Genomic DNA, 288,358 nt, shown 5'->3' on the forward strand with positions numbered 1-288,358 from the left:
AAAAAATAAATCTATTTTCACACTGGCCACTAGAACAAACCGAATAGGCTGATGTTTTTTGTAGCTCCCTTTTCAGCTTTACTTTATAGATTGGAGCAGAATGAAAAAAGTCATCTCATTATCATAACAGGGCGGGTGAGTTAATGACAGCTCTATTGTACGTCTCTATTGGACGTCTACATAAGGCTAGATAGTGTATACACTATATACACAAATAAGGCTTTGTATGCCTCTCCTCTGTCACTCTCTGAGGGAGCGGTCTATACACCATCACTTCCTGGAGACTCTAATAATCTATGACATTTTACTGTCCAGTGACTCCCTTTCATTGCAGCTGCCATAAAGCACACACCCTGCTGCACTGTCTATACAGACAATACAAGAAGGAAAGGTATGTCTCCAATATGGCCGTTCGAAGGGAAAATAAAAAATAAATAATTACAATTTAAAAAAATAGTAAACACATTTCTCTTCTACAGACTAAGGCCCCATGCACACGACCGTAAAAAAAATCTCCGTAATTGCGGACCGCAATGTGGTCCGCAATTATGGACCCGTCAGGATCTATTGGCCGCGGACACCTTTCCATATCGCTACGGAAGGGTGTCCGTGGCGTAGAACTGTGCCGTGAATTATGGAGCATGTCCTACTTTTCGTTTTTTACGGGCCGTGCTCCCATACTTTGTATTTATATATAATTGGTTTATGTGAGAATAAACTCCAGGTCTGTATTATATTACCTATTATTATTTTTATGCCTTGGTTATATTTGTATAGTGCTTTTCGAAAAAAATTGGACTACATTATATTCACACAAATGTGGTTTAGCCCTGAGATATAAATGTTTCATAGGGTGCCAGTGTAACATATTAAATATTGCAGCAAATAAGAGGGAAATTTTATTATATTATATGTTTTATTAATTCAGAAATCCCAAAAGTTTTGATGGTAGGATCAATGGAAACGCTGTGAACACTAAATGTCGTCTTTGGGTCCAGCAAGCTGAGGCCATTATTTAATAGATGGTTATAAAAAATGGTGTAATAACTTATTCCTCTAGCTGGTACATTATTTCCATACATCACTGGTGTACATGGAAAAGAAAAATGTTATGCCACTGCATTGGTAGCCAAGAAAGTGTAGGGCACCTTATGAGGACTGTGTTACATAGCCGACCCCCCCCCCCCTAATGCTACCAACCACATGAGGGTCCTGTCTTTCTTGTGGGTAGGGCAGAAGACAGCCGGCCAAGGACTTCTACATTGGTTAAAGGCCAGCACTAGGATTTGGCCGATGAAGGGCACCTTATGAGGACTGTGGTACATAGCCGGTCCCACTAATGCTGCCAACCACAAGAGGGTCCTATCTCCCTTGTGGATGGGGGCAGAAGACAGCTGGCCAAGGACTTCTACATTGGCTTGAAGACCAGCACTACGATTTACGCGCGTGCTTTTCACGCGTGTCGTACGCACCTATATTACTCTATGGGGCAGTTTAGACGATGCGTGAATTTTGCGCAGCGTGAGTGCGTTGCGTAAAACTCACGACATGTTCTAAAATCGTGCGTTTTTCGCGCATCACGCACCCATTGAAGTCAATGGGTGCGTGAAAACAACGCATGCCACACGGACGCTACTGCGTTGCATGCGCGAAAATCACGCAAGAGCTGTCAAAAGGATGAATGTAAACAGAAAAGCACCACGTGCTTTTCTGTTTACAAACATCCAAACGGAGTGTCAAATTAGAGATGAGCGCACTGAACTTCACCGGGTTCGGCCGAACTCGTTTTGACCGAACCCGGCAAAAAATGTTCGGGTACGCGACGTCAGGAGACAGTCACTGTCCACGGTGCTGAAAGAGTTAAACTGGTTCAGCACCATGGACAGTGACTTCCGATCACAATATACATATACGTGTAAAAAAACAAGAGGTTCTGACTTACCGATAACTCCCGGCTTCTTTCTCCAGTCCGACCTCCCGGGATGACAATTCAGTCCAAGTGACAGCTGCAGCCAATCACAGGCCAAGCACAGGCTGCAGCCAATCACAGGCTGCAGCGGTCTCATGGACTGCCGCATCATCCTGGGAGGTGGGGCCGGATGACAAGAGAGGGACGCGTCACCAAGGCAACGGCCGGGAGACCGGACTGGAGGAAGCAGGAAGTTCATGGTAAGTATGAACGTCTTTTTTTGATTCACAGGTTGGTGTATACTGTGATCGGAACTCACTGTCGAGGGTGCTGAAAGAGTTACTGCCGATCAGTTAGCTCTTTCAGCACCTTGGACAGTGACGGGCGTCGACTAGCCTCATCTCTATGATGCCGGCTGCGCGAAAATCCCGCAGCCGCGCATCATACACGGATGACACACGGAGCTGTCAAGTGCCTTTTGCGCACGCAAAACGCTTTGTTTATTTGCATGCGCAAAACGCACACGCTCGTGTAAATCAGGCCTTAGGCCGATGAAGGGCACACACCAAGAATAGGGGGTTTCCTCCATTTTGATTTTGCTACAGGGGTTCTCCCCTGTAATTTCTCTATATGTTAGTGTATCTATAGAACGAACCAGATATTGTTTATAGATATTTGATATACATTTGGATGGAAATTGTTATATGAAACATTTCCACAGTAAATAAATATATAGAAAGAGGAGAAGGAGCTACATACATTGATCTCTAAGCGATGGAGCTCATCCTTAGGGTCACCAACACTGGTGCTTTGTGGATTTAGCCCCTTTCTTGAAACTTAGAAGCCCCCTTTAAGGTGCCAGGCTCCTAAATATACTTCCTCTGTTTCTTATTAACCACATAATACTGAGGTCTGATCCAAGGATTTTATTATTTATGTAATTTTTTCTTGTCTTCTGGATCCACACCGGAGTCGAGCAACAAAACTTTTGGCGCTACCATTCTGAGGAGCATAGAGAAAAAACTGTTGCGACATATTTTTTGTTCTTTATAGATAAACCCCACTGAAATTTCCATTTTTAGGGTCTATTCCATCAGGTTTCAGGTGTTTTCTAACAGCTAGAATAGCATAGTATTTTCTATATAAAAGGAAACCTAACAGATTCACTTTAAGTCAATGGGATCCACCAGGATCCGCAACACAATGGATCCATCTTATCCATCTTGGCTCTTATAATAACAGAAGTGACACCAATGTGTACAGAGCCTGAGTTATTCTTTAAAGGTTTACATATCTTAAGTGTCTCCAACACAGAACTTCTTTGGAAGCGCCATTGATTTCATAGGTTACACACATCAATCGATGGTGCTTTGAGGACTGTGTCGAGTCTCTGATCAGTATTGAAGGGCTCCAGGTACATTACCATGTACTGCAGCCCCTAAATGCTTACTATTGGTAGAAGTCCCTTCTGACAGGTTCCCACTAATGTTATCTTCTAACATATCTGATTGACCCATTGGATGATATTTAAATAGGAAACCCCATTATAGTGCTCATCTCAAGGGGATAACCTCTTTCCATATTTCCTATAAGGGCTTATAGGCATCATAAAGGGAGGGTCCCATGCTCCTCCCTATTAACCAGATTGGAGAGCTGCTTACAATTTATTTGACTAGCCGTCATGTAATACTATATTTCCCCAGTAGTGGCCACTGTATAGCTAGCTGGAGCTTCTCCTCTTGATATCAGCTGATCGCCGGGTTTTTTTTTTAAGCCAGGGCTCTCTTCAATTTAAAAAGAAGGTATTTTCATGAGACAACACCTATAAGTACCACTGACTAGGATGAATAGATGAAGTAGGGATAGCCATAAAACTTGTATGAGAATATCGGTATCCAACTGGGATATGATGAAATAGTTACTTTGGAAAGACTGACGGTCCTTGAGAAATAACTATAAAATGCTCGAATAAACGTATTTAAATTTTGAAGGGGCATTTAATCGGAGAGAATGCTTTTCTATGTGTTTTCTTCTTCTTGCTGTGTATTTCCAAGTCATTAAACCCTTGACATGAAGGAACAGTAGTTGTTGAAAACTCTACGTAAATATTTTTTTTCAACCATTTCCAAGTACCATGAGCATCTCCAAAGTCTTTTCTTAAATCTCAGATGACGATCAGCACTGCCTGCTGGGAAACACACAGGCGAAGCGGAGATTTATAATGACAGTCTAAGCTTTTTCAATGGCCGTCACTGTAGAGTTGTTTTAATTGTATAATCCTTCTAACTGAAGTAACCAGGTCACCAGTCCATGCGGGAAAAAATGTTTAAACCATCGGCTCCTGTAATCGCAAAATAAAAAAACACCAGTGAACATCTAAAGCCATTGTTTTCTCTCTATGGGGAACCCCAAAGAAGACCCTATAGCGTCAAACCTTACAATTTGGCACCGGCAGAGCTTCGATGTTTAATTACTGAAATCGAGATAGCAGAATAATACCATTTTGTATAATTTATGACTCGAGCCGAAACATGAGGGGCACTTTACAATGGAGATTAATTGTGCTCACTCTCTTTTATATTGGATCCTAATTCCACAAAGTAGATTTAGCCGTTATACAGTTAGGAAATTGAGTATAATGGATATTATTGTAAAACAACTCGGATAAAAATATGAACAGATATTAATAGATGAAAGAAAGTACAAAAATTTGATTTATTATTTATTTTTCTGAGTGGTTATTAGAGAGGAGTATGCCACTTCAAATGGGATGTGAGTAGGGTTGTAATGGCCAGGGTTGGTGCGGAAATGGCAGAAGAGGCAGAAGGAAAATCCGTATAGGGTAGTGAGAGGCTATGGGTACGTAGCAAAAGATCCAAGGAACGAAGAGAAGCCGGAATGTGACACAAAAGAGAACTCACTATTAAAGGTTCATCTGCTCTGCGTCTCCCACCTAAACTTGGAAATGATGGCAGAATACATGGCCGGCATGTTGAGTGTTACAAACCAAAGGCTATCATAAACAGCTCATATTCTAATTAAAGAGGAAATGTCATCTCTCCTGACATGTCTGTTTTAGAAAACACTTGTATTCTCCATGTGATAATTCTGGAGCATCTTTTCTTAGAACTCTACATTGTGCCATTCCTCTGTTATTCCTCCTAGAAATTTATGAACAAAATGACAACTTACCAGTTGTCAATTTATTCATACATTTCCAGGAGGAAAAACAGACGATTGGCTCAACACAGAATTGTAAGAAAAGATGCTCCAAAACTGTTATTTCATGGGTAATACAAGTATTTACTAAAATGGTCATGTCAGGAGAGATGACAGATCCTCTGTAATAGGAATTTTTGCAGGGGAAGCCTTGGGCCCAGTATCCCACCATAATCTCCAGGTGTCACTTCAAACTTCAGTAGGTGATGCAGAGCAGATTAAATTATATTGACCCGTCAAATCAGTACATCATGAGGTCCCTAATGGTTAGAGATACACATAATTAAGTGAGGCCCACATTCCCATTTTTGCCATGTAGACTCTATCTGTATGTGATGGTCAAGTTCAACCATGAAATTACAAATTTCAGATTTATTTGGTGATTAACACCCAAAAAAACTATATTCCCCACTAAAAATCTCTGGCAAGGTAGTTGACTCCCCCCCAGACTATGTCACAAGCAAAATCTTAAATTCCATTATTAATAATTATTTTCTAAGAATATATGGCAACACTTTGAATCACAAACTTTGTTATTTAATAGTAAATATCCAATTAGCCCCTTCCGTATTATTTTTCCACACAGTGGCCAAATAACAGTGGTGACTAAATAACCGTGCCATACAAAGTCCAATCAACAGTGCCACCCAGCGTCGAAATATCACTGCCATACGTCAAGGCAACAGGGTCATCCCAAATAACATTGCCAAACAGTGCCCAACAAAACCTTAGAACGGGGTCCTGATGATTTCCTGATGAACTTTGTTAGAAGAGAACCTGAAAGGAACATTTTGGGGACAGTGTGGTGACAGACCCTAGATAGAGGCCACATTTGTCTACCATATAAGCTGGCATATGATGCTTAGGGGTCTCGGATAGGTGGCTATTACTTTTAGTAACAAGCAGAGGTCCTTTGGTGTAATAGGATTTGTCATGATGAAGGTTACTCTTATCATAAGGTTGTCTACAAACCAGAGCTATGTCCATATGGGGGTCTATCAAGGCATTAATATTTTGGCAGAACCTTGACCACTTTTCTGAAAACCTCTGGGATGTAGAGGATGAGTGCAAAGAGGTCTCAGTGAAGGCCATTTACATAGACCTAGAACAGAATAGAGACTATAATTACTTGCCGAGGAGGTTCAAGGCTTCAACACTCCTTTAAACAAAGGGTTATTAGTAGATATCAAGATCATTCCCACCCTATACATATTAATACGACCTTCGTCAATGGATTCAAGAAGATCTTCATTCCTTTTCATTGACATGTGGAGAAGAAGTAGTGACCACCTGTCATGTTTTCAGCCATGGAGACCTACTAGGAAATATACTGAATATTAGGCAATGAAAATGTAGATTCAGTGTAAAAATTACACTTTAATGGTAGAGGACCAGCTTAAATATTGGATTTGCCGTCCTATTCTGCAATGATGAAGTGTAGGCTCTGCTGGAAGCTGTTATCCATTACAAATCTCTCTCTCTGTTTTGTTGGCAGCTGGGGCTCACAGCTTCAGACAATATAGAAAAAATTACACCAGTTGACTACTAAGAAGAAATAACATCACCTTCTGGGCCTCTTCCAGAAATAATAAGTGCAGGAAAATGTACTCAGAAGACATTTTATGGAGGTAATAGTTTTCCATGAAAATATTTTCGTCCTTCAGGAATCTTGTTTCCATGTAGGTGGTTGTTCAAACCTCAAATTCAGAAACAAGAGACATATGTATAGTCAGCCCGGTCAGGTTGGTCGATGCTCTTTGACTCCTTGCTTCCTCCCTGTAAAGTACTGGATCTTTATTGTGCCTACTAGAATGGTCTGGACTAGTCAAACCTAAGACCACCCAGAATTTACAGAACTTTACTGAACGTCAACCCATTACTGGAAGAGCCATCAGCATATCTCTGGAGAAGCATGTGGAGAAGATAACCCAACTACGGAACTTCTTCTGGATGCCAATAGAGGTCTTTTAGAGGCTTCAGTCGATGGATCGATTAACCCTTTCCTTTCCAAATTGCGCACTTTAAAAGGAGTTTTTGCTAATGATTTAGCTACTCCTAAGCAAATTGTAGGACACCCATATCATAGGCATCTACTGAGGTTTCCCCCAATGGGATTCCGCCTTATAATTTGTTTGCAGTCTCACAGAATCCACAATTTTTATTCTAATTCTATCCTACTGCAGGAATGTTAGAGCATGACGACAAAGGTTTATGCTTAAGACAAAAAAAAAAAAAAAAGAGTTTAATCATAATATAATGACACATTATACTACTTTCTAATTTACTTGTGTATCAATCTCTTACCATTTTAAGATCCCTGTTCACATCCAGAGGCTGAAAAACCCGTCCTTATCTTGTTCTGCTCACACAGCTGCAAGGCTTGTTAGGAGAAAGCGCTCTGATACTGCATCTATGTGAGCAGCATATGATCAGGATGGGTTTTCAGCCTCTAGAAAGTAGTGTTTCCATTCACTGACAGCAAGCAGAGATCTTAATAATGGTGAGGAATTGAAACACCAAGTTGAAGAACTTTTTATAATACCGTACTTAAACTTTAGTTATGTAAAACCCCTTTAAAGTCAATAGATGCCACCTTGCTATTCTCCTGCATCGAGTGTTGAATGAGAGAGTCCCGAGCAGTTTCAGGACTGTGTGAGTCATATATTAAGAGCCAAGGACGAGAGCTGTAATTCGGGAGCATTCATTCATTGAAGATTCTTGACCAGACATGGTTACCCATAGGGCTCTGAATCCTTTTAATAGATTAGACCTTAAACAACAGGTTAAGCCTCAGGTGCATATGGGCCCTTGGGAAAAAGAAAATCACATTTGGCCCCATGTCTACCCCCACCTTCACAAGTATACAGCATGTTGACCCATTGCCGTTGGCTTCTTACTTACACCGGCTTTACTGAACAATCATATGAAAGTGAAAGGGTTAAATACTATTTTATCTCAGCTCATCACCGGTATCATAGAGTTAATCTTTATGCAAAGTTTTTGTCTGCTGTTTTATTTAAACTGCAATAGTTACTAAAATGTTCTTGGACGGGATACAAGAAAATCGAAGTATTTCTTCCACTGCAGATATAAGCACATTAGCATCTAATATTGTCCAGGTCTGTATGGTTTTCATTATTTCCAAACATTTACTTCCTCTATAAATCTATTGGGGCATCTGATTATAATTTGCTAGTTTGGAGTTATATTGAACTTTCTGGAAGCGGTCATGTGATGAGCGTCCCCACTATGACACATTTTTGAGGGTGCGCACATTACTTCTGGGATGTTTGAAATTCCTTCAGTAGTTTATTCCAGCCTCACACACTATCAATCTCCACAGTTTGGTTTTGATCTGTTCCCCATTGAAAAGACAATGAATTCTTGGAGCAACTTCTTGGTTTCAGTTCAAAGATTTTGTAAATCTTTTTCATCTTAAAACTTCGGGATCAGAACAATATAGATACCAAAGTATAATAACAAATAAAGGCAAACAGATGTAGAGAGTCAACCTGCTCATGGTATTACTATATGATTAAGGCCTCGTTCAAAAAAGCGGCGTCTAAATGTCCATATTCTGAATATAACACCCAGACCCACTGCAGCTCTAGTGAACCAAACACAACAAGAAGTGGGGAGAGGAGGAGGATGCAGCTGCAGTATGCAATTCTTCAGTGAGAGCACTAGGAGCTCTGACATCACACCAGGAAAAGCCTGGCCATTCAACAGGCATGGAGAGAGAAAATGTATACTCCTAGAATCCAAAAGAACCAAAATATGCAGGGTTGACACATTTCTGGCTACAACTGCCTAACACCTCTTGCACACGACCGAGTTTGGGCCTTGAAAGACAGTCCAACTGTCGGCAGGATTTCCTGGCCCAACCACGGTACAGGTGAATAGGACTCCTGGCACCATAGACATTTTTGGATGCTAGGAGTCCCTGCCTCCCCGCGGAACTACTGTTCTGTACTGTATGATTTTGTTCAGTACAGAACAGCAGTTCCGTGGGGAGGCAGGGACTCCTAGCATCATAAAATGACTATGATGCCAGGAGTCCCGTTCACCTGTACCGCGGTCGGGCCGGGTAATGTGGCCGACACACGGCCTGTTTTCCACGGCCTGAACTCGGTCGTCTGCAAGAGGTGTAAGGAGTGACTGGGATTTTTTTGTAACAATATGTATGATGTAAATGGACTGTATGAAATTAAAAAAAGGTCTGCTTTTATTTCCCCCATAAATAGTACCACTCTTGTCCATGGGCTGGGGCTGGTATTTCAGCGCATTCAACTGATTGAGTCTGATTTGTAACATCAGCTGGTGGACAAAAGTGGCGCTATTTCTGGAAAGGAAAAAAAAGCAGATCCTTTCTTTACTAATTTCATACAAACCCTTTAAAGTCTCATGTTCCTATATATAATAAGTGCAATTCTTCTCATATGTCAGAACACATGCTTTGTCAACAGTCTGGTTTTACTGTAGGTTTCAGATCACCCGTAAAGTAATAATAGCCATTCTCATTAAGTCTAAAATGAACCCAGTGACCCCATAATTATTTTTGCCCTATTGCTATTTCAACGTACAGAACGACTCTTTGGCAGTAAACTAAAATATATAAGGCATGTAGTAGTCTTTGGACTTGGGTATTAAGTGCTCAAGGCGGAAGGATAAAGACCTGACCTTGAAATGACAATTGGTTGTTTCATATTTCATCAGATTTGATGTAGTCAACAGAATTCAAAAATATCTTGGTTACAAAAAAAACCAAAAGTGTCAAGTTGTATGGATTGTGCTCATGACTTCTATTCTGGAGGGAAGCTTTGAGAATAATTATAGAATAAATTTCTAAGCTTCTCTGAAGCAAGGCCAAGTTACCCATGTATCGTAGGACTTTTTTTTATATTATAAAAGCCTGAACAAAATAAGTGTCTGATAGCAACTAGTCAGAACCTAGAATATGTGAGTCTAAGGGTCCATGCACGCAGTGTGGCCGCTTGCACGGACCATGTACGGTAGCATAGAGTCCCTATAAGTTCGTATTACTCGCCCATAGGCATTCTGCAGTCCACCGTAGAGTACCTCCAAAATTAGAGGCACATAGATGTCCAGTATAAGTCCATAGCAGGGTGTGGGCGTCATATTCTGGATGCACATCCCGGCCGTGTGCAAAAGGTCTAGTAGTTCTCAGTAGTTATCTCCACATTTCCTTTGCACCATTTCTCGTCAAATAAGCCCCACCGAGTAATCATTGAGCCACTGAACTTTCTTTGAGGTCAATGTAAATTGAACTTCCTTTAACCCTACATTAGTGTTATATAATTGATTCTACGTTATCAAATGTTGACATTATTGGATGTCAAGGAACTCTACATAACACATACATATAAGAAAAACCTCCAAGAAGACATCCAAAACCTCAAATACCTCTATAAAATATGCTACTGTCACTTTATTTTTTATCAGAGGACTCTCAAAATTGGTTATCGCTGCTCCGTCCTATGCTTCTGATCTTGTAAAACTCCAGATTAGATGGCAGTGCTGTGCCAGAGACAATAACCCGACTATTAGATTGCAGATTAAAGGAAAATCATTGTAACCTCTGGTCCATTAATGCCTAAACATAAGTTAAAAAAAATAAAAAATACTGTCCAAATTTTTGGGAAAAAACAAAAAAATGACACCACACACCAAGTTTGATTTTTGTCAAGGACAATGAATATGTTTTAATATTTAAATCTGAACAGCAAATGATGTTGAACACCCTGCAGATAGCACATGATATGCAGTTCAAAGCATAAAAAGCAAAACGCGTGTGTCCAGTACAACTACGCACAAACTACTTCTGATACTTGTTCTGTATTTCGGCCCTGTCCTCTGAACGGGGAGGCAGGGGAAGATCCCATGTATGTAAGCAGCAATGATTTATTTCCCTTCACTCTCACAGTAAAAATGAAAGCAGATTAAATATCTCAAGTCACAGAGCATAGAACAATTCACAATTTGATGCGGATAAAACAGAACGGCACCATTTGCAATTTTAGTTTTTAACATCTACTTGAAATTCAACAATGTAAAACTACTGTACATCATGTCATGAAATCCTAGGTCGGGTTTTGGTTCCAGCAAGGTCATTGTAATTATAGGTACGACTCATGTTAACGAGTAACCCCTGAATACGCCAAGTATCTAGTGAGTATGAAGCTGGAGCTTAGGAGAAATTCAAGCCTTAGGAATGAGTTTACGAAGGATGGGGCACTTGGCCAGCAGTTGTTTCTTGAGTATTAGTTTTGGGCCACCATGAAAGTTTGATATTCCACTGCTAAGGTCAACAAAAGTCCTGTTCACAGTTGCTGCAGAAGCTCAAAGTAGATGTTGCTTTTCATATCTACACAGACCCGGAAGAAACTATATGGCTTTGTATATACATTCAAGAGGTCCCAATCTGGTGTGCGTAGAATTGTAGCGGTTGGGTGAGATTTTAGCATTGTCAGCAGGTGACAATAGTGCAGGCATGGGGTAACTTGGGTTCTTAAAAGAAAAATATGAGTGAATACGTGTAGATCTTTGTGGGTAGGGACTAATATGTTCTAATAAAAATGTATATTCATTTGTGGTCTGGGATGAATATGGATATGTCTTTTAGAAAAAATGTTCATGCTACGACAAGGAAGTTACACTAAATCAGGGCTGGACGAATTACTGTAGACTTTAAGAGTCAATTACAATTTTTTAGTAGTAAGGCAAAAAAAACTTTCATAGAAAACAAAAAGTTAGGCACCAGCAACAACTTTCTCGGCGCTTTGGCTGCCTGTCTTCTGGGATTTATCAAACTAAGCCCTATCTAGTAGAATATATTTACCTAAACTTTTCAGACAGTAAAGAAAATTCTTATTCGTAGAGAGAGTAATATCATGAGATTCTGCAGCAATCGTGACAATTCTAGTTATACAAATGAGATATAAAAGTTTAACTAACTCATGTTTTTGGAAATTTCAATTTTTGTTGCACTAAAAGAGGACTACAATGTAAAACTTGTTTTAAAATGGTTTTACTATTTACACCCAAAAATTATTATGTATGTTACATTTATCTAGGCCATGGGATATCTATGAGTGGTAAGTCCAAATCAGGTGGACTTGTTATAAATTCTTAAAGAGGAATTAACCACTTATCCTTTTTGCCTCCTCAGTTCAACTGTTTTCTCTGCTGAGTCTCCTGAGCTGAACCTTAGTGACCACTTGGTTGAGAGTTGAAACATCTACAAGATTTTTTTAAAAGTCAAGTTGATTTTGACTTAAAAATAACTTTTTCAAAATGTGGCAAGACCTCTAGGATCTTGTTCCTTATCCTGTAGTCCTGTCCCAGATCCATGGATTTTAAAAACAAATTGTTAAATTCCTGTCGAAGTCCTAGATGACCCGAAAACCTGTCTACTATTGGTAAACCCTGATGACTTTCTATTACGGACTGATTACACTTTTGTAAGCGCAGCACTCTTTCATGCTAGAAAGACCGCTGAGAAACACTGGTTGGCCCCTAAGACAACAACTCTTAATAATTAAATCTGTTCGGTTAATCTCTCCCATCCCCCCGATCAAATGGCCACAAAGATAATAAAATACAGAGAAAAAAAAATACTTTTTCGTTGTATTTGGACGAGTATAATAAAAAAAATACCCAATACTGTTTACTTCCTTTGCCCCAAATCCTTTGAATTGATGGCTATCTTCACAGGGGACCTTCGAACAATATTTTGAGCAGAGTTATCCTTTAAGTACACATGTACGGTTAAAGGACAGGTTTTAATAAAACGGGAATTGGTGTGAACACCTCCCTACCTGTAAAAGGTGGTTGCCAACATTAAGTAGATTAAATCTTTACTCTAACATAAGGCTTGCGACTCTTTCAAATACCTGGTCAGTCTGGAACCTTATTGCCCAGAGATTAGATTGTCAAGTGCCTGGCTACCAAAAATCCTTACAAATTAATTGATGTCCTGAAATCAGGTGCTGGAATTCTGCTGTAATAATGATGAATGTTTGATGGGGAAAATGACAAATATAAATATTGGAAATATTGCAAAAATATTAGACCCAGGTAAAAGTAATATTACAATTTTTGCATAAATTTTTGAACGCTGCCAAACACTAAATTTAAGTTGCCAAAATGCTGGTAAGTAATATTTCAGAACTACTGTATAACATACAGAATTTGTTGGTCACTGATAGTCTGATAAATGCTACTAACCAGTGAACGACTTAATAAAATATTTTGGACTTGATTGCCACATCAGAGTAAGAATGTGCTCAAACTTTGGTAAATTATTTAGTATCTACTACATTATGTCGCCTGAAGTCAACTTGTTGCATAAATGTATGCATATATAGATATAGATACATATATAGTTTTCTGTAAGGAAAAGTTAAAAAAAATCTGTAAGGTGCTAAACTTATACCTGCCAAACACAACTTTTTGTTCTGGATGGAGGTTTTCATTTGTACTATTGCTTGACCACTGAAATCTGAAAATTACAACCACACATCCCAAAAGTATAAATTACAATTTGGAAATTTAAACCAACCAGACTTTTCTATGAGCTCGGCATGCAAGTCCATTATATCCGTATTTCTTAAAACATATAGACTCATTTGATACAAAATACAAAAATAGTTTATCAGAACTTTCATTTACATTCCATTTACAATGAGTGCTTAAATAACTTAAAGGTTAGGCTTATCTTATAATTAAAATACTTGAAAATAATACTAGTGCCCAAAAAAGAAAAAAAAAAAAGCACGTAGTTTGTAGTACGAAGATGGGGTCAAGCAGCATACTGTACGTCTAGGTACGGCATACATTCAAAAGTAGAGTATATTCTCTAGGTGGAACAAAAGCAAGGCAGTATTTTTTGGCGGACTGAACTATTGAGGAAATAAAGTGAAATGTGCAATAAAACCCAATATTCACTATATCAACAATCATGACTATTTACCAAACCTATCTTGTAAATCAGTCTTAAGTCGAATATTTTCAGGACAAGGAGGGCAGATTGGGTGTACAAGGTCTTCATTTACTTTTGCTATAAAACAAGAGTGTTCAGAATTTGGACCGGTCCACTGGGGTATTTAATTTACATCGTAAAACTGTGGCTTTGTGAGTCAACACTAGGAAATGATACAATTTTTGCTCTTTCGCCTTTTCCTGCTATGTAATTGTCCTCGTCCACCCAAAGTGGAAGACTTGGGTATGCCACCAGAGCATTGACCATACTGGTGGATAAGGTCTTCACTGGTCACATATCTCAGACGTGTAGGCTGTGGAATTGGTTCTCCAAGGAAATATCCTTCATTATCTGACTCTGAGGAAGATGAACACGTGGAGCACCAATCATATTCATTCATTTGTGGCCCCCACCTTTCACAGAGATGGTTTTGTAAAGCAAGATCAGAAGCAGTCCTTTGATACCGGTTGTACATTTCTCTTCTGACAACTTCATCCATTTGATCGCGTCCTCCTCTTTGTTGCATTAGTCGTTCATAGTCCTCCCTGGCTCTCAGGAGTGGTTTGTCTTTCATTTTACTGCATTGGTCTGTAGCCAGGTGGAGAGCATTGTCAGAACGAGATCGCCTTGACCTCCTTTGCCGATGATGACGAGAATGTTGATCGTTATCTCGTGATTGGGTTCTCCTCCTTGTCCTTTCACTCATAGGTGTCATCTTCACATTACCCTGGCCAGCCATCTCGTTCATACCATCATCAAACTGAAATGACTGGTGCATTCTGCCATGGGATGGCAGTTCCCTGTATTTGCCAGGTTTGGCTAGATCACCAAGATTGTGGGCCATATCTTGATACTGTTGTGCAGAGAGCAGACTCCGCACAGATTCTACACTTCGGAACTGAGAAGAAGAGTTAAGTGTTCCCATGTTGCTCAGTTTCTCTGAAACGTTCATCCCGGAGTCTTTGCTCAAATCTGGCATTGAAAACCGAGAGAGATGCTCCTGACGTTTAGGGCCCCCATCCATGGATGCACCTTCAAAACAAAAAATACAGGGCCATCGTTAGTACATCAATACTCTTTAACAAAAAGTATATGTATTTGGTGTAAATTTAAGAATACATTTGGCAAGTGGCAACTGCTCTGAATGAGATTTTGTGGTGCTCATAAAGCTTTATGTGTCTTCCCTAATTTTGTACAAAAGATGGCAGAACCATTGTACAAATGAAGCACTCTTACATCTTGTGTCACCCCCATTACCTCTGAGATTGTAAGCTCCCGTGACCAGGGCTCTAATTACTATTGTTTGTCAATCTATAATGCAGATTTTGTTTGTACATTTACCCTCTGAATTGTAAAGTGCTGTGAAATATGTTGGCTCTATATAAAGTTTACTATTATTATTTCTTCCTGCCTACTCAACTTTTTAAAAAAAACAACAAACCTTTAAAGGGGTTGTCCAGATTAGAAAACCCTTTTTTTCATACACCCTATTAGGGATTTCTGAGTTAATAGGGGGGGGGGGGGTTTCCCCTGTTCAGGATCCTCATCTCTTGGTCAGAGTGGACATTGGTTACAAAGAGCCTCGCTTGCTCTGGAGGACCTGTCCCATCATACATTACGCAGACAGCTCATTGATTTGAATGAGAACTGTGTAATGCTTAATTTCTCCTGTGGTGGCGCTGCAGGGAAATTGAACACTTACTGTTCGGATTTTCTGTAGATTGGGGGTCGCAGCTTTGTGATCAGCTAGGGATTGTCTAAAGCGTTGAACCCCTTTAAGCTCCTACTAGTTTAACCCTTTTAAGGACATCTTTCAGTGCCTAGACAGGGTGAGTCCAACCTTTCTAAAGGAAGTACCTGGTGATTCGAAACAAAATCTCTCACACACTTGTGTAGTAACACACAAAAGGTTATAAGTGTTTAGGAGACAAAACGACCCAGACTAAAAAAAAATGAGACAAAACCTACAATCTGGAGAGCACAGATGTAGCAGGAAGAGAAGAGGAAGGGTATAACTTAGACACTATACAGATGTTTTGTAACTGAGCACAATAAAAACCCCTACATTACAAAGCAATGAACCGCAGTGTAATTTAAAGTATTTTGTAATGGCAAATAAACAGCAAACCATATAGGACCCTGTGATTGCTTCCCGACAGTCATTAACTAAGGAATGTGCAATATAACCATGTGAGCAGGCTACATCCTCTCGGCAGTGAGCAGTCTCCTCTCCCCGGGGTGTATCATTTCAACATACAGCATATGTGTCAATCACAGCAGCCCACACTTCCCAGCCGAACGTCAACTCGAGGTGTCAGCATTATTTTTGGTCTCATAGGACCTTGTGAAGCTATAAAACTGTACCAAACCAATCCTAGACTTCTTGCTCTGCAGTGTGATTCCACTAAGAGAGTCAATTAGAATCATATTACTAGCCCACATATCTCTCCAGAGAGACGCTCATTGTTAGCGGCTCTCCGCTCTAGTAAGGGGACCCCGTTCTCTATGAGGCCCGTAGGCCCTAATAGGGTATATAGACAGGGCTTGTCTTATTGTGACAACTCTTTTAATCTGCCACCTAAAATGGCTACTTGTTTCCGGTACCTCTGGAACCACACAAGACCAGAAGCGAAAGGTGAGCAGATGACCGATTCTGAGACGTCTCTTATTAATTTGTAGCATGTAGGTCAGCATTTTGTTTTGGGCTTTTCCCCTATAGTTAATGTAGTATTAGAAGTACGTTTTTTGAGGTTGCCTGATAATCTAGAAATTTGATAAACAAGCTCATACTAGGTCCCATTAAAGTGGTTGTCCCATTTGGACAATTCCTATCCATATACCCTATTAGGTCCTCCTTCTATTTCCCCCAAACAGAGAGCCGCTCTGGTGGACCCAACATGTTCTTGCATTAAATGGCTGGCCATTCATTTTAATGGCAGACATATAATGCTACGTCCAACCGCTGCAGGGGTAACGTGTGACTAGCCACATTTTACCCCAACGGTAACAGCGGATTACCGGGGGTGAGGGAAGCCGTCTCATATCGAAAAGGGGTTGTCATCATGAGACAACCACTTCAATTAAGATTAAAGGAATTTTACTGTATATTCCAGTCCATCCAAATGTATGTATAGGACTCCTACATAGGTTCCTGATCATAGGCACATAGACAACTGGGTCAATGCGACTACTTACAAAATGTATACTTATCATCTGTGTGTCTATGGTAAGTTTCAGCAGGTCCCAACGAATGGGAATTTTTTTTTACCAAAAATTTCTGATGGGGAAATACAAAAATTCAGCTTTTTGTTATGATACAATTTTACAAAGTTTGTGTGCCCATGAAATCTCTTCCCATTCCATAGTTAAATTGAATTTTCATGGCACCGCTAAGAAAGCCTTTGGTAAAGCTGTTTCTGGAAGGGAGATGTGAAAGACACGACGTCTCATTGTATTTGCCAGCGCTGAAAGCGAAATTCATGAGGAACCTGTCAATTATGTAAATCACGCAGAACCCCGCCAGCCAAAATTGTCATTAACTGAACAATTACTGTACCTTAATTACTGACATAACTATTTTAGGTAATTTAGTGTTGGTGTCTGCTTCCAAATCAGGATGTGGCATGTTTGTTATTATCTGGGGACTCTGTTTAACCGAGTCACGAGTAAAGTATTACAGTAATCAGCTAGAGATAATGGGCGAATTTCTAATTAAATCAAAACAATTCAGAATTTAAATAATATTCATGATGTCATTTGGCTGTAATTTTAGGCATCAGTTTGAGTTAGCGCAGACGACACAGGGAGAATCTCATTGGTCAAAATATTATGTAGTCGTACGAATGCGGTTTCCAAGCACTCGGCTTCTGGGACCTACTAAAAACAATTTCACTGACTCTTTTACAAATGTTACAAAACGCAGACACAGCTGAAGCCTGTACAGAGGGCAAGCGAAGGATAGGATCAAAAGGGTTCAGCATAGTCACACACAGAATATACAAAATGTAATCACAGTATAAAACCAGGACCCTAAAAAACAAATGGAAATATATTAGAATTTGCTGTTGTACAAAAGCCGCGTGTCCTACATTGTGGTTTAATGGGAAACATATTTTCTGTTATATAACGAACATTGGAAAGTTTCCTTTTGGTGATTTATTTTTCCCCTCTCTTTAGTTTGTTCATGTGCTGCTTGAGCAAAAATGGTGGTGGCATACATGAAAACTTGTCTAACAAACGGTGCCAGTGTGGCCCATAGCAACCAATAAGAACAGTGACCCAGTTATGTTTGTTATTTTTAATCTAAAAAAGTTCAACATTCTCTGTCGATTTCTTACTGTATCTTTATAGTGGTCAGAGCTTAGTTTTTTTAAGATACAGAGCTCCAAATCCCCTGCATAGACATAGAGTTAAAATATAACATTCTGTCTGTCAGTAGCCACCACTAGAGGGAGCTTACTGTTATACATTAAACATAATAAACACACAGTATGCAGTAAACTCTTAAGCTCCCCCTAGTGGTGGCTGCAGGAAGCTAGAATGTTGTTTGTCTATGCAGGAAATTTGGAGCTCTGTATCAGAAAAACAGAGCACTGAACGCTATAAAAATATAGTAAGAAATTTAGCAGCATAGAATTTTGGACCTCAAAAAGGACATGGTGTTAAAAGATGGATATTCACTTTAAGAATAGGGTTAATTTATTTCAAGAGCTACAATGAGGAAACTCTGTAATGAACTCTCAGTGTCAGGGAGCGTGCATACAGCATGCCTATGAATAAACTGTGTAAATTAAAGTCTATGTACCTTTAGAAGCAATGTAAGAAATCGGAGCCCAAATCTGCAAGATTCTCCCAATAGCTCAACCCCTCCAACTCTGCGCTGGCCATCGGGCATAAATGCCCTCATTAGACACTAGTGTACCCAACAAATCTCAGGGCTTAGGGTCCAAATCCATGTTAAAGGTTTAATACAACGTTCCAGCACTCTACGTGTTGAAGTGAATTAGCCCTATTCCAAAATCTTGGAGAACCCTTTTAATTTTCCCTGTGTCCCCCTATGAGAAGGCTTCCTTTGTATCCATCTATTCAGTCAGCTGTCTACCCTGCATACCTGGCCATTACTAAAAAAATGTTCTTGACTGGTTAGAATTTTTTTTTCTGTCTTCAACCACTGATGTGCTTTATCATGAACAATGAGAGCGATCTATTTCTCCTCCCGGTAACAGAACGGAGCGCTGGGCACTCGCTGAAGTCATTATTTATTAGGTGAAAAGTTGGCATTAAACAGCGGCATTCCAAACTGGAAAATACAGCTCAACAAGACAAATGCTGGAAGAAAACCCTGCAATCTGCCTGTCAGTCCAGATTCCTTGCTTAGATTCATTTAAAAGAAAAAAAAAAAGCTAACATGCCAAAAAAAAAAAAAAGAAAGTAAAGAAATCAAGAAGTAGAAACCAATATATATATATATATATATATATATATATATATATATATATATATATATATATATATATATATATATTAATATGGCATGGGTTAAGATTTTGGATAAGGTAAATCTGCAAAGATGACTTGGGCAGTGCAGTGGTACCCTGCAGTAGATGTCTTCTCCCCTTGGCCCATCCAAAATAAAGTGGAGAAGTCCCCGGACAAAAAAAGTAGATGGGTCCATAATCCCATGTTTTGCCCAGGGGTCCCTACCAATATTGGTCTGCCCCTTATTCTTCATACAAATTACCTATGTCACACGATGTATGCGTCTTAATTAAATAGTGAAGCTGTTAAAAGTTGCTGTCAATGGTATCCTCTCAATGCCTAATGACAGCCTTTGTTTGACCAGCTCAACATTTTCATTGTCTTCTATGGGTAGAACAAGAAAATGATCACCACCATCTCAAAAAAGTAACAAATCTTGAAGATTTTGCCATTAAGGACAGCGGAAAAGCTAGATGAGGTAGCTCCAGTTGCAGCCATATTGATTGCCACACAGCTTAAAGAGGCTCTGTCACCAGATTTTGCAACCCCTATCTGCTATTGCAGCAGATCGGCGCTGCAATGTAGATTACAGTAACGTTTTTATTTTTAAAAAATGAGCATTTTTGGCCAAGTTATGACCATTTTTGTATTTATGTAAATGAGGCTTGCAAAAGTTCAACTGGGCGTGTTTAAAGTAAAAGTACAACTGGGCGTGTATTATGTGCGTACATCGGGGCGTGTTTACTACTTTTACTAGCTGGGCGTTCTGACGAGAAGTATCATCCACTTCTCTTCAGAACGCCCAGCTTCTGGCAGTGCAGACACAGCCGTGTTCTCGAGAGATCACGCTGTGACGTCACTCACAGGTCCTGCATCGTGTCGGACGAGCGAGGACACATCGGCACCAGAGGCTACAGTTGATTCTGCAGCAGCATTGGCGTTTGCAGGTAAGTCGATGTAGCTACTTACCTGCAAACGCTGATGCTGCTGCAGAATCAACTGTAGCCTCTGGTGCCGATGTGGCCGACACGATGCAAGACCTGGGGCAGGAAGTGAGTGACATCACAGCGTGATCTCTCGAGAACACACTGTGTCTGCACTGCCAGAAGCTGGGTGGTAACAAACAGAAGTGGATGATGCTGATTCGTCAGCATCATACACTCCCATTCCTAACGCCCAGCTAGTAAAAGAAGTAAAAACGCCCAGATGTACACACACAATACACGCCCACTTGTACTTTTACAAATAGGGGTTGCAAATAGGGGTTGCAAAATCTGGTGACAGAGCCTCTTTAAGAAGCAGATATGACTAAGAAACTACTGAATACATTTTTTAACAAATTTACAGAAGACAACAACTCATGGACTGGCGATATTTCTTCATTTTAGGGGGGAAATGCTCCATAATACTAGACGTTCTACAATGTGGCCTCTCTGGTTGAAGAACAGACGGATATAAATTATTCTATTTTTGCAACCCCACTCGAAAATAGAATTAACTGGTACAGATCGTCTATAAATCTCATATCTCTTAAGCCATGGCGTTCGCTATGCCTAGACCGTAACTTCATGGACGTCACAGCCAATTTGAAACAAAATAAATCAACAAAAAGATTTTTGCGAGCCTGAAAATCGCGATGCCACGATGTCATGAATATTGCTTGCACTATAAAATCCCTCATTACGGCTAATAATGAGTACAGCAGCTGCTATCCAAAATATAGCTTAGAAATAATAGGATCTAGCTGGCTTCAGACATGATGAATAACCAACGCCTCTCCAGTACAGACCTGCGCTAACAAAATCACAGCGGTAATGAAAAATACATACAACTACTTTGAAGCTACAATACATGTAGGAAAAGAGAGTAACTTATTCAGGATCTCAACCTTATGTTGCAATAGCCTTCAAAGTACTTAAAAATACTCATGGACAGTGGTGCTTCTAGTCTACATCGGAAATTAAAATTGTTCCTCCTTCTCCTCAAATTGGAAATGGGAAAGTATAGTGATGGACTGTATATCTGCCAATAAGGTGCCTCCAGAGTTGAAGTTCTCAACATTGCTCATGTAGTTTTTTTTTGCCCTTCACCAATGTAACAAAACCCCTAACTCTAGGGTCTAGAGACCTTCCTCAGATCATCGGTCAGTGGTCACGTTCAGAAGCTAACAGGTCTGTTAGGAGAAATCAAATATTGGAAATCTAGATTCATCTTGGTCCCAAAGACAATGCTTCTAGTCTTCATTTCCCGCCAGTGATTGTGGTCTTTAAAAGTTATAATCCATATCAATGTCCACATCGGCCAATGTACAAGGGCCAATGATCGGGGGTACAAGCATTCTTATGAATGCTCCTTTCCGATCATTGATCTGTGGACACACGGCAACCATCAGCCGACGCTCATTTATTGGCTGATTTCATCTTTTATGCTGCCCTGAAAATAATTGTTGTCAGCAGCACATCATCTTGTGTAAACAGGGGATGTGCTACCAACATTATGTAAACTATATGCGAACCGAACCATCATATTAAATATAGTTAATCTCCATACAGTTTACATTGCCCGTGTAAAGGGCCTTTAAATGAGCCACGATCGACCTGTTGTTATCGCAAATTGGCGCTTATAGGCACATATATGCCGGTGTAAACCAGTCTTAACTGTAGAGGTAGGATATGAACAGTAATGTTAATTGCCATCTTTATCTCCACATTGTTGCCTACAATAATACCAACTGGGGCAATGTCAATGGGACCAGTACAATGAAACTAGATACTCAATATGATTGCTCCTGACCAATGTTAACAATCCAGTTTGGAAAACAGGTCAAATATGGTTTTATAAGCTGCTTTCATCAGAGACAACCCCTTTCCATATACGGCTGCCGGGACAATCAGCTGATCGCCAAGAGTCCTGCTCCCGGCAAACATCTGACTTTGTCGGGGGAAACCGCGGCCAGTCAGACACTTAACATGCAGTATTACATGGTGGCCTTTCAGATGAATAACAATTCATGTAATACAAGGCCAGGTCAATTCCGCCAGAACAGGAGCCGCTCGTACAAATCGGCTCCCCGTTCTAGTGTATAAAGGGGGTCCCGGGTGGGTGAGCGCCTCTATGATGTACATATGTCCCATTAAGATTACAATATTGGCAATAAAAATCTGATTGGTTACGCAGGTAGCACTAATGGGTTTTCACGTGACCTTCAAATTGACCTTGATGTCTAAAGTATATTAGCATTTTACACACTCTATACACAGTCCAAACATTTGACTTGCACAAGAACTTGAGCGTCATATAGTTAACTCAGACTTTAAAATGTCTGACTCGATCATTTATGTATGATTCTGAATAATGATTCTGCCGAACATATACAGTCCAATTGCGAACGATCCCGTCTTAGAAATACGTATAACTTTCCTCTTCAATGACTCACTAGGAGCACACGTATAGGTTCACATTACTATTTGATTTATGAAGCCATCTCAGATTTCACTGTTTTATATATTTTAAGATTCATTATTTTTTCTTTGTGATTATAACTTCTTTGCTGATGACGATACTAAAAATGAAAGGAAGTAAAGTAAATACTTGGAGGATCTGAGATATACTTGGCACGGCTCTTAGAAAAGTGACCTTACACCTCTTGTCTGTAACAGATGTACAGTGCTTTACTCAGACATTTCTTCCCCCGACTCTGTTATCCCCTATGAAGTTATATGCGGCCAAGTCACACTAGGACAATAGTTCAAACAAGTTGAAGCACAAATACGCCCAATGGAGACATTTTCCTTTAGGAACAATCAAACTAAAATGTCTCGGTCAGGTTACTTCATTTGTTCTACTGAGGTTTTGGGTTCTTGGATTTATGTCTTTAGATTATCTGTATGATGTATGAAACACCGTTATGGGCGGGCAACTTCAACCAGCTCAACAATATTGGTGGAACTGTAAGATGCCCATAATGTAAAGGAGCCCATGGAACTCAAGCGGGCAGGAGGGCAGTAACAGAGATGGCTCTTCTTGTTCTGTGGTCATTACCAGTCTCAAAGTAAGCAATAATGTCCTATAATCTGAAAGGGTGGCACTTCACCATCTCAGACGGCCCAATAGGAGGTATTTAAAAACAAATAATGGAGAGTCCCTTTAAAAAAAGGATAACGAAGGCTGTTAAGATATTGGCAGCCCCATCAGTGAAATATGCGTCATGCAAATTATTGTCGGTAACAAAAGGCAGTAAAAAAAATCAATGAGACTCCTCGTCTCTTAAATACTATAATTTCAGCTACCAATGTATTCGTTACCTGTAATTTTATAGTGACAAGTGCAAATTCTGATCCAAGTGGAGAAAACTTTTCTGAGTAAAAATATGTCACAGTTTAGTCAACGTAGTCTGAACACGGTTACTATTGTATTTTAGCTTGTTTTTTTTACCATTGCTTTATAACATAAAAAAGTTCTTACCTGTTGCATTGGACAGAGCAAGAGACTCCATGGAACCTCTAGGAGTTTGTTCTGTCGGGGTTAACCCTTCAGTGAATTTAAGTGCATTGATTGGATGTCTGGTTCGACACTGCTGTGCATTCATGTTTTTGCCATCTGGAACTCTTAGACTTGACCTTGTGTCATTAAAACTGTGGCTAGATGCATCACTAAAGCTCTCCTGCTGCCTTAGTCTACCTTGGTAGTATTCTTCTCTACCTTCCTGAGAGAAGCTCTCACTGTGACTCATCATTGACAAGCTTCTTTTTTGGTTACTGAAATGCTTCGCCCACATGTCTGGTTGGGCTCCTGCCCCCTGTCCAGGACTATAAGAAGTCCTTATGTTACATTGACTGAGGAGTTGCAGAGGACTCTGAGATTGACTTCTCTCCATCTTGTTATTATAGTGGTAGAGTTCATCTCTGCTTCGCCATAGTTGGTCCCGGTTTAGACTTGGGTTTTGACTTGATACACTTAGCAAATCCATCTGCAAAGAGAGAGGATCGACGTCGGTGGAAAGTCTATTGGAGGCCACATGTAATGGATTCATGTTGCTGTCTTCAAGCTTGGCTTTATTCTTGCCAATCTTTGCACTACGCCGGGATTCCTTTGCTCTGGCATTCTGGAAGGCAGAATCTGAGGAATCAGAGCCATTAGGATCTTCACCCACACTGCATGCTCTGGAGCAGAATATCTGCCCTTGCTTTGGCAGGAAAGGACGTCCCAACAGTGACTTTTTACAGTGGGCGCAACAAAAACAGTTCTCTGTTGCATGCCAATGTTGGCCATCGTAGGTCATCTGCCCCTGGTCAATACCTGCAACAGGAAAAACGAGGATTAATAAAGTTGTTCACAAATTGTACAATAGCAGGAGACCATAAACATTTACAAGAAAACCACTATATATGAATTGCGACACCAGGACAGTTCTGGAAAACAAGTAAGGAAAACTAAAGTGAACAAACTTTGACTCGTAATGCCCAAGTCACTTTCAAGAACCTGGTTGTGTGATTCCCTTCCGTCAAACATGGCATTTCACGACAATGACAATAGCAAGAAGAGGTGGTCAACCATCTAGTCTAAGCACACGAGAAGTAAGGAAGGCCTAAGAGCAACCCTACTCTTCATGTCCTAGGTCCGATATATCTGCCAAAGACCACCCCCAATATAGCCCCATTGTTTCTAACATGGAAATATCTCAAATGTTCTGCTAGAAAAAAACTAACCTGCTTAGACTGCAAATTATTATCTTTTAGCCTAACCCTCTATTCGTATCAGAATTCTGCTCAATGGAATCTTGTGGGAAAAATTAACGATCCCTATGATAACGTTCATACAGCAACCTATTTATTTACGATTTATTTTCTTTTGCTCATATATCATATATATTGTCATCATTCACCATCTACAATGGGGTTTACAATCTAATTTCCCTATCTCGGACGCACACACTAGAGCCAATTTCATAGGATGCCAATTCAAATCTGTATGTTTTTGGAGTGTGGGAGGAATCCCAAGCAAACACGGGGAGAACAACAGTGCTAATCACTGAGACACCATGCTGCCCACTATAGCCTGAGTTTAATCGTTTGGATTTCGTATATACCCCCCCCCCCCCCCACACACAACCCGTTGTTCTATTGAACGGAATTTACAGTCCTATAGTAATCTATGGTGCGGTCAGTTTGGTTCAGTAGACTACAAATGAGGCTTTACGCAAGACAGACCGGAGGTGAAGTTTGTAGTAATTTCTCTCAACATTTACGGCTCTGGGTTTCATTTCCAGAGGTCCTGGATAAAAACGTTCATTTTGGATATGTGGAACATAAAAACTGCTCCAAATTTATGCATTTCTTGGCTAGTTTTGACACCAGCAGCACCTTTCCAAAAGAGGCAACGGCTAAGAAAAGGTAAACATTTTTATTTTAAAAAAAATTAAAATCATATTTTTGGAAAAAGTCACTCTATTTTTTTATAATATCTAATGTAAAGCTGTCAGAAGTGGTCTCATATGTGAAAGTTTCCCCATCTGTAGTGACATTTCTGTAAACACAGCACATGACAAAGACCTTTCTGCACCATTTAATTACATAAAAAATTGACGCAGAAACAACAATTTTTGTAAATGATCCCAATGAATACGAATGAAAAGGAGGCAATGCAGACAGGAAACTAGGAATAAGAACACGTCTGAGCACCGGAATAAAATGACCTTTGCTTTCTAAAAGTAAGATTATGATCAAGTCTTCTGTTTTACTTATTTATACATCAGAACAAAAGAACAATTGAAGAATTCTGGGCAGAATCTAAGTTCCAGGTGCATTGGGTTATAATAGGCCGCTCCATGGAATCAATGGACTCTAATTGGAAATTGACCGTAGTTTCCTGGAGAAAGTCATATAATGTTTTTAAATATTACAGAACTTTACAAAACTTTTTCTTTCCCCCACCTTTTCACAACTGGCGGCCATATGCCCTAGAGATAAAATGTCTGACACTGTTTTCTCACTAATAAAGAAAAGCAAGGGCAGGATGTAAAAGATACTTCCAAAAAACACAGATGGGAAAGTGTTTTTCAAAGGAAAAGTCAACAATAGACCATGCTGTGAAAATGACTGGAGGTGACACTAAGAAATGTGAGCAATTACTGTTTAGCAGGAGAGACCCAAGATCAAAGAAGTTTTATAGAACTTGCAAGGAGTAGAGAAAAAGCAAGCTGGGTGGGCCGAATGATCCCTATTTATCCTGTGTATTTATCTAAAAAAACCTGATCTGCCTCCTAGGACCAAAACCAGTATACAAAACCTGACGTTGGTCGCCATGTATTTACGCAATCACTCCTATGTGTTATATAGATAGCGTGTGTTTCAAGTGCTTGGCTATCCATATTGAGCTGTTTATGGCCAACGATAAATGGTCCAAAATGTTTTTGATCAAGGGGTTAGGTCTTGTTCATTGGCTTTAAGAAAACGTAAAACAAATGCACCAATCCACACTGTGTGAATCGGGCCTTATACTAGATGCAAAAATTGTCACCGATAAATATATAACGCATGAAATTTTTTTGCCCTGATGCGTGATTTTAGCTCACCATATATACAATATATTACCAGAACAGCTCTTATAATAATATTAAATAAAAATTTCCCTCTCATTTTCCATAAGGTGGCCATACACATAAGATGAGGGTCAGCCACAATTCGGCCGATCAATCGAATGTTGGATCGTTCATGCGATGATCTCACCATAAGCATGCCAGACTAAACTGACAATGAAACAAAAATGTGGCAAAAAAACAACACCAAAAAGTGTGTGATACAATGTAGATGGTAAAGAGAAAGAGCGACTTCTCCTGGATATCTAAATCACTGCCCTTTCATGATCTACACTCTAGATTCTCAACCTGTACCCCAGGGGGTACATGACATGGCTTTAAGGGGTACTTGCACTATCCTTGTGCAATGTACCTTGATGTCATTTATTTGAGTAAACGGTTCTTGGATTAGAAATGTTGCGAAACATTGATTTACACCACCGCTAGGTAGCTAGGTACGAGCCATGTCAAAGTAACCCACAGGGCAATAACTGTAGTGAAGGTCAACCAATAATTCCTTCAATTCTCCTCACAGAAGTTTATGAGATCATTGCCAAGAAATCTATCGACTAAAGCTGGCCATACGCTTAAGATTTTTGAAGGCCGAAAGGGCCGATTTAGACCATTTTATGCTGATTGAAGACAGATATGTGTGGAAAAGTTGATCTGCCGTGTTGGATTTTCTTCGCCGTTGACAGGTGCAGTCCTTAGAAAGTCATTCATGTCAAACAAGAGATATGTATCCCTTTACCAGAAGCCCTGACCAGGCCACAGATCACGGCAAAGATCGATCAGTGATAGTCCTTTTAACTTATGGCGTTGTGGTCCAAAACGACAACCTTCACAGACGAACCGTCAGCGAGAAGTCAATCCGAAAACAGCTAAGATCCCTAATGTATGGCCACCTTAAAACTAGGAGACGTCACAGTTTGGTACTCTAATTCAATCACGGCCCTGGACCAGAATCAGGAAACAAAATCATTGAGGGGTATTTTAAAAATGTTTATGGCCGGAAAAAGCTGCTCTTATAAAGAGACAACAATTACATCAATATATAACAACTCTGCTAAAAATACCAGAAAAGGAAAAATATGCCCTCCGATTTCTTCTCTGTAAAAAACTTGGATGAGTATCACAGTGGGCTGCTGTTAATACTATACTGATAGCAGACACAAAAATACACGGCACATTCGGGTTTTAATCCCTACATTGATATGCCAGGCAGCTTATCAGATCCCGGGGACAGGAGCTGCATGTGATCTGCTCATGAGCTTAGGAATGGAGGAGTAAGAAGAAAGATAAGAACATTCGATGCCCCAGGAAACCGAACATTGGTAAATCTGTACTTGACAAACTGAACTATTCCAAGTCTCCCTGAGATTGCAGGGTTTATACAGCACGAGTGGTATTTCTTACCATCAATGTGGTTCCAATTCCGAGAATTTAAACTCCAGCATCGTAACAAAGGAACATTTATTATTGTTTATAAACAGGATACATTGCCACTTTAGGTTAGTCCTAATGAATTCAGCCTGTGGAAGGTGCAATGCACATTTGTAGATATCTGCATCATAAACAATATCAAAGCAGAGAGGAGGCCCCATAGATCAAACTGGGCCCCCATTACGGTTACGGGTTTTGCCACCCAAGACAGAAAGGCCTGGTGTTTTTGTCCCCCCCCCCCCTTCAATCCCTATACAAGACTTTTGGGCCAATTCTACACCCCCTTATTTGCAAATAATGTAGGTCCATTGTAAAGAACAGTCCACTGTACACAGGTTCTCACCTCCCAATAGCAAAGGATGAAGAGACCAACCAGCGCTGGCCCCGCCTGTTCAAGGGCTCCATTGAAGCAGCATGGGCTGCCCCCACAATGCGTACACCCTTGTATAAAGGTCACCCCATCTATGAGAGACACTATTTTAAAAATGTACTCACAAATTTGAAAAAATATAGCATGGTGACCCCTTATAGGTTTATGTCACATGGTAGTAAGTGGTGTAAGACCATCATAATAAAATGGCGCTTCTCATTCCTTTTAGGGTTACGGTTTGATCCCCAGTTATGGTTTTGGTGAACATCAATGACAGGTTAGACCATTTCTAGCCAATGCTTGTGGATTATGGAATCCAATCCCATCATAGCACACAGACTATGTCCCACCAACCTTCTTGGACTACAGGACCTGGGCCGGCTCACTCAGACTTGGTAGAGTCATTGGATGATGCAGCCGTGTAACAGTCACATGGCTGATTGGTCTGATGTCAGTATAGACGACGTCTCCCATATTACTTATAGGTTGAAATCTATTGTTTCAAATATATAAAAATTTATATAAAATAAAATAAAAAATCCTCTCGGTCTTGGAACACCCATTTTACATGGTTGGTTGCCATCGACACCAGATTTCCTTGAACAAACTAATTTTTTTTTAATGTTGAGATTATACAAACTATTCAAGGATTAGTAAATCCCAGATGGAATCATCTCCGTATATTATTAAAATATGCTGTTCAGCTTGAACCTAATCAGCTCGATCAGAATGAACATTTCAAGGTCTGGTAAAGAATAGCGATGACATCATCTTCTATATACTTGCAGCGGGGCCATCACTGACAACTAACGTACCTTCACCGCATCATTATAGAAAGGTTACAGGTCAGCCCCTATTATTATCTATATTGCCCCTATACTAGCACAGCACCTCATTGATTTCGTCAGGATTGACTGGAAACTTTCTCAGGAATTGGGCCAAACCTTGGAGATGCCAAACGATTCTGCAATACCCTTGAGCTTCCTCAGATGCATATCAATCACTGAGAGCATGTGTTATTTCTCTTCAGAAATCTTGAACCTAAATCAAACTATTAGTCAATATCTTGACCCCTGATAATATTAACCCTTCTTCCATCATTATACTGGCATGATACCTCTACGTTCGATTGTCCCTACTGATGCTTCCACCACTACTCTTTGGTTTCCAGGTCTGGATGGATGAGGTGGGGGCTTGCTATACAGGATGATCGCTATGCTCATAAACTGCTCATTGACCTTTCTGCAGTAGGATTATGGCTCAGACTTGTCACACTGGATGAATAACATCTAAATTATCTCATTCTTCTATTCATTGGTGTTTGGGGCTTCACTGAACCTACAACCACATTCATGGATCCAGGTAAATTTAAAGGACACTTGACTTTAAACATACTTATGCATGGATACATAAAGCGACCCTCTGATACAGTGACAATAAATGTAAATATGACGTGGTATATGGAGTTATATTACCTGGTGCCCTCTAGTTGCGCCCCTCTGCGGTGGATCTGCCGTATTATGGTCCCCTCTGTGCTGTCCCAAAATGACTGCAGTGCTTCTTAGACTACGAGTCTGAGACACTCCCACTGTTCTCGGATTGGCCAGAGCTGCTCACGTGGGCAGTTCTGTCCAATTCATGAACAGAGGGAGAGTCTTAGGCTCAGTCTGAGAAGCGCTGTGTCCATTTTCAGACAACACAGAGGGGACCCCAAAATGGTGGATCCACGGCAGAGGGCACAACTGGAGGGCAGCAGGTATTATTACTCCATATACACCATCATATTTATAATTTTGTCCTGAGACTGGAGGGACGCTTTAAAGGGGTTTTCCGAGATCCCCCACCCAAAAAAGAATATGATCAATCCATTTTTTCCGACTGTAGACAACCTGCTGACACTATTCCCCCCAACAACAAAAAACTACTTACTTTTCCTTGTGTTTACATCGATTTCGGGAGTGTTTGTTTTTTCAGCTTCCTACTGAGACTACATTTCCCTGCATGCCTTGCACGCTCTAAGGAGCGCACATTAGGCTCCTCCATTTTGTTCAATGCGTGTTATGTACAGAGAATTAGCAGAGAACCGCGCATGCGCACTCCCCGCATTGAAGGAAGATGCACACATAGAGTAACGTCACTATACCGTGCCGTATACTGGTCTATCAGCTCCTAGACCTTGTGATTGGTATATGGCACGGCACTGGCGGGTGCACAAGTCACGTGATCAGCGAGGAGAGCCGAGAACGGGGCACTTTTGGAATGATAAGTACATTAGAACTTAGGTGTGGGGGAGAGTGCACGATCAGTGGTACATATAAAAATAGAAAATCGGCAAAAATATAAAATTAATTGGAAACAAAACAAAAAAATCTTAGGCCTTATTTACACGAGCGTATTTTACATCCGTGTGCTGTCCGTTTTTTTCACGGACACCACACGGACCTATGAAATTTAATGGGGCTATTCAGACTTGCGTTGTTTTTCATGCAGCGTGTCTGTTGCGTGAAACTCACTGCGGGTCCTATTTTGGTGTGTATTTGCGCACCCCGCAGCCCATTGAAGTCAATGGGTGTGTGAAAAAAACGGTCAGCAACACGGACGCCATCCGTGTGCTGTCCGTGATTCACGCACACCAGTTGTTAAAGAAATGATGAGGTCAGGAAAGAAAACCTCCTTCAGTTTTTTTTGCTGACGTAAAAAATCGCATGACAAACGGATGACAGACGCGCGTAAAAAAGAACTCAGACACGCTACACGTATGCCACACGGAACTGCAACACAAGAAAAACGGACACGCTCGTGTGAATAGGGCCTTAAAGAGACAGTCACTTTGCATATGATCTCAGGGTTATACAGATACATTCAGCCCTGAGATCTTTTCCATAATAGGATAGCGTTTTTTTTTGCCATGACTAGACTACCACTTCTCTGCAGTGGCAATATGGGGGATGTTGTGGTCCGAGACGCTCCATACACTGTGCTGACGCCCGCACTTAGATGTGAGCACAGTGTAAGTGAATGGAGTGGGTGGGCACAGCTGGTGTCGACATCTACCCCCCTTCTAAAGAGGAAGAGGAGCCAAAGGGGAACGGAAGAGAGTTGAGTAGTTGAGCTTCTACCTAATGTATGTAAAGATCCCCCAGGGTACATGGCATATGTGTCTGCGGAGCAATACATCTAGACCTGGCTATGGGATCGGAGAGCCCCTAAATGTACGCGGCGCCGCCACATATCAGAGGCTCCAGTGTTACACTAAACACGTCCTGATGACGCAATTTTAAAATTGAGCCGGCGGCTGTGAAGGGGAAAATATAATTATTATTTAATACAGAACAAATGAGGCTAAAGATTAGGAACCTGTGCGACGCAGCTCCGATATATGCGAGATTTCCTATATCGCTTTAAGATGCATTGTTACCGTAGCAACCACCGCATCACGCTGTATTTATAGAAGCTGGAATCTGCAGAGAGCTAATGTATTCCGTACAACAAAATAATTCCCCCTTGGCAACAAGGTAACCGCGAAACCCTGTCAGTATTAATGATGAGATATAGTAACTGCTGACAAGAGTGGCCATATAGCGCCATTATCGTCACCCCTCCCCCACCATGTGTCACTGGTTCTCATAAGGGGTTTCGGGCTGTTATATGATAACCGGAGAGGTGATATACGCCATTTATTAGGGCAGGTTTCCAGTTATATGGGAAATTTTCTACATTTATATTATTCCGAATGGTTTTTAAGACTCTTCGGTCAAATTTATGGCGCTGATTGTATCTTCCCTTTACCGGGACGTGTATATAATGTTACGTATCCTATCGTATAATCACTGCGAGAAGGCAAATGTCTTCACAATAACAAAGAGCTAATAAAAGATTGATTATAAATTTCTCTTGATTTTTTTCCATTTTAAGTTAATGGAAATATTTCCCATTTATATTATATTCAGAGACCTCCCGCATTCAAGGGCGCTGGGGTGAGTCATATTGGAAAGCTAAATACGTGCACTTTTCTATTAGGACATTTAAAGAGTTTTTCCAGGAGGCTGTGATAGATGGAAGTTACATATGCAGCACTGCTTACTTATAATCTCATGTTTTATTTAATATACATCCTATTGTTTAGATTAAATTATTCTCTTTAGTGTCCCCTGCACTGCAGCATAGCCCCATCTGAAAATTATCTATCGTAGCGTTAATCCTGAGCTTCCTGATTCATTAATAAAATGCAAGAACTGCAGTAAAGACTGACACATACAGCGCAGTAGGAAGGAGGAATTTAAATGCAATGTGAACCAACAAGCCTGATGTTCTCTATAGAACCAAACCGAGCGGTAACTGCATTTCCATGCCTTCATGGTGTTTTTAAACAAATGTCCTAAAATTGAAGACCTCTCACTCCTGCTTCTTCTCGATCTATCGTCCAACACAGTTGGGGTCTTTGGCCCCTTGTTCAGACATTTATGGCATATCGTATGTAATTCATTGCAATATCCCTTTAAGATATATAAGTAGCAGCTTTTATTCTGCGCAGTATACAGGCTTAACCCTTTATTTCCTATTATGAAGAAGGAAATGCGAGGAGACCCAGTCACTTATATATGAATATACAATTATGTTGAGAAGCTGCAGTGAACATAGATTTAGTGTCGTTCTTATATACCATCATCCCTCGGCACCCCCCCCCCCCATAATATACGTGTAGCACTAAATACAGGACAATGTATTCCTCTCATGTATTATGCACGCGCTGCCCGCTCGCTGGTAATGGGAGACACTTGTGGAGGATCATTATACCAGTATGACCAGTCAGGGTGTCGGAGACGACAGTCCTCATTCCAGGGTTACAGAATTATAATATAAAGTGGGTGTTTTTTTCTATAATTTCCAGTAGTTTTGGTGACGAGTCTAATGTCCATCTCCTAGCAAATTGTTAGACCGCTCTTCTAAAATTCTCAGCTCTCATGTCTTAACCCCGATCAGATCCACATTTGTTGGTAAATGACTAGAGAATTGTTTAGTGATTCCCTAATATAATGTCAATGGGAAATTTTCCTTTTAGCTGAGGGATGATCTGATTGTCCTGAAATGACTATTGGGGGGCACGCACGCACGCACGCACGCACGCACGCACGCACGCACACACACACACACACACACACACACACACATATATATACACACTGCACACGTGACAATTCCCGCAGATTGACCAGAATTCTGCTGAACAAGGAGAGACCTCCGGCTGCTAGCAGAGAAACAGGGTCTTCTGGTAGAGATCAGCAGAAGAGGTGACATGTGAGCGGCTGTTTATTGGAAAAAAAGGAGAACATTTTGGTGTTTTGTTCATTTACACTTGCTGGCTGGCATTATTAATGGCAGAACTCTGACTGGTGATATTAATGGGGTCATCTCTGGTTGACACCACTATTAGATACCACTATTAATGGGGGTCAGGGCACTCTATCTGCCACTATTTGTGGGGAAATCTTATATGGCACCATTAGTGGGGGTACTCTGGCTGGCAACATAGTGGGTAAACTCCAGCTGGCACCATTAGTGTGAGCACTCCGGCTGGCACCAGAAGTGGGAGCACACTGGCCGCCACCATTAGTGGGGGCACTCCGGCCGGCTCCATTCGTGGGGGCACTCCGGCCGACTCCATTAGTGGGGGCACTCCGGCCGGCTCCATTAGTGGGGGCACTCCGGCCGGCTCCATTAGTGGGGGCACTCCGGCCGGCTCCATTAGTGGGGGCACTCCGGCCGGCACCATTAGTGGGGGCACTCCGGCCGGCACCATTAGTGGGGGCACTCCGGCCGGCACCATTAGTGGGGGCACTCCGGCCGGCACCATTAGTGGGGGCACTCCGGCCGGCACCATTAGTGGGGGCACTCCGGCCGGCACCATTAGTGGGGGCACTCCGGCCGGCACCATTAGTGGGGGCACTCTGGCTGGCACCATTAGTGGGGGCACTCTGGCTGGCATCATTAGTAGGGGCACTCTGGCTGGCATCATTAGTAGGGGCACTCTGGCTGGCATTATTAGTTACTGCGAACTAATAAAGTATGATAATAATAACAATAATAGACACATATTATTTCAAATGGAACCTCCTATTGTAAAATCTTCCCATTGTAAACATTCATTAGTAAGTCATATAAACTCCCTAATTAAAAAAATGGTTTGGTCCAGCCTATGATTGTGTTGAGGAGGTTACTTAGCAAGGTGGACGCCTACGCAAGGAAAACCTGTACCTGAAATGCCAGTAATGCCCAATCACACACGACGGGAGAAGTTTTGCTTTATACTTGATTATTCTTTTGTTATAGCTGTATACTTTGGAGGGGGCAGGACTTGTTCCCCTTCTCTCTAGTTTTACTTTTAGCCTTTCTGTATTTAGCGAAGACAAAGGAAACCAGATTTTTATTTCCAACATATAAAGAGAACATGACGACTCTTACCTATGTGCTGTGCGCAGGTGTCACAATACTCGGCATATAAGGACTCAAAGCAGTTACAGCAGTACGGACGTCCTTCTTTCATGATGTATCTCTGACCGCCAAGCACGGTTTCACATTCAAAGCAACAAAAGTGTTTCATATGCCAGTGTCTTCCCTCCGCTTCTGTACATTCATCTGCAAAAATAATCTAACAAAGGGCCAAAAATCAGACAAACTACTTATAAACCAAAAAGCGACAGTACTCACTCAGAAACCCCAGTCACTGTACATTAATTCTTAAACCTTTAATAAGTGGGTGTGGCTTGACAACAGCGGTGGAATGATTAAACGCGCACCGGGGTTAGGTATAATTTTGCGCCATATATTTGTCATTACGGATGGCAATTCTGATCGGCTGCCACAAAAAGCATAGAAGTAATTTAAAATTCGCCATGCATGCGACTACATTTTCTTTTGTGTTTATTAATTCCTTATATCTTATAATACGATCAACATGTCATTTACAGCTCTCGTAAAAATCGCTTTATGGGTCATTCCATAGACGCACTTCACTTTAGGGAGAAACCACAAACCACAATACACAAAAAGTCAATGTGTAAACGTCCCCAGGGCTCTGCTTAATCCTGCGTTATCCTATCACTGGAGGGATTGCGGGGTGAGTTTTGCTGAGCTGTGACATACGGAGGTGAGATAAGACGGCAGCTATTTCTCACCATCTCACCAGGACATATATCAACGGAAGAATTTCGCAGAACATCTGTATAAACTGTGACCCTTGGGCGTTTGGACACAATGGAAGCCCTTCAACAACACACCGCCGATCAATACTGATGTAGTGTGTTACTTGCTGCAGGGAATAGCAGAGTCTTTCAATAATGGGGAGATCTGTGAAATAGGAGTCAAGTATTTTCTTTTCCTGATGACATGAGTTATTATATGGCTGAGTGAAATGTGCGGAGAACGTACTTGACCAGCACTCAGATTATAATTTACACACGATCATATATAGAGGATGAAGCATTAGGCTGGGTTCACACGACCATGTTACGTCCGTAATGTACGGAACGTATTTCGGCCGGAAGTCCCGGACCGAACACAGTGCAGGGAGCCGGGCTCCTAGCATCATAGTGATGTACGACGCTAGGAGTCCCTGCCTCTGCGTGGAACTACTGTCCCGTACTGTAATCATGATTACAGTACGGGACAGTTGTCCTGCAGCGAGGCAGGGACTCCTAGCATCGTACATCACTATGATGCTAGGAGCCCGGCCCCCTGCAGTGTGTTCGGTCCGGGTCTTCCGGCCGAAATACGTTCCGTACATTACGGACGTAACATGGTCGTGTGAACCCAGCCTAAAGCGGGTTTTACACTGCCAGATTATCGGGCAGACGAGAGTTCATAGAACGCTCGTTGCCGATAATTGCCCTGAGCAAACGCTCAATCATCTGCTGGTCGTATCGTTTTAAAAAACTTAAATAATATCGTTGTTGGCAGGACATCTCCCTGTGTAAACAGGAAACGCGCTGCCGACATGATAATAATGTATGGGGACGAGCGATCGGAGTAAGGAGCGCTCATCCCCATACATAGCTCCTTGTGACCGGATCAAACGAGCGCCGATCAACGATGTCTAAAATTGGCCAGTGTTATAGGACCTCAAGATATTGGACAAAAACTTGCGGACTATGCTATTAACCATTGCACTTTGAAATTTTTGTATACTTTTGTACTAGGACTAGGTTTCAGGGAGTGGGGTTGGAGTTTGTTTTGTATTGTTTTGAATCATAAAACAAAATTACAATAAAAGATTATAATTGACACAAAATGTAGAACATTTTCACTTCATAAAGACCCTTGAGTCGTTTTCTTCTATGAAATTGTTAAAAATGAAATTTTTTTGTTATATCTGTTTTTGGGGAAAGCTGGGAGACAATCCATCAAACCGCCATTAAAGGGTCTGCACCAAACTGCATATATTTAGGCGTCTGGTCTGTGCTCTGATATTAATATATGAGTCTGGTCTGGAATTTATATTAAAGGGTTTTCCACTTTCTGACAACTGATGAACTATCTACCGAATAGGTCATCAGTATATGATCGGTGCTTCCGGCAATATCTTCCGATGGCCGGAGGCAGACGGTGGGGCAGGATCAGTGCCGGGTGTCGGAGTTGTCAGAACGTGGAAAACCTCTTTAATATAGGGTATCTGAATATACTGTAATTATGGGTCTCATATCAATATAGGGAGTCTAAATATATTTAGGGGTCGGGTCTGGGGTCTGAAAATATTTAGGGGTCGGGTCGGGAACCGATATTAATTTATGGGTCTGATATTAATATAGGGAGTCTGAATATATTTAGAGGTCTGGGGTCTGATATTATATAACCACGCCCTTTTAGATAAGCCACATCCCAAAATGCCACTCCCATTTTTGGCACAACCCGCTGCTCGAGTATCACCCTTGAAGGGCTCCCTCATGTTCAGAACTCTTCAGAAAGTTTGGTAAAACCTCCTATGGGACCTGGAAATGCAACCATTAATGAATGTCCAAGAAGGAAGAAACAGATATAAATAATAGGATTTTTAAAGGAACACTCCAGGTAAAAATGATTCACGGTGTTAAGCCTCGAAGGGGCGGAGCATGACTAAGGGATTCAAAGAACACTTTATAAAGAGATGCTCCGCCCCCTCAGGACCTGCACTAGTAATATTCCTTGAACAAATCGACTGGGGGGAGGGGATAACACAAGGAATTGTACATACTGGTGATCCCCCCCCCCTTTTTTTAAGGTTAATTCTCTTATAAGATGTTGCCCACTTTAGTCATCTACTTTCCATATGGAGATGGTAATAGAGGGGACCCCCTAATCAGCACAACCACCTCTATTAGCCACCGCAGGAGGCTGCTGCAAAGAGGGGCTCTCGCTCTGGAGGACCTTATATGTTTATCACATAGACATGTATAGATTTTAGTGGTAATTAGGACGACTATGGCTGATTCCGGGGTCCCAAGCAGTAGGAATCTCTGACCAGTTAGTCACTAAATAACTTGATGGAAAATGATTGTCTAATCTAGACGGCTCTTTTAAGTTCTTCAAGAGCCCTTTGAAACTGTAAATTACCCACTATATAGGGGGTCACCTCCATTCTATAAGGACTATTGTGTCTGTGTCTAGTATACTATTATTATCTGAATTGCTCTCAGTAGATATGTGGGTGGGGTACTTAAAAAGTGACTTTCCGAACTAATAGGAAGGGGGGGGGGGTTCAAATTGTCCACCATTGCCGTGCAAACACAGGTTGATGTGTACAGAGCGAAGCAGTGTAAAGCTATGAATAGACTGCGGAGTGATTCTGCTGATCTCCACTCACCTCATCACAGGCTGCACATCGAGGCTTTAAGCACTCAGCATGATGTCTGCCGCAGTAGATCTTCCCATCTTGATAGAAGTATATAAGGTCGACCAGCAGTTCATTACATATCGTACACACGAAACACTGCGGATGCCAACAAATTCCATGCCCAGCTCTGGATGCAAAGACGGCTATGTCCCCTCCATTAATCTGACCTCCACACTGCAAAGCAACAGCACATTATAACATAGGGTGACTTACATCCAGAAATCATGTCAAGATCATAGGGGGCGGGGCTGTGACAACCTCTCATTTAGTGAAAAATAATTTTTGAAGCAGCACAAATCCCGAATCTGGTGCGGTGCACGCTGTCAAGCCAGGCAAACCCACTCCGGCATGATGTAAATTCCAAACCTCTCATTTAGTATCACTATAAGCGCTAACCTATATTTACAGTGTGTGGATCAACATTTAATAAAGGACCTGTCACCTCTCCTGACATGTATCTTTTAATAAATAATTGTATTTCCCATGAAATAACAATTCTGAAGCACCTTTTCATAGAACCTTATGATGTGCCATTCCTCTGTTATTCCTCCTAGAAATTTATAAATAAATTGACAACTGGGTGTTACCAGTTGGGGTGTGTCCCTACACAGACTGACAACGTCCAATCAGTGCTGACAGAGTGAGACTGTGTAAGGACACGCCCCTCTGACAAGGGGAATGGTAGCACCCAGTTGTCAATTTATTCATACATTTCTAAGAGGAATAGCAGAGGCTCAACGCAAAATATGTTCCAGAATAGTTTTTTTTTACTGGGAATACAAGTATTTGCTAAAATGGACATGTCAGGAGAGGTGACCGGTCCTCTTGTAAATGGCTGACCCGGCAAAGAAGATAATAGGGGTGTCTGCGTTTTTAGTGGAGTTAACTTGCAAAAATCAACATTTTATGCATCTCAAAGGAATCGTTTACGTCTTATTCTACGAGCCGCTACAATGAAGAATATCTTGCCAGGAGGAGCAACGACCATGTTATAGATTCCTCGCGCACACTAGGATCCACATCTTCTTGACACGATTGTATTTCTCATTATTTAGCTGTTCAGGTCATTAATTTGCTCCCAGGGAGGATATTCGTTTTTTTTTTTTGTATCCAGAGCGTCTGCATTTAATAACACAAATTGCTTAGCCCTAAGAACCCGGACTGAATGCGATGCCTCAGGACTTATATCCTCCTCAGGGGGCCCGTCCAGCCAAATGCGATAAAGAAGGTCTGAACTGCAACATCTCACATGCCAAGATTATAGAAAGGAATAATGTTCTTATAAAAAAGACTCTTAAAAGGGATTGAGAAATAAAATGGAAGCTGTGACTAAACTCTTCATCGCCCGTCTTACAGACGCGGCCCTCGCAACAGCGCAACAGTAATTAAAACCATCATAAAAGCCAATGTAAAACTGCAATTATGTCAGCGCCGAGCAGTAAAAGGTAAAGTGCTGATGGAGAATCTGCGGACGGGGCAGAAATGAGATCACTGTGGTATAACAGCTAGAAATGTAATCCCTACAAGGCTAATACAACGGTGATACATTGTTACACAAATTATGCAAATTGACTTTAATTGCATTGCGGAAGGAGGCGGCCATATCTTTTTTTTAAATAAGAAAAGTAATATAAGAAGATTATGTGCTTTGGAGGATGTCATGTCATTTAGTAATATCCTCATGTCACCTCCAGCTCTAATTTAGGCCAGGATCACACACGCAGTTTTGATGCAGTTTTTGTCACCGTTTTTTTTAGCCAAAAAAGTGGACACAAAAGAAAGGAGATGCATCAGTCTTTTCTTTATACCTTTCTAAAAACTGAGCGAAAAACGGCATCAAAACTGTGTGTGTGATCTGTGCCTTATGAATTTTTCTTTCCATTTTATGTGCAAATACCCTGGTCGAAAAATACAAAAAATTCAAGATGACTATTGAGTGTACATCCCCATGTGAGTCAATGTCCCCCTAGTTGGGCTTTTAGATCTTGATGTAGTTGGCGTCTATGTTCAGTATTTTGGAGTCATTTGAAATGATCACCTAAGGGCATGTTCACACAGCTTAAAAATCAGAAGCAGAACGCCTCCAAACATCTGCCCATTGATTGTTCCGTCGGGGTGTTTTTTTACGTGGCCGTTTTGAAAAAAGTGCATGTCACTTCTTGAGCCGTTTTTCATTGACTCCATAGAAAAACAGCTCCAAAAACGACTTGTAAAAAACACTGCGAATAACGCGAGTTGCTAAAAAAAAAACGGCTGAAAATCAGGAGCTATTTTCCCTTGAAAACAGCTCTGTATTTTCAGACGTTTTTTATTAAGCGTGTGAACATACCCTCAATGTTCATGGATATTTTTTGATCGATCATTTTCTCCTGATATATCTGTTTTAGTAAATACTTGCATGCCCCATGAAAAAACTATTCTGGAACATCTTTTCATAGAACGCTGCATTGTCATGTTCCTCTGTTGTTCTTCCTGCAAATGTATGAATAAAATGGGTGTTACCATTCCCTTTGTCAATAGGCTGTGTCCCTACAGTCCGGCACTGTCAGCACTGATTGGACAGTATCATTGTGTAGGGACACACCCCATTGACAAGGGGAATGGTAACAGCCATTTTATTCATACATTTGCAGGAAGAATAACAGAGGAACGAGGCAATGCAGAGTTCTATGAAAAGATACTCCAGATTTGTTATGGGAAATGCAAGTATTTACCAAAACAGAGATGTAAGCAGAGCTGGACTCAAGAGGTTTATTAAAAGTACTACAACGCGTTAAGGCCGATTATACCGCAGACTTGGCTACAATGTGATTCTGTCTATCGGAAAAAACTGGCGTAGTCTTCAGCAGCCAGTCGCAATAATGACATCTTGAAACAAATGTGGTTTATCCTTCGGATGCACCAATGTTACTGGAGATATTCCGCTGCTGGGGCATCATCTGTCACAGTCTGAACCTCATACTTTTTATCGAGTAGGTTGACAGACACATAGGAAGACTTTCTCACAAAGGTGCCAGGGTTGAGAGTGTCAAACACTTGCTAAAGGCAATGCACTTAAAGTCCATTTGTGCTTAGAAAATGCTGAACCTTCATTAAAATGAAGAACTGAATATCCCTGTAAATCTGCCCTCTCCATTCATTCACCTTATGTAGTGTAATGTATACTCTGTTACCATTCAGTCCTCGGGCACGGGTCTCAGGGACCACAGCTGTGGGCGGCACGGCCTGTTAGTACTCACAAGTCTGTACAGGTTTCTATATGGACTTAATATACGTTCACATATGGACGTTTATCATGTCTACACAGTCAATTAAACACAACCACCACCATCGCCACCCTGGAGGTCTATGAAAGCAATACTTGCAGACCTAATTTTAATTAAATGGTTAAATGGGTATAGGAATAAAAAAAAACACGGCTACTTTCTTAAATAGCGCCACTCCTGTAAATTGATTGTGTCTAAAATTGCAGCTCAGCTCTATTGAAGTGAACAGAGTTGAGCTGCAATACCACACACAACCTGTGGACAGATGTGGCACTGTTGTTTTTTTTAAAGGAGTTGTCCAATTAATGGCCTATCCTCAGGATAGGACATCAATATTTGATCGGTTGGGGTCAGACTGCCAGGACCCCTGCCGATCAGCTGCTTTTAAGGGGCTGCAGCACTCGTACCCCTTCATTCCGGTCGCTGCTTACACTGTGAATGGCTGACACAGCAGTAGCGAAGGTTCACAGTGTTACAACCGTCTCCCATTGAAGTGAATGGTAGAAGGCTGTAATACTGTGAACCGCTGCTACAAGTGTGTGTGGGCGATTCACAGTGTGAGCAGTAAAGTAACTGAAGGGGAAGCAGCGCTCATATGAGCGCTGCGGCCCCTTCAAAACAGCTGATTAGCGGGGGTCCCAGAAGTCTGACCCTGACCGATCAAATATTGATGTCCTATCCTGACGATAAGCGATCAATTTTTAGGGACTGGACAACCCCTTTTATCCTCTTCAACCTCTTTAAATAATAAAGCAGTGGCGGACAAACGACTGTAGTTTTTAGGAACCAGTTAGACCATCCAAAAACCAGTGTGATTTTTTTATTAGCCAGGTAATAAGGACTTCCATGGACATCAATAAGCCCAAAAGGTAGGCACTCAGCAGCAAATTTCTAGGCACATTGGTTATCCGGTTCCTGGGATTTATCCAGCCTTGAATTAAAGTATACATAATATCAGGTCGGCTAGCTTTGCCTGAAACTGCAGTATAATTATCATTGGTGGGGACTGGGGTTTTGGGGTTGGGCATATGATTGTTGTGTGATTGTAATGTTCTATTACCTGTGTGGTGGTGGGTTAAGCCGATTAGGCTTTGTTCAAATCTGCATTGGGACTCCGTTCATGGGTTCCGTCTGAGCTTTTTCGTCAGGGGAACCCATGAACGGAATCCTAGTCGTTTTGACGGAATCAATACCGTAGTCGAAAATGATGGAACTCTTAAAGAACGGTGACAAACGGAAACCATTTGCATCAAATACGTCAGCATTGAAATCAATGGTGATGCAAACAAAAACTTATGGTTTCTGTTTGTTTCAGTTTGGATTCCGTTCATGGGTTCCCTTGACGGGAAGGTCCGACGAAACCCATGAACGGAGTCCCGACGCAGATGTGAACGAAGCCTAACTCTTTATATGTGTTGCACATGGTACAATGTCCCGATGATATGTTATCCATGATCTACCCTTTGTAACGGTGAATAAACTTCTGACATGCTGTACCAATGGTCTCTTTATGTTTTGTTACCAAAAGGTATAGATAAAAACGTTTTTAACAAAAAGCAAACATTATAATGTCAACACACATCTAGTGCTATTTCAATTCACACCTATTAGTTAACATTGTACAATTCCTTTGAATAAATACACAAAAAGTTACAAAAAGGTGCGACAAGCAATGTAGACCTTGTATTGGCCGTCAAAAAGCCATAATATTCTGCCTAAATCCAAATGAATCGATCCAAGGAATATAGGGCCAGTAATAAAACACGGAGATATCGGTATAAAACACCACATTGCTTTACCTGTTCACAGACGGCTCCGGTCATCGTCACCGGAAAAGGCCTGACATTCCCTCTCCCCAAATTCTCGCGTTTTCTTTGGTTACTGAACAACTTGAGCTCTCTCTTCTCTTCCTCATCCAGAGAATTGCAGTAGCGAACCTGCAAGAAGAAAGATTTCAGCTCTCGAACCTTCTGCAATTTTATGAGTCACTGAAAGTCAAATAGAAATGACTACATTTTTAGGAGAAATCTGAAACTTTTGATCTATGAAGATTATAAAGAAATCAAACTGCAAAATCTAAAATATGACGATCGATTATAAGCCAATACAATAATGTCAAACAGATCTGAGTGCAGTCTCACATCGACATGGCTGGTATCTCATGGGTATATGGTGGCCTCTCCACTTCCATGTTAAACTTGACTGCAGATGGTCATGAAGGAATTTTTTGACCTGAAATAGTCTCGGATTGACAGTGGCTTCTTCAAGTATCAGCCACAACTTCGTGCTTGTTTCAGAGTCTACAGTTTTTCACGATGATGATGTTCGTCCCTTGGATCATAGATTATTAGTTATTTTCTTAAATGGAGTAAGAGCCTGCAGTGGGCTACCATCATTCACGCAGCTACATAATGACATTTTGTCCCACTACTATGCAACACTCTAGTTAAAGATGGTCAGATCCTAAAAAAAATGTCAGAGGGAGACAATGCGAACAAGTATGACCCCTACAACAAGAAGAAGGGCGTATAGCATGTCCCTAAAAAATTAAGACCACTACCCAAAGCCTTGAAATAGGATAGGATGCCCCATTAAACACCACAGAACGCGGACCTGTTCTAGTCGTTGACACTGCTGTTGTAGTTTTCATACAATAATTAATCATTTCAATATAATGTTCCTCGGAGTGGGCATAAAATCTTTACATACATGGCTAGCTGGATTTATGAGAAACCTTTCTACTGAGATCAGCTCATATACGTTTTAAGGCTCCACTCAGGGGCAGAGCCGGACCACCACCACATAACAACAACATGGAAACCAATAAAAGTGCAATAAAACAATAGGAATTAAAAAAAATGCTGCGTGTCCTAGAAATAATGTGCCTCTGCCCAGCATAAAGTAATCCGATTTTTTTTTTATTATCCCTTCACGCTACACCCGGTCACCCTCGTACACATGGGGCTGGATCGCATCACACTGCAAGGTATAAATGAACTGTAAAAAAAAGTCATGACTTGAGTCATGAACACAATGTTATTTTATTGATCTTGTGCTTTTGTCACTATAGGAAAATTTGGATTTTGGAAACAAGCATAAGAAGTGTGGTTCACTTTTTAGGGTTCTACTTCTTCAATGCTTTATCTTAAAGAGGCTCTGTCACCACATTATAAGTGGCCTATCTCGTTTTAAATGACAGTTTACGGCGTAATCTCACGAGATTACGCTTGCCTTGCTGTAAATCTCACACAAACGTTAGCGAAGTGTCAGGATTCTGAATAGACATCACGTCCTGGCTGGTAGTAATGTATTTTCACTGTCAGGACACTTCAGTAACGTTAATGTGTGAGTAAGTGACTGCACATAGTGATCTAGTAAGAACACTATGTGCAGTGTAAATGAATGGAGAGAAGTGTATGACGCGGATTGGTCACTGATTGGTCAGCATCATACACTTCTCTCCACAACGCCCACTTGGTCAAATAGTAAGACACGCCCAGTTGTCCATTAAGAAAGTCATTAGCATAAAGCTAATATAGGTCATAACTCCGTTAGCAAGAGACCATGATTTCTTTTTACAATAAACTTAAAAAAAAAAAAACTGTCACTAGATCATATTAATTTAACTGGTTAACTGACCTGAATAGCGCTGTCTCCCTGATTCAAGCGCTATTTTGTTTTTTTCCTGGACCTTCCGTTTTAGAGATATGGCCCACTATTGTGCTGGACCCTTATATGCTAATTTGCTGTAGTTATCCAACGGGGTGGAGCTGGCGTCCCTGCCTCTGATGCTGACCAATCAGCGCGAGGCAGCTTGAGGTTAGTTCACGCCCTGTTGGCTAACTACAGCAAATTAGCATATAGGAAGCCAACATACATGGCAGACTTGTTGCAGAAATTTCTGCAACTTAAAATACTTTGCATACATCTAAATGGGGTTATTTCTGCAGCATATGCACGGATCTCTGCAATCCCCATTCAAATGAAAGGGACAGTCCCAGGCATTTTTGCAACAAATCTGCCACTTGTGAACATAGCCTTAAAGGGAATGTGTCATCAGAAAATGACCTATTGTTTAAATGAAGTTTTTATGTTAAACATATTCACATATTGCAAGAATTTTTAGTGATTTTTTTTTTCTATGACATAAAAAAAAATCTTAAAATCCTGCAGTTTTCACTCCGGCCATTGAGCCTTGCAAAGAACTGACACTTCCTGTTCTGTAGAGATCCCTTCTCAGCAGTCATCTCATTATCATCACAGGCAGGATTAGAATTACAGGCAACACCTCTATATAGATAATACAGGGTCCACCATTCGTAATAGACTGATCCTTCCTGTTCTGTAGAGATCACTTCTCAGCAGTCATATCATTATCATGACAGGTAGAATTACACTGACAGGTAACACCTCTATATAGATAACACAGGATCCACCATTCACAATAGACTGATCCTTCCTGTTCTGTAGAGATCACTTCTCAGCAGTCATTTCATTATCATCACAGGCAGGATTACAATAAAAGGTAACAACTCTATATAGAAAACACAGGATCCACCATCTACAATAGACTGACCCTTCCTGTTCTGTAGAGATCACTGCTCAACAGTCATTTTATCATCACAGGCAGAATTACAATAAAAGGTAACACCTCTATATAGATAACACAGGATCCACCATTGCCAATAGATGATGGTCACAGCTCCCCTCCTCCCCCTCCCTGCACAATGATCTCTGAACAGGTCATGATCATCACTAGAAAACTCTCCAATAGAAGACAATGAGTCCCCTCCTGTTCACAGGTTTCTATGGTCCATGTGGCTGCTGTAAAGCATATCCCTAAACGCTGTTAACAGAAGTTCAGGCACGATGGCTGCCCCCATAATCGTGTACATAAAATAGAATTAACAAAAATATACAATAATAATTAAAAAAATAATAATAATAAAAAAAAAAGATGGTTTCACTATCTGGTTTTAATAAGGAAAATAATATAGGTGATACATTCCCTTTAAGCAATAGACAAAAACGCAGCTAACCAGCATGAAATGGAGCGGTCTTAGGCAAATGATGGTCCTCCAGTTGTCATGGTTCTACATGCCCCAGCATTCCCCGTTATCTGTACTGTCAGGAACGTAAAACACCTCACAACATATCAGGTTTAAAAGGACAATGCCTATGTTAACAAGGAATATTAAATCAGGATGTTGTACACAACAGCGTTTTCATTTAGGCAGCTTATCACAGGGCAATGTGCCTGAACCAACAAGGGATGAATTTAAATCAAATCTGTGTCAAGACACTAAGAATTGAAAATTAAGCTGCAATAAGACATTACGCCGGGTTTTACCGCTGAGAAAATGTCTTCAATGATTCTTACTAACATTTTCCAGATAGAGACTGTGGCTGGAATAGAGTATCCAGCTGCTTATGGCCAATATAATATCTAAACCATCATTTGTGTTGGGTGTTTCCGCACCATGAAGAATAAATCACAATTTTAGATAGTCTTTATTATGTCTTGGTTTTCAGTGTGGTGTAAGAATTACATCAAATAACAAAAAGAAAATATGTGAACCATGTCTTGTACTAATAACCACCAATCAGATGTCATCGTTCATTTCGAAGGACGGCCATAGACAAAATTTGATGTTCCCAATAATAAGCATTTGTAACAAAAACTGTGGCATCTATGGTAAAAATGATTAAATATGATTAAAAATGTTTCTATAAAGTTAAATAATAAAATTTGGGCTGTTTTAAGCCACCAGTAGGGGGAGCTTTGGAGCTGACAGAAGACAAGTTTATCATTACGTTCAATGGGAGCTATGTAAATCTACCTTCAGCTCGCCCTAGTGGTGGCAGCAGGCAGAATTTTTTTATTTAAAGGGGTAGCCAAGGATTAAAAGAAATATGGCTGCTTTCTTCTAAAAAATAGTACCATACCCGTCCATGGGTTTTGTATAATATTGCAGCCTAGTTCTATTAAAGTAAATGGAGCTGAGCTGCAATTCCATACACAACCTGTGGACAGGTGTGGTGCTGTTTTTTTGGAAGTCAGCAGTCATGTTTTTCTACTCCTGGACAATCCCTCAAAGTCTATAAGATATATACTTGGCAATCTGAGCTCATGTCTATGGTCAACTTTAATTGCACTTCAAAAATGACTGACTACGGGGATTTAGTTCCATAATAAAATATTTTACTATTCGGAGTACAAAACATAGTAAATCAAGTATCAATATGCGAGGAAAAGGGTCATTGTTGGCCATGACAACCAACCAGAGTTCAGATTTTATTTTCCAAACTGGACTGAAAGATAAACTTGCATAGCGTGCTATAAGGTCTCAAAGACAGCTTAAGACCGACAGATTAGACCCACCTGGCACTGTCTTATTGCATTTGACAGAATGGTGGCACTGGCTTAGCTAAGCCATGATTACATATGCTAAGAATGAGATCGAAGTGGAAGTTTGCTGCTTCACGGGTAATGAGACAACATATAAAAAATTGGTAAACCGATCCATCTCGATATGTACTATTATTTATCTAACCTGTACTCAGACTCCTTTCCCAAAAAGTAGCATATCTTCTAGACGGTTCATAATTGCCTATGGCATTACTAACAGGTGGGACCATAAGTATTACTGTTTGATTGACACGTTCCTGTGTGGAGAACATGAAGGAATCTTGCCTGTGGAGCGACATCAAAGGGTTGAGGTTTAAAAACCATCGTCCGTGAAAGTGAGATACATAGGTTCATGCAGTACAAGGTTGGTCAAAATCTTCTCAAGTTAGTCATGGAAGAAGCCTTGGGATCTTTATTTAAGCTAGAATAGACGGCTTGGTTATCAAACTAATATGTATTTAGGTTGGATGTATTTTCCTAAAATCGGAAAATACAGTATATCTCTACTTAAGGTTTAGTTGGTTCAGACCTTGGACTACAAAAACAGGGGAGGCCTCCAAAATCTGGACCGTAATAAAGTGTGACTTTAGTATGGGTGACTTAAAGACTGGAGAAACTGTTCCTAATATTAAATGTGCCATATTGGGTGGTGTTACTCTAAAAGAAAAGATATGACAACCACTACCCTGGCACTGTCAGAAGACTCAAGTGCTGGATCTTGAAGGGCATGAAACTAGGGTTAGGTTCAGTCTTGGTCAAGGTCTGTTTTGGGAAAAATATTGACTTATATAAATTTTATAGGTGGATAGTTGACTAAAGAAGACATGCTGTGCACATATGCAAAATATAAAAAATATCACTGCTATATAACGTGTGCCAAAAAGTGAAAACTTTAGAGAAAGATATTAAATTCCTTACATACTATATCCACCCAAGATGTTGTGGGAAGTCGAGTGAGTAGAACATTAAAGTGTACCTTTTTTTAAACCAGAGTTATTAAACCACCCCAAATATTGCCCTGGGAACCCATAATGTTGAGATGTCAGAAAGGGCCTATCCAGAAAAGTAAGTATGTATAAGGGTATGTTCACACACAGTGGTTTCAGACGTAATTCGGGCCGTTTACGCCTCGAACTACGCCTGAAAAAATGCCCCTAATACGCCTACAAACATCTGCCCATTGCTTGCAATGGGATTTACGGTGTTCTGTTCACGAGGCTTAAATTTACGCGTCGCTATAAAAATACGGCGCGTAAAAGGACGCCCGCGAAGAAGAAGTGCATGTCACTTCTTGGGACGTTTTTGGAGGCATTTTTCATTGACTCATTTTCATTTTTTAGCTCCGTATTTTCAGTCGTATTTAGCTATGCGTGTGAACATACCCTAAAGATGACCAAGATAACATTGGGTTCCATGCCCTGGTTTAAGCAAGCTATAAGAATCTCTATGATCTTCACATCATGGGACTCCCGAAACGTAATATTTATGGGTGGTAGATATGACCATAAATACTAATAACATTTGAGGATGAGAGAAAGTTGTTCATATATATATATTCCCACAAAAGTGTTGTGTATAGACACGCAGTTATGTCTAGATTGCTCCAGGAGCGCATAATATGGAGATCTCAGAAAGGTCATATCCAGAAAAGGAAGTATGTATAGAGATGACCAGGAGGATCAAGACAACATTGGGTACCATGCCCTGGATCAAGCAAGCTAGAAGAACCCCAATGATATTCACATCATGAGACACCCGAGAGGTAATATTTATGGGTGGTAGATCTGACCATAAATACAAGTAACATTTGAGGATGACAAAAAGTTGTTCATATATGTATTCCCACAAAAGTGTTGTATAGACACATATTTATGCCTAGATTGCTCGAGGAACCCATAATTTGGACATCTTAGTAAGGTCATTCCCAGAAAAGGAAATATGTATAGAGATGAACAGGAGGATCAAGACAACACTGGGTTTCATGACCTGGAAGAACCTTGATGATCCTCACGTTATGGGACTTCTGAGAGGTAATATTTATGAGTGGTAGATCTGACCATAAATACGAATAACATTTGAGGATGACAAAAAGTTGTTCATCTATGTATTCCCACAAAATTGTTGTATAGACACTTATTTATGTCTAGATTGCTCGAGGAACCCATAATTTGGAGATCTTAGTAAAGTCATACCCAGAAAAGGAAGTATGTATAGAGATGAACAGGAGGATCAAGACAACACTGGGTTTCATTACCTGGAAGAACCTCGATGATCCTCACGTTATGGGACTTCTGAGAGGTAATATTTATGAGTGGTAGATCTGACCATAAATACAAATAACATTTGAGGATGACAAAAAGTTGTTCATCTATGTATTCCCACAAAATTGTTGTATAGACACATATTTATGTCTAGATTGCTCGAGGAACCCATAATTTGGAGATCTTAGTAAAGTCATACCCAGAAAAGGAAGTGTTTGTAGGGATGGCCAGGAAGATGAAGGCAATATTGTCTTGGATCAGGGGTGGGAACGTCCGGTCTGCGGGCCGTAAAAGGCCCACGAGATCACTTGGTCCAGCCCCACCTCACTTAGGCCGTGCTGCCTCCGGGTCATTCGCTACTTGGCTCCGTCCACCCTACTCACTGATATTTAGGAGCAGGAGAAGGGCGGACAGAGCCAAGTATGGCGGAGGCGGTCTGAGTGAGGTCGGTGCGTGCCGGCCCAAGAGTGGAACAGTCTGATCCCATGACCTGAGTCAGTGACGTGTGGTCAGGTGACCGAACTGGTCTCCTCCCGACCCGGCACAGTCCAGTCACCTAACCTCACATTCGTTACGTGAGATCAGATGACTGGACTGGTCCACTCCGTCACAGCATGCCCCAACCTTACTCTGACCGTCGCTGTCGCAGTGTCATTCCCTCCTTGGAGCCAAGTATGGCGGCGGTCTGAGTGAAGTCGGTGCGTGCCGGCCCAAGAGTGGACCAGTCCGGTCACCTGACCTGAGTCACTGACGTGAGGTCAGATGACTGGAGTGGTCCACTCCTGAGCCGGCACACACTGACCTCCTCACTCAGACCGACGTGAATGACAGTACTTGGCTCCATCTGCCCTCCTCCTGACCTAAAATTTAGAAACTTAGCTGAGGTCTAAATGTAGAAATGTAGCTGTAGTGTAGACATAGGATAGGACCTGTCCTAAAAGCATGAAATGAAGTCAGGTGACTTAAAGGTTTTTTTTCATCAAGGAAATTTATGAAATATCCATAGGATTTGTCATAAATGTCAGATAGATGCGGGTTCCACCTCTGGGACCCACACCTATCTCTAGAACGGGGCCCCCTAAACCCCATTCTACCTTTTTGTGCTCCGGCTGACTCGTGTGATTTCCGACCATGAAGAAGAAAACAGCATAGCTCACTGAGCTACGCTGTTTCCGTAAGTCCCATAGAGCTGAATGGTAGTTACGGAAGCAGCATAGCTCGCATGCTACGCTGCTTGATTAACTGCCATTCACTACTATGGGAGTTACGGAAACTGCCTAGCTCAGCGAGTTACGCTGTATTCCTCTTCATGGTCGGAAATCAGCCGGAACACAGAGAGGTAGAACAGGGTTTAGGGGGCCTCGTTCTAGAGATAGGTGCGGGTCCAAGAGGTGGGACCCTCATCTATCTGACATTTATGACATATCCAGTGGACATGTCATAAATGTCTATAATGGAAAAACCTCTTTGAGTAAATAAGTCGGAACAACTTACTGCTGCGAGTTCTTTTCAAAACTTACCATTGCAAAGAGTCGACCGCTCCAGACTGACCGACGCAGTAGCAACATCATCAACACCGGCTGACATCAAACAGTTCCAGCCATCACATTAGGGTTGAGTTAGTTAAATGTTTGACCAAATATAGCAGGCTCATTTTTAAGTTGATAATTTTGTATGGCCCGCGAGCAATGTTATAAATATCCAAATGGCCCTTGGCAGAAAAAATGTTCCCCACCCCTGATCTAGATGAAGCAAGATAGAAAAAAGTACCTTTAATATCTCCACACCATGGGGACTCCCAAGAGGTAATGAATATATGTGAGACATCTGAACATAAATACTAGTGACATTTGAGGATGACAAAGATGTTCTTATGTGTATTCCCACAATAGCGTTGTATATACACACATTTATGTATGAAGGTCTTCACTTCCATAAAAAACTACACGGCATATGGAATGCATTAAAAATGTAATAGAGAATAATAACATTAATGTTCATGAAAAAAAAAAAAGAGAAATCACAAAAATGCCAACATATGGGTTGAATTTAATTATCTTAATTTCGTTCCAAGATCTCGAAAAATGAATTAACCCTTAGGAACAAACTTCATATGGAAACTCAGTTGGAGATAATTTTCTGAGTCATATTTCCAATCTTTCATTTTATCTTTTTTTGCTTTTATCCGAGCCCAACTTTTTGTAGGATCTCCATCTATTATTTATTTACATTCTGGAACGTGACCAGGTTTGTTCAGATGTGTGCGTCCAAAATTACACTGATCCAACCGCAGTCTTAACCCAACTATACCTTTGCCAAGGTCCACACTGGTGGGAGTTACAAGAGGTTATGGAATGGAAGGGGAAAACTTGATATGGGATCCGATGGGTTACAACCACAATGCATATACCACCAGCACGTTGCCCCCTCTTCCTACCATTTTACATGTCAAGAGGTGATCACATTTCCAGTCTAAATAATTTCAAAACGTCACTTATTTCTGTAGACACAAACATGAGTGACAACTGTTTTTAATTCGACCAGATGTAACCAAATATTATTTTCTAAAATTACAGAAAAAATACCGCAATGTAATTGAGCGTCTATTCAGTCTATGTGGATTCACCCAAAAATGGTTCTGTTAAATTTATATTTATGTACATACGCACAAATCAACTGAGCTGACTAAAGGTCAAGAAGTCACCTTTAACCTCCCTGAATACGCACATGTAATAAAAACCAGATATTAATAGAAATGCCTAAGTGGAATGTATAGCCTAAACTGTAAACATATGGAATTCATAGACAGGACAGGCGATCCTATTAATCATCGGTAGCAAACACAAACTTGTGAAGGGCGAATAATGTTACAGCCATGAAAATCCAGCATTTTAGAGGCATTGCAAAAAAAATAATCATAAATATAACTTGACCGTGTGAAAAAATAAAAAAAACATACATATACAAATGACTCATATAGGACCTCATGCATCAAAACTGTCTTAAAGAAAAGCGACCTGATACTTGAGGCCCTTAATGTATTCCAAACATTAGACAATTCTCCTTAGTGTTTGAGACGCAGTATGAAACAACACAGCGTGGTCTGCTGGGGGATGTCTGGTTTAGAAAAAAGGGATGTCTGGTTCAGAAGAAACATTTTCAAACACGCTATTAGGAAATTCTGAGTTAATACAGGAGGGTCTCCCTCATCTATTAGCCAGAGCAGAGAAGGGCTACAGAGAGAGCCTCTTGCACTGGAGGGCACAATGCGTCAGTGCATTACAAGGACAGCCCATTGTTTTCAATAAGCACTGTGTAATGCCTTATTTGTCCTGTGGTGGTGCTGCAGGGAAACGTAATACTCCCTGTCTGGATCTTACGCTGGTTACAAATGATTGATCAGGCTCCCCACATCAGGATGCCCTGTAATCAGCTTATTGTCAAGATGCCCTTTCAGGAAAAAAAACGATTGTCCAAAGCGGACACCCCACATAAGGTGGCTACAGAAGGTTGGTGAAGCAACTGAACATCCTTGGCTTCCTGTGCTGTTAACATCATTATTCTTTGTTTCTTACTTATCTATTTCTGGGAAAGTTAGATGACAACCAATATTACTGTAGTTTATGATCCCAAAGGGGTTGTCCGACAGGTTTACAAGACGGAATCGCAAATTTGCCTTGTCAACATCCCTGGCTCTCATATGTCTACTTCACTAGGCATCAAAGTTATCAATTCTAAAAACGTTAGGTGCCAACCCCTATAGGGGCTGTAATGATGGACATTTACAGGAGAGCACAATAGTCAACAGAAAATCTAATAGTCCAGCATCATGCTCTGCAGAAGATACCTGGCTATGAGAATATTGCTGGAGTCATGGAGAAAGATGGATAATTTTTGGATCCATTATTACTTACTTCATTGTCATGGGGAGGCAGCTGGTGTAGAAGTTGTTTAATCCTCGACTTCTCGCCAGGGCTGTTTACATAGGGGACCTTATCATCGGGTAAGCAGCTATAATATTGGTGAACCTAAGGACAGAAGGAAAAGCAAATAGCAATTATTTTATGACTAAAGGTGCAACGTTTCTAAAGTTTTTGAGATTAAAATGAACCACAAATAAAAGAAAAAATCTCAAATAATATTTTTGTCTTTCCAGTGTATAAATCTGCTTGGCCACAGTTATTAGAACAGACAAAGCGTCTTGCACATAAACAGGCTGCGTTCCATCAGGACACATGAAAAATAGATCAGCAAGCTTTACAGATGGAGCCAAAGTGTTCTTCAGTAAGCCGATCGTTTTATAATGGTAGTAAAACATCGAAAATATCCGGATATTCGTGACTAATACGTGTGAGCTCAGAGTAGGGCGCTTTAGGAGCTGGATATTAGAAAAAAATAAGAAAAATGTAAGTAGCAAGTGTTGAGAATGTAATCCTACTACTATTACCTTTTACATAATGTAGCCAATTTATTTGCACTTACAGGGGTTCTGTTTGTATGTAGGGGAGACCTTATAGAGGAAAATGTAAGAAAGCACTTTATTGTACATCAAAATGTAAAACCATTTTTTTAATATCTTATTTCTATCCTGAGATATAAATCGCTTTAAGTAACAGGCCCGGAGCCTGAGGCTGCACTACTGAGAGATTCTGATAACATTTCCTGTACGGATTTCTGTCAAGTGCAGTGTTGTCATGTAGATCTTGTGTGTCGCCATATTGCCAAATACAATTATATTTACAATTTGTCTGGATTATATATAATTGAGCGAGTTATTTGTGTATATGTGTGTACACAATATTTTGTCATAGGGGGAGTAAAGCATCATACTCACGGACGCCCACTCATCAGTGCACAACTCACACAGATATACACGTGGGCAAATACATGTGAGATAAAGTTAGTGCCCTCATACCAAATTTTATACTTACCAACTCTCCCGGAAAGATGAGAGATCTCCCGGACTCCCAGAAGAGAAGGCAAATATTACAGACGCCGAATAAACTCACTTCTCCCCGTTCCTGCACTTCTTTTTACTCCCGGCAGCTCCCAAGAGTGAAGAGGAGTGTAGAAATGGGGAGAGGTCACAGAGGTGAATATTTCTACACTTGGTCTAAGAGTCTGTATTAAGGGGAAAGTTTGGTCTGGGGTCTTTAGTCTGGTCTGGGGTCTGTATTAAGGGAATACTCTGGATTAGGGTCAGTATAAAGGGTAGTCTGGTCTGGGGTCTGTATTAAGAAGATAGTGTGATCTGGGGTTTGTATTAGGGGACAGTCTGGTCTGGGGTCTGTATTAAGAGGATAGTCTGGACTGGGGTCTGTATAAAGAGGATAGTCTGATCTAGGGTCTGTATCAAGGGTATAGTGAGGTCTGAGGTTTGTATTAAGGGGAAGGTCTGTTCTGGGGTCTGTATTAAAGGGGTAGTCTGGACTTAGCTCTGTATAAAGGGTAGTGTGGCCTGGGGTCTGTATTAAGAGGATAGTCTGGTCCGGGGTTTGTATTAAGGGGGAGTCTTGTCTGCAGTAATTTTTTAGGAGAGTCAGGTGTGTGGTCTTTATTTAGGAGAAGTCTGGTCCGACGTATGTATTAGTTCAGCGGCTCTGGAGGGTCTCAATTTGGGGATTCTGGTCTGGGGTCTGTATTTATTAATGGGATCTGTATTTATTTAGGAAGTCTGGTCCGGTGTCTAATAGTTTAGGGGGTCTGTATACATTTTGAGGTGTGATGAGGGTCATATGCATTATTTGAGATTCAAATGCTGTGGGTTGGGGACGTGTCCTACGTGAATAGGTGGGGCATGAGCCAAAACATTTTACGTGCGGCGCTTCGTGCTCTGCTTAGAGAATCTCCCTGATGACTATTCTTAAAAGTTGGCAAGTATGACATAGCTGTTATGTAAATTTTATGTAAATCTGTGTGTAAACACAACCTATTAAGACAGCGTCCGGACTGTAGGGCTCGCACCCTTGTAGGTCAAGATGGACTAATAGGGACTGTCTTAAGCAATTGCCACTTTTTCAATGTTCTGCAAATACAAATTAATAAAAGTAAATCAAATGTATAGAAGATGTCGGCACCTGCCTGTACACCAGCTGTTACTGCTTCGTCTTGGCAATAAATATGTTGTCTGCGCCTCCGCCCACACTGCAGCCCTGAGAGTTTTCTTCAACAATTTGCTAAAATGATTAGCAGATTAAAAGCGTTCAGAGGATTGTTTTTCTGTTCATACGTTTAAAGTGCACGCATCAGTTGCGCAACGAGGAGGTAGACATTTTGGTGACCGGAAAAATCAATCCGGCTTATTAATCACACAGGACCTCATTAATGACAGGCTATCCAAATGCCCATATTGTGCCCATTATACAACAGGAAAAACGTCCGCGCTTCCTACCCGAGGGAAAACTTCCCAAAATGAAAAATCTAAATTGACCTGAAAATATACAGTCCTACAATGTTCTATTCAGACATTTTTTTGGTCAACGCCAGTTATTCAATGCCCATAGAGGTGTTTAGAGTGAATTGCATCCTTTTGCAGTTATGTAGGTTTGTTAAAAATATATTCATCCAAAAGACTGTCCCTAAAAATGTGTTCTCTACCCCACCATACTATGGTTCAATAGAGAGTGCTTGCCACTGAACTTCTGTTTTTGCAGTGACTGTAAACCAGTGCAGAGGTGCAACTATCTCATATTTCAGGAATGCCCTAACTTTGCCCAAATTTTCCCCACAGCCAGTGCCAGTTTCAAGACTTGGGCCCACTAGTCTTTTAACCATTGATGGAAATATAGATAAACTTATGTAATTTAAAGAAGTTTTCCTAATTTAGACATTTATGACTAATCTGCAGGATATGCCATAAATGTCTAATAGGTTCCACCTCAAGAAGAATGGGGGTGCCCTGATCCCCATTCTGCAAGCAAAAGCATTCGCTTACAGGAGTAGACCGCGTAGAGAGGAAGCAACACTCATGTTTGTCTCTCTCTATTGAAGTGTATGGAAAACAATGGAGAAAGCTTCTGACACTTCCCCATGCAGACTTTGAGGGTGTCATGCTAAGAGCTCTGCATTGCACCACCACAGGTAAGATTATGGAGAGTGTAGAGGTCTTTCCTAATCCGGGCACAAGCTGAATTTTAGTTCTATTCCTGTTTCCTGACAGGACTTGAAGGCAGGGATTAAGAGGGGGCCCTTCTGCAAAAAAGGGGTGGTTAACTATGGGTGTCAGATAGGAGAGTGCTAGTGCCATAGGTAGAGGAGTTTAGTGGGTGGTTATATAGGAAGAGGAGTAGAGGAAACATTTCATGACTAAACAAAAAAAGGTTCAGAGCCCCATCCATTCTCCCTCAATGTTGTTTGTACCAGAAAGGCCATATTTCCTACATAGACAACGATGGGATATGAGCAATACAATTTCCGGAATAACCCTGTGTATTCTGCTGTTGCCACTAAATCTAGTCCAGGCTGCTTCGTGTAGATGATGTAAGGCTATTGCCAACCAAATATCTCTTCCCCTCCCTGCAGTGGGCTGGAGATTGCACACTGCCTGTAACATGCATGCTGCTGCACAGGGCACAGTCTACAGCCTCTCCTGTGCCTTTTTCTGTTCTTTATACTGTGGCACTCGTGATGTTGAATGATCTATATATCTATAGCTTCTGTTATATGTGATCTGCCCACACCTATCCCTGTAATGCCTGAGCAAGACATCATGGGTCATTAGCTATCTAGTTACCAGAGCTACTGCCTGCCCATAACAATTTCTAGGATTGAAAAGGCTGTATAATGAAAAACAACCTCTTCCTTAATGGCGTGGCAATCTGCTGATTTTAACGGGTCTAGCTTCTGTAACCCCTGGCGATGAGCTGTTATCAGCGGTGACGTCACTTCTGGCCATATATTTCCCTGCAGGCTGTCTGTGTAATGCATGGATAGTCAGATCCGCCAGAGAAGAAGCTGCTTTTACAGAGTGTCCCTCCATTCTTGCTCACTCAGGACCCCCCTTTTTGCCCTGTGATAAGCTGTTCACAAGATGCCCTGAATACGAAGAAAGAATTTACTGAAAAGAGTTCATATAAATGCTCAGCGAGCAGAATTAAGAGCAAATATTCAGGAAAATCGTCTCTATCAATAAAACATACAGATGTAGTCAAATACTCTGCGTACGTCTTCAAGCCTCAGGTTATTTTCCTTTATATTTCAAGCACTTTGAAAAAAAGAATAATGATTTGTAGAAACAGATTCTTTAAGTGCTGCAGAGTAGGACAAACCCCTGAAGACAGCCGATAAATCTAAAGGGTCTGTCGTGTTATGTCCTTCCATAATAGACAACCACATACATGTAAATCAGTGACACACATGTCCTTACACATAAAACTGATCATATGTCAGCATCTCCAGTTATTATGATTGAGCCGTTCTGAATTCTTGAGTGCCACCCGGGGCAGAAAGCCAAGTATTATATCTAGAATTTAATATTTATTATGTTCTTAAAGAATCTATTAGGGTATAAACACTTGTGCAACCATTTGTATTGCCCCATTGCATCTAAAATAGTAGTCTTGATTAAAGAGTAACTAAACTTTTAAAAAACATTTGACATGTCAAGTTTTGATTGGTGGGGGTCCGAGCACTGAGACCCCTACCGATCGCTAAAACAAAGTCGCCGAAGCATTCGGGTGAGCACTGTGCCGATTCGTTTCTGGTTTGTTTTTCTCGGAAAGCCCGTACACTGAGCCCATACACTGCTCACTTCTGAGGAAAGCCGATCAGAATCGAACCCTCACCCGAGCACTTCTGCCGTTTTGTTTTAGCGATCGGTGGGGGTCTCAGTGCTCGGACCCCCACCGATCAAAACTTCTGACATGCCACTATGACATGTCAAAAGTTTTTAAAGAGGTTAGTCACGCTTTAAAAATATCCTACCGTTTTGTGCCTACAACTTCTATGCAGACTTATGCTTCTCTATGGATACAGACTAGAACCGAAAATTGTGTGTGGTCTGATCCTACAGTCATGTATTACTCCCTTTTATCTCCCACCGCTCCTACTGTCTGTATGTTAGCAAAACGTAGCTGCAGAAGGAGTGGAGTACCATGTGTTGTCAGGATCAGACTTCACAAAAGGTTTTGTTTGTAGTCTGTAACCATAAAGACATATAGGGCTGCTTAGGAGCTGTATACACAAAACGGTAGGATAGTTTTAATCAAGCTCCCAAATTTTCTATTATAGATGTATTGGAGCAATAAAAAATTGTTGCAAAAGTGGCCACATGCTTTAAAGGTTAAAAGGGTTTTCCAATTACAAAAAGAGATGACCTATCGATAAGTGCCATGTAACCCTTTGCATACCCGACCCTTGCAAAGCCCAATCTGACCAGTCTGTGGTGTGCAGGAAAAACAGGAGAAATGCTGCACACGGCATATTTTTTGTATCATTTTATATAATGCATAACACAAGTTATTAATATTGAGATATAACATCTATTTAAAAAGGGGGGAAAAATGAACAGTTTGCTCGCCAGCTGTCACTGACTAAAATAGAGAGACGTGACGTGCCTCCGACATAGATGAGTGTACAGCATAGTAATTACTCTGCGGAATTTGGAAATTAAAATGTGTTGAAAAACTTGCTTTGTAAAGTCGTTATTACTTTCTAATGTATTTGTTAAATAAGCAAAGACGAAAATCATAAAAGACAATACGACAAAGGGCTTTAATGATGGAGTTAACAGCAAAGTCCAAAGACGCTCAAATAACCTAAGAGGCAATAATTGTGCCAATTCATGACGAACCTTGCAGTCTCTTCTGTATCTCTGGTGCAGAAATGTTGGGGAATATACAATATCAATGCCTCTCCTGCTGTATGACTGGCACCATATTTACACCACCCCACTGTGGCACATGACAACATGCAGCCGCTTCTAGGCTCATACCTCCTCGCTCTAATCTTATGATATAAAGGGGTTGTCCAGGATAAGAAAAAAAATGACTGCCTTATTCCAAAAACAGTGCCTCACCTGTCCACAGGTTGTGTGTGGTATTGCAGCTCTATTCAATTCAATGGAACTGAGCTGCAATACCACTCACAACCTATGGAAAGGTGTGGCTCTGTTTTTGGAAGAAAGCAGCCATGTTTTTCTAATTCCGGATGACCACTTTAAATCATAAAATGTTTATTACAAATGTTCTTAGGTAGATATATAATAGATAGGTAGATAGATATATAATAGAGCAGCCCTGATTTACAGACCCTAAAAGTATCATATACAAAGGAAAAATTGAGCTGATTTCTAAATGACAGGTGAAGTCCTGATGATCCTTGGGCCGTGAATGTGTGATCGGTGGGGGGCTGACCACTGGGACCACCACCAATCAGCAGAAGAAAGTGAATGGGGTCGAGCTGTGGTCCCAGGCACTACTGAAGGCTTGCGGTGCTCCAGAGAGCGCAGGAGCCTATTGGTTCTGCTGATCATGGAGGTCTCATCAGTGGTTGGACTCTCACCAATCACATATTCATGACCTATCCTAAGGAGAGGCCATCAAAGTGTTTTCCTGGAAAACTTCCTTAAAGGGGAAATCCAGTCAAAATGATCTTTTGATAAGTCAAAGATACATATGAGAAGATCCCATTGGTGAAGTCGGGGTCTACAGAGATCAAACCGCTTTGGCACATGCTAAAAATCTGACACAACCTTCAAAGCAAAGGTCCATTCAACCAAGATTTCCAATAGCAAAAAAGGACAGCCCATGGTCTGATCTCTCCATAGAGTCCTTTCATGGTGGAAATCTGTGGTGGTCCCAGGTGACAGACTTCACCAATGTATCTGTGACATGTTGGATGATCATTTTGACTGGATTTCCCCCTTGTAGAGTCACCAGACGGACCTCTTTACATTTCGGCATGTACTGTATGAGATGCCCTGAATTCCAGCTAATGTACGTGTTGAAGACTGGCTGCTAGATGAAATCTGAGCGACAGGAATTTGTTCTACTCGAGTGAAGGATCTGCGAATTAAATTATATTAAACGTAATGGAAAATTGCTATTTTCTATCTGTCACAGTCTTACGATAAAATCTACAGAAACAAGCCATTTACTTGGAATGGTAAAGGTCTCCTCTCCAGAGGACGACATAAGTAATGCGCATTTACATAATAACCTTAACAATAAATGATGACGATTCAGACCTAACGCTCCTCAGGAAACAAGACGGCGTTCATTCCGTTTATTGCAGGATTGGTATTGAGGTAAAAATAATCTTGGGTTTTCACGCTACACACAGAACCTGAGAGAGTGGCAGAAATATCTACGGAGAATTAATGACCTGAAAAACATTTCACTTTCAAAAAAGGTGGAGAAAAATAATGGACTGTTTTTCCTTGTAATACTATTTAAAGGGGATTGGACGCCTTACTAAAAATAGGCGCATATATAAATTATTTCCTGCATTAGTTCTGCTCCCATAATAAGATTTGTGCATTACAATATAGTACAATAGTAGACGATAGCGGAGGAGGCAAATGCAGGTGAAAGTTTATCCATGTCCAAGTCAGTGACTACCTGCTGTCCCATCATCTATGACATCAGGCCGCACTGATCACTATAAGACACCTCATAATGGGGCACATTTATTAATAATGGCTTAAAGGTATATAGCCTAAAGCTAGAGGTGCTAGGCTGAAGATGCGGCAAATATTTTAATGACGTGCACGTCATAGATTTGGCGCAGCTTGGCGCATGTTACACTACTTTACCTTCTTTAGACTACCTATTGGGTGGTATACTTTAGACCAGTATTCTGTCTTAAAAAACTTGGGCACACAAGTGTTAAATTCGGGACATTTCACGACTCGACAAATCCACGACCATATTCTAGGTATGCGATCCGATGTGGCGACGATGTCGCAAATCAAGGTTCTTTCTGGTGCACGAATTAATAAATCTGGCCAACAATGTATGCGCCAAGAAAATAGGCGCATGAGACACCAGAACCGAGGCACAAAGATATTAATAAATCTGTCCCGAAGTGTCCAGATGCTCTGTGGTCAAGAACAATGTGGTCAGATAATTTAACCTTTGCTATTATAATATTGGAGCCAGGGTATACCGGATCTCTGAATTGGTGTGGAATTTAAGCAGCAAAAATATTAATGCGTCTTCATTTTTATCTATTTATCTATTTCTATATATTTATCTATTTCTATATATTTATCTATTTCTATCTATTTCTATCTATCTATTTCTATCTATTTATCTATTTCTATCTATCTATCTATCTATCTATCTATCTATCTCATATCTATCTATCTATCTATCTCATATCTATCTATCTATCTATCTCATATCTATCTATCTATCTATCTATCTCATATCTATCTATCTCAGATCTATCTATCTCAGATCTATCTATCTCATATCTATCTATCTATCTCATATCTATCTATCTATCTATCTCATATCTATCTATCTATCTATCTATCTCAGATCTATCTATCTATCTCAGATCTATCTATCTATCTCAGATCTATCTATCTATCTCAGATCTATCTATCTATCTCAGATCTATCTATCTCAGATCTATCTATCTATCTCAGATCTATCTATCTATCTCAGATCTATCTATCTATCTCAGATCTATCTATCTATCTCAGATCTATCTATCTATCTATCTCATATCTATCTATCTCATATCTATCTATCTCATATCTATCTATCTCATATCTATCTATCTCATATCTATCTATCTCATATCTATCTATCTCATATCTATCTATCTATCTATCTATCTATCTATCTATCTATCTATCTATCTATCTATCTATCTATCTCATATCTATCTATCTATCTATCTATCTCATATCTATCTATCTATCTCATATCTATCTATCTATCTATAAATATACATCTAATTAGGCATTGTAAAATAATGGTCCAGCATTGGTTCTAGTGCAGAAAATGTTGGGAAAGTCTAGTCGCCTCCATTTCGCTAAATGGCTCATTGTAAGCAATGAGGGTCTAGCAGGGGGAAAATGTTGGACTTAAATAACTTTAAGCATTTAAATGTATAAATTGCAGCGCACTTTGTGTTTAGTCCGCAGTTTCTATGCTTAAGGTCTAACCTCTGCTTATAGGCCCTTGCTATCTGTAATACATCATAGAAAGAATCGCCTCATGATGCAGAAATCCCAGAGACAATGGAGATAATAAACACAGGTGTAAGAGTAACCCTCACCTGGGATAGTTGTGCGGTATCCAGGCACAACACTGATTAAGCGCAAAGAATTGATGCACTTGCTGCTGTTTCCTATCCGGTGGGACAACAAGGCTCCACAGTGTCGTTTTGCATTCAAATTGGGAAAATAATCGGTAGTCAAATAGCTGCTAAGAATGTCTCTCACTTTGGAGGACCCGGCACATTCATGGCTTACCGGACAGCCCATTGATTTCAATGGATACTGTGCAATGCTTAATATACCCTGTGGTGGCACTGCAGGGAAATGTAACACTTCTGTCAGGTTCTCCAATAAATCCCAGCAGTGGGACGCCCTGTAATCAGCTTATCGCTAGAAGACCCTTGTAATAAAAAGTGGCTGTCCAAACCAAACAAGCCCTTTTACTGCTTACCACTGGAGAAACCCCTGGTAAAAATGCTCAAACCAAAAGGATTATTGGTTTGCATTATTTATAAGCTCTTTACTGCGTACTATATAATAGGAGTTAGCAGTAACCAGACTCAGTTTCTAGCATGAATCCATTGCCATGTCAACCAGTGTGCAGACGGCGTATGCTGGTTGCCAGGGTCGGTTCGACATGACATTGTGTTCATACTGAAGCGTAAAGCCGTATAAATAATAAACAAATTTCACTGAACTGCACACATACAATGCAAACATCTCAAGTTCTGTAAAGTCCTGAAAATTGTGTATCTGTGTCTGTAAGCATGGGTGTAAGCACCATACCGACAGCCTGTACTGTTGGGCCTTGCTAATGTTGGCCCCATTTTCATGTGTGGTTCCAATGGGTTTTGTCAGGGGGTACAAATAAACACTGGTCGGCCTTCTTTGGAACGAAGTGGGGAAGGATGTTGACATGAACCAGTACCATAGGGGGTTGAGTACTCATTTTCGTTATGGAGACCTCTCTTCCTATGTCGTCCCTACACTTTCGTTGTGAAGGGTTTTAACACATTAACACGGCTTTTCCCGACTCGGGTTCCATGGCAATCAGGACCAGTTTTCCCAGACCCGGTAGACCTGCGTTCGTAGATAAATTGAAATAGGGCAGTGTCTTCTCTAATGCATCTATGATAAAAGATCTGCCGATGTCAATGGCAGAGCTACCGCTACCTGACACACAAAGTCCTGGCACTGGCCAACGTCCGGACGTTGTGTGCGGCAGCGCCCATAAATAAAGAGGACCTAGGAGTGGTAAGTCATTTTTTTCCGTCTGTACTGAGCTCTGAATGAATTGAGGGGGTCTGTTATGGGGTCTAAATAAATTTAGGGGTCTGGTCCGATGTGGAGTCTTAATTGATTTTAGGGTCTGAAGTTTGAATTTATTTTAAGGGTCTGGTTTGGAGTCTGCATTAATTTTGGGGTCTGGTTTAGGGTCTAAATGAAGTTAGGGGTCCGATGTGATATGGGGTCTTTGTTAATTTTGGGGTCTGAATTAATTTAGGATTCTGGTCTTGGGTCTGAATTAACGTAGGGTTCTGGTTTGGGGTCTGAATTCATTTAGGGTTCTGGTTGCTAAAACCGTTGGGCATTACTACATTAGGCAAAAGCATTCACATTACTTTCTGCAGATAGTTGGACTCATGGACAAGCACTGTGACAGGTACAGAACCTTGATCAAACGAAAATAACAGTATGAAGGGTTGATGAACAACAAGTAGAGCTTAAATGCTGTGAATATCTTTGCAACCAATACTTTTTATTGCTCCAACGAATCTAAGAAAAGAAAAAAAAAGGAAGCAACTTTGCAAATAGTCTCTTTCGTTTTGTGCCTACAACTCCTATGCAGACCTATGTGTCTCCATGGTTACAGACTGCAAACAAACCCTGTGTAGTCTCATCCTGCAGCCATACTCTCTTCCATCTTTCCTGAACTTCTTATAACCTACTAAACATATGTTAACAAGAAGTAAGGGTGACTGTAGAATCAGACTACTCAGGGTTTGTTTGCAGTCTGTAACCATGGAGACACCTAGGTCTGCATAGAACATGTATACACAAAACAGTAGATTATAAATTAAGACTATTTTCAAAGTTCCTTAATTTTTTTTTACATGCATTTGAGTACTAAAAAGTGGTTGAAAGGGTGAACACTGCGTCGAAGGTCATCATATTGAGCATCAACCTTTTATACCGTCGCATGTTGTAGGATTTATGTAATAAGTTTATGCAGTCATTCTCCGTCACTGAAAATATGGAGGAATATCTGCAAAGATATGGAGATCCGGGTCCTTTGCTCATGAAGTCTTAAAGAACATTTCCATATGTAAGTATAAGGCTATGTTCACACCTGCGTCGGAGGCACCGTTAGGGGCTTCTGTCGCAGATCCGGCAGGGTTTGCCGGAGTTTACCGGAGACAATAGCGCAGCAAATCATGGACACCCTGACAGAAAGCGAATGGCAACTGACGGTTCCGTTATTCCCTTGTTCTGCTCCTCTGACGAAGCAGAACAACGGAACACACCAACGCAGGTGTGAACGCAGCCTAAGTCATCCACTGTTTGTTAAAAATCCAATTCAGATGTTTTTTTATCCATAAGTGGGAAAGATGGGTGACAGCCAATAGGGCTACTATTGCATCTATGAAAGGGGTTGTCACCCATCTTACCTAGAGTCTTGGCAGCACTATGACAGTGGGGGTTGGATCACTGAATCACCAGGCCGATATGCCATTCATGAGGCTGGGTCATTAGACATGCCAGGTGGTGTGGTGTTACACGGTTTCCACTATCCTCCAGGGTGAAATGGAGAACATGGGGATTACCATTGTTTACTGACAACTTCACTTAGGGCAGATTACTGACACCTTCAGACAGAAGGTTTCGCGTTGTGCAGATGGCTAGAATTAAGCAGAAAAAAAAAAACGTACCTGTTCTGGTTTCAATCCAGGAGGGATCCAGGCGTATTCCTCCAGAGCACAGCCTGAGTCGTCGTCAGACGTCGAGTTCCTCTGAAAGTCAAACATCAACTTGTTCATGGTTTTCTCCATCTCTAAAGGCATGGCGGTGGCACTGTGCTCCTCCCGTGAGCACTTACAATGCAGACAGATCTTCCTGCAGAAAACAAATTCCTCTGTAAGTGTGCCACTCTCCAGCTATTCATGGAAGCTAAGATACCAAAGTATAAACACATTCTCTGGCGCAATGCCCACGGCCCAATGCGACCAGGGATCTTCTGTTTGCAAATGTCAATATTACATATGAAACAATAGCAGGTACATAAAGGAAACCGGTAACAGTAAAAAAATTAACTGTGTGTCAAGCATTTTGATATAATTTGCAAGAATCAGGCAAGGAATGTGTGTTTTTGTACGTTATATACCATAATATCTAAAATATTGTCAGTATAGAAAATTGAATAAGCTAATGAGTAAATAAAGTGGCACCTACAGGCAAGGGTGAGGGAGAGCGGTAATTTAAACTCCATAGTTGTAAAAATAAAATATGATAGATAGATAGATAGATAGATAGATAGATAGATAGATAGATAGATAGATAGATAGATAGATAGATATGACATAGATAGATAGATAGATAGATAGATAGATAGATAGATAGATAGATAGATAGATAGATAGATAGATAGATAGGACTGGATGAACACAATTTCCTTTCTATTTTGTTGCTCATACATTAGATAACATAATACAATTTTCATATAGAAATCGAGGCCATATACTACATGACACTGAATCCTAAATTGGGCAATGACCTCCAACGACATACAACGAGGAGATGTCTAGAACAAGACCTATATATATATATATATATATATATATATATATACATATACACTCTGGGCCTGTTCTTCAATCTACTTAGCTATATACAATGTCCAACTGGATATTTATCCTGTAGCTCAATGTCTGGATTGTGTGGTAGGGTTTGTACATGTGACGCAGACATTAAGCAGGAGCTCGCCTTTCTCCCGACATGTCTGTTTTAGTAAATACTTGTATTCCCCATAAAATAACAATTCTGTAGCATTTTTCTTAGAACTTTGTGTTGTGCCTTTGCGGTTACTCCTCCTGAAAATATAAGAAAATGGGCCAATGCGTGTGTCCTTACACATTCTGATACTGTCCAATCAGTGCGGATGGTGTCAGACTGTGTGGGGTAACACCCTATTGACAAGGGGAACAAGAATGTGTTTATACATTTCCAGGAGGAATAAAAGAAGAATGGCACAACGTAGAGTTCTGAAAATCAATGTTTCCCAATTGATATTTTTGGGGAATGCATCTTTGGAGAGCCGTCAGATCCTCTTTAATCACTACAAGCAGAAATAGTAAAAAATTCTCACATCACTCCAAGAACTCCCAAAGATAGCCGTAACGATAAAACATATGGAAAAATACAGATTGGTGACAAAGTGGCATCTGGGACTTGTTTCCCCACCATATTTACATGATATTTTGTTTGTACCATCTGGTGTCACCACAAGGCCAACCAACATGAATCCATATTGTGTATGATAGAAGGTGTACTATGTATGAGGTTACATAGCACATGTAAAACTTTCCAGCAGTTAAAAGGTCCTAGAAATAGGTTACACCGCTGGATTCCAATTAAACCAGATTCAGGTCACCGCCCGGAAACACATGCTGGTTTAAACTCCCCCTGCCAAAACAAGACTTATACTAATAAGAGAGGACAAGGGATTACTTTTCTGGATAGAAACAATGTCTTCCTGCTATCCAAACAAGCAGTAGAGGGGGCGCCTTGGTGGTCCGAGCATTTATCTGCGCTGGGTTCTCTTCATTTTAGCAATCTATGACGTGAGTCAAGTGAGAACACTAATGCTCTGCTGGACACAATTGTGCTTCCCTGTAAGGGATCGAGTTGTACAATTTGTTTTAGTCCAGAGATTCAGCTCAATATAATCAAGAGAGCTTGTCAGATACCTCTTGTCTAAATAAAGTCATCTATGAAATAAAAACCACGAACATCCAAGACATTTTATCCCCTCAACAGGCAATGATGTGCTATTGTGTAAGGGTAAGAGGACATAGTGTGGGTAAGGACTTATTGTCTGTGGGTAAGAGGATTTAGCGTGGGTAAAGACTTATTGTCTGTGGGTAAGTGGATAATGTGGGTAAAGACTTATAGTGTATGGGTAAGAGGACATAGTGTGGGTAAGGACTTATTGTGTATAGGTAAAAGGACAATGTGGGTAAGGACTTACAGTGTATTGGTAAAAGGGCTTAGCGTGGGTAAGGACTTATCTTGTATAGGTAAGAGGACTTAGTGTTGGTAAAGACTTATTGTCTATGGGTAAGAGGACTTAGCGTGAGTAAGAACTTATCGTCTATGGTTAGGAGGACTTAGTGTGGGTATCGCGTATAGTTAAGAGGACTTTGTGTGGGTTATGGATTACTGTTGGTAGGTAAGTGAACATTGTACGGGTAAGAACTTATCGTGTATGAGTAGGAGGACAATGTAGGTAAGGACTTATCGTGTATGGGTAAGAGGGCTGAATGTGGGTAAGGATTATCGTGTATGGGTAGGAGCACTTATTGTAAGTAAGGACTTATCGTGTATGGGTAGGAGCACTTATTGTAAGTAAGGACTACTTATTGTAAGGTAGGACTACTTACTGTAGGTAAGGACTAATGTATGGGTAGGAGTACTTTGTGTAGGTAAGGACTTATCGTGTATGGGTAAGAGGACCGTGTAGGTAAGGACTTATCGTGTATGGGTAGGAGTACTTAGTGTAGGTAAGGACTTATGTATGGGTAGGAGTACTTTGTGTAGGTAAGGACTTATCGTGTATGGGTAAGAGGACTTACATATGAGCATGAAGGTTACAAGGTTCATCTGATGCACACAACCGTCGAGATCTTGTGTCCATTTTGAAGCAACACAACTTGTGGGGATGTCTTGGGGTATACTAAATGCCTATCTCCGCTTAAATGTGAAGATTCAGGTATGACTTGAGTAAAAGCGGTAGTCTGGTTTAGGAAACCCATTTTCTCATCTCGTCATCTATTAGCCAGGGTGGAGAGCTCCTGCAAATAGTGTGACTTGTTTTGGAGGACCCAGCATGTCCGTGTATTACACAGACAGCCCATTGACTTCAATGAGAACTGTGCAATGCTTAATTTCCCCTTTGGTGGCGCTGGAGGAAAATAGAACACTTGCTGATGGGTCCCTCCGCAGATTAAAGCTGATTGATTATGTCCCTTGTGGTTAGCTTATTGGGATTGGCCAAAAAGGATAAACCCCTTAAGTTTCCTCCATCCATAAAAAGGCAGCACACTGAATATCAGCCACACACAAATCAATTATTTTGCTTTGCCCTGGCTCATTCTGGATGGCTATTCTAAAAATACCTGAAGGTATCGCACTCAGAAAAACAGACTGTATGACATGGAAGCCCGGTTGTATAGCTGAGAACCATCAGGCTAAATGTGCTATTTGCCTGAGACATTTAAAGGGACTTTATGGTTTAAATCAAGTTTTTATGTTAAACAAATGCTTTAAGAATTTTACTTTTTTCACTTTCTTAATTTTAATGTAATTTACTATATTAAAATATAATCCGAAAATCTTGCAGTTTTTACACTGGCCACTAAGCCTCACAATAGACTGATCCTTCCTGTTCTGTAGAGATCACTTTTCAGCAGTCATCTCATGATCATCACAGGCAGGATTACAATAAATTAACACCTCTATTGATAGATAACACAGGATCCACCATTGACAATAGGTGATGTACACAGCTCCCCTCCTCTTTCCCGTACAATGACCTCTGCAAAGGTCACAGAGCACTCCCATAGAAGTCAAAGTGTTAGTTCCAGTCTATTATTTCCTATGTATAATGACTGTAAACAGCAGCTCAGGCAAGATGGCTGCCCCACAATCAGGTACAGAAAATATAATTTAAAAAAATCTACAATCAAAAAATAAAAACAGATTAGAAAAAAAAAAATGTTTCACTATCTGGTTTTAATTAGTAAAAATGGTCAAATTTAAATAAACTATAATACGTATTTGATGTTTATATATTTATTCCATTAATTAGAACATGATACTTATTACTTATCAAAATTCAAGACCTCTCTATTATGTTGCTCTTTGCTCTAGACGTAGAATGCAGCTAAAACGCTGCGTAGCTGCTAGGATTGAGAATCGTTCTTTACTCTGGATATAGTCTTTTAAGCCAAGTCAAATTTTGATTCATATGTTATGTAGTTTATAGAAGAGCCAAAAAGACTCGAATCATCACTTTTAATGGGTCATAAATATTTTAATTGTTACCAGCCATGAAATGTAAGAATGATGATACACATAAAATGACACCATAAGCTAAATAAAAACGGGGTTGGACCACCTCAAAAGATAAAAATAAAATAATCATTATAACCATTATAAAATAATGCATTTTAAGAGCTTCTTTAAGAAGTCTGCTGTCTTGTAAAGCCTACTTGCCCCTTCGCTGTCCCTAATTTAGCTTTAAGCTGTCCTGGTGCTGAAGACCTGATTAATCTAAGACTAGTTTCAAGGGGCTCACTGCCTAGCAACCGTACATAAAATGTTGCAGCTTTAGCCCTAGCAACAAGTCTGTATCAATTAAAGAGGCTCTGTCACCAGATTTTGCAACCCCTATCTGCTATTGCAGCAGATAGGCGCTGCAATGTAGATTACAGTAACGTTTTTATTTTTAAAAAACGAGCATTTTTGGCCAAGTTATGACCATTTTTGTAATTATGCAAATGAGGCTTGCAAAAGTCCAAGTGGGTGTGTTTAAAAGTAAAAGTCCAACTGGGCGTGTATTATGTGCGTACATCGGGGCGTTTTTACTACTTTTACTAGCTGGGCGCTCTGAAGAGAAGTAACATCCTCTTCTCTTCAGAACGCCCACTTCTGACAGTGCAGACCTGTGACGTCACTCACAGGTCTTGCATCGTGTCGGCCACATCGGCACCGAGGCTACAGTTGATTCTGCAGCAGCATCAGCGTTTGCAGGTAAGATCGACTTACCTGCAAACGCTGATGCTGCTGCAGAATCAACTGTAGCCTCTGGTGCCGATGTGGCCGTCACGATGCAGGACCTGTGAGTGACGTCACAGATCTGCACTGTCACAAGCTGGGCGTTCTGAAGAGAAGAGGATGTTACTTCTCATCAGAGCGCCCAGCTAGTGAAAGTATTAAAAACGCCCCGATGTACGCACATAATACACACCCACTTGGACTTTTACTTTTAAACACACCCACTTGGACTTTTGCAAGCCTCATTTGCATAACTACAAAAATGGTCATAACTTGGCCAAAAATGCTCGTTTTTTTAAAATAAAAACGTTACTGTAATCTACATTGCAGCGCCTATCTGCTGCAATAGCAGATAGGGGTTGCAAAATCTGGTGACAGAGCCTCTTTAACTAAAGTTATCCAATTACATGCAATCTCCCTATAAAACGACCATTCTCCTTGGTCAAGCAAACATTGTATTCAATAGGGAGATAAGCAGCTTCCAGATACCACTGGCACCAAACTATAGGGAGACACTTTGGGATTATTGGCCATAGACGTTGGGTTGTTGGCAGATCCTAAAAAATCTGATGTCGAATGGCCAGGTAAGATGACCAGCTCAAAATTGGGTTGGCACTGAAACAACAGAGGGTTAATAAGGCAAACACTCCTCAACTGTGGCATAAGGAACTTTCGATCCATACTTCCCATTAGTAGGATCTGTAGGATATAAATCCATGTTCCACAAATCTTCAGTATGTGTCCAAAAGAAATAAGCTGGTTTTGCGACAGCCAGGCATGGATTAACAAAGCTTGGTCTCCTGTAGCTGACCCAGCAATAGCTTTATGCTGCACAACACACACGGCTCTGGCAAAATGCCACATCATCGACTTATTTATCTTTCCAAGTGCAATCTGCCCTTTTGTTTGTAAGGGACGAAAATTCCTAGTTAAGGACATTACAGCGCAGAGATCCGTGTGGACACAGGGAGGGAGGACTGAAGATTAACAGGATGTAGGAGGCAATGAGTGGCAAGAAACTGAATGCTGTAATACGCAGATAGATAGACAGACAGACAGACAGACAGACAGACAGACAGACAGACAGACAGATAGATAGATAGATAGATAGATAGATAGATAGATAGATAGATAGATAGATAGATAGCTATAACAGCAGTTTCTTTTGGCAGTTTTGCAAAAATTGCTGCGACAAAGGAATACAAAAATTACAATATTTCTGTAAGTTTAACAAATATAATAACCAAACTTTATCTCTTGCTCTAGCTTTTGACTTAATAATATATGTCCATTACATAGGATCTGTCACTAGTTTAGTAATGCCCAATCTCCTAGCTAATCTAATAGGCGCTGTCACACTGATAATACTAGTGAAAATTGTGCCCCAAAACGTTTATTTTAAAAGTTAAGAACTTTTTTTAAATATGCAAATTAGTGTATACTAGACAAGTGGGTGTCAACAGTAGCGATTCTCCTGAGGTGGAGCCTCCTCACAGCCTCTGACACTGTCCAATCAGCATGAAGCTGCTTCACACAGTGTGAGAGACTGAGGCTGGAGGGAAGGGGGATCACTTCAAATAGCCAGATCTCCGGCTGTGGACCACCTAGAACTGTGATTCTAATCTTTCATATGGCACCAGGATCGCAGTTCTAGCTGTGAAACAACCGGAACCGGTAACACCAGTTGAATTCACACTCGGGAATGGAAGCTGTATACTATATGATCACTCTGTGTTGCTGGGCAGGGAAGGGGGAGAAGCTGTATACTGATTGGACAGAGTCATATAGAAAACATTACACTGCCCAGAGTGAAAAGAAAGAGACACTTCCCATTTGGCAAGTATAGCCAAAATAGCATATTTAGAAAAATGCCCAGAACTTTGCAAATAATAAATGTTTTTGAAAAAAAATGTGTAGTTATCAGCATCACAGCACCTATTAGATTAGTTAGGAGATAGGGAATTAATAAACTAGTGACAGATCCTTTTTAAGACCGCCCACATTCTAAGCCATATTAGTATTCGTGATGCTACTGGGAATGGGTGGAGCTGTGACAACTTCTCAGTCTTTCATAAAAAAAAGTTAGTTTTTTTCCCACTTAGTAGGTGAAACAACATAATTGGCAAATAATCATGGAGGATTTCAAGACCAAGATAGGAATGGTTGCACCTAAACTACATATAACACAGTAATAGCAAAGCTGATAAATGTACTGTATAGTGAGGATATCTAAAATCTTGCATATTGGTATTTGCATAGGGGTGGTCTGGTACGTGATTCCACTACAGTTTCCCCTGCCACAGGGGGCATGTGGGTTGTATTTATGTAAGGTAAGTCACTAATGTCATGTACCCGACACTGGAGTGATTGCTGGCTCTTGGCTGATGTGTGACCCATTGCTTACTGGTTATCACGTAGTCTGTCCAGAGGGACAGCTGGACTTGCAGCCCCAATCCACTGTCTATACAATTCAAAACCTCGTTGGAGGGGAACATGCTCAGAACTTTTTGGGCAAGTCTATCCCCAGAAACCAAGGTGAGGTTATTACTACAGGAAGCAATGAAGACAATGAGGCTTCAGGTCCTTGTGCCAGGGGCAGACAATGGAGAACTTGGCAACCGTGAGGGGGAGATGGCACTCTGTGAGGTACCTTTCTGGGGGTGTAGGGCTCTACTGCAAAGGAGCCAATGAAGGCAATGGCCAAAATAGTGTTCCAAGGTGACCTTTTAGAGCAATGCCGCTATATCTGAGACTTGACCACCTGGATATTTTGCAGGTTCAGAAGCAGCACAAGCCCTCAAATTACACCGATATGAAGGAAAAGCTAACCAAGCATTTGACTACTCTGTCATAGATGTAGGTTACGTTAGTGTTTTGGTGGCACGGGTGGTGGGAAATACAGATGACGCCTAGACAAAGAAGAAACAGAGACAATTTAGAGCTTTCTTAATTCTATGTCTGTTCTAGAACCCAGGATCAGAAGTGCGATTCGTGTGATGGGTTTTTGCACAGACCATCATGTATAAGATCTTTGTGGGGACACTATACTCAGATAATAATAGTCTACAAAGAATATGGAACAAACCCTTAGACCTTCACAAGACCATACAATATCTATGTTGTAAAATGTCTGCAAACTCCACCCAAGAATAGCCCTTGGAAACTGAAAAGCTACAAAAAAAAATAAAAAATACCCAAAAATATGTTTCCCTTTAATAACATCATAAAAGGCATTGACCGTAGACTTATCTCAGAAAGCTGATTAGTTGCCATGGATTCCAGCCTATTCCATACGAACATTTCCAGCTTTCTACCTCTTTAATACAGTAACTTGGAAAAATATTTTGCCAAAACTCAAGATCCCTGATGCATTTTCGGCTATGAGAAAATAGAAATCAAAACCTATAGTAGTTCCAGTGCATCTGACCTAGATATCGGTGTAGAAAATACTGGGAAATCTATATAAGCAGCAGTATAATGACTGTAAGCTCTTCTGTTCTACATTAGTCGGGTCCACCATAAAAAAACATTTATAGACAAGCCACGATGTGTCAAACAGTATCTGAGGAGGATCAGAGGAATAGGAGAAAGATTTACACGATGACACAGAAGAATACAGTGCAGTAATCCAGAATTATGTGGTCCACTACATTGTGTGTCATTTCTTTTATACATTTTATGTGAACATTTTATTACACAGACATCACTGATGGTTGATTTATAGACCTGACTATGTATGAACAAGTGTAACATACAGAAGGAATAGCTCTATAGACATAAGATATACAAACCATTTTTTGGTCAGTGATTGAAGAACAAACCAAGTGAACTGAATTAATTCAACATGTATTATCCATATGTATCAGAAAGTGACCTATTTTGCTTTATTTATAAATATATATATTTTTTTTAAAACATTTTGGTTTTTTTAGTGACTTTTTAATACAATTCCTTAAATATTGTTGGATTGGAGCACACACAATAAGATGATTTCCTATTTTCTGTAGCTCACAATTCAGCTTTGATGTGTAAACTGGGACAGGGTCAGCAGAGTCATCTCATTATGCTTAGAGGATGGAGAAAAGGATGACAGCCCTGTTGTACTGCTAGAGGTCTAGATAAGACAGCATAGAAACACTATAGGCACAGAAAGTTCTGTAGGCAACTCTGCCACTCCCTGGTCTCTGGGGGAGGGAGCTTGCTCTCTTCATGGAGACTGTATTAGTCTATGGGCACTTTTCTGACCATTAACTCCTATTTATTGCAGCTGCCATGAAGCACATACACCCTTCTGTGATGTCTATACAGACAATACAGGAAGGATTTGTGTATCTTGAATATGTCTGTCCCCAGGGAAGTTTTGAATATACAAAAATAGCTAAAAATAATAAACAATTCTTCTACATTCATCTAATTTATCCAATCAACCTAAAATACATAATACATTAATTTTTAGGATTTCTACAGTATCACATATTGGGGAAGTGTCTCACTAAGGCTTCGTTCACATCTGCGTCACTTTGACGGAATGAAAAACGCAGTCGACTACGGTATTGATTCTGTCAAAACGACTGAACCCTTGCACAACTGAGACAAACGGAAACCATTGGCATCGGATCCGACCCCAATAAAATCAATGGTGATGGGAACAGAAACTTATGGTTTCCGGTTGTGTCAGTCAGGGCTCTATTCTGACGGAAAGCTCAGACGGAACGTCAGAACGAAGCCCGGACGCAGATGTGAATATAGAATATAGCCTCATATATCGGGGCTAATGTACCAATACTGTCACTCATGCAACTTGGAGCATCGTCTAAAGCTTTTGATTTTGTCTACTACTCCGTTCATCATATTTTGCAAATTGTTGCAGGACCCTTACACCATACGACATACCCAAGATCCCGACTCTGAGGGCTCTAAACTAAGTCTAGGCTGTTGTCTTGGTGCGCCATTGCTACAGAAGAAATGTTGTATCATATGCAACGGCTAGGTTATTTCTTCACAAATATTGCACCTTTTGTTTTAGTGTACCGATGCCATTTCATGGAAGGCGCCACATTGATACAATCGCTCTAATGTGTCATGACATCATTAGATAGCTGAAACCTTTATCTCCCCTGGTTTTATGATCACCGACTTCCACTTCAGCCTTTCAATGGATCATCAGCACAAACCCAGACGGCCAATAAAACAACATTTGCATTGGATATCCATAAATCCTTTATAATGTTTATGGAGGCTCCAATAAAAACAGTGTTTACAGGAATCCTATACAATCAGCAATGTTCCAAAAGGAAGCCGTGAATCTCTTTGTGTAACCTCATCCTATATAAAGACTTCAATTCAACACGGTGGCTCACTGGTTAACACTGTTGGGGGTGGGGGACTATACGACCTGGGCATTTATTTGTCCTCCATGATCTCCAAGTTCCTCCCACCATCCAAAAACATATTGCTGGATTGGGTGGCTTTCTATGAGATTGCAAGACAGAAAAATTATATGGTGGGCACCACTGGAAGAGGGACATATAGGAGGGCATTATTTCTACTCCTATGCAGAATATGTTGGTGCTATATAACAGTACATAAATAATAGACAACTCCAGCTGATGTTACCCAACACATATGTACCCAGGTGTAATGTTCCTCCTTTGTCTTTTTCAAGACTGATATCATCTTGGGAATATATACACATAATTATAGAGTCAATATAGATCTAGGAGAGCCGCCACTAAAGCCAATGTATAAATGGGGGCTGACCAGCTGGATACTTTTAATTGCCTGATTAGGAAGTTCATTGTTTTGGCTCATGTACATTCCAGCTGTTAATGAGGAATTAATTACCAAGAAATTAATTATTTTCCATTGTACGCATGACCTTAGTATAGAAAGAAGGAAAGACATGATATGACATCCTTTACAAGATAACACATTGACATATAGTTAAATCATCATTATGTAAATGCAGTGCAATTATTTGAGTCTCCTTAGAAATCACCAATGAGCTTATGAATAATTATGCTAATGAAATCTGGCCTCATTAATTATTTCATGGGGAGGAGGTAAATAAAAATAATACAGAGGCCTCAGTCCTCTTACAAATATATAAAAATAATGTCTTTTTGGAGCATAATAAAAACAATACAAAAAGAAATACCAAATTCATGTAATATTTAATAAAAAATTTTAATAAAACATAAAAATATTGACTGTAAAAGTAGAATACGGGAAACTTTATAGAAACAGTGATAGAGGCATGGATCGACCGTCTAATATACATAGGAGGGGCTTGTACAGTTAAATACTTGGGACCAACATATGGGCATTGTAAAGAGAAAAAGAGGTATGGATTTAGACCTTTAAAAAATGTAATAAAATAAATAAAGAAGAAAACAAACAAAAATAATACACAAAAATACTTTACTCATTCCAACTAAGCAAAAAGAAACAAAAATAAAGGTATAAAAAAAAAACAAAAAAAAAAACATTCTTACAGGGAAATCACATCCTGCACTTATAAAACCCCAAGTTCCTATACGAGGGGCCGGCTACTTGGACCTTTTCTGCAGCAAATTTTTTGCCTCTATGTTTTTAAAACAAGCAAAAACTACCGGGACATACAGTATAGACATAGGGAACATACAGTACTACATACTACCGGGACATACAGTATAGACATAGGGAACATACAGTACTACATACTACCGGGACATACAGTATAGACACAGCGGAAAGTCAAACGAGAATTTTATGAGAAATCGTATATTTCCAGTGATTTGGAACAGACAGCCAGGCATGAAATAATTTACACTGCGTGTCTGAGATTCTCAGCAGGAGTTCCCGGAGTCACGTTAATATGGATATGGCATCGAGTTTACAGGTTATCTTTTGATCAGAAAATTGGTCCGTGTAATTATTCACATACTGGACGAAATGGTTTCCTTTCATTGTTTTCCTTGAAATGTTCGGAACACATGGGATACATTTCCTTCTTTAATGTACCACTCTTAAATCAACTCCTCCTGGGCTTCGTATTTTTGTATTTTTTTTTTTTTTTGTATGTCATCGCTATAAATGTTCAATGTTGAATTAAGTCCTACATCCTTCATGGGCAGAATTTGCCAGCCCCCTGCCCAACCTATAGACCCTTACAGAATCTGCCCAGCCTACAGACCCCAGTATATTGAGATACATTACTAAAACAAACCAGGGTCAAATATGTGTCCGTTTGCGAACTAGAATGAAGTTTTGACTAGCAACGATAGCGTCCAGTCATTTAATACCGACCCATCTGTGCAAACAAATGGGATACGATTAGGCTCAGTTTACTCAGTCACTAGGAAGCAAACACAAAAGCAATGACACCTATTCTGTACAAAAAATAATGCGCCCACAGATGTAGAAGAGCTGACTTTGTAAGGAGCAAGGAGTTTATCAACGGCACTGTTAGCACCTGGCACAACGATCACCACTTTCAATTGTATTTGCACCCCCTTCCATTGGCCAACCAACACCCCTGGTTTGACAGATGTAGCAGTGTTGAGTTTGTCATATGCAGAAGAGCGTCATATGTGAAATTTAATATGGAGCAGAGTTTTTCATTTGGCAATTCAAATTGATATCCCATTTAGATAGGACTGCGGGTAAATCTATCATATTATCTTAGTCCCTAATCCCTATGTTGCAGATAAGGGCAAATCGATGATTAAATCAATAATTATGTTAATGATAAGACTCTTCCCGTTGAAAAAGACCTCAGTAACTTTATCGGTTAGAGTTTCCTCCCACTGGGAGTCAAAAAAAGCCCTTCAATTATAAATGAGAGGAGGCATTTAAATTGATAAAGAAATGATGAATGAGCCACAATGGTGTCTGGACGCCTGAGCCCAAGTCAAATGGGCATTAAACAAATGGAATATGCTAAACTGGAGCAGGCTCTGCGGAGAATGACTGCATCTGCTGTGAATAATTATCTTGTCATTATTAGAGAAAAGGTAGAGAGGGTCCTGAGGAAGGAGTGGGACGCTCGGCTCCAAACAAAGGCTAAAAAAGATGAATCTTTATGTGGAGCGGGTCACACTCCACTGCTCCCAGCAAATCACCAACATCTTTCCCCTGTGCAAATAATAGATCACCACAAAGATCAACACAAAAAATACAATCAATGTATCCTTCTTCTACCTAAAGTGATACATTGTTGCAACATTTCAGTTGTATGTCTATCTATCTATCTATCTATCTATCTATCTATCTATCTATCTGTCTGTGTATTGTAATAATTCTGAATTAAAATAACCCCGTAGGTTTAACTGCAGTCCTATAGTTACATAATTTAAGTTGTGTCAATTGATATACTCAGCTCTGCTAAGTCTGCTACAGAGAAATAAAACATGAAACATGAGATAGATGATAGATATATAAGATGATAGATAGATAGAGAGAGAGAGAGAGAGAGAGAGAGAGAGAGAGAGATAGATAGACAAATTATCTGTGAACTATATGTGTGTAGTGTGTCAGCCATTGGGTAGATATTAACAAAGCAATATTCTGTCCGAAACAACTATAAAGTCCACATATTTTTCCTTATAATTGCAAATCAATTACAAACACATAATAATAGATAGATAAATATATAGATAAGTATCAGATAGATAGATAGATAGATAGATAGATAGATAGATAGATAGATAGATAGATAGATAGATAGATAGATAGATAGATTCTGTATTCCAAGGTATCTATATAAATCTCCCAATATATGTACATACAATATCTACTCCTGTATATACCAAGTAAATATGACAATACAATCATGCATCTAGATGACAATTTAACCCATAAATAATATATAACATCCCGGCAGTGTTAAGTAGCTCTATTCAGGCAAGGAATAAGAATATCCGCACATACCAGCAGCAGAGACTCCCAGATCCCAGGCAGAGGAAACAGCTCCCAGCTCCTCAGACTCTGCTATTTACTGAGTGTGCTGCTCTCCTCTTCCATGCTGCTCCAGCCTCACACAGTCCTGCACCTCCTGCCTGCTGCGCTGCTGCTCAGCTTGACAAGACATTGGGAGTCACTTGAGCTGAAATGAGCAGTGGGGCTTTGTCAAAGCCCTTTAGAGCAGAGCCACACATCAAGCAGCAGGCTGCTGGCTGAGAAGAAGAAGTCTACTGTGCGAGCCATCCGCAGGACAAGTGTGATTCCTGCCCTCTCTGGCTGGGTCTTTAAGGAGAACCCCCCCTTTTCCCCAAATCTCCTTCTTTTCTTTCCAGGATAATTCCGCTCAAGATCCAGTGCACACAACGGCGCTCAGTGTTTTCTTTCTTCCATTAAATGACCCTTTGTAGCAGTAGCAATGTTATGTCCAATTTGCTCTCCAAGATCTTGTAAAGGAAATACTCAGCCCTATGGAGAATAATTGCCAGCTTGCTCTCTCCCTGTGCCAGAATGTGAGCTTGTTGCAGCGCTCGCTTCTGCTGAATGCTAATGAATACAGTGATGTCAGCAGCAAGCCCCAGTCTGCCCTGGGACCCTTTCAATGGTCACTGGCTGCCTCGTATCATTAATTTACATATAAATCAACCTCCCCTAACAAATCAATAATCCCACAGGGTGTTTAGCACAAACAAAATCCATTAAAACTGTGCACAGCGAAATTGTGTTACAAAACATCTGGCAACGGTACAATAATTCAAAAAGGAATGATAGAACGGTGATTTTTTTAATTTTTTTTTAAATAGATCTAGTAGGTCGATGACGAAACACAATTTTTTTTCGTATCGAGTTACTGCTCTGTATCGAGCATCTGTTTTATGCTTCTTCTTTTTTAATCTTATGTGGGTTATTTAAGGCAACTTTTTGACAATAGGGGTTGTAGTATGTAGTTGTAGTATGGACACAAAAATATTTAAAAGTATTTTAGGATTTTTTTTTTTAATCATAGGGCATGCAAAGGACTAGTTCTATTGATTCAAATGAAATTGTAGTTATAGAGGTTGTCCGTTTTAGAACACCCATTTTCACGTACTCTCAGAGCATTCTGAGTTAATAAAGCAGGGGACCCTTGTGTATTTGGCGGAGCAAAGAGCAGGTAAAAAGAGTGTCTCTGCCCCTGGAGTACCCAGCATGTCAGTGCATTACATAGACATCATTTTGATTGTAAAGGGTTACATGTAATTCTTCATTTGCCCTCTGGAGGCACTGCAGGGGAATTAGATACTTACTGCCATATTCCCCCACAGACTACAGCTAATCACTGGGGAACAAAAAGGCTTATTGAAAAGTACACAACCCCTTAAACTAATTTTTGCAAACTATGGGTTAAGGTGGCCATAAATGTAGTACTGATTTGGCCCCATGACCCATCTAGAGAAGTTGGCATAGTAATGAAATAATCTATGGTCATGTATTGAAAATGGTGATTGGCATGAAAACTATGAAACATTGGATCAGATCCGCTTAGATTTTCAGCTAAGGATTTGTCAAGTAAGAAAGTTCTAAGGGTATGTTCACACGCTTAGCAAAAAACGTCTGAAAATACAGAGTGGTTTTGAAGGGAAAACAGCTCCTGATTTTCAGAAGTTTTTTAATTAACTAGCGTTTTTCGCTGCGTTTTTTTACGGCCGTTTTTAGAGCGGTTTCTCTATAGAGTCAATGAAAAACTGCTCCAAAAACGGCTCAAGAAGTGACATGCACTTCTTTTTCGCTGGTGTATTTTAACGCAGCAGTTTTTCAAAACGGCCACGTAAAAAAACACCCCGTCAGAACAGAACGCAGTTTTTTTCCATTGAAATCAATGGGCAGATGTTTGGAGGCGTTCTGCTTCCGATTTTTTTCAGCCGTTTTTCGGCAGTTTACGGCCGAAAATAGGCCGGATGAACATACCCTTATAGTGAAAAAATAATGGATGCCTTTTTTTAATCAGAATTATATATTTGTTTGCGTGACCAGCTTTTGTCATAGATGGATGTTCCTTTTCAGTTATTTAGCTAAGGGTTTGAAGGACATGGGAATTGCTAGCAGGACACCAGCTGTTTTGAGGTAAGTTCTCATCTAATGGTGGTTTTTCTTGGCTAAGGTTTAAGAGAAATTCTGCCAAACCTGAATTTTTAATATACCATAATCATAAGCAGTTATTATACTGCATACTGTGAAATAAACCTCACAGCAAGCATACTGGTTTCTCAGAAGAACATAAAATAAAGTATAATTTTCTCACATGAAAGACTGCCCTTAGTGGCCACATTAAGTACAATTTAATCAGCAGAAACACTGCCTCTTCTGGCTACATTAGGTATAGTTTAATCAGAGGAAACATTGCCCCTAGTGTCCACATTGAGTATCATTTAATTAGAGTAAACACTGCTCCTAGTGTCCAGTTTGTAAATGACAACTCAGTACATATAGCATCAGTCTAATTGAATGAATGCAAATCGGGTCCATAGTCATCCGCATATACAGCACGCGGTTCGCAAATACGGTCCGTAGTGCATCTGTAGTTCACGGATCAGCAAAAAAAACCAAAAAAACAGGAAGGAATCTTGGGTAATCCCCTGGCGTCGCATAGCAATGCTTCTGCAATTACGGACAGCTCTAAGAAACAGTCCAGACCATATGATGTAGTGATCTGCAACTCATCTCTTACCAGTGGTTACAAAACTACAACACCCAGGATGTCCTAACAACATCTAGCTGTAACAGCATGCTGGGAGTTGTAGTTTCACAAGAGTTGGAGAGCTACAGGCTGCAGACCACTACTATTGGGAGTAGTTGAGCAGCTGCACCCGCTTACGAGACAATTGGGCGTAGAACTGGTTTCATTTCAAATTAAAAAATCTAGGTGTTCTTGAAAATTTCAGCCCACATACCACCATATAGTACCAAGAGAATCAGCCATATACAGACCACAAAATACCCCCATCTAGTGCCAAAATAATATGCAGCATTCAAAATATACTTCAAACCCCATAATACTGTCACATAGTGACCATATAATTCTGCAATTCAAATACTGCTATACCACCATATGCAGCTAAACAATACAGGGGGTTTTAGGATGCTCCTGAGGTTCCTGCCCTTGGGGGACCCTCTAGGAAATGGGGCCCTGGGCAAATGCCCAGTTTGGAGTGTAGACCCTAGCCAGTTGTGAGCCCCAGCCAGGTGTGGGTCCAGAACCTTATTCAGAATCACTAAAATAGTTAAAAAATCAAGAGAATGTGTTATGGATGGCTCCTTTAAGAGGACTACCAGCCGTAGTTTCTATTAGTACTGACTAATACCGTAGGGGAAAAAAACAAATTTTCCTTCTTTGTTGCCTTTGGGTAAGTTGGAAATTTTCCATACGATTGTGTGATTAACCACAAAACGTGTTGACGCAAGACAAAGTAGATGCATGGCATTATGTATTCTGGTGTTACTAAATTCATGACCTTCTGTTTCTGCTTCTCATCCATAGCATCAAGTATTGAAAGTTTCTGTAGCACAACTGAACTAAATTATTTATCTGGTTCAATAAAGTTTAGAGCAGATGACTATCAAAGCAGAAGGTGTGCGTAGAACTGAGTCACTGTATAGACGTTTCATATGTTTGAATTAACACTGATGGAAAACACATATATGTATGTATGTATGTATGTATATATATATATACATATATATATATATATATATACAGTGGAGGAAATAAGTATTTGATCCCTTGCTGATTTTGTAAGTTTGCCCACTGTCAAAGTCATGAACAGTCTAGAATTTTTAGGCTAGGTTAATTTTACCAGTGAGAGATAGATTATATAAAAAAAAAAAAAAATCACATTGTCAAAATTATATATATTTATTTGCATTGTGCACAGAGAAATAAGTATTTGATCCCTTTGGCAAACAAGACTTAATACTTGGTGGCGAAACCCTTGTTGGCAAGCACAGCAGTCAGACATTTTTAGTAGTTGATGATGAGGTTTGCACACATGTTAGATGGAATTTTGGCCCACTCCTCTTTGCAGATCATCTGTAAATCATTAAGATTTCGAGGCTGTCGCTTGGCAACTCGGATCTTCAGCTCCCTCCATAAGTTTTCGATGGGATTAAGGTCTGGAGACTGGCTAGGCCACTCCATGACCTTAATGTGCTTCTTTTTGAGCCACTCCTTTGTTGCCTTGGCTGTATGTTTCGGGTAATTGTCGTGCTGGAAGACCCAGCCACGAGCCATTTTTAATGTCCTGGTGGAGGGAAGGAGGTTGTCACTCAGGATTTGACGGTACATGGCTCCATCCATTCCCCATTGATGCGGTGAAGTAGTCCTGTGCCCTTAGCAGAGAAACACCCCCAAAACATAATGTTTCCACCTCCATGCTTGACAGTGGGGACGGTGTTCTTTGGGTCATAGGCAGCATTTCATTTCCTCCAAACACGGCAAGTTGAGTTAATGCCAAAGAGCTAAATTTTAGTCTCATCTGACCACAGCACCTTCTCCCAATCACTCTCACAATCATCCAGATGTTCATTTGCAAACTTCAGACGGGCCTGTACATGTGCCTTCTTGAGCAGGGGGACCTTGCGGGCACTGCAGGATTTTAATCCATTACGGCGTAATGTGTTACCAATGGTTTTCTTGGTGACTGTGGTCCCAGCTGCCTTGAGATCATTAACAAGTTCCCCCCGTGTAGTTTTCGGCTGAGCTCTCACCTTCCTCAGGATCAAGGATACCCCACGAGGTGAGATTTTACATGGAGCCCCAGATCGATGTCGATTGACAGTCATTTTGTATGTCTTCCATTTTCTTACTATTGCACCAACAGTTGTCTCCTTCTCACCCAGCGTCTTACTTATGGTTTTGTAGCCCAATCCAGCCTTGTGCAGGTCTATGATCTTGTCCCTGACATCCTTAGAAAGCTCTTTGGTCTTGCCCATGTTGTAGAGGTTAGAGTCAGACTGATTAATTGAGTCTGTGGACAGGAGTCTTTTATACAGGTGACCATGTAAGAGCTGTCTTTAATGCAGGCACCAAGTTGATTTGGAGAGTGTAACTGATCTGGAGGAGGCTGAACTCTTAATGGTTGGTAGGGGATCAAATACTTATTTCTCTGTGCACAATGCAAATACATATATATAATTTTGACAATGTGATTTTCTTTTTTTTTTTTTATATAATCTATCTCTCACTGGTAAAATTAACCTAGCCTAAAAATTCTAGATTGTTCATGACTTTGACAGTGGGCAAACTTACAAAATCAGCAAGTGATCAAATACTTATTTCCTCCACTGTATATACACACACAGACATACATTATATATATGGATGGAATATGGGTGTGTAGATTTAAGTAAAACTTTACACACTCTCTAGGCATAAGATAACTTTTACAAGCTTGTCCCACCTTTTAAGACATAGGTGCACACACCCAAACACACATTTAATAGCTGCATGTCATAGCTTTCCTGCTTTGCAATACTTGTTGTAAGTTATATACCGGGCCTACAGTACATGTAAATTAACCCCGTGTCATTTGAAGGGCAAATATTCTGTGCCGATTAATTTCTTAACACATATTTATAGTGGTCAGAAATCTGTTTTTCTGATAAAAAGCTACAAATCCACCGAATAAACAAAGAGTTGAATGTTTAAATTCTGACTGCCTGCAGCCACCACTAGAGGGAGCTCAGGAGCTTACTGTTTTATTATGGAGTTTAATGTAAAATCAGTATGCAATAAGCTCCCCCTAGTTGTTACCATTTATTTGCCCCGATTTTTGGAGCTGCATGTAAAAGAAAAACTAAGCTTTGACCACTTTAAAAAAAAACATGCAGGCTATTTGAATAGAAGAGGGATAAGTGGCCGTCAAACAGCTCTGGGGCCTCTTATCTCCAGGGAAAGCAAATATCTGGAAAGGTAAAAATCCAACGTGTTTGATCTTGATTTCCAGATACGTTGAAACTAGTAAAATCTGTAAACAAAACTTCTAATGTCTATGACCAGATATAAGCAACACGAGGGTCTCTCTGCTATGTGTCTCGCCATGTACAGCCAGCTAGAGTGTTCCACTCTATTTTATAGTTTATACCCAATGAACCCATCAACTAGACAAATGCACTGGGACTACAACTCATATGTGAGCTTTTGTAGTAAGCAATAACAGTAAGATGACCTATCGAAATGCAAGCGGCTAACGATGTAGTTGGACCTACAGATGATGTCATCTCATGGCCTCAGGTTAAAGCTGGCCATATATGCTCGAAAATTGCTGGGTGTAAGTTGCTTTGGATATTATTTATCTTCTTGGTGATCTTCCTAATAATATACAAGTTTGGCTGAAATCATCAAGAAACACTTTCTTGGTAATGACTTCTTGCCACTTGAATCTAACCTCCTGTTCTTGGGACCCCCATGGTGACACAAAGGACAAACATACTATATATCACCACCTGCTGCTTTTGGTCATTGGAGCAGTAATAAGCATTGAATTATGGAATGGGTGACGGCTATTTATTACATCCCTCCCAAGAAGTCATAACTACCAACATAGTAACTATGCTCAAGATGCAAGGACATCATGGACATTGCATGAATCTCTTTCCTTGACAAGAGATGTGGGCGAAGATAATTAGACGTTATAGTACATATATGATATAAGCGATTGTATGGGTCTTGAATATGCAGCTGCTACAATCGGCATTGCTGGTAGATATCAGAGTTGTCTGCTCCCATTTATGACTATTAACCCGCTTTATTACTTTATACTGGCCGTAGCCAGGACGGTAACTCACTAACACGGATTCCTGAGTAGACACTTGCCCCTTCTTGGACACCCTGGAGGAGTATATAACATGTCCCGGAGCCCGTGGGATTTTATGTCACAGGGCCAGCAGAGGACTGAGTGATCCCACCTTGTCACCAAGGGATGTGATGTGGGGCTATACTGGGGAGCGGAATCCAAGGGGGAACCCTGGTGTTCACCCTTTAATCCTTGTACAAGGATCTGGACTTTGCTCCAGGGGAAGCCCAGGTTAACCACAAAGTAGTCCCCTTTGGTGACGACTAACGTAACAGATGTTAAATAGCGTGGTCAGATGAAGCAAGGGGTCAAGGCAGGCGGCAATAGTTAGTCATAGGTAACAAGGCAAACGGTCAGGGTATCCAGTAGACAAGGATGATCGAAGATACAAGTGGATGTCAATACATGGGATTCCAACAACAAAATAGCAGAGGTATTCTAGGAACACTAGATGGAGGGGAGTCCTTCTAATGCCCAGGGAAAGCTAGGTGAATTTTTGTGCATGCTGGCCCTTTAAGGCAGGTAGAGTCAGCACAAGCACTAGGTATCCCCAACGTCAAGTCAGAAGGAGAGTGGATGCGTCGTGGGAGGCCACACACAACAGGGTCCGGAGCAGAGGAGCGGTGGCAGCCAGGAGCAAGAAGCTGGCGAGACCTGGTAGTACACGGTGACAGGGAGTGGTGGTTGTAACATAACAATCGCTATTCTACGAGAACATGAAGAATTTTCAACATGTTGGAAAACCTCTATTAGTATAATTCAGTTCTTCTAATGATGATATGGGCCCAATATTTGTCTCCTACCTGGCCCGATTCTGGATCCAAACCTTGATGTATGGACAGATTTGCAAAGACTTATATCCCTATGCTATGATGTCATTTATTAGATGGCTAGAAGCGGAACTCTGAATTTGTAGGGTCTGTGAACTGGAACCACCACCAGTTGCCAGTAGGAAGGGGCCATTAGTGCTCTAGCACTGTCGAGAAGTAGACAGTCTTAGCGTTCCTTCTCATAGCGAGATGTTGCAGTATTTTCATGATATCATCAGAACTATCTTCTTGTGTAGAGTAACCACTCAGTTGCCTAACGCTGCCCACAATGGTGGAGCAGTGCCACGTATAGGAAACAGAAAAGGTGCTGTAGGATTATGGGGATACCGGGAACAAGGTAATTATAAAGAAGGACCATAGGGAAGCGATGTTAGGTCGTCTTTAGTGGTCCCAAAAAGGGAGCTTCACTTTATAGCTGGTTTCTTCACACTCTGGGAATGGAAGATGTTATAGTACCTACAAAATAAGTATCACACCGTGCATATTATTTTACTCAAAGATATCATCCCAGTCTGGTTACCACATTGTCTGGGTCTCCAGCTGTGATCTTCTGATTCACATGGAGATTGCAATACCTGGACCACATTCAAATTACTGATATTTTGTACACCACACACATGACACATCTACTAAATATGTTAACCCTTCAAAAAAAAAATATATATATCAGCGCAACACAAACAAAATATTCCTTGGTGTTCCAGAACCTAGAAGAGGCACTGCCGGCCAGAGAAGTGTTAAGCTCAGAGTCTCCGGCTGTAATTAAATGAATGTTTGCAGCGGCAGCATCTTATCAGATAATTTTATCAGCGGCACATCTTGTTATCAGGAAGGTTGAGATAGATGAGACTGAAAGATCTGGAAGGCTCTTTGATTTGCAGCAAATTGTGCAAGTCAGTAGGGAAATATAGAGTGCACAATGGTCACTGAGTTCAACACACAGAGGATGAGACAGAGTCAAGATCCTTTTCTGTTATTGTGTGGATTATCCAGACTTCCCTGGTATGCACAATGCACACATAAGATGCTCCATTGTGACCTCTAGACCCCTTTGACCTTTGTGTCATATCTTTGGAACGTCCAGAATTGTTATGCTGACCACAGACAGACAGGAACATTTTACAACTATGTTCTTTCCCCCATCAACTAAGGCCCTGTGCACATTATGTCTATGCCCTACATTCAAGCGTGTATGTCGGAAAAGCTCCCGACATACACGCTAAATGTGTCCATAGGGCTCCATTAGCCCAACAGAGGCCGAAAGAGTGCATTTTTGGCCTCTATTGGGCTGGTATACGTTAGTATATATTTTTTGAAGGATGGAATAGAGTAGTAGACTCTGGCAAAACAAAACAAATGTATACCGCACAGCAAACTTTTTTTTTTAACATAGGAGCCTGGGGGTGACGGATGCCGCTTTGTTAAATGAATGTGTTGGGAAGCTCCAGCGATATAACTGTCCATATATATGGACACTTATCACTGGCGCTTCCCGAAGCAGCAGAGGTCGTCCTGACTGGAGACTCTGGCCCCCCATTCAGGCATCGCCAGCTCTGGGATCTACACAGAGTACTCCCCACCTGCACGGCGACCCTATTGCACCTTCAAATCAGCCGGAGTCCCTGGCTTCTGTCACGACCCGGGGAAGCTGCATCACTGGAGCTTCCCAAAGACAGCCCCAACTGGGCTCCAAATACAATCATTAAAACTAACATTTTAGGGCCTTTTCACATCAGCGTCGGGCTTCCGTTCATGGGTTCTGTTCGACCTTTCCGTCGGAGGAACCGATGAACGGAAAGCCAAACGGAGACCATAGCTTCCGTTTGCATTACCATTGATTTCAATGTTAATGCTCCAGTTGCAATTGGGTTCCGTAAGGTTTCATTTGACTATGCTACTGTTTCGGTGACAAAAACGGAAACCTTACGGAACGAAAACAAACGGAATTGCAATGGAAGCATGATCATCGAAGTCAATGGTAATGCAAACGGAAGCCATGGTTTCCATTTAGCTTTCCGTTCATCGGTTCCTCCGATGGAAAGGTCGTACGGAACCCATGAACGGAAGCACGACGCTGATGTGAACACACCCTTAAATCTATAAATCAAATATTGCATTGCATTAAATAAAAAATATTATCTTACATCTAAGAAGAATAGTGTGTTTTGCATTTTTTGTTTTCCTGTCAATCTGGTACTTAACTCTATCCCTGCACATTTGAATTGTGGTCATAATTTTCTGTAAATGGATGATTCAAACACTTGACAGCAGATTGCTATAGTTGCATAAAAAATAACCAAAAACATATGGGCTTCATCATGTGATTTATGAGAACACAATCGTCCTACATCCATCTTTGACAATCCTCATGTAGACAATAGCAGGGGCAAACAAAAACTCATAGGACGTTAGCACAATGCCTAGCGCTGAAAAGGTCTTGATCAGTGTTCTTCAAATGTGACTTGAGCCAATTGCATGTTGCTCCATGGTTGAAAGTAGCAAATATTGTTGTGCACTAGAGGTACCAGGGAGGTCATAGTTTACTAGGAAAACCAAAGGGGTCCTTGGACGGGCGCTGACAGTTTTAGATTGGATAGAAGTAGTGGTCCAAATGGTGTATTAAACAAAGTGATATTTATTTTTTGAGCAACGCATTTCGCAACAGACTGAGCTTCTCAGACTAAACAAATAGTAGAACTATCTCACAGAAGTATCTATGCATTCGTTCAAACCTTCAGGCTGCAATGATGACATCTTAAGGATCCAAAATGATTCTCTGTGTTTCAGCCTGGCTACTATCCATCTCTCCTTGTATCTAATCTGAAACCCGGAAGCGCTCTATCCACTGGATCCTTTGATTTTTCTTAGTGTGGACCTGGATAAGATTCTGCTCTACCAGTTGGTGCTGCAGTTGTGGATTATCGATGTTTCAAGCGCTGTACAGTGTTGAGCCCGCGGTAAGCACATCCACCACCCTATTGGTTATAGTTGGTACACTATGGAGCACTGTGCTTTTTCTATAGCTCACATGAAAGTACGAGAACTTGGTACTAGGGTCAAAACCATATCATGTGATCTAAGTTTTGTTCAGTAGAACAATGCCAGGTCAGGGTGTTGCAATCGTAATTGGCTGTGTAAAAGAGCGTTGATCAACAAGACAGCTCGTTGATCGGTGCTCGTTTGCTCATTTCACAAGGAGCTAAGTATGGGGATGAGCGCTTGTTACCACGATTGCTCGCCCCCATACATTTCTATCATGTCGGCAGAATGTCTCCTTGTGCTGCCGATAATGATCATATTTAAGGCATTTCCTACGATACAATTAGTCCATGAATGAGCGTTTTCTGCGAACGCCCGTTTGCCCGATAATTCTCCCGTGTAAAAGGGCCTTTAGACTGATCCTAAAATGCAGCCCTATTACAGCCTTCTAAAATGGGACTTTAGTTATATTTCCAGACCTGCACCGTGTGATAAGCTCTAATCTTCTTGATGATATTGTTGTGCGCTTTCCTAAAGACAAGAAGGACACCTTTTAAAATTAGGTGCACAAAGGATCTTTGTATGCACTCGTAAAGTGAGGCTGTCGGTTGTATTCAGCTCCACGCTGAGCGCACCAAGGACGCAGCTATAAATAGAAGTTATTTCTATGTGAAAAGAATCTTGCATACATATTCAAACTTTTTAAACCAGTGATAGAATATAAATTAGGCTTCTTTTATTATGCAGTGGACAGACAGGTCCATGCTCTGGCTGGATATTCATTTTTAGATTCCATAAATCACTATATAAACAAGAAAAATACAAAAACAAATACTAAAAATATTCCATAAACGTATTTAATGTGATTAATAGAGCAAGAATACTGGACGAAAGACTCCCAAACCTGTACCATGAGGCGGATCACATCATATAGCTTCTTAAATATGTGCACCCCTACACCCTTTTCCTCCTACCCAAGTACCAATGTCCAAAAATTGTCCTTCTACTTTTCCAAATGCAGTAGTACTTTTGTACCATTGTAGTGTACAAAATTTATATATTCACAATACCTATAAACATATATGTAGATACTATCATGTAAATACTAAAATAACTTAATAGCACACCATTGGTACCATACAAAAGATTTTTATTATATTTAACCAAAAAATAAAAGACAATGGCCATCAAGACCTAAAATGACAGACAAATTAAAACAACATGGTGGTGGTGAGGGGACCACAATATACAGAGCAGTATGTCACAATCAACATTGATCAGAGAACACAGAATGTCACATATAATAACTGTAGATACTACATCAAAGACTAGGAATCAATACCAACCACTGTGCTGCATAATGTGCCCCTGATAACACCAGTCCACCACCACAGAGCCCCGACGTGCGTTTCGACGTCAGCTTTTTCAAAGGGTCTGTGACATATGACACATGCTTGTATTATCACTAAATTGTATTTGCCACTTCCCTCATACCGCAGTTAAGAAGACACAACCAAGAAAAAAATTGTCCTTCTACTTTTCCAAATGCAGTAGTACTTTTGTACCTTTGTAGTGTACTAAAGTTATATATTGTCCGATATGGACATCAGTCCAACAATGAAGTCATATAAGGAAGCAATAAATAATACTTCATCATTTGACAGATTGCCCATCATGTCCATTGGCAAGCAGTCTTGGAAAATCTGAAACCATCAATGTTACGATCAGAGATGTCTTGCAGCTGCCTCTCCCTCCTCCCTCTCCATCAGGAAACAGAACTTGCAGAATGTGGATGTTAATGGAGGGATCAGTGATAACTGTAGAACTTGTGATAAAAAATATTGAATGAGATATATCAAAAGTGATGTAAAAGGAAAAAGTGGAGTAATTGCCCATGGCACCCAATCAGATTTTACCTCATTTTTAAGAGGCCCTTTGGAAATCGAAATTAGTGACCCGATTGTTTGCCAGGTGTATATACTCCACATTTCCTTTGCACCAGTTTTGATACATCGCCTCTATTATTCTTGTCCTATCAGTTGATATAATGGTCAATAATAAGCTTTTAATAAATGCTTTATTCTAGGAGAATAGGTGACTTGTGAATTTGTAGGTAATTTTTTTTATATTACCAAGGTTTCCTAAGCCCTGGTATGAACAGCTGTACAGTGGACAATAGCTGCCGTTAATGAGCACTGTATGAAATATTATATCCTACCTTCAGCAATGAGGTTTCAGAAAAGGATGTGGATTTTACATTCCTTTTCTTTGTACAGTACTGTTTCCATGTACCGAGAAAATAATTGTACCAGTAAGAAAGAAAGGTCCTATTAGAGAAGACTCTCGCTCCGGAGGTCCTGTCCTGTTCTGCATTATACACACAACATATTGATTTGACTGGATACTGTGGAATACTTAATTCCCCCTGTGGTGGCGCTGCAGGGAAATGAAACACCTAAGGCCCTTTTACACTGACCAATTATTGGGAAAACGAGTGTTCAGCAGTGTAATCAGGTCAATGATCAGCCGATAAACGAGCAAACACTCATTCATCGGCTGATGGCATCTTTTTAATTGGCCAAAATATCATCGTTGTTGGCAACATATCTCTCTTGTGTAAACAGGGAGACGCGCTGCCGACATGATAAAAATGTATAGGGACGAGTGATCGGAGTAACGAGCGCTCGTTTCCATACTCGCTCCTTGTGAAAGGAGAAAACGCGCGCCGATCAACAATCAGTCTCATTGATCGCCGCTCGTTTACACGGCCCCCATCGGTTTCCACAAAGATTACAGGTGATCGCTGGGGGTCGCAGCAGGGGGACACTTTTTGATCAGCTTATTGTCAAGGACCTTTCTAACATGTAGAGATTGTCCAAAGCGGACAAAGTAGAATTTCCTTAAATGTAGTGTCCTACCAGATTGGTGTATCTTTACATATTTTGAACAGATTTTAAGCAGGCTCTGCCATATGAAGCTGAATACAATAAAATTTAGGGCATTTATAAATAAATCCTCATACGAAAAAAATAAAATATCCAGTTTATCAATAATTTAACAACATAGCTGTCAATCCTTCCTTCTGGGACCATGGGAGCAATGCAATATTAAAAGAATGGTCACAAGTCAGTGTATGATTTACGTCTTTCATAAATCTGGGGAGTCAGATATTTCCTTGACAGGAGCTGTCCACCAAAGGCGCAGATCAATCACAAAAATGTCCCCACAGAAGATAAAGCCAAATCAATAAAGGCCGCCGTTTTAAAAGGCATCGGCTCTTTAAGTGAAGTACAGCACTTATCTGCCTCATCCTTATACAGAGCCGTCCTGTGATCTAGGTTTAACAGAGGATTCAGAGGCGTCTTTGAACAAGCTGCAAGGATCAGCGATCAAGTCGACAAATTCATATTAAAAGGCAATTCCATCCCTAGACTGGTTATACGATGAGGCAATTAGCAACCACATATAAATGCAGTAGTAGGGTATTTAAAAAAAAAAATCACACCCTAAATGCCCTCAATGTCTATGCATTACACCAGTGATTCCCAACTACCAGGCCATGGATCATTTGATACCGATTCGCTGTATCTTTTATCCTCCCCGGTGGCTGCAGGGAATTCCGGGTGAAAAACTGCACCAAATTGTGCTGCAGTTTTTCGCCCGGAATGTCCGCTGCGAAAAACTGCAGAGAATTCAGCCGGCCTGCTAACAGACCGGCCTCCTGGGATGACGTTTTGTCTCAGGAGACCGCTGCAGCCTGTGATTGGCTGCAGCGGCGGTCACATGTGATGAAGCGTCATCCCAGGAGGCCAGCCCTCTGACGTCATCCAGGCCGGCCTCCTGGGATGACATTTCATTCCTGTGATTGGCTGCAGCGGTTACATCGGATGAATTGTCATCCCAGGAGGCCGGCCTGGAGGAAGAAACAGACTTCTGAGTAAGTATAAGAGTTGCGTTTTGTTGTCGGTTTTACCTCCCCATTGAAATCAATGGGGAAAACCCGCAACAAATAAGCAGCGTTTACGCAAATACAATTGACATGCTGCGGAAAAAAAACTCTGCACCGCAGGTCAATTTCTGAGCGTTTTTTCCCGCTCACTATTTACGCAGCGTGTGGATGAGATTATGAGATTTGCTCTATCTCATCTACTTTGCTGCTACTGTATTATACTGCGAATTTTCCACAACGAATTCCCTAGCGTAAAATCCACAGCATTTACACAATGTGCGAACTGACCCTAAACCACCACCCCTCATCCCAGTCTGTGGAAAAATTGCCTTGCATGAAACTGGTCCTTTGTTAAAAAAAAGATTGGGGACCGCTGTATTACATGGACAGCCCATTGATTTCAATTAGCACCATGTAATACTTAATTACCTTTGTGGTGGCGCTGCAGGGAAATTGAACACTTGCAGCAGGGGTTCCCTCACAGAATATAATTGATAAGCTGGGGGTCCCAACAGTGGAACACCTTGCGATCAGCTTATTATCAGTAGACCCTTCTAACAAAAAGGAGTTATCCAAAGTGGACAACTCCTTTAAGCCTGGATGTCCCTACAGCAGAGCCTATAGCTCCACTGGGTACATTACAGTAGTTTTCCAAACACATCTCCATGTAATAATGATCTCGGCTCTGGAGCTTTATTTTAAACATGGACATGGCTAACAATCTTAGGATTCAGTTCAGTGAACGCTATCTTCTAAAAGCACCGAACCTCTTCATGTCTCCTACAAGGACACACAAGATTTACAACTCAAGGACATCTTATAAATGGCTGGACGTATTCTTGGTATTAGGTTATGTTTTAGATTCAATAAGTTCTTTCCATAGTCTTTCCCACCATGATAAATCCAACCTTGCCAAGCACCTCCACTGAAATCCCATCTATTACACCGGACGTCCAGTCTACATCTCAGGTTATTGACTATTCTGCATACTAAATTCATCTACACCTTCCCAATGTGTCTACCCATCCATCTAAATTGCCCATCTCCATATATTTGAATATAACTTCTCTGCATGGAGTTTTTCAAATTTCCTTCTTTCTTAACCTTTGTACTTGACAATCTCATACCTGAAAGAAACAAAAAGTATAATGATTTTACATGAAATCTAATGTGAGATTAGATTATATCAATAATACAACTATTATTAGTTGTCACAGGCAAAATAATTCAAGGCTTTAACCACATTCCCAACTCCTTTTTTTTTTTTTTTTAGTGCACCATTGTATCCAAAATAAAATAAAAACAACTCTATAGTCTAGAGTCAAAAATCTCCCACAATTTTGTGTATACAGCTCCTACACAGACCTATGTGTTGCCATGGTTACAGACTATAAACCCTCTATAGTTTGAACCTGCAGTCATATTTGTCCCATACTTCTTAGGGTTTATTCAAACGAGCACATTTATTTACTTGTGTTCAACGGACTGCACGCAAACCCATTTTAGTTAATGCGGCTATTCACACATCAATTTGGGGACGCAAAGAAACAGACAGCACACGGAGCCATTCATGTCAGTCCATTTATGACGGATCTGTTGCTAGGGGACGCTGAAAAAAAAAAAGTGTCCCTCCGGTTTTTTTTGCGGACAAAAAAAACGGCATACCTTCACACGGGCGCAAAACGGGCGCGCTCGTCTCAGTAAGTCCTTACTAACATATATACTTGCAAATCTTATTTCCATGAAGTCGCTTGGCTTTCACAGGAGAGCCACAGGGCAGGACAATCCTAAGAGTAAAGGGAGCCAATGCAATTTAATATTGTGCCTAAGTTTTTGGACAGTTTTTTGTTGATGTCTGTGAAATGTTTTATTGCCAGACTACTAAAGCAGTCTAGTTGGATCCTAGGAAGTAGTAAATGGCTCCATATCTACACAGAGTTAAAGGGATTTTCCCACAAAAAAATTTATCCCCCTATCCTGATACATGTGTCATTGCGGGGGGTCCGACCAGCGATGAGGAGAACAGAGGACCAAAAGTCTCCCGAAGTGCTCCATAAAAATGGAGCTCTAGGGTGCATGCTTGGCCAGCACTCTATTCATTTCTATGGGACTTCCAGGACCGCTGTCCATTCTCATCGAGCACTTCGGAGGACTCCATTCCTATCGCTGAGGGTCCCAGTTGTCGGACCCTCAGCGATCTGACATGTATCACTTATCCTGTGGATAGAGGATACGTGTGTTTGTGGGAATACCACCTTAAGAGTGAAGGCAGCCTTAGTCCAAGGAGCAAACGATCCTTAAAGGGAATATCATATATTTATTTTTGTTTAATTAATTAGATGTTAGTCTGTAGAAAAGATATAGGAGTTTATTTATTTTTTTATAATCCAGCGTGTTAATAATATAGCCTGGGTACCTCTACCAATGTGGAAAAAGGATTCCATTGATTGATTTACTTTACCATCTTGTAAGAACGTATTAGGGCTCCTGACAATAGGAGATATTTTAACATCCTAGCTGACACATTGTATTATAGGAACATTGTTCAGAAATAGTTTTACTGTGGGCTGTGAGCCACGTACATAGGCATTACTGCAATTTACACATTCAATTGTAGCCTACAAAAGAGTTTGTGAATCAAATTCAGCTGCAAACTATAATTTACATGTTTGTTTAAAAAAAAATAATTCTAATTTTAATGCAGTAAAATTCAAAGGAAACAACAAGATGATTGCAAAGTAGAAATGATTTTGACAACGGGGAAATGTGATGTCACTTTTGGCAATTCCCATACAGGAGGCAAGAAAACAAACGGTTAATGTTCTAAATTAACGATAACTTGGTTGGAGTGAATTGTAACCTCGCTGTTGCCAGAACCATGGGCACATCATTAAAAGCTAGTCATTGGTCTTAAGGGAAACAAAATTGAGGGGGCAGGAAGGAAAAAGCCAAACGCAGAGTTCTGTACAATTTCCCTTGGACGTGGGAGATAGAGAGAACAGACCCTGGTTATCACATTAAACAGAACTCTGTTCAGCACACCAGCATATGTCCATGTTACTAAATCTTCTGTATCTCAAAAGATACAAAAACAAATTGTCAATTTTTGGACATTACAGCAAATCGTTAGTAATAAAGTAAGATTCTATTAAAGCAACATTATCTGACAGGTGCCAGAGTGTCCAAAATTTAAATGATCAGACAGACACACCGGTCAATTACTACTACTAAAGGGGTTGCCTCATAAAGACAAAGCCTTTTTAAAATGAAGTCAGCAGGTCTGGCAGCCCTTAATCCCAGCGATTACAGCTGGTCGCCGGAGGTAAGAGAACCTGGACCCGCTGACTAGGCATACATTTCGCCTGCAGTGGCCACTACAGGGGAAATGTAGCATTACACAGCTGCCATTCAAATGCATCTACAGAGCAGCTCTCCATTCTGGCACATAGAGGGGTCCATGACGTCCGTATGGCCTAAGAGGGTATATGGACAGAGGTTGTCGTCCTGAAACTACCCCTTTATTGTTAAGCATTCTGCAAAAAGAATCTGATGATTAGGTATATTTTTGTTTAAATAGTCTGTTCTAAGAATTTCATTCTAGGAAAGAAAGGAAATATTCTTGAAATAAAGGTTTGGAAATAGAGTGACTCTACGCTACACTAAAATGAATTCCAGTTTTTGGTTAAAAGGTGTGATCACTTTTGAACACCATTTTACTGTTCAGATTCAGACAACATAAAACGTTGAGTCACTGTAAATAAATTGCATGATTTATCTTGTACTAATCCTGAGTTGCACTCAGTGTTATAGTCAAGAGCTGCATTCGCAATTCTGCTGATTGCTGTTGGAAACAGTCAACAAGCTTGTTATCAGCTTTAACGGCTTAGCTCCGCTCCTATAATGCAATTGAAAAACTAGTTTTTCTTACATCACGTAACTGTACAGTGTTTGGTGTAAAGAAAACACTTCCCAGAAAGCAAATCACCAGAACAAGCTCTGTATAGATATTGATCATGAAAGGATTACTGGAAGATTTCAGCTCTGAAGCCTGAAGAATCATCACTATAATATAGGCTGTAAATTAAAATCAGAACAAGTAAATCAATAAATTTACTGTTACTCAACTTTTTATGTAGATTTATTCTTTGTATAAACTGAAAACTGGTGTTTTGTAGAAGGGTTGACAGGTGGGAAAAAATTTACCTGTAACACAAAAACAAACTAAGCCTCCTTTCATACATGGAAAATACACAAAATAAGATAATTCCAGTAAAAAATTGTCTATTCTCCCATTTTTAAGCAGAAAAATCTTCGAACTAGATATCTCTTATCCATTCTCAACTTCAAGGTTTACAATAATCTAGATTATCAAGTATTTCTATGACTATTGGAATTATTCGTCTATACGGCCTTCACTCGGACTCATGTACTTCAATGGGGCCGTTCACACGACCGTTCTTTTAACGGAACGTGTAAAGGTTCTGTGAAAAAATAGGACATGTCCTATTCTATGACTCTAGTCTATGGGGGATGCATGATAACGTGTCCCAAACGGGTGCACCTCAGTTTTTCCCGTCCGAGGTTGGCTACGTTCGTATGACACAGATAGTCCTTAGATTTAAATGGGGACTGTGTAATGCTTAATTTTCCCTGTGGTGGTGCTGCAGGAGAATTGTACTCTTTCTCCTCGGTTCCCCTGCAGATTACAACTGATTACTGGGGGTCTAAATAGTGGTGCACCCTGTGTTCATCTTATCGTCTGGGGGACCTTTCTAGGGTGGCAAGATGCATTGATATATATTGATACTATTTCGATGCCGTGCACCCTCAAACGGTTCAATACTGTTACTTCATGTATTTCGATACTAAGCTGTGCGGCCGCACAGCTTAGTATTGTAACACATGAATGTAGTCATAGCAGGGCTGCAGCTGTGTAATATAGCCATTGCCCCGCTCCTCACAACAAGTCTGCGTGCGCTGTCAGCATTTGATGTGCGCAGGAACATGGTGAATGCACTGCAAAACACCCCCATATTATGTCTTCTGGGCCGGCACGGCCACTCATTAGTGCAGCACTGGCCGCATCACATCATGCTGACCGCATGCGCACACTCGTCAGAAGCGGGGCAATGGCTGTTACACAGCCGCAGCCCCGCTCTAACGGCAAAGATCAGAGAAACCTCTGATCTCCGTCGCTATTGCCTTGAATCGATCAAAGCTGACCGCATCATTCAAGGGGAAAATGAGAAGGGGCATGCCAATTTGATCACGTCACAGAAAACACTGTATCCGCCCCGTGTGAAATCAGCCTTAATATGAGGCACATGGTGGTTCACAATTCATCACACCACGTGCCTCACATCAGTGTTTTTTTAAATTATTGTTGGCAAAGTATCGTTTTGGTATCGAGAATCGCAATACTACACAAAAGTATCAGTATCGAAGTTAAAATTCTGGAAAAACCCTTTAATAGGAAGCCACATAGCCAGACAACGCAAACGATATGTGAGGACTCTAACAGTATGGATCACATTCCTGCTTTATAATAGAAATAGGAGATGGGGACTAAAGTCCTTGTTACACGGGCCAATGATCGGGCAAACGAGCGTTCATATGAATGCTTGTTACCAATCATTGCCCTGTGCAAACAAAGCAACGATCAGCCGATGAACGTGCAAACGCTTGTTCCTCGGCTGATCGAATCTTTTATCTGGCCAATGAAATGGTCACTATTTGGCAGCACATCTCCCTGTGTAAACAGGAGATCTGCTGACGGCATGATGCAAATGCATGGGGACGAACGATCATAGTTATGATCATTTGTCACCATACATTAACGATCATTGCTCCTTGTGTCTGGCACAAAAAAGAGCGCCAATCGACGATACAGCACATCGATCGGCACTCTTTTTCGCGGCCAATATCGGGCCGCCTAAGTTAGTTCACATGTTGCGTAAACACCGCAAACTTTCCGCAATGGAATTCGTTGTGGAAAATCCGCAGCAAATACAGTAACAGCAAAGTGGATGAGATAAAACAAATCTCATCCACACGCTGCGTAAATAGTGAGCGGAAAACACACTCAGAAATTGTCCTGCGGTGCAGAATATTATAGCATGTCAATTGTATTTGCGTAAATGCTGCTTATTTGTTGTGGGTTTACACCATGGAATTCAATGGGGGGGGGGTAAAACCCGCAACAAAGAGAAGTACTTGCGTTCTTTGCGGCAGATTCGCAGCGATTCTGCCGCAAAAAACGCAACGCAGACAAAAAAAAACGTATACTTACCCAGGAGTCTGTGTTTCTTCGTCCAGTCAGGAATGACCCCATGAGGCTGTAGCGGCGATCACATGGAATGAAACGCCATCCCAAGAGGCCGGCCTGAATTACGACAGAGGGCCGGTCTCCTGGGATGAGGCTTCATCCCATGTGACGACCGCTGCTGCAGCCAATAACAGGCTGCAGCAGTCTCCTGGGATTAATAGTCACCCAGGCCGGTTAAGGGCTGCAGTTTTCCGCAGCAGACGTTCTGGGCAAAAATACTGCACCACAGTTTGGTGCGGTTTTTTGCCCGGAATTCCCTGCGGCGCACAGGGCGGCTACGCTGAGTGCTTTTACGCAGCGTATCCATTCAGACGAACGGGAATTATATTAGTCTATGGGGCCGTGCGGACATGTGCGTGATTTTTACTCAGCGTGAGTCCGCTGAAAAAAAGCAACGACATGTCCGTTCCATCGGCGTTTTGCGCGAATCACGCACCCATTTACAAACATCCAAATGGAGTGTCATAATGATGGCGGCTGCGCGAAAAGCACGCAGCCGCGCATCATATACTGCTGCCACACGGAGCCGTTAAGTGGCTTTTGCGCACGCAAAACACTGCGTTTTTGCGTGCGCAAAAACGCCACGCTCGTGTGAATCCAGCCTAAGAGTTAAATATATTTTGTTTCCCTATGATAGTGGTAACTTTTTCTCTATCCCAAAATGAATAATCTAATACGATTGACTTCCTTTCCTCTAATATCCTGCGGAACCAACACCATCAAAATTAATAGTAAAAGATCACATAATTACTCTACCTTATTGGGGTGGACTATACAGGTCACATTGTTTTAAATTTCATTATTACGGCACTCCGACTAATCAGGGAAAACCATTATTTCCAAATACGAATGAACTGCCAAGAGGCTGCAGAAACTCTGGCAGAATTTCTAATAGGTTTTAGCCTTTAGGATGTGATGCTTTAAATAGGCTTCTCCCTCAAGCCATGTCCCCATAATACTTCCAAGGCCAGCTCGAGAGGTTATCAATGAAGGCATCACTGCCAGCCTCTGGAAGGATTCTTGTAGCAGGAGAATCAGTGAAGAGAGACATTTGGCGCTATAACAACATGTAAATGTATCTTCTGATTTCCACACTTTGCTTTAGAAGCAGCTTGTTATGACGCGGACGATGTGCAGAAACAAAGCGAGACACTGGCACGGCATGCTGATCATGTACAATGGATTTTCTGTCTCCAATCCGCTGCCCAGGCTGAACAGTTATTTGTCCGTATATGTTGTAACTATTTGTTTCGCCTGGAAATCTGCTTTCGCCAGGACAGCTGGTATCACCATTATAAATCCATCCCTCAGTGCTCCGCAGTAAAGTAAGAAGTCGATTTGCGGTTGAATGGACGGACTAAATACCAATGAAAAGAGCTTTGTTGGCACCCAGTTAAAGGCGTCAGCCGATTATAAACCTCAGTCAATCATATGGAACATATGCGGTAACCATCAGCAACCCCAGCCATCAATAAATAATAGGTATCCATTTAAAGATGGCCGTATATGGTTTCATCTTCAGTGTCCATACATAAATATGTGTCCAAACGAGAGGGAACACCATGGAATTAATTGGGTTCGATGACTGCAGCAAGGGCTCAGTGGCCATCTACTAACAAGGTGAAATAATATCAAATTATATTATATTATTATCAAATAATATTTGCCCATGATACTAGTCATCATAGAATAGCATTACACGTACCATCTTGCCCCAGTTGATGGCCACTGTGTCACCTATATTTTATTCCCCCTCATTAGAACCAGATAGTGAAATATTATGTTTTTATTTTTGATTGTACATTTTTTTGTTCTATTTTTTTTTATTTTTTAATGATTATAGGGGCAGCCATCTTGCCTGAGCTGCATACCATAGGAAACAATAGTCTGGAGCTGACACATTGCCTTCTATAGGAGAGTTTTCTGGGCATACTCTGTCACCTGTGCAGGAGTCAATGTGCAGGGAGGGGGAAGAGTGGACCTGTGTCCTGTATTATGTGTATAGAGGTGTTACCTGTCAGTGTGATCCTGCCTATGATGATCTCTACAGAACAGGAAGGGTCAGTCTATTGTGAGGCTTAGTGGCCAGAGTGAAAACTGCAAGATTTTAGGATTATTTTTTAATATAGATAATGACATAGAAAATAAAATAATAAAATCGGCCGAAAAATACTTTCAAAAAATGTTTAACATAAAAACTTGATTTAAACAATAACTCATTTTAAGTTGGTAATAGCAAGAATTAGGTACTGAGTCTAAAAGATTCTGCCCTTTGACCACCCCTGTAAGACTTGGACTTTGTTAGAGGGAGTCCACAGGTCGTGATCCTCAAGACTTTTACAGTCACTTCTGCTGAGAAGAATGACCAATAGTCAGGAACCTGCCAAGGTCAAAGTATTTTTAGAGATAGATCCAGATTAAGGGGCACAGTACAGAAAATGAGATAAAGGACATGGTCAAGGTCATAAGGACAGGAGTGATGTGATTTTGACAAGCGTAGCACTGTCGAGTAGTGAATATGTAATTTTTTTTTCATCTGGTGGGATGTAACGTTGTTTTGCCATGGCCCCACAACATCTACTATCGAGGGAAAGAAAGATCGAACAGTTTGGAATTTAATTTGTCCGCTGTTATTTTTCTCAAGGAGATAAATGGTGCAAGAGGTATCTGGCAGCCACTTATCCCCCTGTCCTTACAAAACAAACATGACTGCTCAGCTCTTCCATGTGTGCATTTTTATGTGGCAGTCGGGCAGAATAGCGGTCGGCTGAACAAGTTCTTGGCGAATAGTTAGCAAAAGTTAATACCCGGATTAAATTTTACCCTAATTCCATTTGCCGTGCAGATCATCGCGCTGTATTGTTGCCTGTAAGCAGAGAGGCTGGCTGTAGCATTATATAGGGAGATTACTGAAAAGAATTCCATGAAAACGCCTGTCCCCATGATCACTATTTTATGTCATATATCCCCAGTTCTGAGCACCTCTTTATAATCTACAGTTTCATAAACTTTCTTTAACTTTGCAGTTGGTTACGATTAAATGAAATACGCACTTAATGGGGTTGTCTAACATTAACAACCTCTGTCCTGTCCACTCGGGATCAACCTCTATTGGCAAGAGCAACTAAAAAAGGGCGGCTTCCATAGACTGAGCCCGGCAATGGTTGTCTATTTGTGTGCATGGCCGCCATTGTAATGCTACATTTTACCTGCAGCGCGTACGGTTTTCACGAGCCGGACCATGGTTTTCAGCTGATGACCAGCATGGCTTGTAAAGAGCAACTTGAGACAATCCTTTAAATCAGTGTCTGCCTGCAGGCAAGCAAGCCAATATGTGGCACAACAGGGATGTGAAATTATAAAGTCAACTGTGTACCAATGAATAAGTATCGTGTGCACCACTGGTCACAAAACATTGAAGTGGCACTTTCCATGCCACTTGGTTGCACGGACTAGACAGTTAAAAGAGTTAACACGTCTCGGAAAATGAGTTATACCAACGTTCTACCTTTTAAAATGCTTCCCCCACGCCAAACATATAAAAAGTCCTTTCCTAGGATTAGTTCCTCTTTAATTCCTACCATGCACGAGGACCCTGGGAGAATAGGAATTATTTAAACTGCGGTAACATTTGTTAGGCATCAATATTTAACAGAGGAAATTTGGAAAACGTAACTCGGATCACAAAGCTGAAACACTTTAAGCCTTCGGGATAGAACATTCTTACGCTACATGCCACATATGAATCCCTAGTTTCTATGACAAGCAAGAAGAATTTCCTTGTGGCTTTCTCCCTTCGAGGTTACAGGTGTTACAGGGAGTCATTTTCCCCTCTATCTCTGATAAATAACTGAATAAACATTATATAAAACAGACATAAACTTGGCATAAAACTGAGTTTGTGTTAATGATGCAAGATTTAAAAATCGTAGTAATTTATTAATTCCATTTTTATACGTTAAGACATTGAGCAGTAATAGAACCCAATGTATCTCCAATGCGGTCAATATCAAAAACATGTTTGATTTTTTATTACCAAGGATACTCCATGTTTTGCTGTTCATATAATCAAAGTCACAAGGGGGTTTTGCTCTGTCATGGGAAAGCAACTTAATTTACTAATGAAACTCCTTCCCCCATAATTTAGGAGAATCTACATTGGTCTCCAATACCAGCCATGGTCCGAAGAAAGAATCTACAGATGAGTGACCCAACATCTTGTGAGTTGATCTCCATGTCCTTCATTGCAATGGTGTTCAGGCTGGTTCACAGACCAGATAGAGCTGAGGACCATTATTTGCATACAGCTGGTGAAAAGGACTGGAGATCCAAATCTCTAGAGTCTAGACCAAGGAGGTCCTGAATCACCGGGGAACATATTTCATGAATAAATTAAGTGGTGCTTCTGTACAGACACGTCAATAATTCAGTGGATAATTCGCAGCTGTGTCTATCTACAACTATAATTAATGATTTACCTGGTTTATTTTATCCAAGATAAGACAGTTTGCTTGTGTCCTGTACGCACTTCGGGTCCCTGCAAGACTCGGACCACCATGGTTCTACTGAACCGAGCGTAAATCAACGTAGATCTCTATGGTGAATTAAGTTCAGTTTAATAAAACTGCAGGAGGTCTGGGTCTCAAGGCTGTGATAAGAACTTTATTTTAATTGATTAATTAACTAATAAATTAAATAATGCCACCCAAAACCGACCTAAGACTAAGATTAACCATAACCCTTGGACTTCTAAGCCAGCCTACTAAGGATTTTAAAAATAAAAGGTTTAATGGGTGATGTCAATTAATCAATTCTCTACAAAGTACTACAAAATTTGGACTTGATATGTCAACGACGGATTGCCCGAATGCCCAACTAGGGTATGTTGATAAAATTAAAAGGGTTCTCACATTAGGAAGCCATGAAGCATGGCTCTCTACTTTCCATGGAAATCAATGGATGCCTATTAACTTCAATGTCTGGTGTATAGGGCTTTAATAAGCACATACATTGTGGTTTCCATCACAGTAACAATCGAAAATCTAAAAAGGATTAAAACAATCCATAGAAGTAGATAGTACAGTACTGTGGCCATACGCAGAGGGAGTGCAGGAAAGTATGTTGATGCTCTCAGGCTCACCAGACTCTCTGACACATTCTCTTCTTTCTCCAATTATTCTGTGGATGCCAGAACTAAATCAAACCAAGATAACTCAGTTAAATGAAAGACTTACCGATATGGAAAATGGCCACATGACTCTAGAGAAGGCAGATAATCTGTAAGACGACTGAGAAATGGCATCACAAAAATGAGACTTGAGTCAACTAAACAAAAAAACTGAAAGTTAAAAACTCCTAAAAGTTCTTCATGCATGTAACATCTTGATGAGAATGCCTATTAACGTGAAGCTCCGAGGGGACAACTTTATAATTTCCATTAAGAGGTGTTCTGGTTGTCAAACAACTGATACGTAATTCGATGGGCTTGCTTGAACGTGCAACATCTATGCAGAAATGAATCCTACAATTTTCCAGGGTAATTAAGATAAAATAGTAATTGTAGTTTCTCGATTATTATTTTAAGTTCACACAATGAGGGTCCAGCTTCGCCACTTTCTCCATCCCCGTTACTCACGGGTTCATATATGTGACATTGACATCTGTGTGGCTTAATGATCATGGATAAGGCCATTTGTCCTTTGACCAAAAGTCTGATATTTTTCACATTGGGTTGCTGGCCATTAAAGAGACATACATTGTAAGGTTTTTGGTTTTTTTCAACCATCAGAATGTTATTCTTTGTGGAAATTGTTCCCAGTGTTGCAAATATCATTAATATAAAATATTTGATTATATATATATATATATATATATATATATATATATATATATATATATTTTAAATGTAATCTGGACAAGGGTTATCTTCATGAGACAACCTCTTTACCGCTACCCGTCATTATAAGGTTTTTACATAAATCAGTACAATATATGAACACCCGAAACCTCGTAATATATAAACCTTGTCAGCCACTTAAAAGGCTTGACTTCAGTAACACAGTAACTGAAGACATAAGGGGAAAAAAGGGGATAATGCTGCAGTCTCTCTGCTTCAGGCCTCACTCACACGGCCATGCCTGTAATCACAGCCCACGGGCCGCGAGCCGCATTTTCGTGCCGTGCTCCCATACAAAGTATGGGAGCACGGCCCGTAAAATCCGAAACGTAGGACATGCTCCATAATTCCCAGCACGGTTCTCCGGCACGGACACCTTTCCGTAACGCTACGGAAAGGTGTCCGCGGCTAATAGAACTGGGCGGGTCCGTAATTGTGGATAGTATTGCAGTCATCAATTACAGAGGTTTTTTTTACCGTCGTGTGCATGGGGCCTCAGACTGTATGTGATGAGAGGCATGCTGTGGGAGGGGAGGAGGAGCAGCCGGGCAGCAGTGGGAGTTAGCGTAAAAGCCAAGGTTTCAGGTGAATGTTTGTTTTCTATGGCAACCAACTTATCAAGACTGAATCAGTTGGCTGGACTCACCAATAAAGGACTAAACTGCATACAAAACCTAATGATTTTATGGTGTCAATAGCCTATAGTAAAGAAATACACAGCAGTTATAATGTGCATATGTAGAAGGCCATACGTCTGCATATGAACTAGCATGGGTTTAGTTTATACTATATATTGTGTCACTCTACTATAGTTATAGGGGTTTTCCCATTAGAGACATTTATGACATATCTGTGGGTCCCAGCTCTGGGACCCGCACCTATCTCTAGAACAGGGCCCCCGTTCTACCGCTCTGTGTTGTGGCAAAAGCCGGTGAATTCCGACCATGAATTAGGAAACAGCGTACCTCGTTGAGCTACGCCGTTTCTGTAATTCCCAAATGACTGAATGGTAGTTACGGAAACAGTCTAGCGCACATGCTACGCTGCTTCCGTAACTGCCATTCACTACTATGGGAGTTACGGAAACAGGGTAGCTCAGCAAACTACGCTGTTTTCGTAACTCCCGACCATATAGTCAGTAAGTGGCCGAGGAGGCAGAGGGAGCAGAAAAAGGTAGAACAGGGTTTAGGGGCCCCGTTCTAGAGATAGACGTGGGTCCCCGCATCTATCTGACATTTATGACATATTCCGTGGATATGTCAGAAATGTCCCTCATGGGCAAAACCCCTTTAAGATAATATGCATTAATATACTTATACTTCTAGCCCCATATACAGGCAATTGCACATAAAAGACTTCAGAATCGGAACCATCACCATGTAAGCCATGTCTGAAGACCTAATGCAGAAAACAACAGGACGCCCGGAACGTACAGAATATTTTGTGCTTTAGACTGCAAACTATAATCTGTCCTTTTGTCCATCACCAAGTCCTATGCTTCACTAAAACATCCTTCAGCACTCCATCTGGTGAATAACTACAAATCCCAGAATTCTTAGCTTGGAATGCCAAGAACGGCCAACCACGGATTCTAACTGATATGTTGCAAAAGTAAGGTTTTCTTTTACATCTTTATACTGCACCATGTTGAAGTAATGTTTAAAGTTTGTAAAAAGAGTTTGCTAACAAAGTTTACGGCTGTTAATTGAACACTATGTATAGGCTAGTGGGTGCAGCGGCATCCAATACAGGACAGCCTGAAAATGAGGGGGCTGAAAGCAAGGGGTAACATGTAAAGCAGGGCTCCCTTTAGTGATCTAGACCAACCAAACAACATCACTCTAGGTTGGCCATACATATGAGATGCTGTCAAACAAAATTGCAAACTCAGCTCAGCAGAGCCCCAATTTGGGATGCCACCAAATAGACTGAAAGACTCCATGCTAATAAAAGCACCTATATATGAAGGGTTTATGAAGTCTGTCATGTAATCCCTCTTGTTGTTGACGGCTGGCGGACACTAGAGACTGAAGGAAGCCCCGCTTTAAACCCGCACATTTAGACTTCCAAGGGATAAAAATGGGTGCAACTGAACCCCCTAGTGCACTTATATTATGGCATCTTGAAGATCAATATTTTCAAACCAAGTATAATCTAGTCAAAGTCCCCCCCTAAAGCCTCAATTAGTTCTGATTTTTATCTAAATTGCTCAAATTGCGCATAACCCCTTATGATCATCAAGGGTTCCCTTGAATACTGGGGTTCCTCAAAACCTGCTAAGGCGCTCTCAAAAAGATAGCAGCAAACCATGATGGCAAACTGATTTAAGACTCCCACCTTAAGCCTTGATCCCACTAGCATCATGACTTCCGTTTTCATAACAGAAGTCATCATGCTGTGACAGATCTGTTGTAAGGGTATGTTCACATGCAGAGTTTTCAGGCGTATTTCGGGGCGTAAACGCCTAGAAATACGCCTTGAAAAACGCTAGCTAAACGCCTACAAACATCTGCCAATTTAATTCAATGGGAAAACCGGCGTTTAGTTTAGATGTATGAAAACAGCTCCGTCACTTTCAGCCGTTTTTGATTTTGCGTGTGAACATAGGCTAAGACGGATCCAAACGTCACTGACGGACCTCACTGACCTTAACGGGGTCCATCTGGTTTCCGACAAACTGTCCTGTGTTTTTTATGGCAAGAACAGAGCCGTCTGAAGTGCTATTGTTGTAGTCAAAAATACTGAAAACCAGATAAAACCCATTAAGGTCAATAGGGCAGGTCGGTGATCTATTGGATCCATTATATGTTATAAACTAAAGACATGACTCAAGTGTGAACAGAGTCTAAAAGCCCTATTACACGGGCCAATGATCAGGCAAACGTTTGTTCATATGTATGCACATTCCCGAGTATTTCCCTATGTAAACGGCGCAAATCAATGGTGATGCAAACGGAAGCTATGGTTTCCGTTTGCCTTTCCGTTGAGGGGTTCCCTGATGGAAAGCTCAGTCAGAACCCCTCAACGGAAAGACATCGCTAATGTGAACAGGCCCTTATGCATAAAAATAAACAAATACCAAACACATGACTCCAACTTCCCAGTCATCATTGGCTTCAGATGCTTCTCGTTCCTACACACAGCATCGGTTATGTAGGACAGTTTGAGAAAACTGCTGAGAAAACTTGCCAGTGTTTGACAGTCTCTCATGAGATGTTTTTCTGCCTGTCTTTTTAATTGTACACTTCGCTAAATTGATAGGCACAGCTGTTCCAACGAGACTGGGACCCTGTTACCCTACAACGCAGCCACAAGCCGAGAAGGAAAAACTTCACAGCCACCAGACAAATAAAGTATTTTTTGTGGGTGTTTTTTTGTGTTACAGATAAGAACTGAAAATTTCACAGCTTTCGAGAACATGCAAATACAAAAGCACATTAATCAACTTACAATATGACAACGGCTTATGTACAAGGAATGGTAAATTAGTCTCAACGTTCTAGTTAAATGATCTTAGAGCAAAAACAGAAATAATTAAGGCAATGCCAAATTACGTCAAGTTTTTAATATGCAAAATTAAACATAATTAAACATTGCAATTCATTCCATTGTGGGGAAAAAAAGTTTTTTGTTATATTTATTGTGTAGAATACGTTCAATAGTTCAGTACTTTTGGAGATTTTATACGATGGTAATGGCGCTGGGGAAGGGGGACGTGTTTAAAAGGCTATGAAATCCTGTTTTTTTTCTTTTTTAATAAAAATATCCGTGTGATTCGTGCAACTTTCAAAATACTTTTTATTAAAAATTATTTTTACTTTTTGAGATACAGCTGCTTTGTATTCTCTATACAGAGCAGCTGTATCATGCGCTGACACCTGAATCCGTCAGGTCCACCGGACTAACGGGTTCAGTGTCAGCGGATCCTGCGTGATCCACCTGTAATCTATCGCATCTAAGTTATCAACTTAGGGCCTGTTCACATCACCGTTCGCTTTCCGTTTTCGGGGTTCCGTCTGAGATTTCCATCGGGTGAACCCCGCAACGGAAAGTGAAACTGAAACCACAGCTTCCGTTTCAGTCACCATTGATATCAATGGTGACGGAAACATCGCTAATGGTTTCCGTTCATCACCATTCTGGAAGGTTTCCTTCGACTGCGCTATTGATTCCGTCGGAAAAACGGAAATCTGCCGGAATGGTGACGAACGGAAACCATTAGCTATGTTTCCGTCACCATTGATATCAATGGTGACTGAACGGAAGCTGTGGTTTCAGTTTCACTTTCTGTTGCGGGGTTCACCCGACGGAAACCTCAGACGGAACCCCGGAACGGAAAGCGAACGGTGATGTGATGTCAGAAACACACAGGACCCGCTGACACTGAACCCGTCAGTCCCGCTGACCTGACGAATACAGGTTTCAGCACTAAAAAAACAGCTGCTCTGTATACATGATACAAAGCAGCTGTATCTCAAAAAGTAAAAATATTTTTTTCATAAAAAAGTATTTTTAAAGTTGCACAAAACAAACGGATAAGACATTTTTATTTAAAAAAATAAATAAAAAAAGATTAGAAACAGTGCCACTCTTGTCTATGGGTAATGTTTAGTATTGCAGCTCAGCCTCAATCAAGTGAATGCGAGACAAAGCCTATGTTCAAGCTCCCTCTCCCCAGTCCAGTTTCTTTTAGGATCTATTTACACGTTGCAGTCATATCAGTTTGCCACAATTTTCCATTTGCGAAAACCACAAAGTGTGAGTAGACCTTATTTCACACACAGAGAATTTCCTAGACTGGATACAATCCTATCAAACTATTTGTTTTAAGGATTTACACCCTATGCATGTAAACAAGAATATTCCTATTCAACAACAACAAGCAGTGATATTGAAAATTTTGAGGAATTTAAAATGAGAACATTGAATAACTTCTTTAACAATTCAGCTTCATTTACATAAAACTAGTAGGTTCCTTTAGGCCGCATGCACGCGTTGCCGGACAACAACACAACTGAAAAAAGACTGGTTGTTAGGCTTTTTATGCCTAGCAACCAGATTGTCAGACAATACTCAACTGGATTGGATCAGTGCTCACAGCAGAGAATTGGAAAGGCTGCTTGACTTTGCTTGGTATTCATCCGAATTTTCTAAAAATGTATTTAGTCAGGGAGTTGATTGGTTGTTTTTGGCAACTGCGGCCCCCCTATGCTTTTCACAACTGTTTATACACGAGGTCCCTTATGTTTTGTATCAAAATACATTACAAAAAAATTATACACAATACATTTTAAAAAGCTGTCCCTTAAATAAACTACTTTAGCTATAAACTCTAGCCATAAAATGTAAGGAATGACCCCCTGGGTTTGTGTATGCCCTGCAGCTGACACAAGTCAGCCATCTCCCCAATACTCACACAGCAGTGCTCCCTAAAAATAACATTATTGAAAACAGCTGTCAGAAGTTTTATGATGATAAGTATGTCCGTCCATACAAATCCCGGCAACAGCTGAGAGCCGCCCTCTACTAACCTGAATTCCAGCGTGGAAATATGCGATGAGAAACTTTTTATTGCACCGATTGGGAAAAACAAAAGAAAAAACTATGAGCTCTAAGCATTTAAAGCCTGTATGTGTCCCGGACTATAAGCATTGAGAAGTGATACCCGATAAAAAACAGATGTTTTATCTGCACAATGTCAGGCAGTGGGCACAAAAGCCTGGGGTCTGTGTATAATAATGCTCTGTCACTGACTACTATTTATGAGAATGTACAAAGTATCAACATACGATTTGTGGTTAGAGCTTTGTATTACTCGTAAGTGAAAACATTCGACTTACCACAGCTGGAAAAATGAACAGGTCAGCGCTACATTTCAGGGTTACTTTAGCCTAGGAGAGGATGCTCAACAATAGAAGATAAGTGGCACCAAATCCTTTTTCCAATGTCGTTCTAATGAAAAAAGTGTGGCGTCTGCAGAGTACAGTAAAGCGCCAGTTGGGGCCGGCGGGGGGTGCTCAGCCAGAGGTGGGGGAACATTCTTCCACTGAATGCCATTTATACTGGCTCTTGCCGGCTTTCAGCACACAGGGAAATGAGTTAGGTCATTACTGTGCAGAAACTCTCTAAGTGACTTAAAAAATATCCACCCACTCAGGACGCAGCCAATAAGTGAAAAAAAAATCATAAACTGGAATCCGGCGCTCATAGTAACAGTCACACTTAACTCTTTCACAAAACCAGCTGCCTATGAATATGTACAAGAAATAGTTTGAGACTATAAATCATTTGTAGACCTGTTTTAGGGCTCCGGCACACATTGCGGAAATGCTGCAAACTTTCTGTCCGTAATTTACGTGCACAAAATTACGCAGCGTATTACAGTAGCAGCAAAGTGGATGAGATTTGTACAATCTCATCCACACGCTGCGGAAAAAACCCACAGAAAACACGTATGGAAATTGACCTGCGCTGTGGATTCTTAATATGCAGCATGTCAATTTATCTTGCTTAAATGCTGCGGACTTTAGGAACTGAAATTCAGGTCGGAATTCCACAGCATTTATGCAACGTGCGCAGGAGCCCTTAGGGTAGGAACACATTAGGCGTATACACTGCGGATTTTCCGCATCAGATTTCGTTGTGGAAGATCCGCAGCGTATTACAGTAGCAGCAGAGTGGATGAGATTTCAACAAATCTCACCCACACACAGCGGAAAAAAACAGCCCAAAAAAGTTCATATATTGACCTGCGGTGCGTTTTTTTTTTAAGCCGCAGCATGTCAGTTTATGTTGCGGAATCATTGCTTTTCTTTACCTGAATTTAAGACTTTATTAGTGAATCTGGCCCAGAATTTTATTTTTCTGGGTGAGGGAAAGCTGCGAATGATTTAATACGGGGTCCTGTTATGGAGGCAGGGCGACTACCCCAGCTATACGGGCACTGCGGCTGGCTCGGTTATGATGACAATGTGGTTGACTCGGTTACAAAGCGCTTATACAGTTTTGTTATGGGGACACTGTGGCTGTGACTGCCTCTGCCATGAGTACACCGGCTGGCTGGGTTATGTGGACACTGACTGGTTCTGTTATGGGGACACTGTGGCTGTGACTGGCTCTGTCATGAGTACACCGGCTGGCTGGGTTATGTGGACACTGACTGGTTCTGTTATGTGGACACTGGGGCTGGCTCTGTTTGGAGGGCAATGCAGTTGACTCTGTTATAGAAGTGTTTGTACAGTTTTGTTATGGGGACACTGTGGGTGGCAGTGTCATGAAGACACTGTCTGACTCTGTTATGGGAAAACTATGACTGGCTCTGTCATGAGGATACTGGCTGGCTTTGTAATGGGGACACTGTGGCTGGCTCTGTCATGAGGATAGTGGATGGCTCTGCTATGGGGACACTGTGGCTTGCTCTGTTATGGAGGCACTCTCGGTGTAACTAGAATGACTAATTTTAAAAACAGCTCTATGACAGGTTTTGTTATACAGGTGTTATAACGGACTCATACCATTATATGGGTCGCATGTCTATGGGGAGCTAGGGGGATGCTGCCACTTTGAGAAGGATCCAGCGATCACTACAGGTCTGAAGCAGACTGTAAGCAGGGTAAACCAAACCATGAATTATGAGGGTAGCTTTACTTATTAACGAATATAAATAAATACCAGGACCGAAAACCGCATAGCGGTGAAAACCGCTATATATTTTCCACAGCTATGAGGCGTTATGCCGACCGCCGGACTCCCGACCGGCAAGACCGCCCACTTAGCTTCTCCTCACACCACCGAATTCTCAAAGACCTGGGACTTGAATTCAGCAAGTAGTGCAATAAACATTGTTGCAAAAAAAAAACAAAAAGCATATTGCAAGTTATATTTGAAACAGTTTTCATCATAATATAATTTTTTTACATTTTTTTTTGATTAGTTGTTTGTTTTTTAAAATACAACCGAAACAAGGAAGGGAGGGAGGGAAACTCGCCTCCAGGATCACGTAGAAAGAGGAAGGCACACAGCATGGTGGGCAGGACAGGTACAGAACCGCACTCTATTGACCCATATTTGGCCGGTACCAAAATCTATATCAATAGAGGGGGGGGGGTCCCTAGATGTTTGCACCCTCATGTTAACTAGTAAAGGGGGGGGGGGCAGTGTTAGGGTATGTTCTCACACACAGGATACGCTGCAGATTTTCTTATTTTTAGAAAAACGCTGATAAATCTGTCACAGAAATCCGCACTATTACAAATAGTGCGTTTTTCCTGCTCATATTGCTGCGGTTTTACCTGCGTATTTAGTGTTAAACATTAGTTATAGCAAAGTAGATGTGCGCCTGCGGATTTCCAGCGGTTTTTACTGCTTTTCCACTGCGTAAAAAAACGCAACAACATAAATCTGTTGCAGAATTTCTGCTCCCCATTGAAGTCTATGGGCCAAACACGCAGCATCTCCGCCCAGAACACGCAGCATAAATTGACATGCTGCGGAATTGAAAATCGCACCGCAGAGCACTTTCCGTAGAACTTTTGTGCGTTTCTTTTCCGCAGCGTGGGCATGAGATTTTCTAAATCTTATTCACTTTGCTGCTACTGTAAATGCTGCGGAATTTCCGCACAGAATTCCGTTGCGGAAATTCCGAAGCGTTTACTCTACGTGGGAACCCGGCCTTAACCCCTCTGCAGCTACCCAACCAACCCCATGTTAAACTTCTGTCCCCCTTTCAGTCAGTGTGCACCCTCCCTATTTGGTTGGGTGCCCTTCAGCCGCAGCAGATCCCCCAGTGATATACATGTCCTTGTGAATCCCTTTATATGATCACTAAATATACATTACAATCACTCCTTCACTTTATGTCATTCCAATCATATGAAGATATTGACTCTTCCTCCAATCTTAATGAGAACTTGTAACATTTCTCAACCATGACCATGCTTCAGACCTTGACAGTGTGCTTGCTAGGATGATATACAGTATATACTGTTTTAGTCTGAATGTGATTCTGTTAATGGAAAAAGATTTTATGGATCAGCATTGAGATATTTCAAAGAAACAAAAGAAAAAGGTCTAATGTTATATTCCTGCGTGACTTTTTTTGTTTGTTACAGTTCTTATATATACTTTATATAACATACACACAGGGAATTCAAAGCCTGAGCCATGAAAATATCATTTTTATGGTCAATAAATGCAAGCCATTGATTTTAAATATACTGTAACGCTATCCATTCTCCATTTCTCTACAGCAAGAAGGGCCGACATACCACGACATACCATAAGTGCAACCTCAGCAGGTAATTTGGCTTAGTTGGCTCAGAAGGTAATTTGGCTTAGTTGGCTCAGTAGGTAAGTTGGCTTAGTAGGTAAGTTGGCTTAGTTGGCTCAGCAGGTAATTTGGCTTAGTTGGCTCAGTAGGTAAGTTGGCTTAGTTGGCTCAGTGGTTAAGTTGACACTGCAGGTAAGTTGGATTAGTTGGCTCAGTAGGTAAGTTGGCTTAGTAGGTAAGTTGGCTTCGTTGGCTCAGCAGGTAATTTGGCTTAGTTGGCTCTGTAGGTAAGTTGGCTTAGTTGGCTCAGTGGGTAAGTTGGCTTAGTTGGCTCTGTAGGTAAGTTGGTTTAGTTGGCTCAGTAGGTAAGTTGGCTTGGTATGTAAGTTGGCTTAGTTGGCTCAGTAGGTAAATTGACTCAGTAGGTAAGTTGGCTCAGTAGGTAGGGGAGCCGACTGTCACCTTAAAAGCAATTACTGTCTATTAGATAGCATGAAAGGGATTGAGCTAATTTCATAGCATAAAATAACTGGGGGTGCTCTATATTGACCTTTGCGAGAGCAAGGAGCCCATATATTGTTCTTGCACAAGAGCCCACTGCTGTCTGTGTCCGCACTTGATAACCAGTTATTAAAGTTCTAGTTATAGAAATATTAGGATTTATCAGTACTATTCTGATGACCCCTATAAATTTGTGTGGACAACATTTTAATGGGTTTTGTAAACTCATCCTGTGTTTATGTGGCTTTCCTTACCAATCAAAAATCTCAGATTATTTAGATTCTTATTAAATTGATTTTTTTGGGGTTGTTACATGACAGCAAGCATCTGGCCTGACCGATTTAATTGCAGCAGCAATTTGTTCATGTACTTCTACTGATATCTGCACCTGTGTTCAAATGCCACCTAGTGGCCCTGCAAGACGTAGCAGCAATCGTTCTCAAGACCTCTCGTTTTCAATCATACAAGTAGAGTTTTACAAGACACAACTAAAATATCAAAAAGTAAACAGTTAGCTACATCAGGACTGAACAGACCCCGGTTAACTGAATGCCATGAGAAAGAAACTCAACTAAAAACCTAATGTCAATTTACACGGGCCAACGATCACGTGAACGGGCACGTAAACAGTGTAGCACAGCGAGCTATGCTATTTCCACAGGTCCCAAGATCCATAAACAGCGTAGCTCACTGTGCTACACTGTTTCCATAGCTTCCATTCACTTTTATTGGAGTTCCCGGAAACAGCATAGCAAAATGCACTCGTGTCTTTCCGAAATCCCGGACATCTTGTAAGTCAGTGGCCAGAGCCCAGTGACAGTAGCAGATGGTAGTACGGGGCCCCATTCTAGAGATAGGTTCACATCTTTCGGACATTTATGGTATATCCTGTGGATATGAGATGGGAATACCTCTTTAAAGTGTGTCTGCCATGATAAATTGTATTCGAGCATTTCTAAGCATGGGCAGAGTTAAAGTTGATCAGGGGTGGGGCCTAGAAGAACCCAGAGTTTCAATGACTATGACAAATTGTGTTCTTTTTTCATATTTTGTTGTTTTCATTTGAAACTAATTAGAATTTGAGGATTTAAAACCTAAATAAATGTTATGGAAGAATTAATCCTGAGGTGCACTGTGACAAAGTAGCGATCATTGGAGCACAAATTTGTTTTTGGACTTCCTCTAAGTAATTCCATTGAGGAAAACTACAGTCAACCATATCCGGTTTACAAGGAGAAATAGAGTGCACAGTAAATGGAGAGAAGATTGAAGAGTACATATAAATATAATAAGCTATATCTCGTACCTATATTTATGCCATTTTTAGCATATTGCTTTAAAAAAAAATTGAAAAAATGTGTATAAATGCTCATCTGCCATGGATGACATTATCAGAAAGGCTGCACTTGTGGAACTACTCAGCCCTGGCAGAGCGGCACCTCTTCATCGTCATCCGTGACTGTCGGCTATTTTAAGCAATTGGGTTCCATCCACTTGTCCATTATTCAGTTCATGTAGAGATGGGGAATTAATGGAAATGACCCTTACAGTTCAGGCCTGAGCACTTTCTCTTGTGCACTTGTAATTTTTTTTCATTCCTTTTACGATTAATGCGGTCAATTTTTGCACCCCAGGCAGGAGGACGAGGCTGAGAGGGCACATATATTAAACAGTATTGACGTCAGAAAAGGATTATTGCACCAAGTTATATCCAATACAATTATCAGCGGGATTTCTGCTCTCACTCATCTTGCAGAAATAACAGACACCCGGTTAAAAAAAAAAAAAAGTTGACTGAAATCTTGAAGCGTTCAATCTTTTTCTGCAAATCTGTGTTTTCCAAATAGTTGTCTGCTTTATCTACTGTCAGGCTATCATCTATTACCGGCAGAAGGCCAGACGCTCATCACATTTGTTTCACACGCTGCTTTAAAGGGAACATCCACATAAAATCTATACATTATAAATTCTTAGAATAGAAAATAAGACCTCGGGTGCGAAGAATTTTAATCTTTTTATAACCATTTGTGAGTAACTTTTTGATCCTTTTATGGAGTAAATGAAAAAATTAATCCAGAAACTATAAGGTTGTGCTGTCCCTTTAAGAAATGGCTAGCATTGTGGACTTTTTAGAGGGTTTAGCTCCCTAAGGTATCACGGCAGAGCAGGAGATGTACGGTATAGTAATGGCACCTTTACACACCATGATTTTTCCTAACATTTCCGTCAGTATGATCGTGTCATTGTTGCCTAGCGACGGCTCCAGTGATTCATTCAGTAACGAGAAAATCATCACAATAATTGGTCAAAATAAAAGGGACCCTACATGACCGGCTTTCAGATGGCAAATAAACTGGTTGCAAATGTTACAACAAAATATAATTTACCTCCTAAATTTGTTGACTTAGGAACCAACAGATGCCCAAGATCATAGACAGGATATTGTTTTCTGTAAACACTTCGGTCAGTCAATCCGTCCACAGTCTACTGTAATTGCTGCCACCGATAAGTCCACAGTCTAGCTTAATTGCTGCCACCGGTCAGTACACAGTCATCGATGCCACCGATCAGTCCACAGTCTAGTGTAACGCTGCCCCTGATCAGTCCAAAGTCTAGTGCTATCGCTACCACTGGTCAAGTCCACAGTCTAGTGTCATCGCTGCCACCGGTCAGTCCACAGTCTAGTGTCATCACTGGTCAAGTTCACAGTCTACTGAAATCACTGCCACGGTCAAGTCCGCAGTCTAGTGTAATCACTTCCACCGATCAAGTTCACAGTCTAGTGTGATTGCTGCTGCCAGTCAGTTTGCGGTCTAGTGTAAACTCTGCCACCGATCAGTCCGTTGGCCAGTGTAATCAGTGTCAACCATCAGTCCACAGATTAGTGTACTGTAAATGCTGCCACCAATCAGTTTACAGTTTAATGTTATTGCTGCCGCTGGTCAGTCCACATTCTAATATAATCACTGCCACTGATCAAGTTCACAGTCTAGTGTAATCGCTGCCACTGGTCAGTCCACAGTCTAGAGTAAATGCTGCCGCCAGTGAGTCCACAGTGTAGTGCAAACCCTGCCGCCGATCAGTCCACAGTCTTATGTGATTGCTGCCACCAGTTAGTCCGCAGTCTAGATGAGAAGCCCCATGCATTTGGAGATCAACTACAGGACCCCCTATATAAGCTTAAACCAATATTTGACCGCCACTGTTTAGATCAGGGGTCTCAAGCACGCGGCCCGCGGGCCGCATGCGGCCCCAGGGGCTGTCATCTGCGGCCCGCGGGACACAGAGCCGCTAGTGTCGGCTCTGCTCCAAGGCTCTGGAATTCCCTGACATCGCTGTCCACATATGAACAGCGATGTCTGGGGCTTCCCCAGAGCCGGAGTCCCGAGCAGAGCACTGGTGTTGGCTCTGCTCCGGGACTCTGTGGAATTCCCTGACATCGCTGTCCACATATGAACAGCGATGTCTGGGGCTTCCCCAGAGCCGGAGTCCCGAGCAGAGCGCTGGTGTCGGCTCTGCTTCGGGACTCTGTGGAATTCCCTGACATCGCTGCCCATATATGGACAGTGTGTCAGGGTCTTGCCCAGAGCGGAGCAGAGTGCTGGTGTCGGCTCTGCTCCTGGACTCTGTGGAATTCCTCGACATTGCTGTCCACATATGAACAGCGATGTCTGGGGCTTCCCCAGAGCCGGAGTCCCCAGCAGAGCGCTAGTGTCGGCTCTGCTCCGGGACTCTGTGGAATTCCCTGACATCGCTGCCCATATATGGACAGTGTGTCAGGGTCTTGCCCAGAGCGGAGCAGAGCGCTGGTGTCGGCTCTGCTCCTGGACTCTGTGGAATTCCCCGACATCGCTGTCCACATATGAACAGCGATGTCTGGGGCTTCCCCAGAGCCGGAGTCCCCAGCAGAGCGCTGGTGTCGGCTCTGCTCCGGGACTCTGTGGAATTCCCTGACATCGCTGTCCACATATGAACAGCGATGTCTGGGGCTTCCCCAGAGCCGGAGTCCCGAGCAGAGCGCTGGTGTCGGCTCTGCTTCGGGACTCTGTGGAATTCCCTGACATCGCTGCCCATATATGGACAGTGTGTCAGGGTCTTGCCCAGAGCGGAGCAGAGTGCTGGTGTCGGCTCTGCTCCTGGACTCTGTGGAATTCCTCGACATTGCTGTCCACATATGAACAGCGATGTCTGGGGCTTCCCCAGAGCCGGAGTCCCCAGCAGAGCGCTAGTGTCGGCTCTGCTCCGGGACTCTGTGGAATTCCCTGACATCGCTGCCCATATATGGACAGTGTGTCAGGGTCTTGCCCAGAGCGGAGCAGAGCGCTGGTGTCGGCTCTGCTCCTGGACTCTGTGGAATTCCCCGACATCGCTGTCCACATATGAACAGCGATGTCTGGGGCTTCCCCAGAGCCGGAGTCCCCAGCAGAGCGCTGGTGTCGGCTCTGCTCCGGGACTCTGTGGAATTCCCTGACATCGCTGTCCACATATGAACAGCGATGTCTGGGGCTTCCCCAGAGCCGGAGTCCCGAGCAGAGCGCTGGTGTCGGCTCTGCTTCGGGACTCTGTGGAATTCCCTGACATCGCTGCCCATATATGGACAGTGTGTCAGGGTCTTGCCCAGAGCGGAGCAGAGTGCTGGTGTCGGCTCTGCTCCTGGACTCTGTGGAATTCCTCGACATTGCTGTCCACATATGAACAGCGATGTCTGGGGCTTCCCCAGAGCCGGAGTCCCCAGCAGAGCGCTAGTGTCGGCTCTGCTCCGGGACTCTGTGGAATTCCCTGACATCGCTGCCCATATATGGACAGTGTGTCAGGGTCTTGCCCATAGCGGAGTCTCGGGCAGAGCGCTAGTATAGGCTCTGCTCCGGGACGCTGCGGAATTCCCTGACATATCTGCCCATATATGGACAGTGTGTCAGGGTCTTCCCCAGAGCGGGGACAGAGCGCTATTATCGGCTCTGCTCCGGGACTCTGGGGAAGCCTCTGACATCGCTGTCCATACATCGACAATGATGTCAGGGGCTTCCCCAGAGCAGGAGACCCAGTGATGTCAGGAGCACAGCTGGAGTCCCAGGAAGAGCCTACTAGCGCCCTGCCTGGGACTCCAGCTCTGGGCAAGCCCCTGACATCACTGGGGCAGCCTCTACAGAGGGCACTGGGGCAGCCTCTACAGAGGGCACTGGGGCAGCCTCTACAGAGGGCACTGTGGCGTTATCTACAAGTGGGTGTGTAACAGTATCTGAACACTGGCATTATCTAGGGGTGTGTTGCATTATCTACAGAGGGCACTGTGGCCTTATCTACAGAGGGCACTGTGGCCTTATCTACAGAGGGCACTGTGGCCTTATCTACAGAGGGCACTGTGGCCTTATCTAGGGGTGTGTTGCATTATCCACAGAGGGCACTGCGGCAGCATCCACAGAGGGCACTGGGGCACTATCTAAAAAGGGGCTGCCCAATCTTGACATGTGTGCTAACTGAGCCGCCGGACTGCATTTGGTGACACTTAAACTGGAAAGCTGGATTGTTGAAATAAGCACGTGGAGAAAGATCTCAAATTTTAAACCTAGCGCTATTATTATAGTAATGTAGTGTTGTTATTATCATAGTAATATAGTGTTATAGTCGTTCAAATAACTAATTGATTAACAATAATTTTGTATTGTATCAAATTTGAAAGTAATGCGGCCCGTCAACTTCCCATTTTTTCTATATGCGGCCCACTTACCCGGCCGAGTTTGAGACCCCTGGTTTAGATATACATTTTCCTCATTTTCTGACAGACATAGAAATTTACTTTTCTTTGACTGCTAAGAATTTCAAAGAACAAAAACAATCCTCAGAAAACAATGGGTTGTACTTTGCAGCACAGCTAGAGAACAAATATACATGCAGTGTACATGCAGCAGACTGACCTCACAGCGGCTCGAACAGCTGCTGCTGTAAAAACAGAAATATCAAAAACAAATGTTTGTTTCTTAAAAAGATTTTTCCGTCGCAACAGAATTTTAAAAATGGAACCAAAATTTGAAACTATTTAAAAGCATTACAGGGTAAGAAACTTATTCTGTACTTAATTAAGGTGTCCATGGCTACAGAGAACGATAGAGAAAACGTCAGTTGCCCCCACAATTCTTCTAGCTAATAGTTTCATGTTGATATCCAATCATCTGCTTTTAATTATATTAAAATTCAATTACTGTCTGAAATATTCATCTGCCAATTTCTGACCTCAGCAATAAAATGTTTTTTGTCACTTGCTTTCTATCTGGATTTTCCTGAATTTGTTACTTAAAGAGGATCTGTCACTAGTTTAGTAATTCCCTATCTCCTAGCTAATCTAATAGGCGCTGTCATGCTGATAATGTTAGTGAAAATTGTGTCCCAAAAAGTTTATTATTTTGAAAGTTCTGAGCTTTTTTTTCTAAATATGCAAATGTGGCTATACTAGCCAAGTGGGTGTCATCACCAGCGATTCTCCCAAGGCGGAACTACCTCACAGCCTGTGACGCTGTCCAATCTTCATGAAGCTACTTCACACAGTGTGAGAGACTGAGGCTGGAGGGAAGGGGGATCACTTCAAATAGCCAGATCTCGGCGCAAAAACACAGCAACAATTTGAATCTTTCATAGGCACCAGGATCGCAGTTTTAGCTGTAAGGCTGGATTCACATGAGGATGTTCGGTCCGTAATGGACGGAACGTATTTCGGCCGCAAGTCCCGGACCGAACACACTGCAGGGAGCCGGGCTCCTAGCATCATAGTTTTGTACGACGCTAGGAGTCCCTGCCTCTCCGTGGAACTACTGGAACTACTGTCCTGTACTGAAAACATGATTACAGTACGGGACAGATGTCCCGCATCGAGGCAGGGTCTCACCAGTTGAATACACAGTCGGGAATGGAAGCTCTATACTATATGATCACTCTGTGTTGCTGGGCAGGGAAGGGGGAGGAGCTGTATGCTGATTGGACAGCGTCATACAGAAAACATTACACCGCCCAGAGTGAAAAGAAAGAGTCACCTCCTATCTGGCAAGTATAGCCAAAATAGTATATTTAGAAAAATGCTCATAACTTTGCAAATAATAAAAGTTTTTAAAAAAAAAATAATACACAGTAGTTATCAGCATGACAGCGCCTATTAGATTAGTTAGGAGATAGGGAATTAATAAACTAGTGACAGATCCTCTTTAAATAGAATGTCCAGGATTAGACAAACATTTTCTTTCAAAAACAGCACCGCACCTGTCCATGGGTTGTGTTTGGTTTGGCAGCTTATCTCCATTAAAGGTGATGGAGATGAGCTGCAATACCCCCTACACAACCTATGAACAGGTGTGGTGCTGTTTTGGGAAAAAAGCAGCCATGTTTGTCTAATCCTGGACAATCCCTTTAGGGCTGTGGATAATAATTTGAGAGATTGCAACATGACTGTCACATAGGGAGAGACAGGGATGCAAAACTATGCAAGCATAGATAATTTACAGAGAGAAAAGGGTAGAAAGTACTATCTGAGCCTTTACCATTTACATAGAGAGGCATTACTACCTGGACCTACATAATTTACAGGGAGAAACAGGAAGGCAGTACTATCTGTGCCTACATAATTTACATTGAGAAATAGGGAAGTAGTACCATCTTTGTCTACATCATTTACAGTGAGAGGGAGTGAGAAAGTGCTATCTGTGCCTACATCATTTATAGGGAGTGACAGGGAGGCAGTATTATATGTGCCTAAATAATGCACAGGGAAGTAAAGGGAGGCAGTACTATCTCTATCCAGGGCCGACCTTTGGAGTGTGCGACCTGTGCCATCAAGGGGGCGCATCACTCCAGCAGGTAGATGGGGACGCTGCGCTGGCTTTCTTCCCCTGCTTGTGAAGCGCCCGGGCCCGGACACTCTGCAGCTGCCTTTCTTCCCGGGCGCTCCTTCTCTGCTCAGTAGTGTAACCACCACTGTAACAGCCACAGCGGCTGCTAGTGGTGCCACCTGGCATTAGGACGCCCGTGCCACCCGCCGGGACGGGCTCCGCCATGCCTGGTGGCGCTGCAAGCAGCCGCTATGTTTGCTACAGTGGTAGCATCCTTAGGACGCAGATACCATTGAATCCTAGGACAGAGTATAGAGGTATCTCCCTGCTCTGCCATAGGCTACAGGCCGTTTGGCCTGCAGCGTATCAGGCGCAAGGACAGGATCCCTGCGCAGGCCGGTGTGATGACGCCACTGGATCACGACGGCCTACGCAAGGATCCTGTCGGTGTTGTGGAGCAGCTCCGTTCCACACGGGAACGGAGCTGAGTTGAATAAAATTATTTTGTTTTATTTGCACTGTCTACAAGGGGGAGGTGAGGGGGCTACTGTTTACAAGGGGGAGTTGGGGGCACTGTCTACAAGGGGGACGTGGTGGGCTGTATGGCAGAATCTACAAAGGGGAGGTGGGGGCTGTGTGGCACTATCTATAAAGGGGAGGTGGGGTGCACTGTCTACAAGGGGGTGGTGGGGGCTGTATGGCAGAATCTACAGGGGGGCTATATGGCAGAATCTACGGGGGGTGTATGGCACAATCTACAGGTGGGCACTATCTACAAGGGGGGCTGTGTGTGGCACCCAAGGGAGGGAGGACATTATAGTGGGGGGCACTAAGGGGGCATTATACTGTGTGGGGGCCACTAAGGGAACATTTTACTGTGTAGGGGCACTACATGGGGCAATATACTGTGTGTGGCAGTTAGAGGACATTATACTGTGTGGGGGGCACTAAAGGGGCAATATACTGTGTGGGGCACTATAAAGGGCATTATACTGTGTGGGAGCACTGAAAAGGGCATTATACGTTTGTATGGGGCATACTTTTATGATGGGATGGGGCACCGAAAAAACATTTTGCACAAGGCGCCATCCTTACTAAGGCCAGCCCTGTCTGTATCTACATTATTTACAGGGAGAAACAGGTAGGCAGTACTAAATGTGCCTACAATCTGCAAACATTGTTCACAGAGAAAGGCAGTGAAGCAGTACAAAATGTGTCAACCTAATTTAAAGGCAAAAAGTTGTACTACTCCTTTAGTAAATGACACTGAAACCTAAGGACGGAGAAGGTGGACACCTAGGTGTTATATGAGCTGTTGCTATGCAGTTTACATATTCTTCTAAAAAAAAATAATGCAAAGGGGGCAACACTATAGAGTTATATGTGAAAGTGGAATGAGTGTTCATTTGACAGTAATGTTATGTTAATGGCCAGCTTTAGTAAGTAAGTTGTCCAAGCGGTGTGTAACGTCTGTGGTCGCTGACCACGGAATCCTTCTATCCGGTCGACGCCCTTCTCTCCAGAGATGTCTGAACATGCGGCCGTCCTGTTCCACAGTAACCACCAGGGTGCGCTCGCGAGCTCAGTCAGCATTGGAGCGCACACTGGTGTGAGATTGAGCTGTCTGCTCCCAGAGCACCCTGGACGATAAGAAGGGCTCTGCCCCTTCCTACCTTGCCTGAGCCTTGTTGTCGTTATCCTATTATGTCTAGGCAAATGGTCTCCTAAGTGTTTTCCAGTTCCCAGTGTTCCCCGTTCCTGCTACCTATAACCTGTATCCCGGTCAAGTGCCGTGTTGAGCTGAAGTCATGCTGTGCTGTCTACCACGCCTGTCCTGCTACACCACGCCTGGCGCCTGCCTGCTGCCTAGTCACAGCCGAGCCTGTCTTGCTACTGTCTGAGCTACCTCTATACAAACTATAGACTGTGACCTGTGTCCTATTGGCCAGCTGCCATACCATCAAGGCGGCACGGCCCAGTGGGTCCACGTACCCCACGTGACAGTGTGTACTATAAGGTCCCCTTCCGCAGCCCTGCTCTGTGCATAATAAAATTATACTGACCAACCACTCATCTTGAAACAGGGACCCAAATAAGTGAGATTTGATTGGATTGTTGGTGGAGTATAGCTGACGTCCAATCTTCAACCATTAATTAGCTTTCTAGTTGTTGGATGGAGATTGGATTTATTAGATTGCAGGATTTCCCGTAATCCCCTACAATGTCCCAGATAGAAGAACCCAATGCAATACATACTGCCAGGTATAGGATACAATATCGTTGCACTATTTGTCTTACCACGTACAACCAGTCTGAGGACATGAAACACGTTACACAATAAACACTCTACTATCTTATAACAACTTGAATTTTTGAAGCCGAGTCGTCCACTGTTGTTTAATTGACATGTGGTTAATCTCTTGACTACGGAGAGTGTTCACAAAGGACATATTGGACAAATTTCCCCATAGAATGTAATATATCTATTTACCTCTCCGGAGCATGTCATTAGCCATTCACAGTCACTTTAAAGAAAAGGAAACCGCTGTGATAAAAGAAACCACAGAACTCTTAAATTGATAGAAGATTGCATCTCCTTTGAAGACCACTATCCTCCAGGTATCTTTTTTCAGTATATAATGTACAGTCATTTGGAGTTGAAATGATAATTTCTTTCTTTTTTTAGCCTTCTACTCAAAATATATGAAAAAGGAAATAGTCAATAGAGAGTTCACCCACATCTATGAGCTACAACGGAGAGTGGATATAAAGAATGTCTTTCACCATGGAAGACCCAGGATGTCCATGTATCACACAGACAGCCCAGGGATTTCAATAAAAATTGAGTAATGCTTAATCTCCCCTGTGGTGGCACTGCAGGGAAATTGAACACTTATTGCACGGTTTTCCAACAGATTACAGAGGATTGCTTGGGATCCAGAGGTGCATCCTGTGAGGCTATTATTGTTTGGAAACCTTTCTAATGAATAGAGTTTGTCAAAACGTACAGTCTCTTTAAGGCAACACCGAGACACATGCAACGATCATCTGGAAATTCTTACAATTTAGGCAACCAGCATCCGCTAATGGCATCAGGCTTGGTGGCCTATCGAACGGGAATCAGCCTGCCATGCCTTGCCTGCAAATCAAGGTACATCCTTGGCTGGCTATTGTTTCTATCTATTATTGACTGTTCCTGACTCTTGATCCTCACCCTGACCTTGGCCTTGTTCCTGGATTATGCTCCTGTATGCTCCCTGGCAACATTTCTGACTTTGCTACATATTCTTTGCCATAGCGCATCTGCCACAAATTGTAACTATTCTAGGGGGCACGACCATGAAATCCGACAGGAAAGTCCATACCTCCTTGTGGGGGCAAAGGTAGAAGAATGGGGAGATTCCTTAGACTACCAAACTCCAGTCTGGAAAGAAGAAGGACTAGAGAGCAGGGTCTACGCATTTCTAATAATCCTCTGTGGCCCTGTCACAAAATATAGAGGGAGACAACAAACCCCAAAAAAAATGTGGTTAATTTGGTGAACGGACCTTGACCATCCAAACAGACAACATCACCAAGAAGACTGCAAATCTTCCGATGTGCAAATTTACACAACGCTCTTAGTGATAGAAAACAGACCTTTGAGGGCTAATATTGTAACGGTAGAAGTCGAACAAATGCCATCTGTCACTGGAACTGAAGACGAAGAGAAGTCAACAACATATACGGCTAAACTTACAAGAGGAATACATGGGAAGGACAATAAGCAACACTGACTAGTAAGTTATATTGTCCTAGTTTTGAAGCTTCAGGTCCTACCACAGCAACCTTATTGGCTTCATGAGGCCTTCGATTCCGCCCATTCAAAACTTTTACGTTTTATTTTATTTCTCTTGAAGATGTTGACTGCCTTTTGTATTTTGGATCATTCTCTCGCTGCGCCCGCTATCTGTAAAACGTGATAATTTTCTCCAGGGTTTTCCAATACTTCAGTAATGGGAAGGTTTCCAGGTAGTGGAAGCAAAGCATCCTCCACCATCCCACTACCATGACCAACTTTGACCGGTGGTATGATGTTCTCACTGTACTCCAGACACAATGAATCCATGTTGTCGAAAGCAAACCATCTGATTTCTATAAAAAGGTGTATTTTTTTTTAGGAGGGGCCTTCGTGTTCCTTTTGTATAGGAGTGGTTTTGCCATTGCTATTCTCAAACGAGTCCTGTTTTTGTCTAATCTTTTTCTTATTGCGGGGTTTCATGAACACTGATGACTTAAGTGGAGACTAGAGAGGCCTACAAATCTTTGGATGTTCTTCTAGGATGTTTGGCAACTTCCTAGATGAGTTTTAATTGTGATCCTGAAATAATTCTAGCAGGCAGTCCACAAATGACAAGGTTCACTCCTGTCCAAGTCGTTGACAGGCGCTGATTGGCAAGCTGCCTTGCCCGGTCATTCAACGACGCAAGCGGTGCAACATCACGCAGCTTACGTCAGTGAAAGGCGCTGAGTAACGGGGCATGGAACGTGTCCCGACCATTCAGCGCTTATGAATGTAATTGTACCTGTGTCCTATAGACACGGGTACAATTATAATGGAGGAGGGAGTGATGGCGGCTGGTTTCAGTGGCCCCGCGTCCCCCTTAGAGAGGCAGCAGGCCACAACCTGAGGTGAGATGCTCATCTTGCCTCATGGATGGTGCGGCCCTGATCTTAAGTAAGTAAAACTATTTAAATTTAATTTATTCAAGTGAATAGAAGAAGGCTGTAATAATGTGAACCACAAGTGTGTCGGCGATTCACAGTACAAGCAGATAAAAAATGTAGGAGATGCAGCGCTCGTATGACCGGTGCAGCCCCTTCAAAACAGCTGATTGGTGGGGGACCCCCACTGATCAGATGTTGATGGTCTATCCTGAGAATAGGCTATCAATTTCTTAGGACTAGACAACCCATTAAGGTTGCACTTTCTTCTTCACAAGGGTGTTGGTTATGTATTCCTTAAATTAATCCAGTAACAATTCAAGGACTGTAATTCTTTATTTGATATTTTACGTGGTTTAAAGATCATAAATCCATCAGTGCCACAATATGCAAACATGGGGGACAACAGGAATAGGGCAAAAACTTTTTTTCACAACACTGTATATAATACTTTTGTTAGTTCCTAATGTAGATTACCAAAGCCGGACTGGGCTATATATGAGAAGCAGCCTATATATTTTATAAAACATGAATACATTAATCCTCTTACATAAACAGTAAGTGGCCAAAGGTGATAACGTAACGAACGACTGCTTGAAAAAATTTGGATGTACTAAAAATAATCCATTAGTCGGACAATGAAGCAAGCTCCACACCCCAGGCTGGAGCCTGTAATCGTGTCTTTATGTACTATATATATAAATATGCATCCTGTGCTCAAACCGTGTATTGTTCTCGTTGTATAAAGCAACAGATCAAGGAGATTTTATAAATAGCGCAGACAAATAATAAACTGCTTCATGTTATTATAGATTGTATTCAGGAGGGGTGACAGAAGGCAGATATCACAGTGAATGGCAGCTTATTTAGAGCATTGAGCATTAAAATAGAGATTGACGGGTGTGAATGCCTGAGATTTAGGACTTGTTCTCAGTAGATATAATTTACAGAAAATAATAAATGCAACTAATGCTCTTAAAGGGCAATTACACCAAGTACTGAATATACTCGTACATCGATGCAATTCTTCAATCTTCTGATATGTCACTGAGGGGATATAGCGTACACATAGAGTCACAGTGATTCAATGTAAGAAGTATGGAAATCTCCAAGACAAGATGGCACTAGATAGAGCACCACGGTTCCTTTTTTTCTTGTGTGGGGATCCCATATCATGGATCCATACAGATTCTATCTTTTGACATGATGGTTAACACTGCAATGATTCTTGACAATCATGGATAAAGTATTCCCATTTTAGATACTTATGGCATATCCACAGAATATGCCATAAATGGGCACCTCTGGGACCCCCACTTATCTCCCGAATAGGGATCCCTTGACCTAGTCACGCCTGCTGAGGCGGCCGCTTGCTCCCGCTTCTGGGTGGAGAATCAGTGGAGAGGTGGCCGAGAATTACGGAAACAGCCAAGCTCGATGAGCTACGCTGTTTCTGTAACTCCCATAGAAGTGAATGGGAGTTATGGAAATAGCATAGCTCAGTGAGCTCGGCTGTTTCTGGAATTCCCATTCCACCTCTGAACTAATTTCCCATCAGGTATGTGGCTGTCTCACCAAGCTAAACAGGGTTGGGGTCCTCTGTTCGGAGGTGGGACTCACATCTATCAGAAATGTGTGGCATATTGGCATATGTGTGGCCATGGGGTGGAGGACGCAGTTTTATATTTTTTACATCGGGCGTACTCTTTTTTTGGAGATGAAGGGGGTGATAGTGAGAGTAATGTATTTTGAATTTTCCAGTGCTTTTAATTTGATAAGGCCGGACCTAATGAAATATAAATTATTTAACCCATTAGTGACCGCCAATACGCCTTTTCATGGCGCCGCACATCAGAATAAATCTGTGACGCCGGGAGTAGTTAAAACTCCCTGTTCTCAGTTACCTCCGGTAGCTGAGAACTTGGGGAAGCGCTGCCCGAGCGAGTGCCGCATCTAAGTGGTTTTGGAGAGAGGGAGGGAGCTCACTCTCTCACCCCACTGGCACCCTGCTATGAGATTGCGGGGTGCCAGTACAGCCGAGGGCAAAATGAAGGCCCCCAGGTCTGCCTGTAGGGGATGCCTGCTAGGCCATGCCTCTGGCATGGCCTAGCAGATGCCTGTCAGTTGTAAACAGACAGGCAGTAATACACTGCAATACAGAAGTATTTCAGTTAGCGATCGGACAATCGCATTGTTAAGTCCCCTAGTGGGACTAGTAAAAAAGTAAAAAAAAAGTTTAATAAAGTTATTAATAAATAAATGAGGGGAAAAAAAATGAAAAACCCACTTCTTCCCCTTACAAAATGCTTTATTATGAAGAAAAGTTACACATATTTGGTATTGCCGCGTCCATAACGACGCCAACTATAAAGCTATTTTGTTATTTAACCCACTCGGCGAACGCTGTAAACAAATGTAAATTGGTGCCTGGCATATAACTGTTGGTGCAATTAGTGAAGATTAGTGCAATTAAAATAGAGGAGCTGCAACCGTTACATAATATTTTAATTGATAAACAAAGTTGTTTTAGTAATCGATTGGTACATTTTCATGTAGTAAAGAAAAATTTAAAAGATCTTTTATGCCAAAGGCTATTGAACTTTATAATATGCCTTTATAGTGTGTCATGATGCTTTTTTTTTTAATTATTATTATTATATGTTTTTGTATAATATGTACTGTAAATGGGAGTAACTTACAACTGTAAACCAATTTCCTTTTGGGGATAAAGTATCTATCTAATATATCTATCTATATCTGGTGGATATGCCACAAATTGCCCTCTCTGTCTAGGGTAGTAGTGTTCACCATCCACTACAGACACATACTGTACATGAAGTGGATACCTGGAATCACTTCTGCCCTATAACAGGACTTATTGGTGGAGATTTATCAAAACTGGTGCAAAGGAAATGCGGTAACCAATCAGGTCCCTGCATTTTAATATTTTATAGGGCCTCTGTAAAATGAAAGGTGCAATTTGATTGGTTGCAACTACTTCACTTTTCCTTTTAACCGGTTTTGAAAAAATCTCCTGTATTGTCTATGGTCTAAGGCAAAGTTCCCTAAACTTTTGTATGTTGAGAGTAACTTTTAAAATATGACAGGTGAAGTTGAGCCACAGTGAATATTAAAAGGGAAAAAGACTCGTAAAGATTGAATCAAATAATATTTATAAATTTACCCTTGTTTTGAAGGCTATGTACACCCATATAAGTGTTTTTTTTTAAGTGAATGTATTTTGTGTTTTTAAGCAACTTTCAAATTCACTTTTATTAAAACTTGCTTTTACTTTTTTACGATACAGCGTCTATGTATCTTGTATAAATAGAAGCAGTATTGTTCTGTCTCAACAGATTCCATCGGACGGAATCGGCTGAGAGCGGATAGTACGTCTCTCTGACTCGTATCCACCTAATATCGATCACATCTAAGTTATGAATGTATAAAGGTGAACACAGCTACTAGTGATATCGTTTTGACCCTGGTGCCAAGTTCTAGTAATGCTATGAACTTACTGATGCCACGGGTGCACAATAACATCTACAACCACCAAAGAGTCACAAGTGGCTTTCGAGCTACTAGTTGAAAAAAAAAACTGGTCTACGGTCTACCCTTGGGCCTGTCTTTGTGCGAGCACAGATTAGGGAAGATTTACTAATACTGTCTTAAATCCTGAAACTTTAGAAATAGACTAGATGCTGAACATTAATCTCATTGGCTCATGCTGGATGACAAATTTAGACACTTTTGTTTAATTTTATACATCCTATAGTTTGGCTTACATTACATCAAAATGTTGGTGCATTTTGGTGCATGTTAAACCATGCCCCCTTTCATGTTAAACTACAGCCCCTTGTCAGGCGAGTCGAAAACATCTGTTCTTATTGGCGCATTTCATTGATAAATTTGACTAAAATGATTTGCACCAAGAAAAAGGTGCAACTTAGGCCAGAATTCTGCCACAACACCAATAGTAATTCTGCCCCATTGTGTGTATCCTTGATCCCAGGTGGCTTCTTACTTGCATGTCGTTGCAGCCAAAACCACCGATTGACAATAAGCTTATGCCAAATTGCCCTTGAAAATGGCAATCCACATAACCTCAATATGGTCTGCTTTGGAAACAGTGATATAGTGAAACTGATATATACAAAGCATATTAAATGTTGTTTGCTCTAAAATTTAATTTCGCCAAATTATTCAATGGTAGGTAGAATATCCATTGTTGTAACCTCCGCTCCAGGAGTAACTGTATTTTAGTTGGGCTTCTACTAGAGGTATCAAAGAAAAGCAATCAAAGGGATTAATAGGATTAATAGGCTGCATAGCGATTTAGTCCTTAAAATGCTTCCACTGTGCACAAGTGATAAGTCCGCATAAAAAGCAGACGGCACTGCCGAAGTGCATATCTTGACATTTGAAAAAACGGGAATAGTACAGGCAATTTGCTACAAATTTAGATGCAGCATGAATCACTTTTGACTGAACATAAGAAATTGGACTGAGTCATGTGGGGCCCATGAGCAATTTAGGGAACAGACATAAGATGGACCTTGAGCAACAGAGAAATAGAGAAGAAGTGCATTTTATTTTTACACTTGAATATTATCACTTAACAGCAAAAGTGGTGACATATCTAAAATAGTATTTTTTTTCTCGACTCCCTGTCAGCTAGTCCATTAAAAACTATATATAAATATATCTCCTTTCTGTAAAAATGTATTTCAAAGTGTATTCTCATCTTAAAGGGGTTGTCCGACGAAAAGAAAAACTATTTATTATTTTGCTATTTTGAAATGAAGAAACTTTCTAATATACTTTATTTTTCAAACCTGCACGGATCGCAGGATTTCAGTCCTCGTCGCGTGGACCGGGAAGTTCATAGCGGCCGTTCTAGCGTCAACAGAGGCTCTGCAAACCTCCCCCCTCCTCTCTGTGTGTCGATGACGTGGATGAAGGGGCTGGCTGCCTGGCTTAATTCATCAGCTAAGCCAGCCCCCTTCTCGGTCTATGGATCAGCCGTGATGGAGGAGGGGGCTTGGCTGATGAGATGGGACCTGGACCCATCAGGCATTTATGGCTTATCCTGTGGATATACTATAAATGTTTAAGAGCAATATCCCTTTACGTGGAAAACTGGGTGACAATGAACATTGCTACCAGTACAGCTACTAAGTGTTGTCAGTCAGCTGTTTGAGACTCCTTAAAGGGGTTTTCTGCTCAGGACAACCCTATTCTATATGCCCTATTATGGCATGTGAATGTTATAGAGGACGTGGTTACCTTTTCAGGACCCACTCTATTTATCATCATGAAGAGGCGCTGCAAAGAGCAATTATCATTTTAGTATGACCATGTTTTAAATGATTGCTTATTGACTTCAATATAAGCTATGTGTAGACGTGGCGGAAAATTTCAGCTGTAGATTCTGCCGCAAATTTGCAGGAGTTATACAATGAATCTGGACCAGAATTCGAATAATTGACAGTTCATCCATACGTGGCGGATTTCGCAGCTCAATTGCCGCAGATTTGAGCCTTTGCATTGCAAAGGCTGAAATCTGCAGTGACAATCCGCTGCTTCTCCGCAACAGACAATGCATGTTGCGGAATGTAAATTCTGCATTGCAAACCAGTTTCCGCACCGTTATTTTCAGCAACGTATGCACTAAGTTAACTAAGAAGATTATAGAAACCAAAAGGAAAAAAAAGACTGCTGCGGAATTCCACAGCAAATCCACCACGTGAACGTGCCCTAATACTAATTTCACTTGCAGTAAGGCTTCGTTAGGGCTAGGGCTCGTCGAGTCGGAGTCCTGATAGACAGAAACGGAAACCATAGGTTTCTGTTTCCATCACTATTGATTTGAATGGTGATGGATCCGGTGCCAATGGTTTCTGTTTGTCTCAGTTGTGCAAGGGTTCCGTCGTTTTGACGGAATTAATAGTGGAGTCGACTACGCTATTGATTCTGTCAAAACGATGGAACCTTTGCACAACTGAGACAAACGGAAACCATTGGCACCGGATCTGTTTGTGTCTGTCAGGGCTCCGTTCCAACGGAAAGCTCCGACGGAACGTTGGAACGGAGCCCTAGCGCAGATGTGAACGAAGCCTAATTTTGGATGCAGCATCAGCCCTCCCCAGGAGATTTGCTCTCCGGGGGTTCCAGCAGCTGAACCCCTAGCAATTAGTTCAATGTCAGGAAGCTGCTTTAGGACATGGGGTTGTTACGTGGACAACCCCTGTAATAGCAGATCTAACTAGTTATGCAGTAATATTTGCCCTGATCTGGTGTATCACTGAATAACTAGCAAAGATCTGGGAACTTGGTCTCCTGGTAAAGCTGGTAGCACAATGAAACGAGCGTCTAGGTGCTTTTCCTCCTTTTGGTCAAACTTTACAAATGCCATGTCCAAGTTTCAGCTACCTGACCCCTTCTGATGTACTATTCTGTTTTGGAGTTTGTAGACAATTGGTCATCTATTGTATATCATTATAATAGAAATGTCTACATTCATTGATATGGTTTTCAATATCTGGCCACATATCACAACAACAACAACATTGTTTGCATATGTGCCGTACTTTAAATTAACATATTACAAATTTATATTGGTACTTGGCAATTATATAATTGTTTAGTGATTTAGTGGATCAGATATTGGAAGGCTTGGTGCTTATTGCAATATTGTCTGTATTATCCCCTGGTACATGTACGGTCTGATAGATTTGACTTTAGTGAGGCTTCTTCCGATTGGGCAGTGTCATCTTGGACCTGGTTTTTCTTTTTTTATCCGATTATTGTGTATTGTAAATTATTATATGGTCCAACTAAAACTTTAATACTTTTTTGTATATCCTATTGTCACGGCTGTGGGGTATGTGGACCCACTAGGCCGCTCCACCGTAGTGGAGTAGGAGCTGGCCAAACAACAGTCAATGAAAGTCTTTAGGACAAGAGTACCTGGGTAGTAGATAGACAGACACTCGCGTGGCAGACACTTGGCACAAATGACACTTGGCACAGATAACAAACTCGACTCCGAAACTACACTTCGCACTGGAACAAACACAATCACTGGATACAGGAAACGGGATACAGGAACACTGGTTCACAGGATACAACTAAGGGACCATTTGCTAAATGAACATGGGTAGACACAACGCTCAGGCACAGAAGGAAGGGCAGGATGGATTTAATAAATAAGAACAGGGTGACCAGGAATAGGCTAGGGTAGGTTATAGTGGTGCGCGCGCTGGCCCTTAAGAGGTCACCAGGGCGCATGCGCACACCCTACGGGAGCGAGCAGCGGGCAGGGGCAGTACATGCCGGCGTCCCTGAGCAGGAGGAGGAGGAGGGGAACGCTGGCATGGAGGTAACAGATGCTGGCGGTCGCCATGGGAAGCCGGATAGCGACAATCGGCGGCTGCCAGCGTCACAGCTATTTGGCATTTAGGTTTTTTTTTCTGCTCTTATTTTCGAGGACTCTTTATTTTTGGAGTGGGGGTATTCTTATTAACTGTCAGAAACCATAAGTAAGCTGATTACTACCCAAGTCCTTTAATTCTTATGATACATGAGGTCCGTGATGATAAAATTGATGAATAAGAAATGTATTTTAAAGGTCTCGAAAAGATTTTAAGGAAAATCATCTGTACGAATATAATAAATGTCCTGTTTCTGGGTCATTTTCTGGCATAAATACCGTTATCTCAGTATCCGTTGGCCAAATCTCTCATGATGACCTGGACATCACTCTGCAGTTTTATGACAGGTAGTGATTATTGCCAAGCAGCAAAAGGTCGGGTAATTGGCCTGTCAAGACTTAAGTATCTGCTGCGTATGAATTGTGCCCTTTGGCCTTCATTGAGGTGCTGTCTGAAACCGACCTTTAGAAGAGGGATTAGAAAGACAGTAAAGATTACTGTCAAGACTATACAGTATTTTGATGCTGTATTTCCCTCTTCGTCTCTAAACCAAATTTATTGCTATACCAACGAAGAAACAGTGGGGTCCTAAATCTCACTAGAGATTACTGCTGGCTGTACCCTGTTTTGGCCAACAGTTGTCACCCCTAAATTCCAGATTACCAACATTCATGTTATTTCTATGAAGGAACGAGGAAGCCTAAAATCTCTGGGTAAACAGAGAACTGGCAAACCATCTGGCCGACTGAAGGTGCCCATAGATAATTGTCAGAAGATAATGGCAAAAATATCAACCCCCGCCAAAAAAAAAAAAGTCTATAGGTAGCGTTACACACTAATCAGATTTACAAATACCGTCTAAATTTTAGACAGCATAAATTTATACAAAGAAGTCAGAAAATTAACCACATTTATCAAAGGGGTGCAGGTTATGTAATAGATTTGGTTACATACGCCAGTCTTAGACTAAAGCCCGCTGGAGTAAGGCACGTCAAATTTATTAAGAGACGCATACCTCTTAATAACTTGGTCGCATCTTGGGGTGTCCGTGCGCCAAAAAGTGAAATCTGCACGTTTCAAAATGGCCTAGATTTCCGCTATAATTTATAGTAAATCTGTCGAGCCGCAGTGGCCCTGTTCCTCTTGCTAAGCTCCACCCAGTATTTAAAAACTGCAAGACTGGCGTAAGAAGGAAAAAAGATTAAGCAAATATGGCGTGCGACATAATTTGCAACTTTTTAGCGCAAAAAACTGTCGTAAAGCCGTTTATAAATTCTCCCATAGAGTTAAAGGCGTTGTCCACTTTGGACTATCTTTTTCGTGTTTGAATGATCCCTCGGAGATAAGCGGATTATAGGTTGTCCCTCTGCTAGGGACCCCAGCAATCAGCTGTAATCTGTGGAGGGAATCCAACAGCAAATATTAATTTTCCCTGCAGCACCACCACAGGAGAAATAAAGCCTTGCACAGTTCTCATTGAAATCAATAAGCTGTTAGTGCAATGCATGGACATGCTGGGTCCTCCAGAGTGAGGGACACTCTTTGTAGCTATTCTTTGCTCTAGCTAAGAGATGAGGATTCTGAACAGGAGACCCCATCTATTTAATAGTATATTTGAAATGGGTATTCTTCAGCGGACAACCCCTTTAAGACAGAGAAGTAGAATTTTCTTTTTGGCGGATGGAAGAAGTTATCAGTGGAACCTTTCCAACAATGACGGTGATTACAGCTGATGACACGCTTAATGTAATCAGCACAAGAGGCTTTCGCTTTCTAATGTGATTTTTTGTCAGACCTGGAGGTCGGTTTCTGTCTAAATATACCTCACTGAATAGCTCTTGATGAGTTCCTGATGAGTTGTTCTGCTCATTGGTTGAGTTCTGTTTCCTAGATACAAGAAATGAGCAAAGGCAAATTTCTTCTTCATAGAGAAACCGGTAACTAAAACAATGTGACGATGATCTATATGGAGGCGACGTTCCCAGCCACCCACAGGAGAGTAATCTAATGCAGTGTCGAAAGCTCACACATACCCTACACCAATCCATTCCCTTCCTTCTACTGCAGCTTCATGGTAGTAAAATAGTCTTTCCTAATTGTTATGGATTTTTTTTAAATTAAAATGTAATATATGGGATTAATAAAGAACTTAGTATGTTCTAGCAATGTGCCTCGGAGGAAGGTTAGGGGGTGATAGGAACATTCAATGCTAAAGGAGTTACCATTTATCTGATGTTGTAAATGGTAATATTTAGTGCTAAGTTGTCATATGAAAAAGGGGTTCCCCATTGATTTGGCTCTCTGGTTTTAGAATAAAGTGTTACAAACACTTTGAGGATGCATATGGGAAAAAAATAGTCACACCATTGGGTTCTGACAGTATCCCAAACTGTTCCTAGATCTACTGCATTGAACAGGTACCCTCCTGACAAACTATGGCTGTAAATACCATATGTCATGTCCGTGGCTGCGGGCTGTCAGGTTCCCTCTCCCCCTGACGACCGCAGCCATGGGTCGGCGAGCGCTGGCCCCAGTCTCCTCCTTAGGAGATGCCAGCGCTCGCTTCCACTCACCTCAGCCGGATCCCGTACGACAACAACGCTCAGGCATCGAAGCAAGGGGCTAAACCTCTCTTATAGTCCAGGGCACTCATGGGCTGATAGTTCATTAAAGTATGGTGCACGCGCTGCTCCTTTAAGAGCAGGCACGAGCGTGCGCGCGCACCAGACTTTAATGAACTATCAGCCCATGAGTGCCCTGGACTATAAGAGGGGTTCAGCCCCTTGCTTCGATGCCTGAGCATTGTTGTCGTAACCTAAGTTTGTCTATGCAATGGTCTCCTAGTGTTTTCCAGTGATCCTGCTCCTGTTCCTGATCCTGTTACCTGTATCCCGTGCTATCCTGGTCATACTGTCCTGCTTCTCCACGCCCGACATCTGCCTGCTGCTTAGTCCCAGCCGAGCCTGCCTTGCTACTGTCCGAGCTGCCACAGGTACCCTATACTAACTATAGACTTTAACCTGCGCCCTGTTGGCCAGCTGCCAGACCGCCAAGGCGGTACGGGCCAGTGGGTCTACGAACCCTACGTGACACAATACAAGTATCTCCATAACTCATTGATAGGATATCCCCAACGCAGATTGTCCCCCATCTCCAATCAACAAAGCTCCATTCCTGGAATGGAAGAATAGTTGGGGCACATATGTACTGGGTCGCATAGATGCTGATATTTTGGTCACAAAACATTCTAAAAAATCAATATCTCATAGTCCGTTCATGGAAGTGACAATATGTCCATGGAAATTTCTAGAAGTCATTTCTTCCATAAAAAAAATGATTAATGTATTTAGATAACTCAGGAACCTCTTTCAACTCCAAAATGATCAGTCAACCTTTTCTAGAATATTGGCAGCAAGCCTAGTAAGAAACATTTAGATGCAACCTCAATTCGAAAAGCAAACAGTAATTTTTACCCCTTAAAAAAACAGCTTGTAAATAAGCAAAATATGTAAAAATATTCTATTTTATGGACTAAATGAGTAGCTGCAAAGACATCGCGCATAAAAGACAAACAGACCAACTAGACCATCTAGAATGAATGTCAGGAGACAAGGATTTATCAAAAGATAACGGGCAGCCAAAAGACAAATCATCTCACCGTGACAAAGTATCCACAGAAGAGACAACCCACTGATGAAATTCACCATGGAATGTATGAGGGAAGTTGCTGAGGGAAGCAGTTCCGAGGTTATTAAACGCTTTAATATTTATAGTTACTGTCTATACTGGTTAGACTGAAAATATCTTGGCTAAGAGCCTGAGCACACAAAGCTTTGGCTAAGAGAACCGTAAACTTAACTTAGTTATGGACTCCACATGCTCATCTGTAGGCCGGGCCAAATTTTCTAGGGAACGGATAGGACTTAATATTATCAGGGGTAGCTATATCAGCAAGAGAATATAATCCTTGTTACTTCATAAAACTGAATTTAGCTATCCCAGATTAGTCATATGTGAGTTATTTAAATGTTTAAAGTGTGCCTTTCGGCAACCACAGGAAGGTCTGTTTTCTTATATTGGCTCAGATTCCTCATAGATCATATGTATAAGAATTTTAAGTACAAATTCCCATAAAAACAAAAACAATCAAGCATCCTGATGACCCAAAACTTTCTTCAACCAATGAGTAATGCACAGAGGCACTCCAGTACAAGTCCTAATTTCGAGAAGGATGTGCTTTGCTATTCGGGGGCCGGTATGGAAATGAGGGTGTGGCCTACAAAAATTGGGAGTAACTTATGATTAGATGGTAATCTTCTATGTTTATACTACTGTTTAGTTTGTGTATCTTACAACCAATGTATCTGTTTTTGAAGAAATGGATTGTAAGGTTCGCTAGTACAAGGTGATCGACCAGAATATATGATCTCATAATTTTGAGTGACTCAAGTATAATTTGGCATAAGATGTAATAATATTAAAGAATCTGTTTCCTACGCGGAACTCTTTACCCTGGATATTCCTATTCCATTTCATACAAAGTGAACTGACCCATGCATGGGTGTCATGGTGACCAAATGGTTGGCAATAAAGATTTGCTGCAGTGGTGTCCCGAATCTAAATTGGGCTAGGACATCACTGATAGATAGACTAGTTTCCTTAAAACATTAACCCTAGGGTCTTGTCTGTGATATAGGTAACGGATACAGGGACTAAAGTGGCTGGACACATAAGACCTCATACTGTATGCAAACAGAGTTCACTGCTGGTCCGCCATATCAGACATCCACGAGTAACATATTTTCTCTTGAAGCAATACTTGTAGGGAAGAACACCTCGATAATACAACATGTTATACAGCATACCAAGTATCAAATTGGAGGCACATAGAGGTACACTATAGGTATATAACAGACTATAGATGCCTTATTACCATGCATGAAGCCATGTACAAGAGGCTTTAGTCAATGGGATCCATCAGGCTCACAACAGATCTGTGATAGCTCCTATACAAACTGAGTGTAAATAGAGTTTTATTCAACTCTATGGAACATGCTGCTGCTCTTTAAGGAAATATTATATATATATATATATATATATATATATATATAGTCCAAGAATAGGCAGCACCCCAAGCCACAGTGAAAAAATTGCCTTTTTATTAGCCCTTGTGCAACGTTTTGGCTCTACATATGGAGCCTTTTTCAAGCACCCACCTATAATCTTGACTGGTGCTGCTGGACGGTGGACTTCATACATATATATATATATATATATATATATATATATATATATGTATATAAAAAAGGGAGTGACTCAATAAGGTGCTGGTAGGTGGTCTCCGGTATCTGGCGCCATGCTGACTGCAGTGCATCCCACATTTGCTGGAGGGTGCGTGGGGGAGGATCCATAGAGAGAACAGGATCGATGTCCCACAGATGCTCAGTTGATTTCCAATCTGGTGAATAGGGAGCCAGGGAAGTACTTGGAAGTCTTGGTCGTGTCCTTCCAAGCACAGTCTGACATTTCTAGCCGTGTGACATGTTGCATTGTCTTGCTGAAAGATCCCATCTTCCCCAGGGAAGACAAACAGCATGTATGGCTGGACGTGATCTGCATGGATTTATACCCAGATCAGTTCAGAGTGCCTTCCACATGGATGAGTGGGTCCAGAGAATGGCATAAAAAAATTCCCCAGACCATAACACTGCCGCCACCAGCTTGTGTTTTTCCAGCAATGGTTGCAGGGTGTTTGTTCTCTGATGTTTCTCGCCTGACACGCCAACGTCCATCCTTTCGATGAAGCAGAAAAAATGACTCATAGGAGAATGCAACCTTTTGCCAATCATCTGTGGTCCAATCCCGATACTGCCGTGCAAATTGAAGCCTTTTTTTCCGATGCACCTTTGTTATCATAGGAGCAGTGACCATCCGTCTGCTTTGGAGCCCCATACACAGTAGGTTCACAGAACTGTTGTTTTAGACACACGTCTGGTTGCCCCCTGGTTGATTTTCACGGTGAGCTGCTCCACTGTGACGTGTAGTTCAGCCCTTGCGCACCTTCGTAGTCGACGTTCACCTCTCAGATCAATGGCATGTGGTGCTCTGCAGTTTCCACGTCGGTTATTCCCAATGGTACCATTTGTCCACTCGCGATAAACTTTCACCACAGCAGCACATGAACAGTCCACAGACTGCACTGTTGAGAAATATTGCCCGCCCTTGGCCTGAAAGCCAATAATCCTCCCTTTTTGCAACTCTGATAAATCGCCTCTTTTAACCATGGCAACAACGAGTGATATGTGTTCAGACAGCCTATCGCACACCTTTTATGGGCCAGTTTGTGGAAGACCCGACTAGAGGTGAAGCTCTGTTGGATCTGGTAATTTCTAATAATGCAGAGCTTGTTGGGAATGTCAATGTTCGTGAAAACCTCGGTAACAGTGATCACAATATAGTTATATTTTACCTATACTGTAAAAAACAAATACAGGCTGGGAGGGCAAAAACACTTAATTTTAAGAAGGCTAATTTCCCCAGGATGAGGGCCGCAATTCAGGATATAGACTGGGAAGAACTAATGTCAAATAATGGTACAAATGATAAATGGGAGATCTTCAAATCTACTTTGGGTAATTATAGTGCAAAATTTATTCCTATAGGTAAGAAGTATAAACGACTAAAATTAAACCCCACATACCTTACACCTTCTGTAAAAAGTGCAATATATGACTAAAAAAAGGATTTGAAAAATACAAATCTGAGGGTACAGCTGTAGCCTTTGTAAATTATAAAGAGCTTAATAAAATCTGTAAAAATGTAATAAAAGCAGCAAAAATACAAAATGAAAGGCAGGTGGCCAAGGATAGTAAAACAAATCCCCAAAAATTCTTCAAAGTATGTAAATGCAAAAAAGCCAAGGTCTGAACATATAGGACCCCTAGATATTGGTAATGGAGAGTTGGTCACAGAGGATCAAGAGAAGGCTGAGTTACTAAACTAAATGGGTTCTTTAGCTCTGTATATACAACAGAAGAAAGAGCAGCTGATGTAGCCGCTGCCAGTGCTGTTAATATATCAGTTGATATACTGAATTTGCTGAATGTAGATATGGTCCAAGCTAAGTTAAAGAGGCTCTGTCACCAGATTATAAATACCCTATCTCCTACATTATGTGATCGGCGCTGTAATGTAGATAACAACAGTGGTTTTTATTTTGAAAAACAATCATTTTTTAGCAAGTTATGAGCAATTTTAGATTTATGCTAATTAGTTTCTTAATAGCCAACTGGGCGTGTTTTTACTTTTTACCAACTGGGCGTTGTGAAGAGAAGTGTATGAGGCTGACCAATCAGTGACCAATCAGCGTCATACACTTCTCATTGTTCCAGCCCAGCTTCTTTCACTGCACAATCACACTGTGAGGTGGATCATGCTGGGCTGGACCAAGGAGAAGTGTATGACGCTGATTGGTCACCGATTGGTCAGCGTCATACACTTCTCTTCCCAACGCCCAGTTGGTAAAAAGTAAAAACACGCCCAGTTGTCTATTAAGAAACTAATTAGCATAAATCTAAAATTGTTGATAACTTGCACTTATAATCTGGTGACAAAGCCTCTTTAATAAACAACTGGGCGTTTTTTTAAACTTTTTACCAACTAGGCGTCGTAAAGAGAAGTGTATGATGCTGACCAGTGTCATACACTTCCCTGCATTCATGATTAGCTGTACTGACAGCACAGCGTGATCTCACGAGATCAAGCTGTGCTGTCACTTACTCACACATTAACTTTACCAAAGTGTCTTGAGAGTGAATAGACATCACCTCCAGCCAGGACGCGATGTCTATTCACACTCCCGACACTTCGGTAAAGTTTCTGTGGGACTTTCTCACACAGCACAGCATGATCTCGCTGTGAATGACAGCACAGCGTGATCTCGTGAGATCATGCCATGTGGGCAGTGAAAGAAGCTGGGCTGGAACGATGAGAAGTGTATGACGCTGATTGGTCACTGCTTGGTCAGCTTCATACACTTCTCTTTACAACGCCCAGTTGGTAAAAAGTAAAAAAACGCCCAGTTGTCTATTAAGAAACTAATTAGCATAAATCTAAAATTGTTGATAACTTGCTCAAAATTGATAGTTTTTCAAAATAAAAACCACTGTTGTTATCTACATTACAGCACCCATCACATTATGTAGGAGATAGGGAACTTATAATCTAGTGACAGAGCCTCTTTAAATAAAATAAATGTACACAAGTCCCCAGGACCAGATGGGTTACACCCTAGAGTTCTTAAAGAACTTAGTACAGTTATGTCTGCCCCCCTCTTCATAATATTCAGAGATTCTGGGACTGGCGCAGGGCAAACGTGGTGCCTATTTTCAAAAAGGGCTCTAGGTCTTCCCCGGGTAATTATAGCTTATCATCCATCGTGGAGAAAATTTGAGGGGCTATTGAGGGGTCGCTGTGGATATATTGTTTTTGGACTTTGCAAAGGCATTCAACACTGTCCCCCATAGACGTCTAATGGGTAAATTAAGGACTATAGGTTTAGAAAGTATAATTTGTAATTGGATTGACAATCAGCTCAAGGACCGTATCCAGATAGTTGTGGTCAATGATTCCTACTCTGAGTGGTCCCCGGTTATAAGTGGTGTACCCCAGGGTTCAGTGCTGGGACCCCTATTATTCAACTTATTTATTAATGATATAGAGGATGGGATTAATAGCACGGATTCTATTTTTGCAGCTGACACCAAGCTATGTAGTAATGTTCAGTGTATGGAAGATGTTCATAAATTGCAAGCTGATTTGAACACACATAGTGTTTGGGCATCCACTTGGCAAAATAAGTTGAATGCAGATAAATATAAAGATATTGTCGTGTATTAAAAGAGGCATGGACTCGTGGGACAGGGATGTAATATTGCTACTTTACAAAGCATTAGTGAGGCCTCATCTAGAATATGCAGTTCAGTTCTGGGCTCCAGTTCATAGAAAGGATGAAAAAATACAAGAAGAGCAACGAAGCTAATAAGGGGCGCGGAGAATCTAAGTTATGCGGAAAGATTAAAGAATTAAACCTATTTAGCCTTGAAAAAAGTCGACTAAGGGGGGACATGATTAATTTATATAAATATATGACTGGCACATACAAAAAATATGGTGAAATCCTGTTCCATGTAAAACCCCCTCAAAAAACAAGGGGGCACTCCCTCCGTCTGGAGAAAAAAAGGTTCAATCTGCAGAGGCGACAAGCCTTCTTTACTGTGAGAACTGTGAATCTATGGAATAGCCGACCGCAGGAGCCGTCACAGCAGGCACAGGAGATGGCTTTAAAAAAGGCTTAGATAATTTCCTAGAACAAAATAATATTAGCTCCTATGTGTAGAATTTTTTTACTTCTCCTTTCCCTTCCATTGGTTGAACTTGATGGACATGTGTCTTTTTTCAACCGTACAAACTATGTAACTATGTAACTATGTAACTATGTGACTATGTAACTATGTAACCTTATATACCCACCAAGCCAGCCCACAACATATCACTTCCTTCATGGGCTACACGCTGCAGACATTGAAAGAAGGAGGTGGTTATAATAATGTGACAACAGTGTATATACTGTATATAGATATATAAAATAATTTATCGTTCATTTACTATAAATTTTTTGTATGCTAAAAAAAATAAAGCCAACTTGTCACATTACAGTGTAAATATATATCTAGAATTTCTCTCTTACCTTTGTAAAGCGAGGACATGTGTCAGTCTGCAAAGTAGAAATGCCAGCTCCGTTTATGAATACTAGATCAACCAGATGGGATACATCCGAGGGTATTAGCGTGGCTTAGAGCTTGCAACACCATTGACTGAATTATAGTGTTGACAGGAGTAATCCTACTCTGGAGAGCTGCCAATAATATACGCGCTCCATAAAGACATTGTAGGGTAGAACCAGGTAGCTGGAAACTACATCAACAAGGAAATGAACAGGAGCTCAAATAAAAGCTGCAGGTGCTGAATTCCTCAGCGTGAATCTCATTGCTTATGCGATCCCTTGGAAAAGTCATGTCTTGCTATCATTCGATACTTGCGAACAGGGAACCCAACCTAAAACCAGTTTTAGAGGGCCATAATGTGGCCACATTACTTCTACTGAACTAAAAGAAGATCACCATAGGGTTATATAGTGATCCAAGGTTGGTTCAGTACAACCGCGGGAGGTCTGGGTATTGCGGACACGTTATGGACTTCTGAATCCAGCCTAAAATAAATTTCATAAGGATACAACTCATAAAATCCACAGGTATTCGAGAATTTCTTCCCAAATTAAAAAAAATTCACGAGTAATGTTCTCGAGATTTTGAGGCATTGCGTTCGGTAGGGCCATTTGAAAAATTCTGCCGAACATATGCCCCAGGCGTATATCACTGCATCTCTACACATTGGCATATGTCTGCCATTCGCTCCCACTAAAGAAAAAGTTGTATTGAAAAGTGTAGCCGACTATGCTTTTCATTACAATTGAGGCATAGGTGTACCAATGTATACAAGCCAAACGTATGCCAAAAGCACACTGTTGGCATACGTTTGGCTAATGTCCTAATAGGCACATTAGACTATATATCTGGAGAAATCCCTGGCATATACCACGAATATAACGTAGCGTGCGCCTAGACCCAGCTTGGTGACAACCAATATTGCCAAATTACAACTCCCACAAGGGTTGTTGGTAAGCTTTACCTGAAGTCTCAAAAAGCATATCTGTGTATGTGAGCTGGGGATATGTCACTGCATACCATGGCAAGATTGGCGTCAAAAGTCTGGGAAAAGGAGGTCAATGTCTATGTAACGAAGACTGTATAGGTTGGCATCCAATGTTCCCCAATATAGAGACTAGTAAAAAAAAGGGGGGGCCAAAAACTGCTGGAAATGTTTTATTTTATTTTTTGTGCAACTGTAGCTTGTTGTAATGCAATTTCTATAAAAACATTTTTTCCATCAACAATACAAGAGATGTGTGTATTTTGCTTTTTCATTTACACAGAGCTATATTCAGCCCTGGAAGAACTGAAAGACATCAGGTTTCTGTATTTGTTCTCTAGTATTTGTCACAAGGGTTCGGTATGAGTCATCTCTCTGTATGGTAGAATGTGCCAAGCTACAAGTGACAAACACTTACAGACACCGTGTCCATATGCGACAAAGAAAACACTTGCCGCATTCAACTCACATAAAATTGAATGCTGCGTTAGACATACATGATGTTACGTGACCTGGTGAATAAGCCGATATTACCTACTTGTTCCTTCTCTCTTACAAGATTGTATTATTGTTCATTAATGTTTTCCACATTTTATTGTCATTGCAATTTGTATTTGCACATGTGAGAGATTCATTTGTCTTTAAAGGGGTTGTCTGGTTTAGAAAGTACATTTTTAGGGAATTGTGAGTTCATATACACCTCCCTCATTCAGGCCCCAAATCTATAAGCTAGGGGATCGGCTATAGAGAGCAACTCTTGCTCTGGAGGACACCGCACATCTATTAATTACACGGATAGCCCATTGCTTTTTAATAGGAGCTGTGTAATGCTTTGATTCACCTGTGGTGGCACTACAGGAAAATTGAACACTTGCTGGCAGGTACAACTGAAAGGCCTAGAAACAGTACACCATGTTAATCATTAAGGGATACTTCTAACAAAAAGGGATTATCCAAAAAGGACAACCCATTTAATACCTTCCTAAAATATGACTTATGTCATAGCCGGGTAGGGGAAGTATGGAGCATGCTCACGGGCTGAGCCCACTTCAGACAATGCGGTTGTGGCTGTATGTTACAGCCGACACTTCACTGTGACCACGGCATCTAGCGTTTGAAAGAGGAGGGGGTGACCCCTTCTGATAGCCCAATCGGCCTCTCGTGATGCGAATGCCGATTGTTGGGATGGCAGCCTGGGGACCTAATGAAGGCCCCCAGGTCTGCCATCTTTGTACTCCTATTAAGCCCTGCCTAATTGGTATCGCTCCGTCTATAAAAGTCTGCTCTATTACAATATAACATTATTTAACCCGCACAGTGATCTCCATAAATAAGAAATTTCAAACTCGCATGTACCCCAAAACGATACCATTAAAAATGTAAGCTCTTCCCACACAAAATAAGCCCTCATAACGCTCAATCGATGGAAAAATAAAAACAGATATGGCACTCAGATTATGGAAACACAAAATAAATTTTATTTTTAACAATTTGTTTTTTCCTTGTAAAAGTAGTCAAATATGTAAAAAACGTTATAAATTTGATATCGCCGTAATCCTCTTGGCCCGCATAATAAAGTTAACATGTCATTTTAACTGCACGGTGAACGCCGTAAAAACAAAACCCAAAAAAACAAACAATGGAGGAATCGCTGTTTTTCCCCCATTTCACCCCACAAAGATTTGTTTTCCTATTTCCTAGTACATTGTATGGTACAATAAATAGTCCCATGAAAAACTACAACTCGTCCCGCGGAAAACAAGCCCTCATACGGCTCTATCGATGGAAACATAAAAAAAGTTATGGCTTTTGGAAGGTGGGGAGGTAAAAACGAGAAAATGAAAATCCGAATGGCGGGAAGTGGTTAAAGCCTAGTTTCAAACAGGATGAGCCAAAGACACGCACACACTTGTATATTAGGTAAATGACATATACGACAATTCCATATATATATATATATATATATATATATATATATAGTACGAAAAATAGGCAGCACTCCGTTCAAATATAGGTGAAAAAGAGGGTACTTTATTGTCCCATAAACAGCAACGTTTCAGCTCCTTCCACTGGAGCCTTTCTCAAGCCTAAGGCTTGAGAAAGGCTCCAGTAGAAGGAGCCTAAACGTTGCGGTTTATGGGACAATAAAGTACCCTCTTTTTCACCTATATTTGAACGGAGTGCTGCCTATTTTTCGTACTACACACAATTGGGATCTTGGTCTGCTCCCGTTGGCGTGCACCCACATTATACCGGTGCTGCTGGATCTTTTTTGTCTACATATATATATATATATATATATATATATTAGAATTGCTATGATCAGTAGGAGGAAGAACTAGTAGAATTGCCTGTCAACATCTAGGGGGTCATTCTCCAATCCAATAAATTAGTTATGGAAGTTCTGACCATACATTTAATGAGAAGGGCCAAAAAGTCCCTCTGTGTAACTCCTAATCAATGGGGAGGACATGGCAAGCTTTACAAAGTTCTAAAATCACCGACATAACATTTTCTGTTTTAAACAAATTTCAGATGAAAAAATGAAAAGCTTCTCTGATTTCTATTCTGCTTTGTCATTTCTTATAATACTGGTTTTACTTTATAACCGAAAGCAGACAAACTAAATTAAATAAACCCCCAAAAACTTTCTAAAGGGAGAATCTAAGCCAGACGTTGCCTCTTCTGCCAAAAATATATTCTACTCAGTAGATCTGTACATGGGAGAAGACACCTTGGCACGCCGCTCAGGAAACAACATTATTCGGAGAGTTTTTGATTCAAAATGTAACTTTTAATCTACAAAAATAAAATATGAAACAAACACTCTGATGGTAAATCTAAGGGTATGTGCACACGATAACGACCATTACGTCTGAAATTACAGAGCTGTTTTCAGGAGAAAACAGCTCCTGCATTTCAGACGTAATTGCTCGTACTCGCGTTTTGCGAGGCGTCAATTACGGGCGTAATTTGGAGCTGTTCTTCATTGGATTCAATGAAAAACGGCTCAAATTACGTCCCAAGAAGTGTCCTGCACTTCTTTGCCGAGGCAGTCATTTTACGCGTCGTCTTTTGACAGCGACGCGTAAAATGACAGGTCGTCGACACAGTACATCGTAAAGCCCATTGAAAGCAATGGGCAGATGTTTGCCGACGTATTGGAGCCGTCTTTTCAGGCGTAAATTGATGCGTAAAAGGCCTCGTTTATGCCTGAAAATAGGTCGTGTGAACCCAGCCTAACATTACAGCATATAGACGTCTGATCGATATAGATAATGGGACACATCAGACTCACAGACCCACAACACGACTCTAAGGCCTAATTCACACGAGCCTGTTCGGTCCGTGATATACGGTCCACATGTCGGCAGTATTTCCGGAACCGAACACAGTGCAGAGGGGGAACGCTGCTAGCATCATACTTATGTACGATGCTAGGAGTCCCTGCCTCGCTGCAGGAAAACTATCCCGTACTGTAATCATGTTTTCAGTACGGGACAGTAGTTCCACGGGGAGGCAGTGACACCTATCATGGTACATAACTATGATACTAGGAGCCCGGCTCCCTGCACTGTGTTCGGTCCGGGAAATGCGGCTGACATGCGATCTGTATATCACGGACCAAACACGCTCGTGTGAATTAGGAATAAAAGAAGGGCCTGAGATAGTTTTTTTGAGTATTTGATCCTTTTTTAGCTAGTTTAGACATTTCCATCAATGTTCGGAGGGAAATACTGCAGAAACACCTAGTCATTTACTTCAAAAACTGCTCTGGATATTTAGCAAAAGTATTTAGAGAAGAGCAGCGCCTCAAAGGGGTTGTCCCATCAGACATCATAGAGGGGTCCACTCTGAAACATTTTGTGTGACCATGTGTTAGATGGTCAACTATTCATGGTCAGTTGCCAGACAGACAACCATCAGCTGATCACAAGGGGGTTTGCATTTACAAAACATTGTAGTCCTATTCAATCTCAAGAAGTGATGTAAGTGCAGCTTTAGTCAAGGAGGTACAGTGGATATAAAAAGTCTACACACCCCTGTTAAAATGCCAGGTTTTTGTCATATTAAAAAATCAGTCCAAGATTAATCATTTAAAAGCTTTTTCCACCTTTAATGTGACCCATAATCTGTACAATTTCATTGAAAAACTTTACTGAAATCATTTAGAGGGGAAAAATAAAAATAATAAAACTACAATAATGTGGTTGCAAAAGTGTAAACACCCTCTTATAATTGGGGATGTGGTTGCGTTCAGAATTAGCCAATCTCATTTAAACTCATATTAGATAATAGCCAGTACACAGATACCATTATATAAAGTGATTTCCGAGTAACCCCATATAAAGTTCAGCTGTTCTATTAGGATTTTCCTGACATTTTCTTTGTTGCATGTGACTGCAAAAGCCATGGTCCGTAAAGAGCTTACAACACATCAAAGGGATCTGATTGTTGAAAGGCATCAGTCAAGAGAAGGGTACCAAAGAATTTCCAAGGCATTAGATATACCATGGAACACAGTGAAGACGGTCATCAAGAAGTGGATTACATTTGGCACAACAGTGACATTACCAAGAACTGGACGTCCTCCAAAACTTAATGAAAAGACAAGACGAAAATTGGTCCGGGAGGCTACCAAGAGGCCTACAGCAACATTAAAGGAGCTGCAGGAATTTCTGGCAGGTACTGGATGTGCAGTGCAACAATATCCCGTATTCTTCATATGTCTGGGCTGTGGGGTAGGGTGGAAAGACGGAAGCCTTTGCTAACAAAGAAAAACATCCAAGCCCAGCTATGTTTTGCAAAGATCTGCATCAAGTCTGCCAAAAGCATGTGGGAAAACGTGTTATAGTCTGATGAGACGAAGGTTGAACTTTTTGGCTATAATTCCAAAAGGTATGTTTGGTGCAGAGCCAACACTGCACATCACCAAAAGAACACCATGCCCACAGTGAAGCAGGGTGGAGGCATCATTATGGAGCATGGTGGAGGCAGCATTATGGAGCATGGTGGAGGCAGCAGCTTTATGGAGCAGGGAGGAGGCAGCATTATGGAGCATGGTGGAGGCAACATTATGCTTTGGGGCTGTTTTTGTACAGCTGGAACAGGGGCTTTAGTCAAGGTGGAGGGAATTATGAACATTTCCAAATATCAGGCAATATGGGCACAAAACCTGCAGGCCTCTGCTAAAAAGCTAAAGATGGGGAATTTCACCTTTCAGCACGACAACGACCCAAAGCAGAACATCCAAATCAACAAAAGAATGGCTTCACCGGAAGAAGATCAACGTTTTGGAATGGCTCAGCCAGAGCCCAGACCTGAATCACAATAAAAATCTGTGGGGCAACCTGAAGAGGCTGTACACAGGAGATGCCCTTATATCTGACAGATTTGGAGCGCTTTTCCAAGGAAGAGTGGGCAACGATTGCCAAGTCAAGATGTGCCATGCTGATAGAATTCTACCCAAAAAGACTGAATGCTGTCATAAAGTGAAAGGGTAACTCAACAAAGTATCAGTTTAAGGGTGTGCAGATTTATGCAACCACATTATTTGTTCTTTATTTTTATTTTTCCACCATAAAAGATTGCAGTTTGTTTTTCAATACAATTGTACAGATTATAGGGGACATTAAAGGTGGAAAAAGTTCTGAAATGATTCATCTTGGACTGATTTTGTAACATGACAAAAAGCTGGCATTTTAACAGGGGTGTGTAGACTTTTTATATCCGCGATAGATTCTTATATGTTGATACTATAACAAAAAACTGGTTATGTAGTTATACAATCCTAACTCCCAATTTAATATAAAACTACTGTAGGTTGATTTTCCTTTCAGGAATTTAAGAAAGCTGTGAAGTATCAAATGAGGCCTTATTGGTTGTCACTCAAATTACCCAGAAATGGTTTGACAGAAGAGGACAATTTAAAAAGAATCGGTCATCGCTCCTGTCATTAATGTTTCACTAAATACTTGCATTCCCCATGAAATAACAATTCTGGAGCATCTTTTCTTAGAATTCTGCATTGTGTCATTCCTCTGTTATTCTGCCAGGAAATGTATGAATAAATTGACAACTGGGGATTGCTATTCCCCTTGTCAATAGGTTATGTTCCTACACAGTCTAAACCCTGTCCTGTCAATGCTAACAGTGTCAGGCTAGTTTCACACAAGCTTAATACAGAAGCATTTCTGCATCCGTATTACGGCCAGAAGTCCTGGACGGACCACGGGACGGACCACGGATCTGATCACCAAAATTAGCAGCATCATAGGAACCTGTATTAGGCTCATGTGAAACTGGACTCACCCTATTGACAAGGGGAATGGCAACACCCAGTTGTCAATTTATTCGTACATTTCCAGGAGGAATAACAGAGGAATAACACAACACAGAGTTCTAAGAAAAAATACTCCGGAATTGTTATTTTATGGGGAATACAAAAAAAAAATATATATATAAATGTCAGGAGAGCTGACCAGTTCTCTTTAAGGACTTAGATTGTTTTACTTTAAGGTCGGGTTCCCAAGTAGCGTAAACGCTGCAGAATTTCCTCAACGAAATTCTGTGCAGAAATTCCGCAGAATTTACAGTAGAAGCAAAGTGGATGAGATTTATAAAAACTCATGCCCACGCTACGGAAAAAAAAAACGCAGCGAAAATGTTCAGAAATTGACCTGTGGTGCGGAATTTAAATCCGCAGCAATTTATGTTAAATTTATGCTGCGTTTTCGTTGCTTTTCTATTGCGGTTTTTACCCATTGAATTCAATGGGGATGCAAAACCCGCAACAGAAAGCCAAGTGTTGCAACTTTTGCGGCAGAATCGCAGCATTTCCGCCGCAAAAATCGCAACTCAGAATATTAAAAAAAAAATAATCATACTTAGCGAGAACTCCCTGCTTCTTCATCCAGTCCGGACTCCCGGGATGACATTTCATCCCATGTGACCACTGCAGCCAATAACAGGTTGTCATGGTCACATGGGCTGTAGCATCATCCAGGGAGACTGGACCAGACGGCAAAGGATGGACACGTCACCATGACAACGGCATAGGTACGTATGGGCGGTTTTTGTTTTTTTTTATATATATTTCAGCGGAAATTCCGGCCGAAAAACCGCACATGATGGAATGTGCTGCGGGTTCCAGGTTGGACACGCTGCATGTTTTTTTACGTAGCGTATCCGACCCGCGGGAACCCGGCCTGAAGCGGAATGTTTGCACTTATACTAGAAAGAGAGATACAGTTTAAATTAATTCAGATTACAATTGTGCGGAGGTTTCTTTCTCTCAAAAAGAAATGTGTCGTCTTTCAACAGGTCATGACATACAGCTGTAAAAAAATCTTTAAAATGAATCCATCCGACAGGCTCTATAATCCACCAATCTCTCCTTATTAGACAGCTGAAATCTTTAGAGTAAATACATGGTCTTAAGATGCTGGTTACAAGTGTACTTTACATTACACAAAGAACATGTCATTCCCTTAGGAGTTTCCGAGCGCTGCGAGTAAGCCGCTACAAACTTTTCATCTGGTGGGCCGTCTAATGCCGGGAGAATGAAAATAATGAGCGTTCTGTACGAATTACTGGCTGAACTCCTCCAGCCGTACAAAGGACTGAGGTTTTTAAAGTAACAGTGTTTTTCATGCAAAAAAAATCTCTGCTGATGTGGGTGAACAGGAGATTTAGTGAGTAAACCTGTAATCGCTAGTAGTTACCTTGCTCGCCATTTATTGCCACCTACATATTTTATACCTTGTTAACCTCTTCATTCCTAGCAGAAAAAGCAAAGACAAAGAGCTTCTGTTTGGCAGCCTATGATCATTGCACATCTGTATACCGTTCAAACTTCTACACTCGGGGCGAAGCTCTCTCTGTGTGGACTTGACATTGTCAAAGCCATGTCATTAACCCTAGCACTGCTTCTGAGAAAACGATAACAGTTTCACAGCAGGCTGTAAAAAAAGTTGGTTTTCTTTACAAGCTTGTTGTGCTGACATCTAGTGGCTAAAATGAAAATTGCTAAATATTATAATTAATATTTTTACATGGATTCTGACATCAAAACCACCCAAAACTTTTAAAAATATCTATTATTTTATAAAAAATGAATTAAAGAATATGACCTATTCTGGTGATAGTGGTTTTAACTGCTAGAGTATACTCAATTAATACTAATTAAAACTATTAACTACACTGAGCGGATTTCTTAATCTTCCAGCTTTGACCCTTAAGGGCTTGATAGGGAGCCAGAAAATTGTATAAATTATCATCGTCATTATCCATGAATCTGATGCTTTGTATGACTAGATCATAGACTTACTTCCTTACAGATTTTGACAATTGCAAAGTTCCAGTAGATGGACTACATAATAAAACGATCCCAATAAGAAATTAGAAGGTATTTCCCCAAAACTTGAGAGAAGATATGTGTCAAAGATTTCCTCTTCTGTAAAGTCTTTTTTCTGGTTCTCTATTATTGCTTACAGATAAAGTGACAACGACCAACGGCCACCATTGCAGTGTCCAAAGGGATTGTCACCCTAAAAAAAAATTCTGTAGAGTAACATCCTCCAACCTGACCCATATCTCCTCTGCTCTAAGTGTCATGGGGTCCGTGGGATAATCTGTCCTGGGGCCAGCAGAGGATGGCGTAACCCACTTTGTCACCAAGGGATTTGACGTAGGGCTAAACTGGGGGGAGGAGTCTAAGGGAACCCAGGTATTCATGCTTTAACCCCTATACAGATATCTGGAATTCGTTACAGGGAATCCCCAGGTCACTAGTCCCCCCTGGTGACAGCCAACGTAACAGATGAAGTGCAAATACAGTAAGCAAAGTCAGGTTTAGCAAAAAGTCAGGGCAGGCAGCAAGGTTAGTCACGAGTCACTAGCCAGAGGTCACGGCAGGCGGCAAGGTTCATTACGGGTGACAAGCCATAGGTCAGCAGAGGTTTGTCACCGGTGACTAGCACGAGGTTAGGGCATGTGGCAGGCAAGGTGCAGAAAGAAGTCAAACACAAGAAATCCAATAAACAATAGCAAAAACTCACAAGACACGCTTGGATGAAGCAAATTGCTCTGGCAAAGAGAACAGGAAGGGGAGGACCTTTAATACCTAAGAAAAGATAGGTGCACTAGGACCCAAAGGAAAGCGTCTCTGGTGTGGGTGGCCGCTAGATACTGACCTCGAGAAGAGGAGAGGTGACGGCCAGGAAGGCGAAGACTTCTGGAGAAGGTAAGTATATGGCGCCAGGGACGGGGAGGGCATTACAGACAGTCTTCAATACAGTCCAGGAATTCCATCCATGAACCAGGAGAAGGAGAACACCACTTCAGGTACAGCCAAGATATGGCAGTATGGTGCATTGAATTGCGGTAAGATACACACACACACACACATATATATATATTATTTTTTTATACTTTTTTTTTTTTCATTTATTTAAGACTAAGAAATGCTTAATCTGGGGTCACCATTTCTGGGGGCTCCTTGAATAGCTCTTTAAATGAAAACCTTTATTTGCGGAATAAAATCTTGGCCAAATTCTTACCTTTTATCTTACACAGAATGCTTCTTTTTGCTTTTATAAAACGGTAACACGTTAAAAATAGGACTCTATTTTAGCATTTAATTACTTTGACACTAAATTAAAGCTTTTTGCTTGACGAACCAATTACATCACTGCTATTAAAAGCACAGCGAACATTTTAGTAGGATCAAAAGGTACATTCAAGTATCTGTTTCAAGATGTTATACAAACTAGTACAAAGTCATTTACATCTTTTTAATTCAAGGGCAAAAATCTGGATCAGCATTATTTCCCTTATTAATGAATATTTAACAAAAAAAAATTAAATACAGCATTTTAGTAAATTGCAAAGATAACTGTAAATGCTGTCCCAACCTCTATTACTTCATAGGGCTAAAGCCTGCTGCTGGGAAAATAGTAAATTACATGGTGCCCACTTATCAATGGACTACTATTGACGCCAAAGTCCTCTACAGATGAGAGCCACACTGAACTCCCATAAGCAGGAGACCTACTCTATTAACGTAACGGGGTTGTTTGTTACCATATTAAGGAAATTCTTAATTTTGCCTGTGGTGGCGCTGCAGGGAAATAGAACACTTGTTGCCGTGATTCTCCACAGATTACAGCTGATCACTTAGGTTCTTAGAAGAAGGACACAATGTGATCCGCTGATCATCAGGAGACCGTTCTAACAAAAGGGGATTGTCCTAAGCGGAGAACCCTATTAACATGACCTAGCAGATGGAATGAGGTTGTTCTAAGCAGTCAATCCTTATAAAATATGACTGAATCCCCCCAAAAAATTAGGTTTTTTTTGCTACAGTTTTTGAAATGCCTTTGGTTCAGTTCTCAACCAATGTTGCCCTTGTTTTAACGAACTGTAGATGAATGTAAGACGTAGACGTCTCAAGGAGGAAAAGTGCGCGAAAATATCTCATCATTTTAACTTTATTAACCAGCTTTACACGGCTTATTGAAAAGGTAAAAAAGGTTCTGATGAGCTTCTTTAAAGAGAAAATTCCTTTTCCTACTATGCATGTGCCTACCTGCAAAATCAACCCTGCATACCATGGCATAAATTGACTGTATAGCAGCATACCCAAGATCTCACATGAGATTGATCATCTCTTCACGAGTGTCAGTCTCCAAAAAAACAAACCAAATGTAAGTTATTTTTATCATTTTTTTTATCATTTATAAATTAGCCTAACTAAAGAGGGTTTCCAATGTTACTATTTTCTGCCATGTCAAACACATGCACGGTAATCACCTCATTAAAACGAGTACTAGATGCCATTTGTGCATGACTTAACAGACCAACCAACATTTGAATCCAAAATAATGGGACATCATAGACCCCACTCATTCTGTCCGGGACCATACATTTTAATTAAAATGAACACAACTTCGACCCTTTCACCATCTAGTTCGCAGGACAGTCCCGTGAAAATTTGGACTGTTGACAAGTATGCCTCAATGGGAGTATCAGCTCCATGACCCCAACCAATGTAACCATCTCACGTGGAAGGATGATGTAAAAAGTAGTACAAATGGCATCCCCTTCTGGTAATCAAGTCGGGACCACACATTGATTTTAAGTATAAAAGGTGACAAAGTAATAATATGTTAATATATAATAAAAAGAACAAATATGTAAAAAAAATAAGGAACATCTATGCAAGGGATATGGGTCCTCACTCCAACCTAATTCCTATCCTTTCTGGTTACTTCTTCCCCTATTCTCTTCCACAACCTTCCGTACTTGTTATACAAGAAAAGGGACAACTGTAAACTTGAAGTGCAATACTATACGGAGCCCTTGAACAAGAGTTAGTAGACAAAAAAGAAAAAAAGCAACAAAGCGCACATAGTGCATGAAACAGTAAAAAAGCTAGGTGTGTACTGGGTTCAAGTTATGCTAACCTTGTGCAGTTATGCTAGGAGCAGAACATCCAGTATAGTGTAGTCCAGTGTTCCTCTGGGACGTCGGCACTTGGGTCTGGGTGCAGCCTGAGATCGGGTTCGAGAGCTGGATCAGTCTCAATGTTCCAGCAAGAAAACTATAGAGGAAAAAAGCGGATATCTCTCTGGCGCAGCCAGTTGTAGGAGGTCCATGGCTAGAAGTATTCGTTCAGCCCAATTTAGTCCAGTCACGTAGACGGGGTAAGTAACAAAAGATTTTTAATAAGTACAATATACAACATTACATTTTTTTTCTAACCCAAACTGGTTCCTTCCTCAGGTAGTGTACAGATGATCAGGGTGTGTAGGGTACAAGTTATATAACTGAGGGTAAGGTCAGCTGGAGTAACGACTACCGGGTCATTGTTGTAGGTCATGTATATGAATGAACACATAAACAAACAATGAACTAAAAAATATATATACATATATATAACTGTAACCCAGACCCGTTAGTCGTTACTCCAGCTGACCTTACCCTCGGTTATATAACTTGTACCCTACACACAGTAGTAATAGCAGGGAAATAGGGGATGGGAGGAACCCTCCAGCTCACCAGCTCCACGCTCCTGCATTCGAATATCGCCCGGATCTCCACGACGGCACACGGCAGGTAATGAGAACAAAAGAAAGAGAGGATCCAGCGATGAGTGATATAAGTGGGGAAACTCGGTTTCCACTTTGTTGAGATATAGGCTAAAAAAGCTCTAAAGTCACTCGAACTAGCCATGAATAAGAGCATAGTCAGTGCTTGAAACGCGTAGGCTTTCATCTACTTGCCATCCCTACCACCTTGTCATTCCTCCTGGTGTTCTTTAGAGCTTTTTTTGCTTATATCTCAATAAAGTGGAAACCGAGTTTCCCCAACTTATATCACTCATCGCTAGATCCTCTCTTTCTTTTGTTCTCTTGTACCCTACACACCCTGATCATCTGTACACTACCTGAGGAAGGAACCAGTTCGGTTTCGAAACATTTTTTAATAATGTATATTGTACTTATTAAAAAATCTTTTGTTACTTACCCCGTCTACGTGACTGGACTAAATTGGGCTGAACGAATAATTCTAGCCATGGACCTCCTACAACCGGCTGCGCCAGAGAGATATCCGCTTTTTTCCTCTATGGTTTTCTTGCTTGAACAAGAGTGGCGCTGTTTCTGGCAGAAAGCAGACAAGTTTTTCTAATCAATAAAACCCTTTTAAGACAAAGACTTTCCAAACATTTCTGGCAAATTTTTAAATACATTCTCCTAAATATTACTGGGGAACAATTTTTCAACTTTTTCCACCCTCCAAACTTTCCCAACACGCAACTATTCACCCTACTGATCCATTATCTTTCCCCACAAAACGTCAACAGTATTCTCCTTATCTTAGGGGCTGGTATAGCACTGCCATAGATGTCCATGAGGCCTCTAATGTATCTGTGAATGCCTCAGATTTCATACAGAGGTTTTTAGAGTACTGAATCCGAAAAAAAACAAAACCTGGCATGCTCCATTGGACACGATATGTAAGGAGGTATTCTCCCCTTGAAGCTTTGCTTACATATCGAGCTATAGGGCTCCATACTAAGAAGCCAAATAGTCTCCATGAAGGCGGCTGTGCCGTGTGCTTGAGCCCTTAACGAAAGTCCATAGACGTACATAAATATTATATATACACATCTGCTGTGGCTGAACATAGACACCCGAGCCCCAAGGATTTCAATTACATTTCAGGTTTTATCGCTTCTCATGCCGGAGATTTTTACATATTAGGTTAGGTTTATTATTTTTCTGCTAGTTGGGTATTTTTTTTTATCCTCATTGTATTACTAGTCAACTTGTTTGGAAAGTCACCGGATATTATCATGTCGGATCATACGACGACAACAGCTGCACTGAAAGGGGTTAATGGATTCTATACAACCCTATTTAATCATAACATCCATTGTGTTGTCATGACAACCTACCTGAAAATGCAGATTTCCCTGTAAGTATGAGGCAGGAAAACACTTTCATCCTACATGATGCAGAAATGCAATTATAATGTAAGAAAGAACTTGCTGAGTGACAACTCCAAGTGGCAGCCAACACCATTTGTACTGGTAATGGTACCGTATGTACTGGTAATGGAGCCGCATGTACTGGTAATGGTACCGTATGTACTGGTAATGGAGCCGCATGTACTGGTAATGGTACCGTACGTACTGGTAATGGTACCGTACGTACTGGTAATGGAGCCGCATGTACTGGTAATGGTACCGTACGTACTGGTAATGGAACCGTATGTACTAGTAATGGTACCCTATTTAATGGTTATGGAAGCGTATGTACTGGTAATGGAACTGTATGTAATGGTAATGGAACCGTATGTACTGGTAATGAAACCGTATGTACTAATAATGGAACCGTACGCACTAGTAATGGAGCCGTATGTACTAGTAATGGTACCGTATGTACTAGTAATGGTACCGTATGTACTGGTAATGGTACCGTATGTACTAGTAATGGAACCATATGTACTGGTAATGGTACCGTATGTACTAGTAATGGAATCGTATGTACTGGTAATGGAACCGTATGTACTAGTAATGGTACCCTATGTACTGGTAATGGAACCATATGTACTAGTAATGGAACCATATGTACTAGTAATGGTACCGCATGTACTAGTAATGGAACCTATATGTCCTGGTAATGGTACCGTATGTACTAGTAATGGAATCGTATGTACTAGTGATGGAACCGTATGTACTGGTAATGGAACCGAATGTACTGGTAATGGTACCGTATGCACTGGTAATGGAACCGTATGTACTGGAACCATATGTACTGGTAATGGAACCGTATGTAATGGTAACGCAACCATATGTACTGGTAATAGAGCCGTATGTACTGGTACTGGAACCGTATGTACTGGTACTGGAACCGTATGTACTAATAATGGAACCGTATGCACTAGTAATGGTACCGTATGTACTGGTAATGGTACCGTATGTACTAGTAATGGAATCGTATGCACTGGTAATGGAACCCTATGTACTGATAATGGTACCGTATGTACTGATAATGGTACCGTATGTACTGGTAATGGTACCGTATGCACTAGTAATGGAATCGTATGTACTAGTAATGGAACCGTATGTACTAGTAATGGTACCCTATGTACTGGTAATGGAACCGTAAGTACTGGTAACGGAACCATATGTACTGGTAAATGGTTCCGTATGCACTGGTACTGGAACCGTATGTACTGGTAATGGTACCATATGTACTAGTAATGGTACCGCATGTACTAGTAATGGAACCTATATGTCCTGGTAATGGTACCATATGTACTGGTAAATGGTTCCGTATGCACTGGTACTGGAACCATATGTACTGGTAATGGTACCATATGTACTAGTAATGGTACCGCATGTACTAGTAATGGAACCTATATATCCTGGTAATGGTACCGTATGTACTAGTAATGGAACCTATATGTCCTGGTAATGGTACCGTATGTACTAGTAATGGAATCGTATGTACTAGTGATGGAACCGTATGTACTGGTAATGGAACCGAATGTACTGGTAATGGTACCGTATGCACTGGTAATGGAACCGTATGTACTGGAACCGTATGTACTGGAACCGTATGTACTGGAACCGTATGTACTGGAACCATATGTACTGGTAATGGAACCGTATATACTGGTGATGGAACCGTATATACTGGTAATGGAACCGTATGTACTGGTAATGGAACCGTATGTACTGGTAATGGAACCGTATGCACTGGTACTGGAACCGTATGCACTGGTACTGGAACCGTATGTACTGGTACTGGAACCGTATGTACTAATAATGGAACCGTACGCACTAGTAATGGTACCGTATGTACTGGTAATGGTACCGTATGTACTAGTAATGGTACCGTATGCACTGGTAATGGAACCCTATGTACTGATAATGGTACCGTATGTACTGGTAATGGTACCGTATATACTAGTAATGGAATCGTATGTACTGGTTATTGAACTGTATGCACTAGTAATGGAACCCTATGCACCATTTGGTACATTTATTTGCATTTTAATGTTACTTTTTATGCTGGGCCGGTGTTGGCACCATACAAGCCTGGACAGATGATATGGCCCACTGGGCTAGTGGAGCACGTGATGATCTGGGAAAACATACTCTACACTTAGGCCTTGTTCGCACGGAGGAAAATTCATGCAGATACCGACGCGTTTTCCACATCAGAATTCTGCTTGTAAGACACCTCTTATTCTTTTAAACAGCAAACGGCCCTGTTTTTTTATACGGGCAGAAATTTTCACCCTGGCGGTTTCCAGTTCTGCATGCTGAAAATTTCTCCCCGTATAAAAAACCGGCCAAGTCACCTCTTGACGCGGTTTCCTTGAAACCACACGCAGTAAGAGCAGCTAATCTGTGAGCAGATCTGCGTCAAATTAAACAGCACTACCGTGGCAGAAACTGGAGTCAGCCTTGGATTTCTGCCACGGATTCTCAGCCATATTCACGTGGAATTTTTTCAAAACAAAAACATCTCTGTGTGAACATGGATTTAAAAAAGGTGGAGTTATAAGTAGTAGATGTAAATCTCATGCATCACTTGTCCTCTGTGCTTATCTTGGTGTGACCTTCCACTTTGTCGCAATTACACAGAAAAAAAAGGAAATCCAGGGCACAGAGTTTCCTATAAGACTTAGGTTCAGTTTACACATTGTGCAGATACTGCGGATTTTCAGCAACAGGAATTCATTGCGGAAAATATGCCGCAAATAAAGTAACAGCAAAGTGGATGATATAAAACAAATCTCATCCACATGCTGCGTAAATTGGAGAAGGGATTGCCTTTCTCCCCTTGCGCCCGCTTTGACACTTTCTCTGCAATTAAAGATCTCCATGTTTTTGGTAGATCTTTGATCTATAAAAAATTCTTTCATAGGCCTGAATTTGATTAAGTGTTTACTACCACTGCTGAACATCAAGCCTTACATGACTTGGAAGAATTGTTGAAAGAACAAGATTATGATTCATCCGGTAACGTCCCTATATCTCTAAGAGTCAAGTCTAAACGTTTTCCTGCGTTAACTTTGTGCCCAGCAGTTTGTAAAATCTGTTAGTCGAGAATTTGAGAAAATACCTAACAATATTAAATGCGTCAATTTGACAAAATCGCAACGGCAAAGTCTTAATAAATTAGCAAGGTTGGATGATGTTGTGTTTAAAGCAGCTGTGTCGTTATTTGGCCATGTACTATGTATGAAACTGAGGCATAAAGACAATTGCATAATAAAAATTGCTATAAGAAACTGACATATAACCCTCTGTCCGTTTATAGATCTGATTTACAAAAGATACTAACGAAAGCTTTACTAGACAATATAATTACAAAAGAACTACATGAAGCACTCATCTCTTCTGAACCCACAATTTACTACCTAAGGTCCACAAAAATCCCCAAATTCCTCTGGGAAGACCAATTATATCAGGTAGGGGCAACATGACCGAGAAAATGTGCAACTTTATCGACTGTAATTTCAAAGGGTTTGTTGAATGCCTACCTTCATATATACGGGAGACGGCAGACCTTTTACAAAAGATAGATGGGATTAGCATGGAGGGAGACATGTTACTGGCCACTCGTGTCGTAGAGTCACTATATACCAGTATCTGCTATGTCGATGGTCTCAAGACGGCTTCCTTTTTTCTTGCCACAGTGAATATGGAAACAGCATTTTCCAAATTCCTGCTTACTTTGCTTGAGTTTGCGCTCACGCATAATTTCTTTATTTTAAACAGCTCCTTCTACCTATAGCTCCAGGGAACAGCAATGAGGGCTGCATGTGCACCCTCATATGCCAATCTGTTCATGGGGCTGTGGGAGAGGGATTTGTTTCAGGGTGGTCAAGATGTCTTGATCGACCAGGTCATTTTATGGGTCAGGTATATCGATGACATCCTGATCATCTGGAAAGGTACATCAATGTCATTAGAGACTTTCATTCATAATCTGAACAATAACGACTTAATATTAAATTAACTTACCATTATGATAAATGTCAAGCTGAATTCTTGGATGTTAAATTATCCAAAGATGAACATGGTTTTCTACAGACTGATGTGTTTCGGAAAACCACTGAAGTTTATTTGCTTCTCCATGCTTCTTCCTCTCATCCCATACGAGCAGTACCAACGGGTCAATTTTTGAGGATTAGAAGGATTGAAAAGGAAGCATATGACCTCACAAATTGTTTTCTGGTCCGCGGATATAGTAAAAGATCTATTAAAAAAAAGCGTACCATCGTGCCAAAAATACTTAAGAGATTTTCTCTTTATTTCCTAAATCAAAAAATAAGACCGAAACGCAGGTAAGATTTACAACGAACATTCGCGTTGGTTTCCGATGAGCGAGATCAAGAGAAAATTCTGTCCTATTTTACTTACAGACCCTACCATCGAAAAATACATCACTAAATATCCGAGTATTTCTGCTCGACAGTCGCAAAATCTCAAAGACCATCTTGTTTGGAGTTATTACTAACGTAACAGTTTGAAGTTTCCATTCGGTAATAAGGGCCCGAAGTAGGGCTGTAAAGCGTGTGTACGGTGTATCGTGTGTCCTAATATTGAGAGGGCAACATCCTTCACTGACTCAACAGGTAAGAGAACTTTTACCATTACACATTCCATTACTTGTTCCACAAAGGCAGTAGTCTATTACGCTACGTGCCCTTGCCCGAAAATATATGTTGGCCTTTACTCTAGAGAGTTTAAAGTTCGGGTTAGAGAGCACGTACGAGATATTGTGGGAGCAGCAGAGATAGAAGTTCTGGCAACTTTAAAACCTGTAGCCAGACACTTCAAGATGTACCATTCATGCGATCCGAGGAAATTAAAGGTAAGGGGTATTGACTGTATCGAAACCAATATCCAGAAAGGCGACACATCACAAAAATTGGCACAGTGTGAGTCCAAGTGGATCTGGACTTTTGGGACTATGTGCCCTATTGGATTAAATTAAAACTTAAATTTTGCTCCATTTCTTTGACCACTGACCTCCAGCAGGTCGTTTTTTAATTTCGTATATTTGTAATGTCTGATGGTGATGATATTAATGGTCTTCTTTTTATGAATTTATTTCACATAGATGGGTCTTGTCTCTGTTCCGTTGTGTGTGAAGAGAATGGAATAAATGATGGAAAAATACAATTGATAGTCGAATATGGAAAACATTGCTAGCGATGATGTTTATTCATGTCACACATGTTTTATTTAGGTCATGTCTATTCACTTTGTCAATGCTTCTTTGTTATTGATTATTCTCACTGCAATATTCATTATATATTTACTAGAGATATGTACTTATTTGGTTTGTGTTTTTTGCATCTTTTTATTTTATTTTTATTTTCATTTCTTCCTACACTCTCACTTTTACTGGTCCTATCAGCACTTATTTTTTATTATCAGTTCTAGGGCGCATTTATGGATATGCTAATATCAACACTATATATATGTATATATACATACATATATATTCTTTTTTGATTATTTATTAATTTTTTTACACATTATCACTAAATGTAGGATATATTTCATATGTCCTTTTACACCTTTTCATCTTTATTTCCATTTTTTTCATCACTTTTGCACTTTTATTTTCACACATTATTATGATTCTTTGTACCATTGTATGACCAAAATAACATTGTCCCTGGCCATTTTTTCCATTGTCTGGCTGACGTTCAGATTTGGTATATTTCAATGTGAATTATATTACTATTGTATAGATTATCTTCTATCCTTTTCTCCCTTTGTTACCACTGTGTTCTTTGTCTTCCCAATCCAGTATCTGTTGTATCGTATTATGTCAGGGGGAAGTGGTTGGTGTATGTTGCGGTGTCTGTGTCTCGATCGTGACGGGTGTGGCTGGCGAAGTCAGAAGCCGCTTACTTATGCCCCTCTCGATGACGCGGAAACGGAAGTATGCCATCTTTATACCTGGCACATGACGCTAGAACAGGCAACCACATTTTACAAGGTTACATCTTTCTGCATCTACAAGACTGGACAGACTTACTTTAAATAGAGACCTCCGCTGGAGAGACGCCAACCCCGGAGGAAGGCATTCTGCGTGTCGGGACCGACGTCTTTGTTTGCAGGACCAGCATCATGGGTATGTTTCTATCTTTCACATGTAGATCTGTTTAGGCATTTTCTATGGTACAGATGATTACGTTCTTCTGTGTTTCATATGCTACACTTACATATCTATTTGTGGGTTCACCCTTTATATAGGGTCTCCGATTACGCCGCAAAAAACGCAACAAAATTTTTTTTTTTAAATCTTATACTTACCATGAGTCTGTGTTTATTCCGCCAGGTCAGCCTCTTGGGTTGACGTTTCATCCCATGTGACGGTAGCAGCCAATCACAGGCTGCAGCAGTGGTCTCCTGGGATGAAACGTCATCCCAGAAGGCCGGCTTGATAGCAGGCCGCATAAGTGCTGCAGTTTTCCGCAGCGGACATTCCAGGTGAAAAACTGCACCACAGTTTTGTGCGGTTTTTCACCTGGAATTCCCTGCGGCGCACAGGGCAGATACTCTGCGTGCTTTTACGCAGCATATCCGCCCCGTGTTCAACTCAGCCTTAAAGTTTATTCGTCATAAAGACAAGAAGTTGACTTGGCTTGAGAAAGGCCCTATGTGGCCGAAACATTGCATTTTTAACAATTTTTTTTAAAGGTGGAAGTTAGAGGGATGCCCACAGTGACCCAAGGGCCAATTTACACCTGGGCCAGCTCTGTTTTTATGATTTAAAAAAACCAAAACACTCTCAGAAAGACTTTATTCCTTAATTTATTCAATCTAAACTTGAATATATCATCCTGAAGTTTGAAAAATACAGTAACCTTACTTTCTGTAGCTTTTATCCTATTGCTCTATTCCTGATGCAGGAAGACCAGGACGATCAGTGTTATGAATCCTGTTCACTTCTTAGGGTACCATAGCAGAGTTATGGAAGCAGAGTTATGGTAGCAGAGATAAAAATGTAAAGAACTGGGGGTGATCCAGCATTAGAAAAAAGGTTCTGTTTTTTTTTTTCCCCGGAAACAGCGCCACTTTTGTCATTAGGCTGTGTCCGGTATTGCAATTGCAGCTTAACCTTCTGAAACAACTCTAGCATTGCAAAACGCATTGTCAATTGAAACAGGGCACTACATATCATGGAAGAAAATCTCAACCTCACATCTTAATTGCAAAAGACACAGCTGCCGTCTCAGCAACTCGATGTGGTTCAACGCTAAAAAGTGCTTATCTAGTATTTCTGACACTCTTCCCTTTCAACTGTCGGGAGACTCTGCCTTGTAGAAAATAAATATGTATGAAATAAGATCAAATTTCCTTGAACCGCTCGCTAGAGAAAGACAAGTATTATCAATTCTAAATAGGTCAATGACGTAGAAAAGGAAGGTGTAATACGCCAAATTGAAAGCTCAAAGCACCTCCCGAGAATCTGTAGATTTTCGTTTGATGTAGACAGGATTTCAAAACCAACCAGCATGAAAGACTATCAAACAAAGTCTAAATATGACGTGGACTGCATGGCGCTGATATTTGAGGCCGGCAGAAAGACGTGCAGTTTTTGGAATCTCACTCACCCCTTAAAAATGTTACAAAAATGTGCAATAAGAATGGGAACAGCTCAGGCTTTTAGGCTTTTCCGTCACGTAAAGGACCCATAGCTCATAAAAAGGAACAAGCATCCGAGGTCGAGGATTCCTCCAGTTATTTTTCCATAAAATATCAAAATCCAACTTAATCCATTGGAAATCAGGAATTTCTGGAGTTAATTGCACCTGTTACAACTTCTCTATATGTTCTTGCTGCAGCAAAGACATTTCTAGGGAATGACTTCTTATACATTAGTATCATTCCTCATGTAGATAAAATCCTTCTGACGTGTATGTCTAAATATTACATGTCATGCATATTAATGCGTCTTACATCTGTGGTAGAATGTAAAAGTGTATATAAATGATACGTGTGTGCTGTAATAGATCATATGTACGGGTTATAGAATGTATAGAAATATAAAATGATCATCAACCAGTGTAGGAGCCAGTCTATACAACGGCTCACCTCTCTGACTAATAGAGGGGAGGGGGTTCCCTATTAGGACATATGGACAAGGCAATAGTTCCCAAATCCCAAATCGCTGGACAGTCCTTCAAAGCTGCCTAGAGGCACCCTTTTTTTGAGTTTTTCTTTTAAACATTGTTTTTATTGATTTCAATACAGTACAAGAGAAATAAAAACAGTCCAAAAATATAATAATAGTAAAATGACAAATCTTTAATGTGAGATATATAAGAATAAGAAAATGACAAGAACCATTAACGGTTGGTAATCTATAGGTCCATCTTTAGTAATTTTATGTGAATAAAGAGATTACCAGTTAAACAGTTAGGATCCTTTTACACCGGCTGTAAAAACCAGTTTGGGCCGAAAAACGAGCGCCGATCAACGAGACAGCCTGTTTGGTCCTTTCACAAGGAGCCATGCTCAGTAATGTATGAGGATGACTGATCAGTAGTACGATCGATAGTCCACATACATTTCTATCATGTTAGCAGCACATCTCCTTGTGTAACATGTGCTGCCAGATGTCCTGCCAACAACGATATTTCTTGCTGCAACGGTACGATCAAACGTTTGCACGTGCGTCGACAGATCATATGAACGCTCGTTGCCTGATTATTGGCCCGTGTAAAAGTGCCCTTAGTCAGGCTGTTTTACAGGAATAGGAGGCAGGGTGGGGGGTGTAGGTGGTCCCTCGTGGGGGAAAAAAATTAGGATGTGTATGACCATATGGTTAAGGTTTAAGGGCAGTTGGCCCAAGTTAAGGGCGTTTAGGTTGATTGATTGGGGGATTGTATCTGCCGAGGGGAAAAGTATACCACGTTCAGAGGTGCCAGATTTTCTGAAATTCATTTGTCATATAATTCATCTTTCTCTTAACCTCAGAGAAGTAAAGGTTGTTTCCAAGCACAGGCAATTTTTTGTTTGTCGCTAGAAAGAAAAAGAATATTAGCTTTCTCTTAGCTCGGGGGATTCTTAACCAAGTACTGCTCCCCAAGGAGTTTTAAATTAAATTGTGGCCTGTAACTGATTTGATAAGCTAATAAACAAGGTCTACAACTGATGGATATTGGGGCAGATCCACCAGGTGAGATACATGTCATCCCTATCAGGCTATCCTTGAAAACATGTGGAAGGATAGTCAGGGACTATAGCCTAGTTAGGTTATGCCTGTTGGAACTAAATACCATCTGAGCAGCATCTTATAGGACGTCTCTTACATGAGGGTGTTAATTGAGCTCCTAGCCGTACTTTTCCAGATTTAAGTCCATTGTGTGTCTAAAAGGGTGGATACAACTTTTTTTATGCAAAAGCTCCGTCTATTTGTGGGGAAAAAAAACGGACTGTAAGAAGGCCTGACAAGAGTGGGACAACCCCTTTAAAAAAAAAGGTCACAGATAAATGAAAGAAGGAGTGAGGAAAGCAGGGACAGTGCATTTTTATGAAGCCTGGGTGACTTTTTGATAATATGAAAGCTCAATAGCTACCATACCGTACCTACGTTCTGGAACCAGATACCAGAAGAATAGAAGTAGAACAGTGATATAGGAAGAAAACACAAAACAGAACAAGTGTCGGCACAACTAAGTTTTGATTTTTGAGCAAAAATATAAATGTCATAAATAAATCTATGTAAAAAATTCATGAGTACAAAAGGGAATGGAGGGATTAAACCGAATAAAATTACATTATGCCAGCTGGAGAATGGGTCTGACAGATTTTCAGAGGAAAACAGGAAGCTTTATGACATACTTCAATTAATCAACATATAAAGAAAGTGTATGCATATCAGATACGGCTTGTACTCCCACTAAGCTTGTTTTTGCAGCGGTGACTCATAAGTGACTTGTGTGCTGTGTGTCGCTGTTGTTCAGTAGCAGAAAAACACATTTTATATTCTCATGCAGTCTGCTTGTTCTGTAGCATCAATTGTTTAGACAGAGGAATAGTTTACGACTTAAAGGGGTTCCAGATAACCCCCGTTCAAATGCCCTCTTAGGACATGCCTGGCAAATAGAAGCGGAGGACCGTTGGGACCCAATGTACCAATGTAAGAGAAAAGAAAGGTGGAACCAGCGCTGAAGTGGAATATACGCGTTTCAGACCCCTGCTGGGTCCTTAGTCATGGCAGGGGTCTGAAACGCGTAGGCTACCGCCTATCTCCCTCAACACTCTCTGTACTTTGGACATTACCTGCCCGTCACCACTATTTTTCGTTGTCCATTGTTTTTAACAAAAGAAACAATAAAACTTGGAAGAAGATTCCCGTTTTTAACAGATATTCCACTTCAGCGCTGGTTCCACCTTTCTTTTCTCTGCTGTTTCCCTTGCGTGTGCCGACACGAGGATCCGTGCGCTGATCACTATACCGTACCTGTGACAAGGTGAGCTGGAGGATATTCCCCATTTTTTCTGTATCTTACCAATGTAAGACATAGGACGCTTTTTATCCTGCATTAAAAATAAAAATTTTAGTGGGGGAGGAGGGGGGGTCCCAGTATCGACAATTATCACCTATCCACAGGATAGGTAATAATTGTCTGATCACTTGTACCCCTACCGCTGGGACCCCTATCAATCACGAAAACGGTGGTCCCGATCCCAAGGATTTTGTTATCAGAGGGATCAAGCTGGGTAACAGACAAGAGCAGTAGTGGGGAGTTCAATTTCCCCATAGTTGTATTGTCAGCAGAATACAGAGACAATATTTGGCAGCCTGTATTCTGTGATTAGAAGGCGGCTGTCAAAATGTGATAAATTTGATTTCCCTTACACTGCCTGGTTCTGTTACCTAACATAAAGTGAAGTGATGCATAAAGGTAATAGGGATATGTTAAGGATTTGCTTATAATGCAGTTCCTAGGATTGTCTCGTTTATTTTTTTTTATTTTTTTAAATGCCCTATTAGGGCACTCTGGGTTAAGAGGGGAACACTATCAGAGGAGCAGAGAGGGGTTACCCAGTGTCTCCCAATCTAGAGGACTCAGGACGTCCATGCATTACTCAAATGGCCTGTTTATTTCAATGGGAACTACAGAATGTAATGCTTCATTTCCCCTGTGGTGGCACTGCAGGGGATTTGAACACTTGCTGATAGTTTTCAATGCAGGTTACAGCTGATCGCTGGGGGGGATCCAGCGGTAAGCTGGGCCGTCCACCCCAGCAGGGACAGGAGTAGGACAACATGTGATCTACTTATTTTAGGGGGCCCTTCTTACATAAGCTAAAGTGTCAAGGTTGGAGCTTCCCTTAAACATTTTGATTCAGCTAGTGTAAATAGTTGATCAGCAGCACCACTTTCAACAATAGGCTTGTGGCATGGGGACCCACGGTTGGAAATGCATTTTTCCCAGAAGGGAATATGGTTAAGTGAAATACCTGAAAAGTCCCATGGACAAGAGTGGAGCTGTTCCTTTAAAAAAAAAGACAATTTCTACGCTTGGACAACCCCTTTAAGATACACAAAAAATTATTAGAACAAAAACTAAGCCATAGTAAAGATCCGTCACCAGCAGCAGCAAGCCTGCTTATGGCCAGTTTCTAGGTAGCAGTTTTGTTTTTTTTACCTTGCAGAGAGTAAAAATGAATAAAATATAAGTGAGAACAGCAAAAGGTAAAGCAGATACATTACAAAGCTGCTATATTTTACTATGTGCTGATACCTATTATCATTACCTATAGGGGTTGTCATTGGGAAAGGAAAAGCTCCTGTCGAAGCTAGGGGCCACAATGCCAAAGTCTTACATGAAAACGGCCCCTAATGCTGAATTTTCATAGAGATACCGATTGTGTGGCTTTACATATACAGTATATACTTTTATATGGAAATACCAAGCTTTGCTTTTATATGCCTGACATATCTACCTATCTTTTGATGTGCCAAATGCTCTTTTTAAGCTAGAACAATGCCTCGAATATGTGCTTTGTATTTGCAATGTATAACATGTGTTCATAATAATACCGTCCGTATGATCTTGTGTGGGTTCCCTAGCCCAAAGCAAAGCCTTCACCGACGTCATAGCTGCAAATAAAGCAGGTGTCAGCTGTACAAAGTGAACTGGCAACACCCACAACCCATCGCTGCCAGGGTATTACAGAGCTACAACATCATTTGCAAATGTCTGACTCCCATCAATTACATATAGTCAAAATCATCAACAACAACAAAAATCAACGTAAAAGAAAATAAAATACAAAATGAATTAAATCTTGTGTCAAAAACAACATTTTTTTTTTTCCGTTTTCTATTCTGTTTCCACTGAAATTGCTTCCCTGTAATTTTAGTTGCTGGTTTCTATGGATACGAAGAGTTTTCTCTATCTGATGTGGAATAAAAATAGTTATAGCACAGCTGTCCCTGTTTCTTATAAGTCTCCAACCAATATTTCATTTTATGGGGCTCCTATACAATATATTTATCAGGGACATTTGCAAACCGACCTGATAAAAGTGATATGAAGGCAGAGTACAACCCAGTATTAAACTGCACCTGCTGCTTACTATAATGGAGGCAAATATATTAATATCCAGTAATATTTGGACATTCAGTTAAAGGTGTTTGGACTCCGCTTTGGACTAGCCCTTTATGCTAGAAGGGTCCCCTGACTTTAAGCTGATCACGGGATGCCCTGCTGCTGGGAACCCCAGTGATTAGTTCTAATCTGTGCCCCAAGTGTTTAATTTCCCTGCAGTGCCACCACAGGAGAAATGAAGTATTACACAGTTCTTATTGAAATCAACAGTCTGTGTAATGCATGGACTTGCCAGGTCCTCCAGCATTATAAACATTGTGTCGCCGTCACTCTGCTCTGGCTAATAGAGGAGGGTCTTGAATTAGGGTCCTGTATCCCCTATCAACTCAGAATTCTCTAATAGGGCATTAAAAAAGGGTTTCCTAAACTAGGCAATGGAAGAAAAAAAACCTTAAGATAACCTCAAGTTTGTGTATCTTTGTGACAGCGAAGGGCTTACATAGCAGGATGGGTCTTAGTTTTCCTGGGCCTCCATTGCAAGAAAAGCAATAAAAGAAGCTTTCTACTGTAGCATTCTGCCTCCCAACAAGAGACAAAGATTCCGAAGCCCCTCATTTTTTCTAAACCTGCTCTAAGAAAGTGGGTTCTGTACCCGTTTGCTTAGATTGGAATGAGTAGGAGAGGACTGGACTGTTAGCTACGCATTCATTAGCACTCCCCATTATAATCTAAAGGAGTTACGGAAACAGCTATATCTGTATCGCCTATAGAATATGATAAAGAGTGCTCACATATGCATCACTGACTTTCTGGTCTACTCCTCCTGGCTCCGATCTTAGCACACATGGACAAGGGGAACCCCATTCCCATGATCTTTAGGGGTCCCAGTGGTCATGCCCCCACCAATCAAACATTTATAGCACAGGTAATTTTCCATTTGCCCTTTTGATAAGGATTTGAGATAAGTGAACAAATTAAAAATAAACCTCTGTGTGATACATTGTTCTTACCACCAATTTATGTGCGATCAATGATATCCTGTATTCTACTGAAAAGCCGCAATCTACCACAGAGCTCTCCTCATTACAGTGAACATCTCTGCCTATAATCAATACGACAGCGACACAATCATCCAAGTGTGTGTCCTTTACAGCTGACACATAGGTGCAACAATAGATACATGACCAAATTGATTTCCTGCTCAGATGGATAACTCTGGTTGTATATTAAAGTGGAACTCCGGCAAATATCAGCGACATAACCAATATCTCCCTATACATGTATGACTTCTGTAATTAGGTTAATAGGTCTAAGCACTTAATCTAAATCAGTTTGTGTGTTCAATTAGGATGTAATATCCAAAGATTTTAGCTTGCTGTCAAATAGCCGTGTAGCATTGAAATAAATGATAAAGTCGTTGTATGGCACAGCGTTCATGCTGATCCTCATAGATTATGGGGAATTCACAGCTGAAGTCCATCTGTCATCTCTGCGTATTACGGAAACTTATAATTAATGGTTAAAAATCAACAGGAACATTTGTAATTAATTTCCATGTTAATTCATCAAAGCTTAAAAGCTAAAGTATTACCAGGACAGGTTTGGTTTTCCTGTTTTATGCAAATAAAACTTAAAGGGGCTGTCCACTTTGGACAATGGCTTTTTTATTAGACGGGTCCCCCAACGATAAGCTGATCACACAAACCCCCAAGTTTGTGAGAGCCTGGAAGTGTTCAATACCCCTGCAGCACCACCACAGGAAAAATTAAGCATTACACCTATTCCTATAGAAATCAATGGTCCTCCACAGCAAGAGATACTATTTCTAGCTGTTCTCCTCTCTGGCTAATAGATGAGTGTCCAAAACACCCACCTCAATTAACACAGAATTCTCAAATGAGGATTTGAAAATGGGCTTTCTAAACCAGAAAGCCCCTCATTTACAGTTTTACTGCTTTATAATATACTTTGTCTTTCGATTACACATCATTTTCAAAATCTCTGCTTGCCTTCGGTGAATGGGAATATTAATGGTTTACAAGCTGAAAACCAGTATATGCTTTTGCAAAGCTAATTGTATACAGTCCAGGCAATCCTCTGGGAGCTAAACAGCCTGAATTCCAAGCTAATGTATGGTGCGCTGATACATTGTAGCAAACTCATTATCTTCAATGAGGAAATCCTACTCACAATGAAAACAAGAGTTTGTGTTTTCATACTGTGCTGCTGTACAATACCTCAATGTGGCACTTCAGATAAGTACTTCCATATTTGCCAACAGTCCCCATTTTTTGCAGTACTGTCCTACAAACCAGACTACAAAAATGGTGAGAATTATGCTAATTTGAATCACAATTGATGTTGGGGGGGGGGGGGGGGACGGGACTTAAAATGTCTCACGATTTAGGAATCCAACGATGGTAACCTTGTACTTTTATGGGAACACAATGGAAAAATATCAAACTTTGAGCTCCTGGATCTTCCACGTCCATGTTCCAGGTCTACTATGTCCTCAACATAATGGGAATGGTATCACGTAAAATCGAAACCGGACCTCTCGTTGTATTGTAATTGGGGGGACTTATTAGAACTAGTGCAATGGAAAAGTTGAGGAGTTACATCGAGCAACTATTCAGATTTCAGCTCTCATTTTTCTAGGGCACTTTGGAAAATGAAATCAATGACCTGATCGGTTGCTTTACCTTTACACTACTTTTGATATCTCCCAAATTTCTCTCGCTATATTCAGAATATTTCCTTGTTATGGAGGAAACACTGTGACCGTCTGCTGAAACCATCGTTGCAAGAGACAAAATTGATTTAGCAGATTTCGTGGCTTTTTTTTTTCTTGTAAAATGTCCTACTGAGGGAATATATTTTACCTTGCCCCTCCCGGATCCTTTTCAGTGTAGAAGTCCTGCTTCTTCCCTGCAAATTTTTTTCAGTAATTCCATAACATTCTAGGATCCCTGTCAGCACATTGATCTTATTAACTACTAACCTGATGATGTCTGGAATATGAATCTCTTACTATGTGAAGACTGCCGGTTTATCGTTTACGCTATTAATAAAGAGGCCCACGGAGGTTTACCCTTAAACAGGTTTAATGCTTGCAAAGTAGACCGCCAGAAGTGGATAAAGTGCATCGTTCCTCAATGAAGACCATATGGGCCAAAATGGTGATGGGTCTTCATTTCAAAGCAGAAAGCATCGGGCCGACAAGAGAATTTGCTATTCATTTAAATGCAGTTCCACCTGCTGTTAGTTAAAATATATGGCATTTTTTGAGGATGTTTTTAATGTGTTTGAAATTCCTCCGGTGTGAAAGGATTTAAAATCGAAGGACATGGTGGCTAATGCATTTTTTATAAATTAATAGGGATTTCCAGGCTGTACAAGGATTTGGCATTACAGGATGTTCTGCATTCTGTGACACAACACTTGCATAGGTCACGCAATACAAGTGGTTTAAATCAGATTTTTACTAATATAGGCGAATATCGTTAAATGTTCACTGAGTTTTCAACAAACTTTGCATAAATCAATAGTATAAGCGAATATAAGAAACTTTGTAATATATCTTATCAGAAAAGAAGCATATTTTTCAGTTTATCAGGCTCCTTGCCACCCCCCCCCCCACTTCATCCTAAATGTTCATTCACTATGAATTTACTACTTAATCTGTTTCTTCAAGACAAGACGACCATCCAGCTCACTGAAGGTTCAAGTTACAGATGCTTGTAGAAGTCTATGGAGGGGAGGAGGAGGAGGGAGCAGGAGCAGAGACAGGGGGGGAGGGAGGAGGAGAGAGAGAGAAACAGAGATGCTGCTGTAGCTTCCAGTAAGTGTTAGGGTATGTTCACACGGCTTGTTTACGGACGTAATTCGGGCATTTTCCACCTCGATTTACGTCCGAAAATGCGGCTCAATAGCGTCGGCAAACATCTGCCCATTCATTTTAATGGGTCTTACGATGTTCTGTTCCGACGGTAATTTTTTTTACGCCCCGCTGTCAAAAGGCGGGGCATAAAAAAAGACGCCCGCGTCAAAGAAGCGCCTGTCACTTCTTCAGACGTAAATGGAGCCGTTTTCCATGGACTCCATGGAAAAACAGCTCCAATTACATCTGTAATGGACGCAGCGAAAGACGCCTGCACATGCCTTTACGGCTGAAATTACGGTGCTGTTTTCTCCTGAAAACAGAACCGTAATTTCAGTCGTAACGGACGCTGCCGTGTGAACATACCCTTATACCTCACTAAAGTTTGGATTCACAGCTACACTGATCCTTTCTGCTGTAAAATCTCCTCCATGTTGATGCTGTTTCTATATATGTGATAGCTAGAGATAGGGGAGCAGGATTCTCCTCTTCTCTATGTGTGCAATGTATAGGAGACATGACAGTAGTCAGGCTCTGCCCACTAGCTCAGAGAAAACAGAGAATTAGAGAGAGAGCCTGAAGATGGGAAAACTGCTAAAAAATGCTACAAATTATATAAGGACTATAAATATTTCCTCATGTACACGCATGTGACAGCTTATTCTGAAAAGTTAGGTACATTTTAAACTAAAATAAAACACAACAAAAAACATTGAAACTTTTAATTCTAAAAATAAACAACCACTGCAAATGTTTTCTTTTCAGGGTGATAATTCATAGGGATACTATTAGGAAAGAGTTCATTAGGGTATTTGCCACAGACCTTTATTGCTAAAAAAATCGGGGCATAAATTTAAAGGGGTTTTCCAAGGTAATCAAAAAAGTGACCATGGAAAAGGGGAATGCAATAAAAAAAAAAAAAAAAAAAGAGGCATTAGTCACCGGACAGATCACCCTGCATTTCAGAGAAGATGCTCCGGTCCTCCCAGCCACTGTTTATTAACATTGCTGCAGCGTTGACGTGCCTGTATACCCACTTGATCGCTGCAGTAATTCACTAGTCTCGTTGGTCTTCTATACCGACTGAGGCTAGTGATTGGCTGCAGCGATCACATGGGTATACAGGCACGTCATCGCTGCAGCAATGTCAACAAACAGCCGCGGGGAGGACCGCAGCGGCGGCGCTGGATTATTGCGTCTTCCCCTCCTTTGACCCCATTTTGATTAACCCCTTCAAGTTCCTGGGCCCTGATGCAAAATCTGTAAAAGGGCCCCCAAACTTTACAAACACACAGTTATATCACTGTACAGGAATAATGCTTATTGTGATGTCATAGAACCTGGATCCCATCACAGGAATGATCTGAAGACACAGCACAGGCATAACAATGTGATGTCACAATACAGGGATAATACCTTCAGTAATAGCACAGTACTGGGATGATAAACACAATGATGTCACAGTACAGGGATAATTCAGTGATGTCACAATACAAAGATAATAAACACAGTACAAGAATAATAAATACAGTGATGTCACACTACAGGGATTGCATAATGTGCAAGGAATCCAAGGCACTGTTAGTTCGAGTTATCAATACTTTATTGTACATAAGCATAAGAAAGTGCAAACTTTTGCACACAGGCCTTCTTCAAGCTGTATACGTCGGTGCCTGGGACTCCTGAGACATTGTATTAATCGGTGGCTATAGGTGGAATCCACTTTCAACTGAGTATCCTACTACCTGTACTGGTGCACATGTCATCTCTTTGTACTACAGGGATTATAAACAGAGTGATGTCACGGGACAGATCTAATGACAAAAAGTAAATAACAACAACATAGGTTTAATAGTCACAGCGATGTCACAGTACGGGAATAATAAATAGTGATGTCACAGCTATGTGAGTGCATGCTTGATAGAGGACAGAATATTTTGATGCATAACACTATCTATATAATGATAGATAGACAGACAGACAGACAGACAGACAGATAGATAGATAGATAGATAGATAGATACGCCCAAATATCTATAAGATGCTAACCGTTTCATTTAACGTATAAGACCAATTGGTAGGACTATGACATAAGCCATCCTACTCCTTTGCCATCTTATAAGTTGTCATCTTCAATGTGTGTGTTTGTGCATATATGGTTCTAATAAAAATAAAATAAATGGGTTATCATCTCATGCTTTAGTTTTAGTGTACATTCAGCCAAATTGGTCATTGTACTTGGTCAAGTATACTAACTCAAATCTCTGTCGGAGCAGAAATCCGCAATCAATAACTGAGACATGCTTCTCTCAAATATCTATTATTGTATTCTGCATGCTTTATTTATTGCAAAATTGTTCTTTTTACAAAAGTCTTTAGAAATGATTAAATAGAACAGCACAAATATGTGTGTATGTGGGAACATGGCTCCGAATGAAAAGGTAGCAATTTGCAAAAAGATGACTGAGTCACCAGTTCAATCAAAGCCATCCTGGATGTGTTGAATGAATCAGAAGCTTATTCAATAATTTGAAGCAAGCCGTTACCATTGGGAACAGGAATAAGCATTTTCATCCTTTCTACATAAACATCAGCAGCTCCCACGTCTATGGGAATGTAGGTGGAAGAAGGTGAATAGCAGAAAAATATTAGCTTTTTATATATATAACTGGGATGTAGATGGGTCACCAGTACATGTTTTGCATTCGTTAGGGTTAAGGCAAGGGTAAAGCAACATTAGCTCAGGGTCAAGTTGAAAAGAATGGCACTACCCACGACCCATGCCCCACGAAGACTCTTTGAATGCGGTGTCAATGACATTCTAGCTCGAAGGTCAAACCACATAGATTTATAAAGGAACATATGTAAAGATCCTTTAAAGAACACACGCACAGACCAAAGTTTTGTTCCAGCATATTAAATATACACAACAGCTGGAGATGAATTATGACGATCAGGCTAATGGCTGAACTTGGATACAATGCTTCGACTTGGTATTAAAGAGCAGTTCCACCCGGCGCTCCTTGTATCACTGCCCGATCTAGACCATGACATGAAGTAAATAGGGAAGGAAAAGCTTCTAACTGGGCAGAATGCCTGCCTGGTCTATAAACCGGGCCCTGCCAAAATAAATCAGAGTTGCTGGTTTGAATTCAATCCAGGTCCTGAAAAAAAGGCAACTTAGGAAACTTTAAAACATGGATGTTCATTGTATCATTGCTACCAGAAAGTAGATCTTTACACCACAATTGGTTTTAAACGGGTTAAACTGAGGTGCAGAGTCTAAGAAATGTCCCCGTTCTTCATCCTAGAACTCCCTGCAATGGTGTATGATCTTTCCTAGCTGGATTCCCAGGTCCTGGTCTCCAGAATAGTCACTAAGTGGAGCCACTTCCGCTGTAGGAATCTTGGGGGTGAAGCAAGAATATAGTCGGAATAAAGCCATGGGTCGTCACCAGGACAGCGGTCCGGATGCAACAAGACAGAGGAACAAGAAGAAGGGCCAGAAGTCCAAACCATGATAAATACAAGATGACAAATTTGAAGGGGCAAAACAAAGGCGAAATCCAGAGGCAAAGCTATGGTCAATGTCTAAGTCAGGGTCAAAATACAAGTAAGCCAGCTTAGATAGAATGTAATATTTACACAGGTAAGGGCATCCAGGCGGATCTTCATTTTTAAAACTGCCGCTTGTGTGACGTCATTAGAGTGGGCCAGTCGTCATAAAGACCCAATGCAGCCTATGGGTGTATGCAGATTGCCAGCGACCGTGAGAATGGGACCAGCTCTGCATCGGGACAAGGTGAGTAACAATTGTTCTTCAAAAAGTCTGCTTCATAGGACTTACAACTACTGTTCGAGGGGTTCTTATAAACTACAATGTTTCTAGGTGTATTGACTACATGACTGGAAATAGTTTAAGGCCCCATTGACATCACGTTTGGGCCGTCCCTCAGAGGTATATGTCGGCAAGACCCCCTACGTATACCTCTGACAAAAGGCCCAAACATATCCCACTGTATGGCATAAAGTTGGAAGATCGCTAGCTGATGCTCTGCTCAGGAACTCCAGCATCAGGAAACGCCTGACTTTACTGTCCATATATGGACAGTGACGTCAGGAGATTCTATAGCTGGAGTCCCCGAGCAGAGCATCAGCTAGCGATCTGCCGAGGACTCCAGGACTGCTCCTGATGACACTGTTTATATATGGACAATGATGTCGGGAGTCCCCGAGATATACATTTAATGTATACCTGTGACGGATGCCATACAGTGGCATCTGTCACCCAAAGACTATCATGGTAAAAAACGTTTACAGTGTGGTATAGGTTTTTCGTGGGATCCCTCAGGATGGAATAGCATAGTCTTCTATGCTAGTTCATTCTTCAAAAAAAAAAGTATACCAGCCCTATGGAGGCCAAAGGTACACTCTTTTGGTTTTCATCGGGATAATGGAGTCCTATGAACATGTGTTTCGTGTACGTCGGGAGCTTTCTCTACCTACACGATAAACGTAGGGCAATAACGTGATGTGAATGGGGCCTAACATAACAATAACACCAAGTCAATGTGGTCTTCAAGCCAAGATCTTAGGGATACCTTGATACAGGTTTACAATGAGTCCACAGTACAAAAACCTACACACGTCTACAGCAGTGGACCATATTAAGATTAAAAAAATGTTACTGACACATACAAGTGATTGATGATAGATTTTTTTTTTTCTCTGATATAACCAGTCCTAGCTAAGACAACTGCTGTGCTGTGACTCGTATGCCCGCACACGGTTCATGCTGATTGGCTAATTTTACACTCTTTTCTCGCCCCCACAAGCCTTTTGCATTTACGTCTCCAATTTGCGGTTCCTGTAATCAGACAAGAGGCACCTGGCATCTCTCTCCTTGTTGCCATGGCAGTCATTTCTTACATATAATACCGTATTCACGACGCTCAAGTATCTAAATCACCCAGCTAAATGACCTCTCCGTTTTTAATTATGGAATCTGCCTGAAATGAACAAGATAATGATTTAAAAAAGGAACTAATGGAGGAAACACAAAGGGTCGTTGTGATGTATATATTACCACGAGATATGAATGTGACAAATAATAGGAAAATCATACAAAGGGACTAGTTCACAGACACACTGATTGTCCAACAAGGGTAATGGTAAAGGCCATGTATAAAGGATGGTGACAAATCGGACAACCCTTGTTAGGACATGCAAAGAGGGGGCCCTGCTATTAGCGAAAGACAGTAGCTTTTTCAGGCTGCCTGCAGTAGGAACCTCTACAATTAGGGTGACTACAGGGTACCTGCAATGTGGACGAGGGTTGGCCAGACTGGCCAACCTCCGTAAAAGAAAACTCCAGTAAGAAAGTTCTTCAGACCTCTAATGTGTAATCTTCTCATCTGGCTGCTGTTTCGCAGAAGACCACATAACCTCCTCTGCTCCAGGCATGCATTGGAGAGATTTGTTGCTTATTAAAGGGCTTACAATTGCTCTACCTTTTCATTATTTTGCATCTAATAAGTGTGAGTCTTTAAATCGTACCTAACCTTTCAGGTGACTTTTCAAAGCAAGCTTTCATGTGTGTATACATGCGGAAAAACACTATTTTTAACCATTACATGACTTGTATTCTCCCTTTATTTTTTTGCCGTTTTCTCTTCTGCTTACTCAGTTTTCTTTGAGCTAGTGGGTGAAGCCTACCTGCTATCATGTCTGCCATACAGTTCACACATAGGGAAGAGAACATTCTGCTCCCCAATCTCTTTGTAGAACACTGATAGAAGCAGTAGCAGCATGGAGGAGATTATACAGCAGTAATGAGCAGTGTAGCTGTGAATCCAGCACTGGAGTGAGATATAACAATTACTAGAAGCTGCGACAGTGTCTGTGTGTCTCTTTGCCTCTCTCACTCTGCTTCTCCTCTCTCTCCCCTCTCCATAGTCTTCTATGGGCAGCAGTAACCTGATTTCTCAGTGAGCTGATAGTCCGCCTTGTCTTGAGGAGATGGATTTAGCAGTAAATTTAGGGTGAGTGAACAGTAAGGAGGGAGGAGGAAGAGCCTGATAAGTGGCAAAAGAGACATTTTTCTCTAATAAGATACATTACAAAGTTTCTTATATTCACTTGTACTATTCATTTATGCAAAGTCTGTTATAAAGTTAGTGACCATTTAACTAATGCATTATTAAAAATTTACTATTTAATGCAGATCTCTTGCTATATTAGACATCAACACTCTATGCACATTGCGGTGGGATTGTGCTTATACTGAGAATCTAATCATAACAAGCAGAGCTGCAGTGTAAAGCATGAGAACAGAGAAGTAACTTGTCTGTGGGGAGAAATGGAGTGGAATAGAATGCATCTAAGCTGCTAACATCACCACATACATTCAGGCATATCGCTAGGGTACGATATAAATGTATGATTGGTCTGGGTCCAAATGCTGGGACCCCACAATAGCTAAAACAAAGGGGATGCGGCTCCACCATTAACTATAGCAGGTAGATCATGTATGTCCAATGCGAGCTAAAAGGACACGGCACACGGACAAGCTTCTGCCACTGCATTTTAGTTAATGGTGGGGTTCCCAGCACTCAATGATCAGACATTTGTATCATGTACATTACATATACTTACATGGTGGAAACCCCTTTAAGCCAAGTGTTAAGCAAGGAGGAACACCCTTAATTTTATGCTCCAATCTCAAGTTGCTATTTAATCTTTTTCCTATTTATATTCCATTACGTAAATGTTAACTCCAATAAACGGATGATTTAGGGAGCTCATTAAAACATGACACAAATAATTTGTGCTTAATTAGCTATTCTACCACGGAGACCATTGTGAGATGATTTACACCCACCGGCCTGGAATCCACCACACTGCAAATAGCAGAAAGATTTATTTTCTGTGCGGTTCCCATCTACCAATTCATTTCTGTGCCAATCTGCCAGCGCTGTGGTCTTAAAATAATACTCTCCCAGCTAAATGTTAACTGAGGAAGAAAATTATTCTGCAAATCAAAGTCAAGATCTGGGTTGGAGTCACTTTATCGATCAGGAGTTGCTTTATGAGCGATTGTCTAATACAATGTTCTTATTGAAATCAATTCCTTTACAAGCAGCAGCAATTCCAATAATAAAGCGGAGGGCTCTGGAGGAATCAAATTCCCTGCAGTCTTCCTGTAGGTGGCGCCAGCTAAAGCATGATGCTGTCAATGTGTATTCTGAGACGGGTTTTCTCCCAGATGCTATCATGACCCCCATCATTTACAACAGTCCCCGTGAGGGGTCTATGGCCCAGTTTTTTGTATGGCGCTTCGTTTTTGCATTCCTTCCTGTGCTCAACGCACAATATACAAAACAAACAAACTCCAGGGGTAACGTTTCTGACAGGTCCCCTGTAATGCTCTAGGGGACTGGACTTAAAAATGACTCCTAAAAGTCTGGAGCCAGCAATGCTAACGCCTAGATTTCTGCAGACCTGCATTGATGTCTAGGCCCACTGTATAGCATTATGCTACTGCAATCATTTTATACATCCCTGAACCATGATCTTATTGAGAATGCAAGTTAAGAGTGGGGATATCATAAGGAAACCAACAATAAAACTACTAGAATGAACCAAAATATTGGCTCCAAACACATAAGGAAACTTTCGAAAAACTTCACAGGGGGTTAATATGCATTACACACTGCCCTCTACTGTACATTTACAGTAATTGCAAGTAAGAAAAGTGAACTCATTTCTATGGAAATTGAGAATTGTATACCCGCTCACTGCATATTACAGACGTATACTGGAAACAGCGTATACTATTGAGAGGGCATAAAGCATATAAGTACAGAAGCAGCAACTTCCAAAGCAATGCACAGTGTTCCAAACATGTGAACAAAGACATAATAATAATAATAATAATAATAAAAAATGTATCAATGTAACATATTACAACACATGAAAGATGCCCTTCTTATCCAACCACAATCTTAGCTCTCCAGGGTTACAAACTTCTATATCAGTTTAATAAAATTCCTCTAAATGAAACCTGATATAGGCTGGATTATCAAATCGTCATATACATATACAGATTTAATACAGATGAGGAATTAAAATTATTATTTTTAACATTTTAGAATGATATTCTGCATGTTTTACGTTATTAGCAGAGGCTGTCGGCTCCCATAATATGTTACGAGATATATGCAGATACATTAATGATGAGAACAATGACTAACCCATGCAATAATAGCTACCAGTAATCTACAACCCCCTGCAGAGAATGTGGCTGAGATTTACTTGTTTAATATATGTCCGTTATATAGTGGATAAGTTATGGGGAACCTACGTAAAAATCTCACGGTTTCATTACTGATTTCCATCATTGCCTAGTTATACGCTGAGATGATTGGGAGACGTTGCTCCACATATATAAACACATAACATGTAACAGGTGTGTTTCACTAATAAAATTATATATAGGGGAATTATTCCCCAAATCACCAGGCCTGCCTAGGCCACTGGCACTCAGCGGTCATACCTCCAAATCCAACATTGCAGGACACTTTGGGCCTGGTTCACACAGTGCAGATTTGCTGAAGATTTTGCATGCATTTTTTTAACGCTAAAACCAGAATTAAATCCAGGAAAGCTAAACTATAAGGACTTTATATATTTATTCTGTTTAGGTTCTGTTCCTGGTTTTGGCTTAAAAATGACTTGCAACATTTGCAGCAAGTCTGCATTGTGTAAACAAAGCCTTAAAGGCTATATATACCTTTGAAGTCGTGTTTTCTTTTTCTATCAGTGTGTTTTGTGCAACTTTCTAAATACTTTTTATTAAAAAATATTTTTACTTTTTGGGATACAGCTGCTTTGTATCCTGTATACAGAGCAGCTGCATCGTGCGCTGAGACCTGAATCCGTCAGGGTCAGCGGGACTGATGGGTTCAGTGAAAGCGTGTCCTGCGTGTCCCTCAAATCTAAGTTAAAAACATAGATGTGATCGATAACAGCTCAATCCTGCGTGTCAGAGACAAGCAGGACCCGCTAATCACTGAAACTGCCAGTACCGCTCACCTGACAGATTCAGTGCAAGATACAGCTGCTCTGTATACAGCATACAAAGCAGCTGTATCTCAAAAAGTAAACATCCTTTTTAATAAAAAATTGAAGTAAATGGGAGAGAAGGCTGCAATACCTGTGAATCGCCGCTAAATGCGTGATGACTCACAGTGAGCAAGAAGAAAATAAGGGGCAGCAGCGGTCATACGTGCTGCGGCCCCTTCAAAACAGCTGATCGGCGGGGTCTCGAAAGTCAGACCCCGACCCATCAGCTATTGATGGCCTATCCCAAGTATAGGCCATCAATTTCTAGTGGCTGGATAATCCCTTTAAGCTCAGGACCTTTCGCAAAACAGCAGATAAATTAGCATTTGCAGTATAGTCCCGAGAAAAACGGGACTATTGGGTGATATAAGAGGATACAACAACATGGAGTGATGTTACCTCACAGCAAAATTCTCAATACTGCCCCCTGCAACTGTATACAATCAAGAGAATCCAGAAAGTTCACCCCAAATGCAAGTCCCTAAGATATGTACACTGCCACATATTAAAGTTTGGACTTTTATACAAGATCATTGCAAAAAACAAAACAAAAAAACATGTCCCTTACTTTATTCTGACCCAAAATTCTCTCCCAGAGTTCACCCTATCTCTAATACTTGCAAGTATCATTGAGCAGGGCAAATGTGGACCCCTTTTCTATAATCACTCAATGAATGGGGTCGCACTGAACTATGTCAGACTGTCAGTGAATTTCACTCAGCGCGTGTCCGCCGCATGAAACTCATGACATGTCCTATATTTGCCTGTGTTTCGCGCTGCACGCACCCATTGAAGTCAATGGGTGCGTGCAAATCGCGCTTGGAACACGGACGCACTTCCGTGTGACGCGCGTGATGCGCGCTACAGTAGTCAAAACTATGAATGAAAACAGAAAAGCACCACGTGCTTTTCGGTTTCCAAACATAAAAACAGAGTGTCATAATGATGGCGGCTGCGCGAAAATCACGCAGCCACGCATCATATGCTGATGACACACGGACCTTTTGAGGACCTTTGGTGCGGGAAAAATGCCGCGTTTTTTGCGCGCGCAAAATGCACACGCTCGTGTGAATCCGGCCTTAGCTTCCTTCACCTCTAGCAGTGTGCAAGTGAATACAAATCATGTTTTGTCAAGAAGCCAACAGTGCATGATCCTCAAGGTGCTTCATTGTCTAGGTCGGCACATTCCTCCGATCAGACCACTTTTGATCTTCTGGACCAGATTACGGGAAGCTTGCTATGACCCAACATGTTCCCATGAACTTTAGAGAGTGATGGAAAAAAAATCCTGGGTGTTGTATTAAAGAAGTCCTGTGATGCCATGACCAAACCTGCTAGATGTTTAGGAGGACAAATGTCTCCTCGGGGGCCTCCACCTTCCGTTGTTGCATTGAGAGGGATGAGTTTGGGGATTAAAATATAATAAAATGACAATCTGATAAAGCTAGGAGTCAGTCAATCCCTGTTGATGTCCCTACAAGATGAAGGCCAAGAGAAGTTTGGAAATCTGCCACTGGGAAGATTGTAGATCTTTTAGGCCTCATGCACACGAACGTGCTTTTGCGGCCGCAATTCCCCCGAAAATCCACGGGAGAATTGCAGCCCCATTCATTTCTGTGGGCCCATGCACACGACCGTGGTTTTCAAGGTCCGTGCATGGCCCGGGAGCCTGGACCGCAGAAAGAACAGACATGTCTTATTACAGCCGTATTCTGCGGTCCGGGCGCATTGAAAATAACGGCCGTGGCCATGTTCACGGCCTGCGATTTGCGGGCGGCTCGCGACTGTCACTCCGTGGCCAGTCGACCCTGAAAATCACGGCCGTGCACATGGCTACGGTCGTGTGCATAAGGCCTTAGGCGGAATTCACACGACAGGGATTCCCGGCCGGGGCTATTCACACGACCGATTTTTTGACGGCCGGGAAAACCGCCCGTCAAAAAATAGGACATGCTCTATTTTCAGCCGGGTGCCCGGCCGCCCGGCTCCCATAGAAGTCTATGGGGCCGGGTAATACACGGCCATCACCGGAATGTGTTCCGAGTGATGGCCGGGTCTACCGTCGCTCGCGCACTCTCTCTCCTCCTCCTCACAGTGCAGAGTGCATGTGAGGAGGAGGATCTTTTATTGCTCGCTGTAGGAGTCGGAATCCCCAATTCCCGGCTGGGGATTGGGGATTCCGCTACAGGAGAAGTGAGTGACTACACTGTCCATATATGGACACAGCGAAGTCACGCACTTCTGCAGCGGAATCCCCGACTCTATGGCCGGGGATGCCGCTACAGGAGAAGTGAGTGACTACACTGTCCATATATAGACACAGCGAAGTCACTCACTTCTGCAGCGGAATCCCCGACTCTATGGCCGGGGATTCCACTACAGGAGAAGTGAGTGACTACACTGTCCATATATGGACACAGCGAAGTCACTCACTTCTGCAGCGGAATCCCCGACTCTATGGCCGGGGATTCCACTACAGGAGAAGTGAGTGACTACACTGTCCATATATGGACACAGCGAAGTCACTCACTTCTGCAGCGGAATCCCCGACTCTATGGCCGGGGATTCCGCTACAGGAGAAGTGAGTGACTACACTGTCCATATATGGACACAGCGAAGTCACGCACTTCTGCAGCGGAATCCCCGACTCTATGGCCGGGGATTCCGCTACAGGAGAAGTGAGTGACTACACTGTCCATATATGGACACAGCGAAGTCACGCACTTCTGCAGCGGAATCCCCGACTCTATGGCCGGGGATGCCGCTACAGGAGAAGTGAGTGACTACACTGTCCATATATGGACACAGCGAAGTGACTCACTTCTGCAGCGGAATCCCCGACTCTATGGCCGGGGATTCCGCTACAGGAGAAGTGAGTGACTACACTGTCCATATATGGACACAGCGAAGTCACTCACTTCTGCAGCGAAATCCCCGACTCTATGGCCGGGGATTCCGCTACAGGAGAAATGAGTGACTACACTGTCCATATATGGACACAGTGACGTCACTCACTTCTGAAGCGGAATTCCCGACCTGTGGCAGGGAATTCCTCTTCAGGAGAAGTCAGTGACTACACTGTCCATATATGGACATTGAAGTCAGTGACTTCTCCTGGAAGGGGGGGGGGATGGGTGCAACCTACAGGGGACTGTGTGGCATCACCTACAGGGGGCAGGGTGGCATCACCTACAGGGGGCAGGGTGGCATCACCTACAGGGGGCAGGGTGGCATCACCTACAGGGGGCAGGGTGGCATCACCTACAGGGGGCAGGGTGGGTGGCATCACCTACAGGGGGCAGGGTGGGTGGCATCACCTACAGGGGGCAGGGTGGGTGGCATCGCCTACAGGGGGCAGGGTGGGTGGCATCGCCTACAGGGGGCAGGGTGGCATCGCCTACAGGGGGCTGTGTGGCATCGCCTACAGGGGGCTGTGTGGCATTGCCTACAGGGGGCTGTGTGGCATCGCCTACAGGGGGCTGTGTGGCATCGCCTACAGGGGGCTGTGTGGCATCGCCTACAGGGGGCTGTGTGGCATCGCCTACAGGGGGCAGGGTGGCATCACCTACAGGGGGCTGGGTGGCATTACCTACAGGGGGCTGGGTGGCATTACCTGCAGGGGGCTGGGTGGCATTACCTGCAGGGGGCTGGGTGGCATTACCTACATGGGGCTGTGTGGCATCACCAACAGGGGGCTGGGTGGCATTACCTACCAGGGGGGCTGTGGCATTATCTACAAAGGGCTGTGTGTGGCAACAAATTTAAATGAAATTCATCCGATTTTAAAACGGACAGGGAAAAAAACGGATGCAAATCGGGTCCAAATCGGCCGGAAAAAACGGCAACTCGGCCCGGAACGGAATCGGAACGGATGCAAATCGGATGCAAACCGGCCGGGAAAATTGGCCAAAAACGGCCGATTTTCCCGGCCGACACTCGGACCCTGTCGTGTGAATGAGGCCTTAGTCAACTGTAGTGAACGGCATCCGTTTAAATGGCCGGCATGTAATACAACATTTTCCTTGTAGAAAAATGGAGCCACAGCTTCTGTTTATTTCTGTTGCTTATATAGCAGAAACATATTCTGCAGTGCTGTTTTCACTGACTGTCACCATTGGGGCTCACAATCTAAATTTTTGGAGGTTAGGGTTAGCTGGGTGCCTAGGGTAAATCGTGGTTGAATTTAAACCCAAGACCACTGTGCTAACCACTGAGCCACCGTGCTGCCCTGCGCCACCCTCCACTGGTGATGACAGCAGATCGCCTGGCTTCAGTCTGAAAAGGGGGTGTCTTCATGGAACACCCTGAAACATAACACGTTAGAGGAGTTACAGATACTGTCAAAAACACTCTGCTGTCTCAGCAACTCCCATTTATTTCAATGGGGTTTTCGGGACCAGTGGGAGTCCCTAACGATTGGACCCGCACCGATGAATGTTTTATGACCTTTCTTATTAATAGATTATAAAACATCGGGAAACTCCTTTAACTTTAGTTTGAGATTTTGGTGGAAAGCACAAAACAAAATATTTGTAAGGATGGAAATTATTTTCCCCAGAGTGAAAAATATCAAAAAGTGTTGAAATGGACGGAAAGATTAAAGCAGGCTATGGACGTTAGACTGTTCTATAACGGCGTCTAGGCTTAAGGCTATATTTTCCAGAGAATAAATCTTCAAAGCAAGCTATATGTAGATATTGAAGCAGCAGGGGATGCTGTGAGAAGTGAACTCAGAAGCCTGCAGGAATCTGAATGCAGCTTCGGAATGAGAGAAAGCTATACTGTTATTCAACATCAGTAGAATTGACACAATCTTTATTGTAGACGGAAAAATTATGTTCAGAACTAAATATTTTTACATTTTTGAAATCTCAGTTTCCCTTCAGGGAATAGAAGCATTTACTGTTTACATGAAGGAACTGAAAACCTATTCTGATCATGTGATGCTCACACAAGTGGCGTAATTTAGGTCCCTAAGCGTAGGGACACACGTAGTGGCCGCATTGCGGCCGAACACCAAACTGGAATGCAGTTGTGTCACAAATCAGTGTGGTTTTTAATCGATTGTTAATGTCTGCACGTTTTTTGCAGACTAAACTGCTGTTTGACTGCAAAAACACGCAAATATTAACAACTAAAAAACCCGCTGATTTGTGACAATACTGCATTCCAGCTCAGCACGTGTGCCCCTAGCATTAGGGCTTATTCAGACGAACGTGATATACGTCCGTGCAACGCACATGATTTTCACTCGCGCCGCACGGACCTATATTAGTCAATGGGGCCGTGCAGACTGTCAGTGATTTTCACGCAGCGTGTGTCCGCTGCGTAAAACTCATGACATGTCCTATATTTGCCCATTTTTCGCGCATCACGCACCCATTGAAGTCATGCGTGATGCGCGCTACAGTAGTCAAAACTATGAATGAAAACAGAAAAGCACCAGGTGATTTTCTGTTTACAAACATAAAAACAGATTGTCATAATGATGGCGGCTGCGCGAAAATCACGCAGCCGCGCATCATATGCTGCTGACACACGGAGCTGTTAAGTACCGTTTGCGAACGCAAAACGCCTCGTTTTTTGCGCACGCAAAACGCACGCGCTCGTGTAAATCCGGCCTAAGTATAATCTAAGCTCCGGCATGTAGCATAACTTTATTATCATCATTTATATTTTCTGAGCTGCTTTCCGCCGAAGCCAACTGGAATAGTAAGGCTGAGTCACACAGGGCGGATACGCTGTGTAAAACTACGCTGCGTATCCACCCTGTGCGCCGCAGGGAATTCCGGGTGAAAAACCGCACGAAAACTGTGGTGCAGTTTTTCGCCCGGAATGCCTGCTTCCCAAAAACTTCAGCACTTAGCAGTCCACCCTCCTGGGATGACGTTTCATCCCAGGAGACCGCTGCAGCCTGTGATTGGCTGCAGCAGCGGTCACATGGGATGAAGCGTCATCCAGGCCGGCCTCTTGGGATGACGTTTTGTCCCATGTGACTGCCACTGCAGCTTGGAGGAGGCCGGAAGAAGAAACACAGAATCCTGGATAAGTATAGGATTTTTTTGAATAATTTGCGTTTTTTGCAGGGGAATCGCTGCGAACCCGCCACAAAAAAAATTGCTATTTGTTGTGGGTTTTACCTCTTCATTGATTTCAATGGGGAAAACCTGCAACAAATAAGAAATGTTTACGCAAATACATCTGACATTCTGCGGAACAAAATGCCGCACCGCAGGTCAATTTCTGAGCGTTTTTTCGCAGCGTGTTGACGAGATTTGTTTTATCTCATTCACTTTGCTGCTACTGTATTTGCTGCGGATTTGCAGTATTTACGCAACGTGTGAACTGACCCTAGTGGTTGAAGTTATGACTCTCCTACGCATTGTATACAACCAAAGGACCCGTCTTCCACCACAGACCCAGTGCAGATTACCAGGTAATTTTCATGTTAGGCTTCGTTCACACCTGTGTCGGAGTTCCCTTGATGCCTTCCGTCAGGGGAACCCATGAACGAAAACCATAGCTTTTCGCTTGAATTACCATTGATTTTAATGGTAATGCTTCCGTTGCAAATGGTTTCCGTTTGTCTCCGTTCCGTAAGGTATCTGGTTTTTTTTGCGGAATAAATAGCACAGTCGACTCCGTATTGATTCCGCCCAAAAACCGGAAACCTTATGGAACGGAGACAAACGGAAAACCATTTGCAAAGGAAGAATTACCATTGAAATTAATGGTAATGCAAATAGAAAGCTATGATTTCCGTTCATAAGTTCCCCTGACGGAAGGGTCAGACGGAATCCAAGAACGGAACCCCAACGCAGATGTGAACGAAGCCTAACCCAGACATGCGACTTTTATTTTTACATGTCAGATTAACAGAATTTTACTGCACAATCAATAAACACATAAATAAGCCTCTTTAATGGAAAAGATTAAACATTATATCACAAGGTAGATTTCAAGGTGAATTATTGCAAGTCACCGTACTTACAGTACATTATACTATTGGCTATGACAACCTCTTTTTTTTATATATATATATAGATTTTTATTTTTTCTAACATGTAAAAGGACATTCTACTTGCAATAGAAATAATCTTAACAATATTGATTAAATGGATTGTCCGAGATTTGAAATACGGGTGGTCTTTTATTTTTTACCAGAAACAGTGCCACTAATTTCCACATGTTGTGTCTAGTATTGCAGCTCAGCCCCGTTCAGGACAGAGCTGCGATACCAGATACAGCCCATGCACAAGAGTGGCGCTGTTTCTATAAAAAAAAATAAAAAAATTCTCATCATGGACATCCCCTTTAATGCCCACAATCCTACCATGAATAAATGGCTTAAAATAAAAACTTGTACATTAAAGGGTTAACCACTACATTATTCAGTGTCGTGAATTCTCTCTCGGTGGTCTTGCCGTGATCTTTTTGCTAATTGACTCCAAATGACATTCCAGTTGCCAAGGAATACCAGCGGCTAACAACCCCGTCTATTGCTGGAGTGATTTATATCACACACAACATTATTTACAAGGATAGACTTGCAGGAAATGCATAAGACTGACTCAACCCTACAGAACGGTAAGAGTTAATTATTTTATAGACTGCATAGTTCCCCAAATGACATTCATATATTTGAAGCCTCATATTGAAGTTTACTCTTGAGTATTTACCATCTTTTTATCAAATCAAGCAGAAGAACAACATAAAAAAGAACAAAATATAAAACAAAAAGCAGTAGTAAAAAAATAAAAAAAAATTATTGATTTTTCAGAAAATGTATTAGGTACTGTTCACATGAGAGCCATGGCTGAATAATGGGATCCTACGAATTCTGATGGACCCCATTGACTTATAATAGGGCCAACAGGTTTATATGGGGGTTCTGGTACTTTTGAGGGCAAGAATATCGCTGCAAACTATACTTGCTGTCGAAGATATCGGAACCTGTGACGGAACGAGGAAAACGCAGATGTAAATAGTCCTATGCCAATAGTCCGGGCAGTGTATAAACAAAGCATTTATACAGCCGTGGAGACTACAATCCTATCATTCGTTCTCAGGATTGTGCACCACCAGATGCCACCATTCCATACTTGTTCCTGGGTGCCAATATTTGGAACGTCCACCCCCAAAGTAGCCAGAAACCAGTGCATGAAAACGGAAATTCTGCTGGTTCACAGGGGTTATATTACCACTTGGAAAAGAGTCAGGGTTTCTTTGAGAAAAATTTGATTACCAGTAAAATTCCTTTAAAGGCCATGTAAACCTTTGAAAAACAATATATATATATATATATATATATATATATATATATATATATATATATAGTTATTTTTTTTATTTTTTTTATAAAAAGGTGTATCAGAGTCTTTTGTGTAACTTTGTAAATACTTTTTATTACATTTTTTCTTTACCTTTTTAGATACAACTGCTCTGTATTCTCAAATACAGAGCAGCTGTATCTAGCGCTATTCGCTGAATCCGTCAGTCCTGTGGACCTGAGACATGTAGGATCCACCTAGGATTCACATCTAAATTCATTACTTCGATGTGATAGTTTACAGGTGGATCCTGCGTGTCACAGACACGCAGGCCCAGTTGTCACTGAAAGCCGTCAGGCCCACAGGACTGACGGATTCAGCAAAAAGCGCTAGATACAGCAGCTCTGTACAGAGAATACAAAGCAGCTGTATCTAAAAAAGTTAAAATAATTTTTAATAAAAAGTACTTACAACGTTATACAAAACACACTGGTACACCTTTTTATTAAAATCTTTTTTTTCCTCTCAAGGGTTTACAAAGCATTTAATCCAGCAACAATGGGACCTGATAAATGCCACGTTATCAAATATTCTGGATTATGGAGCTGTCATATAGATGGCGGATTATCAAATATTCTGTATTCTTCAACTGTCATAGAGAAGTATATAAAACTCACTTGTATACAGGATAGGGACATTTCAGGAAGAAAACCCAAAATAAAATATTATAACAAAATCTGCCAATATCACTTTCCTACTCACCTCTCTGCTGCCTTCTGTTTTTGTTTTTTTGTTTTTTCAGAACATTGTACAGTACATTGCAGTTCTATGCTAGGAACAAGTGCCGGATTATCAGACTTTCTGGATTATTTTATATCAGACTAAAGAAATGTATGTGTATCTCATAGATACATGTACAAGAAAATATTATGATATGGGTAAGTCTACCTTTTTAACCATGTTTTATCACTCTAATGGGTTTGCAAATAGTCTTGATCCATAATATCCTAGTTTTGTGTAGAACGCTCCTATGCAGACCCATGTGTCTCCATGGAAACAGACTACACACAAACTCTGTGTAGTCTGATCCTGCAGTCATGTGTAACATTACTCTCGCTGTCCCCTGTTCTACTGTCTAAGAAGCAATGAGTAAGATGGAAGAACGTAACGCATGAATTCAGAATCAGGTTACAGAGGATTTGGTTGTAGTCTATAACCATGGAGACATATAGGTCTGTATAGGAGCTGTATACGCAAAACAGTTGGATAGGTTTAATCAGTTTTACTGAAAACTGGTTCCTACTTGAGTACTAACCCAACTTTCCCAGACTTCTGAACACTAAGGGTATGTTCACACGAGGGCGTCCGTAACGGCTGAAATTACGGGGATGTTTCAGCCTGAAAACATCCCCGTAATTTCAGCCGTAACGGCATGTGCAGGCGCTTGAACGCCGCGTCAATTACGGACGTAATTGGCGCTGCTATTCATTGGAGTCAATGAGTAACGTCTCCAATTACGGCCAAAGAAGTGACAGGTCACTTCTTTGACGCGGGCGTCTAGTTACGCGCCGTCATTTGACAGCGGCGCGTAAATTACGCCTCGTGTGAACAGACAAACGTCTGCCCATTGCTTTCAATGGGCAGATGTTTGTCAGCGCTATCGAGGCGCTATTTTCGGACGTAATTCGGGGCAAAAACACCCGAATTACGTCCGTAAATAGGCCGTGTGAACATACCCTAAATCTCCCTAGTTATGTAGTGAGACATCCCTTGCCCCATAACTAGGAAGAGCTGCTATTCACGACTCAAGAAAAGATGGATGACAACCCTTGGCAGAGGAGTGGCCCAAATCATCAGTCACCCAGCTTTCCCAGGAACAGATATAACTAAGAAATGCTTAAATAGAATTTTTACCAATTTGATTGACTGTTGAATCCAGTTTTTATTTTCGTTATTGCTACTGTTTCCATGTGCTCACATTTCCATGTTAACATCAGATTATAAAACCCAATAAAGAATGTGTAATGTGCCGTACTTATCATCCGAAATTATTTATAGTACAAAGCTCAAAATTACAGCTAGATGACAAACAGTATTTGCCGTGGTTTCAATGAAATCTCTGATGAATACTAATTAAACCCAAGCACTTATTAAAAGCAAGAAAATACATGTTTAAATAAATGACGGCATCATAGTATTAAAGACCACGCCCAAGTCAGGCTCCATTACCTCCGACGAAGGCCAGATTCACACGAGCGTTGTATACGTCTGTGTGCGGTCAGTGAAAACAACGGACAGCACACGGACCTATGCAGCTCAATGGTGGTTTTTCACGCAGCGTGTATCCGTTGTGCGAAACTCACTGCATGTCCTATTCTGGTGCGTTTTTGCGGATTACGCAACCATTGAAGTCAATGGGTGCGTGAAAATCACTGTCAGCACACGGACGTCATCTGTGTGCTGTCCATGATTAACACACCTGTTGCTAAAGAAATGCAGAGAAAAATGTAAAAAAAATGTGCACCAACACTGACATCAAAAACTGATGCCACACGGAACACACACTGATGGCAAACGGAACTGTAACGCAGGAAAAACACAGCGTTTTTTGCGGACGCAAAACGGACACATTCGTGTGAATCTAGCCTAATGCATAGTTTTCACTTTTAACACTTTGAGACGTTTCTGCTGTGAAAATAAAAACTCCCTGTAACAAACTAATATAAAAGTAGGAGCACTCCCCTCTACAGTTCATAACAGGTTAACACAATGCCATAGACCCAAAGGTTTGGCTAAAATCAGAACTTTTTGACATTAACCAGTGGGCGAGAATCGTACTGAAGCAAGCCCAATACATTTTCCAATTGTTGGAATGGATTATTTTGCACCACAAACTCACCAGCTATAGCCTTTAATGGGCTATGCCAATACAGATTGCCCGGATCGGCCTAACCTCTATTGTCAAAGAGAGATGTTGAAATCCAACTTGTTCAATCCCCCCCCCCCCCCCCCAAATACTAGAGAATACAGACTGTGGACCCCACCAAAGTTGTCTCACATTAGAATCGATCCTGCCTTAGCTGTTGCGTAGCTTGTGCCAACTTGTGCCTCTCACTTTAGATTATCAAAAATGAATTAGTGGGCACAACCAGCCCCAGTTTTGTCTTCTTCAGGCAAGCCATAGAGGAGAGAGGGAAGCGAGCGGCCATATATAGCGATTCAAAAGTTCAACTTTGACGGGGCATCTGCATGATTAACTATTTCATATAGAACTGTCCTGGTGATAAGTTTCCTTAAAGACTAGGATGAGGATATATCTGGCTGAATCTTCACTAGTCGTGTCAAATGATGTATTGTCCAATTGACACCACTTCCATGATGAACCTTCATAATGACAGGGCTACTCCCGCTACTGTAAATGGCAGCCACACGCTGTAGAAATTGACGTACATTATGTTTCTTGCTGCTTTGCCCCCACAAAGGACTCTGTGTAAATGAATCAATTAGTTATTCAGTTTCAAGCTCTTCCGTTCAAGCTCAAGTGGCTCAAGTTGAATAAGTTACGACTCTGGAAACTTGGAGCTTTTTCTCTTAGCAACGACGACGCACCGCACCCATTCTTTTGTATGAGAATGAAAAACAGAGCGCACAGATTCTGGCTGGACGCCAAAGAAAACTGACTGGACACTCCACGACTTACTCACAAAGTGCTGCACCTGTTCATCTGGTTGTTGGGAAGATCCTGCTTGCACACTAATATTTTTGGTGGATTTTTATTTTTCTAATCCTGAAATTGAATGAAAAACTGTTTTGTTTTTGTTTTTAGAAATGGGACTGAGCTGCAATACCAGACACAGCCAATAGACAAGAGTAGCGCTGTTTCTGGAAATAAAAAAAAAAAGATTCTCTCTTATACAAACCCTTTTACAATCTTAACTCAATGATTATAATAAAGGATCCCAGGGGGATGTTTCTTTTTCAGGACCCATAGGCAGGGCCGGCTCAAAGTTTATGTTGGCTTACTTAGTAGATGCCCTTTGCGGGTGAACTCACTGCGGGAGTAAAATGTCAGAAAACGTCACTTTGTGCCCCAATATAGACGTTAGGCCCTGTTTATGCCCCCATATAGAAATTAGGCCCCCAGTTTGTAACCCCATAAATTTAGTGCCCTCTGTAGACAGTGCCACACAGCCCCCCTCCCAGGTAGTGACACACAGCCCCCTCCCCCCAGGTAGTGCCACATAGCCCCTCCTCCCAGATAGTGACACACAGCCTCCTCCCAGATAGTGCCACACAGCCACCCTCCCTGGTAGTGCCACACAGCCACCCTCCCTGGTAGTGCCACACAGCATCCTACTACCAGGTAGTGCCACACAGCCTCCTCCTACCAGGTAGTGCCACACAGCCCCCACCTCCCAGGGAGTGCCACACAGCCCCCTCCTCCCAGATAGTGCCGCACAGCCACCCTCCCTGGTAGTGCCACACAGCCCCCCTCCCTGTAGGTAGCGCCTTTGGGGTTCCCTCTAGGAGTGGAATCCCCAGCCAGAGCATTCCGACGCTCTGGCTGAGGATTCCGCTTAAGGAGAAGCCCCTGATGTCATTGTCCATATATGGAGAGTGTTGTCAGGGGCAACCCCAGAGCCATAGTCCCGGGCAGAGCACTACTAGCACTTTGCCTGGGACTCCTGCTCTGCTCCTAACATCACTCTCCATATATGGATAGTGATGTCCGGAGCTGAGCTGAAGTCCCGGGCAGAGCGCTAGTAAAGTCACTGCTCCGGTACTCCGGCTCTGGGGAAGCCCCTGACATCACTGTCCATATATGGACAGTGATGTCAGGAGGAGAGAAGGCGTCCCAGGCAGAGCGCTAGAAGCGGCTCTGCTCCGGTACTCCAGCTCTGGGGAAGCCCCTGACATTACTGTCCATATACAGCTAGTGATGTCAAGGGCAACCCCAGAGCCAAAGTCCCGGGCAGAGCGCTACTAGCACTCTACCTGGGACACTGCTCTGCTCCTGACAACACTGTCCATATATGGACAGTGATGCCCTGATTACGGCAGCGTCCATAGGCACAGCCCATAGGCACAGCATACTTTGGTTTTTTTGTGACAAGTAAAAGTATGAATACTGGCAGAACTGATGCTAAGAGATGCACCATTCTAGAAACAGGGAGAATAACACAGAAATGAATAGGTTCTGTTAACTGGTCTATCGGTGGATTTTCGTTTTCTCACAAGAATATATGTATAAAAAAAACAACATAAAAACACCATTGTGTGAACTAAGCTTTAACGATACTTTCACCAGATATAAAACCAGCGACTGAAGGAGTCTTTCAGCTCTTTCCCCAGTTCCACAGACATAATTTACGATGCTCACAGAAGTCCTGGCCTCTTTATGTAAAAGAACAATACGGACAGACCTGTAAATGTCCAGTTCCTATAGGTGGCCATAGATCAGCGGCGATGAAAACAACATACGCACTATTGTGACTTGGGCTGATGCTCCAGGATCAATGATTAGTGTGGCAGCCGTTCAATGAAGATAGCTCAGGTGCAGTGACGAGATAGTGACTTTACTATACATATTATATAGCGGTGTATTGTATATGCAAAGTGCTGCAGCCAATGATCTGATTGCAGGGCCACCCTTAAAGCTGACCATTGAGGGTAATGTTCACATGGGCTATTTTCGGCCGTTTTTCGACCCGTAAACGGTCCGAAAAACAGCTGAAAAATCTGACGCCTCCAAACATCTGCCCCTTGATTTCAATGGGAAATATGGCGTTCTGTTCCGACGGGGAGTTTTTTTTTAAAAACGGCCACGAAAAAGAAGTGCAAGTCACTTCCTGAGCCGTTTTTGGAGAAGTTTTTCATTGACTCTATAGAAAAACAGCTCCAAAAACGGCCGTAAAAAAACGCCACGAAAAACACGAGTTTTTCTTAAAAAAATGATTGAAAATCAGGAGCTGTTTTCCCTTGAAGACAGCTCCGTATTTTCAGACGTTTTTTGCTAAGCGTGTGAGCATACCCTAATAGACATACATTTTGGCTGATGCAGAGCGTCCATTCTGATAATCAGTGTGTCTATGGTAACAATACAATCCATTACAATGGTTGGAAATTTCTCCATGCATTCTTAAGACAATCGCCCACATTGACGAAGACTGGCATATCTTATGCTATATGGGCCAATTAGGCAAACGAGTGTTCACAGATCGCTTGTTCACGATCATTGCCCTGTATAAACAGGCCAATGATCAGCCGATGAACGAGTGTTTACTTGTTCATTGGCTGATTTTATTGTTTATGCAGCCTAAACTATTACCGGTATCGGCACCGCGTCTCCCTGTGTAAACAGGGAGACGTGCTGCCGACATGATAGAAATGTATAGGGATGAGCGATCGTAGTAATGAGCACTCGTCCCCATACTAGGTGCTTGTGAAAGGAGCAAACGAGCGCCGATCAACGAGCTGTTTCGTTGATCGGCACTCGTTTACAAGGCATGTAAGAGGACTCTTCGTAAATGAGATCATTCGCGTGATTTAGGTTAAATCTATTAAAAGGCTTAGTTAAATGTGGACCAATGTCTTGGTAAATTATCGTGTTCTACAGTGTTCAATTGAGGATTTCCCATTCAGGTCAATCAAAGATTCATCCATCTACGTTTGCTAAAATATGAAAAATTATTATTAAAAAGTCATTGTACCCGAAGAAGGAAAGTCACTCTGGGTGTTCTTCAACCCAGTTTAAGAAAGAGTTCAAGGGGCATGGGTGAACATTCAACCCAGCTGCCAACAATAAGGGTGTCCACACTGCGTTTGCAGTATACATCGAAGGTATATGCCAGGAGGCATGCAGTGGCAAACATTGCCCATGGGCTTCCAAAACAAGCATATACCGGCGCAGTGTACTTTTTTTACCGGATGCTCTAGGAATATAATAGCATAGTCGTCTACGTTATTCCATACAGTTGAAAAAAAGACATGCTGAGATATACCGGCCCGACAGATGCTAAAAGGACACTCTTTTAGGCAAAAGTCGGGTGAACTGGGCCCTATGAATACACTCTTGAAATTACCCATCTCTCCTTCCCCACATATTCTGAAACATTGTACAGGAACAAAGCAGTGCTACAGAGCCATATGGAGTTGGTCAATTTAGTGTCTACTTAAAGGAATAAAGACTGGCAATCTGTCCAGGATTTGGGAAACGGCCGGTATTCCTTGAGCTGCTGTTTTAGCAAAACCTCAGTGATGTTCCTTTCATAGTGGCGTAACATGACGTGACCTGTAGGTTCCCTTTTAGGAACATCTACTGTTCCACTGATCAAGTGCTTTTGTTACCATGGACATAATGACTATGAACAAGAATACCTGATATCGACCACAGATCCGAACTATCAGTGGCTCTGGCCAGCTTATATCAGACGCTTCTCCCGCAGCAATGCTTTTGAGCAATATAGGTCAGTAATAGTGACCACATAGTATACACGTAGATAATAATCTGGAGACTGGAGTGAGAAAGTATACATGAACAGTGGCAATCCAATTGTTTCAGACCAATGAAAATTGGACCTAACAGTATTGACATCTATCATACCTAAAAAATCTCACTAACTATTGTGACACATTTTTGGTTAATAGTCTGAGATGGGGTCACATTGGCCCATGATAAGATCAGAGCATCCCTCAGCGGGCCCAGGCCTGGAGGTAATAATAAGGTCAAGCCACAACAGAGTCTATATGGTCTAGTAGTGGACAACTCCATGTGGGGCTGACAATAGATCGGGTCTCTTATAGGAGGGATTTATAATTTTTGGGGGTTTGTTCACAAATAACCTATTAGTTCTTGATGACATGACCTGCGGGCGTAATAATAGCTGCAGAGTGAGGCTGGGTTCACACGAGCATGTTACATCCGTAATGGACGGAACTTATTTTGGCCGCAAGTCCCGGACCGAACACGCTGCAGGGAGCCGGGATCCTAGCATCATAGTTATGTACGACGCTAGGAGTCCCTGCCTCGCTGCAGGACAACTGTCCCGTACTGTAATCATGTTTTCAGTACTGGACAGTAGTTCCATGGAGAGGCAGGGACTCCTAGCGTCGTACATAACTATGGTGCTAGGAGCCCGGCTCCCGGCAGTGTGTTCGGTCCGGGACTTGCGGACGAAACACGTTCCGTCCTTTACGGACCGAACATGCTCGTGTGTCGTGTGAACCCAGCCTTAAGAATGCAACTAAAGTTATATGCACTTATCCTACATAGATGGTGTACCATTGCAATCATATTTCTGGTGGGCCCAATGAACCTCCATCATACAATTAGTGGGCACAATGCAGATGGAAAAATCTATTTTATTGTAGAAAAATATTATTGCATGTTAATCTGGCCATGGATATTATATTTTAGATGGCATCTGACAATTTCAGTAGAACGCACTAACAAATCAAAGTCTATGGGGAAAGACAGGCTGGATTTTACCTGCCTGATTATACAGCAGCACCTCTTATCTCCCAACACGCTATTCAGAATGATATGCATATTCGTCCGAGCCAACCGTGCGTGTTGATGTTGGAGTCGAGATTGATAGCCGTCAGCCCCATCACTGGTTCACTTGACAGCTATGTAATGTCTATGGTTGAGTTTATAAGACTCAATAAATATCAGAACATTCATCAGAGAGGGTGGTAAATATTTCGGACCATGGCCTCTTTTATTGCGTATATCATATAAAAGGCCAAGGAAAGGGATTAAATGTGTGTTCACTGGCAGACAATGTATACAAACAGTGGTATTTTCTGCGGAGTTGGACCCGAGTGTGTTACCAACATTACACAAGAGGCTTTTCTCAAAACTGGAGTCAGACACAAAGGTCTATTCAGAAGTTGATCCCGCTGCTAATGAATACATTTAGGACTCTATTGAGATTCCCTGTAGCAGATTAGCTGCTTGTTACAAAAACCTCACTTCAAAAAATAAACTTTGCCGTAATCCGCAGGCCGCTTTAACAAGTTTTACACTATGATAAAGACACGACATTGTGAAATAATTCTATAAAAGAACAGCTCCCCGTATACCGGCTCAGACCAAAGGACTGACTGTACTATGGGCCTCATCTATGAAAACATGAAAACTGGCCTTGTTACCCATAGCAACCAATCATTGCACAAGTTTCACTTTACCACAGAAGTTAAAGAAATGAAAGCTAAGCTTTGATTGGCTGCTATGGACAACAAGGCCAGTTTTCATGTCAGAAAAATATTTCTAAATCTCCCCCATTGTCTTATTTATGAAACTGGTCTAATACTAAAACCGTCCTTGTTGCCCATAGCAACCAGAGATCAGCTTTCATTTTTGGAACTCCTGTGGAAAAATGAAAGAAGAGCTCTGATTGGTTGCTATGGGTAACATGGACAGTTTTAGCATTAGGCAGTTTTGATAAATGAGGCCATATTGTATTTTAATGTCTATACTTGTAAAAGTTCCAGCAACTGGGATGTACTGCAGGGAAATACTTTCTAGAGGTTGCAAAGGGTCTTGTCCTCAAAAAGACGCCAATTTATCACCATTTATGGGCTGGGGAATTCATAGTAATTGCATTAGGAAGAGGCTGTAAATTACTTTTGTCCATTCTCCATAGAGACTACATTTACTGGCTCCCAGTCAACAGGACATTATGCAAAATACAGTGTAATGGCTATTCGCATAGCTAAACTCCCTGACGGCTTTAACTCTTAGCTTGTTAACACAAAACCCAATGTAATGCAGATCAGATTAGATGGAAAACCCAGTAACCGGCCATAGAGGCGGACACTCCATTGTATTAGGTTTCAGCTGTGTGTACAATGCAACCTTTCACCGCGCTCAGCGGTACGACACAGCGTGAATCTGTTACTTGTGTTGGAAAGGAGGAATTCAAGACATACGGTTCATCCTATAAAACATCAGCAGCAACTACAATTTTTTTTTAAGTTGTTAAATATTTCTGGGAACGTTGGGCGACGACCAATATGGCCGTCATTACAGCTCACATGTCGTATATAGGTCTGTTATGCAAATCAGAATAACTTCCTGCAGGTCACATTCTTATGAACACTGCTTCATTTTAGGCCGAATTCCCATCTGCAACAAAAATTGCAGGGAAAAAATAGCGAAGCATGATGCGCTTTTTTTTTCTGGTAGAACGATGGAAATTATGACGGAAACTCGACAGAACCAATTATAGTCAATAAGTTCAGTCCGGCGCCGTTGGTGTCCATCATTAGACGGATCCGGCCTTTCTATGATGGAACAGAAAATCAGATAAACAAACGCAGATGTGAACGTAGCTTTATAAGACTATTCTTAAAAAAAAGCCCCATTTCTTACAGGACAATGCTGGCCACGAAAGTGCTGAAGTTTCAAAAAAGTTTGCAGAATTTAGGGTATGTGCACACGACCAATTTTCAGGCGTAATGGAGGCGTTTTACGCCTCGAATTACGCCTGAAAAGACGGCTCCAATACGTCGGCAAATATCTGCCCATTGCTTGCAATGGGTCTTCCGATGTTCTGTGCAGACGAGCAGTCATTTTACGCGTCGCTGTCAAAAGACAGCGCGTAAAATTACGGCCGCGTCAAAGAAGTGCAGGACACTTCTTGGGACGTAATTGGAGCCATTTTTCATTGACTCCAATGAAGAACAGCTCCAAATTACGTCCGTAAAAGACGTGTGCACTTGTAAAAACGTCTGAAATTCAGGAGCTGTTTTCTCCTGAATACAGCTCCGTAATTTCAGACGTTTTTGGCGTTGTCGTGTGCACATACCCTAAAAGTTTTTGGGTGCCATTAGGAAATTTTTCGATCAATTTCCAGGGATTTACAACATGGCCAATTTCACCTTGAGTAGATTATAACTGCCAGTTAATGCCAGTCTCTTCTATAACATAGAAAGGATACACTTCCTGTAGGTACTGGGCAAAATTTACTCTACTATTGACTCCTCCGGACATGTGAGCTATGATCAGGTCTCTTTAGGAATGCATCCTATGCAGATACCGCCAGTAGGTCTTCTTTATGGCCGGTCCATTCTCAGTGCTACTTGGGGGACCCAAAAGTTGACTTCGGCCTCTGGAAATAGTGTGGAACCGTTTTAGATAAGACCCTCATGGCAACATCTGTCACATGCAAAACGTAACAGCCGCAGCGATGCTGCAACAACAATGGCCGACAACTCACTTGTTCATTTGCTTTGTATGTAGCGTATATGGTACCGAGAATCTTACAGCTGTGGGACGCAATATTTACACCAAACCGCACATCCTTCAAGCGTCATCTACTAAGGGAAATATTGTCACTTAGGGAAATGGTACTTCAGTACTGGACCTTCTTTCATGTCACCAGATTAGGACCATCGCTAGTAACTATCTAAGGATATCCTCAAGCATACCAGTAATAGTACACTATAAACCAGCACCAATTTCTGCACCCCAAAAGTTACGCCGTAACTGCTCCTATGGATAAGTGCAATACGGCACCGCTAGTTTAAAGGGGAAAGACACACAAGGGCCACAAAACTGCAAGCTTATATGCCATCGTCCATGCCTCCTAGTCTTTGTCTAGCATACTGGTATGATTGGTATTGCTGTCTCAGCAATTTCTAAAAAAGTTCAAAATTCCCTAAATATTTTTTAACGTCAGCTTTGATACCCTCGGACTATCAGAAACAATTCTCATACCAGCATAATGGCTGCTCCATATAAGCACATAGAGGTGATTTAAGCCAGAATTTATATTACAGATATTAACACCACATGTCTGTATAGATAATTTTCATTTTGTGGGTTTAGTCCCATTTTTGAATGCATGAGATGATGATACTTGACACTATGGTGAGTATGAGCATACCAAGCATCTTATTACCAAAACCCTATGGGATGACGGTTGAATGGAGGAAAATAAAACAGATGCCTTACCAAGCTATTATTATATAACTGACATCCTAATGACTTCATCAGTCAAAAACACAAAAGACCACGACAGGTTAACTGCTGGTTAAGCCAAAATAATGTTTAACTCTGTCCCACAATCTCTAACTGGGTTGGTCTCTACGCTGGGAGCTTTTAAAGCCAACAATAGGATTTTTTAGGAAAAGGTGTGGCCGACTTGTTTCATTTCCTTCAATTGAGAAAATCTGTATCAAATCCTCGGACAAGTTTGGGAAGTTATCCTACAAAATGCTGACAAAAAAAACCTAGAAATATCCCCATGTAAAGCACTGGTTTAGAGCCACTTAAAGAGTGTTTACCCCTAAAACTAGAGGCGTACAATAAAAAGTCACAAACAATAAAAAAAATCATCATATAAATAGAATTTTCTTAAAAAACAAAAACAACAAGCAATATGGCCGTCATTACAGGTCCCACAGGAGTTGCCACCCAAAACTGAATGGAAAGTAGTTAGCAATATGAGAGTGAAAGATTTATACAGAGAATTTAGAGGGGGTACCGAACACTAATTTTCATAACTAGGGCAGAGAGCCATTGTTAAAAGCGGTTCTAACTCTAAAGGACCTCAGGGTCTCGTTTCCCATTCCGGAAAGATTACGTACTGAACGACTCCCCGCTAATAAGAGCTGGTGACTTAGTCACTGTGGGAAAAGCTATCACGGAATGGGTTGCCCAAAGTGGTCAACCCCTTTATGAGCCTTGGAAAGCTTGGTGACAACCATCATGGAAGCTTTAATGGTGGCCATGTTGGTTGGACTTTTAATTACTGGTAATTTTTTGATACATTTTATGGGGAGATTTTCTTTAAATATTATATTAGGGAATAATATAACTGTTATAATCACGTGCCACTGTACAATGTTCAGTCAGGTGCCGTATGGACAGAGCTATTCTTCTCTGGTAGCAATACTTTTAAGGGAGAATACCGGCGTACATATGGCATGTGATTGAGCATGCCACCATTTTTTTCTGTTGGATTCTTACACTTATTTTGGGATCACTAAAGTAGGGTCATTCCAATAATAACATTATATCAAGGAATTGCTCATCTCAAACCAGTGCATCCCTAGCTCTTCCATCCTGCAGGGATCACACGTTGTCCACAAGGACAGTAACAATACCGGAAATGGAATACAGTCTGGGAGGCTTCATTACACGGACTATATATTAATGATCCACGAAATGTTCTACATATTCAGAAACCAAGAAGAAGAATGTCCCAATCAGCGAGAACCGTCTTCTCTTTACAACAAGAACATTATTTGTATACCACTGAAATTAATATAATTACTGGGCTCGTTCTGAGGCTTCTTACTGAAAACACACAAGGTATAGTACGTATCTTGGTGCTTTTTCAAATAAGTCAACCACAATTATTTTTCACGTTTTTTTTTTGCTTGCATAAACGGCAGGAATGTCAAGCATTTTTCATAACGTGTTTTTTCAAGCGTTTTTGGTGGTGTTTTTAATTTTGTTGCATTTGAAATAGGAGTTATTTTCTGGTGTTTTTGAAGTCCTACAGAGAAGCTTATGGGAAAATGCCTGAAATAATAATAGCCGCATACTCTGGGTATGGCTAACAAAACCCCACCAAAATGCTACCAAACATGCATTGTATGTTAGGCGTTTCATATTGAACTATAGACATTAATCTAACATCAGGCCGCACAAAAAGCACTAACAAAGACCCCGCCATGAATATCAACATGAAAACCATAGCGTTTTTCTCAAAAACGCTGTGTGGGAAACCAGCCTAGAGGGAAATTCCACCAGGAGTTGGAGCACTTTGCAGTGTGAATGGGTAGCCATAAAGTTTAGGCCCAATGCACACGACCGTAATGTTGGACCGCAATTACGGGCCGTAATCGCGGATCAAAGACGGTTCCATTCATTTCTATGGCCCATGGACACCTTCCCATGTACTTACGGAAAGGTGTCTAGCCCGTAAAAAGCTTACGTAAAAAAAAATCTATTTTTTTTATTTTACGGACCGTGCTTCCATACTATATAATGGGAGCACCGCCCGCAAATGCGGGTACGGTTGTGTGCATGGGGCCCTAGGCCAGGATCACACGTGCAATTAGGATGCCGTTTTTGGCTTTGGTTTTTGTATTAGGCCAGGATCAAACTCAGGGTATGTTCACACGATGAGAGGCATTTACGAGTGAAAAGACAGACTGTTAACAGCTGCCTCGTTTCACACGTAAATGCTCCTCCTCGCATTTTGCGAGCCGTCTGAGACGCTCGTAAATCTTGAGCTGTGCTTCATTGAGTTCAATGAAGAACAGCTCAAATTACGTGGCAAAGAAGTGCCCTGCACTTCTTTGCCGAGGCAGTCCATTTACGCGTCGTCGTTTGACAGCTGTCAAACGACGACGCGTAAATTACAGGTCGTCTGCACAATACGTCGGCAAACCCATTCAAATGAATGGGCGGATGTTTGCCGACGTTTTGTAGCCCTATTTTCAGGCGTAAAACGAGGTATAATACGCCTCGTTTACGCCTGAAAATAGGTAGTGTGAACCCAGCCTTACAGTTTTGATGCAGTTTTTGTGGCAGTATTTGACTCAGTCTTTTGAACCAAAGCCAGAAGTGAATACAAAAGGAAGGAAAGTTATAAAGAAAAGACTGATGCATCTTCTTTCTTTTGTGTCCACTCCTGTGTTAGGCTAAAAGAAAATGAGCGAAAAACTGCATCAAAACTGTGTGTTTTTATTCTAGATTTGACCAAAAAAAAACTGAGCCAAAAACTGAATCAAAACTGCGTGTGTGATCCTGGCCTTAGGCTGGAATCACACATGCACCTTTTGGTGCAGTTTTCTGAGCCAAAGCTAGAAGTGTATCCAAAAGGAAGGAAAAGTATACAGGAAGGACTTACTTTTCCTGCCTCTTGGATCCACTCCTGGCTTTGGCTCAAAAAAAATGCATTAAAAACTGCACCTCAAGCTGCATGTGTGATTCCAGCCCAATATCAATAGGGACCTTTCCCTATTAGTAAGAACAGAGAGCCCAGCTTTCTGCTTTCTAGGACCCCCAGTGTCCAATGAAATGACATTTATGTGATGGGCAATGTGTAAGGCTTGCAGTTACCCTAGAAATAACAGCGGGTTCCAGTGGGGCGATCAGCTTTATCCCAGGGTACGTGCATTTTACAAAAGGTTTATCCAAACCAGGCGACTCCATTAATAAAAATGATATAATCAAAATAACTAATTCCAACCAGTCAATCAGACTCAGGCAAGATGACTTCTGCCATATATTTCCACTCCAGGCATTAGACAGGACGAGGTAGAGAGAAAAAGAATTGTAAAAATAGATGAAAAATTAAGAACTTTTGCAATGTATAGAATACATGAAATGCCAACAGTCTTCTAAATGTTTATTCATGGTAACAGGTGTACGCTGAGAAATTCTTGTCAGTTTTGCAAAGTAAATAGACTCTTTGTGTGAACCTTCACAATCTTAGACCTGGAAACTTTACAAATACTGGTTCTCAAATCTGGGAACTGTATTATTATAATATCTCGACACAGGGCAGGTACAGCCATTGGGCCTCACGAATGACACTGAATGTAGACATGATGCCCACAGCAATCAGTCAGATCACCGTTTCTTCACCGTTTCTGTTTTGGATTGCAGGGGGCGGCTTTAAGAGAGTTCTCCAACAAAAAGGCTTCAGGAACGTGGCAAATACGTGAGCACGGCACCTGTAAGATGACATACGCAGACCCTATGGCACCCTACTTCTGTGTCACCATGTCCGTTGGGAGCCATATTCTCCCCTAGAAGAAATACTTTTAGAGAAGAATGCCTCCATAATACAGCATGTGATGAAACAATTGTCTTTTTTTTCTCACAAATGCCATATGTAAACCTTTGAAGACTTTTTTTTATTTATTTTTTACAAAAAAAATGTATTGTAGTGTTTAGTGCAACTTTTTAATTGCTTTTTATTAAAACATTTTTTTTTTACTTTTTGAGATACAGATTCTATGTATCCTGGAAACATAGAAGATGTATGTGACGCTGAAACCAGAGTCCGTCAGGCAGTGAGACTGACGGCTTCGGTGACAGCGGATTATGCATATCTCTGACTTGCAGGATCCACCTGTTATCGATCACATCTGAGTTACATGTGATCGATAACAGCTGGATCCTGCTGGTCAGAGACACTCAGGACGCACTGTCACCATAGCCGTCAGTCCCACTGACCTGACAGATTCGGGTGTCAGTGCAAGATCCAGCTTCTATCTATCCAGGATACACAGTAGCTGTTCTAAAAAAATAAAAAAAAGTTTTAATAAAAAAAAAAACTATTAAAAAGTTGTTTAAATACCATAATACATTGTTTTAGTAAAAAAAAAAAAAAAAGTCTACAAAGGTTTACATAGACTTTAATGAGAAGAAACCTGTGTGCCTCCATAAATAATAGCTATGACGTCAGTGCTCTTTAACTGTGAGATTTTGACAACCGCCACCTTAGAAATGTGGATCAATGGTGACACAGGCTGTGACCTGAGAGCCCTGAACACATAGACCATGTTCAGATGTGGCGAATTCGCTGCGGACACTGAATGAATGCTACATCTGTACAGATGCTGAAAAAAAAGGGTCTGCCTCCGCAGCACTTACGATCGTGACATTGGGGACATTAAAACGTGAATTTCTTGGTCACGCAACCTCCATGACAATCATTCTGCTTCATTTTCTTAGGGCACTCCAGGACCCCCCTTTTCAGTATCAGTGGGGGTCTTTGCGGTCGGACCCCCACCAATCAGACATTACCTATAATGTGGATAGGTGATAAATCATCATTATGAGAAGACCCCTTTAATGTTGTATATTGTTGTTATTTATTACCTTTACTTTAATTAAACGCAGTATATTTTCTTCAGTGAGACTGCGGTAATAAGTGCGCCTCTATAGCGGAGAAAGTATATATATTATTAAAGGGAAAGTAAGAAGCTCCTGAACTTTTTCTGCAGTGATTCATCATATAGACCATTCCTGAAGTAAAGTCCTGCATTCAAAATGCACAAATAATGAATAATGCAGTCGCCTCTGGCACGGTTACTGCTAGTCCCATTGCTGCCCAACTTGCCGATGCCAAGGGCTGCTACAAGAACACCTCTCTGTCTTTATTCCAGTTTTAGAAAACTCTACAAACTTTACAAAAAGTGAAGAAAGCAGAATACACCATCACACATCATTCAGAAAACACGGCTTTGCACATACTCCTATAGCAAGAAATGCGCACCAGTCTTGAACCCATAGATATTAATCACTCCTTTGTTGGCATACTGTGCTCAAGGGAGAGAGTACCATAGAGGCATCCCATGCGGCTGCTATGGGGCCCTGGAGAGAGGGGGCCCAGACCAGGCTGGCTGCATATTTTTTATATATGGGACCACCCATTAATCAACGGGATGCTGAATGCATCACTTATATTAATGGGTTGTGAGAACCTTTGCACAAGTCCTACAATGTTAGCTAGAAGAATGTGGGATATGAATCCAAGGATCACAGAAGGAGATCGGGAGTGGGCACCAAGTACTCCAGAAGCAGGTGGTTATGGTTGTGGTGGTGTTAACCAGCACCAAACAGGGGCATTATCATAAACTATGGGTTCCCCTCATCCCTATATAGGCCCCTGATTATGCTCTAAGACCCATTAGACACCATTCATGTCCTTTGCAGTCGGAGACCAATATTAAATAGCTTTTCCCCTGCAAAAGTGTAGTTAAAGACTGGCCAAACCTAGTTTGCCTTTTATCTATCCTTAGTTCAGTGCCAATTTGGTATTGAGTTGAACAAGTGAATTATCTGAGACAGACTGGTTGCTAGGCAGTGGATCCCTAGAAACCAGTTTGTCTCAAATGCCTTAGCAGACAAAGCTGGATTGGCACTGCACTCACAGCAGGGAAGGGGACAAGCAGCTTGGTAGCAGTCAATCGATGTCATTTTTCATCTCAGCCGGAGTTATTAAATCAGATTTTTCTAAAATATTTGTATTAGAGTTCCTTTAAGACCATTCTAGAACGTGACCTCTTTATGGTTAAGTATGTACTAAATATCCGATTGCTACAGGAGTATTTATTTCCAATTTATAAGCACAGTAAAATGCCAATTGCTAGGCTAATACCGATAGCATACAGATGGTGGCGCTCTATTTCATAGGTTCTTGTTTCTCTTGATAACATTAAAACAAGAAAAACTTTTCTTACCTCCATTGATGTAAGGCCAGTCCTGGACAGCGATCACCACAGGCATTACATGGTTGTCCACGCTCCGGTTCAGCAAAAGTTGTATTCTAAAGATGGGAAATATAAACAATTATAGTTAGTCTGCTCTATTTACGGGCAATGATGTTGTCAATAATAAACGTGTTCTTATGTTCACACTGTTGTCAGAACCTCCGTCAGCAGAATCATCAGATTTGATGGGAAGAATAGCGCTACATGCAGCACTAATTTTCTCGTCAAAACAAGTCACCACGACTGAACCCGACAGAACAGATTGTAAGTAAATGTTGCAAGTGTGCACGTAGCCTACACGGTTTTTGTGTATGTTTTTGGTTAAAAAAAAATGGATCATGATAGATTAATTGACTGATCTTATTTACTTCTAATGATAAATTTACGATCATTTGTTTTAATTTACAGGAACATTCTTAATTTTGTATGACGGAGGTCAATGGGCGAATCGTTCTCAATTTGTCATCAGTTTTTGTAAAACAGTGAACTCAGCTTTAGGCTGGATTCACACAGCCGTGTTCAGTCCGTGAGGTTCGGATCGTATGTTGGCCGAATTTCCCGAACCGAACACAGTTCAGGCAGTCAGAGTTCCTAGCATCATAGTTATCCATGACGCTAGGAGTCACTGCCTCCCCGCGGGAATACGGTCCCACACTGTAATAATTTTTTCAGTACGGGACGGTAGTCCTGTGGGGAGTCAGTGACTCACAGCGTCATGGATGACTATGATGCTAGGAGTCTGGCTCCATGAACTTTGTTCGGTCCGGGAAATGTAGCCGACATGCGGTCCGTATCTCACGGCCTGAACGCGGCTGTGTGAATCCAGCCTTATATCTGTATTTGAGGTCCCAGCTAATGATAGTACATATTGTCTTTTCCTCTATATTTCAAATATGTAGCATCGCTGTCCAAAAATATGCAGCCTGTTGGATCTGTACTTATATCTGTATTTACGCCATTATTTGATCTATATTTGTGGCTAGGCAATGGTAGACTGAAAACACTGAACACTGACATTTCGACTATAATGGAAACCATTCAGAAGATACTTCTTGAACTCTCATGGCCGCTTATTATGAGTTATCCATTAAACGGATACCATTATTACCTAGGAGTGATATCACTGTTAGGAATCTGTCACAGACTACATTTGACGTATACGTCGGAGGCTTTTTCCTGCCTATACGTCAAACCTAGGCCAAAAACATAATGTGAATGAGACTTAGACAACTTTAGACTACCACTAATCCAACTACAATCATACAAGGGTTTTTGCCTGAGAGTTTGGTGAGTTATCTCATTCAGTCATATTCTAAAACTGGAGATCCAGATCCACAAAAGTTGCACAAGGCACTCTCGCATCGGACATTGCAAGGCACAAGTCGGTATTTATCTTAGACTTTATTGTATGTACACAGTTTACTAGCAAATAAAGATCATAGGAATGATGATAGCAGCTGGAGAAGAGTGTGCTGATCTTGTGGGAGGCAGTGACCTGTCCACTCATGTGATTTAGGATTGATGCACACATGCGCTCTTTGGTGATGAAGAAAGTGATAGGAGTAAGGTAAGAGATATTGTACCTTCAATATTGGAGCAAGGTATCCAAAAGCATAGACAATCGATGTGAGACTCCTTTCAGTGCCTTACAAGAACATGCTCCGCTCGATGAAAAAGCTAAGCTCCCCAAAGGGTTAGCATTTGGTCTACGTGAGTTGACTAGTGAATGTGCTGCCTGATTGGACACATGCCATGACCAGTCCATCAAATTAACATTCCTCAGGGGTTGTGGAGAAAGGGAAATGTCTGCAAGTAGACATCCCCTTTAAATTCGAACAGACGTTTATTGTATTAATGAAAGAATACTCAAATAAGCATTTCTCCAAAATGAAAAGGATTGTCTGAATAAATGACACATGACTGTCGTGCCAATGGAGTTTTTTCAGTGGCACCTTGGACTTCTGGTGAAGGGCTTATTTGCCCATATTTTCTGTTGCCTTAAAGTAGCCATATTTGCATCCAATGTTCAGGTCAAGGCCGTAAATATACCAAACTACGGTCGAAATTTTACGGATGAAAAGACTATAGTTTTCGTTCTCAGTGGACAAGTAGTCACACATTCGCAGTGTACGATGCAATAAAAAGGAAAAGGTTACTATGCTAAGAAGAAACCACTGTCACCTGCTCATAGCCAGGCAACTAAAAATGTAATGCCCTTTTGGTTTCAATCGGCCTCTCTTGATTTCTAAAGGACAACTAAACTGCATTAGATTCTATGGACCACCGTCATTTCTCCCAAGGGAAGCCGAAAAAGAATGACGGAAGTCAAAAGGGCCCGGCCAACTTATGAACACCGTAGCCCTTTGTTCTTGTGATCGATGGGGCCACAAGGGCATGGACACCGACCAATTAGAACTTCTAAACATTGTCTGGTCGGAAATATCGCTGAAGGGGCTGCAGCTCCTTTATTCTCAGGATCGTGGGAATCCCGGCGATCGGACCACACCGAATAGACATTGATGGTATGTCTAATGGATATTCCATAAATGTTATAGGTGGGAAGACTCCTTAAACGCACTGCATGCAACACAAATGAAAAAAAGTTAAAAGGTTATTGATCAGTCCCCATTCTTAATTATACCAATTTGGTTTAAGTTTCTTCAAAAAGCTAAATTTGTGTATAAAATACAATGTATCAGTGTAAGGCTACATGAACACGACCGTTTGTATTTTGCAGCCTGTAAAAAAAATTATCGGTTGTCTGTTTTTGCTGTCCGTGTGTCATTGGTGAGTTCTCCACATCTGTTCCATTTGTCTGCAAACAAGGTCCGTATTGCATCTGTATGTCATCCGTATTTACAGATTCGCAAAAAAAAAACAATAAAACGGAAGGCAAGAAATTAGGTCAATAGCTTGTTCCAGCCCCCTGAGATGGTAACATGATAATTCTGGCGCCATTTTATCTTGCACTTCAGAACTTTGCTGAATGGGGAATTCCCCGTCGGCTGTCAACTCATCCGCAAAACACGGACAGCATATGAACAGCACAGGGAGGGCATTCGTGTGCCATCCTTGGATTTCACGTCACCATAGACTTGAATGGGCGAGACCGAGCCGCAAATACGGACAGGAATAGGACCTGCTCTGAGTTTTGCGGCCCGGTCCCACGACCCACATGCGAATCCATGAAGAACACGGCAGTTTGCATGGGGCCATAGAAATGAAAGTTAAAAAAACGGATAAGGCACTGACAAAACCAATGGTCGTGTGCATGTAGCCTGATAAAGTGGGAGCAATTGTTATACTTGTTCCTATCTAACTTTGCCTACAGAAAATGTTGGATCTGTCAAGAAGAAGAGTTTCGTTATGCAACACCGATCCTTTGATAAGATGACAGACGCAGCGTCCTAGTCTGTTTAATGGGAAGAGAAATACGCAATTTGCGAAATAGACTTGTTCCATATCTTGACAGCAAAAAAGAAAAAACACATTCAAGACAAGTAAGTGACCAGTGAACGTTCCTTTCAATGGGCGTCAGAATTCATTTACTGATCGTCCAGTCAAAGGAGGATCCGACAATGAGAAAAGTCAAACAGTCAAACAAAGAGAGTGAAAGTCTCCAAATTTACATCACAATGGCCATGAACCAGTCTCCAAGTCACCAGCAGGCATTAGGGTAGTGATTCTCAGGAGTAAATAACAGCGCTGTGTACTTAACCCTTCCAGAGTCAAATTTCACCCAACCACCATGTGTAAAACTATGAGAGTGTGAATGAGCGATGACCTTTGACGGACCAGCGTGCAATTATTATGCGGACGCAGCGGATGGAGGGTTTCAGCTCTAGTTTCTTATAATCAGCAGATTGTTCTGTAAATTATCCTAAGGAATTAGTGAAAGGCCTGCAGGATGTGAGTAGTGATGGATTTTTAACCCTTTAGTACAGAATATGGAACTATGGCTTTTTTTTATACTAGGGTGTTCAGCCAGTATATATTCTTTATTAAAGCCGTTGCATGTATGGGGTCCATATATACACACTGATTGACAATACAGGATCAGTGATATTGTTCCCTTCGTAAAAAGAAAACTGGATGGTCCAGCTGATTCCCATTCATTTCTATAGAGAGTGGCTGCGCCAACACGGTGAACTATGCGGCCAAGAGTGGGGACTACTTGTCCTCAGTGGTGTTGAGAGTCCGACTCCCGCCTTTCATACTTTTATGACCTGTCTAGTTGAAAGGTCATAAAAGAGAAGTGTTGTTGTGGCACAACCTCTTTAACGTCCTTATTGGCTCCGTCGGGCGGTATACGTCAGGGATACTGTTGTTTTGCTGAATAGAATAGCGTAACTGACTATTCAAGCCTGAGGCACCCCGCAGAAACACAAAAACAAACGTATACTGCATGGTATATGTTTTATAACATGGCAGTCTATAGGTGATGTATCTGTCACAGGCATCCTTTTAACGTACACGTCATGAGATTTTCCATCGCTTTTCAAGACGTATCTATAAGGGTATGTTCACACGGCTTATTTTCAGCCGTTTATCGGGTCGAAAAAGCCCCGAAAAACGGCTGAAAAGAACGGAAGCTGAACGCCTCCAAACATCTGCCCATTGATTTCAAAGGAGAAAACGGCGGTTCGTTCTTACGGGGAGTCTTTTTTTACGCGGCCGTTTGAAAAAACGGCGCGTAAAAAAAGGCCACGTAAAAATAAGCGCAAGTCACCTCTTCAGCCGTTTTTCATTGTGTCAATAGAAAAACAGCTCCAAAAACGGCCCCAAAAAATACTTTAAAAAAGTTTGCCGTTTTAAAAACGGCTGAAAATCAGAGAAAATATAGAGCCCCAAATCCTCAGTAGAGGACAAAATGTTATACGAGTTGTCCAGGATAAAAAAAACATGGCTGCTTTCTTCCAGAAACAGCGGCACACCTGTCCACAGGCTGTGTGTGGTATTGCAGCACAGCTCTATTAACTTTAAAGGAGCTGCAATACCAGACACAATCCATAGATAGGTGTGATACTGTTTTTGGAAGAATGCAGCCATGTTTTTCTAATCATGGATAACCCCTTTAAATGCTTAAATTGTGTATGCCTGCAGCTGCCACTAGGGGGAGCTTACTAGCTCTGTTATTATTAAGTTCAATGTAAAAAAAAGTATGCAATAAGCTCCGAAGCTCCCCCTAGTGGTGGCTGCAGGCAGCAAGCATATACAATCCTGCAATTTGAAAAGCTTCCAACAGTTCAGAAAAATGTTGCTGGGTCGGAGAAGTACCAGACTATGGGAAGTTTACCTTATGAACACTAGTAATATCAAGCCTTTGACTTTAGCGCAGCAAGTTATTTTTTTCTTTTATGCAGCGCTGGTCTATGTGAACAATTTTATCTAATGCAGAGGGAACAGCAGATTTGCGGGATATACAAGGCCAAAGAAAATACACAACTCTGCCTGATGAAATAAATACACGGATAACAAGGCACGGGACGGAAACCAGGACGATAAAAATGTGTATGTAATAAAAGATGCAGGAAAACTCATACAACCCAAGTATTTACTACAGTACAGTCATCAGATGAGAACCTGGGCCTTATGTCTCAAAAACCCTCAATAGGACTTGTTGCCCACAGCAATCTAAACTGAAAAAAAAACGTGGCCTCTGATTGGCTGCTGTAAAGAGCAGGATACTGTTCCAACACAGCCATCTAAACCTATTTTAGCGCTGCGTAGCAAATTCAGCGCTTGCAAAACGTATCCATTAGGGAGTTCCAAGAAACCCCCCCCCCCCCTACTCCATATAATGTAAAAAGGACCTGTCAGCTCTCCTGACATATATCTGTTTTAGTAAGGCCTCATGCACACGACCGTAGCAATGTGCACGGCCGTGATTTTCAGGTCGGCCGGCCACGGAGTATCATCCGCCAGCCCCCCACAAAGCGCGGGCTGTGCACATGGCTGCGTCCATTATTTCCTATGAGCCTGGACCACAGAACACGGCCGTAATAAGACATGTCCGTTCTTTCTGCGGTCCAGACTCCCGGGCCATGCACGGACCGTGGAAACCACGGTCGTGTGCATGGGTCCGTAGAAATGAATGGGGCCGCAATTCTCACGTGGATTTTCAGGGGAATTGCACGTTTGTGTGCATGGGGCCTTAATGTTTGTATTTCCCAATTTTAGAGCACATTTTCCTTGAACCCTGCAATGTGTCATTCCTCCTGTTATTCCTCCTGGCAATGTAGGAATAAATTGGCAACTGGGCATTACCATTCTTCTTGTCCCTACAGTCTGACACGGTCAGCAAAATTTTCAATGACGAGGAGAAAGGTAACGCGCAGTTGTCAATTTATTCCTATATTTTCAGGAGAAATAACAGAGGGGCGGAAAAACTTCTCTCAAAAATCTATGAATGTTAATTTATTAAGGATGCTTTCTGACAGCCGTAATGCAGACACATTTCAGCATCCATACTAAAGGCCGCAATACCCGGACCTTCTGCAATTCTACTGAACGGAACTACGATTATCATAGACCCCTTTTTGATTTATTTTTCTTTAATGACTATTTATTTGATTGTAAAACTTTTCTTATGGCCGTTTTTGGATATGTTTTTCTATAGTCTATGAAAAACGGCTCCAAAAACGGCTGAAGAAGTGACATGCACTTTTTTTTCGTGGGCCATCGGAACAGAAAAAAAACGGCCCGTCGGAACAGAACGCCGTTTTTTCCCATTGAAATCAATGAGCAGATGTTTGGAGGCGTTCTGCTTCCGATTTTTTAGCCATTTTTTGGCACGTTTAAGGCCAGAAAAACGACTGAAAACACTCCATATGAACATACCCTTAAGACAATAGTATGTCAAGGGTAGCCTAATATATCCTGGAATGGAGTGGAGTTTATAAGGTGGAGCTTCGCATTAAAGGGCTGGACTCCTTTTTCCAATCCCTATTGTTAGAAAGGTCCTTCTACAATAATCTGATCACAGGACCCCCAGCGATCAACTATAATCTGTGGGGAACCTGGCAGTAAGTGTTCTATTCCCCTGCAGCACCACCACAGGGGAGATGTAGTATTACATAGGGCCCATTGCAATCAATGTGTTGTCTGTGTAATGTATGGACATGGGGACAAGGACACTGTTTGTAGCCACTAGCCCTGACTAATTGATGAAGGTCCCTAACTAGGGCCCCCATTCTGTTCACTCAGGAGGCTCAGAAGTATTTCAGTCAGTTAAGACTTCCTTTTGGGTAAGCATTCCTGCGTTGAGTTTATGAAATGTATATGTATCCTGTTCTTTGTGACTTCTACATTGTACTAGAATACATAGTCATATCAATCTAATAGACCTTTGGTGTGAATTGCTATGCTTCAGTGTACACAATGGAATATAAACATAAGCTGATCATATTACATGGTCCTATTACAGTCTTACAATGGTATAAAGTCATAACTGCCCTGAGAAACTAACACAATTACTACAATTGAAGAGACTTGGTTGTAAGGCTCTGTTCACATCTGCGTCGTAGATTTCATAAATTTTGCTTGTCAAAATAGCAAAATGACGGACACCTGACAGAACCCATTAAAGTCAAAGGCTTCCGTCGAGCTAGTTGGTTTCCATCATGTGTCGGAACAGGCGCTTCTGTTTTTCTGGTTGTTTTTGTTCCTCAGAACAATGTAAAACAGAACGCAGATGTGAACAGAGACTAAGACTGCATTTACAGTGAGTAAATTCAGTAATTCCCAACCTTTTTGGCATAGGATCCCCTACAACTACCCCCTCTCTAGTGCAAAAGGAACAGCTCTCGCCATTACTATCTTCTAGGGAACCCTGGTTGGAAAACAGGTTGCACGACCAGATTGCATATTCCAATCTTTCACAAATTTTCTCACCTAAGGGCTAGTTCACACGGCGGATTTTGTGTGGTGGGTCCCGGCACAAAACACCCTGCGGAACTATTGGAAGATTCCTCCCTCCCATTGACAATGGAAGGTTCGGGCGGAATCATCCTGAAGATCAGCTAGCGAGAAAAAGAAGACTCTGACTCCCATTGAAATGAATGGGAGGCAGAATTTTGAGGTGGATTCTGCTGCAAAATTTCCTCAGTGTGAACATACCCTTAGCATCCATTCAGATGCAACCACATCGAAAAAAGCCATTTCTGCAAAATATCGTTCATAAATGGATGAGGTTGTTTCTGCAGCAGGTGGTTTAACAGACGAAATTCACAGGAAACGAACAGTCACAGCAATTTCTGCAACAAATCTGCCCCATGTGAACATACCCTAAAGGGGTTTTCTTAGGAAGCGAACTCCTTTTTTTAGGCAGGGGGCCTAAAGTATGGGAGCACGGTCCGTAAAATAAAAAAAATAGGACATATCCTATTTTTTGCGGCTCATTTCTACAGCCCGGAACCCTTCCTGCAAATATACGGGAAGGTGTCCGTGGGCAATAGAAATAAATGGTTGTTTACTTTGATCCGCAATTTACAGTCCGTAATTGCGGATCAAAATTACGGCCGTGTGCATGGGGCCAAAAATGAAGCCTGCTCAACTATCAGCTGCTATTGCTGGAGGAAGCAGGTAAAATTATACAGTTTTCCAATATACTTTCTGTATTAATTCCTCATGGTTTATAAGATCTCTGCTTGTTGTTGTTCAGTTCGAACCTTCATTGTTTACTTCCAGTGGATACAATTCTGTCCATGGTCATGTGATGGACACACAGGTGCTGGGATCGTTACAGTTTCAGTATGTGTATCAGTGCTGTCTCTTCTAACGAGCCGTGCACCTGTGTGTCCATCACATGACCATGTAATGAGCCGTGCACCTGTGTGTCCATCACATGACCATGTAACGAGCTGTGCACCTGTGTATCCATCACATGACCATGTAACGAGCTGTGCACCTGTGTATCCATCACATGACCATGGACAGAATTGTATCCAGTGGAAGTAAACAATGAATGTTCGAACTGAGTAACAACAAGCAGAGATCTTAGAAACCGTGAGGAATTAATACAGAAAGTATATTGGAATTTGTCTTTTAATTCTACAAAAAAAAAATAATAATAATAATAAATTCACTGAAACTGGACAAACCCTTTAAAGGGATTTTCCAGGGACACTATTTTCTTCCAGACGCGCAGCGCACTAGCGCTGAGGAGTTTCATTAATGGGAAGAAAATGTGGCGGGCATTGAGGCGTAAGCAAAGAATTCAACGGGGCAGGTATTGAGGAGACTGTGGACCAATAGGATGCCTCAAACCCAGGTGTGCGACAGAAGTCCCGGGTTTGAGGCATCCTATTGGTCCACAGCCTCCTCAATGTCCGCTCAGTTCATTCTTTGTTTCTGCTTCAATAGCGGCACCATTTTCATCAGTGCATGCGAGCTGGTATCTACACAGGACTGTGTGCATACTAAGGGTATTTTCACATGACCTATTTTCAGCAGTTTTTTGGTCCCTAAATGTCAAAAAATCAGAAGCAGAACGCCTACAAACATCTGTCCATTAATTTCAAATGGGAAATACGGCGTTCTGTTCCGATGGGCATTTTTTTTTCGCCTCATTTTAAAAAAAACGGCATGTAAAAAGACACCCCATAAAAAGAAGTGCATGTCACTTCTTGAGACGTTTTTAAGCCATTTTCCATTGACTTAAAACAGCTCCAAAAACTTAAAACATAAAAGGCCCGTAAAACGGCTGAAAAATTGGAGGCAGAACGCCTCCAAACATCTGCCCATTGATTTCAATAGTAAATACGGTGTTCTGGTCCGACGGGGCATTTTTTATGCGGCCGTTTTTAAAAACAACAGCGTCAAAAAATGCCAGCGAAAAAGAAGTGCATGTCACTTCTTGAGCTGTTTTTTAAGCCATTTTCCATTGACTCTATAGTAAAACAGCTCCAAAAACGGCCGTAAAAAAACACTGCGAAAAACGCGAGTTACTAAAAAAAACGGCTGAAAATCAGGAGCTGTTTTCCCTTGTATTTTCAGAAGTTTTTTATTAAGTGTGTGAACATACCCTAACAACTCGTGCACGAGCCAGTGTCGAGAGGAAAAAAGCAGAATTTTCGGCAGGGCAGAGGTAGGGAGAATAGGAAGAAATGTGTTCAGATTTAACACAGAATGTATATTAGGAACTTTATTAAATATTTACATAGAGTATTTTTCAAACATTTTGTGTTCCTGGAAAGCCCCTTTAAGGTATTTCCTAGTGATGGATCTAGGATACATTCTCAAATGGCAGCGACGTTACGGCTCCTCAGGAAATGCTGCAACAAAGCGCAAGTTAATATACTATTATGGTTGATGATTAGGAAAGTGATAAAAAAAAAACTCAACTGAAAAGTAAAGTTGTAAATCAATGGTGAAAACCATCAAGAAAGCGCCACCAAAACACCACAAATAGGATCCAAGATGCAGCAAGTAATGAGAATTGCTGAATCAAATTTTTATGTAAATCAGCGCAAATCTATGAAAATCATTCAAGTTATATGATCCAATACTAAATAAATATCGTCCCTGTGGGGAAGGGGGGGATTACGTCAATTACTATCTACAGAATACAAGACACATTTCATTATTTGTACACATCCACACAAGTTTGTCTTTTTATTCTTTTGTATTGTGTAGTTAGATGATAATATTTTCCTAGATGTACTTTTTGTTGTTACTATTTATAAATAGCAGCAGTCGGGTTTATATACAACAAGTCTGAAAGGAAAGGACATCCGTATGGCGGATTGAATGAAGGCAGCTGAATTATTGAGGCAGGGTATTGTGCTCTGTACTAATGACATTATAGCTGGAGTCAGGTGCAGCTCCCTGCCCTCTCCCGCAGCGGGGATCATGGCCGCTCTCAGCTGTTCTTTAGGGATTTGAGAATTAACTAGCAGGATTTGGACGGGGTTACAATGTGACAAGCGATGAGCAGGTAATGCTCTGTAGTTAGACTACATGGTTTGCTTCAGACGTAGCAATAATTATTGACGATCGTTAATGATCATCATTATGTCTATGCACTAAACCGACAAAAATTTGCAGTAGGGACAATGGTCAATTTTTTTAAAAAAATTTGGGAACTTTTGTCAGTACGTACCAAATGCTGGAAATGAGCAGAAATGCATTAAATGATATTTGTAACAATATACATTTTTTAAAATGTTTTTTTATTACGTTTTTACTTTTGAAGTTTGTTTTTCCCCAACAAAGACTTTTCTTGAAAATCAACTGGACAGCTCATAAAAATCTGATCTGGTCTAGGACCAACTGGTGGGATCTCCACAATCCCAAAAATGGTCACTCTGCATTGTATAAAAACACCACTGACCACAAAGATGCCACAAAATCGTCACAAACAAAAAAACGGTGTATGTCGTGCATTTTATATTTTACTATAGACTTAAATATAACATCTGTCTGAACAAAAACCGCTGTTAAAGACGCAGAAAAAACGGTGTTAATCAAGCCTTAAAGTGAATGGAGAAAACTTGGCTCCCCATTCACTTCAATTGGGCTGAGCTGCAATACCAGACACAGCCCACAGAAATGAGGGCACTGTTCCTAGAGAAAACAGCAAAACCTTTTCTAATCTCATAAAAACCATTTAAAAAAAGTAACTGCATACGTGTGGCTACTTCTCCACTGGGATTGGGGACCAGGTATCCCCTTTCTCTGGATCATGGGGGTCCCGCATGTATTGAATGATTATTTTGTCACCACACATGGTCAGATTTTCCCCACAACAGCTCATCATTAGTCAGATTGGCTAAATTGGCTCTCATAAATACTATTAGCATAAATTGTGATTTTTCTAAAATATCCATAAGATGTTCTGCAGCAGCAGTTTCCACCTATGCTGTCGTACTGTATAACTATAGATAGAAGACACAGTTTGAAAGTGACAATTCTTTCACTGGGGCATAGTCCTTACTGGCAAAGCAATCTTGTATCATCTCCAGCCATATGCCTTAGCAACAACCTGTAGCTGTTTGACTTCTGTGGGACTACAAATACAAGCAGATCACACACTAGATGCATATGTTGGGACTAACCAGCGACTATGGCAAGATGTTCTGCAGCAACAACTTTTAACTACACAACTGTTGTGGGACTACAAATCCCAACATATAAACTTTATGCTTATGTCAAAACTTAACTGCAAAATTAAGAACATTCAGCCTAGCCAAGATGTTCTGCAGCAGCAACACAAACCAACAACCTGTGACTGCTCGCCTGTTGTCAGACTAAACGTCCAGCATTTCATTACATTAGGTAGATTGATATGTTGTGAGTTGCGTAAAGCGTTGTAGTTTCTAGTGTTGTGGGGATTAAGACTACAACCCCCAGCAGATCACCTTGCTGAACAAGCAACATATAGCAAGAACCTGTGGCTACTGTGGAACTACAAGTCACAAAGTTGCATGCATAGGATGGGACTACAAATTCCAGCACGTCATAGACTAGATGCATAGTTTAGAACTAAACACTAAGAAAAAGAGAAAGTGACCCTATCAAGATGTTCTGCAGCAGCAGCGACTTGCAGTAAAGTTCCTATAGGATGCAATAGAAGGGGGCAGGGTTGTATAAATGGGGTGCATAGGATGGGACTACAAATCCCAGCATGTCATAGACTAGATGCATAGTTTGGAACTAAGAAAAAGAGAAAGTGACCCTATCAAGATGTTCTGCAGCAGAATCAGCAACTTGCAAGAAAGTTCCCATAGGATGCAATAGAGGGGGACAGGGTTGTATAAGTGGGGTGCACAGCACAAGTACTCACAGATCTGCCGGAATGTCTCCTCCAGGAGCTCCTGCTGAACATGTCCAGGCTGCCGGCTCCTCAGGGACGGCTCTGAGGGTCTCGGTGTCGGGGTCCCTGTTCTCCTCTCCGCTCTCCTCTCGCTTCTCTCTCATCAATGAACTGAGTCAGGAGCGGGGTTTCCGTGTGTGAAGCTCCACCTAGCCGGGGACATGAGGGGAGGGGGACCTGGAGGACACTGTGCCGGCAGGGACGCCCCCTCATCACCCACCACAATGTAACAATGTATCACTGCTGTGCCACCGCTCCTACAGCAGCAGGACGCGCTAACCCGACGCAGCATGACCTGCAGAAAGTCGCACGGTCCTCCATCACAGCGGTGCAAGGGAATGACGCACCTGAGCCCAAATGTCGTTCACACTACCACTTACCACAAACCTGGGTTTACTGGTCTATTTATTTATTTATTTTTTTTGGTGGTCTTGTTGCAATATTTTTGCCACAGTTATCTTAATGGTGTTAAAACTGCGTTGGTTTTGTAGAAGCAAAAAACAAAAAAAAGCAGTTGCGATTTTTGAAAATAACTAACAAATGTAATACACCCCCCAAGGGTAAAATTCTTGTAATTTGTGGATCACACCGTTTTTAGTGCAGTTTTTGGCACATTTTGTGACTACATAATAAAGGACATGCATCAGTCTTTTAAGGCCTTGTTCACAGAGTGCAGATTTGCTGCAGATTTGCAGATTTAGCACGTTTTAAGCCAAAACCAGGAACGGAACATAAACAGAAGAAATATATAGGAAGGACTTTTTGATCTCTCCTGGATCCTTTCCTGGTTTTGGGTTAAAAAATACATGCAAAATCACAGAGCCCGAACCTTTCCTACCTTTTGGATCCACTTCTGGCTGTGGTTCAAAAACTGCACCAAAACTGTGTGTGTGATCCTGGCCTTAGCAGTGGTGTAATAATCGCAACCGAGCCTGGAGGGGAAGGATCTCTTAGATTGCCACATCAAGCTTGTTAATGGCCGCGCATTGTCGCTGCTAAAACGGCTGTCTATATGCAAAGTCGTGCGGCCATAAAGGGTGTATTCATTAATTGCCAAACGATTTTTCAGGTAAACAGCTTTTTTTTACCTGCAACAATGCGCGGCCATCAATGAGCGTTATGACAGCCGTGCCGAACAGTGTGCTAGCGTGGCTGTCGGATTCGTTGTGGCTGCATCCATGGCGCTTTGTATTTTGAGGCAAACACAGGAGTGGACACAAAAGAGAGAAGTATCAGTCTTTTCTATAGGCTGGATTCACACTCAGCGTTTTGCTGCATTTTTAGTGGTGTTTTTTGAAGCGTGGTCAGGTGTTACATTAAGGCCGGGTTCTTATAGGACGGATACGCGTCATAAAAACCACGCAGCGTATCCGACCTGGAACCCCCAGGACTTTCCGTCCTAAAAATCTCACCATATTGTGGTACGATTTTTTTCGGACGGAAATTCCGCTGCATAAATAAGTGCCCATACTTACCCCCTCCCTCCTCTGACGTCCGCTCCGTCCTCCCTGGGTGACATTTCAGGCCATGTGATGCTGCATCCTGTGATTAGCTGCTGCAGTCACATGGGATACAACGTCATCCCAGGAGGCCGGTCTGCACGAATAAGGAGGGCGTTCTGGGTAAGTATGTTTTCTTTGGTTTTTTTTTACGGCGTTGCGATTTCTGTGGCGTAAACGTTGCGAATACGCTGCAAAAGTCGCAACACATGGCTTTCTGTTGCGGGTTTTGCATCCCCATTGAATTCAATGAAGAAAATCTGCAGCAGAAAATAAATTAAAACGCAGCATAAATTGACATGCTGCTGAATTAAATTCCGCACCGCAGGTCAGTTTATTAACGTTTACGCTGCGTAGATTTACTAAATATCATCCACTTCGCTGCTGCTGTAAATGCTGCGGAATTTCCGCACAAAATTCCATTGCGAAAATTCCGCAGCATTTGCACTACGTGGAAACCCGGCCTAAAGTTTATAGTCATAATGCTCCTGTCACACTGCAAAAAATGTTCAGGAATGATTTGAGGAACACGACAAAGAGTTCAAGGTGTTGACATGGCCTCCAAATTCCCCAGATCTCAATCCCATCAATCATCTGTGGGATGTGCTGGAAAAACAAGTCCAAATCATGGAAGCCGCAGCTCACAATTTACAGGACTCAAAGGATCTGCTGCTAAGGTCTTAGGCTTTATTCACACGAACGTGTTATACATCCGTGTGACGGACGTTAAAACAATGGCCGTCACAGGGACCTATGTAATTCAAAGGGTCCGTGAGAAAATAGGACATGTGCTATTTTTTTTGGGCTTCATCCATTCCTCCATAGTCTCTAGTAGTCTATGGGGGATGCGTGATAAGCCCGGATGCACCTCGGATGTGAAAAACTGCAGTTTTTCACGTCCGAGATGCGCAACAGTTGTGTGAATCTAGCCTGAGTGTCAGATACCGCAGCCACCTGCAGAGATCTTGTGGAGTCCATGCCTCGATGGGTCCGAGCTGTTTTTGTGGCACAAAGGGGACCTACAATATATTAGGTGGGTAATTTTAATGTTATGGCTGATCAAGGCATGTCATCCATTCAAATTAATGCAAGGCAGGGTCAAGGACAGTGAAAGCTACCCTTTGTTATGGACCACTCCTCTGGCTCACCTTGGAGGGTCCAGTGCTGGGGACCTCCTCTATGATATCCATAGGCACTAAAAGGGCCTTATGAAGCCACATGCTACATACCACTATCTTCTATACAGCAGGTCCTTAAATATTTGTTAAATTAGAGGGTAAGATAAGTGCAGCAAAATAAAGGGGAAACTTGTGGAAAACCTGCTGCAGACTGCAGGAGTACCTGCTCTGTTATTTGTGCACTGTATGGTAGAGCTATTAATGGACCACTGTTGTGATGGTTGTACCATGTGCAAATTTTGTAATAAATATTCATCCACCTGTGCTCAGATATTGGTTCATTTAGAGCTGGAGTTACATAACGGTGTGTGACGTACAGGAAAAGTTGTTTGTCAAATCTGAATATGGCCAGAATCCTTAGTATACATTGAGCAGCATTAATAAGAAGTAATTACATTACATCCATTTCATGGTGATTAGCTCCACTAGTCACTTAGTCTTAGGGATATGTACAGATTGTAAGCACTTACTGGCAGCGGTGACAGATGACTCAACAAGGCAAAATACGTTATCTCTTGCCAACATTGACGGAATAATTTCATGGAAATCGCATTTGCCAAACGAACCCGTATTTGATACATACTGTGCACCGTTCTGCCATAACATTAAACCACTGACTGGTGAACTGAAGAACATTGGTTATCTCATTACAATGGCGCTGACAAGGGGTGGGATATATTAGGCTGGGTTCACACGAGCATGTTCTGTCCGTAATGGACGGAACGTATTTCGGCCGCAAGTCAAGGAACGAACACAGTGCAGGGAGCCGGGCTCCTAGCATCATACTTATGTACGATGCTAGGAGTCCCTGCCTCGCTGCAGGACAACTGTCCTGTACTGAAATCATGTTTTCAGTATGGGACAGTAGTTCCACGGAGAGGCAGGGACTCCTAGCGTCGTACATAACTATGATGCTAGGAGCCCGGCTCCCTGCAGGGTGTTCGGTCCGGGACTTGCGGCCGAAATACGTTCCGTCCTTTACGGACCGAACATGCTCGTGTGAATCCAGCCTTAGGCAGCAAGTGAAAAGTCAGTTCTTGAAGTTGATGGGCAAATATAAGGATCCCAGCGACTTTGACCAGGGCCAAATTGTGGTGGGTAGATGACTGGTCAGAGCGTCTGCAAAACGGCGGATCTTGTGGGGTGATGTGCAGTGTTTAGTACTTACCTAAAGAGGTCCAGGCAAGGAGAACCGGTAATGCGGGGACAGGGTCATGTGCGCCAAATGCTCATTCATGCACGTGAGAAGCAAAGGCTAGCCCGTCTGGTCCGATGCAACAGAGCTACAATAGCCCAAATTGCTGAAAAAGTTAATGCCAGCGACGTTGGAAAGGTGTCAGAAAACACAGTGCATTGCAGCTTACTGTGTGTCCGCAGACCGGTCAGAGTGCCCATGCCCATACAGAGCCAGCGTTGTACGATTGCCCCACCTCTGGCCACCAGGCAGTAGAGAGCCGGCGGGATGGCAGGAACCATTTTTAATATTTTATTCACAGTTTTTGTGACTGCTGTGTGAACGGACCCTTTTTGGCCGTACATAAAGTACCTTCAGGTCTGTGATATTATTTTGAGGCACCGTATTCTCCCCTAGAAGCAATGCATTATGAGAATACCTCTGCAATACTGCATGTGATGGAGCATGTCATATTATTCTTGCTCACAGATTTTGTGAGAAGAAAACTCTGTGTACCATCTTGTAAAATCAGAAGCACACTGAGGTATGAAGTATATAGTATATGGAATTCTATGGGCACCATATTGCAGATCCGTGTGCATGAGTCCTAAACCTTCGGTCTGATGCTAATTCAATTAAGCTGGCAAAGCTGCCTTGCAATGGTGTGATCATTGATTTGGCTCACAACCTGGGAAAAAGTAGCTACAACTCTGAGTTACATAGTTGAACATTTATTTGAATGGCTGCCATGTAATACCACATGCCTCCAGCAGTGGCCGCTGCAGTAGAAAAGTGTGGCTGCCTGCAGCTTTCCCTGGTGGTAGCAGCTGATCGCTGGGGTTTTCAGGTGCCAGACCCAACACCATTAGCTGATGGTCAGCGGGTCCTCATTTAGAGAAGGGCTTGTTCCATCGTCTAATAGGGCATATAGGCATTATATAAGGACTACTCTCTATTAGTCAGAGCAGAGAGCTGCTGCACAATAAGCATCTTCCACTCTGGAGGAGTCAGTGTAACCATTTAAATGGGTATCATGTAAAACTACATTTTCTATGCAGTGGCCAATTTACCCTAAGGGTATGTTCACACGCTTAATCAAAAACGTCTAAAAAAAGGAGCTTCAAGGGAAAACAGCTCCTGATTTCCTGTTTTCAATAGAGTCTATGAAAAACGGCTCCAAAAACATCCCAAGAAGTGACCTGCACTCGCGGCCGTTTGTTTACGTGGCCGTTTTTTAACAAGGCCCGTCTGCTTCCGGGTTTTCGGCCGTTTACGGCCCGAAAAACCGCCCAAAATAAGCCGTGTGAACATGTCCTAAAAAGGAAAAAAAATCTTCTTAATGCTATAGTCAGGGTGTACATCTTAGTGTTAGGTACTCTTTAGGGGATATAAGATGGGGTGGGGGCATTTGTGGCTTAAACACACTGTTGACGGGAACTTAGGGCGCTAAAAAAAAAAAGCTAGCAGAAAAAAGCGTGTTCATGTTTATGCAGGCACCTGTGTGCGCACATGTTTGTGCGTTACATTCATTACACAATCCTGTACATACTGTTGCTTTTCATATCTTTTAAATGGGGAAGGGGTTGTAGTTTTTCAGTATTGGTGGCAGAGGGATTGATTCTCTGCTCACTATAGGGTTAGAAAGGATTCTTTTTTCCTTTTACAGTAAATTGGCCACTGTGTAGGGGAAACGTACTTTTCCATGGTTCCCATTCAAATGGTAGCACTGACTGTTCCAGAGTAGAAGTTACGTCCCTTTTACACGGGACAATTATTGGGCAAACAAGCGTTCACAAAACGCTCGTTCCTGATAATTGCAGTGTGTAAACAGGGCAACGATCAGCTGATGAACGACCAACCACTCGTCCATCGGCTGATTGTATAGTTGTATTGTATGCAGCTGAAAATATTATCATTGTTGGCAGCACATCTCCCTGTGTAAAGAGGGAGACGCGCTGCTGACATGATAGAAATGTATGGGGATGAGTGATCGGGGTAACGAGCGCTCGTCCCCATGCATATCACCTTCTCAAAGGAGCAAACGAGCGCCGATCAACGCGCTGTCTCGTAGATCGGCAGTCGTTTGCACAGCCCTCATTGGGTAGTGTAAGAGGACCTTTACTCTTTGCAGCAGCTCTCTGCTCTGGCTAATAGAGGAGTCTTTATATAATGTCTATATGCCCTATTAGATGATGGAACTTCTCTAAATAAGGACCCCTGACCATCAGCTGATAATGTTGGGGTCTGACAGCTGAAAACCCCAGCAATCAGCTGCTACCGCCAGGGAAAGCTGCAGGCAGCCACACTTTCCTCCTGCAGCGGCCACTGCTGGAGACAGGTGGTATTACATGGCACTCATTCCAATAAATGTGCAACTATGTAACCCAGAGTTGTAGCTACTTTGCATGGCTGCGCTGAATCCTCCAGAGCAGGAGACGATCTTTGCCATGACTCTCCACTCGGGTTACAACAGGGGTCCTATGAAGGGGCCAAATATGTCATACGAACAAATATTAACCACTTTGATGTCCACTTTTTGCTACAGGGCGATCTGTAAAATGATGGAATATGTGGGCGTCATAGTTGCATTTTTATCTCTTGTACCAAACGCAGTAATGACGTAGGGATTATTTCAATATTCACCTTAAAAGTGCCTCATCTGGTACGTTGGGGGAAGCTCCTGTGGGAAAATGATTGGCTGGCATTAAAGGTGCTATTTTACCTTCCTACGAAAGTATATGTTATAAGGCTTAGAGCCGCAGGTTATGGTTATGCTGGAATAGTTGTACGCAGTGTTTCTGATGCTGTACATTCTTATTAAGCCGTGTTTCCATAACAGCGACATCAGTGATATTTGAACGACGGCATTATCTTGTACCTGCGATGCGTTGACATTTTCATCCCGTTAATAATAACTCCATAGACTTTTTTTTATTTTGCTGCTGAGCACAAAGAAAATACCTGGTACTGGAAGAACACGATTACACCGTACAGAATAAAACACGAGCGCATTTTACACTGTGCTGAAAATCACTTGACATCAGTCCCTGGAACAGAGAAGGATCCAAACAGATTGTTAGTAGGAGAAACCTCTTACGGAAAATATGATCTAGACACCAAATGCAATTCTGAGTTTTAATTATTGCATCTGTGACGGATTTATCCTTCTGAATAGAAATATAATGAACCGACAATACGGACACAGATTGTAGGAGGATGAAGTACGCTCTTTGTTTTTGGAAGTCCAATGTAGTTAACTATTTCATTACCAGGGTATTTAAATCTTTAATGGGATATTCCCATCACATGTTATGGCGTATCGCTGGGTTATACCGTAACATTATGATCGGTGCAGTCCAACGTCCTGAAAACAAAGGACAAACCGCTATACAAGGAACTGCGACATCCAAATGAATGGGGCTGTGTTGCAGTTCCCTTCACATAAGGTGGCATCACTGCGCAGGGGAAAAACTGTAAACCTTCATTCTGAGGTTCGATGGGGTCTTGGCAGTCAGACCCCCACTGATCAGAATTCTAATGCTATGCCATTACTTTCTATGTGGGTAAAACCCATATAAAGGGGTTGTGTGGTTTAGATGGATGTAATCGAGGGGTGTCCCTAGTGGAGGCTACTGCCAAGAACATCCTTCCCTCTGGAGGACCTTGAAGAATGAAGAATTCCAGGTAGCTTCCTCCGTCACCAGACTATGCCATCATTGACCGATTGGGGAAATGCCAGACTGATGTGACATCTGACCACCACTATAACGAAGTGGCAGTAGTAGTTAGAAATCACTGTGCCACTCTGTCTTCTGTCGACTCTGCATTAAAAACATGGGAATCCTCACAACTCCTCGCTTTGCGGTCCTGTGTTCTTTCCATGCCGCCATATTTAGTCCTGATGTTCCAGTTGTATGCATCGGTGTGCTGGCACATCAGGACCTAGTGCGGCAGGGCTGGGGGGGGGGGATAGGATCGCTAAGCAATAAGCGGTAAAGTCCGTTTCGCAGTCTGGTCTTGGGTCTGAATTTTTTTTTTCTCTGGTCTGGGGTCAGATTTTACTTAGGGGTCTGGTCTGAGGTCTGAATTAATTAGGGGTCTGGTCTGAGGTGTGAATATATTTTGGAATCTGTTCTGTGGTCTATGCAGGTGAGAGTAGGAGGTGGAGACTTCGTCCAGGGCTGCCGCGGCTGTGGGTGGTCTTAGAGCCTGCAGGAGCCAGGATTGCATCCTGGTGATTGTCTGCTCTGTACAAGCTGCAGCTTCAGTGCAATGATTTTTTTTATGTCCCCCTACTACACCCCCACAGAGTCCATGCACACCTACTTTCTCCCCCAAGTGCTCGAAACAGCCCTTGTCAGGTTGTGTCCCCTTCCCTGGCCTCCCTACCCCACAGAGTCTTGCCACCTGACCTAGTCTCTCCCCCTAGCCACCTGACAGAGCCCCTACCTACTTACTGTCTCTGCCCTGCCCATCCACAGAGCTCCTGCCAGTTTCCGTTGTTCCGGTAACGTGGGGAGCTCCAGAAATTCCTGATGGTGGCACTGATTGAATTGTTGGCCCATTATAGTCAATGGTGAACCATGTGGCCTTCAGGGAAAGCAGACTGGGGACGACAAGACCTCAAGTGGCATGCCACTTTCCTATCGCCACTGCCACTTTGTTCAAGTGATTGCATTGGTCAGATCCCACCGATCAGATATTGATGGCATATCCTAGTGATACAACACCTTTAAGAGTTGGATCCAAAATTCTCCTTGTAAACAACGGATAGTATAGATGTTTAATGTGCTGTCATCTCCTGGCAAGGAAACCTGCTACATAAAACACGTTTCACCAAATCTAGTACATAAAACAAGCAAATAGATGAAATACGAACGAGAACATTTTCTATACATGATTATCAGGTTTAAAGTAAAGATAGATCTCTGACATTCATCTCGACTCAGTACAGCCCCACCCTGGACAAATACAATTAGATTTACTCGATTGCCTGCATTTAATCATAGCCTTTCTGATAAGGAAAATAAAATCTAATAAGATTTGTTACACCAACTGCTAGAAGAACATTAGTGAATCATAAGCAAGGTTAATGGTACACTCATTACTTTTGCCTTCACATAGCCGCAGCCTAGGTGATAAAATTCTGTCTTCCTGCAGCTTCCACTAGGGGGAGCTCACTGCTCAGGGAATCTTAGAGCTCTCATTGAGCTCAATAATAAATTCATATACAGTCAGCTCCCCTACTGGTGGCAGAAATAAAACATTTTTTTTCCTGAACTGGGTTTCCAGGCATTAGGAAACCCCCTATGTGCACCTCTGAGATAGATAGATAGATAGATAGATAGATAGATAGATAGATAGATAGATAGATAGATAGATAGATAGATAGATAGAGGCCCGTTTTTAGACTTGCTATGGGGCTTTATGTATCTGTGTACACATAATATTAGTAATTTTAGGTCAGACGGCTCAGAACACTATAATATGATTGTATGACATCGCCCTGCACATATATAGTTCCTCAGTGGTTACTGAGCAGTCTGGACATAATGTCGTCCCCCGAGCTGGAGATAAATTATTATCTTGTCCTTCGATAAGAATGATACGGTTGACCTACCGTGCACAATTTTTTAGATCCAATATTTTTTTATTTCTTTTTTTTGAAGGACTTGCTAACAGTCAGATTTTCACCTTACCAGTTGACCTCTTGCTCCTTGAAGGAGACTTTCTATATCGTACGTGCGGTTTCAAAGATAGGACTGGTACAAGATAAACAGATTCTCATGTTGAATAATTCACTTCACTGCCAAACAAGAGTTCTGATCTAAAACTGGCAAATTTCTGTGGCCTAAATCTGTCAGGCTCTGCAGGAAATGTGTGTTTTGTTTGGTTCTATGGTTGACGATATATTTGCTGTTTTCTTCATGTAGAGCTTTTATATTTTAGCAAAAGTACAAAGGGCATTTCCAGTTTTGTGTGTGTGTGTGTGTGTGTGTGTGTGTGTGTGTGTGTGTGTGTGTGTGTGTGTGTGTGTGTGTATCAATATGTAATGAAAAGTTTTTCTTACTTTGTGTTCCAATTTCTCACCATTATCAAGATTTCTGCTTGCAGTCAGTGAATGGAAACATTCTGGTTTGCATCCAGAGGCTGAAAATTGTAACAGACCTAATACTTCTTACAGCTGAGAGGTAGATATGTTCAGTCTGGCAATCCCCTGTGAGGAAAACACAGTCATGGCCGGCCTTAGCTATGTTCGAGCAGTGCGGTCACACAGGGCACTAGCCGCCACACTGCAAGAGGGGATGCCAGTGGGTGTGTGTTTCGCGCCGTTGCAACTACCAGCAGGGATACACACACTGCAGTCGCCTTTCCGCCCGGGCGTTTCTTCAGTGGCCGTTGCTACTGCAGTAGCAGCCATAGCGGCTGCTAGCAGTGACACCGGGCATGAGGGCGGTGGTGCCGCTAGCAGCCGCTGCGGCTGCTATAGCGCTAGCGACGGCACTATAGCAGAGCAGGGAGGTATCTCCCTGCTCTGCTATCTACTAGCGCCACTGTAGCTCCCTAAAGGAGCGGAATCCCCATGTGGCCGGGGATTCCGCTACTGGAGCGCTGCTTGATGTTTCTGTCCATATATGGACAGTGACATCAGGGGAAACTCCTGAAGCGGGATTCCACTCCAGGAGAAACCAATGACATCATGGAGACAGACGACAGGAGCTTCTCCTGGAGTGAAATCGACGGTCATAGCGTCTGCAACGCCGTGACCGGGGATTCCGCTTCAGGAATTTTCCCTGATGTCACTGTCCATATATGGACAGAGGCATCAAGCAGCGTTCCAGGAGCGGAATCCCCGGCCACTCGGGGATTCCGCTCCTTCGGTGAGCTACAGTGGCGCTATCTATACTGGAAGGGGGGTGGTTGGTATCTACAGGGGGGCTGTGTGGCACTACCTACAAAAAAGAACAACTGTGCAGGAGCACACAAAATACCCAGCTTTCCCGGCTATCAAATAAATGTGTGGAAATAAACTAAGATATAACTTTTATTTAATCTAGCTAAAAGGATTAATCCCGGACGTGAAGAGGAAGTCCACATTGGTCACGTTCCCATAGGATATATGAAACTCCTCCTTTGTATAAGAACCTCCACGTAAGCGAATAAGAATAATTAAGGAACTATGTGAGTCATACTGCCCTATTCTCCCACTAAGTAGGGTCCGACTGGCCCACCAGAGGATCATCCAGGGGGGGCCAGGCTCTGACACAATAATTGGCCCCAAAGGTCCAGCAGAAGACAACACCACAAGGTGCTGACTATGAAAGCAAACACTTGCCTCTAGGGTCTATTTCTTATCAGATGATTCACAAATAACCCATTAGATGTTATTGATGACATGTCCTGTGTGTATAATGATAACAACAAAGATTGCAATGCAAAAAAAAAAAAAAAAAGGATGTGCACCTGTTCTGTATAGATGGAGAAACTACAGTGCGGTGCTGCTACTAAATATAAGGAAGGGTGCGCAGACAAGCACTGGGCCCCCATGGATGTAATAGTAGGATGGAGGCCTCCTCCTCTCTATGTACGCTGCTGGCGTCAGATGTAATTTTTCAGAAATAATGTAAGGCCCCATGCACACGGACAGGGGCATAGCGAAAGGCTCATGGGCCCCGATGCAAAAGTTCTTATTGGGCCCCCCCCCCCGCAAACTCCTCATGGCCGACGGTCCGCAGCTTTCAGCTGCATCGCTGGGTCTCCTAAGTGACCCAACAATGCAGTACTAGCAGCCGGGGCGTCACTAAGGCTGGGTTCACACACCCTATTTATGGACGTAATTCGGCCGTTTTAGCATTGAATTACGTCCGAAAATGCGGCTCAAAAGCGTCGGCAAACATCTGCCCATTCATTTGAATGGGTCTTACGATGTTCTGTGCCGACGGTCATTTTTTTTACGCGCCGCTTTCAAAAGGCGGCGCGTAAAAAAGACGCCCGCGTCAAAGAAGTGCCTGTCACTTCTTCAGACGTCAATGGAGCCGTTTTCCATGGACTCCATGGAAAAACAGCTCCAATTACGTCCGTAATGGACGCAGCGAAAGACGCCTGCACATGCCTTTACGGCTGAAATTACGGTGCTGTTTTCTCCTGAAAACAGCACCGTAATTTCAGCTGTAATGGACGCTGCCGTGTGAACATACCCTCAGGGCTTAAAATGTCAGGGGAAATAGTCCCAATACATATGTGTCCGCCCCCAAAAAAATGTGTGTATAGGAGACAGCATAGCAGTGGCGTAACTACCGCCGTAGCAGCAGTAGCGGCTGCTACGGGGCCCGCGGCATGAGGGGGCCCGTGTCGCCCGCCGGCACGGGCCTCCACCATGGCCGCAGGCTCCACTAGCAGCCGCTATGGCTGCTACAGCGGGACGCCACTGAACAGTACGGCAGAGCAGGGAGGTATCTCCCCGCTCTGCCATTAAACAAAATACATGTATCCCCTATCCACAGGACAGGGGATACATGTGTGATCGCCTGCAGCGATAGGGAGAACGGGGGACTGAAAGTCCCCTGAAGTTCTCCATCACAAACCTCGGACTTCCGCGGTCTGTGTCAGCAGCTCCAGAGAAATGAATGGAGCGCCGGTCCCGCTTGTGCGCATGCGTGACCAGCGCTCCTTTCATTTTTAGTGAGCTGCGCAGACGCCGGAAGTCAGAGGTTAGTCATGGAAAACTTGGGGGACTTTCGGTCCCCCGTTCTCCCTATCGCTGCAAGCGATCACACATGTATCCCCTATCCTGTGGATAGGGGATACATGTATTTTATTAGGACACACTGTAGGTCGCATTTTTTTGGGAGGGGGGACGCTGTATGGCGTTCCCTTCAGGGGGGACGCTGTATGGCGTTCCCTTCAGGGGGGACGCTGTATGGCGTTCCCTACGGGGGGACGCTGTATGGCGTTCCCTACGGGGGAGACGCTGTATGGCGTTCCCTACGGGGACGACGACGCTGTATGGCGTTCGCTACGGGGACGACGACGCTGTATGGCGTTCGCTACGGGGACGACGACGCTGTATGGCATTCCCTACGGGGGGGGCTGTATGGCGTTCCCTACAGGGGGGGGGCTGTATGGCGTTCCCTACAGGGGGGGGCTGTATGGCGTTCCCTACAGACCCCCCCTGTAGATAACGCCAGACAGCCTCCTCTGTAGGGAACGCCATACAGCCCCCCGTAGATAACGCCATACAGTACCCCCTCTAGATAACGCCATACTGTCCCCTCTGTAGATAACGCCATACAGCCCCCCTGTAGATAACGCCATACAACCCCCCTGTAGATAGCGCCATACAGCCCCCTGTAGATAGCGCCATACAGCCCCCCTGTAGATTGCGCCATACAGCCCCCCCCTGTAGATAGTACCATACAGACCCCCCTGTAGATAGTGCCATACAGTCCCCCCCTGTAGGGAACGCCATACAGTCCCCCCTGTAGGGAACGCCATACAGTCCCCCCGTAGATAACGCCATACAGCCCCCTCTGTAGATAACGCCATACAGCCCCCTCTGTAGATAACGCCATACAGCCCCCTCTGTAGATAGCGCCATACAGCCCACTCTGTAGATATCTACAAAGGGGGCTGTATGGCGTTATCTACAGGGGGGGCTGTATGACGTTATCTACAGGGGGCTGTATGGCGTTATCTACAGGGGGGCTGTATGGCGTTATCAAAAGGGGGGGTTTGTAAAAAAGGCACTATCTACAAGGGGGGGGGGAGCCCAGTCAAAAGTTTGCTATGGGGCCCAGTCTTTCCTAGTTACGCCCCTGCAGCATAGCATATCTATAGCACTACAACCCTATCAACTATGGATAGGATTAGATACATTGGCTCAGCAGACAGTATCACACATGATAGGATTAGATGCAGTGGCCCAGCAGACAGTATCACACATGATAGGATTAGATACAGTGGCTGAGCAGACAATATCACACATGATAGGATTAGATGCAGTGGCCCAGCAGACAGTATCACACATGATAGGATTAGATGCAGTGGCCCAGCAGACAGTATCACACATGATAGGATTAGATGCAGTGGCCCAGCAGACAGTATCACACATGATAAGGATTAGATACAGTGGCTGAGCAGACAGTATCACACATGATAGGATTAGATACAATGACTCAGCAGACAGTATCACACATGATAGGATTAGATACAGTGGCTCAGAAGGCAGTATCACACATGATAGGATTAGATACACAGCTCAGCAGACAGTATCACACATGATAGGATTAGATACAGTGGCTGAGCAGACAATATCACACATGATAGGATTAGATATAGGGCCCAGCAGACAGTATCACACATGATAGGATTAGATACAGGGCTCAGCAGACAGTATGACACATGATAGGATTAGATACAGTGGCTCAGCAGACAGTATCACACATGATAGGATTAGATACAGTGGCTCAGCAGACAGTATCACACATGATAGGATTAGATACAGGGCTCAGCAGACAGTATCACACATGATAGGATTAGATACAGTGGCTCAGCAGACAGTATCACACATGATCGGATTAGATACAGTCGCTCAGCAGACAGTATCACACCTGATAGGATTAGATACAGGGCCCAGCAGACAGTATCACACATGATACGATTAGATACAGGGCCCAGCAGACAGTATCACACATGATTGGATTAGATACAGGGCTCAGCTCGCTGACATTGCGGCTCCAGCGCTGGACCCAGGAAAGGTAAGAATAATAATTTTATGTGTTACTGATTATTTTTGTGTGTTTGTGTTTTTTTACAGGTTCGGTTGTTGGACTTCGGATTCGAGAACTTCAATGACGGCGTTTTTTTTATTCTCAATAAAATGGTTAATGAGGGTTGTGTTTTTTTATTTAAATAAAATATTTTTTCTATGTGCTTGTATCTTTTTCAACTTTATTATTACCGCCTTAGTAATGGCCGCTGGCTGATTGACAACCTCCATTACTAAGGCGGGGCTTAATGTTAGCAGGTGCAGAGGCTAACACAACCATTATTACCCCGATACCCACCGCCACCAGGGGTGCTGGGAAGAGCCGGGTACGAACCAGTACCCGACCATCTGTAGTGACGGTCAGGCACCGGGGTGGCCGCAGGCTGGTAGTATTAGGCCAGGATAGGCCAAAAACAGTGGCCCCTACCACCCTGGTAATGCTGCCTGCTGCTGCTGTGTTGTATCTGGCTGGTTATGAAAATTGGGGGGGGACCCGACATCGTTTTTTCCAATAATTTTTTATTTTATTTTTTTTTAAATGACGTGGGGTCCCCCCCATTTTTCATAACCAGCCAGATACAATAAAGCAGCAGCAGCCTAGCATCACCAGGGTGGGAAGGGCCACTGTATCTGGCCTTTCCCCTCCTGATACTACCAGCCTGCGGCCGCCACAGTGGCCGACCATCACTACAGATGGTCAGGTACTGGATCGTACCCGGCTCTTCCCAGCACCCCTGGTGGCGGTGGGTACCGGGGTAATAAAGGGGGTTAGTGTTCGCCTCTGCATCGGCTAACACTAAGCCCCGCCTTAGCAATGGATGCTGTCAATCAGCCGGCGGCCATTACTAAAGCGGTAGTAATATAGTTTTAAAAAAAACAAAGACATAGAAAAAATATTTTATTGAAATAAAAAAAAACACCCACACAACCCTCATTAACCATTTTATTGATAATAAAAAAAAAGCCGTCATCGAAGTAGTCCTGGAATCCGCAGTAGTCCAACGACCGAACCTGTAAGAAAACACACAAAAAAATTATTAGTAACTCATGTGTTAGGCTTAGATACATGGCCCATGTGTGATCCTGTCTGTGGGACCCTGTATCTAAGCCTACCACAAGCGAAGGCTTAGATACAGGGTCCAGCAGACAGTAATCTTATACAGTATAAGATTACTGTGTGCTGGACCCTGTATCTAAACCTACAGTGTGGTAGGCTTAGATACAGGGCCCATCAGACAGGATCACACATGGGCCATGTATCTAAGCCTACCATGTGATTGGCTTAGATACAGGGCCCAGCAGACAGGATCACACAATCTGTGATCCTGTCTCATGGGCCCCCTAAGCCTGCTACATCGTAGGCTTAGGGGTTGTGCAGTCCCTAAACATTGATGGCCTATCCACAGGATAGGCAATCAATAGCTGATGTGTTTCCCGGGACCCGCAAATCAGCTGTTTTGAAGGGGCCGCAGCACTCGTATGAGAGCTGCTTCCCCTTCATTTCACTACTCGCTCACACTGTGAATCGTCGACACGGATTCACAGTGTGACCGGAATGAAGGGGAGCAGCTCTCGTACGAGTGCTGCGGCCCCTTCAAAACAGCTGATTGGCGGGTCCCGGGAGTCGGACCCCGCCAGTCAGGGCTAATCTTACCTTCCTCTTCAGCCGCGGCGGTAGTTCTGTTGTCTCGATGCTGTGCGCGGCGCATAGCGCTGTGACGTCATGCGCTGCGCACAGTGCTTGACGTCAGGACCTCTGCTGCGATCCGGAACCAGGAAGGTAAGTACAGTTTGTTACTATAGTAACAGGGGCCCGTGGCCCGAGTTACTATAGTAACTTTTTATTGATGTGGTGCGGGGGGCCGAGGGCCCCCTGGCTTCGGGGGCCCGGTCGCAATTGCGACCGCTGCGACCCCTATAGCTACGCCAGTGCACACGGACGTGCTTTTGCGGCCGCAATTCCCCCTAAAATCCACTGGTGAATTGCGGCCCCATTCATTTCTATGGGCCTATGCACACGACCGTGGTTTCCACGGTCCGTGCATGGCTCAGGAGCCTGGATCGCAGAAAGAACGGACATGTCTTATTACGGCCACATTCTGCGGTCCAGGCTCATAGAAATGAATGCACGCGGCCATGTGCACGGCCCACGATTTGTGGGTGGCCCGTGGGTGACACTCTGCAGCCGTCTGACCCGAAAATCACGGCCGTGCACATGGCTACGGTCGTGTGCATGAGGCCTAAATCTTCTATGGAAAGAAAAGCACCAGGAAGGTTTTTACCTGTAATAGCTAAATGGAAATGTAATAGATAAATAATAACCCCATATCAAACAGTTCTTATTTATTTTCCCTGAAGTAGAAAGCAACACAAAAAAATATCCGCACACCCCATTGACAGCTGCCTCCATTTCTTGGCAAGACAATAATTAGTATTTTAGCATAGAGATAAAAAAAAAAAAAAAATAATAATAGAAGAAGCCTGAAGTGCTGTCTATAGTCCCAGTTCTTATTTCCTCGGTTTGCCTTCGGGGCTTCGACAATCAATTGCCAATTTAGGATATTTAACAGAAAATGCCACCGAGCTTCCAGTGCCTAATGGAGAGTATAAATATTTATTAGAACCTGTCACCACTCATAGCTAAGCAGCGCTAATAACTCTCACAAAGACTTTCCCTATTGTTGTGTTTTTTGTTTTATATGGAGCATCTTGCAGGATTATTATTATATGCATGGTGGATTAGTCTATGCTTTCCGCATTAGTCTTAATATGGTAGTTCTTGTCTGCTACAAATGATGCTTTTCTGCCAAGGGTCCCCCATGATTGGAGCATATGTGCTGTAGCATACCGCCAAACAGTGCTTACAGGGGTTTTTTCAGTCCGAAGAAATTGAAGGGCGATCCTCGGGATAAACCATCAACATCTCATCAGTCGGGGTCCGACTCCCGGCACCCCTGCCGATCAGTTGTTTTGAAGGGGCCGCAGAGGTCATACGAGCCTCTTTATTTCCTTTACTGCTCACACTGTGAATCGGCGACGCACTTCTATAGGAGAAGGTTGTAATACTGTTAATCTCCGCTACAAGTGTGTTGGCGACTCAGTGTGAGCAGTAAATTAAATGAAGGGGAAGCAGTGCTCGTATGCAGTCCCTTCAAAACAGCAGATTGGTGGGAGTGCCGATAGTCGGATCCCGACCGATGTGATATTGATGGCCTATCCTGTTGATAGGCCATAAATTTCTTGGAAAAACCTTATAAAGGGGTATTTTAACCTTAGATATTTACAGCATAGCCACAGCATAAGTCATATATGCCTAAAAGATGTTGGTCCCAGCATGTATCTTGAGATCGGGGGTTCGCCCGGCGGCTACCCCACCTGTTGAGGCTGTTGCTGGCCGCTGCATCCAGGCGGTGAATGACGGGAGAGGTGGCCCGCTTGCTCAGTTGTCTCTGTAACACCCATAGAAAACATGTGCGGCCACCTCTCCAGTCATTTACGGTCTATCCTTGAACACCATTTTGTTATTTTTATTACCTAAATCAGGGGTTCGCAACCTATGGCACTCCAGCTGTTGTGACACTACAATTCCCTGAATGTCCTGACAGCCAAAGGCTTTAGTATTCCGGCTAAAGGCTGTTGGAGCATGCTGGGAATTGTAGTTTTACAACAGCAAAAGTGCCCCAGGTTGCTGACCCCTGATCTAAATGCTTCTGTGATGATTAATTTCATAATATATCTATATTGCCATCAGAGCCATTTTTCTAATACAGAGCTTCAAATCCCCGCATAGACATAAATGATAAATTGTGTATGCTTTCAATCACCACTAGGGGGGGCTTAGGAGCTTGCTGTGTACTGTATTTACATTGGACTTAATAATTAAACAATATATGGTAAATTCTGAAATCTGGCAGATAGTTCTCATTTTTTTATTACCCTTATACTTGTCTTTTAAGAAGTAACACTTCCTATGTGGGTACTTATCCAAAATTATGATGCCTGAAGCCACTTCTGTTTGTTCTGGCTGAGGTGTCTGCTGGACTTTGCCTGTGGGCCGTAGCTTGGCGACAGTCAATACATGTATTGGGTGACAACGGCAGACCTCCTTTCTCCTGAGTAATCTGCCCTTGTCACGGATAGATCCTGATAGACTTTAATGAGTTCTGTCGGGTTTCCGTTGATCTGCTGGGCAAAATAGTACAGCACGTTGCGCTGTCCTGTCCGGCAAAAACTGTGGAATCAATGCAGCACTCCAGCAGGTTTAGTGGATGAGGTGGACTTTATTCACCTTCAACGTTTCAGCTCGCTCAGTGAAGCCTTTCTCATGCAATATATATATACCTGATGTGCTGCATTTGCCCGCGTCTGTGGTCCTGGTGCGAGCAGGAGCCTCCCTGTGATAGTTGGTATGGGAAGAAGCAAGCGGTAAGCCAGTTGCAGGCACTCAGGCCCCCACCTTACATTTAAAGCCAGTTTCTGTTATGCATCATCTCTTTGTGGTATAACAGTAGAGCCAATCTGTCCAAAATTAGGAATCACTCGCTTAGATTTTAGAAGGGAGAAAATTAGAATGTTCTCATTAGTTCAATGCAATTGGTTTTACTCCTGCCCACCCAAAATCTGCTGCAAGACAGACAGCTGCTTCATTGTGACTCAATGTGGTGACATCCTTTGGACTTATCACCAAAATTGGGACATAATCATTACTGAGAGATATTTGCATCTATCTATCTATCTATCTATCTTTCTTATATCTATCTGCATAGCAAAAAATAGGCAGCACTCCGTAGATCAAGTGAAAGAAATGGTGTACTTTATTCCCCTCCGTGCAATGTTTCAGCTCCTTACACTGGAGCCTTTCTCAAGCAACAACATAGAGGACACACAGGGTATTTATTACAGTGTAAAACAATCAGTAAAAATCACATCATTAAGGGTCAGGCCACATGGTGCGTCGTTGATGCGGTTTTGATGCGTTTGAAAACCGCATGTGGCCAACTTCATGCGTTGTTTGTCTCTGTAATGCTGCAGTTCTGTTGTATTTTTTTAAGCACATCGTTTATGGACATAGTTTTCACCCGTGTTGAGGTTTGTTAGGGGCTTCCTGTATATAGTTCATTACAAGGCATTGCAGAACTGTTAGCAAAATCGCAAGCAGTTCAGCAACAACATTGGCAGCGCGGTCATTAACTGCATGCGGTCGGACATTATGAAGACGCGGTCAACCGCACAAAAAAACCACATTGTAATATAAGGGTAAGGCCACATGGAGATACGTCTGTTTGGACGATCTCTGAGGGCCAATATCACTAGTCTATCCTTCAAATTAGTAGATCTGCGGTAGGAGAACAGGTGTGGTTTGTTGAATTCAGAGATGTGGCTAAGGCAGTAGCCCAGCATCGACCAGTGTCTACGAATGACACTAGCTATTAAATTACTATCTCAGTATATTGTGAGACAAAGGGTATGTGGATAGATCTGGCTCTAAACTCCCTTGGTATAAGGAGTGTTTCCCTCTTTGTATTCGTAATGTCAGTTTGTTGTGTTCTCAAAAGTGCTTAAGGGTAGTCACGGGCAGAGAATTCTTTGACCATATTATCAATGGTCACGTCTAGTGTGTCAGCATCACTCATTATTCACTTCGTACGTAAAAGCTGACTGATTGTTAGGCTTCTGACCATTTGTCTAGGGTGAGTACTGTTGAAGAGCAAAAGATTTTTTGCGATCGGTTTGTTTTGTATATAGTTCAGTACTAAACTGTGCCTCACTTATTTTGACCAGCACTTCCAGAAATTGTATCTCACAAGAGGAATGTACAACTGTAAATTTCCCGGTTTCATTAATGGAGTTTATAAAATTATGGAAATCAAGCAACGATGGTAGGTCACTTGTCCATATGAGGAACACGTCATCTATGTACCTCCACCACCTTAACGCATGTGCAAAGTGGTTGGATACATAGACGAACGTCTCCACAAGCATACGCATATATATATATGTTGGTTTAAGTCAGCCCGATGTTAGAGCCCATCGTTGTACCCTGCAACTGAAAATAGAAATCATCAACAAACAGAAAATAGTTTTGTCTTAAAATGACATTGTATAGTCAGTCAAAACAAGATATTTTTCAACAGCCTGGGTACCCCTGTCATGATCAATCACTGTATAAAGGCTGGTGACATCAAAAGATGCCAAAATGACATTGATTCAAGAAGTTAATGTGACATCATTGAGTTTATTGAGAAAGTCAGTAGTATCCCTAATATAGGAGTTTGCTTGGATAGCATGTACCTAGTACCTTATCCAAAAAGATGGCCAAGATGGAGTATGTCCCAGATACAATGGGCCGTCCTGGGGGGTTGGATAATGACTTGTGTATTTTAGGTAACACATATACTACCGATCAAAAGTTTAGGGTCACTTAGAAATTTCCTTATTTTTGAAAGAAAAGCACAGTTTTTTTCAATGAAGATCACATTAAATTAATCAGAAATACACTCTATACATTGTTAATGTGCTAAATGACTATTCTAGCTGCAAATGTCTGGTTTTTAATGCAATATCTACATAGGTGTATAGAGGCCCATTTCCAGCAACCATCACTCCAGTGTTCTAATGGTACATTGTGTTTGCTGTGTTAGAAGGCTAATGGATGATTAGAAAACACTTGAAAACCCTTGTGCAATTATGTTAGCACCGCTGTAAACAGTTTTGCTGTTTAGAGGAGCTATAAAACTGACCTTCCTTTGAGCTAGTTGAGAATCTGGAGAATTACATTTGTGGGTTCGATGAAACTCTCCAAATGGCTAGAAAGAGAGCTTTCATGTGAAACTCGAAAGTCTATTCTTGTTCTTAGAAATGAAGGCTATTCCATGCGAGAAATTGCCAAGAAACTGAAGATTTCCTACAACGGTGTGTACTACTCCCTTCAGAGGACAGCACAAACAGGCTCTAACCAGAGTAGAAAGAGAAGTGGGAGGCCCCGCTGCACAACTGAGCAACAAGACAAGTACATTAGAGTCTCTAGTTTGAGAAATAGACGCCTCACAGGTCCTCAACTGGCAGCTTCATTAAATAGTACCCGCAAAACGCCAGTGTCAACTTCTACAGTGAAGAGGCGACTACGGGATGCTGGCCTTCAGGGCAGAGTGGCAAAGAAAAAGCCATATCTGAGACTGGCTAATAAAAGGAAAAGATTAATATGGGCAAAAGCACACAGACATTGGACAGAGGAAGATTGGAAAAAAGTGTTATGGACAGACGAATCGAAGTTTGAGGTGTTTGGATCACACAGAAGAACATTTGTGAGACGCAGAACAACTGAAAAGATGCTGGAAGAGTGCCTGACGCCATCTGTCAAGCATGGTGGAGGTAATGTGATGGTCTGGGGTTGCTTTGGTGCTGGTAAAGTGGGAGATTTGTACAAGGTAAAAGGGATTTTGAATAAGGAAGGCTATCACTCCATTTTGCAACGCCATGCCATACCCTGTGGACAGCGCTTGATTGGAGCCAATTTCATTCTACAACAGGACAATGACCCAAAGCACACCTCCAAATTATGCAAGAACTATGTAGGGAAGAAGCAGGCAGCTGGTATTCTATCTGTAATGGAGTGGCCAGCGCAGTCACGAGATCTCAACCCCATAGAGTTGTTGTGGGAGCAGCTTGACCGTATGGTACGCAAGAAGTGCCCATCAAGCCAATCCAACTTGTGGGAGGGCCTTCTGGAAGCATGGGGTGAAATTTCTCCCGATTACCTCAGCAAATTAACAGCTAGAATGCCAAAGGTCTGCAATGCTGTAATTGCTGCAAATGGAGCATTCCAAGACGAAAGCAAAGTTTGAAGGAGAAAATTATTATTTTAAATAAAAATCATTATTTCTAACCTTGTCAATGTCTTGACTATATTTTCTAGTCATTTTGCAACTCATTTGATAAATATAAGTGTGAGTTTTCATGGAAAACACCAAACCCCAAACTTTTGAACGGTAGTGTATATATGATAAAAGGTTGCTCCCTCTGCAGGTGCTGTATTGCAGCGGCACTGGTTACCATGTGATACTGAACTTGATAGAGTAGGGACCCACTTAAAAGAGGTCTCCATAAAGTGACAAGTGGGCTTATAGCGTTTGATCAAAATGTAAACTAAGAACCACATGTTCATACAGTTTTAATTTTGCTGAGCCGCAATAGATGAAGTATAGAAAAGTTGATGTGCGGTCCAAGTTTTCATCCCTCCCTTATGGATTCATAAAGACACGGTTGGGTGAGTTTGATGCAGAGTTTGACTGGCCGCACAGAGACCAGACCTCAACCCCATCAAACACCTTTGGGATGAAATAGAACAGAGAACATCTGCTACTCTTCTGGGGAGGCTTTTACAAAATTGTAATCTACAAAGAGGGAACCAACTCTATATTAATGGCTATGGATTTATAATGGGGTGTCATAAAAGCTCCTGTAGGTGTAATGTGTAGATGTCTCAATACTACTGTCCATATAGTGTGTATAAAAATATATATATATGGGATATTTATAATTATTTTATATCCTGTAAGTAGAGAAGAATATGCTTGTAATATGTAGTACTGTGGCTTTTCTGCAGAAGTTCATCACATCCAGTCTCTGAGATTTAACCCAACGTATTATTAATCTTATCCTTTTATATATTTAATCTCCGGAAATTAAGTTAAAAAGCACATACGCACGCCAGCATATACAGTGACATTAGTCCTAATCTTTATAATGAGGCTGTAGCAGGTAGTTCACAGGTTTTCATTACTTCTATGTCTTTCTGCTTTTACAGTGAGGATATAATTGGCTCTAACTACAGCCAAAAACAGGCTATGAAATGAAATGCAAAATGTCCCTAGAAATGTGTATACAATTAAATTAGGTCTCTAGTGCCCCCTAGTGCTCAAGAAACATATTAATTAAAGGAACTGTCTAAAAAATTATTTCTTAAAAAATAATTACCATGAACGCCATAAATATGGAGGACAGTAAGAAAGTCAGAAAACCTGAAACTATTGCTTGGTAGTGTTGCGATAAGCCAGACTTTTCCCACTTTGACAGCACAGCTTGCAGTTTTATATACAATAAATTATTTTAAAGGGAAATTCCCAGCAAAACTCTTAAAGGGCTAGTCAAACTCTGAAAGGGCTATCAGGACGACAATTGTTCATATGCTGCATCAGACCATATGAATATCGTAGAGAAGAGCCCCACACACTGAACCTCCTACATGATCCAAAATGAGTAGCCGCTAACAAGCAACTCTAGGTGTAAACCTACATTACAAGGCCGGCTGTGGCTTTCCCCAACAAAATCAGCAGTTTGTCAGGTGTTTCAGTACCAAACTACAGCACTCAACTGACGTCCGCAGCAGCTCTAAAATTAAAGGGGTTGTCTGCAATGTTCTGCCGGGACTACTTGTGCCACTCACTTACCTGCTCTAGTGGTTGTTTCTCCTCCATTGAGCCTGGCCTGGTGCCTCTTCCACCTTCGGGTCATGGGTGGGATGCAGCCGATCCTTCCAAACGAGTTGTTAATATATTGGACAGTTTGCAAAACCAGGATGCCAACCCGGATTCCTGTTTTTAATTGTATGTGGGTTAGTGGGACGTGTACATGCAGGTGCTGACGGTGCAAGAGAATCCTGCTAGGCTCCCTCCCCTACATTCGGCGACTTTAAGTGATGCAGACAACGCAATGACGTTGTTCTGCGGAAGTCAGGCCTAGCCAGAGGAGGGCAGCCCTGGAATGCACCACTGCATGAGAGTTGGGGCAACAGGGACAGATATTTTTTTTTAAACTGTGGGTGGCACGGTTCGTGGCACTATTTTCAGGGGGCACTATGTGTGGCAATTATTTTTGGGCGCACAATATTCATGAGGCACAGCGTGTAGCAGTATTATATTCAGGGGGCACAGCGTGTAGCAGTATTATACTCAGGGGCAGCGTGTGGTGATATGTTTAGGGAGCACAGTGCGTAGCACTATGAAGACTTTGTCTTAGTATAAAGGGTAGGAATGTGCAAAAGTGAGGTGCCACTCTACAGAGAGGAGTCGTGGTCATGACCTGCCTAGGTAGAGTCGTGTGTTAACCTTAGACCATACTATCCCCCCACCCCCATTTAGTAACGACACATGACACCGAGGTTGGATGTGAAATGGCCACAGCAGCCGTTTATTAATTTCACAGTTTTATAAAAACAATTTAAATCCGAAACATTCGGATAACTAGTTAGGAATCCACCAGAGAATTCCTCCTAATAATTCACATGACCCAACATGGGTCAGAATCATAAATAACAATTAAACGTTAACATTAACCCGAGCAGAGGAAGTCCTTGAAGCCCCTTCAGATGTTCCTTTCAAGAACACACCGAATTAGCCATCTGCAAACCACCAATTACCTCCAGCCGTAAACCAGCTCGGAAGCACCGTTCACCTCTGCAGATGGCTCCAACCACTAGAAGTCCACTTCAAGGGGATAACACCCGATGAAGCCCTCAAGTGATATACCGACCACTAGAAGTCCACTTCAAAGGGATAACACCCGATGAAGCCTTCAAGTGATATACCTTCTACCAGAAGACCACTTCAAAGGGATAACACCCGATGAAGTCTTCAACCATGTACCTTTTTTGGGGGACGCATACCCCCGATGCGACCCCCCCACCATTTTGTACTGACTGGCCTCAAGGACTCCCCCCGCCAGCTGCCATGACAACAGAACCTACTCCGGAAAAAAGAAAAACATGTTAAATAAGCACACAAAATAAAACACAACGCTCATAGACGGACGTACATAAGACCTAAGGAGTAACAAACCAAGGGTGGGAGGGTGGGAGCTTGCTTATTGTATGTTACTCCTCCCGCTGCTTCCGGCTCAATGCCGAGAAACAGCGGGAAGCGCAGTAACGGCCCCCCCGTCCCCCTTAACTCCTCCCCGTCCCTCCTTCAGCTCCTTCAACTTTCCCTCACCTCATTAACCCTTTCCCTACCAGGACGGTCATGTCGGCTTCCCTTAACCCTGCGGCTGCGTCCAGCCTCTTCTGGAGACGTCATCATGGGGTTCTGGGCCGAATGAAGAAGAAGCAAAGAACTGCAATCAGAGGAGATGTCACCTGGGTGTCTGAATGTCATTATTTTTCTGCCTCATTGTTTTTTCTGACTGCGTCAGATCAGTACTGTAAAGAAAAAGAAAAGGCAGCACATCCCAAAAAAATGCTTGAGAAAGGCTCCTTGGGCTGAAACATTGCATTTGTGGGTGAATGAATCCCTTTTCTTTGGAGTTTACTGAGGGACTTTGGACCAAGTACTGTTGAGGCCTGCACACATCTTATCTTATTTATCCAGTGCTGTGACCCTCTCCTTTTTGTCAGATCAGTACTGTAGTCACTCATCTGCAGCAAGATGATGGGTAGTACCATTCTCGTTTGTGAAACAACAACTCCCAGCAATTTTCAGGTCATGCTGGAAGCTGGTATTTTACAAACTTATATGGCAGGGTTTAAACCTTACTGCAACCAATCTCTGTACTGAGCGTGGTTGTGGTACCACCAAGTGTACTTGATTGGCGAGCAAACTCACCTGACCTAAATACCATAATCTATAGGGTATTGTCAAGAGGAAGAGGAGGCACCAGACACAACAATGCAGACGAGCAGAAGGCCGCTATCAAAGCAACCTGGGCTTCCATAACACCTCAGCAGTGCCACAGGCTGATCGCCTCCATGCCACGCCGTATTGATAACACCTCAGCAGTGCCACAGGCTGATCGCCTCCATGCCACGCCGCATTGATAACACCTCAGCAGTGCCACAGGTTGATCGCCTCCATGCCACGCCGCATTGATAACACATCAGCAGTGCCACAGGCTGATCGCCTCCATGCTACGCTGCATTGATAACACATCAGCAGTGCCACAGGCTAATCGCCTCCATGCCACGCCGCATTGATGCAGTAATTCATGCAAAAGGAGCCCCGACCAAATATTGAGGGCAGATACTGGACATACTTTTCAGTAGGCCAACATTTCAGTATTAAAAATCATTTTTGAAATTGGGCTTATTTAAAGAGGCTCTGTCACCAGATTTTGCAACCCCTATCTGCTATTGCAGCAGATCGGCGCTGCAATGTAGATTACAGTAACGTTTTTATTTTTAAAAAACGAGCATTTTTGGCCAAGTTATGACCATTTTTGTATTTATGCAAATGAGGCTTGCAAAAGTACAACTGGGCGTGTTGAAAAGTAAAAGAACAACTGGGCGTGTATTATGTGCGTACATCGGGGCGTTTTTACTTCTTTTACTAGCTGGGCGTTCTGAAGAGAAGTATCATCCACTTCTCTTCAGAACGCCCAGCTTCTGCCAGATCACGCTGTGACGTCACTTCCCCAGGTCCTGCATCGTGTCAGACGAGCGAGGACACATCGGCACCAGAGGCTACAGTTGATTACCTGCAAACGCCGATGCTGCTGCAGAATCATCTTGAGCCTCTGGTGCCGATGTGTCCTCGCTCGTCCGACACGATGCCGGACCTGTGAGTGACGACACAGCGTGATCTCTCGAGAGCACGCTGTGTGTCTGTGCACTGCCAGAAGCTGGGCGTTCTGAAGAGAAGTGGATGATACTTCTCTTCAGAACGCCCAGCTAGTAAAAGTAGTAAAAACGCCCCGATGTACGCACATAATACACGCCCAGTTGTACTTTTGCAAGCCTCATTTGCATAAATACAAAAATGCTCGTTTTTTAAAAATAAAAACGTTACTGTAATCTACATTGCAGCGCCGATCTGCTGCAATAGGAGATGGGGGTTGCAAAATCTGGTGACAGAGCCTCTTTAATATTCTAATTTTCTGATACTAAATTTGGGGTTTTCATTAACTTTTACCATAATCAACAGTAAAAGAAAAAAAATGCTAGAAATAGATCACTCTGTGTGTAAGGAATCTATAACATGTGAGTTTCACTTTTTGAATTGAATTACTGAAATAAATTAACTTTTTGAACATATTCTAATTCATTGAGAAGGACTAGTATATACAGAGTTTGGTTCTGGTGCTGTATTTATGTACTGAGCTTGGTTCTGCTGCTGTTTATATGTAATGGGCTTTGTTTTGGTGCTGTATCTATGCATTAAAGGGGTTGTCCGAGATATATTTTTATTTTAAAGTTAAACACACAATGCACACATTAAGTATTCCCTAATATACTTACCTGTGCAATCTTGCTTCTGTTCTCCGTTCTGGCAGCTCTTTTCTGCCGATCACATGTCTTCTGACGTCACGTTTTCTTCCTCCTCCACTGTCGTGTCCCGATCACATGGTCTCGCCCCAGCGAGACCTCGGATGGGACACGACACGTCACTGGAGACGTGACGTTTCTGCGCGTGCCCGCCCAGCCTATGCAGCTTTTCACTGTGAACGCGCCTATGCGTGTTCACAGTGAAAAAAGTGAAGAGGGACGGCACCCGCGGACTAGAAATGTACAGTGACCTCTGTACTTTTAGTTCTTCCCCTATCAAAGCCTACACATAGTAGGCTTTGATAGGGAATTATACAACACGATGCAGCACACGGGTCGCATGCAGCCCTTGAGGCTGTTATCTGCGGCCCGCGGGACACTACACTGTTTAACAACTGGTTCCCGACCGCTGGCTGTATTTTTACGGCCAGCGGTCAGGGACGGGTCCTTAAAACCCGAGCCATAGACTTTCTACGGCTCGGGTTTTAACTTGCTGCCCGCGCGATCGGGCAGCTGAATGTCGGGTCTCCGGCTGTCAGTGACTGCCGGGGACCCTGAGGAGAAGACTCATTGAATTGTGCATATGAAATCAGATGGTCAGCCCTAATGAAGTCATGAATTTTTGTTAGGTTTTTGGAATACCACCAGCGATAGTTTGAGCTCTGAAGACCCGAGGGAAACCCCGGATTTCCAAATATAGAAAGCAGCGGGGAGCATCGGGATTGCAGCCCATGTCGGAATCTAACTGATCAGCATAGGATTAGGGAATGGTATGAAAGGAGGGAGATATTCTTTAATGTGGTCGGTAGGGGTGATACCAACCATATCAATGCGCCCCATGAATAGGGTGTAATTTGAGCCGCCTCCAATGAGACCCACACCGGTGCCTTATCTGGCGGGAGATGTGTTAGCAACAGTTGAGCCACCCTAGCTGCCTTGTAGTAGTTTAGCATATTGGGAACCGAGAGCCCCTCCACTCTTTAATGATACATCATGACACGTGTCGATATCCTGGGGCGTTTATTGTTCCAAATAAATTAAAAAATGTCTTTCTGGAGGAGTTGCAGATCACCCTTCTGAAGGGGGATAGGAAGGGTTCTAAATAAATAGAGTAATCTGGGAAGGGTCACCATTTTGATCGTATTAATTCTACCCACCCAAGAAATCAGAAGTTTAGTCCACTTTGCCATATCAGCCCTAATGGTCTTAAATAACGGTGGGTAATTGTATTTGTACGGTGTATCAAGGGATGGGGTCAAAGCTATGCCCAAGTAGGGGAGGTATTGCGTTTGGATGTGGAAGGCAAAATTTATTTCTATCAGTTTTTTCAGGGAAGGTGGGACGTTACAATACAGGGCCTCCGATTTAGATTGATTCACACGTAATCCTGAGACTGCGAAGAAGGAGCCGAGAGCCGCAATCAGATTCGGGAGGGAAGTTAACGGCTTAGTGAGAGTGAGGTCATCAGCAAAGAGACTTAACATTTGTTCCCTATTACCAACATTCAGTCCCGTAATATTTGGGTTACATCTAATGAGCTCCGCTAACGGTTCCATAGCAAGTGCAAACAAAGCTGGCGACAGGGGACAGCCCTGTCTAGTACCTCTCCGAATGCGTATAGGATGAAGTGTGGTAGCTGGTAATTTAAGGTGTGCCTCAGGGTTGTGATATATTGTCCTGACAGCTCGAAGAAAGGGACCCCCAATCCCCACCTTTTCTAATACTTTAAATAGGTATTCCCAGGAAAGGCTATCAAAAGCCTTTTCGATGTCTAATGCTAGAAGGATCATCTTGGATTTAGTGGCGTTGGCTGAATGTATAGTATTGAGGATTTTCCTAACATTATCAGGTGCTTCCCGTCCTGGAATAAATCCTACTTGATCTCTATGAATTAATTGAGACATATACCTGTTCAATCGTTTGGCTAGAATAGAAGTAAATATTTTAGTGTCTAGGTTAAGTAATGATATCGGTCTGTAATTACCTGCCAGCAAGGGGTCCTTTTTAGGTTTGGGAATAACTGTAATCATGGCGGAAAGAAATTCAGTAGGCATGGGGCGACCCTTCATCAGGTCCATACAAAAGCTTACTATATGCGGGACTAACTGTTGGGAGAATTTTTTGTAGTATAAGGCCGTGAATCCATCGGGTCCCGGGGCCTTCCCCAATTTCAACTCTTTAATAGTGTCCTCCACCTCATCGCTCGAAATCTCGTCATTCAAAAATTCAATATCCGTTTCGGAAAGTTGAGGGATATTGACAGATGCTAAAAAATCCCTCACCGCAGCCTCAGAAGTGGGAGAGGGGTTGGCATATAAAGTTTGGTAGAACTTGCTAAAGACCTCATGAATACAGTCCGGGTTAGAGGTGGTCTGTCCCGGGTGTGATTGGAGACGAAACACCTGATTGATTCGCTGTCGAGCCTTAAGCTGTTGGGCCATAAGTATATCTGGTTTATTGGCCCATTTATAATATTTTGACTGAGTCCATCTAAGGGCTTTTTCTGTCTTGTTGGTCAGTAACATATCAATCTGGAACTTGGTATCTTTAATAGCACGAATGAGATATAAGGAAGGACTTCGTTGATTGGCCGCCACCAGTCGGGCCAGTTTAGCTTCAAGGGCATTTTGGGCCTGAGACCGTTCTTTTTTACAACGAGAAGCCATTGCTATTATCCTGCCCCTTATAAATGCTTTATGGGCAAGCCACACAGTATGTGAGTTAACATCAGGGGTGGAGTTATCCATAAAGTATTGAGAGAGTTTAGTCTGAATCTGGAGCTGAACCGTAGTTAGATAAGAGTGACTCATTGAGCCTCCAGAAGGGCATGGCACCTCGTTTGGAAAAATCAAATTCAGCTAGAACTATATCATGATCCGACCAGGCCGACAGGATATGTCTAGAGTAGGCCAATAAGGGGAGGGAGTTAGTTGAGGCCAGGATCATGTCGATCCGGGTGTATAGACGATGTGAAGTATGTATAGCCCCGTTGCGCCCCATTATATTCTCTCCAAGTATCTGCAATAGAAAGCGAGCCCAGAATCTTATTGATCAAAACCGCCTGAGTACGCGTGCGTCTACGGGGAGCGGGCGAGGAACGGTCTAGTGTAGTGTTCATCACAAAATTAAAATCCCTACTCCATATTAAGTGTTGATACTGTAGAGTGAGTAAGGTATCATGTAATCCGTCAAAAAACTGAAGCGGGTCTTCATTTGGAGCGTAAAAATTCACTATACATAGGACTTTATCATATAACACACCTAGTATGATCACAAATCTGCCCTGGGGGTCTACTATAGTCTCAGTGACCTGGATAGGAAAACTGTTCTTAATTAAGGTGACCACTCCGCATGATTTAGAGGGAAATGTAGCAGAGTAAAATGTAGTATACCGGGGATGAAAGAATTTAGGATGAGACATAGGTGTGAAATGGGAAGAGGATCCTTATACATTGTGTCCTCCTAGCCCCCAGGGATCGGGCAGCCTAGTAGTAGGGTTCAAGGTTCTCGGCCCGGGCGTCCAGGTCCTAGTTGGTCATTGAGGTCTGGGCGGGAGAGCTGAGATAGCGACCACTGGGAATCCGGCACAACGTAAGGCATCTCGACCCTCTGCCGGCGATTTAACCACATAGGTTGTTGTTCACCTGGAAGTTAAGCGAAAAGGGGAATCCCCATCGGTAACGGACCTGGGCCGTCTGTAGAGCCTGAGTGATGTCTCGCATTTCTCTCCAACGTTGGAGTGTGGAGGGTGCCAAGTCCACATACAAGTGAACTGAGGGTGGCATACCCGGTAGGGTTGAGAGATTTCGTGCTGCCATTAGGATCTGATCTTTTGCCTCTGGATAATGAAACTTCAAGATCACATCACGTGCTAGATCCGGGTTGCGTGGTCACGTCAGGGCTCTGTGAACCCTATCCATCCGAAATAAATCAATGGCAGCCTGAGCTACAAGAGTACGAAACAGTGTGGTGAGAGTGGGTTCCAGTTCTGTAACGGTTTCCGGTAGGCCTCTGACCCGCAGATTCCCTCACCGGGACCTATTCTCAAGGTCTTCCAATTTCAATGCCTCCAACTGCGCTGCGTGTGCCAATATCCCTGCGGTCTGTCTCCAGAGCATCCACCATGTCATCAGCTCGAGTCTCCATGTCAGAGACTCGTTGGCCCACTTCATGTATTTGGCGGGAAAATTCGGCCACCGCCTGTGTTAGTTCCGTTCGGAACAATGCTGCAATATTCCTGAATAAATCATCAGTGTCAGTGTGCGTTGTGGTTGCTGAAGGCGAGGGCGGCAGGGATGTATCCGCCGCTAACGAACTCTCACTGACCTGAGCTGCGGCCGGGTCTGCCATGATGGATTGCCTCGTGGTGCGGAAGATCTCCGGTATAGTTTGTGAAGGAGCAGGAGTTGCCAGTCCCCGAGGCTTTGATTTGTTGGTCCGGGTCATACTGCACATTACCGTACTTTTTGGCTGCAAAGGAGCTGTGTAAAACAGCGCTAATACAGCTTAATCAGTGCTGCCGGAGCGCAGCTCACATCAGGTGCGTCCTGTTCGTGGAGCTTCGCGCATGCGCCTCCTTATTTGAATAGTTTAAAGGGTAAATAAACTTTCAGAAAACTTTGATCGGTTGGGGTCTCAGTGCTCAAAACCCCACGTCACTGACATATCAGAAGTTTTCTGAAAGTTTTGTTACCATTTAAGGATAATTCTTAAAGGCACGCTAACACCGCAGGCACACAATACATTTTTTTGACACTTTCTTTCCTTTGAGAACCTGTTAAAAATTTGAAACCAAAGCGCCACCCATCAACCTCTCTCACAATGTGGATTGCAAAACACTGCGTGAATGTAGCTTAACTCAAATCTATTTGATACCACTCTTTATAATAGGATCTTCTGTCTAAAGGTCCTTTTACATGGACCAATGATTGGGTGAACAAGCGTTCATGTGAACACTCGCCCCGAACATTCCCCTGTGTAAACAGCGCAAAGATCAGCAGAAAAACGAACAAACGCTCATTCATCGGCTGACTGATAGTATTTATTGCTGCATAAACTATTCATTGTCAGCAGCACATCCCCGTGTAAACAGGGCGACGTGCTGCTGCCATGATAGAAATGTATGGGGACGAGCGATCGGAGTAACGATCGTCCCTCCCCATACTAAACCATCATCGCAATCGGACATTTGAGAAGTAACTTACTAAATAAGTGCCTTAAATGGGCTATCTGCATCTGATAAACTCATCACTGGTTGCCCGGCCGCTGGGATTCTCAGCGATCAGATGTAATCTGTAGGGGAACAACTATTAAATTTCCCTGCAGCATCACCACAGGGGAAATTAAGAATTACACAAATCCCACTGAAATCAATGGGCTGTCAGTCTAATGAACAGATGTGCTGGGTCCTCCAGAATGCTGGACTAAAAATCATGAATAGGCCCCCCCGCCCTCTCAACTCTTACCGCTCAGCTTTTTATAGAGACAGATACCCAGAATGCTTTCATTCACATTAGCCCTGGATTTTATTTGAAATGCCCGTTACTTAGTGTAGCGTAATTACATGTCCGAGTGCTACGCTGGGGAGATGACATTTCCATGAATTCTCCAGTAATTTGTAGCTTTGCTTGATTTCCCAGCTATTGCTCTGCAGCTGTAGTACACAACCACACTTGTTAACCTTTACATTTTACTGCATTAGTTGCCAGGCAACTCAAGATTTATAGAAACTCTTGTTCCATCTTTTTAGACTCAACATGTAAAATGTAATCTGTTCAACCGTCTCATAATCATCTCTTACTCACGTCTTCCAACATCATTCTAAAAGATTACACCGACTCCATAGAAATATCCATCTATGCTGATCATACATTGGCTCTAGCGGCTCATAGGGAGGTGAATGCAGCTGTCCAGTGTTCAATTGTGGTGGTCACTTTAGTGGGTCCGCCCACACAGTTGACTTTAAAAACGGACCGGTAGAAAGCAGTCGAGTTCTTCACTTTTTTTTAGGTCTTTGTGCAGAATTTAACATGCAATATGCACCATTGTGATAAATTTGATCGTTTCTGCCGGTGTCAGATTTAGCCTAAATTTGAACCCAAAGCTTAGAGCATAACTACATGTCAAGGATTACTACATCTCCACTAGAGATGCTGTATACATTATATGCTCCTGACTTGGACAGATGGTACTCTCTGCCATGGTGTTTCTCCAGGATAAGACCTACTTCACATCCCAGTCTTTTACTTTATCATCTAAACACCCCAGACTCAGTAAAAAAAAAAGTCAGTCCTTCAGAATGTGGCCCTGTACTGCTAATCTACATGGGGATGGCTGCAATGTGTGATTTTAGGATGATTTATCACATGACATTTTGAAGCCAATGCCACATGTGGATTGTAAATATGAAAGAAAAAAAAAAGGTGGGCAGGGGAAGCATATATGGGAAAGATATACTATATACATTAATGCAGCCTTATTCACTTGGGTGGCTGAAATTACCATACGCACTGATACAACAGGTATCAACCAGTGGCTGCAAGAAGTATGGCGGTTGTTGAAGGATCTCTATGGAGTTGTAGCTTTCATATTAACTTTATCATTTCATCTATTATTTTGGGGCGTCACATGGGAGGAGTAGGATATCGGAGACCGTTCTTGTCTGTGGGAATCCCTGCAGTTCACTAATGGACAGGCCAAAAAGTTGTACAATTCAGGACAGCACCACCGCCAAATACAAGGCCTTATTCACACGAATGTATTAACCGGTTAAGGACTAGGCTGTTTTACAGCTAAATGACTAGAGCAAATTTCACAATTTTGCTATGCGCTTCTTTAGATGACTGTAACTCAGCAGGTGAATAAAGTTCATCTTTGAATTTTACACTCTTTTTAAAGGACAGATAGGGCTTTGTTTTAGTGGCATTTGTCAGTATATATCATTTTTATTTTTTTCTCTAAAGTGGGCAAAATTGGAAAAAAATTCAAGAATTTAGCAATTGCGCCAGTTTATGCTAGCATTTTTCACACACGGTATGGACCACGGACAAAATTAATCTCCTTTCACATTCTTCCACTTCTCCCGTGCACGGGGATACCAAATATGTGTGCCTTATTCACTGTGCGGGCATGTGCCAGGGCTTGGCATAAAAGGAGGCTTTTCGGTCCAGGAATTTTGCATTTGATTTTATAGCAGCATACTGTCTTCTGGGGGGCCTAATGCTGCTGAAACATTAGAATCACCCCATAAATGACTTCATTCACACAAGTAGACCCCACAAGGCTTCCTTCAAGTGGTTTATCATATTTTTAGACAGTCCAGTTTTCTTCTGAAAGTTTCTTGAATAAGATGGATCAAAATAAAATTAGCAAATTTTTAGCAAATGCGTCAGTTTATACCAGCATTTTTCACACACGGCATAGACCACGGCCAAAATTCATCTCCGTTCACATTCTGCCACTTCTCCTGAGCATGGGGATACCAAATATGTGGGCCTTATTTCTCACATAGAGAAGTAGGAGGGCGGACGATAGAAGAAGCTTATTTCACAAATCGCTTTTTTTCAAAGCTGGTTTTACAAAACTCAGTTTCTATAACACGTCCAAAATATCTGCTCTTGAAGCAGAAATCCCAAAATATTCATCTAGGGGTATAATGGGAATTTATTTTTTTGTGTTTTCTAAAATAAGAAATTGCAGGTTTATACAAATAGAGCTCTCCAGCAGATGAACTTTAGAGAATATGCAAACATGACATCCACCCCCCACCCATTCCCTCCCCCACCCTTGGAGTAAAATCAGGGGAAAAATAAAAACGTAATGTAGGGCAAATATATTTTCAACTAATTAACTAAAATCTAATAATTCAGAACAGTGTGGTATTTTTTAAAACATGGCTCAATGCACAGGCCTGGTTGTGAGGGACAGAAATATCGGGAATCTTTGCGGTGCCCGTCTTTTCTGCAGACGCGGCACTTTTTCTGGGGGTTGCTTCTGGTTGGTGTTGGTGGAATCCGACTGATGAAGTGTTTTTCAGTCAGTCGCGTGACATCCTCAGACTGGGGGCATTCTCGGGTGTCCTGAACATCAAAAATGAGGCCTTCAATAATTTTTTCCCTGGAAATCCAGGTATGTATCTCTGCCTGTTTTTTTTGTAGAGCACAAATGAGTTGTGGATGGCCACCTGTAACAAATAAATGGCCACTTTTTCGTACCAGGTTTTAGTTTTACGTTTTACTAAATAGGGCTGTAAAACCTGGTCGCTTAAATCCACCCCCCCCATGTACTTGTTATATTTGGACACGCTCACTGGTTTGTGCTTGTCCGATGTTGCCCCTCTTTCCCTCACTGCCACTGTTCCTGCGGTATGAATCGTGCTTAGCACATACACATCTTTGCGATCCCTGAACTTGACCGCCAGCAATTCTTCAGATGCATAAGCACAGGAGTCCCCCTTTACCATGCGCTTCCCCACTAATTGCTGTGGAAAACCAATTCTGTTTTTGCGCATGGTACCACATGCCCCAGTCTTTGCAGCATGCAAATGCCTAAACAGGGGCACACTCGAATAAAAATTATCACAGTACAGGTGGTACCCTTTGTGAAGCAGAGGCTGCATTATCTCCCACACGATCTTACTGCTGGTGGAAAGATCAGGGGGGCATCCAGGAACATTTATTGTGCGGTCCCGCCCTTCATAAATCCTGAAGGCGCTGGTATATCCTGACCCGCTTTCACACAATTTGTAGAGCTTAACGCCATATCTTGCCCTTTTTGAAGGTAGCTATTGGCGAAAGCTAAGTCTGCCTTGAAAGTTGAGGAGGGATTCGTCCACACTTACATTCTGCTCAGGGGTGTAGAGTTGCAGAAATAAATTATTCAGGGAATTTATTAGCGGTCTTATTTTGAACAACCGATCCCGGTTTGCATCGGTACTTGGGGGAGCCTGTGCGCTGTCATTGAAGTGGAGGAACCTCATTATTGTCTCATAACGAGACCTGGGCATTACTGCAGAATATACTGGGGTGGCTTGGGTGGGTCATGTTGACCAGTAAGACCTAATGGAGGGCTTTGACAATACCCATATTTAGGGTGAGCCCCAATTTTTTTTTTTTAATTCCAGCAAATTGGTGGGCGTCCAATCTCTGGCATGGGTGGATGAAGGTTTCTGCCTTATATATTGCGTGGCATATAAATTTGTTTCGTGGACAATCTGATTTAGGATGTCATCCGTTATAAATAAATGGAAGTAATCCATTTGGACAAAATTTGTATTGTCCACGGTTATGGCAGGAGTGGCAGTAAATCCGTGGATTCTAGGCCCAAAAGATGGGGCAGGTGCCCATACAAGAGCCTGGACTGAAGGGACCAGGCTGTCCCGTGCTACAGCGCTACTTGGCCCTGCGCTTTCAAGTTCTGCAGTTCCAACTGCATCAGGGACAACATCCCCTGAAGATGAACCTGAAGTGACGCTGTCATCGTCACTAGTTAAAACAGGTTCCATCTCGGACGCCATCTCTGATGCGGTCTCCGACTCAGACCACAGCATGGCGCATGCCTCCTCGGCGCTAAACAGCTTCCTCGCCATAACGTAACTAACACTAACAAAACAAATATTTTTTTTTTTTTTTTATATAAAACACACAAACTAACTGCTATATATATCTACACTACCGCTAACAAAAAAATAAACCGCTATTGCTATATAATTTATATATGTGGATATATATATAATTATATACTCCCTACCTGCCTATTCTAATAGAATAAAAGATAGAAAGGTAGATATATAGAAAAAAAGATAGATTTATATCTATCTATACAGAGAATGTTTTAGAGTGTAACTGTATTTTTTTGTAACTGTAACTGTATTTTTTTTCACTGTAATCTTCTGGCAGCAATTCTCCCGAGTCTCTTCTTCTCCTCAAACTGAAACAATGTTTGAGGAGAAGAAAAGAGGCAGGAGATTTACTGCCAGAAAAGTCAAAATAAAACAAATGTGGTCGCTGTGATAGGTTTTCACAGCGACCACATGTTCAGGGACCATCAGATTGGTCCCTGATACTCTGCCCAGTGCTGTTGGTAACAGCGTGGGCACAGGGCTGTGTGCACGCAATCGCGTGCACACTGTTTTCTATGCAGAAATGCATGTGATTGCTGTGATTGGTTGTCACAGCGATCACATGTTCAGGGGCCAAAAGATTGACCCCTGACATTCTGCCCAGTGCCCATGGCTGTTAGCAACAGCCATGGCAAAGAGCTGTGTTCCCCCCATTTACGGCGTGCACAGTCTCTGAAGTGCCGCCGTAAATAGTCTATACGGCGGACTTCAGAGACCCTGACCGCTGGCCGTATAAATACGGCCAGCGGTTGGGAACCTGTTAAACGTCCGTGTGATGGCTGTTGATACAACGGCAGTCACACAGATCTATATAATTCAATGTGGCTGTTGTTTCAACGGACCGTGTGAAGGGTCTGTGAGAAAAGGACATGTCCTATTTTTTCACACATCCCTCCATAGACTCTAGTCTATGAGGGATGTGTGATATCGCACCCCCACCGCAGAGCACGGATGCACGTTGGACGTGAAAAACAGCCATTTCACATTCGAGATGCGCAACACCCGTGTGAATCTAGCCTAAAGGTGCGATTATTGGTACATTCAGGGAATATCCTTTCACTTAGGCACATTTGTTTCTCAGGTTTTTAGTTGGGTCTCTAGATTGCTTGTTTTTAATTAAAGTCAGCCCAGTGATCACCATGGGTCTCTTCATTAAGGCTCTGTTCACATCTGCATTGGGGCTTGTTTATAACAGAAGCCACAATGCTATGACAACCACACGACTGACACCAGCAGATGTACCCCATTAGCTTATAATGGGGTGTCAGATTCCGCCACGGTGTTGGTCATTTCGATTGCTATATATCCCAAACAGAATTTGCAATGGAGGTTCCAAGACAAATTTGAATTGAGCCCAAGTCCTGGCTATAAGCGGTTCCTGGCACCCCCTTTACTAGAGGTCTCTCATTCAGGGCCGTCATCTATTAGGGTATGTGCACACGGAGTGTTTTCAGATGTTTTTCTGGTAGTAAATGTCCCGCAAAACGGCTGAAAAATTGGAAGCAGAACGCCTCCAAACATCTGTCCATTGATTTCAATGGGAAACACAGCGTTCTGTTCAGACGGGGTGTTTTTTTACGCCTAATTTTTCAAAAACGGCACGTAAAGAGAAGCCCGCGAAAAAGTGATGTCACTTCTTAGGACGATTTGGGAGCATTTTTTCATTGACTATAGAAGTACAGCCATAAAAACCGCCGAAAAACGTGGTTTTAAGAAAGTCTGCATGCATTACCGCCGGAATGTTAGCGGATTCGGTCAGGATTTAGGTGTTTAATCCTGAACGTGTGAACATGGCCTTAGGCACCTTGGTGACCATCAACAAACACCAACAAATGTTTCTTCAAATATTTATTCCAAATCTGAATATTTAGACGAGGACACCATACTGCTTCAGGACATTTGTATACTTTGCAATTTTGCTTTCAACGTTCTTCTCAGCCTGCTTTTTCAGTTTCTGAAAAATGGAGAATTATGGAAATAAATATGCGGCTGCAAATGGCAAACAGTGGGTTAATGTATGGCAATTGAAGATTTAGATCTAATGTACACTAGCAAAATGTAAACTACTATATGGAGAACTTGGTACACGCTTTAACCTCCAATACTATACTAGTCCACTTCATGTATTGATAAGTAGCCTGTGGCTGAAATTAAGGAGCTTTCTGGCTTATTCAAATGTATGGTCTTTTAATTAGATATCATTAAAAAGGATCTTCCACCTTCTTACCCCACCCTGTATGATAACCGTATTAAGTAGTGATAGTCACGCTAATTTCAGTGGTCACTTATTCGTTGTAGTGCAGTAATTTAGGAGAACTCATCATATATCTGCAGTGCGCAGCCAGCACTGAAGGCAACGAGTCCACAATATTTACACTCCCTTGCCACATTTCAGTGACAGGAGGAACGTGAATATCATTGGACTCCGTTGCGGTGCAAATATAAAATGTAAGACGCAGGATAAGAAGGTGACCGAGTCGCTTTTAACTGATCGTGGGGACAGACTGCTGGGTCTGGGGTCTTCAGAGCAGGTTAACATGGTTGAAACGGAAATAAAAAAATTTATGTATTTTTCCAGTTCTCCCTTTTCTTTCTGTAACTATTTTCACAGCTGTTCAATCAATGCAGATCAGTGACAAATACTTCCTATAAAGCCCTAAGATTTTTATGCTAATGGACATTAAAGGGGTTGTCCACTTTCTGAAAGCTGAGGACCTATTTACCGGACATATGATCGGTGTGTGTCAGACATCCGGTTCCCGCTCTGGATAGTGGCCGTTCAGCGGAACTGCAGCTCTGCCGCTATTCTTTGACTGGAGCCATCTGCTTCTGGCAACATCGTCCAGAGGCAGCCGAAGTGGTGCAGGGTCCGGGTGTCTGACAAGTACCAATCATATACTGATGACCTATCCGGTGGATCGGTAATCCGTTTTCAGAAAGTGGACAACCCCTTTAAAGGGATTTGATAGGTTATGGGTAAAGATGGTTTATGAACACCTAAACAAATGTCAATCCAGCATTGGACATCCATTTTAAATGCATTGTGACATGTATTATCGGTCTGCACCATTACTGCATCAGTCAGCCGTCTCAGATGGTAGTGCATGTGAAATGATTTCATTGTAGTGAAACTCAACCACCATGTTCATCAACGACAAGGCTGAAACTGATTCTGCTGTGCGAAGGCCACAAAAGTTCACATGGTCAGGGGGTGGACACTCCAAGAGCAAGCTTAAGTTTTAGTATTTAGTTGTCAGGAATTAAGTACTAAGTGTCAGCAGCAATTGCAGGGTGCATTGGTCTCCAGGCTAACGGGAGTAGAGCCCTATCTGACGGCATATTATAACGCACCACCAAAACGCTGGATGACAGACTCGCCATATAAGTCCGCCAAAATCTGGTTCTGTAGAATAGGAGATTTTACATGCTGGTTTAGCCATTATGGGAGCATCTTCTAGACACCCTCACAGTAGGGACTCTCTAAATAGTGTCACACTGCTTGCACAAAGATCAGTGAGCCACAATCTTTCAGCTTACATTCCCCTGCAGGTCCAGCACCACTCGTGCTACAACACATCCAGACAACAGGAATCACGGCATTATTAGCGTTGGATGCAATTGCAGGAACTGCAACCCAACAAAGGACATTAAAAACAAATGTATTTTACTTACCATCACCAGCTTCTTCTTGTTGTAGTGCAACTTGGCCTTTTCCTTCCTTTTCTCTTCAAGGGTGGCAGTCACAGCTTGGTACTTCCAGCCAACTTCATGAGCAAGGCGCCCAAGGAAAGCAAACTACACAAAAGTCCAATACAGCCATTTAGTCTTTTTAATGCCCATGAACTCATTTAAAAACACAAATAAGTCACTACAATCAGAGCCTGGCTATAATTACAGCCAAGTGTCACATACCTTTCTTGTTGGCTTCAATCGCACGATCTTCAGGGCAGCGGGGACCACCATACGCTTTCTCTAGATGGGGAAAAACAATGTGGGTCCGTTATGGGTTCACACAAAATGTGTTATCACTGCAGTGTATTAGTAGACACCCCCTTACCTTGTCATAAGGAGGTGGGATACCATCAAAGACCTTCAGCCTCTCCAGAGCAGCCTGTCCTCTCTTGGTCTTGTGGGGAAGCATTCCTGAATTGAAATTTTTCTTTATGTTAGACATGTCAATCTTTACAAGCTCCCATGCATGTCCTTTAACGGATTACCGAGCTCGAAGCCATGCTGTAAGTATACAATCACTACACAATGGCAGATTTACAACATTATTGTAAGATTATTTAAAGCCGACTGCACTTCACATGTACACCTAATAAAAAAAAAACACAGTATCAGATGAGCGTTACCTCTTACAGTCCTCCAGAAGATGCGGCTGGGTGCTCTGAAGTGGTACGGCCCACGGGAAGGGTTTGTGTTCATGCGTTTGCGCAGGAAAGCAAGGTACTTAACTATTGGAGACATTATTTTTTGTAAGTGCTAGCATAAAAAATACCACATTGTCAAGAACAAAAGCTGTCTAAGTTTTTTGGTGCGGTTTGACATGGAAACAGCGCTAAAAACCAGATGAAATTGCCTCTCGGCGACATCAATGTAAAGCGGAGGCGTGTTTTTCCCCACGAACGGAAAAAAATGCTCACGGGACAAAAAAAAAAAAGTCATGCTCGGTCATCCTGCGTTTCGGTCTCTGACCTCCCATCGACATCAATGGGAGGCAGAGAAAGCGTTTTTCGCAGTTTTGCCTGAAGGAATTGAGGCTGATTTTTCTGCTGGCAAAAAGCTGTGTGAACAGGGCCTAGTAGTTTAGACAGTTTATTATCCCAGGTTTACATGTTACATTTCATTGTACGGTGCAGATAGACAAGAGATTTACACACATCACTGCCCCCATGATCATCTCCATTACTTGTTCAGAGAACATATACAGGTCTGGATGCTTATACTACTTGTTTAGGTGTCCTGGAAAAGCTGGGATCCAGGTCAGTATAGGATGCCTAAGTAACGGCAGTTCTTACTCTCAGACGAGGGCACCCGAGTGATACGTTTTTGGAGACCAAGCTTAGGCTACATTCACACTGCAATACATGCACCGAACGTGCACTACAGACGCAGTGTGAATATAGCCATATATCTGTTTTTTTTTAGTTACACAACTAATAAAATTATATTTGCTATACAGTCTGCTTACATTCTGACAGACACCAAGTGGCTCCATCAACATTATAAAAGGCGGCTGAAGAAGTGCCTATTGAACATTCCTATGGGGGAACTTCAAATCCCAGCATGATCTTTGTGTAAGACCCAATGCTCACAACCGCAGTGTTTTACTGTCCGCAAATACAGATCAGTTATCATCCGCATAACTGGCAAATACGGTCCATAGCGCATCCTTATTTACATATGCACAATTTTTTTTATTTTTCCCAATGGCAGGCTACAAACTAAGTCACCAACGTGTCCTGAAACCCTTTTTCAGATTTTCATTTTCGTTTTTTCCTCCCCACCTTCCAAAAGACAAAACTTATTTTTCCGTCGATATAGTCCTATGAGGGCTTGGATTTTTGCGGGACGAGTTGTAGTTTTCGTAGCACCATTTATTTTGCCATATAATTCACTAGGAAAAAATTTGTGGGGTAGAAAATGAACAAAAAAACTGTGATTCCTCCATGGTATTTCGCGCGCCGTTTTTACGGAATTCACTGTGCAATTAAAACATGTTAACTTTATTCTGCGGGTCAATACGATTACGGCGATACCAGATATATATTGTTTCTTCTATAATTTACTACTTTCACAAGTAAAAAAAGTGTAAAAAATAATGTATTTTGTGTCGCCAAATTCTGAGAGACATAACTTTTTTTTTTTTTCGTCGATTAAGTGGTATGTGGGCTTATTTAGTGCGGGATAAGCTGTAGTTTAATAATACCATTTTGGAGTACATGCGACGGTTTGATCATTTTTTATTTGTTTTTGTGGGAGATTAGGTGACCAAAAAAGAGATTCTGGCGTTTACAATTTTATTTTACGGCGTTCACCCTGCGGGTTAAATAATTATATATTGTAATAGTTTAGACTTTTACAGACGCGGCAATACCAATAATGTTTATTTATTAATCCCCCTAGGGGACTTCAACCAGCGATCGTTAGATCACTTGCACTATATACTGCAATACTAATGTATTGCAGTATATAGTGATTCTGACAGGACGGAGGAAGGGCTTAATAGGAGCACAAAGATGGCGGTTCTGGGGGCCTTCATTAGGCCCTCAGGCAGCCATAGCAACCATCGCGCCCCCCCCCCCACGATTGCATTGCGGGGGGTGGGGACCGCTCCCCTCTTTATAACTATTTAAATGCTGCGGTAGCTATTGACAGAGGCATTTAATGAGTTAAACGAGCGCGATCCCGCTCGTTACTCTGAAGTGTCGGCTGTAACATACAGCCGGCATCGTATGGAACGGGTTCACTCCGAGCTCGTTCCGTACTTCCCCCTACCCGACTTTGGCGCATGGATACGTCAAATGTCAGGAAGGGGTTAAAAATGGCATGATCGATCAGGCACCATTTTCTTGAGGAATCCCCTTCCGTCAGATAGAAACGCTTCTGCATTTACGGACGGCTACACATCGATGGCAGTCTACAATTTTGCATGCACCAATAGACTTACGGGCAAGCCCGTGCTGTGAACGCAGACAGGGATAGGACATGTTCTATATTTTGGGGAACATTTCTATGGACCAGACATGGAAATGAATAGGTCCACAGATTATCCATAATTATGGTAACGTGTGTGGGGCCCATCATTTGTAACCTTTTTGCGAATCCATAAATAAAGAGGCACTACAAAGGCATTTGCGGACAGCGAGCCAGATATGCAGATGACTCTCAGGTGACCCCGGGTACATAATTGTGGACAGTAAATAAAAAAACACTATTGTCGTGTGCATGAAACCTAAAGGAGGCAAAGTATATTATACTAGGGAAATCACTTACAATCCTCAAATGATATACCAAATGTCAATAGTAGATTAACCATAAGGCAAAACTTTTAAATCTGGGATACTTACGTTTGTTGCGGTAGAAGTTGCCGGAAATGTTGATGCCTTCACATCTTACAACCACCACTTTGCGCCCTGGGGGATCCAGAAGATTATAGTTGTATCAGATATTCGGGAAAATAGACTAAGTCTCTACTTCTTTAAGGTTTAGTTTCAGTCTCAGATGGTAGTGCATGTAAAGTTAACTCATGGTCGATTAAACTCGTATGAGAAACTTTAGACTCATCAATGACCGTTTACAATATTTTCCACGGAAACGTTCACACTTACCAAGCAACACCTGCTTAGCAACAATAGCAGCGAGACGACCAAGAAGATGTCCTCTGCCATCGATGACCAGAACCTGCGTAAAACATCCACATGTCAGACAGGTAGCTGCGGTGCGCCCCATCACATTACTGCAGCGGTCAGCCGTCTCAGATGGTAGTGCATGTGAAATTATTTCATTGTAGTGAAACTCAACCACCATGTTCATCAATGACCAGGCTGAAACGTCCAATAAACACCCTCAATATATAACCCCAAAAATAAAGTCAGTGGCAATATCCTCCTGCCAACTGCCCAGCCCTGTTGTAAACCCAAGTCAGCGCTGCACCCAGGTCACCCACATTTTCTCAGCATTTTACAGTCTCATACTATGGATATTACTTGCATCCCCTGTGCTACGCTCCAGCAGATCACAGATGCATTAAACAATGTTGGCCATTCATTCAGATTTATTGGCGCTCTTTTTGACGAGGAAGCCGCACCAACAAACACGTCCAAAATCGCCTCGCATTTGTTGGAAAAAAAAAAAAAAGTGGAATGCTCTCGTGTTTCCATCTCTAACCTCCCAGTGATATCAATGGGAGGCAGAGAAAAACGTTGTCACAGCTTCTTTTGCCCACAGCGCTCAATGGTCACGACCAAAAAAGTGCAGGGATATGCCATAGAGGTTTGATAGTGGCGGGTGCCAGCGCTGGACTGTTTCCGTAGCAACCATACACCACAATGAGGGCACGGTGCATGAGGCCTTACTAATGTAGACGCAGAACATTCGCAGTTATCAGCCATACAAGAGCGTGATCATTACCTGACTTGAAGCTTTAAAGCCTCGGCCCAAGTTCTTGTAGAAGCCCGGGAGACCCCCCTGGAGCAGTTTTTGAGGCAGCACCTTGGCCTGGAGCAGTTTTTGAGGCAGCACCTTGGCCTGGAGCAGTTTTTGAGGCAGCACCTTGGCCTGGAGCAGAAAAGTTACATGGCATCAAATACAATAAGGAGCACGTGGTCAATAACAGAGAATACCAGGATTACAGCCCACACCACCTCTTCACCAGTAAAGCTGCCATGGGATACTTACTACGTGTTACACAATGATGGGAATGATATCCCACAGTAGAAGAACAAAAATTTTACAGTATGGAGTTGAAATGAGATTTTTAGGGCACATCATTACTGGGGAACCGCATTTACAATAGGATCTTCATAGGAGAAACATCTCGGGTCCAGCAGCACCCCAGCACTTGAATGCTACCTGTGTATACCAGTTCATCAGAGGACACCGATTACTGGCACTCCAGCAGTGGTGAAACTACAACTCCCAGCATGCTCTGAAAGCATATACCTGACTAGCATGTTGGGAGCTGTAGTGCCACAAGTTGGACACTGCGGTTTTGGATACATTATCGCATCCTACAGGATTATAAGGACAAATTGTTGACATACAAGAAAATGGCCGATACCGGAGAATCCACTGATATGTTGACCTGTGATTTTGGATTACGCCATTAGGTGGCAGCGAGTTACGGTATAATGGTATCAGGGGAGGACAGGCCCGAACCAATGCACACCTGTAACCGAGAGCGGCCTAGTAATGGAGGCGCAGATCTCACGTGTCTTGTCCAACGCACGACAAACGTAAAGCAAAGAATATAATATCGTCTGAGACGTGTATGGGTTTCCATGGAGCGGACTGGGCTACCACATGAGCCCCGGGACTCTGAGGCCGCAGCGCCCATGCGTGAAATATTACTGGAGCCACACATCATTCACAGGTGCCCACTCTGAGCCCGGCGCTCCGCTGACGCCTAACAGTCATTCCGCCACACTCTGCCGCCTCGTCGGTGTAAAAGGAGGGCCCGCTAAACAGCTGCACGGCCGGAGCCTCTCACCTTAGTGTCCGCCATCTTGGGCTGCCGGACGAGAAAGAGACTCACGCTCGGCCACGGGGTCTCCAAAAAGGAAGCAAAGGGGCGGAAGTGACGAAATGGGACCGCCTTCTGTCACTGGAATCGAGCAGGAAGTGGGTGGGTCTAAGGCGCTACGTAGTTATTCAAAGGATTCGGGAGGAAGTGACACAACGCAATCAGCTTTTGGCTTCTGTAGCGTAATGGAATGTATGAAAGCCGATGTGTGATTGGTCAGTCGGACAACGTCGCTCGTGGTAGTACAGAGGGTGGTGAGCTAGGGCTGCGAGGTATGTCGGGATTTGTAGTTCTGTAACTGGAGAGCCTTGTCCAAGATTGTGTGGTTTAGTTGGGTACTGACGTTTTTATCTCTGCGACGTGGTCAGATCGTAAAATAAAAAAAAGGCTTCAATAACATTCTTATATAGTGAATATTACATATATTAGCACGGAACACATGTGAAATGTTAAATACTTTTGTGTCAAAAAAGACAAAAGTATAATAGGTATGATACCTTTATTGGCTAACCATAAAAGTTCTATATGCGGCTTTCAGAGCACACAGGCCCCTTCTTCAGGCAGTTTACAAATGAATGAGTCTCTGGACCAGACCACAGTTTGGCAGATTTAAAGGTACTCATTCTGAAGGGTCATTTTAAAAACAACAGAGAAAGAAAAATTTGGGAATTCAAGATGATGATAAAATTCCAGTCATTGACACAAGGCCTCAATCTAACACCAGGATTTATGAGCCACTACATGGACACACGTCACGTCCCCCATCAGACTGACTCCAGATGCCTTAAAGGAACAGTGTCATCACAAATTATTTTTTTATATGTTAAAGATGTTAGTGCTTTATTAAAAACGTTTATATTTATTTGTGTGTTTGTGTGTTACTTTTTCTTATTTTTACACTTTTTCTTCCCTATGGGGGCTGCAATTTTTTGTTCCATTTCTGTATGTGTCGATTAACGACACATACAGACATGGAATACAGCAGCCACAGTCCCATAGGGACTGCGAACGGCTCCCGTCCCATTCACTTGTGTGTACGGCGTCTGTGTGGGAACTGCGCATGCGCCGCTCCCACACAGTCCAATTTGAAATTGGCGCCGTCCGGCGCCATTTTCCTGTGGACCGGAAGTCGCGGCCGGACAGTAATATTACTACTTCCGGTCGCGGCTTCCGGACTTGTGCACTTGGACCAGCGGCAGCAGACGGAGCGGACGGGCCGGAGGGAGCCGCGGCGGCAGGAGCAGGTAAGAGATTTCAATGTATGTTCGTGTTTGTGTGTGTTTACTACTGTATGTTAACCTTCTACACTGTGTGTTAGCTCAAAAAATGGCGACACACAGTGTAGGAGGTTACACCGTTCAAACCCCTCGTTTATCCCGGCACTAGCCAGGATAAAGGAGGGGGGGATGCTGAGAGCTCACTAGAGCGAGGGCTTTTTACCCAATTTTGCAATGCTGCAATTTTGGGAATAGCTCCATCTAGTGACCAGAAATGGGTAATATTATAAATTAGAATTAATTTATAATATTTCCTGACTCGTGAAAAAAATAAAAAAAATTTGAACAATGTTTAATCACCCACACACTAAATGTTTAATTTAAAAAAAACAAACATGTTTTTCTGGCAACACATTCCCTTTAACTCCTAAGTCATCACCCCTATAACCTCAGTTTTATTGCCCCGGCTTATCTTAATGATGTATCACCTCATGTACTAATTGTCTTTGTGTAACATCTAAATGTTGTGCTTTTTTCTAAGTCATTCATTTGTAAACTGCCTGAAGAAGGGGCCTGTGTGCTCTGAAAGCCGCATATAGAACTTTTATGGTTAGCCAATAAAGGTATCATACCTATTATACTTTTGTCTTTTTTGACACAAAAGTATTTAACATTTCATATTGTCTCTGGCTAACACGGTACTACACAATTTTTTACTGTACTTCGTGAGCACGGAACACAGAAATCACAGAGCCCTATGGAAACGCAGAATGGGCCCCACTCCTTACTGAGAAATCCCCCTTTATTAAAGATAATGTCCACCATTCAGTATTTAGTTCCAAAATCCTATACTAATTAATTTTATGAATATATCTGTATAGGGGGACCTCTGTTTTTCTGCCGTGAAATATGACGTCACTTTTTGCTGCATGCACCCGCCACTAGGGGGCGCTCACTACATATAGATGTCTGCATCATGCATGTAGTATTGAACTCAATGGGAGATGTATAATTCTGTATGCAATGAGCTCCCCCTAGGGGCGACAGTGATAACGTCATGCTGCAATTTTTCATACAAATAATATTTATGTCATGTTGATTTGTTATGTCATAAATGTCTGACTTATGGAGTTCGACCTTTGGGACCGATCCCAACAATAGTGGTGTCTGGTCCCACATTCCCAGCAGAAAAGCAAGCAAAAAAACATCAGCCAGAAGACCTAATATTTTTACAGCAAGGACGGATTCACACTGAAAGACACTTGGCAAAACTTTCAACATCTGGTCCAGGACATAGACAAGAGACTGTTAAGACATATCCAATTAATATGCCATTAATGTCATTCATATAAAAAAAAAAACACAAGGCATGCCCCTCAATCTAGTACCCAAAGACCCTACATCAGACAGTGCAGGAGGGTGGAGGACATAAACGGCGCTGTTTGCACTGTGTGAACAAGGTCTGACTTGCGGCAGATTTTGCATGTATTTTTATAGTCGGAAATGGAACCTAAACAGAAGAAATATATAAAGAAAGGCCTTAAGCTGTCTACACTACTCGATACAATACTTTTGGCTTAAAAAAATGCATGCAAAATCTGCATCAAATCTGCAATGTGTGAACGAGGCCTTATTGTCACACTGTAGTCCGCGTTTCTGTTATTACAGCTATACAAAGTGCTGCATAAGCTTGTCACTCGACAGGAGGAGGAGAGGGGGCGTAATTTGCATTGACAGCAAGGAAGGTTTGGGGGATCTGCCCTCCACTATAGAGTAAACTATGAAATGAGGGAGCCTAAACTAGTCATGCTCGGTGAGATTTGTTGCTGATACCTATAGTTGATAAGGCACCTGAAGCAGCACTGCAGAGGTTTGATGCCTTCCTTCTCTTATAGGGAGTAACTTATATTATTGCAATGCTGATATATGACGTAAGTTAGAAATACACATGGTAAAGGGTAACTAAACGTTCAACAAACTTCTGACATGACATAGTGACATGTCAGAAGTTTGGATTGGTGGGGGTCCGAGCACTGAGACCCCCAATCACTAAAATGAAGTGGCAGAAGCGCTCATGTGAGCGCTCAGCTGCTTCGTGTCTGTTCGGCTTTTTCCGGAAATCAATGTATCGGAGTACGGGCTTAATAGAAAGTCTATGAGCCTGTACTCCGATACATCGGCTTTCCGATGTATTTATTCAATAATAAAAATGATTTTCCGTTTGTATAGTGGGGACATTTTTTTTTGTATGTTTCTTTTCTGACAAATGTTCTGATTTAAAAAAATAAATAAAAACCATCCGTATAACAAAATAATATTGTCTGTTTTAGTAAATACTCGTATTCTCATTCATTCTTACACCGTTTCAATCGGTAGAATGTTTAAAAAATAAGAAGGGACATTTGTCCACTAAATAAAAAATAGCTTTTAGAGGAAGAAGGAAATCATATTTAGGCCTCATTTACACGAGCGTGTGCGTTTTGCGCACGCAAAAACCGCGGCGTTTTGTGTGCGCAAAAGGCACTTAACAGCTCTGTGTGTCAGCCCTGTATGATGCGCGGCTGCGTGATTTTCGCGCAGCCGCCATCATGATGACACTCCGTTTGGATGTTTGTCAACAGAAAAGCACGTGGTGCTTTTCTATTTGCAAACATACTTTTGACTGCTGTTGCGCGAATCACGCGCGTCCCACGGAAGTGCTTCCATGTGGTGCGCGTGATTTTCACGCACCCATTGACTTCAATGGGTACGTGATGCGCGAACAGCGCACAAAGATAGGACATGTCGTGAGTTTTACGCAGCGGACTCACGCTGAGCAAAACTCACGGACTGTCTGCACTGCCCCCATAGACTAATATAGGTGGGTACGACACGCATGAAAAGCACACGCGTCGCACGCACGTATATCACGCTCGTGTAAACGAGGCCTTAAATCACAAGGAAAATGGGATAAGGATCGATTGGGGATTAGTTTATAAACATATCGGAGATGCATCACTGAATCACGATCACCGATTTATTTGTTTTATGATCAATCATAGACTTTATTATATATGTAGGTGAATAAAGTGATGCTTTTAGAAAGATCATATTACTTGACGCTAAGTAAAGAGGAAGGGGATGTTTTTTTATAAGATCTGGAACAGATGGATAGTGGAATTATCCCACGAGCAGAAAAAGGCCTCAGAGCTGTTTTATATTGTTTTAGTAGTTGTTTGAGTAATGATTTGTTTTTGTTTTTTTAATATACTGTATATTTTTTATATTTATCTATAAAATTCAAAAATCTCCCACCCAGAGAGAGAGAAAGGAAAAAGAATATATATATAAAAATAAATATATATATATATATATATATATATATATATATATATATATATATATATATATATATATATATATATATATATATATATATATTCTTTTTTCCTTTCTCTCTCTCTGGGTGGGAGATTTTTGAATTTTCAGTATTATCTATTTGAATCCCCTTCGGGATAGTGTCTGTACTACATAATAATTTGTTTAATATAATGTGAACTCGGAACATTTTCTTTGTTTTTTATTGTTATGTAGTATGGAATTTTTTAAATATAATTCAACAATAATAAAAAATTATATTATAAAAAAATAAATACTTGTATTCTCCGTAAAAGTACAATTACAACCTCTTTGCTTAGAGCTCTGCATTGTGTTGTTCCTCTGTTATTCTTCATAGACGTTTATGAATAAATTGACAACTGGGTGTTACCATTCCACTTGTTATTTGGCTGTGTCCCTATTGACATGCCCCATTGACAAGGGAATCGTAACACTCAGTTTCCAGTTTATTCATGAATTTCTAGGAGGGAAAAAAAATTGAGGAATGGAACAATGCTCCAACATTTATATTTCATGGGGAATTCAAATTTTTACTAAAACAGACATGTCAGCAGAGATTCAGGTAATACCAGAAAAGTCATGTGCAGGAGGCTGTGGCTCCATACTATGCTTCCATATGGTGCTTAGCACGTTGTTACCTCCATAATATTTAATCAGATTTTGGAGACATATGGAAATACAGTAGAACCCCATAAAATTTTAGGAGTGCTGTGTTCCAGTAACTGTAACTGGAGGTTGTGTTCATGAGGCCTTAGGTTAAGGATGCACTGAGATTCTTGTATCTAGACTTTTTTCTTCCAGCATTTTCACATATTTATGACATTTTCAAGTGATTTTGTTAATATTACTCAATAGTGTAAAAAAAAAGTAGCACTACACTTTAAAAATCGCCCAAAAATCTCAACAAGCAGTAATTGCTTGACTATAGTGAAAATTTAGAGGACCTGTCACTAGGTCATATAAGTTGAACTTAGTTGGTTTGCTGACCGAAATAGCGCTGTCTCCCTGATTCCCGCACTGCTTTTCCTTTTTTCCCGGAGCCCCCTGTCCCAGAGATATGGCCCACTGTTGTGTTGGATCCCTATATGCTAATTTGCTGTAGAAAGCCAACAGGGCGTGAACTACTCTTAGGCTGCCTCATGCTGATTGGACAGTATCAGAGCAGAGGCAGGGAAGTTAGCTCCACCCTGCTGGTTAACTACAGCAAGTTAGCTTATCGGGGGCCAACACAATGGTAGGCCATATCTCTGGAATGGGGGGCTCCAGGTAAAAAAGACACACTGCACTGGAATCAGAGAGACCGTGCTATTCAGGTCAGTTAACCAGTTCAATTTATGTGTCCTAGTGACAGGTGCTCTTTAAGTGCTTCCTATCTGTACCTTACCCAAGTGCTGAATCTTGTTAGCCTTCTTCTACTATATATCAACCAAAGTTGCACAAAAGTATCCTAGAAAATGGTGCCCAGCTGCGTGTCACATAACAAAAAGACAAAACGACACTGTAGAAATTTTAAAAATAATTTATTTGTTAATAGGTGAACACCGGTAAAGCTATCATCAGTGCATATTAAGTATCTAATACAATACAAAACAGATACAAATGAGTGAACAGAAATCTGACATGTATTTATAAAAAAAGACAAAAAAGTATTTGTGTGTAACATAATTAGCACCGGAGATGTAGGAAGAGGTATATACAAGACAGAATGCTTACAAAAAGCATGTATCAGACGTGTAGCATCTTTGAAATTAATATAATTTATACCAACCCTTTAATCATATAGATACAGTGCATGAATAGAACAGCAGGACTAAAAAATACAAATAATTAAGAATACATAAACAAATTTAATCCAAAATTGTTCATATAAAAATATTGTTAGCCATTTTTTTTTTATATAAAACAATGACAAAATAATAATCCAAAGTTAAGTATAAAAATCTAGACTCTTAAAATACTTACTAGAAAGTCAGACCACATTTTTTTTCATAGCTGGAAACTATGGAACTAGGAATTATGGGAATTAAAAATCGACCAAAAATTTAGATCCATTCAAGGTGAATTTTTCCGATCCATTTTGTGGCCCATTCATTCTGCTGATCGGTGGAGGTCCCGAGGGGTTCGACTTCCCCCCAATTACCCATTGATGGCCCATACTAAAGAAAGGCTGTCTATGGCAATTCTCTTTAAGAAGCTCTCCAGTCTGAGAACTTGAGGAGAGGAGGGAGTTTAGGATTTACAGCACATAAGGCTAAAGTTTTAGGACTGACTGGAGGTGTACCCCTTTGGCTCCAGCCGTCCTCTCAGCTTCACTTGGAAGAGGTGCAGAAGGGCAATTGACAGTAATGTCCTGTCTTAGTCTTTCCTGAGTGAAGCTGGGAGAGGCCAAAAGGCACTAAAGGGCACAGTGCTTGGCAGAGGGGCACAAGGAAGAGTTGAAGTCTCAGCTTTTGGACCTCCACTAAGGTATGAAGTAGTATACATTCAGCCAGCAGGCATGCATATGGGAATTGGATTTTTTCCCCACATTTAAACAAGCAGTGCCCAATTGGTGGTCCCCACGATTTACCTGCTTAGATTAGGACATCAATGTGGGTCTTGGGAAAGATACTTTCGTCAATCATCATTACCAGTTACCTTCGTGATCAATAATAGTCCTCTCAAAATCAAGTGGGTTTTGAAGGACCCTCTCATTCTTTGCAGGTGTTCATGGGGCATCGAGGGACCGCTTGGCTCGATCACAACAGTGTGGGCATATACAAACATCTGAACATTTATCCTTGTGGCTAAACCCTTGGATCAAGCAGCAATATCCAGCTGTTTGTGGCGAACATGTTGTCAAGCTGTTGAAGAGCAATATTTCTACCAGGTACATGGATGAAATCTCCAAAACACTTCATAACCTTGCAAAATATCAGAAGCTTTTTCATTGTTTAATAAATAGATGTAACAGATTCCATATTTTTTTAATTATTTGTAATAATCCATATTATTTCTGAACCTATGTACGATTTCATTTTTCTTCCTGAGGCAAGTGATGCATTAGTTTTAAGTGACCAAGGCCTAAGTATACCCTACACAGAGCTGGTCACCTTCAAGCCTTCTACTAAAACTACCTAAACTTACTGGTCCTGCCGAGACAGTGTTACAAAGCTACAGGTTGGAGACCACTGCCCTATAATATGTCCAGGTACTATACGTCTACACTTCTACATTACTGTATTCCTCTTTGTAAGGATTCTGCTTGTAGGTGTCTCTAAAGTATCCTAGGGAGAACAGTAAGTTTACTCGGTTTACCATTGGTTATGGGTATGGAAGGACTGAAGATGAACAACCCCTATAGATCAATGCTGATACTAAATGACCACTATCAAAGGGGTTGTCCGGGCACGTGGCGTTTTTTCATTCTGATAACCTATCCACAGGATCAGTGAAGTCCTTGCGGTGGTTCTGGCACGGGGCGGTTTTTCATACTGATGACCCACAGGTAGGTCATAAGTAAATGATCGGTGGGGGTCCGACACCCGGACCCCACACCGTTCAGCTGCCTCCGGGCACCTGATGTCCGTGCCAGAAACAGATGGCTCCGGTCACAGTAAAGCGGTGGTGCTGCAGTACTGCAGCTCTGTTCCGATTCAAGTGAATAGGAGCAGAGTTGCATTACTGAAGCACGGCTGCTATGCAGTGTACAGAATCATGTGCTTCCGACATCGGCCAGTGCGTAACATCAGGTGCACGAAGGCAGCTGGAACAGCTGATAGGTGCGGGGTCCGGGTGTCGGTCCTCCACCAATCAAATACTGATGACCTATCCTGTGGGTCATCAGTATGAAAAATTGTCCCGTGCCCGGACCACTGTAAAGGACTTCACTTGGCACCTCCGGATTTTGCCAGGGAAAGCGGTGGCCAGCCAGACATTTTGGCCGCCTTGTGCCAGACAACCCCAAAAACGTCAATCTGTGCTGGTCATTTATGGATAAGTACATTTGGGTATACACCTTTACCTATTATTTTTAAGTTCTATATTAAAGAGGTTGTCTCATGAGGACAACCGCTGTTCATTTGACCGATTAGGGACCATTCTGGCGGACTCGAGCCATCCATGTATTACATTGCAGAGAAAATGTCTGGCCAGAGAAGGTTCCCCTGACAAAATAAGCTGATTGCCAGTGGTGCCGGGAGCTGGACCTGCGACAATTAGGTGATCGCCGCAGTGGATTTAATATGAAAGAGGTTGTCTCTGATGAGACAATCTGTTTAATTGTTCTCCTGATACATATTCAAGTTTGATGAGTTTTACCAGCCCCACGACACCTTTAGTTTTGAGGAGGTCTAGCAGCTCACAGCTTTGCATAGAATCACTGTACAGTAGGTATGATACAGGGAGTGTCTACTTTAGACAATCCCTTTTAGTTGAAAGGATCAACCAAGTGTTCAATTCCCCTGCAGCATCACCACAGGGGAAATTGAGTATAACATGGTGCCCATTGAAATCTATGGCATGTGCGTGTAATGGACGGATGTATCAGATTCTCCAGAGAGAGATGCTCCTTGTAGCCAGTCTCCTCTCAGACTAATCGAAGGCCGTCCCGAATAAGGGACTACTCTCTATTAGCTCAGAATGCCCTAATAGGGTACTTTAAAATGGGTTTCTAAACCAAACAACCCCTTAATCCGCACACTCTCTTAGTGCTCTTTCACATACCCAACCACAGTATTCCTTTCAGTCTTTTGGGAAAGATTTTCCTTCTTCCTCCTTATGGGATTCATTTATATTTTTTTGGTAATAGAGAGATGAGATACGTGAATGAGCCCTAAGAGGGGGCAAGGATGCTGGGACGTAAATGGAGGAATTAGAGTTAGTTGAGGGGCCAGATCACCCCACTATAGGGAGTACTGATATGAAGCTCCAGTAGAGCTGGTGTGGACACCTCATGGTTCTCAGTACATCTCTATGTGAAGCAAACTTGTACGTTTTCTATTAACCCTATATAAAAGCTTTGGTGATAATCTCCTTTCAATGGATGGAACAGTTTCGATGGCATGCAACAATTCAAGCAACGTATAAAATTTTTTTAAGGTAGTTCATTAACATTTTTTAGAGTATATTTCTTATTGTAACTTCCTTAGAAATCAAAAAAATTATATTTTATTCTTAGATATTAATTCAATAAATATTTCTAAAGATATTTCTTATTTTTTTCTATAAAAGGCACCATTGTTGTTTTCTTTCAGCTCGTAGTGCAAATAATTCCCTTTTTTTTTAATATAAAATATTACATAAAACACAAACAGAATTCACAATGTTATACAATTGACCAACCGTTGGACATGAGACATGAAATGTTATACTTGGCATTTTCCTTAAAATGTTTCATCTAGTAAATTTAACAAAGTACATGGATACTAAGTAGACCTTCTACGGCATATGATGAAGGTTGGCGTGATCTTATTCATACTAGGGTCATGGCTTCTGTTATTACTGGTGTTGTATTGGCCCACCAAAGTACCAGAGGACCCTCCGGTGGGCCGAGACGCCGAAACTATAATAAGACCCAAAGTTCTAGAGGGGACTTTGGAGCCAATCACTTGCCACTAGGATCTATTTCTTATGGGAAGATTCACAAATAACCTATTAGACCATATCGATGATATATCCTGTGTGCCCAATGATATTAACAAAGTTTACAATGCAATTATAAAAGGTTTACCCTCCGCATCGTGTCTTCTGGCGGGCCCAAGAATCCCAGTCTGGAGCCATGGCGGTTATGACGTATACATTGTGTAACGCATTCTGATGGATCCCACTGACCCATAGGTCCATGAGGTTTCCAAATAACTATGGAAACTTGATGGATCGGATCTTAATGATAAGCAGATCCTTACGTGTACGTTAATAGAACAGAAACCAGTATATTTCCTTATAGTTCACCTAGACAGATGTAGTGAGGCTATAAGAGGATTCAGACATGTTTAAGAATTATTCTATGATACTGGCCATTATCGATGAATCCTGACATATAAATGATAGTTCACATGTAATCATATGGTACTTGTGGACGTGAAAACTAGCCAATAGAAAATCGAAATGGAGGAGGATAGTCCAATGTCTGCGAATTACACTGATATAGATCTTGTATGTCTATCCGGATTGACCCGAGCCAGTATGGCACCCAGTTTGATGAAAAAGGCTTATGACATTACCCCACAATGTATAAGGAGTCCTGTGCTTCCTAATGCATTGATTCCCAACCTTATTACCATAGGGGAAGCATTCTATATTTTGGCCGAGATTTGACAATTAGTGACTATTCTACTGAATGTAAAAATATGGGTAGATCCTACAGAACTGTGATAAAATACTCATGTACTAGAAAGAAGGAACTAGCGGTGCCCATCATGAATGTATAATACTCCCTGTAGAATAAGGGCAGATTACATCCTGTGTTCTGGGGTCTCTTGACCTTTCAGGTTTGACATCTACTAATGTAACAGGGGTGCTTGCTCTACCGGAAGCCAGTATTAAAAAAATGTCCTTCAAAATAAGCAGCGTCGGAGTTGTACGGCAGACCCTCATCTCCTCCCACCTCTATACATGGATAATGGGGGCGGGAGGGGGGGGGGGGATTGGCAATCTTGACACTCATCTGAAAGATCATCGATCTGACAATATTTCTTCCTTGAAAAATTTATAAACATTTAGTAAAAAATGCCAAGTATACCCTGTTAACACTTGCAAAGCACCGGAGGCTTATAAGCCGACTGGAAATATGATGGACAGTTAAAACCTGTGACAACAAAACATCACTCATGTCAATACGCTACATATGATGTAGAGCACGTAAAATGCAGTGGATGGACTGCAAAAGTGGAACAAGAAAATAAAATAAAAAAAGCCGCCAGACCACTTCACGGATGACGGTTCCAGACACGTGAGCGGCCGACAACGCATCCCGCAGGGGAGGGCAGACAAGAGACATTTTAACGCACACAAAATATTAAAATAAATAACCTCAGACATAAATATTATTCTATACATCACTTGGTATACAATCTATTTACACATGTACAATCGATGAGGAAGAGGTATTGCAGCACGAGTCTTTATCCATCTGAACTTCTGATATCTTCTTATTTTTAAAGCACCTGGAAGATACAAGTCACGCTTAAGATTCATTTATGTTTACCATGAGGTTAGTAAATCTACATTCATTTCGAACACTAGAGCTAGCCATACACTCGATAGCTGTTTGCCGAACGACGGCTATTACTTCTGACGTCCGAGCGGGGACGAGGGGAATAAGCAGGGGACGGGGGGAGAGGGGAATAAGCCGCTACCAGACTCCTCTGGCACAGCTTATCTCCCGCTGGTACAAAGGATTGGACAAGTTGAAATCTGACATGTCTGATTCTTTTCCCCCAACATCTGCCATAGTGTCGGGACAGCCCCGTGCACATTAGAAAGTTGGCCGGCCCTGCTGAAATCAAAAAGTTTTACTTCCTGGTTCTGTCACCGTAAGGGAGCGCGTGACCACAGGGTGGGGGGGGATACTGGAACTTTTCTCCATGTTATCACACGTCTTACCAATGAGAGAGAACATGTGTTCCCTGATAGGAGACTTTAAAGGGTAACTAAACATTTATAGAACTTTTGACATATCATAGTGACATGTCAGAAGTTTTGATCGGTGGGTGTTCGAGCACTGAGACCCCCACCGATTGCTAAAACGAAGCGTCAGAAGGCGCCCATGCTTGTAAAGTGCTGGGTGGCATTTTTACAATATGCCAGGTGTCTACTTTCTGAAAATAAATGGTTATGGGGGTATAATATGATTTATCAAGTTAATTGTAATGCAAAAGTGGAGTTCTATACCCATCCTTACCAGTTTTATAACAGCTGAACGTGGAGGCCGGTTGCAGAGGACGGAATACATTTCCCACAATAACCACCACATTTTCCTGTGACTTTGGTTCCATCCTGAAATTGAGAAACAACAATATTTCCATTTTATTTCACTTGTGAATATGATGATATTAGCTTTTCTCACCACAGCACTATTACAGGGAAAAAAATACACCTTTGGGCATGCATTTTTGTTCCAATTGTGGGGGCAAACATCCTGTGTGGTACCTCAGAACTTCTCATGACGTTTTAGTATGTTTACTATGTTGTGGAGGAACAAAGTCATAAAAAAGAGCCTGCTGAGGTGTAAAACATGCGTCAAACTGTAATTTCTTCTGCAGTCGCCTGCTAATGGTCTCCCTCGGTTCAGTGTGATGACTAGGACTAGGCCACTTTGATGCTCTCTCCATAGTGGCAAACATCCCACAGCACCAGTGGTACCATGCGGTCTTGTGATTTTACGGCTCTATGGACACATTTGCTAGTTAACATGGCCGCCAGAGGGAAACCAGTACGACTGAAGAAGAATTCCTATGGCAATTGTTTTTCGCATTTTTACAGGTTCCAGGGAATTTTGAAAAGTGTTCAAATCGCTGAAACTAAAGTGCAGAAGTGCTCAGCAGACCGCCCCGCACCTTCAGCAGTGACCAGCGCTTTTTGTCAGTGTGAAGATGGGCTCACATAGAACGTCTATGAACTCGTCATCAGTCTAACAAGAAACGCCGATCACAGCTGAAGGTGCACGTTGGTCTACTGAGCACTTCTGCAGCTTCGTTTCAGTGATGGTGCGACCCCTACAAAACTTTGGATATGTCTCTTATGACATATCAAAAGTTTTTTGAATGTACAATTACTCCTACCAATTTTCAGATAAGTGCAGCATTAAAAGGGTTGTCCATATCCGGGGCTGTTTTTCATACTGATTACCACAGGATATGTTATCAGTATATGATCAGTGGGGGGTCCGACACCCGGACCCTGCACCGATCAGCTGTTCAGCTATGCAGGGATTGGTGCTGGAAGCAGATGGCTCCAAACACTGTATAGTGGCCGTGTTAGGTTACTGCAGCTCTGCTCCTATTCACTTGCATAGTACTGCAACACGGCCGCTATACTGTGGTCAGAGCCTTCTGCTTCCGGCAATGACCCTGCATGGCTTCCAGAGAGAGCCAGAACAACTGATCGGTGCAGGGTCTGGGTGTCGGACCCCCACCGATCATATGTTAATGACCTATCCTGTGGATAAGTATAAAAAACATCTAAAACAGATAAACGTTTTACACACCACACAGTACATACATACAATAGATAAAACTCTTGTAAAGTATAACAAAGTTTCATGTCTTACTGGTGATTTTGCTATTTCAGTCACTGCATAGTTGCCTTGGGACATCCATTTTGTTGTTTCTGATACAGAAAGACCAGTTCCTTTAAGGTTGATGCTGAAACGACCCTATAAGAAAAGCATTAAAATGTATTAGTCCAATTGCATTTACCTGAGATACTAAAATTACTAGGCACCATTAATATTTTATTCACGTACTTTGCAACACAGACTATGATATATACAGTCAACTATTTCTAATATTAGAGGGGTTGTATGAGGTTAGAAAAAACATGGCTGCTTTCTTCCAGAAACAGCGCCATTCTTGAGTTTCTCGGGGGCACCCAGTAGCGAGAACCTCCATGGGCAACATGTCTGAGGGTGAAGGAAACCAGCCATCCATACTGGACAACCCCTTTAATATTAATCTGACCATAGACATGATATATTTATTGGCAGATCCAACCAATTTTTATGAGATCTGTCAGCAATGTTGTTACACTTTTCTCTGCTGCAGAAATCCAGAAAGCGGCTCAAGGATCCACTTTCCGGAGAAACGTGTAACAAATCAGACCACCACATACATTGTATTGTTTGCAAATCGTACCAATCTTGTCTGGATCTGCCAAAAAATATCTCATGTCTATGGTAAGCATTAGAAGAAAGAGATACAGTTTTTGAGGCCCTATTACGCCGGCCGATAAGCGGACATCATTGATCGGCGCTCGTTTGCTCCTGTCACATGGAGCTATGGGTGGGGACGAGCGGTCGTTACTTCGATCGCTCGTCTCCATACATTATTATCATGTCGGCAGCGCGTCTCCCTGTTTACACACCAAGACGTGCTGCCGACAATGATAATATTTCACTTTTTTAGAACAATACGACCAGCAGATGATCGAGTGTTTGCTCTTTCATCTGCAGATCGCTGCCCTGTTTACACAGGGAAATGATCGTCAACGAGCGTTCTTAGAATAGGCGTAGATATCGGCTGGTGGTCAGATGGAGGGAGTGCAGCGAGAATTGTTTTGTTTCTGCTTATCTATAGGGAAATACAATACAGATCAGCTTTTCCTACCCTAAGGAACCTCCT

At 42.0% G+C, this 288,358-nt stretch overlaps 3 protein-coding genes and 3 non-coding genes across 9 annotated transcripts in view; all 6 read right to left on the reverse strand.

Annotated features, from left to right (window-relative positions):
• Positions 1–10,835: 10,835 nt before the first annotated feature.
• Positions 10,836–226,903, reverse strand: PRICKLE2 (prickle planar cell polarity protein 2). Of its 2 annotated transcripts, XM_075833990.1 has the most exons (9): positions 226,678–226,903; positions 213,864–213,949; positions 66,899–67,082; positions 54,712–54,825; positions 43,927–44,064; positions 38,832–39,035; positions 35,459–35,645; positions 24,072–24,905; positions 10,836–15,161 (listed from the first exon to the last, which is right to left on the reverse strand). In XM_075833990.1, exons 1-9 carry the CDS (start codon positions 226,717–226,719, stop codon positions 14,293–14,295), a joined length of 2,658 nt encoding a protein of 885 aa, XP_075690105.1. In that variant the 5' UTR covers positions 226,720–226,903; the 3' UTR covers positions 10,836–14,292. The 2 variants fall into 2 exon arrangements, with proteins under 2 accessions (XP_075690105.1, XP_075690106.1); XM_075833991.1 differs by lacking the exons at positions 213,864–213,949; positions 226,678–226,903 and adding an exon at positions 80,931–81,527.
• A 39,129-nt stretch (positions 226,904–266,032) lies between these two features.
• RPL13A (ribosomal protein L13a) lies at positions 266,033–273,513 on the reverse strand. The gene is made up of 9 exons (XM_075833992.1): positions 273,412–273,513; positions 272,334–272,480; positions 271,532–271,604; positions 271,271–271,336; positions 268,553–268,654; positions 268,255–268,340; positions 268,110–268,169; positions 267,870–267,992; positions 266,033–266,151 (listed from the first exon to the last, which is right to left on the reverse strand). Exons 1-9 carry the CDS (start codon positions 273,424–273,426, stop codon positions 266,065–266,067), a joined length of 759 nt encoding a protein of 252 aa, XP_075690107.1. The 5' UTR covers positions 273,427–273,513; the 3' UTR covers positions 266,033–266,064.
• On the reverse strand, positions 267,282–267,356 carry LOC142658254 (small nucleolar RNA Z195/SNORD33/SNORD32 family). Its single transcript, XR_012850085.1, has one exon. It is a non-coding gene; the product is annotated as a small nucleolar RNA Z195/SNORD33/SNORD32 family (small nucleolar RNA).
• Positions 271,415–271,497, reverse strand: LOC142658252 (small nucleolar RNA Z195/SNORD33/SNORD32 family). The gene has a single exon (XR_012850083.1). It is a non-coding gene; the product is annotated as a small nucleolar RNA Z195/SNORD33/SNORD32 family (small nucleolar RNA).
• LOC142658253 (small nucleolar RNA Z195/SNORD33/SNORD32 family) lies at positions 271,673–271,746 on the reverse strand. The gene has a single exon (XR_012850084.1). It is a non-coding gene; the product is annotated as a small nucleolar RNA Z195/SNORD33/SNORD32 family (small nucleolar RNA).
• An 8,208-nt stretch (positions 273,514–281,721) lies between the features above and the next one.
• ADAMTS9 (ADAM metallopeptidase with thrombospondin type 1 motif 9) overlaps positions 281,722–288,358 on the reverse strand; it is a 186,253-nt gene continuing 179,616 nt past the window's right edge. For all 3 annotated transcript variants that reach the window (XM_075833996.1, XM_075833993.1, XM_075833994.1), the window contains 3 exons: positions 287,290–287,394; positions 285,922–286,016; positions 281,722–285,184 (listed from right to left, as the gene is read on the reverse strand). In XM_075833996.1, coding sequence (XP_075690111.1) covers positions 285,927–286,016; positions 287,290–287,394 — 195 coding nt within the window. In that variant the 3' untranslated portion in view covers positions 281,722–285,184; positions 285,922–285,926. The remainder of the gene's footprint in view (positions 285,185–285,921; positions 286,017–287,289; positions 287,395–288,358) is intronic.

This window comes from Rhinoderma darwinii, chromosome 7 (genome assembly GCF_050947455.1).
Source record: "Rhinoderma darwinii isolate aRhiDar2 chromosome 7, aRhiDar2.hap1, whole genome shotgun sequence".
NCBI classification, from domain to species: domain Eukaryota; kingdom Metazoa; phylum Chordata; class Amphibia; order Anura; family Rhinodermatidae; genus Rhinoderma; species Rhinoderma darwinii.

Excerpts from the sequence above, each read along its gene's own strand:
- RPL13A (XM_075833992.1), bottom strand. Across the intron at positions 271,605-272,333 it reads GCTTTAAAGCTTCAAGTCAG|GTTCTGGTCATCGATGGCAG; the intron begins GTAATGATCACG and ends TGTTTTACGCAG. Across the intron at positions 268,341-268,552 it reads CTTCTGGAGGACTGTAAGAG|GAATGCTTCCCCACAAGACC; the intron begins GTAACGCTCATC and ends ATTTCAATTCAG.
- PRICKLE2 (XM_075833990.1), bottom strand. The coding sequence starts at position 226,719 with ATGTTCAGCAGGAGCTCCTGGAGGAGACATTCCGGCAGATCT. Across the intron at positions 67,083-213,863 it reads CTGGCCTTACATCAATGGAG|GAAGATCTGTCTGCATTGTA; the intron begins GTAAGAAAAGTT and ends TGTTTTCTGCAG. Across the intron at positions 15,162-24,071 it reads TGCTCTGTCCAATGCAACAG|GTGCATCCATGGATGGGGGC; the intron begins GTAAGAACTTTT and ends TTTGTTTTGAAG.